The following is a 288,358-nucleotide window of genomic DNA, read 5'->3' on the forward strand; positions in this document are numbered from 1 at the left end:
TGTTGTGTTCTTTTTCCAAGATTTCTCTGTACAAACATGCATCATGTATCTGCATGATGACATTCTTTCTCTATTTACATATTATTTCTAAGCCCTACAGACATAACTTTCCTTTTTGTTTGCAAGTCCGTGATATTGATGCTTTCTAGTTTAACAATCTTTCTTTCTTTTAGAGATGTCAGGAGGCAAACAGACACAGATGTACCTTAGTATAAAGCATTAATACTGGGCATATTTGTCATTACTCAAAAGTAAAGAATGCATACCTGTTTATTTTGTAAACAAACCAAGGTGGTTTTTTTGTACATTATATGTTTTGTAGGATTAATTTTCTGGCTTCTAATTTATGGTTCTGGATTATCAGTATCCCAAGGTTTTGCTTATTTTAATTATTTCAGACCCTTCCGTCCCTGAAGCTGTTTATGTTCTACCAGGATGTAAAAAATAATGCCTACGTAAGTGTTTGTGGGACCAAAATTTTGCACTGTGCTTTCCCACCTGATATGCGGAATGCAAGGAAATAAATGGGGTGATGTTGGGGGATAATGACAATATGGAAGCATTGCTTAAAACTGGACCTAAGAAGTCAGAAAATTAAACTACACAAACCATAAAGAACCATATAGAACCTTTGGGATTTTCCCACCTATTTAATTCTGTTCCTACTCTATCTCAGCACAGCTTCCAGTGCTTTTGATCGCTTCAGCTCCTGCCTGCCTTGCCCAGGATAAAAATGAGTCAGGTTCTAGTGCCACCTGCTTCATTGTAAAACTTGGTTAATATCCATTAAATTAATGGAGCTGATTTAGATTTGTGCACTGAAACTAAGCTGGGGTCATAGAAACATGTTTTGGCTCTGTTCTCTCTTTGCTTCAAACCTCTGGTGGTAAATCTATGTTTTGATTTCCACTGGGGCCTTTGTAATTGTTTTTTGTCCCCCCCAAAACAGAAGACACTACTGATGTGATTACTCTGACCATCTTCCTCTTCTCTTTTGTCTTGTACCCTGCCTCTCATATTTACCATGTCTTCAGTGATTGTCCTGGTTTCAGCTGGGATAGAGTTAATTGTCTTCCTAGTAGCTGGTACAGTGCTATGTTTTGAGTTCAGTATGAGAAGAATGTTGATAACACTGATGTTTTCAGTTGTTGCTAAGTAATGTTTAGTCTAATGTCAAGGATTTTTCAGCTTCTCATGCCCAGCCAGCGAGAAAGCTGGAGGGGCACAAGAAGTTGGGAGGGGACACAGCCAGGGCAGCTGACCCAAACTGGCCAAAGGGGTATTCCATTCCATGCAACATCATGTCCAGCATAGAAACTGGGGGGAGTGAGGGTGGGGGGATCACTGCTCGGGGACTAACTGGGCATTGATCAGCGGGTGGTGAGCAATTGCACTGCGCATCATTTGTACATTCCAATCCTTTTATTATTACTGTTGTCATTTTATTAGTGTTATCATTATCATTAGTAGTTTCTTCTTTTCTGTTCTATTAAACTGTTCTTATCTCAACCCACGAGTTTTACTTCTTTTCCCAATTTTCTCCCCCATCCCACTGGGGGCGGCGGGGAGGAGTGAGTGAGCAGCTGCGTGGTGCTTAGTTGCTGGCTGGGGTTAAACCACGACAGTGATGCATTTTCCAATACTGTCCTTGAAGCAGCATGAGATCCTGCATGCTCATTTTCTTTACTTCTTCCCATCACTCCTGATGCTTCCCTGTAATCTAGAACTTGTAAGTCAGCCTGTGTTTAGGTTTGCATGATGCTGTACAGCCTCTCATCCTGTCTGCTTTCTCTTTTACTTCCCTCTAACGATCCCATCATCTTCTCCATCCCTTTTTTGTACAACCTTAAATAATTCCTCACCCTTCTTTGTGTTTTCACCCTCCAAAAATGCATTGATCCTTATCACAGTTGCCTTTATCTGACCTGTAATTTTCTGTATTAGCTTCTCGCTTTTCATCTTTCTTCATAAGACCAAGCCACGTCAGCTGGCTAATTGCTCTATTGCTCCTCCAGCCCAAGTGCCTGTGGAGCACTATATCAGTAATAAAGTCATGGTAAAAGGACTACAGGAGAAAAAAATTGGTACTTATTTGTTTGTTTGCTTGTTTAAACACACACACACTTAGAGATGTGACTTGCTTTCTGTAGCACTTCCCTCTTTCTACTCCTGCTCTAGTTCTTGTTTGTGCTGTAGACGAAGTTCCCCAGGGCAGGAGCCTGACCCGTGCGTTTGTAAAACATGCAGCCTATTATGTGCCCGGCCAGAAATAGCTGTAAGGGAGCGTAACTGGCCGATAGCAGCCTTGCCCTCTGCTTGGCCTCTGCTCTGTGAGGAGGCCCAGTGCTCTGGCATTGCCTCTGTTCTTTCCCGCACTCCTTTTTTCTCCCTGAGCCGTCTCTGACTTTCATCCAAGGATAAAGCCCTTTGAGGTGGATGACTCACAACTCGGCACTTCCTTTGACTCATGCTTTGCCACCTAGGACATTGGTCAGCTCTTACTAAACCGCAATTTGTTTTTTTATTGCTTATGACGACATCCCTTGCAGCTCACATCTCTGATTTCACTATCACTTCTGCTGGGTCAGAGTTATGCTTGTTTTTCTACAGTTGGTCAAAGGTGTATTTTCCCCTTTCTCACTCCCCTTGGGTTTGATAGCCTTTGGGTTTTTAACCATCCCCTGCAGATTTCGGAGCCCGGAGGCTCTCTTGTCTCCAAAGCCCACCTGTTGGGGCTGCATTTCTGAGGAAGAAGGGGCTGCTCCCTGCCGCACCCCGCACTGCCAATACGGAAAGGCAGCCTGGCCCCTTGCCTCCCTGTGCAGCATCCTCGCCGTTAATCAGCTGCTTGGCCACGAGCAGCGCAGCCTCCCCAGCTCCCGGTGGCGTCCCCGGTGACACTTGTGCGATGACAGTACAGCTGGTGGCATTGCACAGGTGCTGATGATGAGAGCTTAGCAAACACTTCAGCTGGTGCAAAACAAGCACTAGAATCCAGGTCACTCTGCAGGGCAGGGCTAGCATGACTGGAAGTCACTGAAGCTCTGTCCCTGGCACTGACATCAGCAGGAATGACTGATCACATCCAGGAAATTGCTCTGGGAATATCGTGCTGGCCTTTATTTATGTAAGTATTTTTCAGAGAAGTGGTGCAATGTGATCTTTAATATATTTGTGCCTTAGTGTCTTACTAAATACACTAGTTGGGCACATCTCCCTATCCCAACACAGCAACTCCCACTCTTAGCCCCATGTTCTTGCCCAGCCATGTTACTGCTGGCAGAAGGAAGGGCAATATCACTGCTTTTGATGGGTTTCCAACTGTAAGCAGGAAGGAGTTTGGCCTGATGCTTGAAGATTATAAATCAGGAATACAACTCATAGCCCTAACACTAAGCAGAGTCTAGATCCCTTCTCGAGAGTTGCGTCCAGTGTTATTAAAACGTCTTGGACTGAAGCAGTCCTCTGCAGCTGGTGCTGCTTTTCAGTGGAGTGAGTAGAAACAGACTCCAATACGGGCAAAACGCACTCCGACCAGGCAGATTAGCTATTACCAAGCTACCAAACTGTTTGTTGTCTGCTAGGATTTCCTCGACAGCAGGAAAAGAAGTGGATGGGACTATATGCTGCTCTTAATGTAGGGTGCAACTTCCACCTGGGATGTGGATTCTCAACTCCCAGGCAGCTCTGAAAATCCCAGCTGTAATTTTCTGAGGAGCAAACATAAGCCAGGCAGTTTGTTACGGAGAAGTGTGACTCCACTAGGAAGAGCAGTTCTGTTCCCTGAGCTTTTCTCGACTCCTGGTCAGCATTGCCAGGCTTTGACTTCATTCCTAGAACTGATGGTCCCTAAGCCTGGAGCTGTCTGAATTAAACTGCTGCATTTGAAATTATTACTTTTACTGGCACCTAGATCAGTCTGTATAACTGCTGTTATGAGACATGGGGTATTATGAAAAATGCATGGAACAAATAGACCTAACGTATAAGCAGGACATGCATCACTGTATAATTATGCATAACTATACAGTTACATAAATGCTTTTCTTGGGGAATCACCAGTGACGGCAGCAAGCTTTGCCTATCGTGTTTGGGCTAGTTAAAGCACTGATTCATCATACTTTGAATACTTTCTGCTTGTTCTACAGTAAAAGGATTACTGCCTGCAATTTCAATAGCAATTAATGAAGATGAGAGATTGATCCAGTGATAAAACTGGGTCGTCTGAAGAAGAAGAATGATTTACCCCACGTGTCAAAGCTCACGACGTTACTAGAATATCACTAACTTGTTTGCAGACTGACTCTTCCTCTTCCTGACAGATGGATTTCTATCAGCTGGGGTAACAAATCTAAGCATTCAAGCCATGATTTGGCTCTTTTGTTCCTCCTCCATCTGAAGTCTCCCCAACCTTCCACTTATGCCACTCGCCTTGGACTCATTTTTGCAGTTGCATATTTCTTCTCGAATAGTCCCATCATCTGATACGCATCAAGTTGGTCAAACCTTGGGCGCAGAAGGCAGCACAGCTGTGTTGCTGCAATGCTTGCTGCACTCAAATTTGTGCTCTGCTTTCAGCGAATGTCGTCGTACCACTTCTGGTACCCTCGATAGCTTGTTTAGCTCATTCAGCTAGCTCTGGATGAAACCTTATTGTGTAAAATGAATATGCTTAGATGGAGAGGGTAGCAAAAGGGAGCAATGCCATGAGAGAGAGGAGCTGGCTAGGCAGGGATTTCAGCTTATTCCATTCAAATGGAAACCCTGGAGGAGATGCCCACACTGATTTTTTAAAGCACAGTGTGATCCCGAGAGGAAAGGCACTAAATAAGTGCAAGATCTTTATTATTAGTGGTATTATTACTGGTGTTATAGTGGCTGTTACTGTAATACCTTATTGCAATGCTTACACAAGAAGCAAATATACATTGGCAGGTGGAGGGAGGGAGGGAAGGAAAACTATGGGTTTGCTTCAAGCAAAAAGTGGCTAAACTTGACATTTAATCTGAATACAGTAATCTCAAAACAAAAGCAGATTCTTTGCTTCCTTGTAAATCTTTCTGGGTGTTTTTGAGTTGATGATGCAAGTGCTTTCTGCACAGGTAAAACAGACAACCTGGATGGTAGGTGGATAAGAGATCTATCATTAATGAGCAATTTATGAAGAGATTAATTTATGGAGAGTTCAGATGAGCAAACATTCAACATGTTGGTGCATATTGCTAGTGAAAGTGCCAAGTGTTTGTATGGTTTCTGTGATGGGAGGGTCTGGGGAAACCAGGCTATGTGGTTGTGCTTAGTTGGCTGTGCTACTTTTTCCTGTGTACATCATGTTACGAGTCATTTGTTAAATATCCTTCCCAGCTTTACATAACTCTGACCTTACAGGTGAAGAGTTTGGTCCTGCCCTAGGAATTGCAAAGAGAATGATGTTTGTTGACGGAGGCAGATAATACCTTCCTCTTCAGTGAGTCAGGATGTCAACAGCAACGACTTGGACAGGAATTGACAGGAAATTTAGGCTTAGTCCTTGAACTCGTCATTTTTGGCAGAGATGTGAAGGAACAAAACACAAAGACACAGTGGGGGAAACCTGGATTCCCTCCTGGAGTGAAAGTTTGCTTGAATTGCTTGGTCATGGACTAGCTCATTTCATTCACAGAAAACATTATGGATAGTCTCAAGAGAGACTACGGTATCCATCCCATTGACATCAGGGACCCTGAGAAGCAGCAATCACGTAACCCTTCCCTGGAAGATACTTCAGGAGGGTATAATTAATTGCTGTAAGGGCTCAGTGTGGCTTCACTGAATTCAAATAGTTCCACAAATATCACTGAAACTTCTCTGGTGAGTTTTGTAAACAGGATTTGACTATAAATTAAAAACAAGCATACATGGCGAGTATTCAAAATGTGAGTTAATTTTATCCTGAAACCATTTCTTATATGCTAGAGTTTAAATTTTCATTAGTTCAAAGAATGGACATTTTTTTTTGGTTCATGTCTTCCAGATGTGCAGGGTTGCAAATCAATAGCCAGTCCCCTGCAATAAATTTTCTTTTAGACACTTTATGGCCAGGGCAAAGAGTATGTATATAAATGGGGGGAAAACTGATAGACTGCTAGAAAACGAGTGTGCCTGCCTTTCCTTAGAAAGGTTAATGGAAGTATTGGCCTGCGGGTATTACATTTGCTTGCAAAGTTTTCTTCCCTCCTCCTCCTCACCCTTGTTTTTGCAGTTGGCATTTGAAGAAGTACCGAACTAAATCCAAGCTAATGCATATGTCATGTAACTCTGCTGAACTGAATGGAGGGACAAAAGGCTTACGAGACCAGTCCTGGGAGATTCTGGCTGCCATTTGTGCCCGCAATAGGGAGCAGTGGAGGGAGTTCAGGGTCTTATGAGAGCAGAATCTAAATTAAGGCAGACTCTGGCATGCGCAGTGGCAGGGAAATGCGATTTGATAGAGATGTTGAGGCTCTGAGGTGAGCAAATGCCACCTACACGGCTCCCAGGAGGCTCCTGTTTCTCAGAAATGTTATGGCAACATGTTGCAACCTAGATATTAGTTGTACTTTTCAGTTTGCTTTTGATCAGTAGCTTTTACTCTGTAACAAAAACATACTAATATGCGGTAATATATTAATACGAATGCGTGTTTTCTATGACTCGAAAGAAGTGGGCAGCATTCTGGCGCACACTCTTGCAGTTTCCAGACCTGATTGCAGTAGGCAGTTCCTACCCTAAACACTGAATTTCCATCATTACAAAGAAAGGATTCGCAGTAAATACAAAATTGTTAAGTGCACCAATAACACATAGTGTTTTTCCATTGTATTAAACATACAGAAATTGTCAGGACTCATGGCTTGCTGGCCACGTTCACAGGTAAGTAAGCCAAGACAGCAAATTCAGACAGAAAAAAAAATTTCCTACTTCCACAACACTGTCCAATGAACATTTTTTGCCCTGTGAAATGTTCAGTGATGGGGTAGATATTTTCCCTCAATGGACCCTGATGAACAGACACGCATCAGAAGGCTTATTTATGGCTCACATGTACATAAGATGCTGCTCTCCTGTTTGCCAGTGCTCTGCTACTCCCATTTGACCTCATCCCTAGAAGGCTGAAACTTTATTACTGTAGTGAATCTTTGTTTCTCCTTCCCTGCACCTGGGGGATTTAAACGTGCTTGTGCCAAGACGCCGCCTTCTTGCTCGGCAGTGTATAATCTAGGATACATGCGAGTTGATTTCACATGGGAATTAGAGAGGATGGAAGAGATTTGTCACAAGACATTTGCGACCCTTGTTACATCAGCCTTTGGGAACACAGTATATCAGCCAAGATAAAGACTTGCCCTGTGAAATAGGTCGTTAGCACTGATAAACAAGGTTTCAATAGGAGTTGAGGGTCAGGTTAGTAGCCTGAAATACGAAGTCATTTGGGACATTGAATTAATGTATTTACCCACAAACAGGTTCAGGGTGGAGAAGGGCAGGGCAGCCTTTCTCACCTAGCAAACACCATGACCCATCTGATGCCAACCATTGTGGGAGGACTTTGAGCTTTGAATTGCCGCTTAATTTTTATTTAATTGATCAGTGCAGCATTCAGCCAGTCTTGTGCCTTTCTCTGTTTGATTCCCAATAGCACCAGCCTTCAGTTTTGTAATGATTTATTGATTTAATGGCTCTTGTCATACCTGATCTGATGCCCCGTGGCAGTGATCACAAAATGTGTTTCCCAAGGAAGCTCTGCTCTGAAGGGCAGCGGACCCCTTCGCTTTTACACTGCTTTATGAATGTGGGTCACTTAAAGTGAGACACAAATTAATATTTCTGCCTCACTTTTAGAGCTCGGATTAAATGCTTTTCAACGGCAGCTCCTGGTGGAATTGGATTTCTTCTTTGGTTGTTCTGTTTCCTCCTTTTCCTCCCGGGCCAAACAGTTCAGCGCTGTGTAATTCTGGGAAAACCAGGAAACAAGAGTTATTGGGAAGAGAGGTGGGATACGCCTCTCCTATCTTGAGCCATCTGAATGCCTGGCACGCTGCTCCAGCTCATCATCCCAGCTCCAGCTGAGCTAATCTCCTGGGGGCCATTCACCCCATCCTGGGGGCTAGGAGAGGTATGAGGAATCACACCCGGCAAGTTTGCCGTACCTAGGCTGAGAGATGGATCGTGCCTGAGCAGCACAACTGTGGGGCTTAGAAAGAGAGGAAAAAGTCTGAACACCAGGAAGCACACACTGAAGGTAACAGATACATAGGATGAACAGAGGAGAAAAAGGAGATTTTTACAATGTGGATTGTCTAGTATGTTATTAATAAAGAAATCCACAAAAATTCTACAAACATCCTCTCAGTAGTTTATTTTTAAGATCTTAATTATATTTTACTACAATGTATTTTTAATTTAATATAGAATGTAAATTAATATAAAATTGTAAATTTTTAATATACTTTTTCTTTTCTTTAAGCTAATATTTGTTTCATTTGAAACCCTTCTTTCATTTTTTTCCAGAAAACCTTTTTTTTTGTATTTTCAACTAAAAGCAAGGTGAATCACAACTTAACCAACAAACCCCAGAGAAACCTCCCAGGAAAGCTAACAGTTAAATCTGTGTGACTCCCTTTGCATCTCAGAAGTTTTCAGCAACCAGAGGCCAATACTTCCACCTCCACCTGTAGCACCCTTCATGCATTATTAACTCTTGTCCTTTTTAAAACACATCACTGTGCACATTTACTGTATGTAAATACAGAGTTTGATTTTTATTTAGTCCACATAGTACCACAGAGTTAAAGACCTTTTAAAGCTCATGTATATTAATAGTTTCTTAGAAAATTATTTAGTTTATGTTTAAAAATCTGGGCCAAACCTAGAACCTTTTACAGTGTAGATCATCTGTCACAATCATTATCTGCTATGTGACCTCAGAGTTTATTTACTTGTGTAACACAATAATTGCCACACACAAATTAGTCTTTGCAGTGGTTCTGCTTCTCATGACTTCTGAAGCTTTATATTTGTTTTATGTTTTGCTTTTAACTCACATTCCAGAAGTCACGTGCCTCAGGAAGAATCTCAGTTATCTTTCTGTTTTGCTTTGGGTTTGTTTGGGTGTTTTTTCCCCCCAAAAGCAAATTCCCAACTTTCATGATTAGACAGAAACTTGGAAAGACTCAAAACCATGAAGGCAGATGTATCCCAAATACTCTCACAATTTCTAAGTTAATCCCCTGATGTGAGGTTTGTTAGTGCATGGGAGGCCCCACGCTACGCTGTAATTTATGAAACCCATACTGCCGCATGAGTAAGCAAAGAAACAACAATCACAGTCAGGATTTGGGGTAAAGGTGGTAGGTTGCTTTCTATGAAGGCTGTGAGGTTATTTTAACTGGGGAAAGAAGGATGCACAAGTCAAGAAACAGACCTGATGAAGAGAATATGGGTTGGAACAAGGCTCCTTATTTTCCTTTTACAGTGTGCTTCAGCAGTTAGTAACCTTCACTCAGGGCCCGCCTAGGCTTTGTGGGGAAGGATGCTCAGGGCTTGTCAGCAGGTGATGTACTGACCGGTACAAGCGTGGGGTTGTCCCATGCACGTTGCTGGCTCATTCCAGGAAAGGTACTGGTAAAGCAGCAAGCATCCCATTGCACACCGAAGGGATGTTTAAATCCTCTGATCACATCTGAAGCATCAGTAGCTGCTTTGTTATTGCAAAGAAGAAAATTAAAACAATAACATTCAAGCTGTAAATTAAAAGCCCACTGCAGATGTAGATTTCATGAGCAAAGTTATTAAGACCATTAGTATGCATATTATGAGTAATTAAAAACAAGCAAACAGGAAGAATGCCAGGCGAGAACACGCAGGTCGGAGGAGAATTCTCCACTCAATTACACAACTGCAAATGAATATCTTGTAAATAAACCCACCATCATTTCCATGGGTGAAGTTACAGTCATGCTGTTTATAAGTAGCTTAACCATAAGTGCTGGAAACCAAAACAACAGCATGCCATTTACAATAACAAGAAGACAAAAATGAAATGGAAAACAAAACCAACTTGTCTGTCTGTTTTCAGTGGTGTGCTGGAAATGAGGTTATCCTCTCTAAGGATGCTGATAATTTGCTGAAGTCTTTGCAGGGCTGGGACCGGTCCGATTTTTTCTGAGTAATGTCATAATTGGTCGGTTGCTTGAAGATATTTGTCTGAGAAGTCTTTGCTGATACTGTTACTGGTTTTTAAAATGTTTTTTTACAGTTACAGTTGCTCATACTATTTCATTGGTGAACTTCTTCCCTTTTGAATATGCATACTGGTCCCCATTTTCTCTACATAAATTCCTTATTTGTGAGTGTTCTGTGAATAATACAGAGAATAGCTTCTCATTTCATGTGATGTTTAGAAATTCTTTATTCCTTGTCTTTTATAGTTAAGCTGTAAAATGTTTCATTGTACTTGCTCCTGACCGGAAAATGAAAAGCTTCTAAAACCAGGTATAATCAACAACAATGCTCTTTTGATTAAAATAAGTAAAGGGCTTAGAAGTATTTTCAAGAAGTATTTTCAAGAAGTATTTTAATATCTGAAAGTTGTCCAACTAGTCAAGTAAAAGATGACTCATAGATCCCACTAGGAAAAAAAATATCCACCTTGTTTGCCCAAATGCCAGCCAATCTTTTAATCCTCTCCAGATTAGTTTACTCATGTGAAATCGATATCTCAAGGTGCTGCAGTACCTGCCAGAGCAAATAAGTTACTAACCAAGCTGGGCACTACAGAGCTTCTGCATTCCATCAGGTGCCACAAGAAGCCTCGACTGGTCTGCACCGACTGGGGGAATTAAGGCCAGGTGAAATGCCAAGCTCCTTAGTTCATCTGCTGCAGAGAACAGGTCTGCAGTGTGCCTGCTCAAGTCTTGTTAGCAGAATAAATCCGATGTGCCTCTCTTACTAGGTCAGAGAGAGTCTGCAGTGTCTTGATACGCAGCGTGCCACGATATCGTATGTATCACAGAAGCCGAAAGCACGATTAGGTTGCAAAGGCAGACACTGGAAAGTTAAGAAATGCCAGAATTAAGGATGCTTACTCAACCGACATTTGTCTCCTGGTGGCAAATGATTTATGATACAATCTCTGGCCACATGATCACCGACTGGTGTCTTCCCCTCCTCTGGTGCCCAGGATGAGCAGTTTGTTTACTCTATATTGAGTGTGCCTAGCCCATGTTTACTGTACACTCTTTAAACCCTGCTTTGTAAACAGAGCTATTTATTTTTACGCGTTTTTTTTCCTATGGTCGTATCACTGCAGTAGCTTGGAAAAACAGAAGATGTGCAGGGAGTCCCAGGCATTTCCCATCTGTGGATGTTTGACCTGACAATTGCAATAACGCTCCTGAGGGGGACGGGGCGGGGGGGGTTCACCCGTGCAGGGGAGTGGGGAAAACAAACCAAGGGCAATTCCCTCGGGCACTGTCACAGTGAAGCCCACCCGACTCACCAGCAAAATTCAGAGCCTTCTGTCCAGACACTCCATCTCCATCCACAATACCTTGCCCCAGTGTAAACCTCATCTCCTTCCTTCCCACAATTTATCCCGCCTATATCCTATAAATCAGGCCCTAAATTTCCCACAGCAGTGCATTCATATCAGGTGACTTCTTCACAGCTACATTCACAGGTCACGTTAGGGACCTAAAATCACCATGTCCCCTTAGTTCTAGCACCTAGCCCTCGCTGGACTGACAGCACTTCCCACTTGTAACTGCAGATCAAGTCATGGCCACCTTGTGCTGGAGCACCCCGGGGAAGTTGGGTGTGATGCACTAGCATCCCGACTGGGTACGTGCTGATTTATTTTTCTCCCAGAGAACATAATTTACCAGATTTCTTTAACTTTTCTATAAAATTGCAAAAAGTAGATCGCTGAAAAGAAATAATGCTGCCATGACGGACTCCTGAGTCTAGAGAAATTGGGCTTCCTCAAAGAAAAAGTTGCTAGTGTCTTAATGTAACACAAGCAAAATGATGTCTCTTCCTCTAGCCTCACAGCTGGACACAGCTGCACTGATCTGCCTGAAATTTTCCACAGTAATTCAACAGGAGACAGATTTGGAATGAAAAATTTCAGTTCAAGTTTGACAAAATCATAAGCAACAGAAAACAAGGCTCCTAATGGGACAAGCTGGAGACCTTAACAATAGATGCTGTCAGCAGCTCTGCTTATAATAAGCTGTGGGAATTGATGGTGTTCATTTTAAAATAATTTTCACATTTAAATTTTGATGGGACTCGTTGGTCAGACACTGTGTGCAGGGCAGGTAAAGCAAATAGTGTTGCTAAGTCATTGGCAGTCCTGCAGGAGTATTTCAGACAAAACTCCCTTTGCATTTAAGAGGAGGATGGGGTTTGTCTCCATCACAGCTGCAGATTTGGGGCACATAGGTCTGTTCTCTGGCACGACCGTTTTAGTGCCTCGCTCAGAAAGGCCCCTGGTGCTGTCCCACGTGTGATGCATGCCCATGCTCCATACTTGCCCTTCAGAGACCAGTCCCCACATGGTATATCGGCTTACTCTGTAGGCTTGGGCTTTCTCAGGATGCTAGTCAGTGAGGTGTTGGTTAGGAAGCCCCAGTACCGCAACTGGAGTGACTGATGGGCATTTTCAGTTGCCTGGCTGGGCAAACCCAGCCTTCTCTTCCGTGGTTAGAAGAGGGTTATAAACTATTAGGAAGTGACCTCAGCCAATGAGTATATCATGTTCTTTCATTCTATTCACTTACAGCATTTACAACATCTCCCCATTATCGTTTAGACTTTTATAACTCTTAATGACCCTTTTATCAGAGCAGCAATAACCAATAAATCCCCTTTGGCATTTATTGCTCTGTCTCTAATACATAAAAGCCCCAATTTATAACATCTCATGAATGCTGAAGATTATTTTTCAAACTGCTGGTACTGTAAAATTTCTTCAAATGTCGCTACAAAAATAAATTTGCTCTGATAAAGACCGTGTTTCTGTGTTTCACTCAGCATCAGACATAAATGAAATTCAGCAACAACCTCCTCCCACCAGGAGTGGTTTTATGCTTAGCTGCCAGGAGGGGTTTCAGCCCCAGGCATGTTCAGCAGGAGCTCTGGGGACAGGGGACACAGGTTACCAACAGCAATCACAGACAGGACAGGTGGGGTTTGTACACGTGGTCCACTCAGAACTCAGGTAGCTGAAATCCGTTGCCTGGGCTTTCTCCATAAACGGTGGAGAGAAACAGGCACCGCCAGGAGAGGCTTCCTCCCATCCCATGGAAGGTGCCCAAGAGGGACACCTCCAAGGCACCCAGCTGCCCTCTTCCCTTCCACACAGGTGGAGATATGCCCCTGGCTGACAACAGTCATCTAACTTCAAAACAGCTAAAATTAGATGTCACGAATCTCTAGGTCTTCATCTGCAGTGATGACAACATAAGTTTGAAGTTATCTCGCTGTTATCACAGGCAGGGACCAGACTCCAAAGGTACCTTGTTTACCCATCCTTGTAATTTTTCCCCAACACCCAGTAATGCCCTGCACTCCCTGTAGGACACTTAATGAATCACCATTAGTACCATTCAAAACTACACCTTGGCTTGATTTATCTGCAGGTACAACACATGCAGGCACGGGACCCTGCAGAAAGGAGCAGGATCTCTGCTACCCCCTTGCTGAAACCCTCCCCTGCGCTTCCAAGCCCCAGCAATCAGAGCACAGCAAATTAGTCCTTAGGAATCGTTTCAAACTGAACTGTTAATGAAGGCAACCCAAGGATACTATGTGTTCCTGGCAGCGGTTTCAGTTTTGCTAACTCTATTTCTAGACACCAGACTTGGGCTTGATTCAAAGCCCAGCGCTGGGAAGACTTGACGTCAGCGGATTTTGGACAGGCCCGTAGATATTTCTATGTGGCGAATGCATCGCTGTGTAAAGACGTCCAGGCTAGGTCTAAGTGAGCTACTGCCAGGGCAGGAGGTCGGTACTGCTGTGGTGGTGAGACACCGTATCCCAGCTAATTAGCCTTGACGAAAAACTGCCTATTTTGACCTGGGCAGAGAACTCAGTTAAGGCAGTGGTTTTCCTCCCGACTTGAGCTAGCCCAAGCATCTCTGTGCCATGTTAAGATGAATTCAGTGCTGGTGCAGCCAGATCTGTGCCAGAGAAAGCAGACATGCTCAGCTCATCTGGTTTCCCATCTCCTCAGCTGCCCATTTGTTGCTCTTCCCTGCTCTACCCAGGTCTATTGCCAGGTCCTCTCACTACCCACTCTCTCATTTTCCTCCTGGCTCCTGCTGACCCTCTTCTCCTCTGCAGAACTATAAACCCAACGGCTCCCTGAAGAACTTTTCATTAATATAATTTATTAGTTAAATCATTCCTCTGACCTATTTGCCGTTCAACTAGCATGTCTCCCCGTCCACTCAATATAATTGGTACAGCACCTGAACTCTGCTGCTGGGGTTTAAATGGCCTGACATATATCACTGAGTCACAGGATATTAAGAGAAAGGTGAGAGGATTATTGGCGCGCTGCCACTGGGATCAGATTGGATTTCTTGTCCAACCACTGAAACATGCGGTTGTATAAAGAGAGTTCACGCAGGCTTGGTTTAGTCCTTACTCAAAGCTTGACTGCTTGAAAACAACATGGGGGGGTTCACTAAGGGCTGGGGGCTTGGCCATGTAAGGAAGCCCTCCTTGTGTACATTGTCCTGTTGATTTTTGGAAGGGGATGGTCTGCGCGAGGCTCTGCAGGATGGGGCTGGTGAGGAGAGCTGTGTCGACATGCTCTCTCCTGGAGCTGGAGTCACATCAAAGTTCTTGTACTGCCTGGCCGCGCCGGCCCGTTGTAAGAGCCGGTACAGGCAGACTGGCCTTACCGGCCAGCTTGCACATGGCCCCAGGCGCTCCCATCACTGTGATTTCTTCTTTCGCATCGTGGTTCTCTCCCCACTGATCGTCTTGTTTCTAAGTTTAAGGAAGTATTAAACACCGGGCTGTAGGTTTTCGCTGACGATTAATTTTGTTGCACAATCTTCTCCCCCTTTTGAATTGTAAAACATCAAAGGGTGCAAAACACAGCCACCATCCTTGCCAACAGACATCCATTCTGCCTTTTTGTTCTTTTTCCTGGGAAAAAAAGCCTGCCGACATCATCTGCCTTGTTCAGGATCTTTGCAATTGGCTCCAGTCTTTTTTGGGCTCCTCCTTCCCTCCCCTCTTCTTCTCTCATCCCCTACCCCATACCGAGGGGTAACCAGGGAAACCAGGAACCATGGCAACCCACAGCAGCATAATTTGTCTCCAAGGAAAAAAGTATAAGCATGCAAAATCCCTTTAATGTTTATACCAGGCAATGGGGTCCAAATCTTTCCTTTTCCCTCCTCTTTGGAGCAAGGAAGTGATGGGCCTGCCTCCTCTTTGCTGGGGCTGCCGTTGCTGCGACCCCTGGTTGATGCTCACCTCCCACCACTCGCTTTGCCCGGCCAAAGCCCTTGGCTCCTTGTGTCCCAGCAAAGCTGATGTGGCAGCAGGGCCTTGGTTTCCATCAGCATGGTGGTCCTGTCCCACCAAGAGCAATCGGACATGCTAGGGCAGCTCCCCCCACAGCATCTTGCTCCCTGTTGGTATTATCATGGGGACTTGGTTGCCCCATCACTAAGTGCTCCTCAGTTTTGAATACATTTCTCAACAGGACATAGGGAAGTGCTTTTATTGCCAACCAGAGATGGAGAGCTCGGGCACAGAAGGTTTAGGGTCTGGTTTTCAAAGGATGAGCCAACTGGGTGCTTCTTTGTAGCTCTGGACATCTTTTTGTTGTTGCAAAATGAGTCTGCAATGGAGGAGAGAAAAGTGGGTCTTCCCAGTCCCACCAAGTCATTCACTCTCAGGTTCCAAACTCTCTGGATGAGGGACAAGGCTTTCTCCCTGTTGGGCAAGGCCAAGGACACAGAAATCCGGAACACAGAATATGTATTTTTATTACTATTTACTATAAACTAATGATGGCGTCGGAGCGGTGCCATCATCACTGCTCCTCCACAAAGTGGGAAGGGAGGGCAGCTGGGGAGGGAGAAACATGATGGCTTCCTTCTTGCTCTCCCCAGCCACAACACTTTCCCTTTTCCCCCAAAGTGGGGAACTGCCCTGCTGCCGCACCAGCAGGGTTGTGCACGGGGAGAGAAGGGGAGGGCTCTGCCACCCTGCCTGGGACAGCATCGCCCCGGGGTAAAGCTCTTGAGGTTCAGCCCCCGCTTCCAGTCCCCTCACCCCGCAGCCAGACCAGTCTCCTCAGGGGCTAATAGTAAGTTCCCAGCCCCTTGGAAACCCCACAGCCACTTCTTCTCCAAAGGGATACTGCAAATGTTGTTCTTGGTGGGGTACAGGAGGTTTTTTGTATCAGCTGTGGAAGCGTCAGCCAGCATTGCCCAGCACTGCTCAGAGGCCAAGTCAGCTAAGGAATGACTGGCAGGTTTTGCTACTCTAAAGGAGTGCAAGAGACAAACTGCTTGACTTCTAGCTTATTTCTAAAATAGAACACTGACTATAAGTTGCCTTCTTTAGGAGAAGAACGATGACAGTAGTAATAAATTGTACACATTTATTTTTGAGTTTGCAGATGGGTGAATGTCGAGCGATTGTTGGGAAGAAAACAAACAAACCCTGGCAAGCAGTTATTTTTATAGGATAGTTTTGTGTTGAAATTTCTATAAGTTGGCAACAGAGTTGTCATGAGACCTTTTATCCAGATAAGACCATGCCAAAATCTTCAGGAAACATCTTGCACGTTTAATTTTTTATTTACAAAAATGGGGGGAGGGAGGGGAATGAAGGCTCGGGGGAATTTTTGCAGACATACAGTGTCTGCTCTGTAAGGCACCAAATACTTTTTATTCTGCAAATGTAAATGGGACTTTTTCCAAACCTGCCACTTGCTAAGTCCAAATCTGGGGTAGCTCCAAGTTAGGCCTTGCACCGGATTTGCTTGCAGGCTGAGGAGGGGAATGTCACCAGGCCAAGCAAGCAAAGTTCACGAACCTTAAGGACCAGTCTGGGATATCTCACCTTTAAGGTCAATGAGCCCGTTGAGAGAAGACTGGCTCTCCAGTCTCTCCGAGTAGTCACTTTAAAGACGAGAAGTCAAAACTCTGCTGGTGATATTGTCCCTGCCTCCTGCGTCCCTGCCAACACCCAAACAAGGTCTGTTCATGAGAAGCATTGAGACAAGAGGATGTCTGCTGCCTCCGTGACTGCAGCTTCAGGCCCAGTCCTTTGGGAAGTGACTTCTTTATCAATGTTTGCTGTTTGTGTTTAATGTCTAGGAAATGTCTGGACTGTCTTAGACTTCACGCTATGTCATGAAAGTGTTGCTGTATGCATGCATGCATGTGTCCATCCCTAAAATTTGCACTATGAAGAAAACATTTTAGAATTAAATGTTGGCTAATAAAGAAGTATTTTATGCTAAAAAAAAAAATCTAGAGCCCTTGACACTGCCCCAGATAGTTTCTGGTTAATCAGATATGTCAAAATTCTGTTTATTAGAGTTGTTTTGTTGAAATCTGTCATTTAGTCTGCCTGCAGAGGGGAGGAAAGGGTTACCTACTCTGAGAGAACAGAAATCTAAGGCAGGAGCTTTATAACTGGCTCTGTGATGTGAACATTAGATAGTAATGTCTCAAAACTAAACTATTTAAGCAGCTCCAGTTTCTATGTTAAATTGACTTTAGCACATTTGTAACTAAAGGGACAGCTGCTTCCTGAAGAGCCTTTCTTAACGTTTATAAGGATTAAATGGTTTTGTGTTGAGATTACTGAGATCATCTTGATACATTTATTTGATTTTGATTTGTTGTCTCGTTTTCTTTGTAATGTTAATAGCTTAGCTTTAGGAGCATCTCTTCCTTGATTTTACTCCCTTTGTTTAAACTCGTTTTCTTTTAGTAAATGGAGCCAGAGGAGGGGGGGGTCAGAAATGGATGTCAGTTGGACATCTGAAAGCTTGACCACCTCCTCCAAATGTACCCACAGTGATCTCTAAAGATTCATAGCAAATTCCACAATTTTCATGCACATGCGTAGTTGCAAGTAGCTCACCAACGTTCCCAATGGAATTTGTTGCAAGTTGAAGGACTGAGGGAAATTTTCAAAACAGTTTGTAAGTAGCGCACAGTAAGTCTTCTGAGTATTTCAGAGTTTGTTTGCAGAGGTCATGCCTGGGCCTGAACAGCAGGCTGGTCTCCACTGAAGAGCTCTCAAAGGACCCCACATGCTCACCCAAAAGCATGTGCCTTATTTACATTCCAGGCATGGCTGCACCACGAGGTTCAAATTAAAACCCTGAGGCATCAGTCACTAATTAGCTCCTGTGCTCATTGCATACCCATGGAGCCCACTCTAGGCGGATGAAAGACATATGCCAAGCACTTTGGATAATGAGGGAGAGGGAGAGAGAACAGAAAGAACAAAAGTTGGGGCAAGGCAGGAAGAAGGAACATCATTTATAGGCAGGTCCAGGATGGGCAGGGGTCAGGAGCCCTGAGGGAGGAAAAAAGGTTGTCTGAAATGATCAGCAACCACTAACAACCACCATCACCCTGTCCAGAGTGAAGGGCCATAGAGAGCAGGTGAAGAAAAAGAGGACAAGACAAAGAGCCTTAGGAGATGCCCATGTGCTCCACCAAGGAGCCAAAGAGGGTCCCACTTGAGCTTGGTTCTAGGGAGTCTTGCAGTGTGGCTCCCTTCTAGACAACAAGGTTCACATGCAAGGCACTGGGGTGGCACTCATCCTGTCTCTTTCTTCTCAGGTCAAGAGGACTCCTTGGACAACATGACTTCCAGCCTTCACAAAGGATCTTCAGAGGAAGCAGAATGACACCAAGAGATCATTTCATTTTGTGACATAGGACTCAGCTGCTTCTGATAGACTTGTGTTTTAGCATAATACACGTCCTCCTAAGTACCTCCGCTTGTTTTCTTCAGGATGTCTGAACTTCTTCCTTTGAGGCTCCATTTCTCTTACAATCTCCTAATTCCATTATAAAATATATCTAATCATTCCTCAGGCTGCTGATACTGCTTGCAACCAGGGATAATGTATCTGCACTATGCATCTAGGTACAACTGGCTGAAGTACACATGTCTGTCCATTAGCTGGTGTGTATAATCATTGGCTGGGTGTTTCTGCCACATGGAGAAGACATGGATGTTTCCCATGCAGAGGGCTCAAGGGCATGCTCCCGATGAGGAGGAGGAGGAGGAGGAATTCATCCCCCGATGAGAACTCCTGGAGGTTTGGTGCTGGAGCTGGAAGGCGTGAGAAATGATAAGACATTGATTAGGTCTCTGAGTCAGTGGCAGACGCACCCTCGCCAAGCTGCCAACTGGCGTATTTGCTCTCCCACTTATCCTAACTTGTTCCCTAACTTATCTCCTTGACTCATCCCAAACCCAGCTGATACCAGAGACAGGCAAACTACACACCACAGCCCCTTTGCCAACCTGTGGTGCACCTTCTGCTGCCCTAACTCTTGCATTGGGAATAACAACATGACAATTAACTTTTCTTTGCCAAATTGGAAGAAAAAAAAGCTGAAAACATTGGGAGTGTAATGAGGAGAGGGGAACCTGGAGAGGAAAAGTGAGTTATGATAACTCCTGGGAGAGGAAGGGGTTTTTTTAAAAAGAGATATTTCCCTTTCATGCACTTCCGCTAAAAATGTGTCACGTTGGCACCAGTCCCATGTTTCAGTAACGGTGATGTGCTCACCATGAGTGAAGCAGCAACCTCTGTTAACAGCAAGGGCATAATATAAGGTACAGTCTTTCAGCTCTCTCTGGATATGACAGGGTTCTGCCAATGCTTACGTTTTTGGTTTTGTTTCAATGCCAGGTTGACATTTCACAGTGCCTGATTAGAGCAAAAGGACCAGCATGGTGCCCACAGGCACCCCAGTCCTGGAGGTCTGTGAGCATCACCACTGCAGCCAGTTCCTGCTCCTCACTGGTTCTGAGCTCAGCCATTTGGACCCAAAGTAGTCTCCCAAGCTCTTTTGCAGCAATTGCTTTTTAACTAATGCCCTGTGAGGTCGGGGCAGCTGTAGTGGGCACGGAGATAAAAAGGAACTTGGGGAAGGGTGCAGAACACTTTTCTCTACCTCCCTGGGATCAGGTCGCCTCAAACAGTCATGGGCACCTTTGAAAAATCAAATTATTTCCCTCTTTTGCTGAATTTGCAAGGACAAAACAAGAGAAACACTATGTGCTGCTGGTTGAGAGAAACATGGGGAGCAGATCTCACCTCCCAGCACATGCTGCAGGAGCCCAGTGGGAATCCAATCAGGTCCAGGGAGGACACAAAAGGGCTTTGGGGGGATGTGACAGCAGGTAGAAGTGGGGATGGGATTGATCCAGGTTTGACGGGCATGAGGGAGATGGACCTGGGACAGAAATGTCCTAGGGAAGATAAGTAGTAGGAGAATAGGAGCTGTGGATCTGGGATCCTGCACAGGAAATTGGGATGTGCAGTGGGAAGATGGGGGTAGCGGATTGAGATATTAGTGACAGGTGTGGAAGGCAAAAACATAGTAAAGGAGGGTGAGGTGGACAGTGTGGGTGTAACTCTTCCTATGCACACACAGGCTGGCTTGCAAAGAGATCACCAGAACCCCTCCTTTTGCTCTGAGGGACCCCCAGCTTTGCTTCGCACCTTGGCCTGAGGACCCCTGGTGCAGTGGCACCTCTCATGGACCCACCAGCTCTCCTGGAGAGTGTCTATGCTGTGGTCACCGAGCTGGAACAAAGCTGGGAGAGAACTAATGTGCTCCAGGACATTGTCTCGGTGGGGAGGAGTCAGGCTGTGGGGTGCCTGGTGGGACCTGCCCCATGGTCACTGGCCCTGCCCCACACTTACCTGCTGGTGCCACACATACACCGTCAGCAAAACGCCTACTGCTAATAGCACCTAATCCCAAATAACCCTAATCCCAAATAATGCCTTGCAGTCTCTATTTTCTAAGCTAAATCCAGTGTCCTAGCCTTGTGCTGCCTCCAGCCCTCACTTGGGGTAGTGTCATGTACAACAGCCACGACTTCTTCTCTCCGATCTTCTCGCCTGCCTTCAGACAGGTGTGAGGGGTGAGTCTGTTCTCCAGGAGGGTGACAGGCTCGCTGGAGTGGGCTGCAGAGGTGCATCAGCCCATAAACAAAGGAGGATTACAGCTTTGGCCTGGAGATGTGGTTTATATCTACTCTGCCTGTTCAATGTCCAGGTTAGTCTTGCTGCTTGTTGTAAATTCAGCAGCTCCAGGTTTTAACTCTCGGTGCAGTGTTCCCACGTGCTTTGTGAAGTCCCAGTAGCCTGCCTGAGAAAGGCATCCAGTGATCTCCAAAATAGCATCCCAGTGCTTACGAGGAGCTTTACTGGTGACTGAGGTGTTCATTCAGCAGCACTTGCTCTCAGAAGCAAGCAGGGCTGCCAGAGCAATCCCCAGCATTTTATACCAGGCATAGCGTGGATGACAGCCTGTTCCTTCTGGTCTTCATTTTTCTTGCCTGGGGACAAATGCCCACAAGTCTCCTTTCATGTTTGAATTTTGACATCCTCAGCAGCATCTATTTGAGGCAGCTCCCCCCTCCTGCTGCTCTGGCAGTTGCGGTGCTGGTATGAAGCGCTCATGAAAGGCCCAGCCTGAGAGTATGTGCTGCTGCTATTGCACGTTTGGAAACTGAATTCATTGCAAAGCTGAGAGACTCATGGAGAAAGATACCTGCTTTCATTTTTGTCCCCCCGCCCCTGCTGCTTTTGGAGGCAGAGACATTCACCTGAGTTCAATCAACTGTAGGAGGTGTACCTGGAAGGCTGCAGACTTTCCTGCTTACCAACTACAAACACAGGCATGGGCTTTCATGTCACAGGGTCTGCCTGGGCTGGCAGAAGCTGGTGCTGGCTGGGCACAGGTGAAATTTCAACTTCACCTGCTGTTAAGGCACATGAGCTCTGCTTTATGCTTTGTGGCTTCTAAAAACTAAGGGAAATCTCTTGTTGTTCGATGTCATTCCTGCTGCAGTGTGCTGGTTTTGGCTGGGATAGAGTTAGTTTTCTTCACAGTAACTAGTATGGGGTATGTTTTGGATTTGTGCTGAAAACAGCATTGATAACACAGGGATGTTTTCGTTACTGCTGAGCAGTGCTTACACAGAGCCAAGGCCTTTTCTGCTCCTCACCCCACCCCACCAGCGAGGAGGCTGGGGGGGCACAAGGAGTTGGGAGGGGACACAGCTGGGACAGCTGACCCCAACTGACCACAGGGATATTCCTTATCATATGATGTCATGCCCAGCATATACAGCTGGGGGAAGAAGAAGGAAGAGGGACACATTTAGAGTGATGGCGTTTGTCTTCCCAAGTAACTGTTACGGGTGACGGAGCCCTGCTTTCCTGGAGATGGCTGAACAAACACCTGCCTGCCCATGGAAAGTGGTGAATGAATTCCTTGTTTTGCTTTGCTTGCCTGCACGGCTTTTGCTTTACCTATTAAACTGTCTTTATCACAACCCATGAGTTTTCCCACTTTTACTCTTCCAATTCTCTCCCCAATCCCAACATGGGGGGAGTAATCGAGCACCTGTGTGGGGCTTAGTTGCCGGCTGGGGTTAAACCATGACATGCAGTCAGTGGAGGTTGAAGATTTCTGATTAAAAACTGCTGGAAGGGTATTGTAGGTGTGTGATCCTGGACCCTTGGCTTTACCACCCTGGATTTGCAAACTTTACCTTCACCTTTTTTTTTACTTTCTTTACCTTTCCAGCCATATTAGAAGCCCCCCATTTTTCCACTCCCTCTACAGCTGAAGGGACAGGAATTCCTGTGGATAAATATTCAGACACTATTTAAATAGGTGGCTATATCTTGTAGATAATTTGCTTCACTACGTTGCAAATGTTGTGTTTTGTATTATGTAGTGTGCGTTGTGGATATGTGTTGCACAGAGTTTGGGATAGGCCCCTACTTGTCATAAATGGCAAGATATAATCACACTGGACCAGATTTACTTCTCCCAATTCCTCAGCAGGGCTGGATTTGTTTGTAAAAGCAGTAAATTTGCACATTATTCAAAATTATAGGGATATCTGACCTAAAGCCAGAAAAGAAGTTGTCATGATTGCTAAAATTCAATCTCAGTCTTTATAATGAGGTTGAAAGAGAAGCACTTAGATGGCTGTAGCCCATTTTATTCCTTATCACCTACTTGGCTGTATTGGTAGATTAACCAGATGGATCTAAACTATCCTACAGCCTAGTGTGAAGGAACATGCGAAACTCCAAATCCAGATTCCAGTCTGTTTGCAAACAACAAGTTTATGTAGTAAAATGCCAAACTAAGCCCTTGTATTCAAACAACCCTTGCACTTGGATGTTCAAAATCTTGGTCCAAACCAAGACCGAGTGCTGGAGCACTGAGCAACACTGCGGTATTTCCAGAAGTTGCTCAAGGAAGCTTCCTCCAGAGCCTGAACCCACTAGGTGCCAGAAGATGCTGGGAGCCGCATCCGTTTGGCCAAATCTTGGTGTGAACCCCTGTTTGGTGGGATGAATTAGTCCCTTAATGGCTACAGAAAGGCTTTGGAAATAAAAGTTTCTATTGACATAGTACATTTCATCCCAAAGGACCCTAAATCACACTGCACAAACTTTACATAAACAACAGAACTGAAATGCAGCCGTGTCAGGAATAGAGAGTGGCAGCCAGCTGGCATACGTTAGCAGGACAAAAATAAGAGAAGTGACTATTTTTGGCCAAGGACACCAGGGCAAACCCCTCTATTGCGAAAGTGCCTTCAAAACTCCAAAGTGCAGTTTTACTCTAAATAGTGATTGTGGATAAATAGATCTTTTGTAGTCAATCAGCTTGTTCCCAGGCACATCTGGGGAATTCACTCACTAAAATAAGGTTTTGCTACATTTTGTGCCTGCTAAGGCTGCAGAACTTTCTCACCCAAGATAGCACATTTCTACTCCAACTCCAGCCCTGTTCACAGACTTGTAAGCCTTACACAGCCTTCACTGCTGAGGGTGGGAGACCCAGAAAAAGCCACTTTGGCTTTCATGGCTGATCTTACCCTGAACTGGAAAGTCTGGAAATGCACATTTTCAGTTGTCAGCTGGGTGAATCTCTGAGTTTATTAGAGAGACAAATTTCCACCATGCCCGTCAAGGTAACTTTTCGGAATACAACTGACGTTTAAATAGCAGCGTGGAGCAGCCAGGACATTTGAAGGTCTTGCCCCAAAGCCCCTCACAGAACAGCTGTGCAGCATCTCTTGGGTCTCTTTGGGCTACACAAATGCTTGACAACACTGAAAGGCACAGTTCCTTACAGCAATGTCACTGATGAAATGCACGGTATTTTTACAGACACATATTTACTTTGGGGCCAGAGGGGTGTCTATACTTACAGAGCGCATCGCATCTCAGAGGACCCTGAATAACCCTTCAGGATAAGTTGCCCTGTGGCAGCCGGTGGCTCCCCGTGGGCTTCCTCCCATATCTCCACATTGTGTTGCAGCTGGATCCTTGCATGTGAGCCATCCCCTGCTCTGGCATCCACCCTCCCGAGCCATCCCATCACACTGTCATGCCATTTAAGTGCTACCAGAGCACTCCCTGACATGATTTTGGCTCCAGACTACAGTCCAGCCCAGCTGGGGGGGTATGAACAATACAGGGACCATTCTCCAAGGTGCAGGATGGATGAGGAGAGTTTAGCCATGCCACCTGCCCTTAGGGCCGAGGAAAAAGCCCCCAGCCATTTGATTTATTAACATACCTTTGAGAACAGAGCACCCCTTCAGCAGCACACTGCACATTGGATGGACAAGGAAGGAAGAAGTCAGCCAGGAGCCAGATGTCTTTCAAGGAGCCTTCCAACCTGGGACACAACTCTGCTGGACCTCAGTTTGATGTCATTTGGGGCTGCAGCCATGCTCCCTGTCTCCCACCTCTGGCACCAGTACTGGCACCAGTGCAACCACATGGTGACTGGGTAAGGGAGCTGCTTTTTCTGAAGATTCATCATTTTTAACCTGCGGTGTTAGCTTTCAGCCAGCTCAGCTCCCTGTGCTGGCTCCCTGCCAGCCCTGGGTGTGCAAGGCCAGTACAGCTATGGCTGGAGAGCAGGATGAACCCCATGGCAGCCCCATTTTAGAGTGGTTTATGCCACTGTGGAAGAACCCCATGTTACAATCTCCCTTCCTACCAACATGGGATGCAAGAGGGAGCCTGCCCGCCTCAGCGCCAGCTCCCCATCCTTTTCCCTGCCTCCCTCTCCCACCACCCCATCACCATGCTCAATCCTCAAACAGCCCGTTTGCCTGCCAGCCAGCCCACCTTTGCCAGTGCAAAACCATATAAAACTCAGACAAGCATTTCCTATTGCTAACAATTTTGAAGTGGGATTTCTCTATCAGAAGAACTGTAGGAAGTCCAAGTAGGACTGGAGAGTGCTATGAGTAAAGCTTCGATTAGAGTAGCACCTGAGAGTGGGGCAGCGAGTCCTTTCCCTTAACTCAGCTGCTGTGGGGAGGGGACAAAGTCTGCCCATGACTTCTCTGGCTCTACAAGATCTGTACCTGAAGCATCCTGAGAGGACCTGAGAGTGAAGAAAGGAAAAAACAAAGAAGAAAATGTTTGGTCACCTCATTTGAGCTCTGAGAAATGTGGAAACGTGCAGGACAGGAGCGGGATGCCCTGGGAGGAGCAGAGGCTGGGGAATGCAAGACAGCTCTCTTCCTTCAAAGAACCGGTGCAAAAAATGGCTCATGGAGGTGGATCCACCTTTGATGTTGTGAGCAGATTACAAAGCCATGCCACACCAGTTCCCAAGATTCCTAGATAGGGAAAGCTGGTCACACACACTGGAAGACTCTCCCCAATGTGCCAAGAGCTCCCAGCTCTGTATACCAAAATCTCCCTTGTCCTTTAATTTATCCCCCTTGCTGTTGCTCTGTTTGCACAGCATTAAAGCATTGCACTTTCCAGGGGGAAAAAAAGTTTTGTCTAATATTTGTCTTCATTTTAAAGCTGAATTTTATTTTTTTTTTTAATGCACCAGCATTAGCCAACATGTAGTCCAATATATAAAATCGATCTGACCTAGAAAAGGACTATAAAGCTTGTGGAACGATGCTGCAGGCAGGGAGGAAAGCCCCACAGGCCAGCACTTAGGCACTCAAACTGGTTATGCACAAGTTCCACAATTTTATACATTCATGAGTGTACTCAGGCACTCAGAAAAAAAATGTCACCGAGCAATAATACAGAGCCTCCCCCTCTTCTCCACCCCCTGCCTCCCAACATAGGGCCCTGCAGGGAAATGTGCTGTGCTACTGTTGATGTTTCCCCCGAGCAGACTCACATCCATGACGGTATGAAAAATTAATAAAAGAGTACAGAGTGCATTAACAAATGCTGACATATCTCCCACGGTTAATTGACATCTACCATTCTATCTGAAATTAATAAAGGCTTGCCGAGCATGCAGAACTCGCACCTCATAGCGAAGGAAATGTCCCACACAGCTCAGCAGCTCATGTCACCGTATCAGTGATGCTATGTACCACAAATCATGACAAATATTCCTAGTATTATGTCAGGCCTGTATCCAAGGTATTGGTCTCAGCATCAGTGTAGGAGGGCTGTCTGACACATGCTCTGGAAATTGCCACTCTAATGGGTGCACGACATGGGCTGCTAAGACAGCTTAGAAGCTTCTGAGCCTCTGCTCCCCAACCGAGGCGAGTCTCTCTTTCTTTCTGGTGCAGCGAGGGGGCAGCTGTAGCTGTGGACTGATTGTGCTTAGCTCGTGAAGCCCGGCTGATGTCTCCGTACAGCTTGTGACGACGGGGAGCTGCGCTGCACTGCTGTCCTGTCGCTGCTCTGAGAGTCATTAAGTGGACTTTTCTATGATCCAGATGTCCCACCAATGTCTTACTCAGCCATGCAGCGAGGGTGCAGACAGGACCTTCTAGAAACTAAAGGAGAAACCCTGGCACTGCTAATGACACTCTTATGTGGGCTGGCAGTCCTCTCTGTTTTTCAGCAGTGGAGGCAGGTGACAATCTGGTGAATTGCATACACTGTAAAGACCAAGACCTCTGTAAGCTTTTCACAAGGCCTGAAGTAGAGCAGACAACCCCTAGATGAAGTTTTACTGGAAAGCTGTGGGGCTTGAAGTACCACCTGTGGTGTACCCCGAGATGGGACTGGCCCAGGTGAACAGGAGTGATCCTGCACTTGTGCAGTCTGCTCCATCGAGGCCAGGGCTGCATCTAGTTATGAGTACCCGGTTGTATTTATTAACTCCAAGCCTTGGATCAGGGATAACAACAGCAAGGGCTCTGCTGCCAGCCGAGCCAGTGAAATTAGGGACCCTCACAGGTGACACTAACAACAGTCCGGGACCTGGGGACTTTCACCTGCTGCCCTGACGACACCTTTCTGGAGGGTGATGGCTGTCTGCTTTTGAGTAGGCAGTCTGATGTGGTGGCTCTCAGACGAACTGCATGTGGAAAAGTGCCTCTTCTCACCTTGAAGCAGGTCCTGTGGGCCAGTGGTGGCCCTCAGCATACTCCTTTCCCACCGGGGATGGAAAGTACGTGATGAGGAGGGAAGACATTTGAAAGGCAGTTCTTCCAGGAGTGCACCTTGCTCAGCCATATTGAGCTCCTTCTGCTTCTCTGAATCCTTATTCTTCTGGCACTGCTGCTGGCAAGGAAGAGGAAGCTGGAAACATGGCAGCCAAAATTGCGTGGGAGAGCTGTGCCTGGTTGGAAAACTTGCAGCTGTCCGGTGCCGACATGCCAAATATCCCCACACTGATTGCCACCAACGCCCAGTTACCATCCCAGTTACCTCGGGGAGAGCTGGTTTGTTCGTAGTGATTTGTTGGGAACTTGAACAATGATACCACCCAAAAGGTGAATCACAGAGGTTTGACGGTGCAAACGTCTGGGTGGAAATCTGTGATTTCTGGCTACGGTCTGTCATGTGCCCCACTGGGTGCCACAGGAGCCATCCCACAGGCGGGCAGCTCCGTCGGATACTGTGGGGTCCCAGCTCACCGTATGGGCTGAAGAATTCTCCCTCCCTTTCTCCAAGCGGAAACAACGACTCGGGAAGTAAAAGCTGTGTGTTCATTTGGAGACTGCTCCCGCATGCTAGTTTATATGAAGCAATTACATTGCCACACCACACTTCAAAGTCAACTCCTTTGTATAGCCACCTCTGAAAAGAGAAAAGAGCTTCTCCCCACATCTTGGCTGAGATTTGGACCTGTGCTTCTGAGGGAGCTACCAACTCTTTTCATTTAGGCCGTGGAGCTACCTCCTTGAAAAAGGTACCAAGCCCCACTTTGATTTTCAGTTTCTAGTCTCTACACAGGGGCTGAATCAAAGTAACTTAAATCGTGGCTTTGATTCACATTCCCAGAGCTGGCTTAAGATGTAGTTTCATGGGCTTCCTGCTACTTGTTATCATCTGCTTGCTGAAGATTCATACCTCCCCGGCAGAGCTGGTGGACCTGGATGTGTGTGTGTGTGCATCTCTGGGCTTTGATGTTCACAGCTTCCCAAGACAGTATTGAAACGCAAGCACTCGTGATCAGGAATAATAGTGAGAGCTGATGAATTAACATATGCCTTGAAATGCTCTCATTCTGTTCTCCAGGATAACACGCTCAGTATTCCGGTTTAGCAGTGTTTACACATAACCCCTATCCAGTTGTTTACATCATACTTGGTAATTACCTTCACAGAGCTATTTGGTTGTTTCTGGGGATGATGTAATCTTTGCTTGTACTGCTTTGCCCACACAGTTTGCTCTATTGAAGGGCTTTGGAATACTTCCTCCGGTGATTTTATTTCACTGCCTCTTTAGAAAAAGCCAGAGCTATTTTCTCAACTAGCAGTGCCCAGAACTTTTGTCTCAGGGAAGAATATGGGGACAGTCAACTTCCTGCCATTAAAGAAGCCTCTCACTGTACAACTGGAGTTGAGATGATAGATTAATTCAATCTACACTTGCTACAAAATAGGTTGGATCTTCAGCTGTGCTAATGCACTACTTAGTCTGAAAAAGCAAGGGCACAAAGGTTTAAACAAACCTTTAGGCCCCCCTTCAGCTATCTTATTTCTCAGAGGTTGCAGGGACTTCCATTGTAGCCCATGTGTAATGTTGCATCAGTTTAACCGAAGATGCCATGTCACCCTGGGATGGATAAACTGGTGTGTCTCGAAGTTTGGATGCATCCCATCACACTCCTCTGGGGTGGGTGTATGGGTGCAAGCGGGACATATAAGGCCCCCTGTGCACAATCTGGGTGGTGAAAGGGAGTCTAGGCAGGGATAGGACAGGTTTGGTTCAAATCTGATGCCTGGCCAGGGGATGGGAGGAAGATGCAAGCATTTAACCATGGTCTGTCTCTGTCAGAGAGGTTCTTAGCTGGAGACACTGTTGTGAAGTGAGTGGGTCACTGGAAAGGGTCTAAGGCCACATTTTTTCCCAGTTCTGTCATTTGCTTGCTAGGTGACCTTCAGCAAGTCAGCCACCTACTCAATGCTATTTGTGCAGAGTCTATGCAATGAGTGTAAAACTATTTCTCTCCAAAACCACCTTGAGATCCACCAGTAGGATGTGATATCTAAGGCCTCTCTTTGCTCCTCCTGCCTGAATCTTGATTTCTTTCTTATCAGCAGGTAATAAATCACAGGATGAGATGGAGAGTGTCCCCTTTTCCTCCAGCTATCCCACAGCCATGTTGCTTGGGCATGCTGCTAGGTTGTGGGAGAGCAGAGTTTGAACTCCCTGGGGCTGTGGAAGCAGCTGTGCTGGCTGACAAAGGCTGACAACCCTCGCTGCTACGTTGGAGGAGTCCCCACCCCAGGTGTTTACTCAGTGCTTGTGCTAGTCATCATCATCCCACAGTGAGCTGGCAGAACCGAACCTCCCCATGCCCCAGCTCCTCTGGGGCGTAAGTCCAGCGTCCTCCCACAAGTTCCTGATGGGAAACTGCCCAGGTTTTGCACAAAAGCAGCCAAGATGAGCACCCACAGTCAGGGCCACCAGCTCCACTAGGAGGGACAGACCTCTGGCAGAGGGATGGGAACAGAGAGCTAGGAACCTGTGAAACCGCACCTTGCACTGCATCTGGGAACGCAAATCAAAGTCATGATATAAGTTAAATTGGTGCAGCTTCTGCGTTCAGATGAGCCCTCTAATCTTTGAGTTGCCAAAGGCCTTGAGGGGCCATTACGTTAGGTAAAGGTTACCAAAGGGCAGGCTGCTCCAGGCTCTTGCCCTCAGCAGGTGGGAAGACACTGCGCGGGGATGGCAGGGATGTCTCTGGCTCCCTTGTATGAGGGGCACCTTTGGACAAACTGCGGAGGCAGCTTTCTGACCCTTTTCTTCCATCAAAATGGCACAGAGGAGCTCTGTGGGGACCAAAAGCTCACCTGGGCTTTTTTTAACTTTTAGAAGGATTAACACAGATTTACATTTGAGAAATCAGGCTAATTCTAGCCCAAAGTGCAGGACAATTCCCCCCAGTTCCCAGGAGGGTAACATCATAACCCATTATTAGCTGTGCCAGTTACAGTTATTTCCTTCCCACATTTCCTTTCAGGTGTCAGACTAGAATGCAATTGCTTTTCTTCCTGAGAGCACTATTTTTAAAACTGAAGAATTGAATGTTATTAATATAGTAGGTGTTGTACTGTGCAGCCCATTCTATAATGGGGTGTTTATAGCACTGATGCTCTTACCCAGTCCATTCGTAATCAGAAGTAATAGTACCACTTCACCACTTGCTCTGCTTGAGGATGCTGCAATAAATCCCGATGAGGCATAGCTTGGCTGCAGCTGGCGGGTGATGTAGAAGCTTTGTGCATTTTTACTTCTTTAATGTTTATAGCTCTTTTACATTATATGAATATTGCTAGTACCAAGGATTCAGCCGTCATGAATCAAGCCTCAAAAAATAATGAGATTTTACAAAATATGTACATTTGAAGCGTGTTTTATGGGCCTTTAAATGCTTCAGCCTTTGTGTCATGCTGTCAGGCTTCCCTCATTTTCCTGCCATAAGCTTACTTTAAGACAGGAAAAAGAAAGCTAAGATTCACATATGATCATCTGATTCCAATAGCTGGCCCCTACCAACATCACCTGATATCATGAAACTCGAGATAATGTTGTAAGAGTAGTCAGCACAGTCAAAAAGATCCTCATCTCTGTGACGGGCCAACGTAGCTCAGCTAAAGCAATGTCACATATAGCTTATACACCCCTGGTTTTCTGTGGGAATAAAAGCTTTCACCTCCAGCTGCTTGCTGCCTTGAACTCCCCATGCAGAAGGAGGAATGAAGGGTACATTTTCAAGGTGTTAGCAACAGAAGCCACTGGCCAGCATGTCACAGGCAGAGCAGAGCATAGCACATGCATATGCCACCCTTGTCTTGTTGGCAAGGAAGTTCAGCAGCACACACCCCCCAGCCACCAGCTCATTGCCATCGCCTGCTCCACCGGTGCAAGCGTCTGCAAGGTTGCAGCATGAAGTGGGCAAGGGAATCGATCCAGGTTAAAAATAACCATGCCTCTTCCTCCCTCTCTCCCCTTCTCCTCCCAGTTTTAAAGCATTACTTTAAACCTGGATCAGTTTCCTGCTCCTGCTTGGCGGTTGGCACCGCAGCAGTAGACTGGTGGCCTCAGGAGCAGCTACTCTAACAGCAGACCTAACAGAAGGGTGCTGAGGGGGAAGCAGTGTGGGAGGGGGCAGCAGCATCCTCTTCTGTTCTTGCTCGGGTGGCGTCCCTGCCTCAGTCCCAGTGGTCGCCGGTTCCTTTCTGATGCCTCTAGAGCTCCTGAGCCCAACATTTACACATGTTTAAAACTTTGGCTATTTTTCACTCTTTTCCTAAACTACCAATGGCAGTTGTCCCTGCTTTACGCTGCTCTTCTAACTCTGCACCCTTGTCATCTCCCTATGCTAGCATTCTCCACTGATATGTTTTTCCATTCCTATTGCACTCACCTTCTTTCTTTCTGTTCCTTCTTTATCCCCATCTCCCCTAGTTTTCTTATCCCCTTACTGATTAGCCCTTTCCCCTCTCTATCATTTCTATTCTGATGAGCCCTTCCTGACTCAAAAACTGAATTTCTAAACAATACACAACTAAGCAGGAAAACTAAGATTAACAATTCTGCTATGAGTGTATTTCCCTGGGTGTGATCTACAAGCGTGTGCAAGAGCTCTCATCGTTACCTTGGTATATGTTTGTGAGACAGAGTATTACTTTCCCCCAGACTCCATCTCCTTTATCTTTTAAAAGTGTCCCCTAGTGACAGAGACTGTATTTCCCTGTAAGTATGTACAATTTCTAGCACATCTGATCGCTCCTGCAATATAAATGCTGCGTAATTGTCAAAATAATACATAAAGCCCTCATTGCCTGGAATCTTAGGATGTCTGGAGTTGTATACTTCATACGCATCCCTCTCTAATGACCACCCACTTACCTAGCACTAAGGATCTTGAAGCATCCTCCGGAGGTGACAAGGTGCTCTTATCCTCATACCACATATGAGCAACAGCGATGTGCCACAGGACGCGTAACATGTCCCTACGGACAGGGTGAGGGGAGAACCAACATCTGCTGAACCCTTGTGCTATGCTTTGAATGTTTAGCCTCATTCTCCTTCCCGCACGGTGGTGGAAAGCAGGACGTGACTTCAGAGAGGAGTGGAACCAGAGCCTCCGTGGGCCAAATGATTTTATGAGTCCCCTGAACGCAGCCATGGCACTTGGTGGATTGGAAAGGGGAAAATGAGAAGGGAATAATATAAAGTCCACCTCTGTTTGCTGACATCCTTTATTTCTTTTGTAAATAATGCTCTCAGCCAGTGTTTCCCATGGGGGAATCTGGAAGGAATCACCATCTCCACATGGACTCATGTAAGAAAGGAAGCAGCTAGACCCTGACATTTATTGCTGTACTTCATCTTGGAAACTTCGGTTAAAACACTGCACAAAACCACATTTCTCTGGGTTATTTTCATCCTCCCTCATTTAGTTCAATTAAGTAATTAATACTTCAAGAAAAAAAAAAAAATCCTCTGGGAGTTCATTTCACCCAGGACAGGGAGTGCTGGAGCATAAATGGAAGTAAGGTTGAGGTGCTGTCGGACGGAGGTTTATTCCTGTTCTTATTTTAGCTGAACCAGTTCACCCTCCCCAGTAAATAGGTGATAAGGCAGTGTGTTTGTAGCGAGTATCCCATACGGCACAGCTGCACTATGGATTAGGTAACGTCACTGACTCACCGCAGAGTTATTGGGCCACCTCATCCCTTCCCTTGCCAGGGCAACAGTCTTCACCATGTACACACTGATGGGCTTTGCACACAGTAATTAAGCTTCACAGCTTTTCTTGAGGTTAGGTGTAATTACAAGCATTTTTCAGATGTAAGGACTGAGAAGCAAATCTTCCTCCCAGAGACATCAAGTTGTTTCCTCTGATTTTTTCTAGGGGTGCTGAAAGCTCCTTTCAAAAAGCCAAACCCTCGCAGGTTCGAGCCGGAATTATCATTCGGTATGGCCACGCCTAGGGAGTTCCTGGCCAAAACTTTGATACTTACACTGGATATTGGGCACCTAGATCCAAAACAAGCCAAAAATAAGTGAGATTTTAGTAATCCTGCTGTAAGCATGAGCTACACACCTAAAGGGCCCGTTGTGTTAATCCCCAGGTGTTGGACCTCCTTCGATTGTTTTGGAGAGTTGTTCTCCATTCTGGTTTAATGCAAGTGGGGTTTTAATGGATGTACTGACCTACCCAGATGGACAAGTCCATGATGGCTTTTAGGGGAGCCAGCATGGGACTTTCTCTGCACAACTGCTAAAGCTGCACACGCATGGAGTACGTGGCCAGGAACAGGGACGAGGAGGGCAGGATGCTCACTTTCAGCAGACATGTCCCAGGCATCCAGTGCTTTTGTCCCAGCCTGTGTTCTCAGCTGAGCCAGATGCACAGGAGGCCCTGACAGCCACAGATTTTTTTTTTTCTTTGGTTCAGATTGAAGGAACTTACTTTCATATTATTTTACATCATCCCTAGTCACAGCAGAGACCAATACCTGCTCTTGTAGAATATCAATAATCACATAAAACTGGTGAATAAGCCAGGAAATGGGAAAAACTCTATGAGTTGCTACCCAAATGGCCTTTTAGTACCCACTCCAAAGGCCTTCAGATAGGAGCTTTATAAACAACATCAAAACTCAGGTGAGTTTTTTACTCTAAACACAATTTCATTGAAATAATAGGAAAAAATTGCTCACTTATTTCACTCTCACTGAGATTTGGGGTTGCAATAAGGGGACTAATTATTGTTCACTGCAGCTGATGGAAAGAACTGTAATAACTGGAGCCCATTGTTTGGCTTCTGGTGTCAGTACCGCTTTGGACTGGCTTAAGCAGTTGCCGTTTACCCTGTCCCTATCAGCTGATCACTCATGCCTCCCTACAGCCTCCCGAGCTGCAGCAGCCCGACTGTTTGTGTAACCATGCAGTAAACCACCTTAGGAAATAACCCAGCAAAACAATGTATGTTCCCCAGCGCAGTTCACCACCTGGCTGCACAAACAGCTGTGCCAGCCCAACAGAGAGGTGGCACGGGGTCCAGGACGAGCGGGGAGAAGCAGCTGCTCAACGCTGCTACCGAGAAGACATCCCCCTTGGAAGATGCTCCCAGGCCGGTCACGCAAAGGGACTGAGCTATGTCAACAGGCACTGTGAAGAGGGTCTTTGCTCTGGCCATTTCGTTTGTGTTGGCTCTAGCATTTGGAGTCTTCACTGGAGCGACTGAGCTCACTAACCTGGAAGAAAACTAGGCTGGCCAAAAAAAAAAGAGGCTAGTTTTTTACCAGGCTGTTAGATGGCTTAGCTGTCTTGTATGATCTCAACCTCAGTGATCAGATCCTTGATCTGTGTTACTTATACAAGGACACACGGTTGTATCCACAGGTCTCCCCATGCTTGATGGAGATGATCCACGTTTACAGTGGAAATACCAGAGAGCAGAAGTCAAGAATGTGGCGACTCATTATACTCCTTCAGCACTACTATATTGGTATTTTTGGTATATATTGGTTGTTTATTGAGCTCTTCCATTCCAGTTCAAGATTCAACACACAGGCCCGTTCCCTGACCTTTTTCAGGACTGCTGCCTTGTGGAGGGCTTCTGCTGAGATGGCTTTGTACATCCTCCACTTGTTAATCCAAAGCTTTTATTGAGTTGAACACACCCATCCCATGCAACACTCCCAGCAGTTTCACTTTTATATCAGTCAAAAGCAGCATAGCCAGGGGTGGGTTTTTTCCTAGTTTCTCCCTTGTGACTTTGAATGCCGAGTTTCAGCCTGAAAAAATATTTACAGCTGTGTTATATAAACTAATGAAAAACAGTGTTTAAAATGAAAGTGCTGGCACGACTTTATGGAGAACAGCAGTGGAAATAGCCGTATGGTAATAAACAGGCTACCTGATATGGTTTATTGTTTAACTCCTTGCTTACTTTTAGAAACTTAGGCTTATGTCTGCAAATGCCTGAGTCCTCTGAGACATGTGCATGTGTTGAGTTAGTCACCCCAAACCTGAATCTGGGTCCCCCTGTGAATACATAGCCTTGGAGTAGCTCAGTGAGAAAGGAGCCTTCTCAAGCAGGGACTGCCTGTATTTCCATACGCTTCACAGCACAGAACACACTGTAAACAAAGCCTCAGTTTCTAACATAAACAACGAGCAATTTTAGTTTTAAAAAAAGGGCAAGAAAATGTCTGGACATAGCAGGTTTTCCTTCTTGCAGCTTTACATCAGGAAAACAAAAGAGAGTGAGAGATTTTATATTACTGCAGTGTTGTCTTTCTCATGTGGTAGTTTCCTAGCCTGTGATTGTAATGGCATGATGAGATATTTATAACATGCTAGGAAAAATGTTTCCTTTTTAAAGCCCATCACAGTAGCATAATAACAAGCCTTGAAATCTGTCTTTCCCATATCCCAAAATCACTTGATGGAAATGATTTTTATATGCTGACTGTTGGCATGCATATTAAAGCCATTTCTAAGCAAAAGCTGTAAAACATAACATCCGTACGCTGCGCTGTGCACACATGACTGCACAACCAGATTAGGCCACATGGCAGTAAAAATGCCCCTGCCTGGTCGAACAAGAGCTTCTGCAGTTGTTACCACAGCCGAAGCCACTCTGGTACCGGAGCAAGGGTGGGAACAGTGTGAATGCAGATAAGCCTTTACAGTAAATCAGCTATAACATGGCTTGGCTCCAGGCCCAGGTAATAACTAACCAGTTTTATGTTAATTATTTGCTATCCTTTTACATATAGCAATAGTTACAAGCCAGTACTAAGCATAAATGACTGCAGTGCATAGCTGGCTTTCATTAAGTCTCTACTTTTTTGAGGTACTGCATCATTTCCTAATTGACAGTTGTGAATTATTCTGGTTTTTCCTTTTGCTCTGCCTTCTTTCTTGCAGCCTCTCATGAAGTAATATTTTAGAGTGTGTTTGTAAGGATAAACAGAGGTGCTCATACATTTGGATATTTCATTCTATAGTTTCCGTGCATGTTATAAGGTAATTCACCCTTACACACTGACTGCAAAACAGTCATTCTCTCCCAAGTGCCCCAGTAAATCTGCTCCAGTTAGAATATATTTCCGTATCTGGAATGTAACCACCAAGAAAATGGGCAGCAAAACCACAGAGCCCCCCTCCATCCTCCTCCATCGGTCCTGACCACAAGTCCCCAGTCCCAAAATCACAATGCACTGTCCCATCAGGGAAGCCAACCCAGCTCTTTGCGGGAGTGATCGAGAAACCGGTTCAGCTTTGAGAAGTCAGCACATTTTTCCCCCAGGGTTACTTTTTTAAGCTGACATACCAAAGGGGCAGCCTGCAGCAGCACTGGCAGGGCCAGAGACAAATGTCATAGAAAGGAATACCTGTAATTAGTAGTGCCTTGATGCTTCCCTTAGTGGAGCCATGGTCTGAGACCTGTCTCCATCACAAAAAGATCACAGTAGGAACCCACTGGCTATGAGGTGTGCTCACTCCCTAGACAATTCCACCAAGGGACTCTCTGCCCCCTTCAAAATCTCAACCTAAGATGACCTTTATGGAGACTTACATGTGTAAACTTCTCTGAAGTGCTTGTGGAAGTGTTGCTCTAGGTCTTACCAGCTTGGTCTCCACCGGTAAGAATTTCGATTCTCTGTCATGACTTGTCCTTCAGGGCTGGTGTCCATTTGGAAGGGTCGCCAGCTTAGTTCTACACTACAGGCATCCCAGTGACCCCTGAAAGTGGGAACACACCAAAAGACACCTTTGGCCAGAAGTACGGTATTGCTGGCACGACGTTTGGGTCACTGTAGGTTTTTGTGAATGAAGGTAAAATGCTACCGAATCCCAAACATACACTCCTAATATTTGATGTATACCTTGTGCAAATATAAATGGCTAATAAGAAACCAAGACAGAAGAGAATTAGGCCCAAGGGAGATAAGCTTTAATAAGTCTGCAGCTTCCCCGGGAGGTAATTTGTGCAGCCCTTAAATAAAGCAAACACTATTGGATTTTCACAAGTAACATGGATTAATAACAGGAAGAACCATTCCCCATTATCTGGGTGGGACACACATTTCTTCATTGATATTGCTACAGTGCAGGGAGATTGAAAAAAAATCGTATTTTAATTAAAACAAAATGTAAATAATGGAAGGCAAAAGAATCACTAAAGTTCTTCCAGACTACTCCAGAAAGTGCTGTTCTTGATAACGATAGGCAGAGCTCATTGGGGAAAAATGCAAGGTGGACAAGTTGGAGGATGTAAAGATAAAAATTGAATTGAAAATGCTTTGAGTTGGGCTGACAGCTTGGTTAATAGAGTTCTGTGCTAACAAATATTACCACGTATGTGGGCCCATCTAGGTGTTGAAGTGTTTGGGGCGTGGGGGGATGGTTGACAACTTTGCCTATTACAACGTACCTGGCTCCCTGCAAGCCTAGGTTCCCCATTGACAGCAGGCACTGCTGTAGTATCACATCATCTGCAAAGCAGGAACAGAACAGGACATTGGAGAAATTATTCTACAGATCAAACCCTAATGTTGGAGAAATGTAGGGGTAGTGCTGAATGCTCCGAGCTCTCACAGGTTCCAATGACAGAGCAGCTCTCAGGCTCTGAAAATGAGCCCCCAGCACACAAATGGCAGCAGCTGGCTGCCAAGACACCCCAAATATACTCAGAGAATTGCTGTGTCCTGATCCCACCAGCCAAATTCATGGACTCTTAACAGCAATGTACCAGAGTCTTTCAGCAAACTACATCACAAGATAGAACAGGACAGAAAATTGAGCACGTGTCAGGCTGTGGAAGGGGCACTGCTGAGAGCTAAAGCTTGCATTACCATACAAATGAAATGATGACTTGGTAAAAAAAATAGGAAAAGTGTTTGGAAAAAGCCCAGCTCTTGCAGCCCTCATTTTTCTGAATGCGTTTATTTGTTTTATTCTATTGACGGCCTCTAGTTTTCAAGAGTGTCTGATTATGTTTCACCTTGGAGCTTCCCAGCCTGCAAATTCTGGAGTCAGGCGCTGGCTGCCGCCCAGCTGGCCTCTGCCCTAGTTACTCTCTGTAACGCAGCAAGGGCTGTAGTATCATTCCTTTTCAGGGCTCAACTATGCCGCCGACTTTTGATCATTAAAGGAAATGAACTTGAAATTACATTAAAATAAGTAAATAAGACTTGTGAACAAGGGCATTAAGATTACAAAGCAGGCAGTCTCAAAGGTTGGAAGGCACAGCGTGCGGTGCCGCTGATTCAGTAGCGTTCTTTGGCAGGAGTATAAATGACAGCAAGAGGTGCGAGGCAGCGAAGAATAAAATCCTGAGTATTCAGCTTTCAAGGAAACTTGCAAAAGCCACTGTCTCAACAGACAAGATTTAAATGCATCCTCTGAGAAAGAATTACTTTTCTATGGGAAAGTAATCGTCCCTTGCACTGCTGAGCTAATGATGTATAAAATAACTCTGACAAGCCCAAGTCCCATGGTGGCACTAGCCAACAGCAAAGAGAAAAGGGAATCCAAACAAACTACTGGTGACCAGAAAACAACTCGAAGCAGATCGCTAGCAATAAATCTTAACATGACATTGAAGCTGGGCTCATCTTACAAAGAGCAAAGAGTAGAGACAGAATTGCTAAGGGCAGATGGCAGTGCCTTTCCCGGTGATATAAACATAGATGAATGTGTATCGTTTCTGAATACTGTATATGGCCCTGCCTATCTCAACAGCATAAATAACTGGAAAGAACATTAACACATTTCTAGGGATTGAATTTTAATTGTTCTGTGGTTTACAACCATCAGTTGCGTCTAATTCTATTTAACATGGCTATAGCTTCAAATATTCCACATTATGGAAATTATGAAGTTCAGCTGGAAGTGTTTTACCTGCCAAGATCTGAATTTCATGTTAGTGGTTATTCTGCAGTAGCTGGTGGCAAAACAAACCTACTGCAGCATAACAGGAGGTTACATCCTTTACACGGTTATATTTAATCTCTTCTGATCCTTATCTGAGTTGTAGCTGAGTACAAGGAAATACAGATTCTGCATTCAAATCATCGCAAGTATGAATAGTAATGGCAACAGCTATAAAAATAATGCATAATTCTTGCATCTGCCTGTCCAGGGAACCCAGGAGTTTTTTATATTTTACATGTAGATCATCCTTTGTTCAAATATTTTCCACAAAAGTTGTTGTGTGGAAAATCCATGAAAATCAGGAAAACTGCCTCATTATAAGGAGTACTGGAAGAACTGTGAGCCTGATCATACTGAACATATGATCACATGCATGAAATGAACACACTAAAAACTACAGTATATATTCTTTCTCTTACAGAATTTGCTTACAATTCCTTTTGGGTTATCTGTAGCAATAGGTTCTAAAAAAATTTCAGATAGTAGAGTGACTTGCCAAAAAAGTATGTCCATACCATTACACATGAATAAAACTTTCATTTTTCTTTACTATTTATGGGTACATTTGTTTGTAAACCTTTTAAAAATGTTCTTTTCCACTTCGTGAGATTTACTTACACCATTTCATAGTTCTTCTGTAGAACAAAGCTGACATCTCCAGATGGCAAACATAAACATCAAAAGATGGACTGCCACTCAAAGACACGTGGGAAACATTTGCCAAAGCTAAATACAGTCTTAGAAGAATTTCAATAGTAGCGTAAGAGTTCTTCTGAATATGCCATTAATAGTGGTGCAATAGATCTAGCTGACACACTGGAGGTGGTGAGCTGCACTCAAATACTTTGCTACCCACAAAATGGCACTTATTTCGGGATTGTTAACATACTCAGGAAATCATACAGTAAATCAAAGTTACGAATTACACAAACTATGCTATAAAATGCAGTACACATTAAATGACATACAAGAAACATGCACATGTGCATGGCTAGGAAAGTGTGTACAGGATTCAGCCTTTTTGCTGAATAAATATTTGAGAGTTTTACAGTTCTTCACCACCTCCTTTTATATAATCAGATAACTGCAACTACAAATTCAACTTAAGGACTGACATTTTTACATTACAATGCCTTCTTTGTTGCTCCAAACAGCAATATATATACAACTAATCGGTTCAGAAAGGAAATGCTTTCCTTCATACTCATGTTTGCCTTATTATCAGAATGAGAAACTATGTGTGTGAAGTTCTTCATAATTTTTTTACCAGCGGTATTAGTCTCCTTTAGATACTGGCAGGGGTGGGAGGGGATTTGCCAAAATCCATTACATGTTTTGTCTCGGCTGTAGTAAGAGAAGGCATTCATTATGAGCTGGACAACTCAAACATCTAAGGATGGGAGAAAGAGTTCACTCAAAATAGTGAATAATTAATTTGAACTTTGCCACACTCTCCAAGCAGAAACTGGTTTGTAAGTACAATATTTTATGAAGTTTTCTCAGCAGGAGAGGTGCAAAAAAGCTCACTCGTCCCTTACACCAGCCTCAGCAGAGATAGATAGCTCTTTATGGTGACTGGTCCTTGCCTCAGACACCAGTTCTGCAAGTCATAGGGTTGCATCAGAATCACACCTCTTTTGGAGGTTTGTCTGCACACAAACTCCCAGTGAAACACTGAGGTTGCCTGTGAAGACCACACCTTCAGGCACTTCAGCCCAAGTCTAAATATAGGCACTCTTAAGGGTTTTTTTTTTCCCCAACATAAACTATGGTTTATTGTCAGCATGGAAGAAATTGGGGTTTCGTTTATTCCTAAATCATGATTAAAGCAATAGATTTTGAAGGGCTGTAACATGAGCTAATGAGTCTATATTGAGCAGATCTGCATGGCTTCATTCTGCAAAGGAGATCTGTGGCAGTAGTAACACCTAGTAACTGCACTGCAATTGTATTAGAGCTGCCTCTGCGATGCCTGCCTACGCTGCAACACCGAATGATGTACAGCCGCGGTGTCACATACAAGTCCACAATGCTATGCTGTAATAGCTACGTGTTAATTTGTTCCCCCAGCAGAACATTTTCTGTGGAGAAAACTGAATCCACTACTGTAACTGCCACACAGAGCATTTTCTTTAATTAATAAGCACAGAGGAACTGCAGGCGCTGATGAGTTCAAGGAACATGGTCCACTGAGATCCCTCCAACTGTAGTTTCATGAGAGACTGGCTCCAGCAACCGCGTTGGTTAAAGAAGTTCCTGTCCTATGACCTCCAGCTACTCACTCCTGGTCTTACACCACAGCTCATCACCCCTGCTGTTGCATGAGAAGTTACATACCTTGAGCCACAGCCCAATTTATAGTCTAGCCCTATAGAAGAGGATTGCACGGGCCCATCTAAGGAGGCTGTGAACTTCAGCACAAGGGCAGAAACAATCAGCTGGGCATGGAGCAGGGTAGGCACTTCTTAAAAGAGCTTCACTGCCAAAGTCAGTGTCTTGGGGAAACTCCACCTGCAGCTTTATGATTCAGTTACGCCAAACTTACAGCTGAAAGGAGAAGTCCCACTCCCCCTCCTGCCTGCCAGCCATGCTTTCTGCAAGCTCTTTCCCAGGGATGTACATGAAACCATAAATAATCCAGCGCAGAAAGCTAAACTGATATAAAACTCATTGCTCTTTTGCAGGCTTAGTTTTCTGCTGGCTGAGCCCTCTGATCTGACTGGCTATGGCTCCAAAGAGCACCAGGGCCAGCACGAGGGATGTGTTAGAAACACAGAGAGGGTTGCAGGTGGGGAAGGGCTTTCAAAGGCAACTTGCAATTAGGTTGGCTTAGCCAGGTTAGGCCACTATCAAATGGCATCTCCACGATGAGGTGCCGGCCAGACTACCCACAAGTTACACAAGTCACCTTACAACACCCCCACGAAAGCTGGGGTACCTCACCACAGGAAATATTCATGTGGTCACCCCTTCTGCTCGTCATTGTCAAGGGGTTTCTTATTGAGCAATCCAACCGTCTTCCTCTTTTGGTAACTTAGAAGAGCTTTTCTTTTGGGATTTTGGGACTGCACAGTTCTTTCAGAATGATTTTATGAAGGAAAAGCAATTTAGATTCATATTCTCTTCAAGAAATTTCTTCAGCTTAATATCCTACCTACTTCAGTAGCAGAGGCATCAATGAACACAGCATGGAGAGTTCGGCAGCTGAATGATGGCAGCAGTGATAATAAGAGTGCATATGGGAATCCCAGGAAAACCTTAATCATCATCATTAACATTTTATTTTCTGCAGTGCAATCCCTACTCCAATGTACCACAATTTGCTGTAGCAGACTATGTAATGCCCAATGCTGATAAGAATTTGCATAAATATGAAGAGTAGGAAAGCCATGAGGAAGAAAGTCATCACAAAGCTGGAACTGCCACAGGAGTTTTTCCTTTTGATATTTTTTAATTATTTTTGTTCTGCTGTGTGCGTATGTTTCAGGTCAGGTATGATTTTGAGGTAGAAGGAAGGTAGTCTCAAGCATATAGACAGATCAGGTCTAGCTTCCCTGGTTCCTAGCTTTGTTGCTCATTTATAAGTTTGCGTCTTCACAAACCATGTTGCAACTTCTGGTTTTAGCACTGTTTTACCCAATTTACTATCTTATTCAATTGAACGTTAAATCTTAGTAGTAAAACCCACCAGGCTGCAACAACAACGAATTTTGGCAAACTGAGTGGAGAGTTTTCCTCTTGCAGCTTGACATTCAGTAAGAAACACAAACTTAAAGTAGGGACCATTTTAAAATGGATCATCTAGGTAAATTTGTGAAAAGAGCAAAGGAGGGAACTTCTGAAATATATGAACTCATAATGCCGATGGTACATAACTTGAATGATGACTTCCTAGCTGAAGATGGTGACCTAATGTGTATTTTATAGGAAAGTTATAATGAAAGTTAATAATATTAAGTGCTTTATAAAATGGTTCATTAACTGAAAAGGGGTGTTTCTTCCTTGGACAAATTGCCTTAGAAATGTTGGCCTTTGGGGTCCTGTCTTCATTGCTAAAATAGAACTGTGCCAGCAGATCTACTTTATACAGTTTTAAATCAATTTTGCAATCAAGGTTTCTGTTTATAAGCTCTTTGGGCTTAATTTCACTGCAAAGCTAACCTGAGTTATAACTTATTCCAGCTATAACTGGAATCCTTTCCACATAAAAAATATGAAGTCTGGGCCTGCGGTTGCTTTTGATTTGAGGCAGTGAGTTTAACAGGAAGACATAGGCTGATATTGAAGTGTCAGCTACTCTGTACTGTGAGCACAGTTTTGCACCATTTGAATGCTGTTGCTCTTCCAGTGCCTTCCCATTCCTCCTTCCAGAGGGCTCCTGCTCATACCTGGGACAGAATCAATAGCACAGCCAGCTCATGGTACTGCTAAGAACCATTAAGGTTGGCAGAAATCTCAGTCCATGGCTTTATGCTGTGAAGTTTTTGTGGGTAGAACCCACTTTCAGTGCTCCTGTCCCATCACCCTTCCTCAGCCCTGCTCTCTTCTGCCCCAGCATTGCTCATTTCTGCTGATCCAGCATTTTTAGAGTCCTGAAAAAGATATATTTTTAAAGAACATCTCACTGGCTCCCAGTGTGTCTTAACACAGCTATGCTAGCACAACGGTGAGGGCTCCAACATGGGCACAGCAGCGGGCGTGCGGGGTCAGAAAACTTAAAGCAATACTGTTACTGAACATTTTGCATTGTGAAGCTGTGGCTACAGCAGCAGGCACCAGCAAAGGTGTAAAGACATGCTCCTGGGGGCACAGGCTGCAAGTGTCCCTTTATATAGTAGCAAGGGGCTTGAAGCAGCTACTGCAAGAGCATATAGATCACTTGTAAATCGCAACAAAATGCAGTCAGTGCTCAGGCAGTATTGGGGAGGGCTAGTTGTAATTTTCCTCACAAAAAGGCACTTGAATCCCCATGACTCACCCCTCTGAAATACAGTCACGTCTTTCTGCAAAAAGGATGTAACACAGGAATCAAAATGTCCGGTAGCAGTAATTGTTGTGTTGTAGCAGTCACTGCTGGGAAGCGGAAACACAGAGTGAGGCAGGAAAGTTATCACTATTTGATTTTAAGGTATTGAAAAAGTTTCTTCATAACTGGCAGGAATTTTGTTTTGCTGCTCTTAATTTAAATGATGCTATCAAGAGGGAAAAGGGAGAAATTATTCCAAAATGCTGAACATCTTCAAAGGGAGGAGAGCACATTTACCAACAGCAACAGTGGGAGTCCAGTAAGAACAATTCAGATCGTGCAAAAAGCAGTGGCTCCCGTAGGACTTTACCTGTAAAGCTTCATCCCACAGGTCTCCATTCAACCCAAGCACAATGCTCTGACCCAGTAGGAAGGCAATGCTCACGCTGGGACGACTGCAACAGCTTCTCCCACCCACTACTCCACTGCCTGCCCTTCCCACTTCAGGGGCAACTCAGCCCACTCCTCTGCAGCTACAGAACTGCCACAAATCCAAGTCTTGCTATAAAGGAAAATCAAAGTCACGGCTGGCTTACATGGGTGCCCTTGGCTATGAACCATGGCAGTTCAGCAGGACCCTGAAGAGAGGAAAAGTGAATGAGGCAGGAACCTCTCCATGTCTCTTACTGTAAGCCAGAGCTTTTTTTTTAATCCAAAAGTCAAGAGCCCTGCATCAGAAGGAGGTAAATGACATGACCTGCGATACTTACTCTAAATTATGCATGTACAATAGCACCCAAGGATCTCGTGAAATCTGTTATGTTGGACATTGTACACTGAAAGTTTTGCAACCTAAAGGGCTGTTTTTCATTACCCACTGAGAGTGAATTTAGCTCTAAACAAAATATACAGGAAAACACAGTTGCTAATGTGATGGAAATTATTACTGTGTAATAATTTATGGATCGTGTTTGTTGACTTTGCTATTGGGAAATTCACTGTCTAAATATATTGGCTTGATTTAATAAGGGAAAATCAGGCTTACCTAATAGGTGGCTGGAAGGAAAAATAAGCAAACATGGTAAAAAAAAAAAGCTTTAAATAAGCCACTTCTTCACAAATGCTTGTGGATTTTTAAAAGTTAATGGGAAAAAAAAAACCACCAAAAAAAGGACTGCAAGCAGATCAAAAGGACTATATTAGGTAAAAAGGGGGGTGGTGCAGTGGAATCAGGCTGTCACACACACAATTTTTTTAGAGAGAAGGGAAGGTGTTTCAAGAAGCTAGACCTACCTGTCTTGTTCTGAGGGGCTAATAAGACTTTAGAAAAATGGATATGAAGTTTTTTGTTTTAAAATCTTTTGCTAATCACAGACTCCTGCAGAGAAAAATGGCAGGGATCAGACCTCAGACTTACTAAGTACCACTACTGGACATCATGGTGCTGTGCAGGACTAGAATAAGCAGGAAAACTGAGGAATTCATGATGAGTAACACCACAAAGAAAATAAAAAAACAGATGAGCTATGGTCAGGGAGCAGAAAGGAGGAAATGTAACTGTACCTATAACCATAGCAGCTGCCCCAAGATGTTTCTCATCTGAGGCTTGATCATACTTCCGTGAGGAGCAAGTCCGGGCCCTAAATTACGCAAACACCACAGTTCAGATTCAAAACAAGAAGGGGTTACCAGATCTCAGGTGGTGCCTGGTTTTCTTTTTTCTTTTTAAGTAACAGTCATCCTTTTCTAATGGCTTAATGTCAAAAGTATGCTTGAAGGAGGGATTTCAATGAAGAAAGCTGGCAGTTGTGCCCAGGTTCCATTGATTCAGTGGAATTGGCTCCGGTCCTTGTGGGACAAGTGCTCCCTTAATTTTAGACAAGTCTACTTCAAACACAATTAGACAAGAGACTTTTTTTTTTTTTCGCCTACATGCTGAGTGAGGCACATTACTTGTAATCATTATATACTAGTTTATTGATTGTGGCTTTTCAGTATTCACTGTAGATAGGCTTGTTTTAACAGAACTGTCAAGAGACGTGTCTGGTTAACAAACAATTACCGATTGAAGGTATAACAGCAAGCACAAGGATTTTATCAGGACATACAGAAATGTGCAGGGAATTTTGACAAAAGATGAATGGGATTTTCTTTTGAATCCCTGGTAATTTTCAAGAGATGTCACAAAAGTCTATTTCATGGGATGTTGGGGGTGGTTCAATATTTCGTTTTCATCTCTGCTTCCTATATTTTAATATTTGAAAAGATCAGACAAATGGAAATTATTCACAGGAATCGCATATATGGAAAATCTATAAAAGCCCACACGACGGATTACACAGGCCCACTGCTTATAATATAATGTTACCATTAAAATGTATTCCGGTTATTAGGAAAGCTGGAAGTGAGTCAATTATTTGAATAAACAAACAAAGACCTGGTTGCCCCATAGTTTAGTGCATCCCTGAGACGTCTGCAGGCTCCTTTCCCACGCCTGCTGTCTCATTCCTAAACTAGCAGAGGCTGTTGTGCAAGGCAACCTGACAACTCCTCACAAACAGGTAGCTTAATGCACTCTTCTGAAGCAATCCCTGCACACCGGGCACCTTTGCACATTTGGGGCAGGCACAGGGAATCGACAGCATCTTGTATGTATCGGAGGAGGGAGAAGAGGTTTTGCAGCTTAGGGAAAGGGGACGATCAGCTTATCAGGCCAAAAGAAGGTTCCTGTTGTCCCTCCAAAGGAAACACGTGTCCTGATCGCATGGACGAACTGGGATAGAGCAGTTTGGTGTGTCAGACATGAGAAGAAGGTGAGACGGTAGAAGACGGTGCCAGTGTTAGCTTTTCCCCTAAAGACCGGGTTTTTTGTGTCTAAAAGATGTAAGAAGCAGTGATAACTTCAGCAAAAAGAAGTAACTCAGCCTCACAAGAGACGATGTAGTTCCCAGCCTTGCTAGGAAGCAGTATCCCTATATGCAAATTCCTAGGTAATTGACTGGGGATAAACAGAAACAATACATGAAAGAAACAAATCCCATACATCTGAATTCAGGTTCTTGTGTTGGGACAAAATATGCATATGTGAGTTTCTTAAGAATGAAAGCCTGTATTTTCAAAAGCACCTGATGTTTCCTATTTCCATTAAGGTCTCAGACTGGGCATCCAAAACCATGTAAAACTGTTGGCCAACAGGTTTATATTTACCCTGGGAGTCAGGCTAAGACTCATGACATTTCTGCTTATTAATTCCCCCATTTTAATGTGTTTGGCTTTTGCAAGTTATGACACAGTAAATACATTTGTGTCACTTAGCAACCTCAGCTGTTTCTAAAGGAATGTCTTTTGTTCTTGGAAATCTATTATAAATGCAGGTTACAAAACGATTATTGGGGAATCGAAACTCGTCTTATTTGGATGGTGTTCTGGCCTCTCCCCATTCTGCATTTAAAGTGTGCGCATGAAATTAATTTACTTTGCACAAGCATCCTTCATTGACACTATTGTTATGAAGAGAAGCTCTGCATATTTAATAGATATGACAGAAGTTTCTGCTGAAAATAAAAGACATGAGAAATGCCTGGAGAAAGAAAGGACTAGAAAGGATGTCCTAGTCAGTGGGTTCACCCAGTTCAAAGCCCTCTTACTGTTTTGTAAAGAACACTATAAATACTTTACCATTGTGATGCAACACTACATAGTGTCTGTCATGAACTTATCGACCTGATTTATTTCTAAACACAATGCCAAAGTCTGAGATCACAGATCACGCAGCTCCGGCATAAGGGTTTGAAATGTAAACAGCTGTGCAAATTAAGTATTATTTCTCATTTCACATTGATTGGGTTACTGGGTTCCCATAACAGGTTAAAACATGTGCACGACCCTGAACACATACATGTAGTGGAAGGACTGAGATTACACTGGATTGTGGACTTCAAAGGATTTAAGGGTTTTCTTTCTTTGCCCTTATATAGGTTTAAAGCTCAGAATTCATGCCCAGTTGTCCACCTTCTGAGGATCAGTACAAAAGGTAAGATACATAAATTGACCTTTATATTCTGAAAATAAAAGGTATCCTCAGGAAATGCCATAAAATTATGTCACAATTCTATAGATGGCCACATAATTAATACAATTAGTACTTGTTTATGAAACTCAGACTTTGTCCTCTGCTAGGGATACCTGAAAGTCAAGTATTACTGAAAATATCTTAAAGACTGTTTTCTAAAAATGTAAACAGATAAAGTGAGAGTGCAGATGAACAATAATAATATAAAGGAACCAATTATTGCTTGCAACTGTAACATCTTGCTAATAGAATGACTTAGACAACAATTTGCAGTGGGAATTTCGGCAATCCTGGAACAGAAACAGACAATACAGGGAAAAAAAAAAAAAAACCAGAAAAAAAAAGAATTGAGGCAATGCTCATTGTCAAACTACTGCTCAGAAAAATGTTGTCGGTGGTCAGTAAAATATTGTCAACAGTTTTGCAACTCTTTTCATCCTTTTACTTTTAAAAGAACCTGTCCCTACCCCTAATGTTTTGGGTTTGGGGGGATTGTTTTAATTGAAATTATTGTGGTAAACTGCTAAAGTAAAAGCAGTGCTGCAGAACTCATCACCAGCAGTAGAAGACAAAGTATGACAACCCGGCTGTGATTCTCCTAATCTAAATGAGAATACCTTGCTATAGCTAACTCGGGACTCAGCCAAATGACCTGATGGCTACAACTGAAGAAGCCCCAGCTTCTTCAGGGTTGACCTGGTAGGCAACCCTGTCGCTCATGCTCATGAACTCTGCATCAGGGCACCTACCTATATGTACAACAGCCACTTTATTGCAAAACGCGCTGTTGAAGTTGTTCTCATTTCTAGACAGAGGCACTAGCAAACAGCTAACAGTTCATGAACTGCTGTACTAATTTCTGCTGGGAACATCTGATGGTGGCTGCAGACATTTTAGACCCGCTCCCAGCGTGGGTCGGGGTTTAATGCCAGAAAGGTCTCTGGGTGCTGACATGCTGAGATCTGCTCCACAGATGTGAGTAGGATGTAAATTCATACTGAGACCTCCTTGGCATAGTTTTCCCACATAAACAAATCTCTGAGGGGGAACTTCAGCTCTGACACAGCATATACTGTCTTCTCCAGCAGCATTTCAGCCTTTCTCTTGTCCTTCACTCTTACTGTGAAGAGAGCACTTAGAATAGGAAAGTAACGGCTGAGGTTCTCCTCTAGGAGAACATAATCTGAAACGACACTCACTTTGTTGAGGTGTAAAACTATTAACCCTGATTAGTAGCATTCACTGTAAATATTTTCAGTGGGTTTAGTCCTAAAATCCTCAGCAGATACTTGCTCAGTTGATGGTCAATCAGTCACGGCTGAAGTTTTGCATTAAAAAAGATCTGAGGACATCAGGATTCTGCTAATGACTGCGCTCCGAGCTCCCTATCTGTGGCACCGATCTGCTCTATCCTGCAAAGTTTTCCCAGCGCTGCTGTTGGTTAGGGATGCAATGAAGCGCGATTTGTGATTATCATTGCTGGGCTCATGAAAGCCCCAGGTGTAGATGTAATCACAAGCAGCACTGAGTTTTTGCTGGTATAGCTTATTTTGCTTTTGTGGGAGGAGAAGAAAAGGCTGGAATAAGCTGTACTGGTTTATTGCAGTTTTGCTTGTACAGAATACGAGATTACCTACTCAGAAGTGCTCTGAATATAGATCTCCCTTGGAGTTGAAGTAGATCCATCCACCGCATCCACATAGGCCTGCCTTTATTTCGCTTGAAAAGATACTGCATAATTAAGGAATAAGGGTAGAAGTGTTTTCTTAAAAATATCTTGGCGTGGGGAAACAAGGTCTCACTTTTTCATCATCTGTAGAACAACGCGATCTGACTTTTAATTGCCAGTTACCAAGAAGGTGCTGAAAATAAGAAAGTATCAGTACATTAAATATATAGATGAATAAATAATATGCAATTAGGTAGCATGCTTTACACCCAGCTCATATAAATCCAGCCTGGGGATGTAGTAACAGACTTCGACACCGAGGCTGGAGCAACCAGTAACACGTTCAGGTGACAGGCACGTTCACAAACACGTGCACATACACACAAGGTCTGTTTTGCTGTTTTGTACAGCAAGTGAAAGTAGCTCAGGAAAACATGGACAAACGGACCTGCCCTCTCCTTTGCTAGCCACTTACTGATTAGTCAAGGGCACAGTGCTGACAGCAGTTACGCGTGCGAGCGACTTCCATTTTACTAGCGGTTCCCCGGCAGTGGCGACTGCATGCCCGGTTACATGGATGAGCGTGTTCCAGGCTATGACCCCAGAGTTCTGAAGAAAATGTTCTTTAGGGCTCATCGTAGAAACTTCAGCACTCGCTTAAAGGACATGGTGATGGGTTCAAGGGAGGGAACGGGACTGGGAGAGCGAGAGGCAGGACGGAGCCTCCGTCCAGGTGACAAAGTAAACCGCAGGCAGGTGGAAAACCTGAGGGAACGCCCGCACAGACTTGCTTCACGTCTGCTAATTCCAGCGGTGAAGAGCGAGACCGCGGAGGCATTTCTACGCCAAGGAACGAAACCCAGAATCAACGTGCTGCCGAGTGCGAGGCCACGGCAGGCGCACCAAGCAGAAGAAATGCGGGCGAACGGGCGGCGGCCCCGCCGCCTGCCGCCATCCCACAACCGGGCGCTGCGGCGCGAAGGCGGTGCGACCTCAGAACTGCATCTTGCGGGAAACTACCGTAACGGGGATTGCAACGTAACGATCCACTCCTGCAGGCGCCGGTGCTTAGCGTTGGCACTCTCTTTCAGGAGAACGCAAGCACCGCTTCCACGCGCGGCGTTACAGGGAAGAGCAGGAACGCGCACCGCTGCCGGCCCGCCGGTGCAGCGAGGCAGGCACTTACAGAGGCACCGGCACGCGCTCGCAGCCGGGGCCCGTCAGACTGTTAACGGTTTCCCGGGGCAGCGTCTGTCAGGCCGGCGGGGCCGGGCCAGACACGGTACCGGCCGCGGGGGAGGCGGGCCGGGCGCCCGGAGGAAGCCCCTCGGGGCGGCGGGGGGGGAGGACGGGGGGGACGGGACGACGACGGCGGGCAGGTTTCCGCCCTTCGTTCTGCGCCCGGGCGCCGTCCGCCCTCCGCGGTGCCCCCCCTCCCCTCCGGGCACTCGTCCCGAGGCGACAGGGCGGCGACGGGCCCTCCCCGCCCGGCGCGGCGCGGCCCCCTCGGCACCCCCTTCCCGCGGAGCCGAGCCGGGCCGGGCCGGGCCGGGCCGGGCCGCGCCGGCCCCGCGCCGCCCCTCCCCTCCCCTCCCCTCAGGCGGGCCGCCCGCCCCGCCCCCTCACACCCCTCCTGCCAATCACCCCGGCCCCGCCCCCGAGACCCGAGGTGCGGGGTTTGAAAGCGGGCCGGTCCACGCGGCGCGCAGACGGAGGGGGGGGAGAGGGAGCGGCGTGGCCGGTGGGCGCGGGGCGGCCTCGCCCGGCCGGCGGTCTCCGGCCGCGGGAGCCGTCCCCCGCGCCGGCGGGCGAGTCGCCCCCGCCCGCCGCGCGGGGCGTCGTCGCCGGGAGCGGGCGGCGGGCGGCCGGTGGCGGGGGCTTCCCCCCCCCCCCGCCCGGCGCAGTGGGAGGCGCCCGGGATCCCGCGTCACCCATTGTTTACAAACCAACCCCAGCGGGCCGAGCTCCAGCTTCAACCGCAGCCGCCGGAGCCGCGTGTGCTGGCGTGCGCGCGGGGCGGCGGGCGGCGGCCCCGGTCCCGCTGCGTCTGCGGCGCGGCGCGGCAGGGCGCCGGCCGAGATGCCGTGCCGCCCGGGCGAGCGCTTCCTGCTGCTGGAGCGCTCGGTCGCCGTGGGGCAGGCGGGCTCCAAGGAGGTGGACGCGCTGGTGGCGAAGCTGGGCGAGGTGCTGCAGCTGAGCGCCCAGCGGGCGCCGCCGCCGCCCCGCGCCCCCAAGCACCTGGGGCCGGGCAGCGCCCGCGACCGCGCCGCCCCCTACTCGCCGCGCTGCACCGGCGGCGGCCTGCTGGTGCCGCGGGGGCCGGCCCCGCCGCAAGCCCACCAGCAGCACGCCGAGCCCCCGCGGCCGGACAGGAGCGGCCACCAGCGGGTGACCAAGCAGCTGTGCGGCCGGGGCTGGCTGCGGAGCGCCGCCCGCCGGAGGAAGCAACCGCCGCCGGGGCCGGGCGACGGGCCGGCGGAGGAGGAGGACCCCCACCGGCTCCTGCAGCAGCTCATCCTCTCCGGCAACCTCATCAAAGAAGCCGTCCGGCGGCTGCAGCTAGCGGCGGCGGCGGCAGCGGCGGCGGCTTCCACGGCCTCCAGCGGCAGCGCCTCGGCGGGGAGCAGCGGCGCGGACGGCGAGGCGGCCGAGGCGGCGGCGGCGGTGGTGCAGCCCCTGCAGTAGCCGGCGGGGGACGAGCGGCGGCGGCGGCCGGGGCAGAGGAGGAGCGCGGCTGGGGCGGCCGGTCGCGGCGGCGGGGCCCCCCGCCGAGCGGACTGCGGGAGCGCGGTGCTGGCTCCGCCGCGATGTAAGTCTCCCCCCCGCGGCGGGGCGGCGGCGGCTCCCCCCCCCCATCCCGCTGCCGGGCGGGGACGGGCCGGGCGCGGCGGGGTCGGGGTCGGTGGGGGTGGGGCGGGTGTGCTCCCCCCCTCCGCCCAAGGTCACCCCCGGCGCGGCGCCGATCCCTGCCGCTGCTCTCCAAGCGGCGGAGGCCGCGCACGCCGCCCGCCCCGAGTTGTTGTTGTTGTGCCCCCCCCCCCGCCTTCCCCGGGAGCTCCTCCTCCTCCTCCCCCCGCCGGGACAGCCCGGCCGGGGCCGCGGACCCCCCCGTCGCCGGTCCCCCGGCCGCCGCGGGGCTGCTCCGTCTCCCAGGAGCCATTTGCAATAATTGTCGCTGACCCCGGCGGGAGGTGTTTCCTTTCCCCTCCCGGGCTGGTTTGGGTTTTTCGTTTGTTTGTTTTATTATTATTATTATTATTATTTTAATGTTTATTATTATTTTTTTCCCGTTGTGACTGTATGAAGCAGTTTAAAAAAAAATGTGAATATCAAAGCTGGAAGGCAGCTGGACTTCTAATTGTAAAGCCTGATGAGTGAATGGAGCCTGAGACGCATTGTTCACATAGGTAGCCGAAACAAGTTTTTTCTACCAAAAAGAAAAAAAAAACAAACCTGAATCCACCCTTCCCCGACAAACTCAATGGCTCGAATACGAGATGCAGCTGTTGATTTTAAATATATGCACTTCGTACCGGAGTGTTTGAAATGTGTTCCTGATTTACAGGACTTACTGTCTTAATTAACCTGTCTGTATTGAATAAACGTGGTCTTGTTTTTATTTTTGGGTCTGTGTCTCATTGTTAAGGGGAAGTGAATTTTGGTTCATGAAAACAAAACTATGTGGATGATGCTCCAGTAGGCACGTTCCCCTTGATCTTCTTTCAGTTGCGAGATCTCCATTTTGCAGACAAAAAAAAAAAAAAAAAAAAAAATCCCCACAACAATCCGCATAGTCTGATGCAGTGGGACACTGGTTATTAATGCACGGAGATGCAACTGAGCCCCTTTGTTTGCCAGCAGCGTTCATTCGTAAGCTGTGAGACGCCCCTTCGAGCAGCCAAGAATGTGGCTGTTGGAATTTAGAAGTCAAATCATACTGAAACCAAAATTGGGTATCTTGTATTGGGGAAGGAACAGAGCTTGTGTTGGTTACTTGTTTGGGTTTTTTTTCTTTCTCTGGGGTGGGGGGGGAGGGCGGGAAAAAGACTCTAGAGAGGAGGGGAGAGAGGTCTAGGCAGCAATTTTTTTAAAAAAAAATCTTTAAAGCATAGAATTTGATGCTGGTGATGATTAAGTTCCAATACCTGTTCTGAATAGCTTCCTTGGTAAAATCCCACATTCGGCTTTTAGGAGTCAAAGAATGAGCTTCAAGATCAGAACTGAACACATCAGACAGACTGGAGCATAACAATCTCCCAACCCCCACTCAATTTGAGGTAAAAGCTGCTCCTTTGAAGAAGGTAGCAATCCCACATGAAAGAAAATGGAAGATGTTTGCCTTTGTCCAAGAGAGCAATTTGAGCAGCTACGTTTACTTGTGTGATTAGTTCTTTCAGGAATACATTAAATCCACAAAATATTTTAGATTTCTTCTCTGCTACCAGCTACTGATAGAAACCGATGCTGAAGGTTTTTATGTCTCACTGAATTCCTCATGTGTTAGTGATGTCCTCAGTGTGTGATGTTATTATTAGCTTTATCTTGATTATAAGTAGAATGCAGTTTTTCCATATCAAAGCATGTAAAATGCAAAGGAGGAAGTTCAATGCATTTTTAGAACCTCCTTAATTACTAACATCTGAAGTCCTTTTTCTCATGCTGCTTTTGTGGCATTTTGCACAACTTGGATTCGGATCTGCCATTAGTTCTTACCCTCTAATACAATAATGTAAGGTGTAGGTTGTCCTTACTTCAAAGGAATTTTTACTTGAAATTTTGTTGTTTCTTTCTTAATCGAGGGGAAAAAAAGTTCAATTTCAAAAGAAATCTTAGCTTCAAATATAACCACTAGCCAACAACTAAAAAACTAGTTGTTCTCGTATTTGTCCTTTAGATGCTCGGGCAGATAGGTATTTGCTGGGTCGACGCTGAATTTGACCCCTAGGATGAGTAGTTTAATTACTAAAAGAGCTGGAGGAAACAGGCTGAAAACCGAGCATAACCGACGGAGCCTGAGTTGTTACACAACTACGGTTAAAAGTATACGTGTGGCTGTCAGCTGAAATTCTGAAAGCTGGCATGGTTGACTTTAATATTTTGCCACTGATAATTATGCATCGATTCTGCATCCCCCTTCCCCCCTCCCCAAATCCTAGCCTCTGTATACTAATGAGAACAGCTAACTTTACAAGTGTCCTTTGTAGTCATTGAAAGCCTCGAGACATTCCTTTTAAGGATTTTACTGGAATAACACTTTTCAATAAACTGGCAGTTGAAGTAAGGCTTAGAAAAGATGCTAATAAATTTTGCAGTGACTGGCTGGTTTTTAAGCTTCCTAAATTACTTCTAAAATAGCTTTTACTTTCTCCTTTGTGTGAGGCTGGGAGATGTATATATGAAAAGGGTTATAGTGAGCTAAGTGTTATGTAGAGTGTGATGATTTGGTAAAAGGATTTTTGGCACTTGTTTCGGATAACTTGCATAACTCACCGATGCGTCTTCATGACTCCTAACGTGAACATCCTAAGCTCATGCCAGTAACCTTTATCATCACATCTTCCTTATAAGTATTCAAAATTATGTTCTTCAAAATAGAGCACGTCACTTCTTCATAAGGCAACGGACCAAACGTGGCTTATTTTGGTTTTGGAAGCCAAGTTTTACAAGATGTTGGACCAATTGAAATACTGCCAGAAGGTTTCCATTGATTCATTGCAAATTCTCTTTTTTAAATACTGCCTTCTGCTACGCTATGCAGGCATACAAACAGAAAGGAACTTTGATATAAAAGTCACCATCTACTTTGTTTCCCAAATGGGATAAAAAATGTTGAACAGTGAGGTAAATGTCTTTAATTCTCTACCTCTAAATGAGGCTTTAAATGTCTGTGTTAGAGAGGTAGGGTTTCTTTAATACATTTAGCCTATGCTGGTCCTCAGATACCAGTTGTTGGTTTCTAGAGAAGCAAAAAGCAAATTCAGGTACATGCTACATTTTGTCTTCACGGTATGCTTGGACTATCTTCATTTGTAAGTGAAAATATAGTTTACTTCAGCTTTAGATTTGGAATAAAATTATATTTTCATAATAGGCATCTAGCTAGATTTTATCTTTTTTTTTTTCATCTTGTGGGGAAAAAAATTGTTCAAGATTTTGTAGTGGATCACATGAACTGTAGGATCAAAAATAAGCCATTCAGATATTTGTAACAAGTGATATTGCAATGCATTGGGGAAGGAGTTTATTTTCATTATATTTTCAGGGGGCTATATTTTGGGGGTAAACTTGATTTTAAATAATTTTTTAAACAAATGCACGAAAGACTCACAATCTCATCTTTCAATGCACTTCTCTGTGGTGTTGCGTTAGCACGGCACAAGGCTGCCACCGCTTTTTCATTTGCAGTCTACGTTGCAGCTTAACTCTTCCTGAGTTTTCTCTATATGACTGAACAAGTGTTTTCCTGACCCCTTGCCCAAAACTCAGCTTCACGCCCTTGTTATATCTTGCTCTTTCTACTCTCGCGTTCCCTGAGCTCTTGAAAGTAACTCAGTTCAGCCAGAAGGCTGGCAGGTAGAACGATTTTGGTCTGCTACTCCCCTTGTGTCTCCTGTCTCCCTTTTAGCTTACTGTTGTGTATTGCACCACCACTTAGAGACCCCTGTAAAAATTATGTTGGTATAGTACTTGGCATAGTAAACTTGGTAGGCAAGTAGGGACCCTGCCCTAAGTCCTTAAAACTAGGTTTTAAAGAAAATAGCAAGTGCATCTCATGGAAGGCATAAGGGAGAAGAAGGATGTAGGCTGGTTAATGCACAACCTAAGTTCTGGCCAGCCAGGGTCAGTCCCAGTGTCGGCAGCATCTCCATCTCAAGAGCATCCCTCATTCCTTCCTAGTCCCTGGCCGCACGATTTTCCTCTCCTTACCCTTCATTCCCCCCCTTACCCAGGCCATTATTTTTAGCTTGTGGTTGTAATCTTTTACATGTCTTTTGTCCGTGTCATATTGCTCTTCCCAAATATTAAGTAGCTTTGTTCTCCTCAGTTGCTTTTTGGTAGGGACTTTTGACTTGCTTGTTCATTTGGCTCCAAATATTGTAGTTCAGTCACTCCTTGGTAGCCAAGATCTGTTTTACTTCTTATAAACATTGCAGTGTATGAGTTGGAGGGCAAGTTACAACTGTCGTGGTTTAACCCCAGCCAGCAGCTAAGCACCACACAGCCGCTCCCCCCCCCCCCCAGTGGGATGGGGGAGAGAATCAGAAGGGAAAAAGTAAAACTCTTGGGTTAGAGGTAAGAACAGTTTAATAGGACAGAAAGGAAGAAACTAATAATGGTAACAATAACAAAATGACAATACTAATAAGAGGATTGGAATGTACAAAACAAGTGATGCACAATGCAATTGCTCACCACTCGCCAACTGATGCCCAGTTAGTTCCCGAGCAGTGATACCCCTGCAGGCCAACTCCCCCCAGTTTATATACTGGGCATGACGTCACATGGTGTGGAATACCCCTCTGGCCAGTTTGGGTCCTCTGCCCTGGCTGTGTCCCCTCCCAATTTCTTGCGCCCCTCCAGCCTTCTTGCTGGCTGGGCATGAGAAGCTGAAAAATCCTTTACTTTAGACTAAACACTACTTAGCAACAACTGAAAACATCGGTGTGTTATCAGCATTCTTCTCATCCTAAATCCAAGACATAACATTATACCAGCTAGTAGAAAGAAAATTAGCTCTATCCCAGCCAAAACCAGGACAACAACTGTCTTTCATCTTCAGTTTGTACAACATGGGGCAGAAATCAGAGGTGAAATCCTAGCTGCAATGAAATGAACAGATGAAGTTAACAGAAAAATTCCTCTCAACTTCTATGGGAATTTCCTCCTGTGTTTTTTTTTTAGAAATAGCTGGAAAACACCACTTAAAGTGCTACGATAACTATATAAATGCCTTTGCAGCAACACAAAAATGACATCGGCAAACTCATTTCCTGAGTCAATGAGGTTGGTTCGTTTTTTCTCTTCCAAAAATGATGCTTTAGCTGTGTGACTCACCTTGACCACCTTTGTCAAAGCTGCAGAGCTGCCATTCTTCATTTTCTATGGCAAAAGGCAGCTGCTAGAGAAGAAAGAATTGGTGCCCTTAGAAAGAGGAAGGCTGCAGTGTGCCCAAGCCGCAGTAGTAGACACTGTAGACTCCACAACAGAGGAAGATACAGGAAATCAGGCACCATAAATTCAGAGGCGTGCAGCATTAGCTGTTCCTTATGCAATATCCTGTATCTAAATTGTATTATTTTTGCTTCCCATAATCTAATCTGGTGGCGTTTGGTAGAGTAATACAGCCAGCTAAGGGTGCTCTTCATTGCTGTAGGCACTAGGACATCAGCAATCAAAAGAAACTGTAAAAACCCCTTGTCTCTGTGTCCCCTCTGAGTCCCCCTGGTAATCACTCACTTGGCAGGACTTTCACGAAGAGGTGCTAAAGAAAGGCTGTAAGCTCCTGAGCTGTATGAAGAAGTTTAATATGTTCAATTCCAACCCCAAGTACAGGTTTTACAGCAGCAACAATTGTAAAGCTAGGGAAAAAAAAAAAAATCCTGCTGGAGCTTTTACGCTTGGAAGCCAAGTGGTAAGTTAGAAAGTAAATAGACCTGCTTTCATTTTTCCTCCCGTGTAGGTACTGTCAGTCCTCATCCGAGGAACTTTGCTGCTCCCTGGCATGCTATGGGGCTTGTGCTGTCAGCTGCCCCTCAGAGTGTGGTCTCGATTGATTGTACAGTCCAGAGAGGTTGTAGTCTTCCAGCTCAATGGGATCACCTTTAGGAGCAGCACTGAATTAAAGAAATACATTTTTCATTTGGTGGTACATGATGAAACAGCACCAGGATGAAAAAGATTTAATTAGAGGAAATGGATCCTGGCTGGCTTAATACTAAATATTTGCTGCTCTAAGCAGTTTACCACAAGAGGTCTGGCCTTATTCTACCTGTGTCACAACAATTGTCCTAGTTTCAAGGCTTAAATCTACAGAAGCATGGGTTCTAAGTTAAGGTGCAAATTCAGGTTATTAGTGTTCTTAAATCCATGTTGCGATGCCTTTTCATTTTTACAGGACTAGTAGTTTTCTACAGGAAACCAAGCAGTGCTGAAGCAGGTGACTGAATGTGTGTACGTACATCCCCAGCTTCTCCTGAAAGATGGAAAATGAGGGGGTATCTAATCCTCTCCTGTTGTTAGCAGGCAGCATTGGCAGTTGCCATTCTGGCAATACCTAGCTGTCAGTCAGTGCACAGGTATGCCCCACCAATGTGATATCTCATCTGTACATCATTTTGGAAGGTAAAAAAGCAGATACTTACATTTTTCATCTTGCTGCTCCTCTCTTGTGTTAGCTTCCACCAGGCTGCTTTGACAGCTGCTTTCCTCCAAAGTCTCCGATACAAACTTCTCGGCCGCTTTCAGCAATGTCCTCAACGGTGGCTGGATCCTGGGTCACAGGACATGGAAATCTTATTCCCATAAAAAAGGAGTATGTCAGCCTGGAGTGTGCCAGACTGGTAGCAGAAAGGAAATAAGAGACAGAAATTCCCACCTCTGCATCTGTATAGATCTGTTCTTCTCCCCCCCTTTTTTTTCCTTTTAAGAGAGGCAACAGTTGTCAAGCACCTCTGAAAGCCAAATTGCCTACCTCAGTAGGGATTTGGGAGTGATCCGCAGCCCCATTTTTCACTTTTCCCATTATTTTGCTGGAGACCCTTTCACAGCACATTTGGTTTGTGTTGACCCTGTTCTCTTGCGGTAAGACAGAGATGCTCCGGGGCTAAAAAGCAAACCTGCATAGCATGGGTGCTGTGTAGGTGCACACACAAGCATGGGGTCAAATGTGAGTTGCTGAAACAGTAGTGCGCAGGATCAAATGTTTTATTGACACAGAGAATAAAAGATAGTCCTATACAAAGGACATGTGCTATTAATTAGCTTTAAAATTAAATTTTTAGGAAAAACTTTAGTATACAGCAAAAATTATGGAAGAATACCATTGTGCTTTTTGTCTCATTGTCAAAGTTAAGGCAAATGTATTTTTAGTGCAATACTGCATATGTCCTGTGCGTGCATTGCCTTGATAGCTGCTCCTGAACAGGTCTTATCTTAGTAAAGGCAGATCAGACTCTATCAGAACTACCAAATTATTGTAAGAAATAGAATTTCAAATGGGTTTGGTTCACCTGCTTCTTCCTAAACAAAACAAAAATTCTTATTGTCAGGTATGTATATATTTATGCTTAATAACTCTTTCAAGGACATCTTCATGCAGGAGCGACTTTTGCAGCCAGCACAATACAGATCTGCCTTATGATCGCAATGGCGTTAACTTCTCTATTATTAAAAGTCTCAAGTTTTTTGGCTTCAGTATTTTTAAATGTGGTTGCAATGTTTTTCTCATTCGCAAGAGTGGAGATTTTTCTCATATCTTCTAGAGTCAGAAAAGTTTTCCTTCAGGGTTAGGAGGAAAAAAAAAAGAAAAGAAAAATTCAGCTCAAAATCTAATTGTGAAAAATATTTAATGGTTTCAGATTGTATTTGCTTGGGGAAATAATACTACAAACTGACCTTCAACTTTAAGTACAACAAGCACAGATAGCTAGAAGTTGAAATTGTGTTATCCAGGAGGCACTACTTTTAAGTCCATAAACTTTAGAAAGTTTTAAATTGGAGAGGGGAAGTTAACTTGAATGTTAAAACTAAATAAAAAGAGCAAAGATTTTCAGTGGGTGATTTCAACTTCGCAAGTAGTGCAGTCCAATTTATTTGAACTCCTGTGACTCAGCAGAGGAGATGAATGGATTGACAACAAAGGTGACCTGTCATAAATGACAGTCCCACATAATTAAATCTTTAAAACTCTAGGGATTGTCATACTGGGTAAGACCTGAGCTCTAGGTAGCTCAGTATCTTGCATGCTGGTCAGCTGCTTCCTACCAGCTGCTCCATGGTGGAAGACCCCCAGCAGTTCTCATCCTGATGTCTGGCAGTTTGGCTCCCTCTTGATTATGTACCTTACTACCCCTTCCATACTGCTGGGTTTTGGAGCTTTAGCCATGGTTACAGTTCATTTTCTTGATAGCTGTGCATGATGGTATGGGTGGTCCAGCACTTTCAGAGCCAGGGGACCTGACCTGCTGTCGTCAGTTGGCCTGTGTATGCTTGGATGCAAAGCTGGCTTCTGCAGAGGGCGGTGGTCGAAGTGGTCAGGGGAGCAAGGTTCCCTCTGTGAGAAGCAGAGAGCCTGGCCAGCCTGTCAGACATGCCTGGTGGCTGCCTTGGCTTCTGGGCGTAAAGCTGAGGGCTGACGAGGAAACAGCAGGAATGGATGTTGCCTGCGGAAGCTGCCTCCAGAGAGGGGTGTGGGACTGGAAGTCGGGGTCCATAAGAAGAGACTCCTCAGGAAATGTTGGAGCTGACCACGAAGTGAAGCAGAAGATGAGCAAGAGAAAACACTCCCCAAAGAGGTGAGATCTGAACCAACACAAGGATTTGAAGAAATCTGGGGAAAAAGTGGTATCAGAGACTCTAGCCCAAAGGACCTACACTGAAACCCAGAAGTGTGCATAAGCCTCAATTCCTCTTACTAACTAACTCCTGGAGAGGGCAATTACTAAAGCTCTGAGAGCAGATTATGGAGCCCCAACATGAGAGGGGAGACTGGTAGAGACCCACCTGGAGAACTGTAGGTAGAAACAAGCTTCCTAATGAGGAAAAACAGTAGCACAGCAGAGAAAACTAAGACAGACTCAAGCAGCTTCCCCTGACCGTCTGGCATGTGGGCAGCACTGACCCAGCTCTTCCTTCTGTTCTGGTGCGCTCTTGGCTTCAGCACCTGCCTTGGTCTCACTGGGTGTCGTGGTTGAACCCCAGCCAGCAGCTAAGCACCACGCAGCCGCTCTATCACTCCCCTCCTCAGCTGGACAGGGGAGAGAAAATATAACAAAGGGCTCGTGGGTCGAGATAAGGACAGGGAGAGATCATTCACCAGTTAGTGTCACAGGCAAAAACCAGACTTAACTTGGGGAAATTAATTTAATTTATTACTAATCAAATCAGAGTAGGGTAATGAGAAATAAAACCAAATCTTAAAAGACATTCCCCCCACCCCTCCTTTCTTCATGGGCTTAACTTTACTCCCAATTTCTCTACCTTCTCCCCCGCAGCGGTGCAGGGGGACGGGGAATGGGGGTTGGGGTCAGTTCATCACAGGTTATCTCTGCCGCTCCTTCCTCCTCAGGGGCAGGACTCCTCACTCTTCCCCTGCTCCGCCATGGGGTCCCTCCCACGGGAGACAGTCCTCCACAAACTTCTCCAATGTGGGTCCTTCCCGCTGGCTGCAGTTCTTCATGAACTGCTCCAGCATGGGTCCCTTCCACAGGGTGTAGTCCTTCAGGCACAGACTCCTCCAGTGTGGGTCCCTTCCATGGGGTTGCAAGTCCTGCCAGAAAACATGCTCCAGTGTGGGCTCATCTCTCCACGGGTCCACAGGTCCTGCCAGGAGCCTGCTCCAGCGCAGGCTTCCCACAGGGTCACAGCCTCCTTCAGGAACCCACCTGCTCTGGCGTGGGGTCCTCCACGGGCTACAGGTGGAGATCTGCTCCACCGTGGACCTCCCTGGGCTGCAGGGGGACAGCCTGCCTCACCATGGTCTTCACCACAGGCTGCAGGAGAATCTCTGCTCCAGCGCCTGGAGCACCTCCTCCCCCTCCTTCTTCACTGACCTTGGGGTCTGCAGGGCTGTTTCTCTCACATGTTCTCACTCCTCTCTCTGGCTGCAGTTTCTGTGCCCCAGCAACTTTTTTCCTTCTTCAATCTGTTCTCCCAGAGGCACTACCACCATCGCTGATGGGCTCGGCCTTGGCCAGCGGCGGGTCTGTCTTGGAGCCGGCTGGTATTGGCTCTGTCGGACATAGGGGAAGCTTCTAGCAGCTTCTCACAGAAGCCACCCCTGTACCCCCCCACTACCAAAACCTTGCCATGCAAACCAAATACACTGGGATTTTGCCTTTTTCCTGTCACTGATTGCCTCCAGCACTGTGCGTTTGCACTGGTAGGACAGACATAATTTGGGGGCTTGACCATATTTTTTTCTGCATTGGTACTCCTCGACACCACAGCACTTGAGATCTGAATCTCTTGTCTAATGCTGCACATAGAAGCCTCAGTCTCCTCCATCTGCCCTTGAGAGAAGGGGAAATAGAGCACTGCCCAAGTCTTATTTCCACAGTTGTGGCTATAAGACAGAACCTTCCTGGTTGTTGGCTCCTTGGTTACTGCAAAGCTCGTGATTTTGAAAGCAGTGAAGTTGTAGCAGTTACACCTTACTCTTCGAGTTACCTTTTTTGTGTTTAAGTAAGTTAGTTGGTGCTGTGCTTTAACCCATATCACAGTGTGCAAAATTAAGTACAAATAGTGTCTATTATTGTCTTGCAGTTCTTCTGACTGTACGTTTAGCAATGATGACAAAACCTTTGTCAATACGAAAGACCTCAGCGCTTACATTGTCAGCATGGGCTATCTTTGCAGTTCTACACGTCGTACTGAGAGTCTCACGGCTGAGATTCATGGCCCTGGGTGATCCTGGCATCAACAGCTTCCCTTGAATAACTGCTGTTACTCACTTATTAACACTCTCACTGTGTTTGGTGATGTTTCTGAGGCACATCCTTATGTCCTAGATATAAGGACAAACCTCTTCCTCATGAGGACAGTCAGGCATTGGAACAGGTTGCCCAGAGGTTGCAGTCTCCATCCTTGGCATTTTTTAAGATCAGACTGGATAAAATGCTGAGCAACATGGTCTGACCTCAGAGTTGTCCCTGCTTTGGACAGGCAGTCGGACTAGACACCTCTTGAGATCCTTCTGACCTGAATGATCCTACAATCCTACAAAGTTGGCACATCCACTTGCAACAAAATATTCCGTTCTAATGCAGCGGATTAGAATTCACCCAGTGTTTCCCTAAATCTCAGCTAGGAAAAAGGACTACGGGCTACATGAATGTACAAGCGTGTAATTTCAAGACTTTCTCCTGCTGTAGTTTCATTCACCCTGATTCACCCTGAGTACTACTCTCATTTAGGGTTCTATTGTTGACAAGACCATTCTCCTCGGTTTCTTCTAGATCTAGATTCTGCCCTATCTTGGTGAGATCTGTGAGGGCTCAAAAGCAGTAACAGCCTTTCCCCAGCCACCAATTGCTCGTCTACAACAGGGAGGACATCTGCTGCTCAGCTGATACTGCTCAGGCAGACATGTGCACCTTTTCCTCCAGCACTGGGAAAGGCAGACAGAAAGAACCAGATGTCATCCTTGTGGTTCAGGCATTCTTACTTTCCCCCCACAGCTCACATCTGGATCATCCGTTGTTATCTTTGGACTCGATAGGGAACAAACCAGTGCAATGTTAATGTGTGCCCAAGGGTAAGGGTTCTTCCTAAGAGAGCAAGAAAAAAAGCCCTTTCCCAGGTTTGACAGGCCCCGCCTTTTGTGCTCTTAGGATTGTGTTCATAATGGCAGTTCTTGTCTCAGCAAAGCTAGTGCCCTGGGACTCGACAAGAGCTGACAACACCCTCCTTATTAGGAAGCAGTTCGCTGTGAACCAGTGACTTCTCAGAAAATGTTCTAGTCCAGTGCCCATGGTGGGGGTTTCAGATCACTGTGCCCGGACAACAAAAAAAGCCCAATTTTGATTGTTCAAACTGAAAATTGAATTTGACGTCAAGTTTCTGTTTGCTACAGAATTAAATTCACGTCCTTTGCTTCAGATAAGGCACAAGCCTGAGACCTCCTCTCAGATATGTCTGTGTGCTCCATACGCGTCTGGTCTCCAGTGCATACTACCCTATTCTTCTTTTAGCAAGGGCATTAGGAAATTCAGATGAGAGCCCACATGTATGATCTTAACAGGTCAGGGCCAGCCCTGGCAGCTCAGCTACCCAGATCTCCCGAAACTCTCAGTTTAATCTCCAGTAGCGTGGCCAAGTTGTTCAGTCTTTCTGAACGAGAGCATCTCTAAACCTCACCTGGAATATTGGTTGGCTGGCTTCCACAGGGACAGCTTCTTCGAAGTCAAACAAAACACCCCCAAGCTCCAAATTATACAAGATCAATTATTAAAAAAAAAAGGGAGGGGGGTTCTACAGTGGCAGAACACTATGGTATTTCTTAGCAGAGTCAGACATTTGTAACAGAGGCACGTACGCTCCAAGAGCAGCGCGTATATGGCCAACACATCTCAAAAAGCCAACTCTGAGGAACTAACCGTTCTTTCCTAATTAAATATCAAAAATGGGAAATGATCGATGGTTTAATCAGGCCCCTTTACATAATTTACTCCAGGATAGAAGATCATTCACAGTTTTTTTTTCAAATCTCGGCACAAGGGCTTTTCTTGATCCTTACTTCTTCTCTCTCTTATCTGAAAAGCCATTATTTTCCCCATTGCTCTCTGTGGGAGGCATGACCGGCGCCTCACGCGGCAGCGCAGGCGGGGAGCACTACTGCCTGCTATGAACCACTGCAGTCCTCGCTGTTGTCTCCATCCCTGCCTTTCAGAAACTTGAAGAGCTTGTTTGGTTTTTGAGCAAAACTGCTGAACTGTCTTCTGTAATGCCCTATTATGCTACCCGGCTGTAATGTACTGCTTTTGATTTTTGCTTGGCTGGTTTGCTAGCAAACTCCGTTTGCATGTATATGTACTGCACTGGCATGCCAAGAGGCGAGCAGAGATATGTCTATCTGGCTACGTGTTTGGCAAAAACAAACCAATCCTTTTATCACCAAATGAGATGTCATAATAGCCACCCTCTGGCCTCTCCCTCAGCAAAATTAGGCAGTAAAAAAAAAGGCAGGTCTCCAGCCTGTCCTGTTAGAGTTAATGAGAAAAACCCAGTCAAAGTCAGCGGTGCAGGGGCCTTAACCTTTCTTAAATTGGCGGCACTATTTGCATTGCTGATGGTGTGGTGAGTCAGCATGGATGGGTTGAGTTGGTCGGTGGTTAGCAAGCACTCCACGACTTGGCACTGATACCGGCTGCCGTTATGTCATTGCTGGGGATGTATTAACACCTTGCCTAATCTGTGTGCTTTCTTGGGGGGGTTATCCTTGCACCTCCCTCAAGTGTGAAATAGAGGGAGAGCGCTGACAAACTCAGTCTTTGAGTGCAGAGATTCAGGATCTGTGCCAGCAGCTCATGTCAGCTTTGAGCCTCTGTTTTCTCGTGTTGTGGGGCTGTGACAGTGCAGACGGGCGCTTCCCATTAGATACTCACAGACACCAAAAATAGACAGTCCATTACTGTAGCACATTAGCTGACAGTAATGATAGGGCTCTGCTTACTAGTTCAGTTACATACTGGCAATCTGGCCACTTTGCATGCTTTATTTATCAGGTATTAATTGCAACTTCCACTTATCACCCTCACCCTAAATTGCTGCATTGTCGGTTGCAGCAATCAGACATTTACTTATTTTTGCTTTTGTTATTAGCATCAGAAAACTCAATTACAGGCAAGCAGGCATGCATACACAAACACACAGTAGTAGGTTTGTGCTGATGTTTTTAAAGATACACATCTGCTGATACTAAAAATAGGTCCTTGTCAGCAGCTTGGTAATTTTAGGCTCAATGAGAATTCATCCCCATGGTAACTGTACAGTTGTTGAATCATTTATTATTTGAGCTTCAAAATCACAACAGTGCCGGCAATTTTCATCCTCTGAACGTTTTTAAGGACCTTTTGCAGCGTTGCAGTACTCCTTGCTCCACACCACCAATATTTATCAAGCAAACAGAGCTAACCCTTGAACTGACTACCTGCTTCTCCTTGGCTGTATTGGGACTCGGATACTTGATAGCAGGATGGCAGTTTAAATAGGTTTCACTTTTGTGATAACAGCAGTCCCACTGGCGTGGCTGTTTGGCTGGCATTGGTAAGCACCAAGCCCTGCAAACTCCCGATTGGCAAAATGAAACTTTGAAGTGCGAACCTAAGCCTCGGTCTTTGTCTTGAGAGCCAGAAAACAGGATATTTCAGGTCTCTCTGTTGCAAGAGGTTTTGCAGATAAGGGGCTGGTACTTTTTAACCACGTAGATAGATGCGGTTGACTCCAAGCCAGTGGGGGGACACACTGCCTGGCTTCGTGGAGATAAAAGCTGTTTGTACTTTCCCTTGCTTACAGATAATGCTCATTAGCCATCTTGTGCTAAAACCAAGAGAAGTCAGATGACTTGGCTAGCAAAGCATAAGGTGAAACTCAGGTCCCCTGAGCCCAGGGGTTGCTCAGACTCCGCTCTCACAGAGCCTCCAGAGAGTGGGACCGGGGGAAGCTCTGCAGGATGGGGCGGGGGGGCTGTGACCACCACCAGGCTTGAAACAACAGAAGTAACTCAGCAGCAGAAACGCTTCCATAACACACAAATTGCATTGAAATGGGGTGCCTGAGACTGATTTCGGGATGGATTAAATCACAGACATCAAGTACCTCACCAGCTGCCTGCATGATTTTTGTTGCACTGTTGCTGGCCATTAGATTTACTGAAGTGCGCAATACAGAGGGATGTTACATTTTAGGCGGAAGAGGTTCAGTCCCTTTTGGTCTGACAAACTGGTATCTGAAAGACTGACCCAGAAACACAGGCACTATTCCCAGGTGCCAGCAGTTGTAAAGTGATACGCTTAACAGAGCTGATTCCTCCTAGGTTAAACATTATAGCTATTATATACTGTCATGACTGATGCCATATTTTTAGCTCAAATGCACTTTCATTGTGTGAGCTTTTAAGAAGCTCTTGGACAAGGTAATCTGCAAGGCGCTTTTAAATTGCCTTTCGTCTTATTAGTTCAGTTGAGTTGAACACAGTGAAATAAGGATGTGCAAGTGCCTCATACAGCCACCGTGCAGCTGCCTTCCACCCTAAGCAGCTTTCTGTAAATCTGTCAGTACCCAAAGCGTGTTGTGCATCACCCGTACAGGATTTGTCAGGTGATCCTGGTGTGCACTGCGGGGAGAGCCAGCGTCTGCCATCAAGGGGAGCTCGGTTTCCCCTCCCGTCCAAGTGTATGATCACCACTGATGTCACCTACATGCAAAGGGACAATACAGTGCTTTCCCCAAGGACAGGAGCAGGAGAAAGCGGCCTGTCTGCAAACCAGCCCGCAGCACCAAAGTTCTCTCCTGGACAAGCGGCAGCTCTTCTTTATTCTTTATTCAAGCATCTGGTTGCTCAGTCTGTTCATTTAATTAAACCAGAAATTTCCTTCCCTCCAGTTGGTTCAGCTGCTATACGTTTATCCCAGAGCACATACAGGGACAGATTTGGAAGACGCTGCCTTTTTTTATTTCCACCTACCAGCCTCCATCTTCCCAGGCTGGAAAGCGTGCTCTGTGGCCATGGCCTCAGCTGGTGAAGGCGATGCCAGGTCTTGCCGTACCGCAGCCAGAACATTTCAATAGGAGAATTACTCGCCTGTAGCACCCAGAAAGCTGGTCACAGCTCACAGGTTTTATAACAAGTTGGGAGGGGGAGAAAAATCACCTGCACAATAGACCAGAAGTGGCATTTATTTCCAAACCCGTTGTGGCCAAGAGCTTGTTTCCAAGTAGTTTTTTGCATTTGCCATGCAGTGCTGGGTGGACGGCTCGGCTCTGCCCTGTGGGCTGCTCCCCATGGAGATGGGGTGGCCATGCCAGAGCCCCCCCAGCTCTTCCCAAACACTGTTTTGCCCTTGTCACAAAGAATGAAGATCTGCATAATGACCTCAAATATGCTGTTATTGCCCTGTGGCGTACGTACAGCTAACCATAGCACCCAGTGGTACATTCTCATTATTTATTCATTTTTACCTTGTCATTATTTATTCTTTTTAACTTTGTTATACTTTTTTGATCCTGCTTGTGGGTGGGTGGGGGACACACAGCAACCTTGTGTGATGCCCCAGCAGTGTTGCTGACCACAGGCCCCTGCAGTCTGTGAGCTCCCGGGGTTGCACAGCCATACTCCAGGGTACCCGCACAGTTGGAAGCCTTCACCAGGTGCCAGCGAGGGCGTTACTGAACCTGCAGAGCAGCAGCAATTGATGATGGTGCACGGAAAGGAGACCCAGCCTACCTGAGACTTGGAGACCAGGCTGGGTTTGAAACTTGGGGTGCAGTCTCCTCCAACACAGGGTGCTTTTTTATCTGAAGTCAGAGAGAAATAATGAATGTGTGATTCCAGCATACTATTTTTGCAGTTGCTGTCTGAAAAAGATTCAAGTGTTAAAGCCCATCTATCAGCTCTATCTTACTAGCTCTTTCCATCTGGTTGTGACCGTATTTTCCATCTGAGATGCTGGTTAGTAAAAATAGCTCATCTACTATCTGTACGAGAGCAGTGACAAGGGTCTTTTAACCAGGAATGGCTCCCGAGCAGCAGGGTGCTCTAGAAATGTTGTCACTCCATAACTTTGTGCTTACGTACGATCACTTATAAGAGGCATTTATTCCATGCAACATCCCTTCCCTCTCCACCCTGCAGGCAGATTTGCACGGGCTGAAACTTTTTAATAAATGGGCTGCTTTGTTCTTCGTTTGGCATGTATCTTGCACCCCAAGTTACACACCAGTCTCCTAAGAAATGCAGGCGAAGCACTGCTGTGCCATTTCAGGCGGCGTGCACGTGGCAGCCGCTGCCTGCCGAAAGCTGGCTCAGCTGGCGGCTGGGGGGCTCGCAGGGCCGGCACCTTCCTCTATAACTTCACGCTAGCTTTGATGTAGGGGCTGAGGCTGGAAGCAAAGCAGGGCCAGGGGAGCTTCCCCTGGTTCCTGGCGGCCAGAGGAGCAGGCAGAGGGACATGCAGACAGCGCTGCTGTGCCAGGACTGAAGCACAGCAGCCCCTGGATCACAGCAGCCCATGCAACTGCCCACCTGCATGGATGCACACAGGACATTGGGGTTTGACATTAGAGATCACAGAGCAAGCACTCACAAAATCCCATTTTTGCTGCCGATGCTTCATTATACAGTGATGGATTCTCTCTACAGGCACCAACGTGTAACGGCTCTCTAAAAAGCAAACCAGGCTTGCTGATTAATCTAGGCCATCTTTAATTTTCTCTGTGCTCATTTCTGTGTGTTCTTATTTCATTCCTGTGCTGTCACGGAGGGCTCTTGCTGCTAAATGTGACTGCAGCTGTGTGTGAGAGAGGACTCCCCTCCCTCCTCCTCAGGGATCCGGCTGCAGCAGGGCTGGCACAGCCTCAGCCCCTGCCCCAACCCCCTCCCCAAACTCCAGCAGTAATTCACAGCAGGGCCTCAGCACTCCCACCCCAGGCTCCATGAGTGTGGTGAGCCCGGGACCCCTCTTTTATCACCAGTCAGGCTCAAAAATCAGTACGAGATTAGTTGTCAATTGCTGGGGTAGACAAGGCTCGTAGCCTTTGTGGTCCAAACCACTCCTGCATTTGGTTTCCCTTCTGTGGCGCGAAGAGACCGGGTGGGATAAGCTTTGCCCATCATGGGAAGCCTTGAGTGTGGGGCGATTCGATGTGCTAGTGCTATCATCAGGGTGAGAGCAGAGTGCCTGCCTCCAGCTGGCCTTCCCTAAATGTTCCCTGGGTCTTTTCAGGCTGTTTCGTTGCTTGGGATCCTGTGATGCTCTAATGACAGTCCAGTGTTGATGGTGGTGCTACTTCCACTCCCTGCTCGTTCCTGGCTCCGCAGTGGGGCTTCCCTTGGCTGCGTGGCCACTGCTGTTGATCCAGCTCCAAACTGTGATCAGTGATAGGGAACTATTACAGTGGTTAAAGGTCTCCATTCCTTCTCTATGCCCAAGAATGCCCTTGGGCCCTCAGAGCTGTGCCCAGGACCCAACGTGGCATGCGGTGGCACAGGCCTGGGTGCAAGCACGTCCGGGGAGGAAGAAGGGATTTTCGGATGGGGTTGCTCTCATACTATGAAATCAGGGCCCCAGGATCCGAATGGGGGCATACCTTGTAGGCAGATGTGATATCTTTCATTAACTGGAGTGATAAGGTTGAAAAAACCCCCAAAGTTTGGGTCTCCAGGCCCTTCTCTGGGTATGATATTTCCGTGTTTCAGACATCTCATAGGCAGAGCCAGTCAGGGTATGGTTTACTGGGGCTCATGTGGGCTCCTTGCTCACTTATGGCCACTCAATCGGTCCTCTCCCTCAAGCCCAGCCAGGCTGACGCGTGCAGCCATATTTCTCACAGCGGTAAATGAAGCAGTGGGATTGGTATTTAATAACTTTTCTAAGCGTGGCCATGGTGCTTTTTCAGCTGTTTTCCAGCTCAGTTCTGTAGCCAGTGCTTTGGCCATGTGTCCTTTCAGCAGGGTTTGCTCTGACTCCATTACGGAAGTGTCTCGTCACAGGAGCTCCCACAGCAGACCAGGATTACACATCCCCTGGAGAGATGCAGGTACTAAGCCAAGTAACAGCCAAGCACCATGCAAGAGCCACAGGAGAACATTTTTTATCACCACGCTCCATTTACACCATGAAAACAAGTTTTTTTTCTTTGTTTCCAATTTAGCACAGCATGACCTTCCATCGGCTTCTCAAACCAAGCAGGGCAGAGGTGGCAAAGGTAGATGAAAGCAAGCTCATCTCGCTTACGCTCGCTCTGACTGCCCAGGCTTGTTTGCCAAGTAGCCCATCTTTGACCTGCGGTGTGTAAAAGGAACGCTTGGCTCCCTTTGCGGGCAAGGATGCAGATCGGAGCGGCTGTTTACATCTCCATTCAAGTGATTAATGATTAAACAACAACAAAAAAGGGGTCCGTGTGGATCCACGAGCCGAACACGATGTCTGAGCACACACTGAAATAACCGGTTGCTTTGAGGCGGCGGCAAGGCCGGCAAACACACGGGCTCCTTCCCTGAGGCACGGGACCGGAGAGGGATGGGGGCTGGACGGGGGATGCTGGGGAGCAGGCTGTGCCCGCCCCGTGCCACCCTCCCTTCTGGGGCTGCACCGCAGCACTCGCGTGGGATGCCCGGCGCTTTGGGTCTCCGCACCGTGCCTTTTGCCCCCTTCCCACCCTCCCTTCTGGGGCTGCACCGCAGCACTCGCGTGGGATGCCCGGCGCTTTGGGTCTCCGCACCGTGCCTTTTGCCCCCTTCCCTCCCCTCCAGCACTGCCCCTCTGCCAGCCTTTCTGCCCCGCTGAGGGGCACAGCCTGGCTCTACTCCCCCCCCAGCTCCAGAGGGGCCAAGGAGGTGACCTCGGAGAAAGAGCAGGGTCGATAGAGATAGGTGGGAGCATGCAAAAAAGGCAGAAAGTCCTTACTCAGGGAAGTGGGTTGCAGAGCGGGAAAGGGCATCCTTACGCTCAACCCACCCTGGAGCGCTTCATTACAGGGCCGGTGTTAGAGTCTTCCCCCTCTTCTCATTCTTGTGGCCAGTTTCTACCAGCTCTGCATTTTAACAAGGTCCCTTGCTGAAAGTGTTAAACTATTGGGAAAAAAAAAAAAAGGCAGCGCAGGGATTGATCGCATTTTTCATTGCAATGTGCTGCTTTCTGGCAGCATTGCTTTTAGGATCTCAGCACTTGTAAGATCCTGAAGTACAGCAGTCCTAGTGTTCAAGGCTGTCAGCGGTGATAAAAGCACCCTGACGAATGATGTCTCCTTAGAGAACGGCACTGCTGCAATTCAGACACCAGAACATACACAGCTTTGGTTGGCAAGTTACTAATTACGGGTTAAAACTACTTTGTGTTCACAGACTTGGGGTACTCCTTTGCAAGTTAATCAATGTATATTTATTTTCAGCTTGCAATCTTGGAAAAGAAAACAACCAAAACCCACAGACTAAAATATAATTAAAGATTTAAAGTATTGGATAGTTTAAAAATTGTTTGGTTTTCATGGCTCAGGATGCATGGTAGGAAATTTGGGATGAGAAATTTCAGACCTGGCAAAAATAAAAGAGCACCGAGCTCTCTATAGCTGCCTATGGGGAGTGTGGAAACCAGCCTTTCCCAACACCCACTTACAGCTTTTGCCATTGCAAGATGTTATAGTGAGATTATCCCTCATCTTGCAAAAGTGCAAATAGAAAAATAAAAATTTAAGGGGGGAATTTTTAGGAACATCTTTAGGCTTAAAAAAATCCTACCCTAAATGTGGGGCATTATTTTCATAGTAAACAAATTGTGACAGAATTCTTATTATTTTTTCTTGGTTTAAAACCATTTAAAAAGATTGCAGTGTTCCTAGTTAAACTGTGTAACATCATGCCATGCAGGCTGGCATACTGACCACAAAAAGAACCTAAATGTTAGACAAAAGCTTATTTAAAAAAAACTTTAACATTGAGGTCTTACAAAAACTACATAAAGTATATAAATAGTCAGTTTTAGATTTTTTATTTGGGAGTTTTAAAATACAAGACAACATGCTGCTGAGACTCAGTTAAAAAAAAAAAAAAAGAAACAGGACGAACTTGTAGCAGCCTGAATACTGGGCACACTTTTACCATCAGGGTACACAGGGTTGTCATTCCTTAGGTTATCCAGGCTAGTGGGAGGTATAATATGCTTCCACAGATTAGATTTTTTTTTAAACATATAAAGCCATTAGATTTAAAACCTGGTTTTACTAAGACTGTAGTTCATAAGGTGAATTTCCTCCACAATAATTTTAAATATAGACTTTATGAAAGTATAATATATATTTTTACAATCTTTTTTTTCAGATTAATTCCAGTTATTGCCTTCATATTACGTATTATTTACAGATCTGAATACATAAGTGGTAGATTCACATCTCCAGTTCAATCAATAATCTTAGCCTCAGAGAAAGTTACATTGTAGAACTGGACTTTCATCTTTACTGATGGATTCTCAGGCTTTCCTGCTTAAATAAATAAAATTGCCCCCAGCTGAGAACCTGCCTGAGATATTCAGAGATATCAAAGCTGTGAGATTTCCCAATTAATCTTGCAAGAAGAAAACTGAATATACACATTTTCCCCTTTTGTAGGAATTGCTTCATTTCTAGTTTGATTTCTAGAACATACAACCATTATAATGGAGGAATGGTACACTACTCAGCTTTAGGTTAAACGAAATTTAATGTTGTAATCAATTAAAATAGACTTATTGAAAAAGAATATAAAGGATTCAGTTCTGAACTTAATAAATAGAACCCAAAGAATCCCAAACACGAAAGAAAAATTGTGAAAAATAACCCAAAACCCAACTCGGATGCGCTTCCTAATATATATGATCTAACTTCATAAAATCTGAGGCCAGGGTCCCAAGAAGAAAGTGGTGTCATCGTAGAAAACAAGGCTGGCAGGGACCTGAAGAGGACATCTTGTCCATGTCTACACCCGGCAGTGGGATCAGCTATACCAGTGCCATCTCTGATGGGTGCTTGGCCAACCAGTCCCAAAAGATTAGCAGGGTGGAGACTCAGCAGCCTCCCCAGGCAGTCCAGATGAGTACTTAACTACTGCTGGTATGAGAAGGTTGTTCCGATGCCTCCCTTAATCCCTGCCTGTAACTCCATCCCTCTCTCCTGGTCCCATCCACAATGGGAAGAATTTATTCATTCTCTCTTCATAGCCATATTTTTCAATATACTGTTCTCATACCTCTCCTCAGCCTCCTTTTCACCAAACTAAGCAATCCCAATGCCTTCAGCAGGCCCTTGGGAGCTGTTTTCACATCCCTTCTGTTCACTCCGCAGTTGGTCCACGTCTTTCTGCAATTTTTGTGCCAATTGTTGGCCGTAACTTTTTGCTAAAGTTTTACCAGCACTGTATAGAAGACTCGGAAAACTTCAAGGGCGTCCCAAACAAAATGCCCATTTGTGCAACCCAACATGATGTTTGCCTTTGCTTTTCAAAAGCATTTAATTATCGTTGCATTCAGTTTGTGGTTTATTTTTCCAAACCTTTTCTGCCCTACTGCTTCCCATCCACTCATTCCCTATCTGTATTTGCTCAGTTGGGATATTCCTGTGCAGTTAATATGCAAAGACTCTATTCCACCATCACACCCCAAGTGGCTTATATAGGCTAATTTTCTACCTGCATAACTATTAATTTATAATCGTGCTCCAAAATTAAAGACCCAACCATCTTCTCAGAAGGAAAAGTTGGAAATACCATTTAAAAATATTTTGCATCAATTAATCCTGTTCAATATACTCATGTTTACAGAACAGTGATTTAAAAGAATGCTCTGTCAAATACTTCAGCCTGTAACATTGTGAAGTTTGCCAGAAGAAAATAGAAATCTAGATTACTGTGGCCGTAGTAATTGCGGGAGGATGGCACACAGGAAAGAAAAGAGCAAAGAAAAAAGGGAAAAAAGTGAAAGGGGTGGGGGGAATTAATTAGCCTCATTTCTATTATCACTTGCCTTGTCTGGAACAGTTTTTCTACTCCCCCCCCCCTTTTTTTTTTTCTCCTTCCCTTGTACTTACTTTCAGAGATACCAAGGCACTATTATGGATTTGGTGTCACAGTAACTAAATACTGCTCTAGGGGTAACATAAGCACCCCATAGCCAGAGTGCTTTGCAGGAACTCTTGTCTTAACTGTTGAGGTTTCCGAAGGGCCTCCCAGGAACCACAAGATGAGTTACATCCTAAAATTTTGCTATTCTTTCTGCTGAGTTTGGTGAAAAGGCAGGGAAGAACAGAAAGCAAAACAGGCTCCAAAGCTGCTGGGGACCCAAACTAGACATCGCCTGTGCAGTCCCCCCACAGCCCCCCCAAGTCTAACAACCACAGAGGTGACAGATTTCCCTCATGCAACCGTTGGTTACAAGGTGGACCGAGGCCCTTCTCAGGCTGCAAAGTTGCAAAAGCCTGTTTTCTTCTTAAGAGAATACACAAGTGATGGAGCGCAAAGGTGCAGCCCTTTGGCATAAAAGATACATCTGGGAGAACAAACAAAGCAGAACCTGATACTGAGCTCAGCCTCTCCAGCAGACGCAGGTCCCAGCTCCCAGGGTCTCTACACTGGACCATCTACATGTTTTAGAGTCTTGCACTAAAGCACATACACAGCTCTGAGTGCCTGTCTCTGGGCTTTGGGATGGTAGCAGCCCAGCTGTGCTTTCCAGAAGCTAGACCAGCAAGGAAGAGTCCATAAGATAAATCCTTTCCCATGTCAACCTTCAGAAATATAACCAAACACATTTTTGTGGATTTGTGTGTTTTTAAATCATGAGACAGGTCTGTTTGCCAAATACCTTATCTTGTTTGGCAGCAACTTTTTCACTTGGAAGATAGTTTCTAACTTGCAGCAGAGAAGAGTTGCTTGTGGCCAATTTTAAGAACAGATCAGCTTGCAATCCTCAGTTCTGTAATATTTATTTTGAACATGCCAGAGAACCCATCCCATCTGCAACTGTTAGCCTCACAAATCTCTATTTCAGGGTTTGTTTTCCCCCACCTCCCTTTGTTCAGGGCAAATAATGAGTATAATCGCCATGGAAAGATGCTGTGCCCTAACCACTAACAGAAGTCCAGTCCCAGGGCAGGCAGGGAGAGCATAGACTGCTAAAAGACATCAGTTATTTAAGTAAGAGCATATACATCACCTGATGTCACGCTTTGCTATGAGTGACAGTTGTTGTGCTGGGTTACAGTCAAAGTATACTCACTCTAGTTCAGAGACCAAATTCAAACTACTGTCCCTACCTCACCCTTCCTTAAAGCAGACAAGGTGCTGGGTCTTACAACTGATCACAATTCCTTCTCTTAAATATGAGATTGTTAAACACGAAGCACGGTGGGTAAAGCAGGAAGTGGAAAAATAAAAACAATATCACAGGAGAGAGGTTAACTGCAGTTCTCATTTTCTGACTAAGCAATGTGATCAAAGTTTGAAAATGCCTACTTCTCTAAGCCATTTAAAATTTAAATACCTGAGTACATATGGAGAGCATATAAGATAAGAATCAGAGACAAAGCATTTAATATCCCACACTTATATTTTTACAAAGTTACAGCACTTTTTCCTCAGATAATCCATTTTACATTCCTAATTATTTCTGCACTGTGTAAAACATGCCTGTATATAGTTTACAGAGGCTTCTTTTGCACAGATTAGACAAATATGTACAAAACAAGAAGACATTTTTATAAAAAACTTGTTAAATGCACAATTAGAAGTCTTAAAATACTTTTTTTTTTAAAAAAAGAACAACTTTAAACTGTGTGCAAAATTAGGTAAAAAAGACTTTTTTGCTATTTCAAAGAATGCAGTAGATCAGACTTTGTAGGTTCAGGCTAAACTAGTTTGTGTTAAGAGCAGCTTAATACTTTCTTTATCAAGAAACAACCCTCAAGGACTTGCGTGATTTCAGCACCTGTGCTCTCAGTGAAGGGCTTAGTGGTCTGTGTGTGCGTGTCTGAAAATTGTGCTTTAACTTTAAAACACTTAGAGGTCCATCTGCTGATTTCCAGAGTTCTGATGATTTTTCTTGAGCACAATTGGCTTGAGCAGTGGTAAAACTGGGAACATAATCAAAATCTCCATGTAGGCTCACTGTGTTTGTTCAAAACATCAGAAAGGGTAGAAGAATCTGCATGAAAGAATTGTGCAGGTCACTGAACACCACGATAAAAGCAAATCTTAATCTCTTAATTTCCAAAATATCAAATCTTTAGTTTTCACCTTGCACACACAGGATTTCAATGACATTTTCTGTTAGCGAAAACAGTGTTTCACTAAGAGTATGCCAGAATTTATTCAATATTACATGACCTTTTAGCATTCGAGGTAAAGTTTTACAATCAACTCCAACATAGCAGTGCCATTACTATCCCTCAGTGCCCACTTTGCTCACTTCTACCTTCCCATCTCTGAGCTGAGACAGGTACTCGCACAACTAAGCTGTAAACTGGATTGCGTGAAAACAGACTGAAGGACAAGGCCCATGGGTTCTGCCAGTTGGATCAGCTTCCCCGACCTAGGTCACTGCATGGCAATGCTCACCATCAACAAGCAGCTACAGGTGGATGGGAAGCGATGTAGCACAGTTTAAGCCAGATTGCTACTAAGCACCTAACTATGGCCTCAGACTGTTAGTTATAGGGATGGAGTTTAGCTTTATCAGCCCAGCCAAAAGTTGGCTCGTTAACCAACTAGCTGAGATGGTCACTTTTGTTTTTACACATGCTGTACTTCACTTTGCAGGACTCTTAGAGCAGATCACAGCACGGTGATGCTGCAGGTGAAGATTTTGCCCAGAAGTAGACTACACCCTGGGCTAAGTTGCCTTTGTGTCAGAGAAGAGGAAGAATGAAAAAGAGGAAAGAAAAGGGCATAAAAGAAATCTTATAGTTTCTTTCACTAGGTGTTTTTAAAAGACTAGAGATTACAGAAGCATTTTTCATAAATATATTTCTATGTCTTCCTCTAAGACTACTGCACATGATAAAACACATTGTGCAGCCATCAATACACTGCTTTTCAGTTCAACTTGCATTTTTCTGCACAAATGCTTTCTGGGTGACTTCACCCTTTGACTGTTCCTATATAGGAAATCAAGTAAACCAAGCTTGAAAGGCTGAAGTGGCCTGATCAGAAAGCTCACAAAAGCAACAGAGTAGCAGCCAGTTATACAAACAGAGTCTACTTCGTTGCTGCAATTTTACATCAGCACGAGGTTTAGAAATCAGATTCCGTAGTTACCTAAGAAAGTAGCTCATTCTGCCTAACCAACACTATATCCTAGTGCATTGCTAGAAGAGTAACAATCTCTGCACTTTGCTCCTCAGAGAAAACTGACTCTGGGGAGCTTTCTGGAGGCTCTCAATACTGATATTAAAGCTCGAAGTAGCACACATTTGGAGCCCTGGGAAGTAGGCAAAGTAGCAGCCCATATCAAGACTGGAGTAGTCAAAATCCTTTAAATGATAGCTTTAGTAGCCGAGGTCTTACATATTGCAGTCTGACATTCTGGACATAGCAAAGAGTAGCCATGTTCCCAGGGCAGCAAATGAAAAATCATGTTGAGTGTGGTGGTTATCTGAAGCAAACACTATGATACCCCCAAACCCATCTCCTGGGGTTCATTATCCTTACCTTCTCTAAGGAAGTCTAACTGCTGGGGCCTTTAAATGCAAATCCATTCTTTGGACACTGTCCTGGCCGGATCATTTGTGTGTACAAGTCCATCCTCTGCTGCATACTACAAACACAAGTTAAGATAGAAGCAATCAGAAGCCAAACTAGTGCAGAAGAGAGCCAAGAGCTGGCTATACGACCTTAACCCTTCATAAAGCCCTGGGCAGATATCAGTTCAGGCCACATAACTAGACACTTGTAATGTTCCCATCACCATGGCATCAAGAGCAATTCAACAACAGAAACTACACCAGGGTAGATTGGCCTCCCCTAACAGCCCAACACATGGGTGCACACAGTATCTTGAAGACTACTGTCTCCAGACTCTGGCAATCATGACTGGTCTCAAGAGAGCATCCCTGGAGATCAAACACACCTCCTGTACAGCCAGAGCCACACATACTCTCAAAGGCTCTAAAGGAAAAGTTAACAAGTTTGTTATTAGGTAGATCCACATAGGCCATTTACCCCTGAAGTTGTCCTAACACTGAGGGATGCCACTGGCTTCTCCTACTTACTGCACAATTTTAAGATGAAAGTTAAAAAAAGCAAATAGCCCTCCCCCTACCCCCCAAAGCCCATACTTCTTGCTCAAAGCCATCTTCATAATTTTACTTTATCTCCTGAGCATGGCTTCAAGCACCTACCATTTCATGCTATTCCTTAGACCTAGGACAGCCTCCTCAAATCACACTAGAAAGGTAGTTCCCAGACCACCTCCACTCCTGTTCCCCAAAGTCATGGCTATAAAAATACCATGGGAAAGTTTCTGCTGGGGACTATCAGTCTTTCTTTTGCTTGCTTACATCTATGTTTAAATCTTTAGCTAAAATGATATTCATGAAGACTAAGGTTAGCCCAAAGGCTACTGTCCCAAGATGCCTTGTGGAGTCTTCCCTCCCCACAAGTCCTACAGTGTTAGCCTGTATTCAATCTCTCTAAATTAAAGCTCAACTTCTTGAGTTCCTCTGCACTTTTAAGTCCAGTAGGTGCATTTGCCTCCAAGCATGTGTTCTTATCACTGTTTTCAGTCTTGCCCTTCCCCAGTTCCCACTACTTGCAAAGCCCTGGGTCATCTTCATACCGCACAGTATGGAAGGGGATAGCTCAGTCACAGCAGGCAACAAGCAAATCCAGCAGACAAGTCATTCCTGGACACAACATACAGACATTTATGGTTTCCCTTCGGTCTTCAAGGGGTTTCACTAAACAAATGCAATTGACTGAGGCCTAACACTACTACTTCTACAGTGAACAGCTATCCATGTCTAGAAGGAGAGCTGTTTTTCCCATAGGAACAGCTTATAATGCTTGTTTATCCCCACAATATTGTGTTCTTGTGTACCTTTGTGAATAATTGTTCACTGGTGGCTCCACTAGATAGCAGAGATGGTCAAATGCCAAAGATGACACTTGCAATCATTTATATCCATTTTGAGCCTATTGTCAGGAAAACAGCTACGGGAAGGTAAGATTTTATGCTGTAGAGTAGCATCTCCATATAAATTTATCACAATACACCACTTCCCACTAATGGTTTCCTGCATGCCTTTTCCATAATATTAATAATATTACTAAATTCTCTGACAAAATACTACCACAGTCAATATACCTATTTCCTACTCAACTTCTCAAACACAAGAACCAGGGGTCACCTTATGACATTAAGGAGGCTGAAACCAAGTCTTCCCCCTCAGTGCACCATCAGCTTTGGAGCTTATTGCCATCACATGCTGTCTACAACCCCAAAGTTTTAAATGTAGCTAAAGAGTAGGGAGAGGCATCCATGGCAGATATGCCCATCCATGATTTGGATGCAAGCTGCAGGTCAGTGCTCTCTAATAGCTACCTACCAAATGCATCTGAGGAAGGAGCTCTCCACACCTGCCAGCAATGCTAGCAAAGCAGTATTTGCTTTTATTTACTTATATTTCATGGACTCTTTAGACACAGCATCTTTTGTGGTCAATGGCAACTGCCATGGGTTAAAGGTTAATGCCACAAAGGGACATGCTTGTCTTGCTTTAAAGCAATATTAATGACATGATAGTTAATATAATTTTTCCAGGAGTAATAAAAAAACCACTCTAACACCCAAAATACTCACAGTTTGTGGATGTTAGAAGCTTTGATATTTTTAGTCAGGTCTTCCATAGCCTTATTCAAATTGCCACAAAACTGTAGCTAGTTAACAGACCCTTGTTTTGTTTTGATTTGGCAGTTCCAGCAAATATCCTCTTTCTGTTAAAATGTCAGGTAATCCATGAGTTTCCAGCTACTACTAGATGCACGTATATATGTATAACATTTAATAAAAAAAAAATTCTACTCTGTTTCATTGAACTAGATACACCCTGCAGACTATTTGCAACAGCATAGCTTTGTGGAAAGTATCATTAACATTAATCCTTTTGGCCAGCCAGCTGAAGCTACCAAGAAGGGTAATTTGCACATCTGAGATAAGAAAACAGAACACTGTAAGAGAACTTAAGCTATAGAATAGTTTAAATTTTTCTAGAATCCTTATGAAAACAACTCCATTACTTTTAAAACTCATATGAAGAGCAAGGAAAGAGACCTTTTTCCAGTTCTCTTTGCAGAGTTGATTCTTATTAGGGGGGATAAAAAGCCCAACTCCCAGACAAGACCATGATGTAGCTTTCTGAGGTAAACCAATTTAGTAAGGCAAGACAGACTTAGCTTGCATCGCTGTTAAAAAAACCAAATCCCCCAAACCAAACAAGAAACCACCAGAAAACGGACACGAGACAGATGCCTTGGGCAATCTAGCCTTCCTTTTGAAGCAAGGATAGGGCCCTTGCCTTTGGAAGGTATCGCTGTTAAACTGAAGTTCCTCTGCCTTGCTGGGCCTTGCCGAGAGATAGACCACAAGAACTTGCAGTGGCGGGCCATGAGAGCTTTACCTGTGTGTCCCAGAGCACAGCCTTCCCCCATCCCAGCCACTTGGCCCTGCTGCTGAGCCTCCGTGGGCTTTCCCTCAGCTTTGGCAGGCCAGCATTGCGTGGGGCAAAAGTGCTTCCCCTTCAGTCCTCTTCCCCCTGCACCCCTCTATTACTTCTACAGGCTCCTTATCTGTTTTAAGTCAGACATCTCTGTTTAAAACTCCAGCTATTCAGGCTAACCCTGCTGGCTTTGCACTGAGATGCTACAAGCGCTTGCTAATTCATAACACCATCTTGGAGATAAAGGTAACAGCTCCAGCAACAGCTTAGGCTAAGGGCGCTACCTGCTCCAATTCCCTGATACAAGATAACATATGGACCGCCCCCAGCCATTTCAGCATTCCCCCAAACGGAGGGGTGACAACCTCCTGGAAGAACAGCAGCTAAGCGACTCAGACTGGTCACGTCTCCAGATGGAAAAGCAGTAGGTAGAGGACACTAGTAATGAAAAGTGTCCAGGGAGGGATACAAGACAAATAGCTATTCCAGCCTATCTTCTCTGGTTAAACATACCCCAGGAACAAATACTTGCATGTTTTACATGAGGTCAGAGAGGACTTCTACAGCTGTTCTTAGTAGTTGCATATCACTATACAGTGATGCAGTACAAGACCTTACCTGTTTTTATATCAGTCTAGTTCTTGAAATCAAACATGATATGAAGCATTTCCCAATGCAAAACTTTTTTCCTTATGAATCGATCCTTCTTCTTGGATCTAATCAACAGCCAGATTGGATTTTTTTTCCAATCCATATTTCTGAGATTGTGGTATTCTCCAAAGACTCTCAAAATAAAAGACAATTAAGTTTCAGAAATCAGTTTTGGATGCAGAACAAGTTTTCACATGTTCTAAAGGTTCATGTTGGCATTTAAACGCCATTTATGCACCTCAAGGGACCCCAAATGTTCATCACTAAAATATTACATAAACATTGAGGATCACGATCTCTCCCATTTGATTTCCTAATATTTTTTTCCATTATACATTTGCTTAACAGATACCAATATCCAGAAGGAAGCTGTGGTTTATATTAAAAGTGGGTGTGAGTTGGGAGCAGTCAGCATACATAACCAAGCAGGTTTTCCGATCTCTGCCAAGCATCCTGTAGGTCAGTCAAGAGAACCACAGACATACCTAGCACTTTTTGCATGCAGTAACAGATATGTGCATAGACACCATCTACAGGTTTCAGTTCCTTCCCTGCAGATTTTCTATCCCTATTTTCCCTATTATTTTGCTCTCTATAGACCTGAAATCTAATAAATCTATAAATCTATAGACCTAGTTTTTTGTTTGTTCAGCATTGACTATTTTCTGCTCTGTAGCAACAGATACTGAAGATATCCTTTCATCAGGCTACTGATTGACAGCTTCTATCCGTTTCAGGACTGTAAGACAGGTCCTATATTACAGGTTAGTCTTACTACATACCCCTCACTATACTACTCAGAGGAACACTAACAGGGAAAGTCATGGGAGAGAAAAGAAGGGGGAGGAGGGATGGAAGAACAGCTTGGACTCATCCACTAGTGTTTTGAGATTAAATTAGCCTCCCACTTTAGCTTCTACCTAGCTCTAGGAAACCCACCAGACCCTGAGCTCTGCAGCACCTAAAGCTGGATCCTCTGACTGAAGCCAGCAGGAGGAACAGCAAAAAGCAGAAGGTGCATATCACCAAGCAGCCTTCAGAAAACCTCAAGGAAATTTGACAGATCACCCCAGCATCTGATGAACAACAGATTTTTTTCCAGAGACCAACAGGGATTTTCAACTACTCCTTGGGCTGGCACATGGCACAGGTCATGGGTATAATGTGCAGGTATACACAAGCTTGCAGCATAATGCCTATAATGTTCATTGCTGGAAAGCAGCCCAAAAGCAGGAGAAAATGCAGCTTCAGTGTAAAGCCTTTTTAGAAGTGGTTCATACAAAGTTTGAGAGAGGCAAAGCTAGTAAATTTTGTGGTATAATTATCAGAGTTGAAAGTTTTAACATGGTACTTTGTTCATAGAAACCAACAAGTCATACTATTAGCAAAAGTATTTACATAACCAGAATGATTTTCCCTTTCCAAGACTGAAATGTGTATCCATATTTAAAGAAAGGCCATATAACTTGACAAATAACAGAAGTATGAGTGTTAAATCATCAGGTCATCTGTTAATCTAGTAGAAACACTTAGATCCCCATGGCTGCTGTTTAGTCATGTACAAATATCACAGACCGTGTTCTCAACAGGGAAGGCTTCTTTTTTTAAAGTAAAAAAAAAAAAAAAAAAAGTTTTCAGCTCTAAGGAGCCTTATTCCAAGATCAACCCAACTCTACCCCTGGAAAGACCAAAAGCTCCTTCCGTACAGATGCCATCCCCACATTTAATCAGATAACCTGCTGTCCACTCAACACATATCTAACCAGTCTGCCTACTGCAATCAGCTTCCCATCTGTGTAAGTTAATAGTAGCATGACAATAACAAGCAATGGGAACAGAGCCCCAGAAACACTTGCTGCTGCTGCAGACTTTAATGGTCTGCCCTGAGTAGTGTTGGGACTTTCAGCACATCCCTGTAGAGGGTTGCTGCTGAGTAAAGAGAAGCATCCAGCAACATAACTTTGTGCCCTGAATAAGCTGAGATCACTTGCCATCACTGCAAATGTTTAAAAAAGCCACCTGCATGGATGACACACATGCCTTGAGGCACAACAGGAGGTTATTCTCTCCCACCACCGATCTGTGTTGTAAATAAGCAAAAGGAAAAACTGCTAACTGAACATCAAATCATTCAGTGTATTAAGCAAACAAAAGGAACTGGTATCTGTGAGTAGAACCTCCACCAGCATCCAGTGGGATTTTTTATGGTGGGTCGAGTAAGTCTTGAACACTGCTACCAGCAACAACATTTTTACAGGCTTATCAACTTTGAAGAAAGGTGTTGGTTTTTTTTTTTTTTTTAATTTAAATAATTTTACTATTCTGATACTCAGATACCTATTGATCAAAGCATTACCATTCTGCTGCTTTTCAGGCACCATGGCAGTCTTACTAATTAAAACCTACAAATGAAAAGATGACAGCCTTTGGAGGCATGCAACAGTCTTCCCTGCTAATACACTCCTTCTCCAATGAAATACAGTAGTAGTTAAAGGCACCCCTTGCTGTTCTAAGTGAAGGTAGCTTGCCAAGGATGAGAAAAGTGAATTCTTAAGTCTTCCCCCCAAAACAATCATTCTGGTGACAAGTTTGTGCCATTAACTAAAGAGTTGAGGTTATTTTGACAAATCCGTGATGGAGACCAGCTTGCCGTAAGCAAGGATAGGTAATGAAAAGTCCCAAATTCTGCCACTTGATGTAAACACGTGAACTCCATTTGCTGGACAGCAACTAAAAGCCACCAGTAGGCTTTTATGCTCAGTGAGCCCATTCACTGCAGATGTTATCTCATGCAATCCAAGCTGACATACTTATTAAAAAAAAAAAAAAAAAGAGTACTACAGTTTAAGAGCTGTGGTCCAGAGTGTTGCTATGATGCTATAACTAAGTTGATGAAGAGGTTTTGTTTCTGGCTGCTGCTGTTCTCCATCTGTGACACATGTCCCAGGCTAAATACACATATGGTTGTTTCCTAACCCAGTTCTGTCAAATGATGCTGGTTAGCCAGACACACAGATATGCAAATAAAGCTGCTGGCAGCAGCTCTGAATGGTATCACTCCTAATCCAGCCAACTTGTCCCTAGTTTTGCCAGTTTAAACCCGTTGTAACTTAATTGTGCTTCAATATGGATCTGAGTAATGACCAAGGTTAGAAAAAAAGCCTCACTTGTTCTGCATGATGGTCATTATGGAGGATCTGATCCATTGCAGAGAACAAGTGAGATTTTTTTCTAACCTCAATCATGTTATTTTTATACACACACACTTTTTATGTATGTATGCAGAAGTATATATTAATGCTATATGTATGTTGCATATGTATATAATATATTTATATATTTTTACAAGTTGATTAGTGCATAATGAGAAAAAACATACCCAAACCATAGCAGAAAGAGGCAGAAGCAGATAGATGAACACACTAACAAATTACCCTTTATTTCCTTGTGCAGCAAGTGTCAGAATCATGCCTTTAACTACCACATAAAAAGACCTTTTAATTCAAATCACTCCAATGGAGAGAGCTATACATACACTGACACAACAGGGAGATAACCCAAACTTAGTCACTATTAGACCAACTCAGCTGAATACAACTACAAACACACTGGAAAAGACCCACGCTTACAAGCAGTACCTGTATCTTTCAAGACAAGTACTACTTCAAAGATGCGAACGAACAAGTTCACCTACCCACCTTGGTTCAATAGGATAAGAGTTTACCATAGGGGACAGAACATAAGAACACTCTTCCAGTTATTTTGAGTTCAAGGACTTCCTGAGCCAGATGTGGTTTCTGTGTATTCACTAACTCACAATGAATTTCCTGCCCTTGACTTTATCCAGTTTGTTTGAACCCACATCAGTTTTCAGCTTCCACGTAATTTTTTGGCTACAAGTCCCACCAGCATACTACCCACTGAGTAAGAAGCTCTTTTTTTCCACTTCACTACTCAAAATATTGTTGAAAAGAAAACAAAGTTTGTGTTCCTACAATTATGGATTTTGACAGAAGCTTTTGAGGTTTTAAAGGCACTGCTTAAAAGTGATCAAAATGGCATTAGAACTGAATAAATACAATAAGATTTAACTTTGTTTTAAAACTACCTATCCTGTAGCAGTAACTTTCAAGTTTGTCTATAGTAAAAGTTTCTATAGAACATTAGCAGTTATTCATTACTTTCAACATACATACAGCAACTAGTACACTTATTTATCCAAGATTAGATAAGGAAAGAAAGTCCTCACTCCCATGAATCCTATTATTCGTTTTCTCAAAAGCCTGGGACTAGGCAGAGACCAAGACCACTGATTTGCTGTCAGAACATGTTGCCAGATATAATTACAAGCTGAACAGAGATATCAAAGGTTGACAGATCCCGAATAACTTGCTCTCCCTCCTTTTCATTAGGAGTTCACTAAAGCTATTTTAATAGCATAGAAGGCATCCATTTCTTTACACCATTGGGTTTCATTGCCAAAGCTATAAGAGCATTAAGACAAGTCTGAGAGTTTCAGGGATTTCTGAGAGATACTGAAGACCAAAGCAATGCCTCCCTCCCCCGTACCATCTAGGTTGATTACTGTGCAAAGAATGGAATTGGCTGTTATAAAGCAACTTGACCTTGCAAAACACAAGTGGTAGAACCTTTTGGCAGCAGGTCAAAGGAACTTTCCTTATTTCCATAAGTATTCACTAGTTAGATTTATGAACCATTGTCTGATCATTAGCCACCAGCTCTGTATTGCTTTTCCATGTACATGCATTTAAATGCACCACTTAGTACAGAGGATACCCTATTCTTTCCTGCTGCACATGCTTAACTTTTTTTTGAATTAAATTTCAGAACCAGAAAACTCCATTTAAGAGAGTTCAGACTCTATTATTACTTTAAGAACAACAACATGTCAAAGTCACTACAAACTATTACTGTTACTGTGTTCTCATGACATATAGAACTATTGAGAAACTTGTTTTATATTGCCAGTGCAAGTTTGGAATTTTATTTTTCTTGATCTTACATTAAAGAGGCTGAGTATGGTAACATATTATCATAATCATAAGACAGACATTGAAGGCATTATAGAAATTAACTCATGGGTGAAGAAAACATTTTAATAAAAAAAACAAACAAAAACATAACAGGCAGCTCACAGACATACTGGTTTAGTGTAAAGTAATAAGAAAACCTTTGTTATCTTACAGGTACTAGAGAGCCCATATTGCTCAACAACTTCACAAGTAGCTATTTGGACCCTTCTCCAGAGATAAAAAGCACTGGTCAGAATCTATTAGAAGACTTGAGCTCTTTAGCAGGTTTCCTGTCAGATGAGGAATGGTTTATGGCTTACAGGGAACATAGCTCTTTCCAAGGCCTCATGACTACAGAGGGCAAATGGAAGCAAGAGTTTTTGTTCCATAGAAGATGCTAATATAGCCAGAAGAGCCAAAAGCCCTTCATGAGAGGTGTTTATGAGGTCAGGAAGAATATATGCCTCTATATGCTTTACATATGCATTCAATACATGTATGCTTCAATGCAGTACTTATTCATAAATAAGTAAACTGAGTTTTCACCATAAAGGTCAAAAGTTACTTTATTACAAAAGCAAAGAGCCAGAATTTCAGAAGCTGTTAGGGCAGACCCCAATCCACCCATTCGAAAGAGGGGCCAAGGGCTTCTTTATGGACATGGGAAAGAGTACTGCACACACCAATTCCCACTGAGGGCACAACAATTCAAACTAACAAGTTTAAGAGGCATGTTAGGTAAAAAAAACAAAACAAAAAAATCCCACTGTAACTATGTGACTTATGTTTTTTTTTTTTTAAAAATTGTCACTACCTGAAATACTCTAAAACTTGGGAAATCCCTAGATACCCTGAAATTGTTTCCCTGAACAAGATACTGAACAAGCTGTTCTTGGTATCACAAGCCTTTAACACGGCAGACAATGTTCTTTTGTGAGATTTGTGCATTTGCTGCAAAAAGACTTCTTTGTTCCTGCTTCGTTTCTCCTCTGCTTTACCTGGGGTAGTACGCTGTGTAGTTCATGAAGAGCTGAGCCCCAGCAGGGTAGTACGCCGTGGAGGGCTGGAGCGTTCGTGGGTTCAGGAGCATGGATGGCTGATACAGAGCAGCTTCTGTTGGCACAACTGCAGCAGGAGCCGGAAAGGAGTAGGAAGGGGGTGAAAGGCCTAAAGGGAACAAATGGAAAATAGATTAGGACCTTCTGAATTCCAGCATATATATGGTCTTCATTAGCTGAACAACTCTGCAGTAAGAGCCTTCACAAGCTTCTCATTCTCTTGCTCATCACAGAAAATAAATCTGAGCTTGACTACAAGTGTTGTGCCCACCCCCCCCCCCCAAACACAAAGTCAGTAATACACAAAAAGCCACCTCTCACTCTGGGAATAGGGTGTCTTTCTGAAGACGAGGCCAGTTTTTCTTGTCTAGGCTCAGATTTTAATGAAGTCTCCATCAAGAATGAGACTTCTCCACTGTAAAAAGGAAACAAAGAAACTCCCGTGCTAAAGATCTGCCTAACATTCCTCACAGCAGAGGACACCTTTTCATGCTGACACTCCCTATCCTCCAAACAGCTCTGTCTTCAATTAACCAACAGCACAGTGAGAGAAGTCATGGCTTTGCAGCTTCAAGTGTCAACACTGAGTTTAAAAAAACCCCAAAAAAACCAAAAAACCCCAGGACTTTGTGGTGTTTCAACAAGGTGTGAGGTCCTAAATGAACTCTCACTCATAAGAGCTCACCCTCTTCCTTTACCACTCTTTTCCTTTTCTTCCCTCTTCCCCTCCCCAGTGCCATAAAAATGAACATATTGTGGAATGGGGCAGTGACAGAGCCAAAAGGGCTTATCTGAGGAATACATCACTGGCATTGATAGTTGGAAATGGCAACACTGACACCTAAGACTTCCCAAAGTTTGGGACTCTGGCCAAGAACCTGTCCTAGGAGCTCTCAGGAGAAGCTTCCAACCCCTGTCTGGAACAGCTGTCACACATAGAACTACATATTGCAGATCCCAGCTCAGAAGGATACTTCCATTGGAGAAAAAAAGAAAAAAAACCAACCAAAAGAGAAAACTTATCTCCTAAGGATTAGGTGAAGGTCTATTCACACTCAAAAGGAGCCACACCCAAGAAATTTACTGCCATATTGGCAGCTCTGACTAGGATTTAGAAGACACTTCTTAAAGCCAACAACAAAAATAATACATTTGCATAGAGAGACAGAGAGAAAGCTCCTACTTGACTACCTTGCCATTTATGATCTTGGAAGCAAAGTATTATTTTTCCCATAGGCTCAGATTTATATGGCACATATGCTTAGTAAGTTAGCCCTTAAGCTCTTAAAGCATTTCCCCCAAACGTTTGTCTAGAAGTCCATGTTCATCCTAGCAGTTCTGAGGAGCATAATTTCACATGAAATAGTTTCTGCCGTTCTCTGAGGCCAAAGCTACATGTATTTCACTCCCACACAGGCAACCTCAATTTTGTACGAACAACAAAAAGCAAAAGGAAGAGTTCAGTCAGTAGTGGTTCAATAGGCAGAACACTTGTGGTTGAGTCCCAAAGGAGAGCATTTATTTCATAAATTAAGTTTTGAAAGTGAAAGGGGAAGGGCTTTTACTTGACATGTTCACCATGATGAAAAATGTAAATACAAAACAGTTTAAATGGGAAACAGTTCTTTAAGGTCTAGGCAGGGCTTACAAATTGCTTTTCAGAGTCATGGCTCACCCTGGCCAAGTTAAGTTTCAGGGAGAGGAGGGGAAGTTTGCCACTGGAAAAGTAAGAGTAATTTTTAAGTTGTTCTTCAGTCATAGTAATTTCACAACCAAAGGGAAAAATAATGATTGCAAGCTGCTGATGATTTAAGATGAAAAGACCTTATTTTAATACCCCCATTTGACACTCCTTCCCAAGAACCAGAATCAGAGTCAACAAAGCAGATCCAACACCTACCCGCACATAGCGTAGAGTATTGGCAAGACCCATGCAAAACTTACATGGTAACTTACATGGTGGTGGGGACAAGCCATTTCGATTTAAAGTGCCCCCCATTAATACAAAGTTCATCTCCTCAGCAGAACACTGAAAGACTTCAACATATCTGTCCTTCATAGTCTTCTTATGACACTTCTGTGCAGCCAGAAAAGCTCGGTCTGCAGATTTCATCTGAATAAACGCATCTCCCGATGGACGTCCCTACAAACAAGGCAGACAAAAAGAAATGTTTCTGGAGCTCCCAAGAAGTAACAGCACAGCAATAATTTGTGCTGTCAAAAGCAGTCTCTTCAGCCATAAATACATCCATCTCCAAAGTCAAGTACAGTCAGTCAACCCAAGCACCCATCAGCATGTTTAAGCTCTCCTCCCCAAAGTTGTTGCCACTTGTGCTAACATGATTGTATTTACCCATTTCAATTAAGCTACATCATAACTTGACCCATGTTACTTCTATGTTTAAAAAAAATAAGGACACATATGTGAGAGACTACAATACAGGAGTACTTAGGTGCTTTGAGACCTGCTCTTACCAATTTAGTAAGAATGCAGAATTGAAAGATCTCATTCACATTTATTATCTGTGATTTTTAAAATTCAAGGATAAATATAGTCAAGTGCCAAATGTTAAATGGTTTTAAAATTTTATTTTGTTAAGGCCAATATGGGTGGGGATGTTTTAGAAGGGTACTAGCCTAAGGCTTGGTATGCTCTTGTGGAGAAAAAAGATGACATCCTTATATACAGCTGTAAATGAGTGGGATAGGAGTCATTTCAGCCACATGCAGCTGCTGACTTGAAGTAGCCAAAACTAGAGGTAGAAACCTAAGCCAGCTCTAACTTAAGTTCTGGGCCAGTTCTTCCAGTTTCAGAGGGAAGAACAACTTTATCACCATCCTTGACACAGTTGTTCATGAGTAGAGGGTTGAAAACAGGAATGGTGGGAACATGCAGAAAAATAAAAATCTAGTAGTCAGGCAAAAGCAGTATCTGGGGGGAAAATAAATAAGACAGCTTTAGGCAGGAGTGGCAGACAGTCCTCAGGACTATATACACACACCAATTTCTTCCTCCAGGTTCTTTTGCTACTGCTGGCAAGGGCCAATACTACTGGAAACCATTACTTGTGCTTTAACATCAACATCTTTCTTAGCCTCTTCCAGCCCTGCACATTCATTATAGTTTTTCAGCCTTGGCTAGGTCAAATCCTCACAAACACAGGAATCTCTTTAGGTAGAGAAGTACTGGAATAACTATAATTCCCTCTCCCTCCCCACACCCCCAAAGCACAGAAGCCCTACACCAGTACAAAGTATTTTGTAGTTTTAGCTTAGGCTTAGTGTAAACCAAAACGATTTTAGAAGAACCATTTTTATACCACAATAATAAGTGTGATCAGTGCCACCACTCAGGGCATCTCTGTAGAGTTAAAGGAGTTGCCATCATCTCCTCCCCCTAAAGTCACAAGACTGTGCAGATAAGGGAGGTCACAACAACGCACAATCCTTTGTCTAAAAAGTTTTGTTAGAAACTGTTTCCAGAAAACAATGGCAAAGATGTGACTGTTTATACATGTCAATGAGCTGTTAATCTTGGTGCTTAGCTATGACTGTTTAAAGAAAGCATCCACACAGTTCAGGAAACCCAAAGCTTCAGCTGCTGACTTATGCCATAGGAAATCCTGTCTCTAAAAGGCCGCAGTCACATTTGTCCTCAAATATACCCGAGGCACATTGTTCAGCAAGGCAGGGGCAAAGCACTCCTTTCAGAGCTAACATTGCCTACGCTTTTGTTTTGAAGATACCCTTGCCTGGTACAAGAGGAATTATGCATGCTGTTGAGCAGGACTCCTCAGTTCAAGCCTCCTACAGTGCAGGATCACAGCTCTTGCTCTGGGAGCACCAACCCCTCCAAGACTGTGACTTAGCTTTAGGCACATGGGTCTCAGTAACAGAAACCACTCTACAGCAAATGCAGCAGCTGGCATAGCAGGGTTCAAATAAGCCAACACACCTATTGCCAGTACACTTTTAGAGGAAAGCTGAAGGCTAATTAATATCATTAGTGTCAATCCCAAAGGTGCTTCCCTATTGATATCATCAGAAGGACTGTGTTTGCATATACAGGCAGTTGGCACAGAATAGCTAGAAACATGGCGCCTACCAACCTGGTGATTTAGTACCATGTGAACTCCATGGGTCCGAATATCTGTAGAAAACTCCCCCAAGAACTCCAGGATATCCTCTATAGTAGCAGCATAGGGAAGACCACGCAAACGTATGCAGTCTCTGACGTTAGTGGGAGGCACAAATTGTTGAGGTAATACTGGAAGAATAGGAGGTGTTGGGAGAGGAATGAGAGGTGTGGAAGAGTACCTGTTCAGTACCTGTGCAAAACAGAAAAACCAGAGAGGTTACAGAAATCCTCCTTACCCATTCTTCAACTCAGAGGAACTGAATGTAACACCAATGCCATCTGTTTTCACTCTGGGCAGCATTTTAAGAAACAAGTGAGCTAGATTCTGGACTTAAACCACAATGGCAGTGCTTAGAATTCAGATGTTTTCAAGAAAATCTTTGGATCATTTTTCTTGAAAAAACATAATTTTGTTTTTCTTGAACTGTTATGCAACCCTCAAAAGACATCTTGGAACACGACACCTGTATTTCTACAGTATTTTTATTGGGAAAATATCCCAAAGCATTCTACTATCTACAGAGTCATGGTGACACTTCTATCCAAAATATCTCCTCTGCAAAACTTCAGGAGTCTGCGAACTAGAAGCATAGTTCACTACCAAACAGCCCTGACTTTGGATGCAATAGTCCATCAAATAACATAGGTGGTGTTACTGAGTCACAGTATTTGTAACAGTCACACTTCTGAGATTTCTTGTTACCAATTTTAACAGTAAAAACCCTGCCTGTTCAAGAGTTCACTGAATATACAGTCACTACCCTTTAACTTCCTCTGAGCAAGATTAAGATTCACTTACATTTATACAGCTATCAGAAGGTTTTGCTAAAGAAAGAATCACAAGAGCACTTGAGAAAAATACAGTGACAAAAGTGAGTGTTGCAGCTATGCCTTCTCATCATTAGTGTCACCCTTCAAACAAGGCACTTTTGGGGGGAACAGAGCTGCACCATTGCTTGGTTACAATGACACAGCTATTGGTTGGCCATAATTTGCATCATAGACAAGAACTTTTAGAATCGTGTTTAAAAGTTAGTGACCTCAACTGGGGCTCTACAGATCTTTAAAGACATACATAAACAATCCTGTCAGCCCTACTTCCTTTCACTGACAGCATAACTGCAATTAATGGTCCAGCAAGCCATGTTAATGCAAGACAGGACACTCCTCAGGCCCAGTTTCACAAAGTCCTGCCACCCTCTGCTAGGTAGCCAGTGCTGGCAGAAGATGGCGAAGACCTGCCTTAGAAGCAATTCATAAGACTCTTCAGATACATTCCTCTGAAGACAACAAGTACATCAAAAGGCTGCCTTTTTCTGTGCCAGTGACTGAAGATAAGTCTTTTAGATCAAGATCTGTTGCTAACGGTCCTCCTGAATAGACCATCATTGGACTTAAACAAATTCAGTACCTGTAGTGTAAAGCACTAGACCCACATAAACTTTCTACTATAACTGCTGTTTGCAAGGCTATTGAAGACAGAACCCCAAAGGTTTGTATGTATATGATTGCAAACATCCATATACCATAAGATCTTACATTTAGAGGGAGTAAAGTCTCATGGAAATTCAGACAGTACACTTTTCAGCAAGAGTCAAGAGCTAGAGAAGAGAAAAGAAGCTTTCAAGTCACAGCCAAGCAGTATTTGCTTCTGCTACTGTATGTCAGTGTAGGAGTTTGGATTACAAGAAGCCAGTTTGTAAGGTTTACACCCACCTGCTGAACTTCTGCTGCAGTGCTCCTGAAGAGTTCAATGTACCTTTTCCCCAGCAACTCCTTATGCTTTTTCAGTGCATTTTGTGCATATTCCTCACAAGCAAACAACACAAAGGCATCCCCTGTTGGCCTGCTGTCAGGGTACGTAACAAACAGGACTCCCTCCTTTCCTCCTGTTACAGGGCAGTGCTGGCCAAAGAATGCCAGCACTTCTTCTGTTGTCACGTTGAAAGGAAGACCTCGCATCCTGACAATCACTTGGTTTTCTTTTGACAAGAACTGTGCAACCTCATTGGAAGTGCCTTTAACAAAAAGAAGTACAGAAGCGCTTAAGTCTAGGCAGCCGCACAAAAACATGAGCAAGTCTGGCATAGCTACCTCCTCCCCACAGACAGTTTTTGAGCAGGTAGAACAATATTTGCCTCCAAAGTCAGGAAAGGTGTCCCTCTGATAAACTAGAAACATTGTATAGGGCACTTCCCATTAAAGTCTAGTAATGTTAATCCATTTGAGAGAGATTCATCCTTATTCAAAGGGAGAATAAGAAGTACTTACAATGTTCAGAGCCCAAGGAAAGCACAGTGTGTGAATCTCTTGTGTAAGCAGTACCTGTGCTACTGTGCACCTTGCTTTTCTAACTTATGAATACCTTTGGCATGCTCTGAAGCCATAATATATAGTAACCAAGTACCCAGACCATTGTGCTGGGAAAGAAAGGTGGAAGGGCATGTTGAAAACAGCTCAGAAATTCATTCTACCCTGATAAACTGTCAAAGTCTGCCAACTCTACTTTCAGTATGTCTAGAAGATCACTGATGCTTATACTTATAACACTATCCTAACCAAAACTAGCTGCTAACCAACTTAACATCTTAATATGGTCCTTTCACTTACAACTAGCTCGTTCTGCAAAGAGGTTTGGTTGTGCCAGACATGCACCATTCTTCCCCAATGTCAGTGTGCAATGTTTTTACTTTGAATGTTATAACTATTACCAAGCCTATCAATTAGCTATTTATTTGACAGCTTAATAGCCTCTCCCACTCTAAAACCTCAACCTCAGACATCCAGTTAGTCATTTACAATCCCCAAAACAAATCTCTGTCAGGAACCAACAAGGACCTTAAGATAGCATTGTAGATACATAACAGCTTATTGGATTTTAACTCAAATTCTGTATTCTTGCAGTCATAAAGGGGAGGAAAAGAGACCACAGGAGAGTTTGTAGAGCAGGTTTTGCAGCCTTTCAATTCAAGGCTCCAAATATTTCAATATTCCCCTTAAATAAGCATTCCCCCCCAAGTTCCCCCTTTAGTTTGAGGCAAAGATTTCATCTGAAGAAAATAATTTTCATAAATCCCTTATTTACACTGTGATATCTGTTTGCTTTTACATGCAAGTCTCCACAGCAACAGCGGTCACGTTGTTTTGAAAAACTACTCTGGTTTTGTTTTTCAGCAATCAATAACATTTAGGTCCCTTCAGTTAAGAAGATGGCCTAACAAATTAAGTTCATATGCAAGATCACCTTGCGTGATCAAATCCTTATTTAATAGGCTGCTTGAAAATGGCAAGAACATGGAAGAGAGAGATGGACAGATAAATCATGGAACATCTCGGAGTGCTGCTAGCAGAGCACATAGTAGTCAACACACCAGCCAGCTACTTGTTCAAAGAAAGAAAATGAAAGCCCACAACCAACAGGAGTGGTTTATAGTTAGTTACAGATACTGATGGAACAACCCCTCCCTTCTCACCCCCTAAAAATTACCTCCTGCAATTTTAAGGAAGTCTTCACCTGTTGCCTTGTATACCTAAGGAAAGAAAAGCAAACATGTGATTGGCATGCTATTTGCACTCCTGTTGAGAAGAGGATTTCAAAGCCAGTGTCACACACCTCAATGTATCGATTTCCCATGTGATGCTTGTGCCTTTGTAGCGCTAGATCTCTATGCTCTTCACTTACAAACCTCACGAGAGCCTCCCCATTCCTCCTACCTTGGGCATTGAGACAGAGCGCAGCACCTCCCCTGCAAGATTTAAATAAAGAGAGAGATAAAACTCCATGACCAACGCAGATGAAGCACTACAAATGTAGAGGTAAATTCTTAGCTACTAACTTGGCGATATTTAGGCCTTTGAAGAACCTTGCTATGTCCTGGTCAGATGACTGCCATGGCAATCCTCTTGCTCGGATAACAGCATTGTCATCCACAAGTTCCATCTTGCTGCTGCAGGCACAGAAAGAGGGGGTAATGGAGAGACATCTGCCTGTAGCATCTGCCACACACCACCCTCTCTGCTTGTCACCTGTGCTCCAGGGGCAGGCTGCTGTCCCTGCTCTGTGTCTGCTGGATGGCAATGCCAGGGCAGCGAGGGCTAAGTGCCACCACCATCCAAAGCCACTATACATGTTTCTCCTCAGGGAATGTCTGCTCTGTTAAGCTGTTCCTTTCCCAGCTCCCCTTTCCTCCTTCACCACATTTGTTCCTTGAGCTCTCATCTCTTCAATCATGTTCCAAATTTACTCCCTGCTCCATTGTCTGAACAGTGTTACTGGTACAAAGTCAAGCACTTGCTGTTTTAATCTTAGCTAGGTTGAAACCAAAGCAGAGCAGTTAGATGTAACTGAGGTTAGTGCTTATTATTTATACTGTGACAGTGTGCAAAAGCCGTTCACAAGCCAAGACCAAATCTGTTCAGGGTTATAGTCAGTACCCAGAGGACTCCTGCCCACAGTTTAGCCTTAACATTGCTTGTTCAGGCCATCACTGTGCTACTAGAGACTAATATAGCTACCGGCTACATTGGCTGCTTAGCATGGGAATAGCTCAGCCACAGAAAGCCAGGTTTAATTGGTCATTACCACAGTCTCTTTTGTTCTCTTACTTGTTAAAAGTGCCATGTACAACAAAACACTCACAGCTACCCAAGGCTGCCTTTCTGGCTATTGCAAGGACAGGTTTTTGCACAGAAGAGACTATGTGATTGATTAAGCAGATGAAGCGTTGTTCAGCAGCAGGATTCCCTCGCACAAAAGGGCTGTGGTATGCCTTGTTATAAGAGGGTCATGTTTCTCACTCATATTTTAATTTCTCAGGTAGCCTTTCTGTAGGCGTCTGTCCCAAGCTGTTCCCCCTCGCCTCCTAATTCTGTACTTCTCACTATCACAAATAAGATTGGAATCTTCCACCTCATCCCAGGATTTTGTTAGTGAAAGGGAAAAGGCTTAGAACAATGCTAAAACATAACCCCTGAGCTACTCTCACTGGATACTTTCTGCCAATATTGTTGCATTCTTTTCTTGCTTCTTTTGGCTCAGAAATGCCGGCATCGTCTACCATTATGACAGTTCCTTAATCTGGAAGGGGGAAGTAAGTATTCATGCAAGACGGGAATATAAATAAGGTCAGTTTAACACCAGTCTCTTGTGAAACTGCAGAGGGAGTATCCAGCAAACCACCAAGAAAAATCTGTATTCATACATAGAAAAGCATGATTACATTTAAAAAAAAAAACAACCAAAAAACCAAAAAAACACAAGCAACAGAACAGTCATCAAAAGTAGATAAAGCTTTATGTTTAAAACATATTTTGGAAGACGATCATCACAGCTTAAGCAATTTACTGGTAGCACAGTATCTTTATGGAAATGTTTCTTCCCTATAAAAAAACAAACCATGATGTGTGTTCAGTAACTGTGAAGCAAATTGCAGGAAGAGTGTAGGAGTTAGTACCAATAGGGTTACTTCTGGAAAACCGCTTACATTCTTTCTTAATAGCACAGCACACTTAACACCCATTATAAGCACTTATTAGCAGAACCCAGAACTACCAGCAGCTAACAGGCAACACTGAAGCCTAGCAAGATAACTGCCTTGCATCTGATCATAGAATATCCGTTCCCTTTCCCCACTTAAAGCATCTAATTGATTGCCACAGCAGCAGCAAGATAAATAAAAATACTGGCAACAGCTATTTGCAAGTTAGCAATACAGAGAAGTACAGCTTATCTAAGCAGTATCTTTAAAAAAAAACGGGGGGGGGCTACACACAGAGAAGAGGGAAGATACTTACCAAGGCCCACTTTCAAATTTGTAGTTCACTCTTTCTGGATCTGAAAATCGGTGGTCTATGAAATACAGCATAAGTTATTTTCTTTTTCCTCAGCATACAGGACAGGCAGGAAAAACAAACAAACAAGCAGAGAAAACTCATTCATCACAATCACTTACTGTACGGTTCAGATATTAGTGTTAAAATAATATTCCCCATATCTTCAACTTGAGATGCTCCATAGGGAAATGCTGGACTGTTCTTGTCAAGATTTAAATCTTTATGCTGGAGTTAAGTCAATCATCATCAAACAGATCTCTAATTGGCTTCCTGCTAGAGCAACAAGCTTTCATGTTATCCTTGATGGTAACTCACTTCAGGGGAAGATTTAATCCATTTTCCTGCTGGGATACATTAGCTGTTCTGCCTTGGCCTCTAACGACTGCCACCTGTGTGAGTGTGAGGTCACTCCAGAAAGTGTCTGGGGACATGAGACCCTATAATAAGGACATATATATATATATATAAAAAATACACTCATGAATTATGTATGTTTGACAGACAGATACACTTTTGCATGCAGAAGAGACTGGAGTTCTGTCCTCTTTAATTAACATCATCTTTAATCTCTAGGGGAAGATCTGGGGAAGGAAGAGAAGCAAACCATCAACTAGAAGCTCCAGAAATAGGATATACCACATGCTTTCTGAACAAGTAAATCCCAAAGCAGAATAAATACCTTACTCAGCACTTTGACAAGATTCACAAATGGCACCTCGTCTAAACCTTGCCTATTAGAAGTTACAACCTGAGTTCTACACTGTTATGCAGAAGCATTTTGAGAATCTGGTAAGAGTGCACCTTTGTAGATGTGCCACAATCCCTATCTTCTTCGATCTGAAGAATTTTGGAATATGATAGCAAGGATAAGCTCTCCTGCAACAGAGAGCCAGAAGTGTTCTGCCTTGGAAAGATAGGCTGTAGAATGACCAGATAAAAACCCCATGTTCATAAAGGGAGTCTGATATAAATTGCACATCTTTTCCACACAACTTTAAACAGAGTTTACTATGGTATCTCTCCCGCTTCATGTCATATTTGCCCCTCTCTAACACCACGCTACAGGACTATAAGATTACTTGCAACTCCATCATTATAAAGCAAATTTTTAAAGAGGTCTTTTCTACTCACATCTTCTTTGAGGAGTGTAGGGTAAAAAAAAAAAACCAAAAAACAACGAGGAACAGAACAAGAAGTGAAATATAAAGCAATCTGGGAATAGGTCTTGCTTTTTTGACTTCTCTTATCACTCTGCATCAAGACTTTAGAGCAAAAGTGAGAGAGTTCCTTAAAGACAACCTATCCTGGCATATCAGTACAGTAATGCAAGACATTCAAAACACTTAAATACACCAATTATTTGCCCACATCCCCGAAAAAACTACATTAGACACATTTCAAATGCTCAAGAGCCTACATCTTGCTGCTCAAAAGTTGCTTCTCAGTCCAAGATGGCAAGGTTCCTCCTAAAAGAAAAAAGAGCTTTCTCCACCTAGAGCTGAGCACATTCTGAGTTGGCAGATGCCTATATGAAGAGCAGGGAACAGAAGAACAGCTTCTGCTAGAAACAGACACCATACACCTGCTTCGTCACATCATCTCATTAACAGCAGAGGCAGCACAAATTTCACTGTGAAATAAAGTCCTTCCTATTATTTGTGGGATGACTGCAAGTCACTCCTACAAAACAGGGGTTTTTAAATTGTTTTTGAAGTTTAACTGTTATCTTGCTGCAAGATGAAAAATAATTTCAACTGAATTAACAAACTCCTCTTCCACAGCAAGGAAAGGAAAGCTGCTGTGCCACTGCAATACACTTTGAGGCTAATTTGATTTTGTGTCTTTGTTGGTTTTAAGCATGCATTGGAGTATGGAAAGTGAGAGGAAGGTGCTTAGTCTTACAGGAACATTTGAAGTTTAAGTGAATTATCATAGTTTAAAACCCAGAAAACTTAAACCAGTGATCCATCCCCTCTAACTCCTTTACTAAATACAGTTTGCTAGCCATTGCCATTACCCTCCCTGCTGGTACCTTCTCTGGAGTGAAGTAGTGAGAACATTAAATGGTTTTCTTAAACACTAAACTAAAAACCCTGAACGAGCCACATGCAACAACCCCAAAGCACACTGTAAGAGACTATCAGTATTTATGACAAGAAACTTCTTCATTGCAGTATCTCTTCCTAAGCTGTACACTCAAGCTCACCTCCTCCCTTGCCACCTGGGGAAGGGGGGTTGAAAAGAAAAATAATCCACAGACTCCCTTGCAGAGAGAGTACCTAATCAGCACCACACAGATGTTTCTGGGCACCTCATGTATCAGAGCAGAGTGCTTCTCCTCCTTTTCCTGATACCCTTCCCCCTGAAGCATCTAACAGCTCCACACTGCACTTTCACAGAGTCTCTGCTGCCCATCCAGGGAACTAGAAGCTGCTGAAGATGCAAGTATTGAAATCCTGGTTTTGCCTGACCATTTTTTATAAAGATTTTGGAAATATTATGTTTCCTCTGTCAGAGTCAAGAGAAATTGGGCAGGAGTTTCAACAGCTATTACAGCAGGGGACATGCATACACATGCACACACACATGCACTTGGCTGTTAGACTGCTGTCAAAACTGAAGAGACATTTCAGTATTTCCTTTTTGCAAAGCCAAAGATCCTTACAAGCAATCAGCTGCCAGAGAGAGAAATGCAGCAGTGTGAAGGCGCTGGGAATTTGAAGCAAGGCAATAACATAAGGAAAAACAAACAACTCCCCCACCCCATGTTCATTTTCTTCAGAAAACATTTTCATTGAAAATATTGATCAACAGGAGATATAGTTCCTAAAAATGCTCTAGTGCCAACAGAAGTTGGTACCAGGTGTTCAGAAACAGGGAGTCAGCTGTGCCTAGGAGCTCTAGATTAACATAAACACAGTGGGAGGGGAAGAAGAAAGTCATCAACATTAGCAGGAGTGAGAAATCGCTCACACCTTCACCTCTGATTAGCTAGAAGCAAGGCTTTTAGGCAAGACTGGAGAAGAAAATTGATAGTTTTCTGCACATGTAAGGAGCATGTTAATAATAACATTAGTTAAGTGAAAACTTGAATTCTAAAGAACAAGACCTACTACATACAGATGGACTCCTATGAACGGAGGCACTAGAAATTATGGACACTTGGGAAAAAGCTATTAATGGAATAGTCTTTATAAAACCCACCCCTTGCTCTGTGAAGGCATAAAAGACCACACATGCATTTGTGATATTTAAAGGCCGCCCCTCCTGGGCAATTGGAAAGAGTTGATTGCAGTGGGTAAATCCAAGTTCACATTTAAAGAAGCATTAGAAAACAGACCTGGTTGTCTAAAGCTACTATATGCAATAGCATGGACACATTCTAAGTGAAGCAACGGGCAAAAGACACTCCCAAACAACAAAGCAGGATGGGAAACAAGGAACTTCTTAATCTTGCTGCACAGCTGCAGTACCACCTCCTGCAACACTCAGGAAGTTAACAAAGGGGGCGGGAGGGAAGGCATATTCTATATCAGGGTTGCCTATACAATATGGAAGAAATTCCTAGATCATTTCCTCAGATTCAACACCACAGCTTCACCCACTGCCAGTGCCCTCCAAGACTTCTTCCCTCCCACTGTCTCTTCCATTTCTCAGTCTCTCAACTCCTTTAACTATGGCAAAAGAAATACTGAACAACTAACTGAGGTCTGAGATGACATGACATGAACTAGTATTGCAGTTGCATTCTGCACTGATCCTCTTCCCCCTTTGCTCTGTTTTAAGTCTCCTCAGGCAGAAGTTTACATCTTTTTAAATACTACTTTGCATAAAAGTAAGCTGATGTTACCCAGTTCCTGGGTACTATCACAGGAAATACAAACACCAATATACAAGATTCTCAGGTAATACCCAATAATGGGCTTTTTATTGCCAAAGTACTATTGGTTATAACTGTGCTCCACATCTTGTTTTCAACACACCCAGGTAAAAAACAAACCCCAAACCCCACCAAGTTTCAGTATTGCAGTATCCAGATTATATCCAGCACATTAAGCAGGCTGTTCTGAAGTACACCTGTGTTTCTACAGACAATATCCAGCAGATACTTCTGGTAAGGAGTTATCCTCACAAACCCAGTTCAGAAGGAGTGGAGCAAACCATGCACTGGAGGAAGCAAGAGCTATTTGCCATTTAATGGCTTCTGCACACCCAATCTTAAGGCAAAGGATGAGTCTTCTGCAGACTGAATATGAATAGTCATGCAAGCTTTGTTCACTCCACCCTGAAGGCACTCACAGTGGTGAAAACTGGCTCAGCAAGCTTTGCAAATCGAGTGCAGCAAGTATGGGAGGTACAGAGGGTGCAAGAACAACCCTCCTCCTTTTGTATACTTATACATGTTTAAAAAAAACAAAAAAGATTTCAACAGACCTGAGTTCCTTTCTCTGCTGGAACATGATCACTTCTCTCAAGTTTTTTGTTACTCGAAATTTCTCATAATTGTCCTGCTGTCACTACTCTTACACAATACTGACTAGAGAAGGTCTGCCAGAAGACTGTCTCCTACACCAAAAACTGTTTTAAGACTGTAAGTCAGGCAGCAGTAGCACTCAGAGATAACAGTTACAACTAGTCTCAGTTCTTCCTCAGTCCCTCGAATTTCATGGCAATTTTAACATTTCCTTACCTTGAATTAAAAGAAATCAGTGGCTGTTTGTACATCAAATTTTTAATTTCTTGGGGGTAGGGAAGTGGTGGATGTAAAGCTTTCACCTGAGCGCTTGGATTTGGAATAGTTTCATTGCTGTACACAATTTCAAGTAGTTTGCTGAGAGAATAAGTCCCAAAAGTACTTTCTAAAGGAAGAAAAACCCAGCCAATTGTTTGGTTTAATATCTCTATTCTCTTTTTAAAGATTGTGCTTGCCTTGTCTACAAGAAATACATAGCCAAGCACCAACTACCCAGTGTGTTATACACTGGAATATGTATCTTGAATGACTGTGCAGTAGGAAGTTCTCCCCTGACTGTTGGGAACAATAGAGTACATTCCATTTGCCTGTAATTTGTTGTTTAATCAAATGTTAGTCATTAAAATAAAATCTTTGAAGAATCCTAATACTTTAAGTGACTGTACAATAATACCCAGCTTTCCCCTAACTCCTTCATATCACACACATTTCCTCTCACTGATCACAACCATCTTGCACACAGGTAAATGGAGATATAAGTACATGAAGGGATGTGCCCCCCGCCCAAATCATTCTAGTCCTGCTCCTACCAGTGTGTAAATGCAGGTCTTCTGCATATCTAGTCAGTACCCTACCCCTAAACCAAAACCTTCTATCCCCACCAAATGCCAGCAGACCTGGCCCAATATAGTTTGTGTAGCACAAATCATGGAAGATTCCCCTCATGCAGCCCCTTTAGCTATGGGGTGGAAGATCTGCACTTTCTACAACAATAACAAGAGCTTGGTCAGATTCTGTGCACTAATCTGTAGCTTCATTTCAACCTACTCCATTTTTTTTTTTTTAATTTTTTTTGTCCCCTGCCCCAGCATACCCACTTCAAATCCAAGTTACTTTTCATTTAGACAATTTTCTTTTCTTTGCTACATAACTGTCTAAGGAGGAAAGTAGCTGTGCCGCTTACATGAAAGGAAAAAAAAAATCTCTGCATAAAACTGTTTGAACTAGTCTTTAAACTTAGCACCTGCTTCAGCAATTTTTTTTTTTATCCCAAGCATTACATGCATGTCCAGACTCTCCAAGTGCAATTAACTTACACAGCTTCTGACACTAGGGAGATTAAGTTGATACATTTCAGCAAGGTGAGAAGAAAGTTATCATATTTGTCAATAAAAGGAAAACAAATATTGTTTTATCTTTTTGGTCTCTGCATCCTCTGCCCTCAGCACCCTCAAGCAATATAGGGAAGAAACAGTTAATTTCAGCCACGTTACATAAACATAGCAAGTTTACAAATAAGAGCATCAGCAGTTACAAAAGACAACAAACTACAAAGATTAATATAGAACCAGAATGAAGTTATTTAGGTTTATATACACCTTAAGAACCATATCAGATCCAGAATTCAGACTCAAGCTGAGAGCATTTGGATAGAGTAACCGAGCTTCTAGAACTTTGAGGAAATACTGTTGGCAACTGCCAAAACCACCCTCAGATGGTACTGACTCTTTAGGGGCTTCCCGACAGTCGGGTAATTGCAGGGTGGTCTGCTCCCCTCTCCCAGCAGGCAGGGAGTACACAGTCTGTCACTGTGCCTTAGCTGCCCGGTGACACTCTAGGTGCCTACAGTCATACGACTATTTCCAACAGTGGCAAGACATACACCAGACATTCACACAAGGAGAAAGCAAAGGCATCTCTCCAAAACAGCCAAAGTAGCTCATTGTCTTTGAACTTCTCCATCTCACATCAAAGCATCCCTAAACAATGTATTAAGTTTTGGACCATAACTTTAAGAAGTCTCCATCATCCAGCTTCTAGCCTATGCAACACAAGCATTTATTTCACTTTTCTACATAAAAATTTCACACTCCTACAGTAAGCATACCACTTTGCTTCAGAGTAGGGGGAGAAGTGATTTCTGCCTCTTCACTAGGGGAGATTAATCTTAATTTGCAGATGACAAAGCACAGCAGACAGCCTCCACTATTCAACCTTATGGTTAAACACAAAAAAATCCACACATACATAGATATTTTATGGCCCCTGACACAGGTACAAAGCCCAGGTGATACTAGTCCTGCAGTGAAAGGCCAAAACAATTCAGAAGCCACAGACTTTTGAGTCTGAAAAATACCAGCTCTTAATGGCAACCACTCTATGGACACAATAAGCTAGTCAGAGAAAAAAGTTATTAAAAACAACAACAACAAAACCCAATAAAAATATAAAAAGAGTACTCTCAAATTCTTTTATCCTTCCTTGCTACCTAGCTTTTGTGGTCACTGCTTCAATAGGTCAGTAGGGAAGTCAAGTGTTTTCCATGTCCGAGAGTATGTTTGATACAAGGACTGGAGCCTGCAGCAAGAGGGAAGACTGCCAGATAAGCAAGGAAGAAGGCACAGCCAAGTCATTTACAGCCCCAGTTTTGGCTCTGGTAATTGTACATGGCAGGCAAACAAAACCAAGCTAAGACTAGTAAGGAGCCAGACAGGACTAGCTTACAGACCACTTAAAAGTATTCAAAAAGTAATTTTAGACATCCCTGTCACTGGAAATGGAAACACGTTACTGACTGCATCTTATTGCCAGCCCAGCCTCACCTTGGTAGGTGTAACATATACAACTTCCACGAGACTGAATACCACATGTGCCAACAGCATCCCTGCCTTTGGTTCACTCCGAATTAAAGATTCACTACAAGTTCACATCAAGAATAACTGTTTCCCCTCCTAAAAATTAAGATGTCTCCCAGCATTCACTCTTGCCTAAAAATAAAATAAAAATCTAACTGATGCAACAAGCAACCTCACAACTTTAACATTAGGATTCATGTCAGCAATTTGAACAAATGTGCCAGTTACACTAAACTGTGAAGTTTAAAGAGACAAAACTATAAAGGTAGTAAACAAAATGTACAGAAATCAAGAAGAAATACAGGATTTTCCCCATGGGAGCATGCATACGTTTTTATCTTTATCTTTGTGAGAAAGCTCAGTACTGCTCCAAGTCACTCATTAAAGTTATACCACCCCTAAACATGTGTTGCATGCATTACTCACACATCTCTGTCCTAAAATTCAGCCAAAGCTGTAACAGCAGTATACACTATCACTGTTAAAAGGATACATTCTGTCATGGCTGCCACATCGAGTTTGCTAAGGTCAGATGAGCCAGGGCAACACTTCTTGAACTCTTTCCGCAAGTCAAAAAAGGAGTAGAAGCATTCAGGCAGTAAGATATTCTGTAAAAGGACAAAGTAACTACTGTCAGCTAGGGTGAGTTCAATCTATTTTGTCTTTAGATACCAAACTTTCTAACAATTTCTTATAATGGGTAGGAAACACAGCCTTTGCTACAGAGAAACTCACATAGCTCTTCTTAGCCACATTAATATGTTTATAAACTTTTTTGCTTAAGCAGCTTCCTCTCTGTATGGTTTAAGAGAAATGTGGTTTTTTTCACTGGAGAAACATTTGCTATTATTACTAGTGTCTCAAATCCAATATATACATATGAGAGCAAATGCCTGCTATTGCAACATTTATCATCAATTCTTGATTCCAATTTTAACTCTTTTGGTTTATAGACAAGGCTGAGTTTTCAGAAAATAGTCACACTTGAAATATTTATTCCCTAAAAACAAACAAACAAACAAACGACCCCACCCCCAAGAAAAAAAACAACAAAAAAACCAACTGTGTGCAGCTGAGGGTTTGATATGGTACAGAGGTTGTCAATCTACGAGTCTATGCGTGGTAATTGCTTTAATTGCAGCATATGAAGCCAAGATCAAGTTATGTAGCCCACTGAAGGTCAATAAAAGCCTTTTCACTCCACCACTACATCTACCACATGCTTTTAATTTTTTTGGGGGTAGGAAGAAGAAGACATGGAGAAGACTTGGGGGCAAGCTGTTTAAACCAACACAACCCCCCTACTCTTTTAGTTAGCTCTTCACCCCAGAGCTTCCCCACAGACACAATACTTTGTATTCCACTTAGCTGTTTGTTGCCTGCACTGCCTCTCTAGACCAAATGTAAGGGCTTTCTGTGATTTAACGACTAGTTAGCATCTTGGCATTATAAAGAGAATGACAGGATATGTGAAAGCACATTTAGGGATCCTGAAGAAAAAAGTTTAGGCTCTAAAACAAGTTCTGCTTCGAGAACATTAGAGCTTATCTTAGCATATGGACAGGTGCATTAGGCAAACGATACTCTTTAAAGACAAATGTAGGAAAATGCAGGTGTGCTTGCCAAGACTTCCTGCTCTAGTTTTAGCATGGCTATTTTTCTTCCTTGATGAGAGATCAAATTCTGTACTTCACTGACATTCAGTTGGAACAGTTGATACCAATTCATTCTCCAAATACTGTGAGCTGCTAGATTGGTTCAGACTGGGCATCTTAAAAGAAATAAATATATTCTCAAGAGCCTACTGATTTCTGTCTGTCTGGATTTTAGTGATTCCCCCAGCCCCATCTGAAGATTAGGGTATGCACCAAAGAACTATTACAGGTCTCATAAGCATCTGGTTTACTTAATCTATAGGCAGCACAGAGCACATTTGAAACGAATAATTCTTAACAAAACAGCAACAAAAGATTTTGATGAAGATTTGATTCCTATCAGTGACCCTGTGATGATATAGAAAAAGGATGCCTATCCCTGACAAACTTATATAATCATAGGAGTTGTCCCTTCTTTTGTCCATGTAATTTAACTGCATGGAAAGACTAACTGTATAAAACACATACCCATTACAAGTGAGAAGAAAGTCTGTTAAAAACACATTTCCACATTTTCTCACATTATACCCTAAGACAAGTTACATATATAGGGACTATCTCTTAACTATCAATCAGGCTTACTGTTTCTCTTCTAAACCTTTAAAGGTATAAATACTTAGAGCACCAACAAGTATTAAAACCAAACTTGTCCAATATCAGTTTTGTAACAGCACAGACTGGCAGCAATGCCCCTTCAAAGATGAAGCAGCAAACTGATGGGCACAGAGATCAGTTGCAAGGAGAGGAGCAGAACAGCTCAGTTAGAGCAATGCATGTTCATAGCAAACCACAAAATGAGTTGTTATTAATATTGAAGCAGTTATTTCAGGACTAAAGACCTGGCATATTGCTGCAACCCTATCACTAATGAAAAGTAGGCAGGTCCTCATAACACTGTTAGTGATTTGGCAACTCTGAAGTTATAGAAAACTCTAGACTATGGGACTAGTCATCACTTACAGCCTGCCTCAAACTACTGTTCAGCTCCTTACAAATACAAGCACCGCCCTCGGAGCATCAACTGAATACACAAGGATTGAAAGTTGCCGAAGCTAAAGGTTAATGTAAAATTTCAGAAGAGAGTTTATGATTAAGGTGGTTAACTATTTGGTAACACTTCCAAATTCGCACTTGTTAACCCATTGTAGCTCCTACAGCTGTAGGAGCTACAAGTACTCTGTCAATGCATTGCTCCTTTCTCAAACACTTAACTCCAGAAAAAATCTTTCTCCTGATTTACCTTAAAAAGGCATCTCAGGGCTACATAAGCACAGGGCATTGTCTATGCCTTCCACATGGACAGGCTCTTTAGTCTGGTAAGCATATTAACACGAGTGATGTTTGTGCTACAGTTGCGTGGAGGCACCCTCATAGTAAAGAGAAGTTGATCAGTTTTGCAAGAAATCATATAAAGCACACTAAGAGTCAAACTTAAGCTACAGCTACATACCTTTTTGGAAGCTTCAGGGTGCAGAACCTGCCTGATGTGCAACTGTCCATCAGTACAGAAACAGAAGGAAGTACCTACACCGATGTTCAGCTCATTGCTCACGGACTGATTAAACTGAAAGCAGGAACAACAAAAAAAACCATACATGTAAAAAAGATCAGGGTGGCTGCACTAGGCAGCATCATCAGTTGGTAACATGTTATTCCTGAGCAGCAGGAACGTGGAGCTGGAGTTCCTTTCTGTATAAGCCTAGTCCTTCACTTCTGTAGATCCATTTCTTACTAGCTAAGCATATAACTTTCATGATAACTATCTTCACAAGGAAATTGCCCCTTCCCCCCCCCTTCTAATGAGATGTGGCCACACAGACCATCCACATCACAGAATAAAAACCCCAACCTTTTCTAGGAGCATTTGCAAGAGCACTGCAAGGAGATGTAAAGCTGGTTGCGGAGAGCTGAGGGAGTGCCAGGGCAGAAGAGTCTTTCAGACAGGGCACTCAAGCATGTTGGAAAGGAGGCAGGCTTTCAGCCCTACCCTCAGTGGGAATCACGCACACCTCCCTGTTTATCTAGGGCCTTCAGCACCGTCTCCTTCTCAGGACTGATGAGCCACCACAAGCCTTAACAGGGCCTGCCACCACCCAGCCTTTTCAGCAGGCACCTAAACTTGGCCTCTTCCAGCACTGATTAGGGCTCACTCTCAGCTGAGATTCAGGGTCCAGCATGGCAGAAGACCAGGGCAGGGGGATGCTTGACCCTGACCTTCCTCTCTTGGGGTTCGGTCCCTCCCAATGTGAATAAGCAAAAGGCAAGGGAGAAACGCCCACAAAGCCCACCACAGACCAGGCTGCCTGGCTCACACGTGTCTGTGGTGCCCCTGTGCCAGGCTCCACTGCCCCAGTGGTGGAGGGGATAAATGGATGATAACACTGCCTCTACCCCACCGGGGAGCCCCCGAGACAGACCAGCACCCAGCAGCCAGTTACGGGGCATCACCTGTCTCAATGCCTGCTCCAGCGGTGGAGCCAGCGCCAGGCTCTCCACATCCACCTGGGTGGTCTCCTGGCACTCAGCCGTCAGCTCCGGGTGGTCAGGCCGGACCAGCACGTCATGTAGGTGCCCCAGCTCCAGAGAAAGCAGAGGAGGGGTGAGTCAGCTCCCCGGGCTGGAGGTCCCCACCTGCAGCACCGGCCCCTGCCCTCCACCAGAGCCGGCTCCAGCCTGAGGCACCCACTGCCAGTCCAGCGCTGGGGCCACCCTGCCTGTACCCAGCACGGTGGGGGCCAAGGGGAGCAGCAGGTCGGGGTGCTCCCCACTAGGGGGGAAAATACCTCCTTACTCCTCAGGTCGACCACTTTCCACAGGAGCTGGAGCAGCTCTCGCTCATCCGAGCCCAGCCTTGCCCCGTTGGTGCCCGCCGTGGTCACGAAGAGGATCACCAGGTAGTCGGGAGACGCCGTCATGGTGCCACTGAGCCAGCGGAAAGGATAAAAAGGGGAGGGAGAAGGGAAAAAAAAAAAAAAAGAAAAAAAAAAGAGCGAGCGAGAAAAAGGGGGAAAGAAAGGGGGGGAGGGGGGAGAGAAGAGGCCAGAAACTTTCCCTGCCCGAGGCGCTTCCAAGCGAGACCCAAGCGGCGGAGCCCCCACCTGCAGCCTCGCTCCCCGAGGACCTGGCGCGGGGGAGGCGCAGGCTATTCCCCCCCCTTTTCCCCCGGGGCGGGTGGCGGCCGCTCCCACGCCGGCTGCACCCCTGGGAAGCGCGCAATGGCTGCGGGCTTTTCTGCGCGGGGCCGCGGCCCTACCTGCCCACCCCCGCCCCACGTGGTGCAGGTAGCACACACCTGGCGCCGCCCGCCCATTGGCCCCGCTGAGCGGGGACGTGGCAAGCGCGGGGCGGGCGGGCGGGGGTCTGCGATTGCGGGCGGGGCGCCCAGCGCGGGGCCGGGACTGCGGGCGGGGTGCGGGGGGGGGGGGCAGCGGCGGACGAGCTGTCCGCAGCCGCTCCGGGCCTGCGAGGAGCCCGAACGCGCGCCGACGGCGGCCCGGACCCTGCCGGGCTGCGCCTCCCGCCGTCGGGGCGCGCTGCCCGGGAAGGTGCGACTGCTCTCCGACGGGGCGGCGGAGGGGAGCGGGAGCGGGAGCGGGCCCGGGCGGGGCCGCCCGCTCCTGCCGGGACATGTGCCCGCTCCCGCGTCGCCGGGCAGCCCGCGGCCACCTCGGCCTGGACGGAAGGGGAGGGGAGACAACCACGCCGCCCGCGGCCGCCCCGACGGGTCTCCGCCCTCGGCCGCCGGGGCCGGGCCGTGCCAGGGGGCACGGGGGCGGCGTGCGGGCCGGGCGCCGCTGGGAGCGGCTTCCGCCGAGGGGGCCGGGCGGGCTCAGGGCGGCGGAGCCTCTGCCTCGGCTGTGCTGCAGGCAGCGGCGTGGCCGCGTCTGCACCGCCCTGGCACGGCGGGTCTGGTCGCGCGTGAGGAGCTGGGCGGTTGGGGTGTCGCAGCCTTCCCGCGGTGAGCTGTGGCGGTTTTGGTCCTCGTGGCAGCAACCCCGCTTCTGGTGATCTTTGTCGCGCCGTGAAATTTATGTTTTAAACGCGTATTGCTCAAAACCTGGGGTTTTTTTCAGGACAAATAACTGAAAAGGTCGCCGAATGTAGGGTAAACAAGTAACACCAACTTTCCCCGAGGAAGTCTTGTAGTACACCCGGTTCTTTAAGAGCCCGGTTGTGTATTTCCGACTTCATCGTGATGCTGCTTCTCTAAATTTTCACTGAGATGATGGTGCACGTGATGCTCTTCTTCATCGCCATTCCTTGCGCTGGTGCCGGTTCACAGCTTGCGCCATCTTTTACTAACGCGTACACTTTTGTCTGTTTGGCAGGAAGGGAGAGGATGTGCTGCACAAGCGCTGGGGGTCCCGTCAGCCACTGACTAGTCCACACAGTGCCCAGGACCCTTGTCCTGCCCTGCCGCAGTCCGGTGCAGCGTGGTTCTCCTTGCAGGGACTGCCACCAAATTCCTGCTTGATAGTTTATGTGCTTCCACAGATAGCCTTTGCGTGAGGGAGGGTGGCTGGTGTAATTTTCTCCCTTTTTGGTATAAGATTTCGAAAATGGCACTCACTGATAGCAGATGATCTTTAAGGTCCCTTCCAACCCAAACCGTTCTATGATTCTATACTGCAATTTGAGGGGTAAAATTAATTCCTCCAGTTTTTAAAAGCAGTAGCTGAAATTGGCCACGTGAATCCGGCATCAGGAAACACCCAAGCTAATCATGCCCCTTTTGTCAGAGGGTTAGAGTGCCTGGTTTTCTTTGTGCGTTTGTCTTCCGACTTTCTGATGTGTTGAGTAAATCATACGTGAAGCGGAGCGCTGGGGTGTGTGTCCTCAGCGGTGGCTGCAGCTGATCTGTACTCAGCATCTGAGGAGCGGGGTTGGTCCTCACACAGGGAGTTTGCTTTGTGACCTTTGCCTAGCCTGCAGCGGAAGGATTCAATGGCACAGAGAATTTCTTTGCACAGATTCCCTTTCAGGTCTTAGTTTAGTGCAACTTGTTCTTAAAAAAACCTTCATACTTCAGTAAAAAAGTCCAGAAGTACATTTCTGAAATGACTTCACATTGGAGCATGCCAGATAGATAGTGCTTGCTTGGTTAGCTGGTCGTCTTTCAGTGAAACTTAACTATCCATTCTAGATGGTTTCCTTCCCAATGCCTGCTTGGCTTTTGAGATGCAGCCCTTGCCTTTGTGAGAACAATTTTTGGATGGATACCTGTTCCTTTACTTGTGATTTGTTGTGTTCTGGCTTACGCATTTCTTTTTTTCTTCCCTCTTATGCCTTATTGTCTCGTCCCATCTTGTCTCTTTCCATCTAGGAGCATCAGACTCCCCAGCCTATTGCTATAGCAGGCTGCCATTACATATAGTAACCCCTTTCAAAGGTTAAGCTGTACCCTAAATGTATTTTTAATTCCCATAAAACCCTTTTGGGTTCTTGATTAATCTGTGTTTTATTTATTTATTTTGGAAGCCACTTGCTACTAACTGCTACTGTAGTGCCATTACCCTTTATTTTTCTCTTTCTTGGGTAACACATTCCCTAAAATGCCTGTTTTCCAGCCACAGTTCCCATTCCACCCTCTTTCTTTCATGCCAGCAGTATCTGGTCTGACAACATGCACCAGTTGTTCAGGTTCCTGTGTTGTGTTGCCCAGGCTCCTGGCGTTTGTGTACTCCCACTCCAGTTGCTTCTCCCTGGCTGTTCATTATCCCTGGGCCTGGTTAAGCATAGTCTTTGCATGAAGTGTCACCGTCCAGATGACATCAGTGTTGTTACCTACAGGAATGTACTAGGGCACTTTGGGGCATGACGACCTCTCAAGGCTCCTCCCAGCACCTTGTAGCTGTATTTCTCTCCTCTGATATTCCTTCTCTTTCCCGCCTGCTGTCTGTCTGTCTAATTTCCAGCCCCTTTGCTAATCTCAGTGTAACTGTTTCTCTGTCTTTTTTGTATTAGTTCTGGTTTCCCGCCATGCGTCCTTTCATGCCACTTTCTGTTTCAGCACATTTCTGAAACTACTCACACCTTCCTTCGTGCCAAGGGGCTGGCATTAATACCACCCCCTGACCACGGCAAGAGACCTACGTGCCCTCTTATTTACTTCCCCCGTGTTCCTGAAGTTTCCTCCTCTCACCCATTGACCCCCTTCCTCCCCGTTTATTTTGAACAAACCTGTGACATTGCACATCTTGCTGTCTCCAGGTTTTTCCTGCGAGTTCTGCGTCTCCCACCCTGCTTTATTCCTCTATAGGAGGGTCTTCAATTCACTGCAATACCACCTGCAACTGTTACCCTTTCCCGTGCAGACCTTCGGTCTGTGCCAGGTCTCCCACCTGTATCACTCTTCCCCATCAGTGCTCATGTTTTCTTTCAGAATATCAACTTTTTCCTACAGGAATGGGAAAATCGGCAGAGCTGTATTGTTTTGTTGGAATGTGTCAATGGTTACCACCAACTGTTTTTTTAATCCCTATAAGATCATTGCTGCTGCTAACCAAATTGTGTTTTCTCCACTTTCATCAGTCAATAAATAACTCTCTACCAATACCCAAATCATTCCCTGAAATCATGCAACTGGGTGTGACGTTCAAACACTGCTCCTTTACCTTGCAGCAAAGAAATGCCACTGACTTGTAAACCCAGCCATGTGCTGAGATCAATGACATTACACTCAGAGCCATCTGAATTGAATCCTGCAAAGCTGATTCTTCTCACATCCAGAGCCATAGCTGTTATGGGCAGCAAGGGAGTCACTGTGGATAAAAACGCAGGGCTGGAATTCCCCTGCCAGTTACAGAAACTACTCGTGCTAGCTGACCTGGTTGCAATACTGTTCCAGGCTGTCCCAGGAGAAAAGCCATCTGACTGGGACTGTGCTCCTCCAGCACAATGGTATGCATGACAATGCCCATGTTTGGAGTAGATCTGCAAAGCTACTTTCGCATAGAAGTCTCCAAAGAGCCCATAAACATAACCAAAATAAGCCATGGCAAGTGTCACTAGCAGCTGTAAGGCATTGTGCTACTTTAGCAAAATACATATAAAGATTTTTGTTTTCCTACATAAAAAAATTATATTAAACTCCAGGAGTTTAGATCTCTTTATCCATCAGGACAAGAGAGGGTCCCCACTCGGGACAAGAATGAAGGTTGGCAAATCTGCCAGCATGGCCAAGGAGGCCCCTTGATTCTCAAATTCTGAAATGTTTCTGTGAAGGGATTTGCAGTATTTTAACTGTAGCTGTTGAAATAGTATGAGGAGGCAGTACCATGTTTTCAGTGGATTCGGAAGCAATTCCAGTCGATGAGTCTCCCTGCACTGCCACAAAACACCTCTTCAGGTGTGCCAATAAAACTGGTTGCGGAACTACGCGTTGTGGCCCAGCTCCCCAACATGTGGCGTGGGGAGAGGAACTTCCTGAACTAGTTTCACCACTGAAAATGGATATATCGAACCACAGCCTTGTTTAAACTGATGCAACGTTTTCACATGAAGTCCAACCTAGAGGACTGCCAGTCCTGGTGCAAGTGAAACTGTGGAGCGCTGAGAGAGCAGCAAGCTTAGCTAACAAAAAAAAAAAGGGACTCGCCAATTCCTGGTGTGCACACAAACTAGCTTATTTCATTAAGAAGCTGTTCCAGAAACAAGACGCAGATAATAAGGTGTAATTATCACCGTTAAGGAAAGTGCAGGTATGTGGCTGAGGCTCCAGTCAGCAGTTCAGAGACAATACGCATCCTTCTCTAGTCTTCCTCTAAAGGCACATGGCGCAGTTTTGGTGTTACAGATGTAGAACTTGTACACAAAACTTGTGTAACCACACACTGCTTGCGTAAGATCAATTCCACATCATTCTCCCGGGCACGGGCTGACTTCGGCTTCTTGGCGTCCCTAATGTGCATGCAACTTAGTTGCTGTTGCAGAAGGGCATTGGATGCTAAACAAGAACCTCAGGAGCTGCGGAAAAGTTACAAGGAATTGTTCTACACGTACTTGTGAGATGCTACGATTTCTTACATCCGCAGAGGGTTAGTTTTAAATGCAGAAAGGCTGCAAAGGAAATTTCTCAAGCAGGACTGAATTTAGTCAGCGCTGAGCCGGAGCTGAATCTTGTGAAACCAAGCAGAAGCAAGGCTTGGAGCGGTCTGCAGTGGCGCCCGGCCAAATTCAGGGCGATGCACGCCGAGCTGGGTCTCTGGAGAGCGGGGGCACCGCCCGAGGGCACCAGCCCCCTGCTCACAAGCTCAACCTCCAGGCACGAGTGCCGCGGCGGCGACCCGGCTCCCGCCGCCGACCCGCAGCTCTCCCTCCGCTGCCTCCGGCGGGCAGCCACCGCTGAGGGGAAAGCCCGCCCGGCCTCCCCGCTCTCCGTCCCCCAGCCTTTGCCCTGCTCCAGTACACTCGGCAGCGCCACGAGTGACCCCGCACCTCTCCCGGGCTGGGGAGCAGTGGGGGCGGCAGGTCTGCGGCCTCGCCCGCCGGGAGCGCCGCGCCGCAGACCACGGCCACGGCCGCCGCCGCCACGGGCCCCGCCTCTGCCTCCCTCACGGCGCTGAGGGCGGTGGCTCCCACGCGGGCGGGGCAACGGTCGCCGCCCGCCTCGCCTCGCCTCGCCTCGCCCCGCCCCGTTGCCGCAGCCCCGCCCGCCCCCGGACACGGCGGCGGCCCGGAAGCGGTCGCGCTGCCGCCCGGAAGCTCTTCCCCCTCGGCCGAGCCAAGATGGCGGTGGACACCGCAACCGAGCTGCTATTTTTAGACACGTTCAAGCACCAGAGCGCGGAGGTAACGCGGCGGGGGCGTTGGGGTCGTCGCTTCCCCCCTCGTCTTCCTTCTTCCCGGCTGCTGCCGGCGGCCTCCTGCCCGCCCCGGGGCCTCCCCGGGCCGCGGCGGCTGCGGGGCACGGGGCGCCGCTGGGGCGAGCGGGGCTGGTGTAGGCCCCGGCGGTGGCAGGGGGCTGAGGGAGGGTACGGCGGTGGGAGAGGAGCGAAGATTTAGAGGTAACGGGGAGGAGAGGCTAGTGGGAAACAACGAGGGTAAAACCGATTTGAGAAGGCCTTCAGGGAGGAGGTCGGGGAGAGGGCCATACCCGGCCACTGGTGAGATGCCTAATGCTTTTCTGTAGCTGCTGAGGAGGAGGGGCATTTGTGTGTATGTGAGATATTTCCTTAGGTTTATGCAGCCTGCATGCGTCGTGTACAAAAGGAATATTTCAGACTTGCTTTAGCAGTGGGAGATCGTGCAAATATTCTGTTTCGAGGCTGCTGGATCCTGAGCATCCTTGAAGCTGCTTGTGTTGCAGCAGGTTTGCCCAGGGTTCAGTCCATTGTACTGTTCAGGGACGAAGAAGGGGACCATCGGCGAAAATGAAAAGTGTAGTGTAACGTGAGAAGGATGTTACGGAATCATGGTATATCTCAACTATGTTCGTAGACAGGCATTAAGGAAAAAAAATTAAGTATTTTGAGGTGATGCTGCAATTAAAAACAAACAGGAAGTTATTCTGGAGTCCTTTCTAGCTGCCAGGATCAGAGACCCACGTGTATTTTTCATTCTACTATTTAAGACAGTATTGGGCAGGAGATGCTAGCCACTCCTGTTCCTCTCCAGGGCAGTATGTTCTCTTATTCAACGTTTTTAATTGTGTATAATGCTTTCTGGCACTTTCTTTCTTGCCAGTGATGTTTTCCAAACTTAAACCATACTGAATTTTTATTAAATAAAAAACCAAAATGTGTTTTACATGTTGCAGAAAAGCCTTCTTTATGTTATCCTAATTCTTCAGCTAAATGGATCATGAGTCTTGCCTTGGAACTTGCAGTTCTTGTAAAGTACTGCTGAGTTTTGTAATAAAATTATTTATTTGGCTTAGCTATGGAGTTTAACACGTGTTGAGCAGTTCTAATGTACGGGTTTTTTTCTTAATGTTTTGGAGGGAAAGTGGATTGGATTCACTTGCCATCCTGATAATATTGATGTGTGGCTGTCAGGGCATAATCCCATATAATTTAAGCAGGAATTTGTCTTTCTTTGGACAGTGCTGCTGGGGATGCAGCCTCCTCAGCAGCAGCCCTCCCTTCGGAAATCTGAGTCTCCCACATGACACTACACCATTTTAAAGGCAAAGCAACTCACTCCTTGCAGGCTACAGTCACCTCGTTGCTGCGCTCCCTGTCATAGCGGGGTTCCTTTTGTTCTACCATCCTGCTTGTAATGCATCAGCCCTCAGGGCACGATGTTGTATTTGTGTGCTAAAGGATGTATGCATAGATTTCTTATTAAATGACAGTAATATGTGCCCAAAAGCACACACTTAAGTATTATTTAAAAAACTTTACTTGTGACTATTTCTTTGTTTATTAGTTTTCTAAAAATCTGAGTACTTTCTTGCCTTATGCTGGTAATTTTGGGGTTTCTTTTGCTTTCTGATTGTGATGAAAGTTTGTCTGTTTAACCCGAGCTGGCAACTAAGCACCACACAGATGCTTGCTCGCTGCCCCCGCCCCGCAGTGGGATGGGGGAGAGAATTGGGAAAAAAAAAAAAAAAGTAAAACTCATGGGTTGAGATAAAGACAGTTTAATAGGACAGAAAAGGAAGAAAATAATAATACTGGTTGTAATAATAATAATGATAATAATAACAACAATAAAAGAATTAGAATATACAAAACAAGTGATGGACAATGCAATTGTTCACCACCCACTGACCGATGCCCAGCTGGTTCCTGAGCAGCGGCCCCCGGCCAGCTTTCCCCCCTGTTTATATACTAGGCATGACATCACATGGTATGGAATATTCCTCTGGCCAGTTTGGGTCAGTTGTCCTGGCTGTGTCCCCTCCCAACTTCTTGTGCCCCTCCAGCCTTCTTGCTGGCTGGGCATGAGAAACTGAAAAGTCCTTGACTTAGTATAAACACTGCTTAGCACCAGCTGAGAACATCAGTGTGTTATCAACTTTCTTCTCATACTAAATCCAAAACACAGCACTGTACCAGCTACTAGGAAGAAAATTAACTCTATCCTTGCTGAAACCATGACAAAGTTATATGACTTTTGATTGCAGATCAATTTGTTTTTTAATTTTCAGTTTTTATTTATGTTGGTAGACATTTAGGTCAGTTGTTTGGTTTTGTTTGTTTTGGTTTTTTTTGCTAGTGCAGTCTTTGCTAATCCAATTTGCTAATTGGAAACATTCAGTGAGAAATGTGATTCTGAGCTTCTGTTCAAGAAAATTTTTATATGCTTACAGTTGGACATACAGTTGATCTATGTTCACTATTTTGTGAGTGTATATACCATAGAGGTGATGTATAAATATAATAAGACCTAATATAGTGAATCTAGTGAGAGGAGAGTTTTAGCATTAATTTGGTGGCTGCTACATGGGAAGTCACTGTGACTTTATGATTACTTCCTAGTTTGCTCAAGCATCTTTTAGGAGTGCTGAAGCATAGCATTTCTTTATACTTGCTATTTCTGTGTTGTAGACAGAAATGTTATTTGCAAGTGGTTTTCAGATGTTGTTGCAAAATTGGATAAATAAGCATCCTATGGAATTTTTGTACAGGTCTAGCAAAGCATTTATAGTATCGTTATTATTTCTAATATTACATTTGAAATATAACATTTGCTAGTGTTTAAAATTAAAACACACATTTTCTTTTTTCTTTAGTTATAAACTTGATATGTTTTAATAAAACGGAACTATATACTCAGTTTTTCTTTAATAATTTAAGTTCTAGTTTTTGCCCTTACCAACATACCTTCTGCTAGAGAAAAACTTGTTGCTGTTTAAAAGATTCTTGCAAATAAAGGGAACTAATGGTGTAAATAAACCAGTAACACTTTCTGTGAAAAAGTGTTAAAATATATGAAAAGTGCCAGAAGAAAAAAATCTTTTAATTTAATAGTGTTTAACATTTTACATAATCAAATTTTGTAATTGTTAGGATTGCAACCTTAATTTGGTTAATAAAGAATATGAGTACATTATGTTGTTTCCATTTTACATTACTTAGACTTTCTTTTTTTTCTGTTTTGTAGCAAAGTACCAATATAGATGTAGTTCGTTTTCCATGCGTGGTTTACATAAATGAAGTACGTGTCATTCCTCCAGGAGTGAGAGCTCACACAAGCTTGCCTGACAATAGGGCTTATGGGTAAGTGAAAGATGCTGCGTGTCTGATTTAGGAACACCTTCCTGTTATTTTTGTCTTGAACTTGTATATCTCAATAGAACCTCCCATATAAAAAGGTAAAATGTATTTATGTGTCTGCTGAACTTGTAATTATTTTGGGGAATTATTTAAACAGTATAATTTAAAGTTTTTTTTCCCTTGTTAGTCCTACCTACTCTGATAAGGAGCTCAAAGGGTTTAATTTTTACTTTTGTTCTCTTTCCAGGGAGACATCCCCGCATACCTTTCAACTGGACTTGTTTTTCAACAATGTCAGCAAGCCAAGTGCCCCTGTTTTTGATAGGCTGGGGAGGTAAGTACTTTGAAGATTTGTGCGTGACTTCATTATCTACCGTTTCTTCTTGAGAATTTTTTAGTGCAGAAAATGCACAATAGAAAATCCATATCTCCCATGATTTTCATGTTTGGTCTGGTTTTTGCTAGTTGTGTTCTTGCCCTTTCCCTCCAATCTGTGTGGGAGGACAGAGGTTCATGCTTAAAAGAAGAGAAGATTCTGTTATTTTTAAACTTACAGAGCCCATATATATTAATGAAAAGTATTTTGTAGAAATAAGTGATTTTGCTCTCATGTTTTTAAGAGCATGTATTTGTTTGGTGTTTTATTATTGGCTTATGTGTTTAGTACTGCTGTGTTTCATTTCTATAAACATGCTTTACATTAATGAAAAAATAACTTTGTATATTTTACTTAACAGCCTTGAATATGATGAAAATACTTCAATTATTTTCAGACCCAATGCAAAGGTAATGCAATATGATTTAAACCTCCTTTTCTCTATGTCATTTAGGTATAAATGTGGTTGCGTGTGGTGCATTAGCACTGTGTAAAACATTTATTGTTTAAGATCTTATTCTAAAACCTGCCTGTAGTTCAGATACTCATTACTTTAGAGTCTGCATCTATAATGGCATAAGTTGTAGAAAATTTGATTGCTTGACAGTTCCTATGGAGATTAGCAAAAGAACTACCCACTAAGGAGCAAAGATGAATCAGAACATTGTGGCTGCAGGCTACAGCTAAGCACATAATTTTCAGTTCTGTTTGGGTTTATTTCATTCAGATCAGTATTTGTGTGACCAACAGTAAAGTTTTTTTTCATTAATAGCCTGTAGTACATTAAGCAATATATTGCAAGGAATTCAATGCTTTTAGAGGAAGATTATTTATTTGTTGTAATGGTTGATATATTTAAAGTTTTCTCAGTTTTCAAAATGAGGGGTAAAGAGCTACTTTAATGTTCAGTTCTCCTTTCTTGCTTTTCTGCAGATACTGATAGAGTGATATTAAATAACTTTTCTGAAGTTGTCTTGTGTTGTTTTTAAGTGCTTTTTCTTTTTTAACAAAACAGGTCAACACGGATGGATTAGTTCTGAGAGGGTGGTACAACTGTCTGACTTTGGCCATATATGGCTCAGTTGACAGGGTAATAAGTCATGAGAGAGAGTCACCTCCTCCACCCCCACCTCCACCACCACCTCCCCAGCAGCAGCCTGGTTTAAAAAGAAACCCGAAACATGGTAAGCCTTGTGAGAAGACATAGATTTTTTTTTTTATAAAATCAACATTATAGTATCCCATCTGAAAAAACGCCAATTCTTTCACATTTTAGATTTCAGTGGCTTTATTTTTCTAGCTTTATGTCTTTGTCCTTTAGTTTTGTATTTTCTTTTAGATTTGTATTGAATGGTTTTAAGTAGATTCTTGTCTAATGCTTTTTTGAGACTGGGATACTTCATCTATTGCTAATTACTTAGGATGGTCAAAATGCAGTTTAATTTGCGTGAACGCATTAAAATTTAGATGATTGAAATCTCAAAAAAAAGTGATTAGAATAGTGTTAAAATCATAACAAGAAAATTTGACAGTCATAATTAGCTTTCCTTTTGTGACTTGTATGTAAAGTACTTTACAGAAGAGTGTTTGCTTTGCATTGCTGTTAGAGTGTCCACGAATAGAATCCATGATCAAGTTTCGGCTTCAATTTTGGTTTTCGATTTAAAATTAGAACTGTCTTGTTCAAGGTACAGCTATTGGGCTGCAAAATTTGAATACTCTGTGTAGTAAAAAACAGTCCTAAACTGTAAAAACCAGTTGATTAAAATGTAAACTTCCTTTTAAAAAGTAACTCAGATATTATTGGTAGAGTTTACAATATTGCTAGTGTCAAAGGCAAAAATGGCAATTACCCATGTTAATTTTAACCCAGTATTAAAAAACTATGAGTAGAGTTAATAAGCTTGCTTATTGATGTAGTTCTTGTTTACATCAAAAGTGACTTCAGAAAACTGCCTGACATACTGCAGATGCAGAATACAGATTAAGTAACAGCTGGGAAATGAAGGTGTTCCCTAGTTACAACTAGCACTGAAAAACTAAAATTTTCTGCTTCTATTCCTGCGATTCCATTAAATGCAAGTTTTTATTTTCACAATAAATATAGTTGATGGAGAGAAAGAAGACCAGTTCAATGGCAGCCCTCCAAGACCACAACCTAGGGGACCAAGGACACCTCCAGGCCCTCCTCCTCCTGATGATGATGAGGATGAACCTATGCCAGTGTCAGGTAGAATGAGAACAGACTGTTTTATCTGCTGTACATCACTGCTTAGTGGAGGCAGAATTCTGTGTTTCTGTCCCATGTGAGGTTTCCTGTCTGCTGTTAGTCCTGCTGGACAGATTCAGTTTTAGGAAAGGGATTTGAAAGAAAATCTGTTGGCTATGTTAAATTGTATCAGTTTAAGAGTTAGTAGATTTGAGAATATCAGCTGTTGACCAATACACTGCTTGAACATGCTGCTCATATTTTATGTAAATGTTCTGTTGACTCTGGTGTTCACTGCCCTTCTCCTCTATCCCTCTGCAGCATCTGCCAAATTCTCTGGTCTCCGTATGGGTTAAAAGTGCCAAGAACTCTTCACATGTTTCTTTATAGTCTTATAGAACTAAGTGGTTGTTGCTTGTGTTCAATCAAATCACCTGAAGATTTTCCTCAAGCTTTTTTTATATCTCCACTATGCATAGTGCAGAATTCTAAAACATATTATTGAGCATTGGATTTTGGAGAAGTACTCTTATGTCTTAAAATTTGTATATGTTTTCAGTGGTTGGGGAAAAAGAAGATGATGTGGACCATAGGGAGGATTACTTTGAGCCCATTTCTCCTGATCGAACATCCATTCATCAAGAAAGCCAGTATTCTGATGATGGAGAAGTAGAGGAAGATCAACCAGAAGAAGGAGAAGATGAAGATGATGTGGATGTTGAGGAGGAGGAGGATGAGGATGATGATGATGGGCATACAGTAGAGAGTATTGCTGATGAGGAAGAGGAAGAGGAGGAGGAAGATGAAGATGAAGAAGAGGGTGAAGAGGAAGAAGAAGGTGAAGGTAAGTGAAGTTGTAAAAAGTTAGGAAAATAAATCAGGTTTATGAAGTTTTGATGGGAGTACTATTATGATGACTAGGTGCAAAGAGAACTGGATCTCTTTCCCGTGGTCACTGCACCATTGCCTACCTTATTTATGGTTCTGACATTCTTGAGAACAGTATTTTGCTGTGGAATATTTATTCTTTTATAATAAATCTTCCTGTTACTTTCCATAAATGGAGGAAAATAGATACAGCTTTTATAGGTGAGAATGAACATTCGATCTTGTTATCTGTTTTGTTTAAAAATATAGGAAAGTGGTGAAAGAAATTATTTCTTAATTAAAAATCAAATAAAGTTGTTTATGTAATGAAGTCAGGCTAGAAGTTTTGAGAGATACAATCATAGGAGGAAAATTGGACAATATTCTTGTAGTAATGTGTACCCTAGTTAAACTTTTTGCTTTATACATTCTTTTAAACATCTCCGTCATTACATAAAAAATATTTGTCAGCTGGGGCTTTCACTTACATCTGGAGAGAGAAAGCTTTCTGTATGTTAGTGTATGATTGTTCTCTAACCAGTAATATTTGTATTAAATTATTACTTTTTTGTTTTGAGAATATTCTCTGTAGTTATGAGCTGGTTTATTCATAAGTGATTTTATTTCATAACTGAATCTTTTTCTTTTTAGGAGATGATGGATATGAGCAGATTTCAAGTGATGAAGATGGAATTGCTGATCTGGAACGTGAAACATTTAAGTATCCAAGCTTTGATATTGAATATACTCCTGAGGATCTTGCATCTGTGCCTCCTGTGACATATGAACCTTTTGAAAGGGAGCTTGGACCTCTTTTATACTTTAGCTGCCCTTACAAGACTGTATTTGAAAATGAAGTTGGTAAAATAAAGGACCAAGACCCAGAAAAAGAAAATTCAGGGGCAGTGGAAGCCTCAGTTAAATTAACTGAACTGTTGGAATTATATCAAGAGGAAAGGGGTGCAAAGTGGGTCACTGCATTAGAAGAAGTTCCGAGTTTAATAGTAAAAGGATTGAGCTACCTGCAGGTGAAAGACACAAAGCAAGACTATATTACCCAGCTAGTAGACTGGACCCTGCAAGCTTTAAACCTTCAGGTAGCTCTCAAACAGCCCATTGCTTTGAATGTCCGACAACTCAAAGCTGGGACAAAATTGGTATCGTCGTTAGGAGAATGTGGGACACAAGGAATAATGGCACTCTTGCAGGCAGGAGTTATTAATGTGTTATTTGAACTGTTGTTTGCAGATCATGTGTCATCCTCCCTTAAGCTTAATGCTTTTAAAGCTTTGGATAGTGTTATTAGTATGACTGAGGGAATGGAAATGTTTCTAAGGGGTGGCGTAGATGTACATGAAAAAAGTGGTTATCAGAAACTCCTGGAACTCATACTGTTAGATCAGACTGTGAGAGTAGTTACTGCTGGTTCTGCAATTCTCCAGAAATGTCACTTCTATGAGATTCTGTCAGATATTAAAAAGGTGGTTGATCAGTTAGCAGAGAACACTCCTTCTCTTCCGAATCACACGGAGCCAGAACAGGACCAGGACTTGACAGGACTTGAAAGAACCAACCAAGAGTATGAGAATGATGTGGAGGCTCCTATGGACATGGATCATCTTTTGGAATCTTCTAATATAAGTGAAGGAGAAATGGAAAAACTTGTTAGTCTTCTTGAAGAAATTTTCCATTTGATGGAAACCGCTCCTCATACAATGATTCAGCCACCTGTGAAATCTTTCCCAACCATGGCACGCATTACAGGCCCTCCAGAAAGGGATGATCCTTACCCTGTTCTGTTTAGGTATGGCAATTGCAAGTTCACTTTCCAGACTGTATTTCCTCCAGCTTGATACAGATATTTTTTAAGGATGACCTTGCTGACTAACACTTTTCTAGATGTTTCACTTTATACTTTATTGGTGGATTCTGGATTGTGCTTACAGTCTGAGAGAGTTTGATCGTTAATGTACCTGTTACTTTGTTGGCTTTCAGTGAACCTAGCATGCATATAACAAGAAGCTAACCTCTTGCTATTACTGGTACCGTGCTAGCACTTCAGTCGCATTCATAGATCCTGGCTAGTTGTGCTAGGTGCTGTACAAGTGCATATTTGAAAACTGTTATAGATCTAGAGTGTTTTCCCTTTGTCGTCTTGGAACAAGTCTATGTGTATGAATAGAACAAGTCTGGAATACCTCTCTCTCTATGCTGAGCTGGCAAGATATAAGCCAGCCTTGGTTAGAAGTCATGCAGTTGTGTCAGCGTAGCTCACTGTTTCACAGCATGGGCAGAGGAGCTGAGGCCTGCCTGCCTTCAGCCATTTAAAGGATCTCATGCGTTATTTCTCTGTTAGCAAGTTTCTGCCTAGAAAGTATTTCTCTAAATGCTAATAGGTTTCTTTGATAGTAGCAGTGTAGGTCATGACTGAATATAAGTATCTACGTGCAAAGAGTCTTCAAATCACCTCTTACATGTGCTATAATGATTAATTTCTTAGCACATTTAAAACATTTAATGCAGCATTGATGATGATTCAGATGCAGCAAATTTAATAAAACATAGAGGGTTATTTTGTTTGTAGGTAAGGTGAGTGGTTTTTTTGTTTGTTTGTTTTTGTTTTTTTTTTTTTTTTTGAGATCAGAACTTTATGTTTAGGGATTCATTCCCTGTAAATATTATAGCAATTATGTTTTGTAAGATTAAAATTTTGTACTGCTTCATAATTAGTTATAATTTCTCATAGTCCACAGAGCAGTAAGTACTGAAGCTAGGAGGCATGTAACTTTATATGATGTTATTATGCAGTATTGACAGATGGTTAAAATATTACTGATCGTTTTCCTGTTTGTTTTTTTTCAGGTATCTTCATAGTCACCATTTCTTGGAATGCATTACTTTGCTACTGTCTATTCCAGTGACAGGCGCACATCCAGGTGTGCTTCAAGCTATACGAGATATATTGCGTTTCCTGGCACAGTCACAGAAGGGTCTTCTTTTCTTTATTTCCGAGTATGAAGCAACGAACTTGTTGATCAGAGCACTTTGTCAGTTTTCTGATCCGGATCAAGAGGAAGGTCTCCAATCGGATGGTGCCAGTGAGGATACTTTTGCACTGTGGCTCCTGCATTCAACACAGACGTTACAGTGCATTTCAGAATTATTCTGCCACTTTCAGCGGTGCACAGCCAGTGAGGAGACTGACCATTCAGATCTGCTGGGAACACTTCACAACCTTTACTTGATTACCTTTAACCCTGTGGGAAGATCTGCTGTGGCTCATGTATTCAGTCTGGAGAAAAATCTCCAAAGTCTTATTACTTTAATGGAGTACTATTCCAAAGAAGCTTTAGGGTAATTTATGAGTTTATTTATATCCTTTAGGTTTTTACATTTTAAAACTATATATCTTCTATAAATAATTCAGTAAAATCTAAAATATTTTTTCTTTTATATTGTGATATTTTTATTTAAAAACAAAACAACTTTTAAGTAGAAGAACATAATAGAAAATCAGGCCTGTCATTTGTAATCAAGTACTTAATACCCAGAATCTGCATAGGTCATCCACAAAGGTGGTATAATATAAGTCAGACTTCTGGCTATATGAAAAAATAAGTAGGTAGTTTTCATTCAGGCATAAAATTTGACTGTGAAACAAGCAAAAGATTTGACTGGGGAAACTGGACGCTGCACACTTGTCTGGGGTGGGAATCTCTCAGTTCTTTGAGTTCTTGTAAGTGTTAAAACCAGTCATTATTTTCTCTGGACATGCAGTTTTACTACTTTAGGTAGCAGTGCTTTTAAAACAAGATTTATAAAACAGGCAGAGTTACGGAAAAAGGTTTGTGTGCTGCTTGACTTGCTCTAGTCTTTTGTGGATGCTGAAATAAATATGAAGTCAATGTAAAAGAAAGCTTTCCCTTTTCCAAAAGGATAGGAGAAAATTGTTTGGGGTTTTTTTTTGGTTGATAATTATATGAGGCAATCCTTGGTGAAGGTAAAAGTTCTGTAGGTAGGTTTTTAGGGGTCAAAGAATGAAAACCTAACAGATACACAGTTGTATTAGCTGAGATCTAAAGAAAATCCTTATTGTTGTTTCAGAGACTCAAAGTCTAAGAAGTCAGTTGCTTATAATTATGCCTGCATCCTTGTTTTGCTGGTGGTTCAATCTTCCAGTGATGTTCAAATGCTGGAACAGCACTCGGTGCCTTTGCTGAAGCTTTGTAAAGCAGACGAAAATAACACCAAATTGCAAGGTACGGTATGTGTCATTATCAACTGAATTGTTTGAATGTATAGAAGAAACCTTTTATATGTGGGTAATTGATACTTCATGATCATCTGGTTTGGATAATGTGTGTAATGAAGTTCTTTTTCCAGCTGCATCTGATTAGTTGAGTCACTGAGATAATGTGTAATTTTTTTTTTCTGTTAATGAGAGTTAAATAGGAAATTCTTTATAGTTATATTATTTTTCAAGTAATAACTACCATGAATTTTGGATAATTACAGGAAGTTTGAACTTATTTCTGTGTTGAAAATAGGAGAGCAAGTTTTAGTAAAAGTGGACTAACTAGTCAGTGTGAGCTGACTCTTACTTCTGTTTTTCCCTTTAGTGATGTAGCCTTGTAGGGTCTTTATATACTAATAAATAAACCTGGGACTGTTTCCTGGTACCTAGGCCAAGTGGCATGGAATAGTCCATGTTACCCTGTTACTAAATTTTTTGACCTCCAAACTGTGTCTTGGTGTGTTGCCTCACAGATCAGGCCCAGGTCATTTGGAAAAAGCCTGCTGGGGACTGTTCTGACGCCAGAACATTGAAACTCTGATGTCCAGAGTTGTGCTCTGCACCGCTCAACTGACTTGTGTAGACATACCAATAATTTCTTCCAAAACTTAAATGCACTGAAAGAAATCAGAATTCTTCAAAGTTTTAGTTTAATTCCCTCCTCTGCCATGCTTTTATTTTTTTGCTCCTTGCCTGATACTCAGTTTCATGAGAAGCAGGGCTTCACATGCCTTAAGCCTTTGGCTTAAACCAAATCATGAAGTTAGTCTGAGAATACTTGTTCAATTCATATCCAGTCGACCTTTGAACCTTCACATTCTTTTAAATATTTTCAGGAACAATGGGTGTTAAAACTTTAAATCTCTTGTCCCCAGAAATTGGGACTTTCAGGTAATTCTGGACTAAGAGAGGGACTGTTAATCTATAAAGACTTCCAGAATGAGTATGTGCTAGTGGTGCAGAGATTGGGTCCATTTGGGCATTTAATAGGAGTTTTGTATTCCTTTTGTAATAACCTGTTATGTACATTAAAGGGAATGTGCTTTCGTCCTTGCTCTTGATGGCTTTTGCTTCAGCTGACAGTGGGACCCTTAGTGTCTTTTATATTATTACAAATAATATAGATAATAAGGTGAAAATTATTCGAGTGTTCGGGTTGACTTAAGCCAGATTTTGTCCATGTACGTGAGGTGTATTGCCTGTTCTGAAGTCTTATTTTTGTTGATGCTTTTCAGCTGGTAATGTATGCCTCACAAATTTCACACTTTGCATTAGTACCTGTTGTGTAAATTAAGTACATTTTTATTGAAAAAAGTTCTATGTTCATAAATGCACTGACAAGTTACTTAAGTCTTTTTTTTCCCCTAGAGCTCAGCAAGTGGCTTGAACCTTTGAAGAATCTTAGATTTGAAATAAATTGTATTCCAAATCTCATTGAATATATCAAACAGGTTAGTAAAATACAGATAGATGCTATCTTTTAGTTGTGTTCTATAAGCTTAGACCTTTTGTAGTTTGATATTTTATCTTAGGTATGTAGTAACATATGATACTTAAAAATATATACTATTATCCAAAACATTTTTATTAAAGCTTATGATCTAGGCCAGTTCTTGCACTCAGTTATATTTATTGAAACAAAATCTAAGGTAACTACATGATGCAAAGATCCAACTATTTAAATCTTTTAGCTTCCCATAAAACCACAACGCAAACATTGACCTTCTGTTTTTTGCTTCTGCTGTATTTGTGACCACTTTCCAAAAGGTGGAATAATTGAGCTTAAATTTTGTGGATTACTTACAGCAAGTAAATACAGAATTTGAGTACTAAGCTAGTGATACACTTGTTGTAAAGTCCTTCCTTGTAATACGGGTTCTTTTATTTTTATTTTTTTTTTTTCCCCCCATAAAAGAATATTGACAGTTTGATGACCCCAGATGGAGTTGGTCTTCCTACTGCACTTCGTGTTCTTTGTCATGTTGCATGTCCACCACCTCTGGTAGAAGGTACGGTTGATACATTTGTACTGCTTAACATAGAAATCTTAGTTTTTTGAGTCTTTGACTTAAACATGTCTAAAGTGTAACTGTGATTGCCCCAGAGAAATTAGACATACAGAAATGTTATTTCTTTTCCATACAGGTCAACAGAAAGACCTTAAATGGAATCTTGCAGTTATTCAGCTCTTTTCTTCTGAGGGAATGGACACCTTCATCCGGGTATTACAGAAGCTGAACAGCATACTTATTCAGCCTTGGCGACTCCATGTCAACATGGGCACCACACTTCACAGAGTTACTACTATTTCTATGGCCCGCTGTACACTTACTCTCCTTAAAACAATGCTAACAGAACTCCTGAGGGGTGGATCTTTTGAATTCAAAGACATGCGTGTTCCATCAGCACTTGTTTCTTTACACATGCTCCTGTGTTCTATTCCTCTCTCAGGCCGCTTAGATAGCGATGAACAAAAAATTCAGAATGACATTGTTGATATCTTACTGACTTTTACACAAGGTGTTAATGAAAAACTTACAATTTCTGAAGAAACTTTGGCGAATAATACTTGGTCTTTAATGTTGAAGGAAGTTCTCTCTTCAATTTTGAGAATTCCTGAAGGCTTTTTCTCTGGACTTATACTGCTTTCAGAATTGTTGCCTCTTCCACTGCCCATGCAGACGACTCAGGTATAATTTAGATTTATTTAGTTTTTAAAGAATTTTGATTATGTATAACCTTTAGACCATTTTTGTAGTTGTGGAAGAAACAGATATGTGAAAGGATGAATTAAAGTTTCTGTAAAGCATTTGTGTTCGTATAGAGTTTTTGAAGGTACATTTTTTCATCAGGAACAAAATTGTTATTATTTGGAGCATCTTTTAAAATTAGCAGTCATTTGTTGTCCTTTTGCCCCTTGTGAAGTTATCTAGACTCCCATTCTGGTACTTAAATGATTGGCTATGAAGCCTTTGAATTTAACCCAGAATGCCAAACTCTCAGTGTATTAAGGCTCTTCTTTCTTTTGGCATGGATCTTGAATTTGTGATCTTTTGTAAGCATAAAAGATGTGTGACAACCTATGCTCCTGAAGGAATACCTAATTTGCTGGAATCGTGCCCTGTCATTCAGTGATAATGAAAATGGTGTTCCATATGTTTGATGAGGACAGTATTAGTCTTTGTTCATACTTTGTGATAGAATTCAGGTTTTATGATGAAAGTTGAAAGGAAAAACCTCCTGCCCTTCTGTTCCTGCAGGTGATTGAACCACATGATATTTCAGTGGCACTCAACACCAGGAAGCTGTGGAGTATGCATCTTCATGTTCAGGCCAAACTGATCCAAGAGATAGTTCGATCTTTCTCTGGTTCATCTTGCCAGCCTATTCAGCATATGTTGAGACGTATTTGTGTTCAGTTGTGTGACTTGGCTTCACCTACTGCTCTTCTTATCATGAGGACTGTATTGGATCTGATTGTAGAAGACCTACAAAGGTATCTTCTGTTGCAAAGATTTCTTTAATGAAGTGTTAAATTCACCTTGGTTCTGTGCAGTAGATTTAGCAGGAGGAAAATACTTTCAGAAATATTACTTACCCATTATGAACTGAATGAATTCTCAGTCCAGTGCTATATACTGTGTCCTGGTAATGCTTAATGTTGCCAAGGAACCACCTCATACTTTTAAGTTTTGATGTAGACAGTTTCACATTGTATGTTTATGGTAAGTATTTTAGAAAGATTTTCTTCAGGCTGTCCCTACAAAGCCATATTTCATCTGTGAAGTGCTTCTAAAGGACCTATCTGATATAAATAAGAAAAGTAGGCCAGTAAAGTTTGCTGTCCTGGGATTTGCATACTAACAGGAAAATGTGTAGGTGTTTGTAAGCTGGAGGAAGTTGAGTACTACAAATTCAGAGCATTTTGAAACAATGAGTACTTTTATTTAAAAGCATAATTATCCACACAGAATTCAATACTGTTTGTATAAAAGCATATTTATCCTTATACAATTTGGTACTCCATTATATGTTAAATGCACAGTAGATTAGTTAATTTATGATGCAATCAGAAGTAATTTAGTGAAAGTTGAGCAGTTTTCAAAAAGTAAATCAAACTCTAAGTTTAAATACGTAAACTAGGTGGTTTTTTAAAAATGCAGAATTATATGACTCCTGTAATGGTTGTTTTTGTAGTTTTTTAGATCACTTTAAAACAGCTTTTTCAAAGTGCATTGGTATCATTTCAGCAACACGGAAGATAAAGAGAAACAGTACACTGGACAGACCACTCGATTGCTTGCTTTATTGGATGCCCTGGCTTCACATAAAGCCTGTAAATTGGCTATTTTGCATCTTATCAATGGAACTACTAAAGGTGATGAAAAGTACGCAGAGGTTTTCCAGGAGCTCTTGGCTTTGATGCGATCGGCTGGGGACAACGTCACTCATCAGCAGTGCGCTGAATATGTAACTTCCCTTTTGCAGTCCCTCTGTGATCAGGTATTTTCTATATTTAATGCATAACGTGTTGATAATTGTAGGTGACAAATCAAATGAGGTTATTTCTTAGGTGCCTGCTTTTTTCAAAAGAAAAAAAACCCTATCAACATTGTTAAAACACAAAAAGAAAAAATGTGTATGGTTGGCTGCTTTCGCAGACTTGCTGTCTTGTTGCTCTTGAATGTATGTAAATCCTTTCATTTTATGATATCTCTTTTGCTTTATGTGCACTATTCTGGTAGCTCATTAGAGGCTGAAAACTGAATTGCACGAAGATTGACTGTCCCCTCAGCTGAGAGAATGATGTTATTTCTCCCTATGGGCCACTGGCAAAACTTGAGTTGTCACTACTCACCTCTTACCTAGTTGAATAAATAAGTATCTCTTAGTTGTCTAACTGAAACCTCTTAAAAATGTATTCCAAATATAAAGATATATATGATATGCTGCTACTGTAAAACTCCACCATTAAAAAACCCAACAGTATAAGTTACTAGAGCTCGGTAAGAAATGTTATCTGAAAACTGATTCATAGACTACCCCCGGTAGTTTCTCATTATTGCATGCATAGATTTGCATGTCATTATTTGCCATACTAGTTGCATGTATTTATTTGCTTTAGTGCTTACCCCTTATGCAAAAGCAATTTGGGTGTTGTTAGTCAGTAGAGATTAATCAGCCATTTGCATATAAACAAGAGCTCTTTGCCCATACAAATCCATTGTGAAAGTCAATCTTGTTTTATTTTATGTAAAATGTGGAGGGGGCAGTAGATTTAAACTTTCTAGGTGGTGTCCGCAGCCTCTTGATTTTCAGAGAATCACAAAATCATAGAATATCTCAAGCTGGAAGGGACCCATAAGGATCAAGTCCAACTCCCTGCTCCTCACAGGACTACCTAAAACTAAACCATATGACTAAGAGCATTGTCCAGATGCTCCTTGAACTCTGATGGGCTTGGTGCCGTGACCACTCCCGTGGGGAGCCTATTCCAGTGACCAACTACCCTCTGAGTGAAGAACCTTTTCCTAATGTCCAGCCTGAACTTCCCCTGACACAGCTTCATTCCATTTCCTTGTGTCCTACTGCTGGTCACCAGAGAGGAGATCAGCACCTCCTCCTCCGCTGCCCCCTTTGAGGAAGTTGTAGACTGCGATGAGGTCACCCCTCAGCCTTCTCTTCTCCAAGCTGAACAAGCCAAGTGACCTCAGCCGCTCCTTGTATTTTGATGAATATTTTGAGATTAAGGGACAGTTTGACTACCTAGGCAGGAAACTGTATGCATATTATCCAATGACTGGCTTTTAGTTGTGGCTCTGCTATCACATTTCACCCTTTGAAGTTTTTATGTTTTTAAAAATCAATAATGGTTTGTAACCCTTAACAGAACCAAATTAAAAAGGATACTTTGGATTAGTATTTTACTGGTCAGTAATTGAAATGCTGGAATAAGATGATAAAGGGGTAGTGAAAGAACCTAGTGCTTCTGACTTAATGTATGGTTTATACTTATTGCTGGTGTACAGAATGCATTTTTTACTATGTATAATAATAATTTTTTATAGGATATTGCACTCATTTTACCAAGTTCATCAGAAGGCTCTGTGTCTGAATCAGAGCAGCTTTCCAACTCCTTGCCAAGCAAAGAGCTGATGCCCTTAATTTGTGACTGTCTGATGGAAACATTAACTAATTCTGAGAGCAGTTACAGTTGTCTGCTGACATGTATCCGAACAATGATGTTCCTTACAGAGCATGACTATGGCTTCTATCACTTAAAGAGGTATGGTATTTTAAGATATTGCTGACAACTTCGAAGTATTTAAAAACTTCTGCAGTGTGAAATAATTTCCTACTGATGTAGTAGGAGACATTGAGCTTAAGGCACCTGAAGTTTCATTTCTATTTGGGGCTTCAATGTTTTACTCAGTATTTTGGTCTTCCTTCACTTGAGATTTTACCTCTGAATAATTTCTGCAGAATGCACACAGGAGCACTTTCTTTCAAGAAACAAACAAAGCATTGAAAAAAGGGTTGTATGCTCCATTTCCCCACTCCAAGGCTGGAGGATTAGAATGAGATATAATGCTTATGTCCTTCCCTTTTGAGTGACTCAGTAGTTAGAGGTGTTGTCTGGGATATTGGAGAGCTGTCTGTCATTCCTTCTATTTTGAGAGGATTCAGTTTGCACTTCCCCAGAGTGTTCTGACCTCCAGGCAATTAAGGCTTTTGAAATGAGGATTTTTTTTTTTTTTTTTTAACTATTTCTGTTGACTCCACTGCCTTTTGAACAGAATATATACATGCATTGGACAGTATTGTGTTGTTTTGACACTTAACTCCTTGTCCTGTATTTGGACCTGTTTCTGTCCACTGAAGGTGAGGTGCAGAGAGGCAAGTAAGTTGTGAGGTTCCCAAAGAGAAAAAGGTAGTATCTGGAGCCTTGTCAATAAAAGGTTGTTCAAAACACTCTTCTAAGCAGTGCTGCAGAACTGTGCTGCTCAGACTGCAAGAAGCTATACAACCCGCAAATGAAAAATAAACAGGTTAAAGATGCTGTTATTTCTATGATCTCATATGTCTAGCTGTCAGCTTCAGTGCACAGCCTTGCTATTTCTGTGTTTGTTTCTAGTTTGTTTCTGCAGTTAGACATCATGGGATGCAGTGAAATTGTAAGAGCAAGCATGATCCTGCTTTATACATAAGGCCCTTGTGCAAGCAAATATTTCTGTACCCCTATCCCTTGTCTGCCAAAGATGAAAATGTAATTTCTTGCAGGTTTTGGAGGTATTGCTGTAGTATGTGTAGCTGTATATGTGCAGTCTGAAATATCTGCAGGCAGCACCGGTGACAACAACAGTCTAGTACAGAGAAAATAATGAAGCTCCAGCTTTGTAATCAAAACTCAACTTGATAATTGTAAAATTTACCAAATTTATTTTGCATATATGTTGTTTTCTTATAACAAGTTACAGTGGAATGGTCACAATGAATGCACTAATAAAGTATTTTCTCTCTTTTCATTATGAAAACAGCTCTCTAAGAAAACACAGCAGTGCTCTGTACACTGTATTAAAGCGAGTAATAACTAGTTTTAGCAAAGACACAGGTGAACTGGCCTCTTCTTTTTTGGATTTTATGCGACAGATTCTTAACTCTGATACGCTGGTAAGTGAATACATATCAAATACTTAGACAAACCTAGCTGCATTTCTCTGAAATCTGCAGTGTGAGACACATTCAGGAACAATTATTTCAGAAAGCAGTTGACTATGCAGATTGCTGTGTGAGGCTTTTCCATCAGTAGTGTTAGTGCATTCTTTAGTTTTTAATGAGATCTGTGAAAGCTAGGCAGAATATATGTTTAGTAAATAAGAGGGTTTTTCAGTAGGAAGAACAGCATATTGATTCATATTGATTTCTTAAATGAATAGCATCCTATTGTGTCCAGGTTTTAGATTCATGGCATCCTGTTAGAGTTGCTGTATAGATAAGGAGTATAGAAAGGAATCTAAAATACTTGCTAATTCTGTGATACAAACTTCAGCTTATATAGGAAAGCATTGGATTCATCCTGATGCAGCATCTAAACTTGGCTATTGAAGTGTTCTTTATTAAAATATTTTGTATAATATGTTTTTAAATCAAAAGATTATTCTTATTTTGCTGGATTTGCTCTAATGTATGTTTGAATTCTAAGGGGTTTGCAGTCCAGAAGTATAATGAATATTTATGTGTACTTATTTCCACTTGTCAAATATTTCAGGGATGTTGTGGAGATGACGGAAGCCTTATGGAAGCAGATGGATCTCATCCAGGGAGAACACTGGGTCTAACTACTGCAGAGTTAAAACATCTACTGCAGAACAAAGAGGAAACCCCAGAAAACCTGCTGCTTGATCTGGAGAAACACGTTATGGTAAAAGAATTTATATAATCAAGTTGATGTTGTGGTCTTGTATCTGAATGTGTTTTTAAAACAATATAGGCTATCCTTCCTTGATGAGAAGGGTGTGCAATTCTGTGGCATACCTTGTGGAATTGGTAATAGCTGTTGCCATTATTTTAATACTGATGTCCAAAATCAGGTGATTTTGGATCCATCCTTCTGATGCAGGATGGATTCTGACTTTATTGTTTGTATTGTGGTAGTGCTAAGAAGTTTCAGGTAAGCTTGGGGTCCCCTTGTGCTGAGAGTATTTGCACACCATAAGAGCACGGGCAGTTAACTCTGTGATGAAAGGCAGTGAATGCATACAACAGAGAGCGCCGGATAGTGGTGAAGCAGATTGGTAATGTAATAAGCAACAGGAACCACTGCTTAGCAGTGGCTAGATGTTGCTGATGACAAGTAACAAGTGGAATACCCAGGAGTCAGTACTGGGGCTGATATTGTTGGATGTTTTCATCAGAGACCTGAATAATGTATATACATCTTCAGTGAATTTGTGGATGACAGTAAGCTGGGGGAGTGACTAAGGTGACAAACAGCAAATCCTCAATCCAGAGGGACCTCAATAAATATTTTAGGATTATTTATCAGGAAGCTTGTGTGGCTTGTTAGGAAAAATGCAAAGTTCTGCACTGAGAGCAGGATAACCCCATGCCTTGATGTGGGCTGGGCTGAAAAGGGCCAGGTGGTTATGGTGGATGTTGGGTTGAACATGGGCCAACAGTGCATGGTCACTACAAACAAGGCAGACTGTGTTCAGAGCTGTCGTGGAAGGAGCATGGTCAGCAAATCAAGGGACCTTACTGTCTGTCTCCACAGGATGCTGGTGAGCTCTCATGTGGAGTGCTGTGTTCACCTTTGGTCAGCTTTGTCCTGTCACCAGTTCTAGAGAGATCTAGGAAAACTGAAGAAGGTTCTACCGAGGTGGTCAGGGACCTAGAGCACATGTGCTACAGAGAGAGGAGGAGGAAGCGGGGCTTGGTTAGCCTGGTGAAGAGGCCTAAGGAGCCATCTCAAAGCTACTTACAGCTGTTTGGGGGATAGTAACAAAGGTGGTGGAATCAAACTCCTTTTGGTAATTCTAGATGATAAAACAAGGGACAATGGCCCCAAACTGGGGCTTCAGAGGTTGTCGTGGTTTAACCCCAGCCAGCAACTAAGCACCACGCAGCCGCTCACTCACTCCCCCCCCCACCCAGTGGGATGGGGGAGAAAATCGGGAAAAGAAGTGAAACTCATGGGTTGAAATAAGAACAGTTTAATAGAACAGAAAAGGAGAAACTAGTAATGATAATGATAACACTAATAAAATGACAGCAGTAATAATAAAAGGATTGGAATATACAAATGATGCACAGTGCAATTGCTCACCACCGGCCAATCGATGCCCAGTTAGTCCCCGAGTGGCGATCCCCCCCCCCCCACTCCCCCAGTTCCTATACTAGATGGGACGTCCCATGGTACGGAATACCCTGTTGGCCAGTTTGGGTCAGCTGCCCTGGCTGTGTCCTGTCCCAACTTCTTGTGTCCCTCCAGCTTTCTTGCTGGCTGGGCATGAGAACCTGAAAAATCCTTGACTTTTAGACTAAACATTACTTAGCAACAACTGAAAACATCAGTATGTTATCAATATTCTTCTCATACTGAACTCAAAACATAGCACTGTACCAGCTACTAGGAAGACAATTAACTCTATCCCAGCTGAAACCAGGACAGAGGTTTAGGCTGACATTAGCAAAAAAAAAAAAAAAAAGAAAAACCAACCAAACAAAAAAAAAAAAACCCAAAAATCACTGAGAGAGAAGTGCAGGGCTGGAACAGGTTGCTCAGAGTGGCTGTGGGCTCTCTGTCACTGGAGCTTTTTTTCAGACGCAGCTAGATAAATTTATGGCTGACCTGATCTGGCTTTGATGATAGTCCTTCTTCAAGCAGGGGGAAATTGGACTAGAGGACATGCAGAATTCAATTCATCCAATGTTTCTGTGATTCTAATCACAAACTTAACTCTAATATTCAAATCTAATCCTACATAATTGATGGCAGCTGTGCAGTAGATGGCTGATTTAGAAGGGTCCATAAAACAGCTGTTCCATAGCCTGTTGGTCACAAATGCCTTTCCAGTGCTATACTCCCTCCTGTCCCTTCCCTGGCTGCCTACATTGGTGGTAAAAGATTAAAAGCCACGACTGTGCTGAAGGAGAAATAGCAGACACTTAGGATGTTGGAGTGCTCTAGCAGAGAGCTTGTTAACTAAAACCTGGGGTGATGCCTTCTTCGGGGCTATGTTATGGAGGTTATTGCATCAACTGGAAACAAAGACTAGAATGTGCATGTGGTGACATGGTTTGTTTTATAGCATACTGAACTGCTCTCTGCTGTTGTCTGTGTGCTCGGGGGTCTTGGTTTCACTATTTGTGGATGGATAGACTGTTTTGTGTAGTACCTCGCCCTCTTTTTTAAATTAACAAAAGCATATGTCTTTCTCTGAGGAGGGGAAAAAGTTCTGACTTGTGCTATGTTGACTTAGGATCGTTCTAAGGAAGACGATGGCCTTGAATCCTTACTGGACAACATTGTCGGAGTGAGGCAGATGTTGGAATCAGCGGGCGATTCTTGTCCACTGAGTGACCAAGACATAGAGCCTATTCTTTCTGCACCAGACTCTCTTCAGAATTTGTTTAATAACAGGTAAAATTGTTAAGTGTGTGAGTATACTACCTGTATGCATAGTACCATACTACTTAAGAAAATGCAATAATTTATGCATGAGTATGTTACAAACAGGATCTAAACAGCATTGTTGTCGCTACTACTTACTATTCCCAGTGTATTTAATTTCATGCAGGTATCAAGGGTAAGGCAGCAACATTCACCTCAGGTTCTGTAATGCTGCATGTGCTTGCAGTTCGTTGTAGTTCATAACCAAATAGGCATTTGGCATTGTTTTGTTGCAGGACTACATACGTGTTGGCAGACGTGATGGATGACCAGCTGAAGTCCATGTGGTTCTCACCCTTTCAGGCTGAAGAAATAGACACTGATCTGGATATGGTAAAAGGCTTCATTAACGTAACTGAAGTGGATTTAAAAATGAGGGTTAACCTGAGCTAGTAGCATCAGAAATTCATACGGCCAAATGGTTTGTTTTCCTGAGCTCACCCTTGTAAATTGACCCAGATATAGGGGTTGGCATTTGCTAAAGGTGTTGTCAAATGCCTTCAGGTTCACTTGGAAGCAGCCACAAGATTGGCACCTTTTGCAGTGCTCTAATGCAGAAGTCATCTCCTTTAGAGGAACAGTTGTTGTGTCAGTCCTAATCTGCATCTAATTTTGCATTGCTGCTGGGGCTTTTCAGCAGTTTGTGTTAAATGTAGACAAAGAATGTGATTTATTTTCTTTTCCTTGCTTGTCTTCTGTCATTGCAGTAATATCCAAAGAGCCTGATAGCTACACTTTTTTTTTTAAATCTTTGCTCTGATGTGACAAAAGTGGAAAAAATGGCAGTAGTAAATTAAACTACTTGCACAAAAACTTTTCACAGTATTTGAAACTTGATTTTTATAATCTAAACTTTAAATGTCATTTGAAAAATATAAAATAACATTCTTTTTTTTTTAAACTAAGCAATTGGCAGTGTCTTAACTTCCTATGTGAGAAATAATCAGTTTCTGTTGACTTTATTGCCTTTGTTCTTTTTTAGTTTTACTTTTTAAAATTTACATGCAGAGATACTTACGTTTTCATTTCTTAAGCAAAATCAAAACTGTTGATTCCTGTATAAAAGCAGCATTAATAAATTTATAGGACTGTAGCTTAAGCAAAAGAGTGTCTCACTGTAGGTCACTTAGTGACAAGACAGGTGTTCATACTTGAAAGCTATGCCCTTGACTTTGTTGAGATTCAGAACTAGCAAGACAATTTTGCTGCAGCTCTGCTGCGTTTTTGTTCTGTTACTGCTGCTTTTTGTTTTGAGGCACACTAATGCATTAAAGGGTAGAGGATGGAGCTTTTTTGCTCAAGTAGAAGGACCCTAGCTGAATGTCATCCATCCTGGTGCAGCATGTTGTCTTCTTCAGAGGTGCTAATAATCATTGTTGTGATAAAACTAAACTCTATCATTGCAGGTAAAAGTTGACTTAATTGAACTGTCAGAGAAGGGCTGCAGTGACTTTGACTTGCAAGCTGAATTGGAGAGGTCATTTTTGTCAGAACCATCATCTCCTGGACGCACAAAAACCACAAAAGGGTTCAAACTCGGCAAGCACAAGCATGAGACCTTCATAACTTCAAGGTAAGATGAGTTTAATGAGTAAACAGTGTGTTCAGCACTGATCTGTATATTCTCAAAGTGTCAAATACCTTTCAAATTGCATCTCCAATATGGAGAATGCCTGACCTTCAGTATGTATACATTTTTACATTAACTAAATAAATCATGGTTTGTCACGACAGTGGAAAATCTGAGTACATAGAGCCTGCAAAGAGAGCTCACGTTGTCCCACCACCAAGAGGAAGAGGCAGGGGAGGATTTGGACAAGGAATTCGACCACATGATATCTTCCGTCAGAGGAAACAGAATACGAGCAGGCCACCCTCCATGCATGTGGATGATTTTGTTGCTGCAGAGAGCAAAGAAGTGGTTGCTCCAGATGGGATACCACCAGCCAAAAGGCCACCAAAAGTGTCACAGAAGATTTCTTCACGTGGTGGGTTCTCAGGGAATCGTGGAGGACGAGGAGCTTTTCACAGTCAGAACAGGTTCTTTACACCACCTGCTTCAAAAGGTATGTTGTTTCCTGTATTAGAATTGGAGTAAATGAATGCTAAAAATGCTTCAGTAATACTAACCCAATTGACTAGCAGTTAGTCATCCCTGGTGTAGAGATGTTCGTGAAGTAGTGTTGTTGAAATAAGTTGTTTAGTGCTAGAAAAGGTTGTCTCGAGTGCTGTGGAATTGAAACAAAGCTGCGAGTTCCTGTGTTGCCTCTTTCCCTCTTTTACTAAAGGAGTTAGCTGTTTTCTTTTAGCAACTGTTGGGAGTGCTTCAGAGATGCAGTCAGAAAAATAAAATTTTAGCCCTCTCTATCATTTGTGACATGGTAGTTCCTGAAATCAAGCATCACAGTACATCTCTGGGCTTAAGGGAGGCTTTTGAATAAAAGGATGGAAGATCCTGACAAGAGTCAAGATGCAATTTTCAGTGAACCTGGAGACTGTAGCTACAGAGTGTTAAGTTTGTTTCATATATAGACAAGTTTGCATTCCTTTCCCTTCCATCCCATAATTAGGGCAAGTCTTTGCACAGTAGATACAGAAAATACTTCCATTTAGTAAAGTTATAAATACTAGGATTTACTTTACCACAAAACCTTGAAGTATAGGAGTCTGTCTTAATACACTAGATAATGTGAATTCTTTTAAACTTATCTGAAAAACAGGTATTTTCTTCTAATTCCCTGGATAATATAGTAACTTGTAGACTTTGAGATAGAATACTGAGGGTATGTTGATGCAGAATAGCTTCATCTATTTGAATTATGTAAATATTATGTTTACCACTCTGAGTATTGTGAAGATTGAAACGAAAAAAAAAAAAAGTGATGTTTGCTCAACACTGGGTGTGTTTTTCTCTATTTAGGAAATTACAGTCGTCGTGAAGGCGCTCGAGGCTCAAGTTGGAGTGCACAGAGTACGCCCAGGGGAACCTACAATGACAGTAGAGGTGGTCAAAGCAATTTTAACAGGGGTCCACTGCCACCATTGAGACCATTAAGTTCAGCAGGTACATGGTATTCATATGGGCATCGAACTATAGAAAATTCCTTGAATTTCATTTTTGCTTTACAAATGAAACCATGCAAGGATGCTGCAGACACCTTGAAATTCAGCAAATGTTTTAAGCATATATGAACAGTTGTCACTGAGACTGTGTCAAATACATGCTTTCATACGAACTGCCCTGTAATCCATAAAACTTGCTGAATTGAACACTTGATCGCAGAATCTTAATTTTGCATTCAGATTTTTGCAATTCAGTTGTCTTCGTACCTACATGGTAATTATAGAGCCAATCAAAGCAAAAATGCTTGCCTAAAAGAAAAGTGAAAATTAAAAGGAGGAAACAGACCCCGTTTGTGCCTCATCTTGTTTTTGTTTCTTATGCTTTCGCAGCAGCTACTACGCCTAGGGCTTTTTTTTTTTTTTTTTTTTTTTTTCCAACTGAGTATACTTTTCTTTGCTTTAAGGCTACCGACCGAGTCCTCGCGATCGTGCTTCCAGAGGCCGGGGAGGAATTGGACCGTCTTGGACAAGTGCTAATAGTAGTAGCAGTGGTGGCTCAAGAGGAAAGTTTGTTAGTGGAGGCAGTGGAAGAGGTCGTCATGTACGTTCCTTCACACGATAAAATTGAGACCTAATGGAACAGCCCAACCATGTGGACTTCTGTGAAGATGACAAAGCAAGCAGCAGCACTAAAGGACCAATTCAGATTCACTGGTATCTGGAGGACACCAAGAGAATATTTTTGCTGAAGAGAAGTTTTTGTTTGATACAAGACTTGAAATTTCAATAAAATTCAAGACTTTTTGTGTACAATTGTAAATTTTTTGTTCCTTTTGAAAGAATGTTTTAATTTTTTCGTGGACTTCAGTAGACAATACTCAGTAAAGAACCTCTTTGAGTTAAGACTTGAAGGACTTTTAAAATATTCATTGTGCCAAATGAAAGGTACAGGTGTTCTGTGTGTGACTTATTACTGCAAGAAAATTAAAAAAAAAAAAATATATATGTAAGGCAATTTTAGTTTTTTCTCTCAGGTTTAGAGCCATTAGCCCTTTTTTTTTTTTTTTTTTTTTAGCCAGTCTGAGTTATTAATGAACGAGGTCCATCTGACAGCAGTTGAAGTAGCAGGTGATAGAAGATTGACTGAAATTAATTAATCTGTGAAAGAATACAAATGTAAACGTAATTTATGTAGGTTTTGTTGTACCTCTTTGGTAATGTGTTTAGACACTTAAATAAGATACCACACCTGTTAATATTAGTAGAAAATCTGTCATTGACTTCAGGGAGAATAAGATAATGTTCTAGCATTTACAACTCCAGCTCATGCATTAGGAGCCCAAGAGTTATTTCACTGGAAAACAGAGTATGCTTTGAAGTTACAAGGCAAGATACCCGTACTCTGAGACAGCCTGGGTTAATTACTTGCCTGCCTCTCTGCTGACTTACATAGTCGAGGAGAAGGCATAGAAACAGATGTGCGAGCTGAACAACCACATAGTGAAGCAGTAATGCTAAACCATCCCTTTGAATAGATGGTTTGGACTTTTGTTTCTGTAATTAGACTGAGATACAATATGAAAAGAAAAACTTTGAGAAGTAGGATTTCATAAAGAAATGTTACCACTAGATTCAACTCTAAATTTATTTTCATACTAAATTCAGTGATTGAAGTAAGCTTTTTACATGTTTGCATTCCTTTGGGCTCCATGGGATTTCATAGAATTAACTGATTCCCAATAGCCTTTTATTGCATTTTTGGCTGGGGTGAGGAGTGGTAGCTTTTTCTAAAGGCCACATAAAATTTTTACAAACGAGCTCCACTGTCAGACTTAGCTGAGCTCAGTTTTCACTTATGCTCTGGTCTCTTGACATTACGAAAGTGCTATAAAGGGGTCTTCGTCTGCTTAAATAAGGCCCAGTTGTAATGTTCTTGTTTTACGTAATCTTAACTTTGGACAACTCGTCTGCCTAGACTCATAAACTTTAACACCCAATTTTAAGTGTTTCTAAAGCATGGTAGTACTTTAAATTGAATTTTTTTTTAGCTTTATACTGCCTGGCTAAATTAAGTAGGTTTTTATTTGAACCGCAGAAGGCCCCTATTATGTGTACTTTCTCTGCGTGGAGACTGTGGGACACCGTCCCACTGTTTGAGAGGTGATTAGGTTGCACAACATCAATTGACATAACCTATGAAAGTGGTAAACTTCTATTAATTGGCTGGGTGCAGTTAAAGGGAATAGTATCCGTTCACAAAGCTATGTGTTTTAACATTGTTTAAAATAACATGAACAAAGATTTGGATTGGAAGCCAATTTTCTCAATGGTAAAAGTAACAGGGAGATTTAATTTTACTAATAATGCAATTGTAATGACTAAAATGGGTGGAGCTCTCACAGGCATTACAGGTATTAATGCTATTTTTTTAAGGAGCACTGCATAAATATTTTTAAAGCTGACTAGCTCCTTTAGACTATGTGTTTAAGGTTGTTTTTTTTTTGTTGTTTTTTTTTTTTTTAGAAACTTTACTGTGTGGAAACTAGCAGGGATATGAATCATTTGGTTTCTGTCAGGGAATTTGAAATGAAAAGTAAAGAAAAGTGTCAAGTGTGGAATAAATATGTAAATATTCAGTACTGGTTCCTGAAAGTTTAAAATATATGGCATGTCACACTAGTCATTTTCAAACTAGGAGGAAATAAAGGGTTGGTTAAATTGTTTGATGTATGGAAGCTCTGTAAATTTAGTTAAACTTGAGAAAGAAGTATACGTCTATCATGTTTTATTTGGGTTTTTTGGGTTTTTTTTTATGAATTTAGTTCTGTGACCCTTCAATGCACAGTGGTTCCTTTCTTGGATAAATTCAACTTGAAATAATGCTGTTTAAAACTTGGGAGTTATTTGGTTTGCTCTTTTAAACTGGATTCCTACCACGAGTAAATAACACTTTAAGCATTAAATTTTGCTTTTTATAGTCTGCCCAAAAAGAAATTTTCAAGTTTTGTTTCCTGCCTGGAGCACCAGAACACTGGAAGCGGCTAATGCCAATGTCAAAATGCTGTTTAGTGAATTGTACACTTACACTTGGGAGGAGTAAGACAGAACAGAACCACAATGTAGTACAGTTCTCCCTCCTAAAGTCCTGCAGCTGAGTACACAGACCCTATCTCTGCAGCAGTGTGTGCTAAGAAAAGGAGACCGTCTTAACCAAGGCTGCGTTTCTGGCTGAAATGTGTAAGAACTGCCTTGGTTCAGTGAATGTCCTAGTTAATGGACAGACAAATGCATAGTTTGTGTATGGGATAAGGGGAAGACAAGTTGCGTGCACTTTTTTTTTTTAAATCCAAAATCTTTAGCAGCTAGGCGGTCTTTATTATTCTATACTGGCTGAAGGCCAGATGCAGATGGATAGGTATAAGCAGATAAACAGGTTATCTGCAAGCTATTGCGCTGCTCTCTATAGTTGTGACGTCCAAGCTGTCAGCCTTTATTTCCCTGCTGAGTAACTAACTCCTCCCATCAGGTAAGAGAATATGCTCGAGACAGTTAATGCAGAGTACTGCATGCAGCATGTTCATGCTCTGGAGTGCCCCGTGTCCAGATTGATCGTATTTAAGCAAATGCATCCCTAGGTTACAACTTCCAAACAACTCTCTTGTCCTGTTCTTTCTTACGTGTTCATATCCCACATGGGCTCCTGTAGTGGCTATGAAAAACATGCGTTAGGGATGAGTTCCCTTCAGCTGATGGACAGCAAATTAATTTTTCCCTTTATTATCCTGCTGTCTGTGCAGGACTGGAGTGGCATACTCTTGTAGTCTAGGAGTATTCAACTTTTGCTAGCTCTTCGCCTTCAAAATGGCTGCTCATCCCATTCAGAAACTCCCATCTGTGAGGCAGGAGAAAAATCCTTGAGAAGGGATACTGTTTGATTGAACACCTGCCTTGTTTATTGCTATATACTCCCTCTATTTGGCAAAATACAGCCTTACCTATTCCAATGCACTGACCCTATATTGTCATTTATTCATGACTTCCTGCACTGTGGAGCCAGCATACCTAAATTTTGCTATTTCATCTGATAAAGAGGGTACTCCAACTTCTGTAATGGAAAAAAGTGAACAAAACTGCATCAGTTATGGTATAGACCCTTTATTAGTTCAATTTTTGTACAAAGTGCACTTCAAAGTGATACAAATAGTGTTACTGTTTCTTTTACAGACTACAGATTAAGCTCTGTTAAGCACTGTTTTATCCTTCTTGTGTATATAAAGGTAGAAAATGTAAATAGATTGGCAGTGAACCACAATGCTGGAAGACAGTTGAATGTTTATTTGTTAATAGAAAGTTGCATAGAATTTAGGTCTTTATAAAGGCATCTATCTATGTGGTAAGATCTCCCTGACCTACCATACTTCATCCTACAAGCAGTACGGGAGAAAGGCAAGGCTAGTACTGCTCCTTTTAAATACTATCCAGCACTTCTAAGTAAAATGGCTGTAGAAAAGCACCATGCCAGAAACATCGAAGAGGACAGCACATGGAAAATTTAATTTGCAAGGCTACCCATTTCTATAAATTATAGGAGCTGTTTGCTGGGATCTATTAATACATTAAACTTCTTCAAAACACCAAAGAACATTTGAGATAAAAACACTTCTGGCCAGTCAAAATACTTCACTATATTAGGTATTTTGCTTGACTATGTAATTCCATTCCCTTCTGTGCTAACAAGAAACTCCTGTATATGTGTGCTACTAAATTAATTTATCTCATATGAGACTGTTAATGTAGTACTAGAATCATACTAACTAAAACCTGCCACCTTAATTAGGAAGTCCAGCAAAATTCTTCCTTGCCACTCCTGCACCCAACTCAGGTGCATAGTTCTCTGTTCCATGCCTTTTGTTGAAACTCATCTAAACCTACCAGAAGCTCTCCCCCAAATTAACTGTTCCCACTCCAAATAAAGTAATCCTAGCGGCAATGGTCCATACTGGCCAAGACCACCAACTATTTTTTGCTTTGGGAGGAGTGCAGGAGAAGAGGGAATGCAGCTTTAATGCTGAAGAAAACAGAAGAAACAGTATTTTGTCTTGAATTTGACCTCTCAAGTGGAGAAGTCAGTTTAAGGGAACTAGTTTACATGTATTTGTAATGGGCCTCTTGGGTCTTCAGAATAAATATGTAAATGTTGATTTTCTTTCAAAGACAAACTTATGACTTGCTTTAAAATATTAATTTCTTTAAATATATCCTTAGTGTTATTCTTTTTCACACAATTTAATGTAGGATAGGGATTTGCTCAACTTGTAATACCTTGTAGTCTCACATGCTTTACTTGACAGCTTGCTCTCTGTGAGTTTTGTTTGTGCATCTCTCAGGTTTGGTACTATTACATTTTGTACCCACTTAACTGTGGATAAAGATTTAATCTTTTAATTCTAATGCTATGTTAATTGTAATGCCACATGCTAGCAGTTTACACTGATAAGCTAGCTGGTGGCACAGGCTGGTGCAACTGCATCACTGCTCTTGGGCTGAGGGAAGACAGTCGGACTGCCCTTACTCTTCCTCTCCACTCTCCCAGCTCAAGTCTTTTCTCTCCCTCTTCTAGCTGCAAAGTGCTATTAGAAGCAACTGAAAATACAACAACTGTTTGCATGGTTACGGGTCCACTTGAGTAACAGTTCCACTTGCGAGGAAATGGAACTGATTAAAGTGTGATTTAGTATGAGAATACTAATACCAGTAATCCAGTGCTGGAGCCCTCCCATAATGCACTTGTAGCAGTGTCTCTCATATCATCCTAAGATATGATCATGACTAGGAAAGTAGCATTTCCAAGTAAATATCTTCACTTACACCAAGTCTACTACAATATTTGGACCCTTTGTTTTTATAAAAAGGATTAACAGACTATTTGAAAGAAAGGAAAAAAATCCCTTGCTTCTGCCAGCTGCTATTAAGAGCTGTGTAATACGTGAGACTGGAAAAGCTAGAAGTAGATAAAATATTAATATAATGGGCTATTTAATTTCAGCCTAGTTAATTATAAGACAGGTAAAATGATGACCATACTCCAGCATACGCCACCCTGTGAGTGGTTCAGTAGCAGTGGAAATTCTTAACTGCGGAACAGTTATCAACACAGAGGAATGAGATTAAGCTTAAAGTAACTGGAAGGATCTGATGCTATTAGCTACTATGTGCCCATTTAAAATACCTTTGCAAGTGCTTCTTCAGTGCTAAAGGAAACCCAAGCTGACAGGTCATTCCAGCAGCAGGTGGGCCCAAATTGTTGCCATATTTCAACACTAGAAGTTCAGACTCTCCAGAGCTGGCAACTAGGGGAGTTACATAGATTGTGCAGCAGGAAGTCCTTCTTTACCACCTAGGACGCGTTTTCTCACGCAGTTTCATGCCTGTCACTTAGGGGACAGACAGCAGACCAAATGCTAAGTAAATATTAAATAAACCCTATTTCCTATACTAGAAGGAATTTAGTCATAAGTAAGCGGGTGGAATTCCTAAAACAAATGCGCAGATCCCATTACGGAGAAAGCACAGAGCTAATAAATTCTTTTTCTGCGATCAGAACAGAAAAGATTGGGTGATCATTACCGCCCTCCAACTTGGGAAAGATGATCCAGCTCATCTGAGTTCTATAGGATTTAAGTAATTTTCTTCTTTCACATTAAGCAAAGTAGATAAAGTCACATCACAAAACCACACAGTTACAGTACAGAGAAAGCACTGATTGATTCTAATAGCATGAAATCTGGTGTTGCCAAGAAGCTTCAGAATTAGCGTGAATGCTGAAACAGAGTCAGTCACACAGACCACAGACACTAACACTTGCTTATTTAGAACACAAGATAATAAAAGCATTCTTACTTTCTACCTACAGCTTTAATACGCACACTGATTTATGTGCATTGACCACTGAATGTTTAGTGTGAATGAAGGTCTTCCAAATTATAGCTACTGTCTTACTGTTTCAGATTGTTAAATATGGCTGCTTAAGAGATGTGCTATGTCATGAGTTGGTGAGACTGCTATAGTGACCTAAATACTGTCAATGATTGTAATTTAATCTAGAATACAAGGACTGAAAACAAGTAAATATTTGGACGTAACTCTTCCTATGAATGTTTTCTTTCAGAAAAAAAACCAAAAACTTTTACAGAAGAGTTATTTCTGCCAGTTTTTAAATGCATGAGACCTGAACATGTGCACATCTGCTTCAGTGATACTAAAGAAACAGCAAGTTAGAAAGATTTATTAATGCCTGAAATTAAGACAGCTCTGACCGCAAGTCTTCATAATGTAGTGTGTGTGCTAAAGAAGGTTGCTGCCTCTCTCTTTGGTTACGCTCTTAGCCATAAAAGCGTTGCTCTGAGTGACAGCAAGACATGCACAGTAATGTATTTGCTTTCTAAACTATAAAATTAGCTTATTTAGATTGTTGCACCCGCACACATTTTCCTGAAAGTTCAAAACTGATTTAGCACATTCAGTAAACAGGAGGCCAGGTTCTTCCCTAGTTACTCCACTGAAGAGCTGCAATGGACAGAATATGGCTTAGTTACACCACTGAAAACAACATGAACAGGCTGTGTGAGAAGTTTAGAGAAAAGTCTTTGAACTGTACAGATTTCCCATACAGTCCTTACAGATAAACACCCCCTTGATTCAGTATCTATGGGTCTGTTAAAAAATCCTACCTCTTACACAATTTAAAACTTGAATGCTAATAAAGAACATCTGAAGTCCAAGTGACTCTGCAAATATTCATCTGTTCTGGATATTAATGTTCAAGTAGCCTGAAACCTGCCAAAAGAAAATTAAGGATACTCTGGGTATTTATATATGCTTTAAAGATACTGAGTACCGAATGAGCTGCTCTTAAGCTTAAAGGACCCTGTAGAAATAGTTGATACTTTCACATATAAAAGCTTCAAATTTTTAAATAAAATGCAGATCCCCTCCCACAAACTCAAAGTTACTCACACATCTATTTAAAAGGTTTTAGATGACTCTATTACCTTGCGCTTTGGTAGTAGTGTCTTAAGTGTGTATCAGCCTGTGAAATTAGAGAAGCTCTAATGTAAAAGTCAACCTCACCTGAAGCTGTTACATAGCAGTAGAATTACAATTTAAAGTGCTTTCTTTCGACCTTTGAAATAGACCTTCTACAGACTATAAACAAACAAAATCTATTAATTTCTATTACTGACTTACTAATTCTATTACTGACTTTTCCCAAAATTAAGTACATCCCAAACGTCATTACTGATGATCACATTTTCTTTCTGTTTCAAGTATAAGCATAAACTAGACTTACACGGACTATAATGGACCAGGAAGGAAACAACCTTTAAGTATCTTTGACTTTAAAAGGCTCTAGCTTTCAGGCTTGAAAGACTCCTGTAAATGATACACCAAAGAGATAACAAATCAAGTCTCCTTCCCCCTTTTTATAAAAACATTAGCTAAAAATGTATTTGCCAATTACTGGTTTTTAATGCCCAGTGTTCCCTAAGAGAAAATTCTCCCATTTGTTTTTATGCCCCAAGAGGAAATAAAGTAGTACTCTAGATTTTAAAAGAAAACAAATAAATCAGAAATGATATAAAGTTTACCAATCATTCCTAGAAACTAGAAAAGTTTGCCAGATGGTCACAGAAATTAGAAGAAAATGCTTTTTGAGCTTACTTCTGTTTAGATAACTGTAACTTCCCTAGGTTTTCGTTTTACACTCTCTAGTCGTGTCAGAGGGCGGAAACTTGTTGACTTCCTGCTTCCTTCTGTAGTAGTTAATCGACAGTCCTTCTGCAGCCCCCTCAGCAGCTCCATTAATTCCCGTTTTTCCAGCTCTGCCTGCTCCAGCTCCTGACGGTGCTGCCTCTCTGCAGCCATCAGAGAACGTACATCTGACATCATTCGTGACATCTGACTCTGAAATGCAAATACAAATTTACTGTAAAACCCAAACTCTTTTCTAATGATGGTAGTATGAAGTTGAATTGGCCATGCATGTAAGATGATGGATTATAAAGAATAAGCAACACTGGAATAATTTTTTGATGGTGGAACAGATGTAAACAATTTTAGACACAATCCAGCATTCACCTTCTGAGACAGTCTTGTTTCAAAAATTCCAATACAGTTTTCCTAAAAGTGCAAAAAGTTTCTTATAAACTATAATAAGAAATAGTGGATTTACCCAGTTGCCACTTACATTTTCTATTTCAAGGCCCCAACCAAAATAAGGTTTTGGTTACGTTCAGGTATGTTCTTCAAGGAATTAACATGAAATCCAGTAAAAATAAAAATGTAAACTATAAAGCACATCCATTGCTTTGGGCTTTAAAAATCATTATTCTGTGATATAATAACTAGATGAATGAAAAGGTAAGACAGCCTTGCTCGTTACTTGATTAAGTTTACAGCGCAACTTTCCAACCATTTGACCGCAGCTGAACCACAGTGTCTGCAGTAGGGCTCTGTGTCAGCATTGGATTAATTCGTGATGTATGCCCTATGTTTAGAGAGTGAAAATGAGTTTCAGACTGATTTGCCAACACGTTATGTATGCACAAAACAATGCAGTCCTTGCACAGGGGTACCCAGGTTAGCTCCAAATGAATTTGAAGTAGATAAACCAGATGAATACAGCACTCAGCCTGCTTCTCAACAGAGCTGATTAGCCTGGCAAAGCATTGTGCTGACACCTGATTTGCTTCCCATACTTAATGTAAATTATCTGTATGAGACTACATCTACAAAATAAGAGACTACTACTGGGAAAAGCAAAAAGCTGGACTGTTAGGAAAGAAAAAAAAAAAGAAAAAGAAAAAATGATCATATTTACCTTTAGTTCTTCAATTTCATTTTGCAGAATACTCTCTTTTTGGACCATATGCCTTCTCTGTGAATCTAACCTTGACTCCATCTCATGTTTTGCCTCCTCCACTCTGCAGATCATTTCTGACCTGAAAAGTTTATTTCTCCTTGTTAAGCCTTGTAAGCACAGAAAAAAATGATTTTTCAAATTCCAGAAAGCCTTCTTGCAGCCAAACAGCCCAATCTGATTCCCATCATACTCTACAGGACATCCCTCTAGAGGCAAGATAGTACTATTTATTAATTGAAATAAAACTAGCATAAAAAAGTGCATTGTACCCAGAGGGCACTAAAGTGACCATGCACAGCTTGTACAGGGGACAACTGTATCATTCCTGAAGTAATTCTATGAGCTTAAGAACATGTATTTATGACTTTAAATAATTTACTGCCTTTTACCTACAGTATATGCTTGCTTAGTATTACTAAACACATGCAGTCAAGATAAAAAGTGTGAATACTATAGTATTTCTAAACATGTAATCTTGTCACTTTTATGGTGGACACTGAATGATAGTATGCAGTTAACTGTTATAACCTAATCATTCACGCAGCTTCACAGCCAAAAACTAGCTGTTACTACATTAACATCTTGAGTTCAGAAACCAGGTAGCAGAATTCCTTGTGTCTCAATGCATTTAAACCAGATTTGAGCCTGACTTCACAGCCATGTTCAAGAGCACAAGACTTAGCCAGTGAGTGGAAAGATAGAAATGGGAAGGAGCATGGGAGAAAAGCAAGAGTCCAACAGGAATATCACGGAAAGGGAAAGTTACAGAAACATATATAAGAGGAAAAAGAGGATGCTGGTAAGAAGAGTCATATTCACCATCTGCCAGGATTTTAATAAAAATTGAAAATTAGATCCTCAGACTTTTAATCTATCAGTCTATACCTGCCAAAATAATTAGAGATTTTATTCTTCTGGACCTGTAAAATTATAAACTAAACATAATTATTAAATAATGTGACTCTGGGTCTATAACAGGCCAATGAAAAATGAAATTGTGAACTTCAGTCGAGTTTTCTTAGGTATTTTGTCATTTTATATAGTCAGCTCAGTTTTGTTCAACTGCAAGCAGTGGTATTTCAGGACTTATAATAACTTGGACAAAAAAAATAACAGCAGAATAATCAAAACAGTAAGAATTTAAAGTCTAGGCTGACACATAACACTACTCTGGCCCATTAGTATCAAGTCATTAATAGACTATTTAACACATACCAGAATCCAGTGCTAGTATTTGAAGTGCTTTATGCAGTGATTTTAGGCCCAGACTAACACAAACATCAAAGAAACAGAAGATTTGTACCGCAGTAGTTCTAGCTCAGTTCTTAGCTCTGCTACACAATTATGCTGTGTGTCTTCTGCACTGAGAATGGTGTAGCCACAACCATTGGGGCATTCACGGCTCCGATATTCACACACTGCCAGGTGACCATCCAAGTTACGTCGTTCAATCTGAACTGTACAACCTGAACAGGGAACAGTAAGGTAAGCCAGTCATTTACAACTAACAAAAGCATTTTAATTAATTCCAAACAAAAACACTCAAGTAAGCAAGCTGCAATATCCTGAGCTAAGCAACAGTCAATCTGTTAAAGCAATGAAAAAAGCGATTTCTTTAGAACATGAAATATAGTTATAACACACATAACTAGTAAGAAAACACTCTTAAAAAGTCGTATTAAGGTATTTATCCATTAAATGAAAATACTGAAAAACTGAAAGTAGGTATTTTCTGTAAAGTCTACTACTGCTGGTCTGGCACTAAAGCGACTTCAGTAATGACAACACTCATGCCAAGCTAAGACCCTAGCAGCTTGCCTGTGCTTCCACCATAAATTGCAGTGACTGGAATTAAGAAGACTGCACATGTGTAGAAAAATATTAGGTTATCAAATTCAGGAAAAAAGGTCCAAAGACATAATAAGAGAGATGTGGGTGAGATGGAATGTACCTTGTTTTCCTGACAATTGGTTGGTCTTGTGTATAACATACTAGACTACATAAATAAGAACATTTATTTATGAACATTTAATAACTGATGCAACAACAGAAACATTTCCACAGAAATTCTAGGATACAAACTTTACAAATCTGTAGTGATTAAAAATAAAACGTAGAGATCCAAAAATGAACACTATATAAATTATTGCTACATTTAACACTCTAAACTTGAAGTTCATAGTCTTAATGTTTAATCTTTGAGGTGCTGTTTGCTGTAATACATACTTGCATTTAATTTGCATTAAAAAAAATCGATGTGAGAAAACTGAAACAATGGAGCAATGAAACCTGCCAACAAACCATACCAGAAAATTACAAAAGACAGCCCTCTAGAAGAGCTTTTCTAATAAATATAATGATTTGTAATTGAGGTACTCAAAAAACACTCCAATGTATTCTTGAGAAAGAGTTCAAGAGATGCAAGAGCCCTCACACCCTGAACACCAGACATCAGAGGTAAGGTGTAGTAACTCCATAAATGCTACTGTTTCCGAAGAAAGTAAAACAGGTGAATCTAAAGCATCTGCAAGAGTCATTTACTGCTTACTGAAATTATAACTTCCAGTGGAGCAATTATAGTACCTTAATCTTGTTATAATTAATTACAATGGCAGACTTGACTATGCCCTTAGCGTCATTAATTAGAAATTAACTTTGTCTAGGAACATACAACATTTTGAATAAAATCAACGGAGAAATTTTAACAGTATATTCCTTTTTAGCAGTATGTTTCTTCCTCTGGAGGTGTAGCTTTGTTTTAAATAAAAACCTTAACATGAACACAATTTTAACCAGAATTTAGCTTAAAACAGTTTTTATTTCCAAGATACGTTTTTGTTAAAACTGTGAGACAGAGTGACTGCTTGCATATGCGCCAGGCAACCAGCTGTTTCATAAATTGTGACCCATAAGTGTTCTGTAGGTGCTGTTACATTGATTCAAACATCAAAATGAACAGTCAAAATTGAAAGACAAACTCATAGCTTGACAGAAAGCAAAACAAATGCACTACTATATTTTCATAAATTTGAAGTCCATCATGCTCATTCATTTTGGTTAGTTCTTGGATAAGAAATTGTTGCTAATGATCATGATTGCCATAAATCGGTAATACATTTTGTTCAAAAACACTGCTGTAAAGAGTAGCTCATGTCAAAGCTTTGAATTTCTGTTTGGAAATAATGGTCACTATCGCCATTCTGTTGACAGAAAGATGACAAACACATGTTTTCTGAATACAAAGGATTCAACTTCTTTGAAAGTTACTCACCGGCATTGGAGCAAGGTATCTGACTGTATTCACACTCCCTTTCATGCCTGTCTATAGACTCCAGAGAACAAACCATTTCACAGCCATATTCTCTGTTTTTGCAATGTAGCTGAAGACGGTTTAAATCATTTTTCATATATCTATGTGCAAAAAAAAAAAAAAAAATTGTTCTTAAATTTGGGAACATTATTGAAAAATTTGTCTTTTCAACTTTTGGGAAAAGAAAGCCAGATTCTAGTCCCCATTAGGAAAAATTCTGAATAATCAGTTTAATTTTTTTTTTTTTTAGAATTCAAGTGACCATACTGGAAAAGAACAGGTTTAAAAGAAACAATGTTAATGGATAATTCAGTCTCCAAAATTAAAAGTGCAAATGAAATCTTTATTTTTGAATAAATTTTTATCTGTGACCTTTCACTAGCTCAGCAGATATTACCAATAGCAAACACTAGGGCTACTCATTCATCATTTAAGTTTTGTGTTTCTAAACTTGCCAAACCAAACTGACTACAGTGAGTACAGTCAAAACAATCTATAAATTTAACTCTAGGGTTCTGTCTACACTATACTTCAACTTTCCAGACAGTAAAATCTCATTAGTGACAAAAAGACTGGGAATACTAATGGAGTTAATTTAATATCTGTGGCTGAGGGTTTTAAACACAACATAACTGTTAATCGGAGCAAGATTAGACAACACATGGGTTAAACAGCAAGCAGTGTCTACTTATGAAACTCTGTGTGCTGGCAATAGCAGGAATGAATAGAATAGAATAGTTCAGTTGGAAGGGACCTACAATGATCATCTAGTCCAACTGCCTGACCAATTATGGAAGACACTTGTGAAAACAGCCTGCTTTACATGACAAGGTGGCTCAAGACAGATATTCTTATGGCTAAAGACCTTTTTAAAAGAGGATTTGAAGGCAAGAATTTTGCTTCATATCTACAGGAATTATTCATTACAAACCCCACTACAGTATCTAGTTAAGACTGAAAAGAAAAACAAAAGATATACAGTGTTTAGTGACTGCTGTCAAGAGTTGCTTTGCCTGCTTTCTCTATAAAGGTATGGGAAAGTTTTGGTGCTGTAGAAGACATTCAGACTAATAACCAGACAGATATCTAGAATCAGCATTCAAGACATAAAAAAGTGGAGAACAAACTAAGTATTCTTTCCATTTTGAAATCTTAATACCTTGAAAGTTAGTTATAATAAATAGAAAATGCTAATGCTTTCATGCAAGTGATCAGTTTTTGCCATATGCATATTGGATAAAGACAATTTGAGTGACAGTAAATGACAAGGGATGAAGCCATGCAAGCAAAGTTGAGAAATCCTAAATTAATGTAATTTCAACATACAGCAAGATTATTGTATACCTGTAGAGAGGCCGTAGCAAAGATACATCAATCATTTGTCTGTCTTCAGGGCAGTTACTGTGATGAACAAGCCATCCATGTATACAAGCAGTACAGAAAGCGTGTTCACAAGGAGCCTGTAATGGATCTTCTAACACATCACGGCAGATGGAGCATAATAGCCCTTCATTAACATAGCCAACGAAACGCTCAATATCATAACCCATGCTCTCCAGATACTTTCAACCTATTAAAACAGCACAGAGAAATAAAGCAGTCTTTGTCCTGAATCTGTATGGCTAGATCCACAAAAAGGCCTGGAAGCAATTTTAGAAATATGGAGAACTTAACATGAATAAAGAACTTCACAGGTCAGAATGCAAACACTTACATACTTTGGAGACTTCAAGTGAGAATCTGAGGATTGTACTGCTGGATGTCAGAATCCTGATTTTATATCAAGATTCTCTGAATTCTGAAAGCAAAGACTTTAGCAGACAGTTGAGCCATGCTTGTTCTGAACTCTGTTATTGAACATAGTTCTAGCAGCCACTGCGAAACATATAGTTTCTATTTACTTGAATTCTACCAGAAGCAGAAACATCATAGAAGTTCAAATGCAAGAGTTTGCTTTCCATTTGTAATGCCTTTTATAAAATGCCTAACAAACTTACAAAACAGTGTCCTTACATACAATAGCTGTGGCACTTTCAACCTAGCAGATTTTGTATTTATGAACTGCATATCACTTAATAGGTTGCTTTCATACTGAAAAAAAAAGGCTAAGATTCTCTACTCATTGTAGACTTCCATTCCAGAGGGAACAGCATGAAATATCCACATGCCTAGAGAAATACTTAATGTTTGGGAAGAAAAAGAAGCCAAAACTGCAGCTAACCCTGAAATCATCAAGAGCTACTGTCTTCTCCTACACGGTCCATTTTATAAAACTGAGTAGCCTTTAAATGGATTTGAAAGCTTTGTAAAGAACTAACAGGCAATCTGCCTTCATCAAAATCCTGTCATGAAAAGCCTAGTAGAATTTGGTAAGACTCCACAGAACTCACAAGAATATGTTTTAGGCTTCTCATTCCTCCTTAACATACAAAATTACTTTTGTAACCCCACTGAGAATTGTGAAAGAGGTTTTCACTAGTTATGAAGTTTCCCAAATAAAACAGAAAAGAAAGATATCCCACCTTTTTAGATTTTACTACATATATATGTAGTTTGTCCAAATACTTCAGAAACAGTTTTCTGATCAGTAAGACATGTAATACTTCCTTCCTTCAGTTTCTCTTCACTGCTTTATTATGCCTATGAGAAAAATTAGAAATAAAAAGGCTCAGTAGTGTTTCCTAAGTTACTGAGTCCTATGTCTAACCAGCCAGCTAACAGCCCATTAAAACAAAGCTTTCCAAAGCAAGCCACTGTAAAACCTACAATTCAACACAAGAGATCTGACTAGATTAGGGGGGCGGGGGGAAATCATCAGTCCCTCTTTCAACTACTGCAGATACTTATCACAAAACTGAACACCCTGATGCCATTTAAATTTGAAGCCTTACAGTTATGTTTGTAAGATTGAAGATAACAGAATTCAGTATTATTGAAAAGTAGCAACTGAAATCTGGTAAAATTATATTCCTTAAAAAGATGAAAGTTTGTTACCTAACTTGGTTTTATCCATGCATGACATGCAGTTCATTTTTAAAACAAAACGATCACAGTCAAGTTCATTGTATTGACAAATAACATTGCTCTGATATGTAGCATAACTAAGGTTGTTCACTTAAAACAAAAAATTAAAAAGGATGTAATCACTTAAATCCCTTAAGTTGATATCTAGCAATTGCAATATGACATTCAAAGAGAATCTCAATCTGAATTAGGACTGTGTAGGAACAATAAAGACCTCTAAGGACTAATGTCAAATTTTGCTCTAAGGGAAAAAAGAACTCTGCAACTCCTCTTCATGAATACAAAATAAATCTGGAATTTAGAAGATCTTATATGTCTGAGTATCAAAGCATATCTTCACTGATTATGAAAGGTGCTTGTGTTAAAAGGGTATTTGATAAGATTAAAGTTAATAAAACCTGTAATGAAAGCATACAGAACACAAGCAAGCATGCGTGTTACCCAAGTACAAAACACATAATCTGCTACATGGTTTCCATATTGTGTTTTGTTTCTACTGGCATGTTTGTCACACAGCCAACACTGTGGCTTGGAGAGATGCTTGAGCTAGCTTTAGATTAGCTGGGACACCTACTAGCCGGGTGACCTAGTGACAGCGTTGCCACAGCAGCAGGGAGTGCAATCCACATAGACTCCTGACAAGGTCCCAGGCAGATTTCACAGACTGCGTTTAGGTGTGCGCTTCTGTGGCTACATTGTCATCAACAACATAGGGAAACTAAATTTACAGGTATCTGGGATATGCTATTCCTTCAGCCACAGCATGGACATTCTATGTCTTAAAAGTATTTGCTCAAGAAAATACTATATTATGAAGATGATAAACAATTCTTTTTACTCTGTTGTTTCCTTTTATGTTTTTACAGGTCTCCTGCAAAGACAGGAAATTCAGGACTTTGCTAGTTCAGTGTGAACAAAACGAGCATTATGTTTGCACTAAGCTGTGATTTGGACAGCAAGGACCACAATGGAAAGTTTAAAAAGTGGAGAACAATGCTAATTATCAGTAGCAGAACGTGAAGTACCAGTTCCCAATACTGATGAAAGCATTGAAACGTATCGTATGTTTATGCTGGAGGACTGTTAAACAGCATACATACATTCTATAATTTGAATTGTGAGCCTAAAATTTTGATTTCACTTGGTGGATCCCAGAGGATTCAGCTTCTAGAAAACTTTCATAGAGATATAAGATATGTCAGCAAAACTGTGAATATTTTTGCTGTCCTAGCGTTTCTGCTCTACTGGAATTGTGGATGCTGTAAGCTACACACTGCACACATGTTGCTGATCCCTGAACACTAAGTCTTCAAGACACTCTTTCGCGTATTTTAGCAAGTTTGAAGTCTATCAGAATGCAGGAAAGAGTATTTTTATGAAGTGGGAAACAAAAACTTTATTTATGCTTGACAGAAAAATGAAGCGGAACAACTGTATACAAAAAAACCCCCAACCAAAACCACAGTTCAAATGGAGAGTGGATGGGAACTTTGAGGCAAAAAATATAATCAAGGGGGGTTCTGGTGAGAACTTCAGTATGTTTTCAAGACTGATATTGGAGCATCACCATCCCACACAGTGCCAGAATCCTTGTGGCTTTGACTCCGAGACCTACGACAACACTGGGGTCCCAGATCTCTTCCAGTAGAAACTTCCCAACCTGAAGAACCAGAGATGTTTTATCTTCTGCCAACTTCAAGAAATGCACTTTAGTCAACAGATAAGCAGAGGGAGAGCATCAGATGAATGCAATGCATTCTAGCTGTACAGATCACTTTACTCAGTACTTCCACCACAAAATGACCTCATTTTCAACTTCTGCTCTTCCCTAGAAATGTCTCTCTTCTCAACTTGGCCTCAAAACCTCTTCTATTTCTATTACAATTCACCGACTGTCACACTCCTGTTTTGTTTGCACCTAGAAACTACATTATTTATCACTGCCTTCCCACACTCCACTAACGTTTCCAAACCTTGCCTTGTCTTTGGTTTCTCTGATCCAGAATTTTGCCCATCACCTGGCCATTACCAGCGACACTGTCGACTAGGGTATCTGGAATTTGTGGGTGCCAAATCTGGAAGGTAGAAAAAGCACAAACTATTACATGCTACTTGCTTTCCATTGTTTCATATATATTTTATTTCTCCCCACAGTTTTTGACAAGCAAAAATCTCCTCCAGATTTCAGATATTAAGTAAGTTTTTTTAGTAGCAGTCATCCCATGTTGTTTGCCAGGCAGATGCACACCTAAAACCAGCTTTGAGCTATGTACTGCACTGCCTTCAAATGGAGATTTTGTGTGGATATAATAGCAGGGAGAATACAGATGGGATGTAGTTCCCAACAACATAGTCACATAGTCTGCTAAATGTCTGGCACTAATCAAAGCTATTCCATTGTAAAAATCAGGACACTGAGATCAGATTAGTGACTTGCATTTTTTCATCTACAGTAGTTTCTGTTTTTTAAAAACTGTTTCTTTTCCATGTGACAAAACAAAGCATAACTGTTTGAATGGCTGGAGTGAATCATGACAGAACTACAGATGTGCATCACTAAGACAGCGTTTTAAGAAGTGCCGTGTGGTTGGAAGAACAAACAATCTATGCGGGGCCCGGGGATGAGGTGACATTAAAACACGATATTGCTTTAGCTTCTATTTTCACAAAGATACACTATGCTTTAAATCCTGATGTGTAGAAACAACATTTTAAGGTGTCTTATGCCACTCTGCCACAGTCACTGTAAGCCACTTCAAGCCAGCATTAATGCCCAAAGAGGCAGACTCACCCCTTCAACTGTTGACAGTACATGCTGTTTCTATAGCCACTTGATATATCATGCTGGGTAACTGACCTGTTTTAAGACTGAACTGGAAAAAAAAAAAAGTTTGAACTTTTATAGTTGTCCTACAGTAGCCCGAACCAATCTACCCACTAATTAATGTCCTCCTAGCCTCCCTCTACTTCCTCCCTTGAATCAGGTAAAACATTTGATTTGGCCCTTTCCTGAGCTGGCTCAGACAACTAACCATATAGACAACTACTCACTGATTTGCTAGGCTAGATTTTCTTGTAGATGGCTCAGCAAAACCTCCAGTGACTGTGGAAGTGGGTCAAAACAGGGGATGAGAAACCACAGCCAGGGCAGAAAGGGAAGACAGACAGCAGCAGTGTCTGTGGTTGAGGCTGCTATAGCCCTAGCCCTGAGCCCTCAGCTCAGCTCCCCAGACCGGTACATTGTGGAGTCTCAGGATCATTCGTGTAAGAGAAAGGGAACACTAGAGGATAAGAACGAAAGGATAGCAATACCAGCTTACACCGATGTAAGAAACTGGCTTAATCAATAAAAGCTTCTATAATAGCCAGTATGAGACATACAACTAATTTGAGGCCTATGCCTCTACCAGGAACTACCTAAGAAACTAGAACTACTTTGACAAAGAACGTTTTTACGTAACACTTCCACTTGCTGTCCCGCTGCAGAACCTACTCAAAACAGAGCGATACAAGACACGCGTCTCACAAACCACCTTTTAGGCTTCGGAGGGCTGGACTCTGCCGCACAGAGGCAAGACCAAGGACCGAGGAGCTCCCTCGGAGGCTCCGATGGGGAGGGGGGCCCTGTGCACAGGCCGGAGGGAGGAAGGCCCCCGGCTCACGCCGGGGCGGGCTCTTCAGGAACGCCCGACGGTCTCGGACACGGAGAACACAGCTGGCCCGGGAACACCAACGCAACGCCGAGTCACCGCACCTCGGCGGCCTCAAACAGCTCACGCGCGCTCACCGTTACCTCCTCGGTAGGACGGAAAAGCCACCGCCGGCCCGGCGCCGGGGCCGAAGGTGCAAGCGCCAGGCCTGCGGACGGCGAACCGCCCCTGACCAACGCCAAGGTCCCGCCTCACAGCCCAGCCCCCCACAGCCATCCGTTGCGGTCCCGCTGTCCCCCCTCCCCGCGGCACGGCTGCCCACGGCCCGCGGGCAGCCCTCACGGCGCCCGCAGCCCCCCCACTCACTCACCCCACCTGCCGCCGCCGCCGCCGCCACTCGCTGTCGCGAAACCGAGGTTGCTTTTGCGGCCGCTCTTGCTTGACGGCCGCGCGGCACGCCGCAGGGAACGCGACCTCTCCGCCATGCTGTGCGTGGCGCAGAGGCCTCGCGCACGCGCCGCTTACCAGCAGCGCCAGCGCCGAGAGCCGCCCCGCAGAGACAACGCCACGCACGCGCACCTCCGTGATTCCGCGGTTGGGCATGCGCAGTTAAGGTAACCCGCCCTCCCACCTCCGCGCACGGCCCCGGCGCATGCGCGCTTGGCGGGAAGCGCGGCACTCGGCGGGGGGGGCGGTGCTGCGCAGGGCGCATGCGCGGCGCGGCCAGCGGGCTGACGGGAGCCGGCGGCGGGACAATTGAGTGCCGAGGCGGCGGCTGAGGTACGGCCGGGGGCGGGCGGCGGGGCCGCTGGCTTCTCCTCCCGGGGGCGGCGGGTGGAGGAGTCGGCTGGGCGCTCCCAGCTCCTGCACCTGTCCGCAGGGAGACACCCCGCCCCGCGGCCGCTACCGGGCGGGTGAGGCGGGCTGGGCCGGGTAAGAGCAATTTGAATAGTATTGCTTTTTGGACCTGCTCCAAATCCTTACAGTTACTACTCATTTGAAGTGATTTTTCACTAATATTGATGTTCAAGGCGGTGCACCTGCTGCCTGCAGTTCAGCTTCAACTGAGTGAAAGTTAGTCCTGTGTCGCGTCTTTGCCTACAAAAACCGTTTGGCCTCGTCATCTATGCCGAGAGTGTCTCTTCAAATGTTCAAGAGAGCAGCCTGTTAAGTTTGTGCCAAAACTGCCCTTGACGGGACTCCGGGCATGCCGTGTTGGGTTGAATGTGTAAAATTTTGAAATGCTCTTGGTATTTCATTTTAATGTAGCTGTTAAGATGCCTTTAAGGAGAAAAATACTACTGAATTTAATGCTTGCAAAACCAGATGCATTTATCGTGTGCTTTAGGCTGTGGTTTCATGGTACACTTGATTTGGTCAAGCTAGGTTGCTAATAAAAGGCAGGAGCAGTGCTTTTCTCATTATCTCCAGCTGTTTGCCTGCAACCATACCTAATGGTATTGCATGTGCAGGGTGATTCAATGTAGTGGTGGCTGTCTCAGAGGCAAGGGCATGTTTGCTTGTCAATTGATTTAGTTGTAATGTGGAGCTATTCCTTGCCCTTGCTACGCCTACTCTGATCCCATCTAAAAGATCTAGCATCAGTCATTTGTTGCACATCCATAATGGCCTTTTTTCTGTATAGTACGGTAAAGATACAAAATGCAAACATCTTGTTTATCATTTTTTGTATTTTATATTTTAATTATATTTTACAAGAGCTTATATTTTGAAGACAGAGAGGGATGTGTTGCTGGAAGCAATATTACATTTTAAAAGCACAAACCTCTAAGTTTTTGTAGTTGCAAGTAGGTAGTACTGGTAATATTCTTACATGTTCTTAAATTTAACGGGAGTGAAGTTACTGAGTTATCAAGGGTCATAGCTTTAAATTTCTTACTAAGTTGCAAATCTCTTAATGAGTCTTTTTTTGTGGTTTAAGACCAAATGACAGTGCAAAGTCCAAATGGATTTGGAAACCAAAACACTTTAATCACAGACACGTGCAATTTATGAATTGCACAACTCTCCTGTTCCGCAGGAAATATGACAAGCTCTAGGAGTGAAGTGGGCAGCATTAGTGTAGCAGTTCAGCCATGCTATGCGTAGTCCTCATGTGGAGTCGAGGGGTGTCCTGGGTTGTCTTCCCAAGTGTCACCATGCATTATAGGACTGGGTAGAGAACTTGTTCAAATTCACATGGCACCTGAACCTGGCTGTGGTCAGCACTGGCACTCGCAGTCTGCTCCTCTGGAAGGTTCTTGGCACCTTTGCAGCTTTCACAGTGACTATCAGTTGTTTACCCTACAGATACTCCTGTTATAATAACCAAGCTACTCCCTTATTGCATAGGGAGTTCATATGCTAACTAAAGTTCACCGTTGTCAGTAGGTGTAAGTAACCTAAGTGTTAGTGTAGGTGTAAGGTGCAAGTAGGCCTAACTTATGTGAACTGCTCTCTATGAAGGAGATAGCAGTACTCACGTTAGTGTCTGCAAGTTTGCGAAGTATTTTGACAGTAGTTCGTTACTACTTCTGCGCAAATCTTGAAAAGAAAGGTTGTTGTGCCCTAGTAAGCCACTGGAGTGCAGAGTAGCGTCAAAAAAAAGTGCAGAAACACACTGGCTGTTGCAACAGGATGCAAACATGCTTTCAAGATGGTAGAGAGGTAGAGAAGTTTGTGTCTGCAATCTGTATTATGGTTTATTTTTACCTAATAGTTGGGGGGAATCAATTAAAATAAACAGGCCATGTATGAATGGAGAATTAAACCAAAATATGTTCCATAAATTGCTGTACCGTGCTTGTCTTCATCATTCCGGCAGCTGGGTTATTCTATTGGAATTTCCTTTTCTTGTCTTGTTTCTACTACTTTAAAGTATTAAGATTATAACTTGTTATTCTAGTGGTTGCAAGTTATATTAACATTGGTGTATGTTTGGTTTTGTCCTGAGGTTGTTTAGGGGAGTAATGGTCTTATATTTTGAGGGAAAAGCTATAATATGTTCCTTCCACTGTTCAGGTGGATATAACGTGGAGTGATAATCTTCACTGTAATTTTGAGATAATTTTGTGCTGAATTCTACTCTTATTATAGTGAATCTGAATGACTAATATAATTGACTGTTTAATGCAAAGTACTACTCTCAGATGTGAAACATACCTTCAACATTCATTGTTCATTGTGCACTAATAATGGGCTTTTCAAAATTATGTTCTAAGTGTTTAGAATAGTTAGTTCTGTTTCAGATTGTCTTTCTTTTTATAAACTGGTGTAAGTTTGGTAAGCAGCCCTACATTGCGCATCTCCAGAGCATTTCTTGCTATTGAGAACCACATTATTGGCTTTTCAAGTGCAAAACGAAGTGTTAAATGGCAGAATTCGCTGTAGTCAATCTTACTTAGTACTTAATGCATTGCAATGATACTACTTCTTCTTAAGTTGTATTATGCTTATGAATTAAGATTGTTATTTGAAAATCTTTTATGCTATCTTTTATTTTGTTTTAAAACAGTGCTTATATTGTTATCTATGGATATGTTTTTATATTTAAAGCCTATTCTGACTACAGTTGTCTTTATCTGCTTCCTTCCTTCCTCTCCACCCTCCAGAGCAGTACAACTAAATATGAGGCGATCAGCAGCTCCAAGTCAAGTGCTAGGAAATGTAGCCAAAAAGCCGAGGTTTATACCACCAGGAAAAAGTATCACAGTTTGTCTCAAGAATGAAACGAAAGAGATGGACCAAGAAATTAAATTAAAGGAGGTAAACTGAACAGTCCACTAAAAAATAAATTTGTTTGTACAGTATTGTTACTAAAAGATAGCATCTGAGCTCACCACAAACAATCTCTGCTTAAATAATCAGTCTGTTCAGAATAGATTTTGATACCTTTGCTCTAACTACATTTGATCTTGCTTCTCAGGTAGGTTTCTCTCACTCTGTGAAGTGGATGCAGAAAATAAATAAATTAATAAATTAAATAAATTTCAAATAAATAAAAGTAATTAGTATTGATCCCAAATACAGGTCTCAGTGTGGCGGAGGTATGGATTGCCTGTTGGCCTGGACTTTGGATTCAAATGTTTGAAATGCTTTGGAAAAAGCACTTAAAAAACTAAGATACTTAGTAATGATATGTCAGTACATCGAGTTGCAGTTTTGCTGCGAGGAACTTTCTCCAAAACCTTTAATATCAATCAAAAAAAGCATCACAATTTTTATTGATTTTTATCTACAGAAGACATCTATTAAATTCAATTCATAAACTACTTGCACGAGTGGCGTTTGGTATTGTGTGCATGCACTTTTTGTTGTGAACACTGGGATGCATACATTTGTGTAGGGATGTTTATATTTATGTAGGTAGTTTGATAATGAGGATTAGTATCTATTAAGATCCCTTCTTGTTGCTCTTTTCTCCATTTCTCTTCAACTGCATGAAGGAAATGCTATTGTAAACTTGTTTCTCTTTTGCAGATAGATGAGAAAGAGGGAAGTACTTCATTGCTTTCTGAAATATATGGCCAGAATCAAAATGCAAATTTTACACAGTCTGTGGAGTCAACTGGAAAAGTAAAGACTACAAAAGTGTGTTTCAGTGTTAAAAAGTGTAGCAAGGTGGAAATGAAAACACTAAATACACCCAAAGCTGGTAAGATGCTCTTTCTTATTTACTGCCATGTATCATAAGATAATTTTAAAGCTTATGAATGATACACTACTTACTAAACCTTTATGAAATACTAATACAAGGGTCATGCAATGGTGGCATTATTTGGTGTTCTACTGGGTAGAGAGTGAAAAAAACAAACATTAAATGATTTTTTTAAATAGAAAAGGAAAAAAAGTTAATGTTTTAGAAGTCAGTTGGTAGTGTTGCTGTTGAGGTGTATGTCTTCCAGAAGAGTACTATAGTGAACTCACTCTAATCCAGAGTATCAAGATGAGAGTCAGGATACCCTAAATAGTGGAAAAGTGTTGTAATTTGGAGGCCTTGTTGGCCTTACATGGAGAATGCTAATGGTTCTGAGTGGATTCACATTTTTCAGAATTCATGAGGGTTTCTTTTCTTCAGTGCAAGATCTGAGCTGTTTTCTTCAGTGTCTCCAGTGGGCACTCAAGGTTCAAGCATGGGCTGCTAACTCTAGTGTAGCATCAGAGCTGAACTGGCTCTGTTCATTCATGTGTGCGCGCTTTCTCATTTGTTACCCCCAGTAATGAATAATTACTCTGAAAAGCTAGGTAGTAAGCAAAGATACTGAAGTGTAGCAAGTGCACTTTGATGGACCTGAATGACTCTGTGGGGTTGAGTGTCTTCATTTCCCACTCTTTGTGTGACCTGACCACAGATATAGCACAGGGACGTTCTGCATTGTGTGAATGCAGGTGTACGACCTCAGGAGCCAAGTGCATCTTGAAAGCATTGCACTTGAACTGGGTTACTAACATTGCTGGATGAAATAACTCCTCCTGGAGCCAGCTCAGGCATTTCAACGTCTGTCTTACAGTTAATTCACTGTTGTTTCCTCATAATTAATTACATTGATAATGATCTTTCTCTTTGTTTTAGGGTTCATTTAATTGGTAATACTTTGTGTAGTGAGTGGAGTTTTAAAAGAGCATTTCATGACTGCATATCACCTTGATTCCATAATGGTTGGAATTGTAAGTCAGAAGGCTTTAACAAAGTTATGTTTAATTTTGTTTGTGATAAGAGCTGCGAAATCTGGAAGCCTGATAGAAGCAAAACTGCCATAGCTGTGTCCCAAGGTCCAGCCAATAGTGAGGCTGAGCATGTATTCCCAATAGGCACACATGTACAATACATATATACATATACAGATGGCTGGTAACATAGGCCAACACAGACAGCACTTGGGCAAACACAAGCAGGGCCGATGGACACATCCTGTTCTCCTCTCTGGCTGATCAGGGTGAAAGCCTGTTTGTGGAAAAAATATGAATATACATATATCTATATATAGATACACACACACACACGCGCGCGCGCACGCAGAGAATATAGATCCCTCCAGTAACTGATCTTATGCATTCAGTCTGTTCAGTAGCTGGCTCCTTGATTTGTTGGACAACCCAGCTGCGGGCACGTGGGCTTATGAACCATGAAGGCCCACAGCTCCCAGTCCAGTTGCTGGTATTCAGAGCTGTGATCCCACAGGTAAAAACACACTATAGGTCCCTCCAGTAATTGGCCTTAGACACTTAGTCTGCTTCGTGGTGGGCTCCTGGATCCACTGGTCTCCCAGTTGCCTTGTGTGCGAGAGATGTATACATACAAACATGTCTCTGGTAGCCAGACTTACCAGTAGCCAACCCCTAGATGTCCTGGTCTCTCCAGTAACTTGGACTTCCTGGTCCCTCCAGTAGCCAACTCTCAGACCCTCTGGTCTCTCCAATATGTGTCCCAGACTCATGGCTGCTCCAATACTTGGCTCTCAAGCCTCTTATCCTACTCACCAGCTAGTCCAGTTTGGTGTTTGCTAGTGATCACACACTGACACATGTACCCAGGCAGTATGCATGGGTTCTGGCCTCTCCGCTTGCTGGCACATCAGGTACCTGGGACCTATGACCTGTGTGTGGTCCAGCTCCAGCTGCTGGCATGTACACACTTATGCATGCAGAATAGCGTCCTTTCACCCAGGAAAATACTAGAAATGTAGTCCAATAAGAAGATGGGACAGACTGTGGCAATAGGGTGCAGTGCATTGCTGGACAAGCATACTGACCAGTCACCTCTTTAAAGGTGGCTGCTTTTTTCCTTTTATTTTCCTGTGCTTGTTCCTCCCTGAACCACCTTCATCTGTCCTTTTTGCTTGTCCTTGTTTTTTTTCCTTCAAAAATCTCATTATAAGCCTTGTGCAATCTCCAGATGCCCTTTCCAGCATCTTATGAGCTCCAGGCCCCAGTAGGCAGCAACACCCTTCATTCTGTAAGGTGCTCTGGAGAGCTGTTCCCACTGACTCTTCTTGTTGGGTTTCACCCCCAGAAAATGGGGGTTGATTGGTCCCCTGTGATAGCCCTGAGAGGATGCTGCCATTATCATGTTATGTGACCCACAGTATATGCACTCTGTTTGGCAGAGCTAATGTGGGAAAATTCAGCCTCTTTGTATGTCTTAAGTCCTTCTGGTCTCATGGCTTTTGTGTTTATCTGCTGCATGCTGTAACTTCCAGTTCTTCTGATGAAGCTCATACTTGCAGAAAATTTTCAGTGTATATGGGACAAGTTGTTTGAGTGGTCCTGCTTCCCTATAGGTACATCTGCAAAAATTTGTGTCTGCTGGTTCTGTCTAGCAGTGCACTTGAAAGATAAATAGTGGATTTATTTCCAAAATAATCTGAGAAATCAGCAGTCTTCCCAATAAAAAGTGCCGTGAAGTGGAAAAGATACTAAATGCTTTTTCACTATCATGAATTCTGGGTGCAGCTGGTATGGGTTCTCTGTGATGACTTCAGAAAAATAACCAGAAAGTTGTGGAGTGAGACTCGTTGAGCTGTTTTTGTTAATGTTATGCTGCTACCTTTCTGAGTGGCTGAACAAGCCATTTTGTGCCAAAGCCTTTCTATGTCTGTAGAATGGGGCTAACCTGCAAGTCTTTGTAAAGCTATGATGAAATGTGGTATAAAATAAAGATATCTAATGTCAGTGTTAGTTATGGTCATCAGGTTCACTGGTGATGTACTGTGAAAACAATCCTGCATCGAGGCTCCGTTAAATCTTAAGTAATTTCATGATAACTTGGATTTTCCAAGACAGCTTCTGCCCTTTACGTCACTTTTGTCTGCTATTCATTACAGCTAATGTAGCAATTACGTAGATTGTGTAAACCATAACCTCCTTTGTTGTGTGAAAAGGAATTGTTTTGTTAAAGCTGTTTCTGGTATGAAATTCAGAAGTAATGGAAACCAGTTGTGAAAGCCAGAGTCAGTTTGGGTTTTTTATTATTATTAATATTGTAATGGAATTATATCTGACTGCCAGTCTCTGCAGCCAAAGAAGACTTCTCTGTTAAAGCGGCATTAAAATAATTTAAAGATTGAAAAAGTCTGTGTGTATGCATTAATTTGGTTTATTGTCTCCATGTCATTTAATGCAGATGATAAACTCTTTGTTAGCTTTATATCATGCTCAAAGCTGCTGTGTTTGGGTTTCCAGTGCAGCCGTGGAATGTGTAAATAAATACCCCAGTTTCCATTATAATTCTTGTGAAACACCTGTGGATCATTGGACAACTGCACTGTTCATAGAGCTAATCTTTCTGAAACCCAGCCCTGAAAATGCTGCGCATTCTTTCAGAAAAACCCTTGTTATCTGACACATGGTGTCTGTTTCCTGGAGTAGACAAGTAAGGCTTTGATTAGATAGCATCAATCTAAAAATTACAGCATATCTGGCTTAAAAAAATACTTGCTTTTCTAGGCTTCTTCTCAAAATAAACTTTTTCCTAAAATTTCACTAATAATAGTAAAGTGTAAGGGACTCTGAAATTCTACAAAATGAGATATTTCTAAAGACATTTTCATAAGATTGTAGCAACTGTTGAGTGAAACCCACCTATGTGTTGTAATTTTAAGACAATTTGAGGTGTAAGATATTGAACATGCTGTTCAACATGCCGTTTACTAATCACGATTATGAGTTGTGAAGACTGGAAAATTAAGTTCTTCCATAAATACATATCTTTGTAGGAAAATTAACTTTACGACTGCTTTATGAATCAGTGTTTGCTTGTTTTTAAGAGGCAAAGAGAACAGTAGTCTCTTTGGTACCTTTGTTTTGTATTCAGAATATAGTACTTGTTGACACTGACAACAGATGTGTGGAGGGGAGGTAATTTATTTGACATTAGTACTTTTCCTCACATGCTGCCAGAGAATTTATCAAATAAGTCTGCACGCTCTTTAAAAATGAAAGTTACTTTAAAATTCCTAAACTATTTAACAGTAATTGAAAACAAAATCATAAATGTGTTTGGAAGGATATTATTGCAGCTCTTAAAGGTGCTTGGCTTCTACTTGTCCTCATTACATTCTGAGGACCTATAAGCAACAACAAAAAAATACAAATAATTTGAATATGAAGAAAAAACAGACAGGCAGATCTCTGAACTATACTTAGTATCTTCTCAGTGTTGCTAGTCAGCAGGATTGGCCAGAACTAAGGTTTTTACCTACATTGCCTTTTTCAACTTGTCACGAAATGGAGTGGTTTGGACTGCTTAAAGAATCGCCTCCAATGGTGTTAGTAAAAATGATTTAATAGGAATTTAAATAAAAGTGTGACTTCAGAATTCGATGGCAAGGTTCACTCTATTACTTAATACATGGATGAAATGCACAAAAGAAAATAAAGTCAGAATCAAACTAAAATTATGTATACAGAGACCAAAGACACAGTAGGGTAAAAGAGAAACATACAAAGAAAAATCAAGTTAGAATTGCTTTCTTGTGATTTGTACAGAGATTGGGAGTGTGAAAAAGTTGGGGAGATCCTCCTGCTGAGTCACGAGGTTCAGAGAAGACCCCCTTGCTTTCTAAACTCCTGTCGGAGTCTAGGTGCAGCTGGATCGACTCCTAGTCTCAGTCAATGGTCAATGGTTTATATCCAAAGAGATTATGAGTATAATAGCAGCCTGAGATTCATTCACAGTCGAATAAAGTTCACAACAGTAATTTAAGTATAGATTTGAAAAGCAATATTTTTAATATACTTGCTATAAAATATTCAGGTTAGTACACACAGATGCATAAAGACACTAAGAGATACATAAGCGAGTAAAAGAGGCATACCTGTTAAAAAATCCCCTCGAGTTCAGTGAAAATATTCACATCAAATGCTTCAGCATCTTTCTCAATGGGTGAAGGGTTGAGCCTCAAGGAGCAGACAGTATCAGCCCAAGTCTTGTTGGCTTTTGGCAACAGACCTCCAATCTTCGCAAATTTTTCAGCTTGCGAGCTCTGAGAGGCGTCCCACTCAGAGGGAGATGCTGGCCGCAGCCTGCTGTGGTCCAGGAGAGCTCAAAGGGTCTCACTTAGTACCACTGTTTATAGGTTTGGGAGATTATTGGCTTTAGTCATAAGCAAATTACTAGAATTCCAGTTGCACTAGTACCATTTTACATGAGTTACGATTCAGATGAGGGCTCCAGGGCTGTCAGAGAATGACTTAAGATTCAGATATGGGATGCTCCAAGGCTGTAAGGAGAGGACTGAGATATGTCCCAAGGTTGTCAGGAGAGAACTAATTATCTCTACTCTCGTCCCCCACCTCTGCTGGGCAGCAGGAGTCCTTGGAATGGTCAGCACGACTCCCTGTCTTAGCCATGCAAGAGTTCCTCATACGGTCAAGGGACACTTAACCGCCCAGCTCATTACACTTAGGCTAAGGCCTGGCGAGACTTCCCAAATTCGTAGATCAGCCCAGAAAGAGGGGAAGAAATGCACCACCACACAACGTTTTTAATATATATTTTTTTTATTTATATAAAACATACATAATGAATTTAATTTATGCTTATTATCTGAGTTTGCAGCTTGCTTTCTGTTGGTATTTTTAATCCAGGAGAATGTTGCTTTGTTTTTTCCTTTGGCCTTACTATCTCATGTGTGGAACTGAATAGGTCTTTCACCTGCATACTTAGACACAACATTCTAGGTGGACTGAGATTTCATTGTTTGAACCTGACGCAGGTGAACAGAAAAGCTGGATATAGAGTTTTAGTCTGTTACAGCTCACCTCCTGGTTGGTTTTTGGTTCAGGAGTACTTTCTTTCATCCATCACTAACATCTGTTAATGAGTCTTCCAAGAGGAACTTTGTCGGAAGTCGTACTCAAATACTATCTTTGAGCTAACAATGAAAATGGATTGTAACTGTATTTCATAACAAGGTTAATGTGTTCACCCTATGCCTCTCAACAGATGTTTTTGAGTGTTTTTCATGCCTATGATATTAACTGTATTTATTACTTGCATATAGCTTTGAATGTATTTTCTCTATCTTCTCTGGGGTGTTAATGTTTACTGAGTACATTGGTCTATAAGGTTTAGACTCTTTGCTCATTTAAGTCAGTTTTATTTTCATAATAGGAATTTTTGTTGGCTCCTTCAGCTTTCTAGAACGTTGTTACAGGTTAGTCTGATACCTCCTGTCACTTCATATGAATAAAACCCCTTAACCAATTAATTTGAATGTTATAAGAGAAAATCCACTTTTCATTCAGTTGTGACAGTAGCAATCAATTGCCTATCACTTTTAATCAGAGGATTAAAAAAATGTTATTTTCAGGATTTGTCATATTGTCCAATTTCAGTCTAACTGCCTACTTTTGGTTTCTAGATAATACAACTAAAAACATTCAGGCCTGACATCTCATAATGAAGCATGTTATCGCTAGAATTACTTGGATATCTGCAAAAGTAGAAGTATTAATTGTAATTTCTGTTATTGCATTCATTTCTATTATTGCACTTCACAGATTCAACTGGAAAAGATAGTCCAGTCAGGGGTATTTTTACTGTCTGTCTATTTTATAGTGGAGCTGCACGTATAGCTGTGGTTCAGTGGGCCCTTCAAATGCTTTTATAAACAGCTGGTAAAGCAGTTAAGTCTTTGGGTAAAAGATACTGCATAAACATCTGTAGCTCTGAATAATTACCAAGTACGCCTTAGTACAAATAAGGTGTTACTGGTTGCCTGAGTGCAAATAATTTATTACTGCATTGTTTGCAAGTTACATTTTACAGGTTTGTAAATTTTTTTGTAATTTCTTATTCAAAATAGTATCAAATTACTTTGCTAGCTCTTTATGATTTAAAATGACCTCCTTTTCCCTGGAATGTTATAGACAGAATAGTTTATAATAGTGAATAGACAAGTTTATAGACAAGCTGTTTCTCAATTCAGGATAGTTTCTTTACTGTTTAGGTGTCATCTGTACCTGTTTGATCAGTTCATCTCAGGAGATGGGGACTGGTTAAGAAAACTAGATTGATGTAAATGTATCAGAAGAGAAATTGTCCATATATCTGATCTGACGCTGGTTCCAGAAGTGTTCATTTATACATCCATCATGGTGGGTATACACGCAAATTGTCACCTATTGGCCCAGTACCCCACTGCCCAGCAGTAAACATGTTGCAGGTAAACTTGTCACTGAGATTTCTGTGATTATTTAGTGCTAGATGGCTTGTGTTTTCTGGTCTGCAGCTTTGGGACACTGGCATCTCCTGAGGACAACACCTTTTGCTTGGTGTTCTTGCTTGGGATGTGGGATGATGTCTTCTACTCTGCTGCTGGCATAAGACCTTCCCTAGCATTTCCTCAGCTGATTATGCACACTCAGAGTTCCCTTTGGCTGTGGTCATGCATTGTTTACAGTTATGCATGGAGATGGTATGATAGCAAAGCAGGGAACAGCATTTTAGCAAAGTAACTTTACTACTGTAATCTTAAACTGTTCAAAGCTCTCAGGACTCTTAAAACAACAATAACAAAAAAAAAAGATGAGAGGTTCTTTAGTCTGACATTGCTTGTTCTCATGATTCTTCAGGGTTTCTTGGAGTTGGTTTTTTTTTTTTTTTTTTGGCTTCCTCCTCTTATAGATTCATCACCTTCTGTGTGGTAGTGACCAGAACTATGTACCAAGCAGAACACTGTCCTCAAGGGCTTTATTTCTGCACTCAGAAGCACCAAATGCAGCAGCCATGAATTCCATACTTCTTTAGTTTTAAAGTCTATCAGTGGAGAAACCATTATTGGATTGTAGCAAGAGTCAGATAACGTGGAGTCAGTTGCCATAGACTGAAAGCAAGCAAAAGCATATAGTGTGCTTGTGTGATACGCTAGCTTGTTGAAGACGTTCACATCCCTAACCAGTGTTACTCATCTTGAATCTGGGCTGCCCACCAGCTGAGTGGTAAGATACACTGTGGTAGTAGAATTAACAACCAAGACTGATATGGGAAGAAGGTACTTATACCAGCTTCACCACGAAAGGCAACGTATCATATAACGTTCAGCAACTGCAAAGCTGCTTTCCTGGACAGGGTAGCCATCTGCAATGCAGTATAATAGGCTGCTGTAAAACAAATCCGGACTTGCGTAATTCTTGTGTGATATTTCCACAGTTAGTACAACATAATTTATAGTTTGTTATGATCATATCTTGCTGTCATGTGAATAACTAGGCTTTATGTAATGATAGATGATATAACCAGGATATTCACACATTGACAGTGAAATATACTTTTCATTTGTCCTAGTTAAGTGTGCTCTAATATGTCTATTTGAACTACTGGAGACAATGAAGGAGAGAAGAAGGAAACCAGAAGTCAGAAGGGTATTACATGGTCAGAAAATAAAGAAAAACAGAGTTATATTAGATACAAGATATTAAACATTTTTCAAAAAGTTGGAGGGATTAAAGTGAAAGTTTTGCAGTAGAAACTTGCCTATTGAATGGAACTATTGTTGCTTCTTTACAACCAAAAAACCATAAATTGCTAGGTTCTTTACTTTTGAGTAGTGATACATCCGCTATTGAAGAGGGCTGTGCTCCATGTAAAGACAATAATCTTTTATGCATTTTTCTTTAACTTGTTAAGTTACTGAAAATTAAAATTTGTAAACAAGAAATAAAGATTAAATACTCTTTCTTGTGCAGAGACAGAGACCTAATTTTGAAACTGCAGATATAAAGAGAACTCCCCTTTCCAAAGGGTGCCAGGGGATGTGTTGGGAAATGAACTTACTATCCCAATATATTTAGTATAATTTAGCTCCTGGGAGTTGCATGCAAACACACGGCATATAGTCTGCAATATAAAGAAAATGAAATTATCTAACACCAGAACTTTAAAAATGAGGAACTTAGGAAATACTCTGTATAGAGACTATTTTCAAGGATTCAGGTTTAGCAGTAATAATTCTTTCAGTTTCCTCATTGATTCTGAGGGAAGCTGTACACATAGTTTCTTCCTGATTATCAAAATTTATTATCAGGCTGTGTGTGTGTAAGGAGTAAAGATGGGCAAAAGAAAAATATATGGCTATTCTAAATTTATCAGATGTTTTTCTTTTCCCCTCTCCCACCCTTCGTAAAGTCCTAGTTTGGGGTGTGGGGGGTGTGGGTTGGTGTTTTGGTTTTTTTCTCCCCTAGCTTTCCTGTCTCCAATAGATACAAAGGTGGATTTAAGGGAAGATGGAGAGAATATAGCTATCAGGTGGAGGGACAAGAAATGCCTTACTGAAGGGAACTGGAAGGTTTTTTTGAGCTATCGTGAGTATTATTACAGACTTGGCCTGGATCCCTTCAAAGACAGTTGCCAAATCTTTCTGTGGCTCTGCACATTGTTTGGATCCCCTTTGTTGCCATGCCAGCGTAACTAGAATTCAGTCCCAGCTTTTGGCTTTGGGCCTTAAGTTTTCCCCCGGAACAGCAGCTTTGTGACAATATGACTTTCCTAAAATCAACAAGATAGTGATAAGATGATTATCTCCCTGTCCTCAAAATATCCGCTGAGCAAAATTAGAAAAATGGAGAAAGCTGCTCCTATGTCAAATGCAGGGAATAGTGCATGGGGAAGTATTTTGAGGTCAGTATTTAAAAGCATAATCTCCAAAATTTTCATCTCTCTATGAAAAGATCGGAGAATTGCAGAAACTTGGCTTCTCTTACACCATTTCTTTTTTTTACAGGCTATATTGCTAATGGGGATTTAAGAATTTAAGCAAAATAACCTGAGAAAATCATACTTTCAAATCTTTCTGTATTTCTCAGCTGCTTCTGATCAGTCATCAAAAAGCTTGTTGGAAGAAAGGATCAGAGAAGATACAAGCATGTATTAGGACACACTTCTGAATTTGTAAAGAATGGTGCTCTTTTCTTTTTTTAACAACGTGACTTATAAAGTGAAGAGCTAATTCACGGTGCTGTGTAGTCACTCAGTATCATAATTTAGAGTCCTGTAGCTTTAAGCCAAACTTAGTTTGAACGATAGTTACAGATCTGAATGTGTGGGCCCTGGAATGTCAGACTGAGATGAAGACAAATTCTTTAAAATTTGGCATGGGGGGCATTTTAATTGTCTAAGTTGAATATTTCCCATTTCAGTGGGCTAAATGTTGAGAGAATGCCTTACATCAGCAGAGGGGATGGAAGTGTAGTTAGCTTTTATGCTTGGAATTTTAGTTGATAAGAGCTCTGGAGTAGGCCATGTGTAATTCAGGCTAGTTTCAAGAGAGTGGTGTAAAGGTAATAATTGTTCATGTCTGCGTTTTCTGTGCTTGTCATGAGGTACATGCACCCTTGTTTTTGCAGCAGTTGCAAGAACTGTTAGATGTTAGAAGTTAATACGTGCTATATGGTGATCAATGAAGTAGATGCAGAAAAAAAGAGGTAAAGCTTTCCTTTGTTCTCCCCACCCCCAATGCAGGACACAGGTTTAGAAATGTTTAGAAATAATTGTGCAGGAGAAAGGAAAGGAGTGGTCTGAGAGGTTCAGGTACAGTAAGGATAAGAACAAGAAAGTGCAAAATTGGTGATGAAAGTATTGATGAAGATGAGAAAAAAGTGAATTGAAATTAGAAAGCTATTTGAAATGCAACTTAAATGATCTGACAGTATTTCTAAAAAGTCTGGTGAGAATGTATTTAAGCACTGTAGCTTCCAGGGGAAGTTGTCTTGCAACTTTGTCTCACAAAGTTTGTCATCCTCAACCATCTCCTTAATGAATAATGCCTGCAACCCTTAGTTTTTGAGATTACCCATGAAACTACTGTCCCTATGAGAGATCTTTGGAGTTGAAAACTTTCTGACCCACCCTTTGCTGCAGCAGGCTCTTAAGACAGGCAGATCAAATGACTTGGCACTGTCTTGCTGTCGTGTCAGTAAAGAGGACTATATGATGACCTAATGGAACTTTTGCAGCCCTTACTACCTATAGACACTCTCAAGTCATCTTATGCAGCTGCCAAATTCATTTGCAAGAGTGAGCAACTGCCTCAATACTTGCCAAATGTTTCTGCTGCCAGTATATCCCAGTATATTCATTGATATGTAACATACCCCATCCTAGCTGCTGAATCTTCTTACAGTTTCTCATGAGCACAGGGGTATCAGGGTTTCACTTCAGCTTTGATTCAAATCTCGTCATCATCCTCTTGTTCTTAAGATTTTCAGGCTCCTAGGTGATTGCAAATGCTAAACCCAGGTCTCTGCAAAGCTAGTTTGCTTGCACGTTATTAAGTAAGAACAGATGTCCTTCAGACTTATTCTGGGGCTTCCACTTTGTGGGCAGAGCACCTTCACAGAGTTGAGCAATCCTTTATCTGTTGATTTAGTATTTTTTGCACTAGAAGGTCCCAGCCTGAATCACTTAAGCCGGTGTCATTCCTTTCAACATTCAAGTTTGCTGTCTGATCCAAACTGCATCTCTCAAGACACATTTTTTCTTAGGGCATGCTTAATTCTCTTTTTTTGTCTTTGAATCATGTACCTTATAGTGATTTTTTTTTTTTTTTTAATTTTTTTTAAGTCTGTCATGGAGAGATTTTTCCTCAGTTCTGTGTAACAGAGGATCCTTCGTCTCCTTCCATCCAAGATGCTCTCCTGATTTAAGACATTCTCCTTTACAGGGTGTTCTGTCTCATAATGTGCCTAAATTTACATGGGCCAGTTGATGCAGTTATTGGCCATGATACAAATCTTTCACTTGTAAAATTTGGGCCCACTGAGCTTTTTCAGCAATTCATAGTCATTTGGCTACTCTAATCCCTGACTGTATTACAGCTGTGATTCATTCACCTCTTGATAGCTCTCCAGGATGCACTATTTGTATCATTTCTTTGGTATTAATTCTAGACTTTTCCACAGCAAAATCTGAACTTACCTGTTACCTGTTGTTTTGAGTCTTACTTCCCAACTGTTGAAGTTCTGCAACCTTAGCAAGGCGCTGTTGCTCGGCTTTTGAATCATTATGCTGATTTTCCTTTCCCTAGAAAAATGATCTATGCTTACAGCTCCCATTTTTCATGAACTCCCAAATGCGAAGATTTCATCTACTGAAAAACTGGGGTTTTACATATTAACATTTAAATTGGGAAGCATTTGGGTTTTTTTAAAAGGAAAGAATCAAGCAAATTTAAAGAAAAATACTGAATCCAATACTTTTTCCTTTTCAGAATTCTGAGTAGATTAGTGAATTCCACCTTGAAAATATGAAGGAAAAATGAGCTGTACCTTGCGCATAGGATTAAAACAGGAGGCATAGAAGGCAGTGAAGTGATGTGAGGGGTGCGTGTGTGTGGCTACTTTCTTCAGCAGTGACCAGAATTTCCTCCCTGCTTGTGGTTTGCTGTCCCCGCAGTTATGCTAATACAAGTTTTTGTAGGGTGCACTGCAAACCATACTCCTAAAATGATCCAGATAGAATCTGAAGAAGCTTTTTCAATGTATTTCTTTTGTGAGAGTTACTTGTCCTGTGGCTTACAGGATCAGGGAACTGCTGGTGGTTAAAACTAACCCAGCTCTGAAAAAAATGATGAATTTGCAGACAGTTCCCTGATCTGACTTGCTCAGAAGATTTGTGAGTGCCCATATCAGCATGGTGAAGGGGCAGGAACATGACATGGTTGGGGGGAGGCAAAAATTCCTGTTTTGGCAGTGTCCCACATTTATGTTGACTTAAAGCAATTATTCATTTATTAAACTAAATATTTATTTATGCTAGCCCCCCAAAAATAAATAATTGATTAGTCTGTGTCTGGATCATCTCCCTGAACTGGCTGTGCACTGTGTTACGTAAATGCTAGTGTTGGTGGAAGGTGCAGGATGAAGAGTGCACTGCGGCAATATTTCTTTGTAGTTGCCTTGGAACTACACCTATTGTTTTACCTCAGAGAAGTCTATATGTAACATTAATATCCATGCTTCTCACCTTCTATGATTTCTCATCCAAGTACTGATACGACCTTAGGCTGATGAGCAGAGCTATTTAAAAAAAAAAAAAAAAAAAAAAAAAAGGAAAAAAATCTTGGTTGGCAGCCAGCTTTGTTTTTACAAGGGTTATTTTACACTCCTGCAGAACAATATGTAATTCAGACTGATTCCTTCAGGCACTTGCTCAAAAGAAATCTTTGTAGTGGTATTTTGCTGTAATTGCATTAGTGTGGAAACTTGGTGTCTCTAGCAACATTAAGCAGTAAGGTGATAGAGTAATACAAGTTTAGATAGGTCTGTATTAGGAGTTGCTACATTAGGATAGCCCTGCATAGAGGAGACTGCTGTAGCTTCATGTGGCCAGGTCCACAAGGGTGTATTCCCAACAGGCACATGCGCATGTGTACACACTATACATACATATAAGGCCAGCCATACAGAAAATGCAGCGCTCATGCAAACACAAGCAGCATCAATGGCCTCATCCCTTCCCTTCACTGGCTGACTGAGAGGAAAGCCTGTTTGTGGAAAATACATATGTGTACAATATGGATCCCTCCAGCAAGTGGCCTTAGACTCTTACTCTGCTCAGCAGCTGGTCCCTGGATCCCCTGGTCTCCCAATTGCCTCACAAACCTGCACTGGGTCTCTCTGGCAGCTGGTCCGGATTCATAACCTTACTAGTGGCCAGTCCCCCAGTGTTCTGGTCACTCCAGTAGCCAAATCTCAGACCTTCTGGTCTCTCCAGTATCTGGCCCAGACTCATGGTTGCTCCAATTCTTGGCTCCCAAGACTACTTGCTGGCTAGTCCGGCTTGGTGTTTGCCAGCGATCACACACTGACATAGGTACCCAGGCAGTGTGCGTGGGCTCCGGCCTCTGCTTGCTGGCACTCCAAGCAGCTGGGCCCCCGTGACCTGTTGTAGAACTCCAGTTGCTGGCATGTACACTTTCATGCACAGTCCTGCACACAGAGTAGAGATTCCCCTCACCCAGAAAAATAGTTACAAATGTAGTTTAACAAGAAGATAGGACAAACTGCAGTGATCAGGCACAGGGCATGGCTGGACAACCGTACTGAGCATCCCCTGTTTACATGCACGTGGCCCCTTTTATCCCTTTTTTTCCCCAATATTTTCCTATGCTTGTTCTGTCCCAAGGCACTTTCTTTCATCCCTCCCTTTTCTTGCTTTCGGTTCTTCCTCTAAATATCCTGTACTATGCCTTCGGCAATCCCAAAATACTCTTCCTGGCATCTCACGAGTCCCATACTCAGTGGGCCGTAACCCCCTCCTTCAGTCTGCAAGGTGATCTAAAGAGAGCCTCGCCTGTGGATTTTTCCGTCTGGGCCTCACCCCCAGCTCACTGGGCTACTCGTGTTGCTGACAGCCCTGGGAGCAGCCAGACTGAGGGCTCAGTTTCTTTCATTTGGGTTATTGGGGTTTCTCTGCCTGACACTGTTCATCTGTGCTGCTTGTGTCTGTGGGGAGGAGCCTTTAATCACACAACCTAATACTGACTTCTTTCATTTTGTCACTAACAAGTCAAGAGACTGGGCATTGCACAACTGCTTCAACAGCAGAGGGTACAGTTTAGGCTTGCCTGTGACTCCTCAATTCTGATACTGCCGGAGCCTAAACTATCTGAGGCACATTTGTTTGGTTTTTTTTTTTTTTTCCACCAGTTACTGAAGAACAACCAAGTGCATTTAAAAAAAGAAAAAAAAAGATAATCAGCAGCTTTCTACTCTTAATGTTAGTAAACTGCAAAGTGTGGGGAAATAGGGAAGGATTAGGTCTTCAGAAGTGATGGTTTTCATACAGTGCTTCTAACCACATGAGTATTTTGTTTCTCAAATTGTAGTGTAATGGGCTTCAGACTATAAAATGCTTTATTTAATCTTGGCTTGAAAGCAATTCCAGCAAAGTGGACTGGTTGCAATTTTGTTAGGTGATATGGACAAGCCAAGACTCAGAAATGGTTCCAAACGTGGTTGTTATTCTAAATGCCAATTGATTTTTAGCAGTTAGAAGTTTCCCTTTGTTTAGTTTGAATTTCTTGTTTTGAATATGGCTTGTGTCTGCTTTGGGTTTCTTCCCCTCAGAGCAAGCAAGTTTATACCTAGATCTTTATAGCCTTAAGATATTTCAAACTATAATTAGATCTCTCTTTCCTTCACCCCCCTTCTAGGCTCCCTTGTTGTCAAGGCTGAACATGTTAAGCTTGAGAAAGCTGTTGCCACTATCCCAAATGGTGTTTGTTTCCACCCTCCGGACTCAGAGTCGTGTATGTCATTTTTCAAAGTTAGTTTTCGCTTTTTGTATTTGAGAGCGCCTTTGCTGACATCCGCGGGTTTTTCCTCTTTCTCCGATTTGCTGATTTGGTTTAGACGACAGCAACTTAGAGCCTTGGGTGCGTTTTTATGTGAGGGCTTGGCTTAAGGTGCTGTGTTTTCGAGCGAACATTAGAAGTGCACGCACACAGCACGCGCATCTCGTTAATAAGAATCAGATTTTTATGCCGAAAGAACGCCTGGCAGTATTATAGTAAGAGTAGGTAGTTTCCTGGTGGCTATTACGAGAATCCCAGTATCCCACAGGCTGTAACGCACTCGGCAGCTCCGTCGCGACCCACCGTAGCCTTTCCTGCGTGCAGCCCCGGCGCTGGATCCCGGCGCGGGGCCGAAGGGCGATGACACAGGCGCTGCAAGGCAGCCGTGTTCTCGCGGGGCACAGCTGCCGGCCCAAGCTGTAATAAAAGGCCGATTCGGCGCTGGCTCGCTGGCACCTCGTCGCTGCTCCGGCTCGCCTTGCCTTGCCTTGCCTTGGAGGCTCGGCCGCCCAGGGCAGCGGCCTCTTTAAGAAGCCCCCGTGTAGGTAGCTGGAGCGCGCTGCCAAGTGCAGGAGAAGCTCAGCTTTACTGCGAAGCCCGCGCCTGAGTGTAACCTAACCGGCTGGAGGATATGCCGCCCCTGATTGACAGCAGGACCAGCATTATGCAAATGGCGCAGGGGAGCGCGGCGGCGGCGGCGGCGGCCGGGGGCTCTGTCAGGGAGCTCTCTACACACGCCGCCCTCGCCCGCCGCCGCCGCCGTTCGCCTCCCGCTCCCTGTAACGCTCAGTGCGTTTCACAAAGCAATTGTTGCTTTTTTGGGGACGTCGTCACATGTAAAATCATCTCGAGCGCGGTTTCAGTTTGAGATACGTGTGAGAGAGCTGGGGAGATGTGTCAGAGCTTGTTACTCAAGCTAAATTAGGTAATTTTTAGCTGGGTAACGTGCTAATCTTTAAACCTTTATGTTTTTAAATCCTGCGTGTGTCTGGCCTCTTCGTACAAAAGTGTATTTTGCTTGTTTCTTCTCGTCGTCTTCAGTCTGAAGCCTTATGTAGGTCAGGCTTGGCTTAAGCAGATTTCCTGAACCTGCGTCAGCTTAAGCTGAAGGAATTTTAATAAACCCTCCCTTGTAGGCGTGGGCCTAAATGAGACTAGCCTAGTTAAGCCTGATCTTTTTCTGTTTGTGAAAAAGAGCTGAGCAGAGCTAGGGACTGCATGGTGGCTTCAGAAACGGCTTCCTTAATTCAAAGATAACAATGGTTGGGAAGGCCAGATCTTCTAATTTTACCTTATCTGAAAAGCTCGATTTGCTAAAACTCGTGAAGCCGTACGTTAAAATTCTCGAGGAACATACCAATAAGCATTCTGTAATAGTGGAAAAAAACAAATGCTGGGATATCATAGCTGATAACTACAATGCCATCGGAGTAGATCGCCCTCCTCGTACTGCACAGGGCCTGCGCACGCTGTACAAGAGGCTCAAAGAATATGCCAAACAGGAGCTATTGCAGCAAAAGGAGACTCACTCAGATTGTAAAAGCAGCATTTCCGAGCCAACCAAGAAAGTTGTGGAGATGATTCCACAGATTTCCAATGTGTGTTTAAGAGACAGGAGCGGTGTTCAAAGGTGAGACGATTCTTTTTATTTTGTTACTGAATGAAAATTATGGCGCCTCCTATCTACTCTGTAACGCTTTGCTTGTGTTCAGGCTCCTAAAGGAAATGTGTAGCAGAGAAAATCCCCAAATGGGGAACAATGGCAAAATAATATTGCTTTTGTTTTATGGGAAGCTTTATGGTGACTTAGCACTGCATTCATTCTTTCAGCTCTCTTTCAAAGCCTGTTTCAGAGTCTTTGTCATACTCTGGAAAGTGAGGGTTAAGAGAGAATCAAAGCGAAATAGTAGCTCCAACCTCTACCCCTCCCCTACCTTTTAATAGGCAGATTATTCAAACACTGGCAAAGTGATGGCTATTCTCCTCCATTTAAGGTAATACTGCAGTCATTTTGCAACATATGGAACTATTACCAGTTTATATAAGATTTTTGATAAAGTTAGTTCACAGAGCTAAGAAACCTTACTCATACACCTTTTTTCTCTTATTTACTCTGATGTTTGCATGTTGTTTAACTGATCCAAATCCTTTAAAAAAAAAAAAAAAAAAGACTCCCCACACCACAGTGCCTTTGTGAGTGCAAATGTTTTTTTAAATTATACTTTTCTTGTATTGACGGTGGTTCCCTGAAACTGGAGCAAGGCTAATTGCAGTCTAAATTCCAAGCAGTTACATATCGTACGTTAGGTAGTTTAAATAGAGAGAAACTGAGAGGTACAGCAGTAGAAGTTTTCTTTTTTTGTAGGTTGGGTTTTTTTTTTTTTTTTTTTTTTTTTTTTTTTACTGCTCAGTAAAGTGAGACACACTGTCTAGATTTGAGCCAGACATAATACAGGCAAGCAGCATGCAGGCTTTCTCCCACAGCTGGCTAATGCCCCTCATATCTGACTTGCAACACTCTGCTGGTTCTGTATTGGTCCTTGAGGGATCAAAAAATGCCTGGGTCAGGTTTTGGTTCCTCCACATACAAAAACTAAGCTAGGGAGGAGGGAAAAAGAAGTCAAATAGCTCCCCAGCAACCTTGAGAAAGCTCTGATTTTTCCTATTTTCCTAAGCATATTAATGGGAAGTGAACTTTCTGTATTTTAATCAGATATACTGATAGTCGGTGCAGCAGCGTAACACTCTAAGAAAAGCTGGCATGCGCACACACGCTGAATTGGATTCATGGTGCCACTGGTTGAACTGAATGGTAACAATTGTCTAAATCCTAACATGCCAGATGCTCTAAAAATATGCTGTTGTGGGTCCTTTGCGTAAAGAAGTCTGAAGCAACTGGGCTGTGCTGCTGCTCCTGGTGAATGCCCCTGGAGGAACCGTTCCAAAGAATTCTCTGGAACAAAACGAGGCTTTTAATTGCGCTAATAAAGGTTGCAGTGTCTTGACTACCAACTTTTGTAAGGAGGGGAAAAAAAATAGTGTGAGAACTTTGGTTTGTAGATCGGCTTATAAAAAGCACTGACGCTTTTCATGAATGATTAAGAGCTAATGATCTCCATAGTTTGTCTCCTATAATTTAAACATTTTTTGCAGTCCCTTATGGGTCTGGGAACGTTGACTTGATTACTGCTTACCCAAAATGGTTGTTCCTAGGAACAGCCAATACACTGTATGCTGATGGAAAAGAATATAATTTAAAAGATTATTTTTTTCCCTGCCCAAATACATCATTATTTGATAGTTCCAATATTAACTCTGAGTTGCATTTTACCCTAATTTTCAAAACCTTGTATTGGGTTTTAACTCACCAGGATATGGCTTAGGTTTTGTAGGAGGGAAATACAACTTACAATGAATCCAAATTCTTAATCGCACCTTTAAGCAATTTCTAGCTCGCTGTGATTAAACAAAACCTGGTGAATCATGGGTGCCTGCAGGGTTATAAACACCATCCCCCAATTGTGGTAACTGTTGTTTGTCTTTCTTTCAGTCAAGTTGTCAGAAACAACATTAGTAACCACCATACAGGCGGCTCTTTTGTTTCTCAATTCCCTCTTTCTCTCTTTGCTGTCTAATTGTTTTCCTCTTCAGAAACTGACTCTAAGACAAAGAAAAAAGCCTCATCAGAGTTACCTGAAGATTTGGTAATTTTCTAGTTCTGTGTGGATTACACTTTGAGATGCATTTTTCATGGTTTGGAGGATCTAGTCTATGTTAGACTAAATCTTACCTATCTTTCTTCTCTTTAACCTCTCCCACTTTCTCTTTCTGCTCTCGCTCTGTTTCCTTTTGTCGGAATGACCTGCTTCTCCTGCTGGTTGTTTCCACTTTTCTCAGGCTAGAAGCTGGCCAGGAGCCAGCAAATAAGAAGGAGGGAAGCTGTATTAGAAGCTGCGGTTGTGAAGAGGGGGAAACCCAGAATTACAGTCAGCACTGGGGAAAACAAGTGAAAATTTGTGTGCAGGATAATACTTCCGATGCGCAGTGAGAAGAGTAAAAGGAATGTGAGAAAGAGGTGTATAGGAAAAAGTGAAGCTTTGTGGCATGAGGAGGAGGGAGTAAGGTGATATAATTGATACTCTATAGGCAGCTCAGGTAACAGACAGTCAATAGAATGAAGATTATCCTGGCATTTTCTTCAGGGAGTAGATGAAAGGTCTATTTTCAATATTTGCTTCAGATGGACTTTTTTTTTGTAAAAAAACCCCAAGCCTTTAGTTAGAATAGTTTGGGTGGTTGACAGGATTAATTTTTGGAAAATATATTGCTCTGACCCTGTTGAACATTTTTACAATTGAGTATTGAGAAGCTTGCATGCTTTTATTCTAGAAAATGTACTTTCATGTTAATGGATGGGAGGCTAGATGTGGGTCCTTTGGAAATTGCAACTGTGACTGCTTATTTCTTTTAAACCAAGAGTTTTGAAGACCATGGGAGATGCAGAAGAGATGATCATGCCACCTTTTGATTGAGGAGTTAGTGCATTTACACAAGAAGTAGGATGTACAAATTAAATTTCTCCTTTGCTTCTGGGAATTTGAACCCACAGCTATTGCTATTCAGGACAGTGTTTTAATAATCAGATAGTGTTTCTCAATTTGTGGATTGTAGGGCTCACAAGGAATTTAAAAAGTGTAAACAAACAGCTCCCACCCCCCAATTTAATAGACAGCAACTCAGCTCTTCCAGGGTTGGGGAGCATATGTGAATATTACATTAATCATGGATCCACTCACTGTCTTTAGCTGCTAGCAGCAGCTCAGTTCTAGGGTTGGGGAATGTCTCATATCTGCAACCACCAGTTATAGCCTGTTCTAGACAGTCATGGCCATGACGAAGCACTGTCTTTGGTATCGGTACCACGTTAATATATTAATGTTCCCATGTTACACTATACTGCCTTCCCAGTCATGCTGAAAGTATTCTTTGTAGATCTGTACTGTAAAATAGATCAAGAAGCTGATCTGGCTTAAAAAAACCATTGCCTGAATAAAGGAGTGATGTGCAGAAGTGTAGGGTTTCAAACACAACCGATGGTAGAGAAGTGGCAGGAACAGCTTGAGCCATTATTATCATCAAAGCCAACATAATGTCAAATCATGATTTGAGGTGCTGCTGACTCAGGGGTTTACACAAAGACAGATGAGTCAAGTGGGCGTTGTACTTTCAAAAAGAAATGCACAGAACTATAGGCTGTTCTTAATGGAAACATTTCTGTGACTTCTCTTGAAGCTTTGGAAAAATACTGAGATCACTGATTCAAAGAGAAGGAGCAAGGATTAGCTTGATTCCCTGATCTACTGGCAGGGTCATCATTTGGGCTCTGGTTTCTTCTCCCAAGGCTCTTTGTGTAATTTTATTCAGTGATTGTTTTACATAAAAAAAACCCCAAATACTCGGGTGCATGAATCAGAAACAGGGAACACATTAGAACAGGACGAGATGAATAAGTTTGGGAGATGGAAATGTTTCTGCCACAGTCCACTCAATCTAAATTAATGCCCTTTTAAAATCACATTATATATTATATCAACTCTTTCCTCTGTCACTTGCATGACTTGCTGCTGCTTTGTCTTTATTCTCATTTGTCACTAATAGCCCTTCTTGATTCTCCAGTGTCAGAAGACGGGCCTACCAGGATAGTTCTCTATTGGCTGTACTGCCTTTATAGCAATAGAATCCAAGTAGGACAGGGCTGTGTACGTGTGTGGTGGAAAGGAGGAGGAGTACAGGTAGTGTTCATGCAATGAAGTAGAGTCCCAGGCATAGATAGCAGAGTAGTGTTTCAAATGAAGCTTTGGTTACTTACAGCTACGCCTTTTAAAAATAGTTTTTAATGGATTATTTAAATATGATTTTGTGTGTTCTAGTGCTAGTATCGATAAAGAAACAATTGCTGGTACCAGTTCACCACAGGCAATGTTGGATCACCATCCTGCGACAGTCATGATGGAGTTGCAATCGGAAGAGGATGTCAAACCTCCTCCTTCTTTGATTATAGACTCACAGCAAAATGAGAACTTAGAACAAGAGGAAGAACACCAGCTGGTGCATATTATGGAAAGGTCTCCTTCAACATCAGTATCTTCAGTTGATATGAGAGTGATGATGTCTCCCTCTCCTGTACCAAGAAGAGATGAGTTTTTTAGGCTTGAGGTTGGAGAACGCTTTAGACCAATGTGTGGTTATGACCCACAGATGTTACAAATGCTGAAAGAAGAGCATCAAATAATATTAGAAAATCAGAGAAAAATTGGTCTTTATGTCCAAGAAAAAAGGGATGGTTTGAAAAGAAAGCAGCAACTGGAAGAAGAACTGTTGCGAACAAAAATCAAAGTAGAGAAGCTGAAGGCAATACGACTACGCCGTGATCTGCCGGAATACAGCAATATCTAAATATTTTATTACTTCTGTCATATTCTTTGAAATACTTATTAATAAATGCTTTTTCCCTAGCAAAATTGTTCCTTATGTTAATATGGATGGATCAAAACCTGGGCTTGAGAGATGAAAGCGTATTTTCCATGTTGTTGTTTATGTACCTTAGAAAAATACCTTGTATGGGTTTGAATGCACCAACTCTTCTGGTCTGAAGTATAATCAAATCTTGTATATTTAAGTGTTTAGGTTGATAAAAATCCAAACTTCTAAAATAATTCCACTTATATCTGTTAAGAGTTATGATGAGCTAATGGAAATTTAGCTCATCTCTTTTAAAAAATTTTGATCATATGCATTATTTTTTCAAATAATCACCTGTCCTTTAATATCTTAATGAAGTTACAGGTTAATAAATACATATAAAAAAGAAGAGTAAGAGGCTATGTTTAAAAGTTACTCTTTTCAAGTTGGTAAATCTTATGACAGAGGTGAGACTGCTGATGTATCAGCTTGGAACACAAAATTACTGGATTGTTATATTTTTTTAATGTTCAGTAGACGGTTGAATAAATGTACATGTTTTTAAAAGTTAATACTTTTTATTGTTTCCAGTGGAGGATTGTTTCCATAGGAGGTTATCAAAATAGAAACAATGAATACAACGCTTGGTTTTTAAAGCTGCATGCATGTGTAATTTGTGTGTACAGTTACCATGATCGTATATTCAGTTATAGTAATTATACTGGTGATCAGCCCCCAAAAAGTCTAATTTCCTCATTTGCATGCGTAATTACTACCGTGCATGTGCAACCAAGACAGTTGCAGGTGCCTTTGATCAATATCACTATGACTATAAGTTACTGAAATGAAATAGTTTCTGTATGTATGTAACATGTGACTTGAAATCAACAGAAGATTCTTTGTCATTCTGGGTATCTTTTATAAATGCTGTTGTTCTGGTCTTTCGATTAGTTTCAAATAAAAAGCCCCAAATGAAAAAGAAATTGATTCTTCTGTCTGTCCTAGTAGCAGCTGTTTCCTCTGCAGTTATGACCAGCGTTCATAACTGGAAGAAAAATACCTGGAAAGCATAAGTCCCAGATGATTCATTTCTTCATAATTCTTAGTCTCCTGCCTGTTACAAATGGATCCACAACTGCCTTAGACCTCTGGCTCCTTATTCCCTGTAACAGTACTTTCTCCTTCCTCTAACCTTTAGTACAAAAAAAGGAAATGAAGCACAGCATCAAGGAAAAAGAGAGAACAAAGGAGATGTAATTCCTCCTGTGCATCTCAGAGGGCCCCAACAACAGAAAGAGCCCAAGCAATAGGAAGAAGAATATTTCTTCCTGTGGCTGCTTGTAACTGTTGCTCTTGTCACCACTGTTTTTCCGGATTTGCTTCTTTCTCCATTCCCACAGAACCTCAGCATGCGAGCATGGGGCACTGGTCTGCATCAGCAGACTCTGAATGAGGTAAGCCTCGCACCTCCTTGTCAGTCTTCTGAGTGAATCAGGTTACCTTTGTAGCTGCAGGGATAAATGCTTATTAAAAACTGAAGGCTGGAAGCATGTAAGTTGAATTTAGAGGCTAGTGGAGCTTAAAGAATTGTAGTTAAAATTTTATGATAGTGATACGAGAGAAATAATCTTGACTGTTGGTGCCCAGGATAACTTTAACAGGTTACAGGTGGGAAGAGTAGAGGAAGCAAGTCTTTTGTTTACAAACTGAGGAAAAATACAGACAGTGAAAACCGATGTCGTCAATATGGAGTTCCCCAATACTTTTCCAGTTGTTTTCTAGAGAAGAGAGCACTGTTTGTTCTCTTGGGAGTTTTTGCGTGCACTGAAAATGATGATGCCTGAATAAGTGGCCTCTGTTTCTGTACAGTCCTTGGCTTTCTGCAGTATTTTTCAGTTCAAGAACATTGATCTGTTTTTGTGTAGCTGGAAACACTTCAAGGAGATACTCACTTCCATGAGTTTACAAGAGTAAAAATATTGGCTTTAATAAATAAATAAGGATTTTATTTGTTCTACTCGGAAACGGGAAACAGCACTAAATTGTCTGCGCTCATCTTATAATTTGGAAACGCCTGATCTTATCCTTTCAGCTGAGAATCAGAATTCTCATTTCCAGTGGTAAGGAATTAATTTCTATTTGTTGTTTCTGTCCTTACATATTATGCAAATGAACAAGTTTTTAATAGTTCAGAAAATAATTTCCATGCAGCTCATCATCTTGCAGTTGAATTATAGCTACTCTTACATTTGCCACCAAAATTGTCTAGAGACTTTAGAATATTTTCAGTTGAATTCTCTATTCTCCTTGAACTAGATGAAGAGGTGACCTCTGGGGTTTCTGTTGGCATGGTATTTTTATTTCAAGGGCTAGAACCAGAGGAATTTCCAGTCTTTGAAAGCATGCAGTCCTTTCTGAACTGACAGGCAAAGTAGATGCAGAAATATAGGACTCTGGGTAGAGCAAAGTCTCCCTCGTATTCTTGATATTGGAAGGGGAAGGTTGCAAATGAGTAAAGAAATAAAATATACTGGCTTGGTCAGAACTGGCTCCCTATAATCAGTGTTCTTCCACGTTTGGTTACTCTGGCATTGTCTCATTTCTTAGTGGAAGGCCTTTCATTCTTACCTGCAGGCAGCACCTCTAGTTCAGAGATCTTTCATGCTTCTCTTTTCCTTTGTTCTCGGTTGTGTTTCTTTTGGGTTTTGGGGAGCTTGGGGTGGGGGGAGACATCTCTTGAGTCCCTGTGGAGCTTGCTTGTCTCTTTACCAGTGACATAACATTTTTTCCTTTCACTACAGAAATGTTTCCTCCTTCAGTGACATTATATTGCTCTGTCAGTGCAGTATGGTGCTGACTATATATTATACCTCTCCATGCTGGTGGATCTACATTTCTTTCTCACTCCACATCTGCTTTACAGTATCAGGTTATCTGTCTGAGTCAGACTTCTCACTTCTCAGTGCCTGTGGCTGTTTTTTTTCCGTGTATTCCTAATGTGAGTACATGCACCACAGCTGTGGCTAGTCCTTCTGGACTATGATTTTTACTGTTCCAGCAAATGATATTTCGTTAGCATGTGTGAAAGGGATGGTGGGAAGCCCTTCCCTCCTTCAACCCTGTTCTTATCCTCTTATTCCTTTCACTACATCTGGCAGTGCCATTCCCTGTCTGCGTGTTCATGATGTATGTAGTACAAGCAGAGTAATTTTAGGCAAGGACAAATTTCTACCATATGTTCATGTCCTTCTACTAAGATAACTGAAATAAACAGGCTCCAGGAGTAATTTAATTCCCAACATCTAATGGACTTATGTTTAGGATTAGAGTAAAAAACTGTAACTATGATAACCTTGTGATAATTGTGATAGCATCTTGTGTAACTTCATCTATCTAATTGTCTAATGATCAGTCCATAATTTTGTTGGCTGCTCCCTAATTATCTTGCTTTTTTTGTCCCTCCCTGCTTCCCCCTGCAAGCTTTCGACTCTTGTGGAATCATCTTAGTTGATGTGCTTGCCTTAGATCTAAATTCTGATCAGGTAAAAATGGTAGGAGAGAGAAGTACTCCAAGACCAGGAGAGATTACTTATAGCTAATCTTGCTTGTCATTCTCCTGTTTTCTCACATCTTCCACCTCACCAACTTCAATTCCTTTCTTTCATTTATATTTCTACACATTTTCTGGCTTGGGATTTTTCCTCCCATACAATGAAAATGCATAAACTAGAGCTTGCATACTACCTTCTTTGGGCAGACTTTGTGTCCCCTGGATTTCCAATAGGCAAAGCCATTAAGTTGCTTATAATTAAAAGAGAGTTGTTTCTAAGTGGGAGGAACAAAGGAGGAATTGTGATACCCAGGCTGGCTGGCTAAGCTGTCTTTTAAAATTTCTTGTATCTTATTTTAAAGTGCTTTGGGATGATTCCATATGAATTTTAACTTTGGTAAAATCATAAAAAGGTTACTCATGAAGGTGATAAAGTGGTGTTTTCCTAGGATGTTGATTACTTTTCTGTTTTGCACATGAAAATAAAGACAAGCCTTTAAGAAAAATGCCTTTTAGCATTTTTCAGGGTTTTAAAATATATGAAGTGTAGCTTCTCAGTATGTATTCCTAACAAGTCATGCTTTTGTTCTGTTTTTAAATATCCAGGTCTTAAATAATTTGAGAAATCTCGTTGTCTGTCTTAGATTTAAGAAAAGAAAAAAGTGTGTTGTTTACAGTAGTTAAAATACTAGTCTGTTAGGCTGGGTGTGTAACACATGACTAAATTTCAGTCATTCTGTTACCTATGTTTCTGTGTCTTGTCTCTGCTAAAAATGAAAGCATTCGCCTTGATGTTGGCCAAGTTGCCTGTGTAGTGATGGTTGCTCTTAAATGGCATCCAGTTTGTCTGGGCAGAGTTTCCTCCATAATAAAGATAGAATTTACTGAAGTTTTATTGAATACTAGATAACAAAATTAGTCTGTGTGAATTCTTCCTTGTAAAACCTACAGTTGTTCAGCGCTGAAGTAGTTGAAAACCTCGCTTGTGATTTGTGTTTAAGAGGGGGTGGGTAAGGGTCAGAGAACCCAAGGAAGGCTCAGCTGTCTGCAGGCATTGGCATTCCCCACTGTCCCTGCCTTTCTTCCGTGCTATGGGATTTTCACGCTATTTTATCCTAGTGATTACACAGAACGATTTGTTGATGTATCCAAACATCTCTGAGTGAACCTAACACCTTGTTTGACTCTGTATTATTTGCACAAGAAGAATATAATGTAATTTTCATTGAATACTTAATCAGCAGTTACTCCACGTGATTTATGACTGCTATTTGTTGTTTAGCAAAACTGCAGACTTGAAAAATCCTACTTGATTTTTTTGTATTTTATGTATGCAAATAGAATTTGTTTAAAAAATAAGTCATTGTTTCCTGGCCATTTCCTGTTGGCTCTTGATTTTCATCTATAGTTAGTACAGTCACAATAATTAGCATAATTTAACATACATGTCAGCTAAAAAATAATTCCTCTGGATTATAGTGCCCCTCCATATTCTGTTGATGTCAGGACCCAGTTTGGTTAAGGCTTAATCATTTTGTTTACAGTATTCTGTGTGTTGCTATTTGCTTACTTGCTATGTCTTTGTATGATCCTTGTCTATATTGCTAATGCTTTCTCAAACATGTCTTTTTTAAAGCTCAGAACTTTCTGCATGCTTGAAATAAGTAAATCAATTTATAAATTACTGGGGGTTTTTTTTGCTTTAATTCAACAGTGAAACAGTAGGACAAAATGTTTATCTAGTTTGGGGATGGGGAGAAGGATTTTGGACTGCCTGTATTTAGTTACTACAATGTTACTTGTTTCCTCTATTGTATCAGATAAAATCTGTTGCAGTAGTCTTGAGTCATATCTATTATTAATCACCGAAGGTGTCACGTGAAAGAAAGTAATTTATCATAACTGCAGCAGCTTGCAGGTGAATTTTACTTAGCCCATATGTCGATACTGTTAAGAATACCGTTCTGTGAAGTCTAGAAATGTTTGTGTGGCATGTACCAGAAATACAGAAGTAAAATTGGGTATGTATAACATTACTATTACTGTTGATACATTCTCTGTCATAGTATTGCACTCACTTAGGGATGCACATGTAAGCCAAAAAAATATTATTTTTGACTTGTAAACTCTGCAGGTTTCATCCAGGTGATGTTTGCATTGTTTTGCATTGTAAGGAACCTTTGGCAGTAGGTTGTACATCATGATGGACTTCCAGGTGATATTGGTAGCATCAACTATCAGTTTGACCAAACCACTTTATGCTGGGTTACCTCCTCTCAGGCTATAATTTGTGTTTTCTAGATATGTATTTGTGTTTTCTATATCTTTTTGAAGTAGCTCAGCTTTATTCTGTGAAGCAGATTGAGAGGAGAATACGCTGGTTTGGATGTATTGGATTTTTATGATCTTCCCTTTGTAGTGTTCTAGTTTCTCTGTGCTTTTGAAAAAGTACTTGAAATTTGGCACCAAGCTGATCTTTGGCTATTCCTGTAAAACCTCACTCAAGTTTGTCTAATTCCTAAGTCACGGGCAAACATGGAATTTGGTCATTTTCAGTACAAGTTTGTTATACTTCAGATATAGTCTCTAAAGGAGTTCTTAGGACAGTCTCTCCAGCCTGGCACATTGCACTGTTGAGAGAAGAACAGTGATTTCTCAGCTGTGAACACCTTGAATGAAAGCAAGAAAATGTGTCCCTAGTTCAGCTGCTAACAGGCCAGGTTGCCTCAGTGAGGAAGCCACTTTTTTTAGATCCACAGAGGGTGACTGACAGATGACAGCAAGGATCTTGAGCACAACTGCTCTTCTTTCAGGGTGGTAAGGATTTCAAAGCTCTTGAACTATACAGCTGGATAGGCACAGATCTTCTGCGAAAAGTTGAAGACCAGCGATAGCCTGGAAAAGATGCTTTGTAGCTCTGATTCAGAGTACTGCGTAGTGTGTGCACAGGTGAGGGTTGAATTAAGCTTGCTTAGGGAAGTTAGCCATTGTTGCTATAATTATTTCTGCTAGATAAAATTTGTTCCTTTCTGAAGAGGTTTTTTTATATAACTGTATGTACTAATTTGCTGTAGTTGAGTTTTGAAAATACACAATTCCTAAGTCAACTTCCAAGATGGTACTAAAGATGTTTTTCAACAGTCCAGAAATTAAATATATTCTTATATATTTCATATACTTTAGCTCTGAAGATACAGTGGGCATCTGTAAAGATTGTTTTTAGATGAAATACCATAGAGATAAATTTGATCTTGTTTTAAATCTCATCCTTCTCTGATGAGTATGCACATGTACATATGTACGTGTACACACACACACACGCACAAACCAAGTGAGATACACATATGGTAAGTTGGTAAGAAGAGCTGCACATGCTGCAGAGGCTTTCAAGCAACATCAAGGGTCAAAGCAGTCCCTTGGGAATAGCAAGTGGACCCAGTCTGCTGATGGAAAGCTGCCACATTTCCATGTCTTCTAGCGTTTCCTTATGTAAGTGGTCAGCTCAGGACCAAAAATAGGCAGGGTTGACATAAAGTAGACTCTGTTTAAGGCATCCTGAATTTGTGGCTCCCTGCATGGAGTGATCTTATCAATTTGCATTGGAATTTCTATGCAATTTAAGTTTTATTCAATTTTCTTACATCCAGAACCAGCAAAGGCAGCACAGTAAGCATTGCTTTCCTGCACAAGGATGAATTTCTCCTCTTCCCTCCTCCCTCACCTTCCCTGTTCCAGTTTTGCTTTCCTAGTAGGAATTACAACTAGAGCTATAGGTTTTTGTGCTTGGGCCATAAATATTACTTTTCTGCTTGGACTACTGAATGGATTACATTTATGTACATCAAAGTTATGTAACTTGATTTGGAAAGATTACTCTTTCCCTTTCCAAATATTTCGTCAGCCACTCTGCAAGAAATCATTGCTGCATAACACATGAAAATTCTCAAAAATATGACTCATCTTTTGTGTGCCTCTTTCCAGGGTAATGTCATAAATTTTAAACAGTCCTGTTTAAATAATTTAGGATAGGAATGTATTGTTTTTCATGCTTATGACAGTGGGCATAAGATTTATTGATTTTTTTTATTTTAAGGACTCATTATTATAATCCAGGGAAATCAAAGATGGCCATTAACAAACACAAACAGTACATTAAAAATGTTTTTCCTTCCAATATGTGCTAAACCAGATGTTAATACGAAGGAAATGTAATCTTAATAAATCCCTTTCTGCCTGCTTGCTTTTTGTTACAGATCTAAAAGTCTTTGCATTTTAGGAACAGAGATTTTGTACAGCACGGAAATACAGTTTTGTTTTTAATAAAAAACAGTAGAAGTAATAGCAAATGCTTAAGAGAATGCCAAACTATATATTTTCAAAGTACCACATATGGATTTAGCTGTGTACCTTCAATTAACATTTAAACACAAAAGGATGCATACTTACATCTCTGCAAGCCGCTTCAAAAATTGACTGCTTTTTGAGATGGCTACAATTAGCCCGTGATGGTGTAATACTCTACTAACTATTTCTTTAGTAATTTGGATTTTTTGGTAATTTAAATATTTGGAATTTTTCCACTTATATCCCATTTAGACTATCATTTATTGCAATAACGTTCAATATTTACAGAACCCAAGTATAGGTGTTGCTTTCTGACCTGACTTTTGCATGTATTTTTTTGAAGTAAAAGAGCCTTTACTTGACAAATTAATCAAAACAACTTTCAGTGTGGATGGCAGCATTAAGAAGTGTAGTAAACAGTCAACTTGGATGGCATTTGACTGGTTCCAATGTTTTACGGAGCTGATCTGGCTCACTGCACCGAATGATGCCTGCAGCCTTTCAGAATTCTCAATGATGCTGCTTTTTCCTTTGATAATAGGACTTGCACATCTATTTCTGTGGGCTTGACAGAAGCTTTCAGCTTAGTTCATTAAATTTTTACAGTGGAAGCTGGAGTCTGTTGGATTTTTAGACAGTTGAGAGGTTTAGGAAGAATAGTTTTCTACTATGGAGCTGTAATTTTGAAGGTATATGCTCTCCATCCTCCCTTCTCTGCAGTTCACACCCTAAGAGGTAAATGTTTCATTGAACGGTGATGAGAGGATTGTTCCTACTTGTTCAATTTAAGTACGTCTACCATCTCTATTATTGTATATAGAATGTTCCTATTTGAAAAGAAAATAAAGGTTGCAAACTCAAGTACTCAAAAACTTGCAAATACGCACAACCTGAATCCAGCCTTCTCATGCTGTTGGGTATAGTCGTTAATTACATGATTATGGATTATATTTCTATAGGCTTCCTTGCCAATTTCAGTTCACAGACTGGACTGTGTCCACTTAGTGAGCCACTATTCAGTATTTTCTTTCCACCTCTTTGTGCAGTTATAGACTTATGCCTTGTTTTCAGCACAGTATTCAAACTATTTTGAATTAATTAGCGAATGTTTTTTTCTCTGGTGCCCATCATGATAGTATCTGAGTGCTTCACAGATGCAATTACGTTTTACAACATCCTTGTGAGATAAGAGGTTGGTATAATCTCCACTTTGTAGGAGATAATGTAGGAGTTGAGGCACAGAGAGAATAAAAACGAAAAGCCCTGTTACTGCTGAAGGTGCAGACTGAATCACCTAGCACTGCATTATCTCAGTGCTTTAGTATACCATACAGTTAATCTTTCCAAACCATAACTTCCATTTGCACCTGTGAGTGTTCACTATTACTACAAATGAGACTGAATCACAAGTCAGGTGCTCAGAAAAATGTTTACTGCTGAAAAGTTGGGGTTAAATTACTTTCCTTATACCACAGAGGAACTCTAGAAGACGTGCAAGTAAAATCCAGTTCTCTAAGGCACTGTTCAGCTTATCTGACCACAGGGGTGGACTTTCTCTTCTTGCAGTCTCGGCCTCCTTCATCACACACTTTTTGCAGTTTGCAACAAAGCAGCTGAGGGATCACATTGGCAGCAGCAGCCTCTTTTATCCTGCTCTTGCCGAGCAGTTCAGTTCTCTGCTCTGAATGAGCAAGAGGTCCCACGGCAATGTAGTGCAGCATGCTTTCTGTAAAGACTTTATCATTAATGCATATGCACAATGGGGCAGATCAGGTCACTGAATGGTCTTATTTTTGACATCTCCAAACTTTGGTCAACTTCACAAACTTAAAATTTTCACTTAGTGGAAGCTGAGGTTTGGGGAATGGGGTGGGTGTATGATGTAGTTTTGTACCATGGGGTTGTAGATATTAATCTTTTGGCTTTTAGAGCAAATTAAAATTTCTAAACAGATTATTCCGTATAATCTGATATTTTCATCTGTGTAAGACAGGCAAGGTTGCAACTCTTATTTTTAGCCTTTGGGATAATAAAGTGAATAACTGCATTAGGAGGTCACTGAATTCAGTGTAGACCGTTAATATAGTGGCATGCAGTGTTTTGCCCAGTGAGTTTTGCACATGTTCGCTGACAGCAGAGAAACTGACAGACTGAAAATTTTTAAGTTGAAGAGCAGAAAGTACCGAAGGGACTTGGGGGTAAACGATACACAACGATCCAAGCTTTAGTTCCTGCTTTTTACTGACTTGTCCACTAGAAATTATTTGCCTGATTCTGGGTCTTCCACCAGTCCTAAACTCAGAATTGATTTTGGTTTCTCGCAGGGTATGATCAATCAGATGGATCCAGTTCAAAAGCTTAATTGCCTCCATCTCTTACGTTGCACCTAAATCTTCCCTTGCTGTCCTCCCCCAGCCCTACCTACATGGAGAGCAGCTGCTGGATCCTGTTCTGTAAAATTTTCTGGAACAGCATAATAATTATAGTAGTTTTATGTTGACTACCTTTAAGACTGACTTGGTGGTCTTAAAATTTGAATTAGTGAAAAAGTTAAACTAGAAGGATGGGAGAAGAGGAGTGGGCCCTGTTTACCAGGAGGTTGGGTTGCTCTGAGTGCCCTTCTGGACTCACCTGCTTGACATCTTTTACGTTGCAATGCTGTGTTGTCCTTAGCTGGTTTCTTCCACAGTCACTTCTCACTGTTTTCCCTGTCACTGTCTAATCAGCTTCTGTTCTCATTTCATCCTCCCAAGTCTTCCCTTGATTTGATGGTTTCCAGCCATATGTTTTTTAGTAAACCTTGAATTTTAAGGGACAGAGATAAGGGGCAGTAAGTTTTTCTTTCCCCAGTTCCTGCTCAGAAAATCCCAACTCTCTCTCTCTGCTGCTTGACTCTTATACTGGACTCCAGTCCCAGTCTGCCTGTTATTTTCCCCATCCCTTCTCCTAAAATGATCTGTTGTCTTCCTATTCTTTTTACTCCCTGCTTGGTTTCTAGCCTTTCCCTGGTGTGCTCTGATTCCAGCTCTGATTTATGGTCTTTTACCCAGTTGTCAGTTTTCTACCTGTTTAACATCAGCCTTCCTTTCCAGTGGTAGTCTTTCTTTTCAGGCTTCTCCCAAACTGCTCTTCTCTGTAGCTGGTCCTTGTTCCCTCTGCCATCTTTCCCTGGTTGGTGTCAGGAGGGAAGATGATGGCTCTGAAGGAGAGGGACCAGGAGAAATTCCCTGCCGGCACGCTTGGAAGAGACCGGGCTTTGGTCCGAGCAGTGAGAGCTGTGACTACAGAGAAAGCTATTCTCAGCCTCAGTTAGAGCATGTCCAGTTTGTAATCCTCAGGAAATTAAGCTGCAGAGAATGTGCAAACTGCATTTATTTCCAAGAGCTTTTAGCTTTCAGGAATGGAAAAAGTTTTACCCCAGCCAAAAGAAAAAAGAAGCACTATGGTCTCCCCAGATTTTTAGATTCTTCTCCAGAGGATTGAGTTATTAGAGCTTCTACAAGGAGTAATAATTTATTGTGACTAAAACTTCATTAATCTGTGATTTTTGTTCTCATAAACAGTGAGTTTTTATGGACATTGTCGATATGGACATTGTGTGTGTGTGTGAATATGTGTGCTTAAACTGAGACAGCTAGCATGGAAGATGTCGTATGGACTGATGAAGGCCTGGCAAAGTTATCAGCTACGTAAAGTAAGATCTACTCATGGAGATCCCCATAGTAATGCACATTCAGGAATCTAGAGGCTAGTTTGATTGTAGTTTCAGATGAAAGCTATGCATGTGAAGTGACTGAAGCCTGAGCCATCATCATCTTTGACACAGATGTTTACAAATATTAAGACATATTTGATCATTTGCATTTTTGTTTAAAAATAATTTTGAATGTAAAACAATGTGTTTTTCAAAGAAAATATTCCTGCTTGAAATATCAGTCTTTGGGTGAGTTTGCTAACGTTGCTGATATGTGTGTAATGAATTACATATACATTTTGTGCTTGAAAGAGGGGTACAAAGTACTGGGTTGTAGTCAAGTGACTCTGAGATGTAATCCCAGCTGTCATTGATTCCTATGGTTTCAGGGCAAGTCAGCTCGACTCTTGCTGATTGCACTCTTCATAAAAGTCTCATAGAAGTGCTGTGACAAGAGTTATTACATATTTCTCCATCTTTGAGGCACGCTAATATACATTTACATGTTAGCTTAGTTTTAAGTTTATCATTAGACTGAAATTGCTTTGCAAATGAAGGATGATGCTATCTCTGTTTCATATTTCTTTAAATATTCTTGGGATATCTTGGGAGTGTTTAACATACAGATCTTTCATATGCAACAGGACATTTAACTACTGTGTAAACATCTGTTCTCTAAATGTTATGAATTAATTTGATTAAGTAACTTTTTGATTACTTCCTTTGCTCAGAAGACAGAGATGATGCTGGCTCTGTGGAGCAGATTGATGGCACGCATGCAGAGTGGCTGCAGAGGCTGCAGCAGAGCACTGCCATGAGTTTTGGCTGTGATTCATTCAGAGCCCAAATCTCCTTTTACCTCAGTCCAGATTTTTTCTCCCTCCCTATCTTTTTTTTAATTATTCCTCAGCGCTATAGAGCGCAACTTGAATCAAAGTTGTTTTCTTTAAATTTTAATTTTTGTATTGCAACAGTGCTTTTTATTTAGAAGATTCAGAGCATTTGAGGGTAAACTCCCCGTTGTTCCATATGTGCTTACAACATACAAGTTCAGGTACGGAGATGTCAGGTAACTTGACAGGTCCCATGGTTTCAAAATCACCCCAACCTAACAGTAGCTGCCACAAAAAAAGGGGCAGCCTCCCAGTCTCCTTGTTCCAAACCACACATATCCCTTCCCTGTATTGACTGTAGTTGCTGATGGGATTCATTGAACTGGCTTGCCTGCAGCTGGTGGATGAGAAGCAGAGGGGACAGGGAAGGAAAGGTGAGCTCACGGGCTTTGGCAGCAGCCTGCAGTTGGATGGGGTTAAGCCATCCATTAAACCACACCTCAGGCCGAGGTGTCCAGTGCCCTGCTCACTGGAGCATGCTGCACTCCTTACGGTAACGCATACTTACAGTGCTGCAAGCTACGGTGTACAGTCTACTGAAAATGCATGTTTGCGTTACCTTTTGTGGTCTTTCATAATGCAGCTGTTTTCTTGGTGCATTGGGAGTAACCTAACGCACTTAATCGATGCATTTTCTCTAAATCCTGCTCATCAGAAACTGGTTAAACTAGTTTGCCATTAGAATGCTCCCCTGTCCCCTCTCCTGGATCCCATCCCACTTTCTGTAAATCATCACCTTCCTCAGGCAGCTGAAACTTTTCCTCATATCAACTAGGCTATGTTTTATATCTTGAAACTTTAAGCCCTTGCTTTCTCAACCAGAGAGAAAAAGCTTTTTTTATTTGTGGAAGCTTTTCAAAGCCTTATTAGCCATGTCTTTATATTTCCCAAGCCCTTCATTCTGGGAGGAAAGACATGCCACTTGCTAGAGTTTCTTCATGGTTAAGAAAACCGCACTCCCAGGCTGGGCAGTTTGGTGTTTGGGAGAGAAATGAGTGGGCATGATTTCCTGATCTTTCTCATACTGTGGTGTACACATAGTTCCTGTTACTTATTATTTTCAGTCCAAACTAATTAACAGCAGAGCTCAGAATTTACAATTGCAGTTTATCTTCCAGGGTCTCAGCAAACCCAGCTGTGTTTAAGATACTGTCTACGGTCAGTGCAGCAAGGGTTTTACTGTTGAAACCGTTGCTCTCTATACCTCTGTATCTAAGACTGAACTTAATCCCTGTGCATACCATACTAGTCTCACTTCAGTTCCTGAAAAGTTCCTGACAGTGTATTTATTAAATTTGGATATTCTGCTACTGCACTGGAATAAATCTTTGAAGTTAAATAGGTGTGATGCTGAATACAAACAAAAATGACAAAAAGAAGGTTGAATGCTAGTACCTGATTAGCACTGTTGGTGAACAGGTTAAAGTTTTCTATTCAAGGGAATTCTATGTAAGATAATTTTGAGAGGATGTAATTATTTTTGCATTAAAATGTTTAATTTTTATAAAAGAAATACACCTTAACACTTTTATCTGAAACTATCCTGTAGTTATAGGTAAAAGGAGAATACTTTATGTAGCATAGAAACAAATCGTTATTGGATATTTTTATAAACACAAAATCATGGTAATTCAGAAGACAAATTGAGGGAGTAAATCTGAGCATGGCAGAGACTGTTGTTTTTCAGTTTTCCTGTAGGAACATGGTAATATTATATGGAATATTGGTGCCTGGTTTGCTTCTCACTGGGGGCAGGTTGCTTTGGAAATCCTTTTTGGCAAAAGTCACTTTTACAAAATGCTAGCAGTTTCTAGCTCTGTTTCTAAATTATTGGTTTTCTTATTATTTTAAATGAAGTAGGGATAAGAAGAGTTTGAAGAATTGATGTTGACCTGAAAGTTAATCTACTGGTGATTCAGATAGCACCATGCAGGACTCCCTGAGTAAAAGAGCAGTGACCATAAAACAGATCTCAGGGGTCACCAAACTCATGTGGGAGGTCAGTGGAGGAGACAAGGAGGTGGTCATTTGTTTATGGATGGCCATCCTTCAAGCGAGAAGAAGAAAGTTCTGCAATGAAATCTCCAGTTCTTGCAGTAACAGTTACTTAAAATCTTAATACGAGGAAAGAAGTTGCTGATTAAACTAAGAGAATCAGTTTGAAAAGCAAAGAGAAAACAGTCTTGTATTTATATTGTTGAATCAGTTTACAGTTAGAAACTCAATATAGAATCAAATTAGTCCTTTGTATTTTTAGCAGTGTACAAGTTTTCTCCCCCCGCCCCTCCTTCACTCCTCCAAATCTTATCACTTGTGATTGCTGAAGATCCAATAGAGCTAACGTACCTTTTGCAAAACTGCAAGGATTTTTTCTTGCTCTCTGGCTCATTTCCCAGGTTTCATCTGCAGAGAATCCCCTACATTTCAAAAAGAGATGCTCTGTTCTTTTTTCTCATCCTTCTGCGGTGTGCCAGTGTTCAGTAGCTGCTCTGTTACCCCTTGGAGATGGGGGCATCTGTCACATGAAACACTACAGATGTTGGCTAATGCCCTGAAGAAACATCCACCTATGGAAATCCTATCTACGTTAGGCACTGTGTTAGCATAGAGTTCTATACAGACAGTAAAACTTTCAGAGACCTTTGGGAAGAAAATTCTATTCCATAAATATAGCATTTTTCATTTTGATAGTATATTTTTAGTAAATGCTAGTCTGAAAAATTGCACTCATTTTAGGCATGTAACTTAAGAGTGTTTTGCAGTTTTAAGAATGTGTAGACTTGATGTAGAAGTGATAAAGTTGCCTCTATTGGACTATTATTGTGAGCAAAAGTTTACTCTTGCCACTTCTCCTTTAAATACCAGCACACTTGGAAATTGGAATGGTTAGTCTGTGGCATAAGCACTTTTTTGTAACAGATTTGTATGGTGTTGAATCCCAGATGGAATCAAAGGAGCAAACCGATTTAAGCCTTTAACCAGCCTGCAAGGGTATTTTAATGAAAATTAGTCTGATTCTCCCTTTGAAGCTGTGCATGTGCTGAAAAGGAATGCTACAGATACTCCTTTAGGTAATGCTGGGGACTTATCTACCATTACTTATGTCAGATTGCTAACACTTGAAAGCATGTGTTTATTCTTAATCGATATTATAATCAACTGCTGCCTGCTCTATTATGATTTCTTAACCTTATTAACCTAAGTATTTCCTATTAATATTTACATCCGTGACACTTATAATTAGGTAACTGCTGCCAAATCTAAATCAATATAAGCCTAATAACAACATTTGAGTTGCTGCAAACTTAAGAGATGGTCTCTTTCAGGATTTGCACAATTACTTGTTTTTAAAGGATATAAGGAAAGGAGTTGAAATAATCTTTTGCATTATTACAGTTATGGTTATTCTGCCACTTAGTACTAATGACTTCAGCTGCAGGTGTGGTTACTGGCCTCCTTTGCTCCCTTTCCTGAGTTCTGTGTTCCTATCCTTGCTTCCAGAACATTGCCCAGCACCAGGACCCTGTTTTCATTTTCTCCTATGTTTGCTTCCCTTTTGTTTTTTTCCAGTCTTCCCTTCTATTCTTTCTCCACTCTCATCATCTTGTATGTCAAATCAGGAGCTCTCTTACTAATGTACTGTCCTGGTTTTGGCTGGGATAGTGTTAATTTTCTTTCTAGTAGCCGGTATAGTGTTATATTTTGGATTTACTATGAGAATAGTGTGGATAACACACTGGTGGTTTTAGCTGTTGCTAAGTAATGTTTAGTCTAAAGTCAAGGATTTTTCAGCTTCTCATGCCCAGCCAGCAAGAAGGCTGGAGGGGCACAAGAAGCTGGGAGGGGACACAGCCAGGACAGCTGACCCAAACTGGCCAAAGGGTATTCCATACCATGTGATGTCATGCCCAGTATATAAACTGGGAGGAGTTGGCTGGGAGGGGTGGATCACTGTTCAGGGACTGACTGGGCATTGGTCGGCGAGTGGTGACCAATTGCATTGTGTATCATTTGTTTTGTATATTCCAATTCTTTTCTTCTTGTTATTATTGTCATTTTATTACTGTTATTATTATCATTATTATTTTCTTCCTTTTTTGTCCTATTAAACTGTTCTTATCTCAACCCATGAGTTTTACTTTTTTTTTCCCAGATTCTGTCCCCCATCCCACTGGGTGGGGGGAAATGAGTGAGCAGCTGTGTGGTGCTTAGTTGGTGGTTGGGGTTAAACCACGATAGTCCTTTTTGGTGCCCAATGTGGGGCACAAAGGGTTGTGATAATGACAGATCTGACCAGAACATGTTAAAATGAATTTGTTACAAACATTCATTGTATTAGTTTAATAGTAATGTGCTTTTCCAAAAACAATTTCATGATTCCTTTTTCAGGATGAGTCCTTATGTGCTGTTCTGTCTCAGTCCAAACTTAACCATAAGTGGCCCAGGACAGGAAGTACACTACTTTGTTTATATAAGATGAATGCATAGATTGTCCTTGATTTGTTTGAAATGCAAATGACTGTACACTTCATCAAGAGGACCTGAGATATTCTTTGTTATTTTATTTCCCTTTTAGATGCACTGTATTTGCCAACATTAGGGGCAGCAAAGGAAGAAGCAGCTCAGGAAGAACCTGACTGCCTTGCGAAATATTTCAGTGTTGTGTGGTGTAAGGCATCAAAGAAAAAGCACAAGAAGTGGGAAGGCGATGCTGTTCTTATTACAAAAGGAAAGTCAGTAATATTGAAAGATATGGAAGGCAAAGACATTGGAAGAGGTACTGTAGATTTGCATACTTGTGTAAGTGAACAACTAGCTTAAAATTGTTGTGCTTTGATTAACAGAGACACAGCTTTTTTAGATAATGTAGAATTCTCCATACCAATGTCGACCACAGGATGAAAAACGAGTAGGTTTTGGGGGGGAGAAGGAGACGGAAAGAAAGCTTTATATTTCTTACATATAAGGCAGATGCATGGGGGAGGCTGAATAACATTATTCACAGAAACACCAAATGCTAGTCCAAGGAGAGGATCTGGAAATGAACGGCTGTACTAATTCAGTGGAGATGCCAAATGAGGGATGATAAGTAGTTGATTTCGGTTGCTCACATAATGCATTGGAAAAGGTGTTAGCATTAGGGAAAGATACAGAGGTAAGTTTCTTGTAGATATTCCAGTCAGTAGTACGGCAACTGGGAATGTCAGAGGTTGGATCTGTACTTTTCAGCCAGTCAAACAGCTAAAAATACTATCTTTGTTGGAAAGACAAGTGAACAGCAACATTTTCCAGCTCAGCCAAAGTCAACTGTGTAGCAATTTTTAGTCTTGTAGTTTTAGCAGCAGCTGCTGCTGTTAAGACACAGTTTGGGTTGATATCAGAGTTAAAAATAAGACTTGCAAACTATAGGCTGCAGTCAACTTGAAGCAGTAATTTTTTATTGAAAGCAAAGCAAGAATTAACTTTGCTAACTGAGCCAAAGATATTTTGTAAGGGAGTAGGATTGGACAGTGTTGCTACAAAATATAATTTGATTAATTTTAGGGCTGAGATGGCTTGTCTGCTCTTATGTTCCGGTCATGACATTGTGAGCCTTGTTAGGACCAGGCAGTTTTGATTTCCAAATCAGTCTGTGACTTAGAAGTTAATTTGCATTTATTTATAGCAAAGCAATATATGTACAGACTTGCTTGTTTTTGAAAAAGGCAGAGAGAAAGAGAGTAATGCTTGGAATGCATCAGCCACCACCCTGTTGTTCTTGTGTTTTTTTTCAAGTCATGTCTTCTTGAATTAGCAGAAAACACAATAGAAAAAGGAATATTCTGATTTTTGCTAGTAAAAGTCTTTTTGCTGTGTTTGATGGTGTCAGGGAGCACAATGATACCAGTGTCATTGGAGTTAACTTGCCCATTCAGAGTTGCTTTCAATAGTTGTTGATTCTAGGAAAATCATAAATTGACCAATTTAAGCAGTGTAAGTTTTACATTTCTGCAATTATTCTACAAGGCCATTGAGTGAGAAGGAAAAGTCCGGTAGTGGTGCTTACCTCCAAAATTGTATTTAATACTAGGAAGTTTACAGTGAATGTGAATGACTATCCAGGATTATTATTTTTAAATGGGAAGAAAAGGGCAAAGGAAGATTTTGTTTTTATTATTATTATTATTTTTTTAGGCATACCAGGGCTGCATCTAAGAAGGGGCATGGAAACCTAAAACCAACACAGGCTGTAGCTTGTTTTCGAGCTAGCAGAACATGTTGCTTTTCTCCCCTGCAAATGTCCTAATTCCTTAGTAATGTATTACAAAGAATTTAGGAAGTGCTTTCTTGTAATTTGCTGTATGTTATAGAAACAGTTATTTCTGGTAGCTGCATAAACATTTGACCTTTATAGGTTTGCTTTTCGCCTTTCCTAAGTTCCCAGCTACCCTTAAAGCCCATCCTGCCTTAGAATTAGACTCTTCAGACTGGAATCCAAAAGATCCTGTACAAGGATACACCTGTGTTCAGTATGCTCAGCCTGAAGCTATGTTGAGATAATAACACAAAACAAAAATGCAGAGCAAAGGAGAGGTCGTAAGTGCCCTCCCCAGGCACCTCGTTTAGGAAGGCACGTGCATTCTCCTGTGTTCAGGCGTCTTCAGCTCTTTCCTGGAAGCAAGTGGTGTTCTTTCAAGAACAAAACAAGGTTCGCCGTGTGCTTTTTGAATACATTTAGAGGAGGGGAAGAAAACCACCTCCCCTTCCCTTTTAGCCAGGCTATTTTTCAGCACTTGCTTAGACTGTGAAACACCTCAGCAAATTTTGTCTCTTACAAGAATTTGTATCCAGATCTTTACCTTCCAACCTTCCACATCCCTAGAAGTGGGAGACATGAGCTTTGCAAACAGCTCCCAGCAGTCTTTATATGTAGTGTTTGTTGGATAAAGTATGTGTAAAACCTTGGGAGGCTTTGCCTCTTTCGCAGGGAAGTGCTTTAACTGCTGGTCTACGCAGTCATGCTTTTTATTTTTTTGGCCCAACTAAGGATCCAAGCCTGTTTATCCAAAGTGGCACAAATTCAACAATTGGGGTAAAGAACATGGCTGATTCTAATTCTGAGGTAGAGATGTGGCTTTGACCTCTCTAAGTTAAGAAAATAAATTATATATGTCTCCTGTTTCTTATGTGAGAGCTTCAATAACTAGAATGCTATTTAAAAGAAGGAACCACCACTCTTCCCTACACATTTATCTTAAAAGAAAGTGGCAGCTGTAGCTGTATTTTGTAATGAGACTGATGGTACGTGGTAGCTGCTCTGAGAATGCCCACCTGATGGACTCCCTGAGGGGACATAGGAAAATGCATCACCTCCCTGGTAGGTTTTTGAACGAACAAACTATTGAGCTGATTGATAAATCCTGGCAATAATCAGAGCATATATGTTCCAGAGCATGTGTAGAAGTAAAGATTTCAGATGCATTTGAATCCTTAATTGTAAAAAGCTAATTTAGAATGATTTTAAAAGTAGACTATTCTGTTTAGATCAATAGCAAGAGGAGCTAGTGGTGTTCTTGTTGGAAAGGAAGGAAAAAGGACCTAGAATGGTCATTAGTTTTGAGCAAGTTTAAAACTAAGGCAAGCTGCTAGATTTTATGACACGGGGCTGTTTTTTTAACAATTCCCTTAAATGGATATTTGACATTCAGTAGAATCAATTGTAGATGAGGATGATTGAATATTTGCTCACATATTCCACTATCTAATTCTGATTATTAGCACTCAAATTTCAATCTGTGTTAAGGAGGGAAAGGCTTTATGAGTTCCTGTGTGTAACAATTCAAATGCTTAGGAATCAAATACCTGTTCACAGTTTTGTTTTTCCTTCCTGCAGATGAGTACTGTTGTTAAGGAAGTAGTATTTGCTGTGTTGTCCTAATTGATAAATTTTTACATTCTTTTAGGTACTGGATATAAATCTAAAGAGCTAGACAGTCTTGATGAAGGTCAAACACTGATGGTTGGAGGAAAAGAAATTGAAGTGATGGGTGTAATTTCAGCAGATGACTTCAGCAGTGGCAGGTGTTTTCAGGCTGGAATAGGGACGCATGACACAGTCCCAACTGCTTTTTCTCAAACTAATATGAAACCATTCTGTAAACCATTCAAAAGTGTCTCTCAGCCCAATACTAAAGAGAATATGCTCAAAGATTCTCAAAGCTACAAACCTCGCCACGATCCAAATGCTTCAAGTAAGATTCAGATTTTTAAGTTTCTTTAAGCATCCTCTGGCTCTTAAAAAAATGTTGAATTTGTAACCAAAATTTTCATGTTCCCCATGTATTACTGAAGTATTTCTGACATACAGGCCTAGTGTTTCTATCAATACCATGTTAGGATTTTATCATGCGTGTTTCTACCAAGTGGAATACTCTGCACTGCATAAAGTTCCCCATAGTTGTTACAGATGGCTGTAAAAACAAGTTAGAGTGGTTTCTGAGAATTTTGCCAAGAAAAATGAGTTTATTGATCAGAGAAACAGTCTGACACGTGCTAGAAGTTCTAGATGAGTTCCAGCTTCCTGCTGGGGTCAGTGAAGCACTGACATAATATGGCAGCACAGTAATTACAGTGGAGGATCAGTAATAGAGAGGTTAAGCCTGATTCAAAGAATTGCTCCTGACAGTGCCTGATCCTTTACAGCCAGTGAGTGTAACTACACTGCCCAACCTAATTTTATTTTGGAATAAAAGTTTTGTGTTGTAATGCTAGAAGTACCACGTGCTGAAGTGCCATGGGAGTTCACAAACTGCATAGAAACAGGCTGCTTAAGCAGTTGTATAAGAGGGATCCTGTAAACAGGATAGCTGCAGGGAGTGGCATTGCTTATTGAAATGAGAAGTACTCTTTTGTCTGTCAATAACCAACCATTTAGGAGCTATATTCTGCTGATGGCTTTATCTTTCTGGTGGAAGATAAAAATGAATTTAAAGAAATATTATTAAGCAGAGCAATGTGTATGTAAAAAAAATGAAAGTTTGTTCTACATTCTTACCATAGTTTTACCTCCATGCTACTTCTTAACTCATATCCTGATACTATGGGACTTTTCAAAGCTGCTACCTGGCTGCTATGTAAATAAACAATGAAATCCCAATCAAGTGGTAATTAGTGATATCGTTGGCCCTTTTGTAAGAGCAGCCTTACTAACACCATCTTCTGGTCTGAATTCAATTTGATTATGTTGTACCTAAGGATGTTCTTTCCTGTGGTTGCATGATACTACATTATCTTTCTAACCTAAAATCTGTCAAAGACCCGATATATTCAACACTCAAACTAACTTCTTTGTTGTTTTTGCACTAGTCTGTCAAAAAGCTATGGTTTATTCTAGTTCTTTGTCTCCTGTGACTTTTCTTCTGGCAAGTTTGAGTACCTCCGATGAGATTTCCCTAAACTGCCTGATATGGAGAGCCCTCAACACATCAGTAGGTTGGACTGTCAGTCATTAGTGTTGCTTACACAGGAGAATCACGTAGTTTAAATAAACACCTTGTTGCATAAGCTCTTTCAGAAGTAATGGAGATACTTTCCTAGACCAGGACCTTGTGTTGTGGTTTAACCCCAGCCACCAACTAAACACCACGCAGCCGCTCACTCACTTCCCCCAACACCCAGTGGGATGGGGGAGAAAATCAGGAAAAGAAGTAAAACTTGTGGGTTGAGATAAGATCGGTTTAATAGAACAGAAAAGAAGAAACTAATAATGATAACACTAATAAAATGACAATAGTAATAATAAAAGGATTGGAATATACAAGTGATGCACTATGCAATTGCTCACCACCTGCCAATTGACACCCAGTTAGTGTCCCAGCGGTGATCCCCCTGCCCCCACTCCCCCCAGTTTATATACTGGGCATGATGTCACATGGTATGGAATACCCCTCTGGCCAGTTTGGGTCAGCTGCCCTGGCTGTGTCCCCTCCGAACTTCTTGTGCCCCTCCAGCCTTCTTGCTGGCTGGGTATGAGAAGCTGAAAAATCCTTGACTTAGTATAAACATTACTTAGCAACAACTGAAAACATCAGTGTGTTATCAACATTCTTCTCATACCTAACTCAAAAACATAGCACTGTACCAGCTACTAGAAAGAAAATTAACTCTATCCCAGCCGAAACCAGGACACCTTGGTACTGGAGCATTCTGAGGTTTTCATGTTGAGGCCTATGCCAGTAGATAATTAAAATGCAGCTTCTTCAAAATGGAAAGCCATTTATCCTTGTGCTCAGCAGAACAGCACAGTGACAAAGATGTAGAGCCATGTCTTCCAAGTATGATTTCTAAGGTTTTAGTCCATTGCTCATCTAAGCCTTGTTTCTTCCCCATCTCTGAGGCTGCAAAATTTTGTCAGAAAAGTTATCTTTTTTTGTCACCACTGGCTTTTATATATACAGGCATGCAATTTGATATAATTTATCAGAACTCAGCCCTTTGTCAGTAGGAAACAAAATCTCCCTGAATGATACAAGCTGTCAACCAACCTATTCCCATGAATAAATTATCAATATAGATCTACTCCAGTGACATAAAAATACCAGCAGCTATAAATTGCTTTCTCATTCTGTCCTCTGACAATACAACTTTTCAGTGCAGATGTGTAGCATCAATATAAGCAACCCAGTATGGACATTGTCTAGCAAAATTATGACGTTAGAGTTTGTAAACAAATTATGGCAAGCAAAACTGTTATTTAGATGTAGCCAAAGGATATATCCCAATACTTCATGCTCTCTTTGCCTCTGTATGTCTTCAAACCTGTCAACTTCTTTTATTCATGCACTGTGGCAGCCTTTGTCAGCTCACTCTCAGTCCTTCCCTTTTTTTAAACAAATCGTTGTCTTTTTATCTCTGTTTCTCAGGCAGAGAAGCCTTTCTGGGCAGCTACAATAATATCCCCTTGAAATGTAGTGTCTAGACTTTATGTAGGTCATTGTTTATGTTCTTTTTCTTAAACTTTCCTTTAAGAAGCCTTTTAGAACTTCTTCTGGTTTAACTCTATGCATTCAAAGTCATCATGCAACATTTATTATGTAGGCAGTTTTACCTCATCATAAAGAAATACTCAGATTTCTCAGTTTGTCACCTTTACATTTGAGAAAAGTGCAAACAATCTCGGAAATCTCCATAAAAGGATCTTTCTTTTGAAGGCTATCTAGATGCTCTGTTGGTAAATGCATTTTCTGTCTGAGAATGGTCAATATATTAAACAGTATTTTTAGCAGTCATTAGATTATTGACTTTATTCTGTAGCTGAGTTAGAGAAATAATACCCTTTGGTAACAGACTAAAAATAACATTTTTGTGCAATGCTTGCATGTATTTTGAACTTCAAGATTCTCTAGTTATGCCAAAACCAAATGCAAGTCATCAGTGGATGTTCAATAAGGCTGGTTTACCTATGGTGGATGTAGTTGTGGACCCTTACATTGCAAATAACCTCCGACCACATCAGAAAGAAGGAATTATATTTCTGTATGAATGTGTAATGGGAATGAGGTAAGAAAATAATTATCCTTTTGGCTTTCAATGCCTGTAATATTTTCATGCCCATGTTCAAAATTAGGCAATTTGAATGGGAAGATTTGAGCAACTGTTCAATGAATTCATATTAGTAATTTTCCCCAAGTAAAGGTTGCATAAGTTTTTTCTGACCTGTGTGTAACATTATGCTTGCTGTGACTTTGCCAGATGAGATGAGAAGCTAGTGCACCAAAAGTTCTACTGCAAATACCAAGTCTTGTAAACACAGATACCATCTAACCCATGCTAAAGCACACTGCTTTCTGGGATTTATAATTCATATTACTCATGATTATTCATATTATTTATAATCCAGGCATTTTGAATAAAGAAGCTGTTATACCAACCTGTTGAAAAAATACAGTACTATTTTCAAAAGTGTTTTCTCAAGTCATAGATTCCTTAAGATATACACAAGTTTTAAAAGTATTAGATAATATTTTTAATTCTATAAGAAGATTTAAACTATTTGGTTTTGGAGGACTAATGCATTAATCTAGAAAATGAGGAGTTTCACTCTAAGGTCTATTGGTATAGCCAAATGAAAACATACAGTAGAGCATAATAAGCATAATAAGCGTAAATAGGTTCTTTATACTTCAGAAAACAACCACAAGAAGCAATTCCCTAAACCAGTTGTAAATAACTATAGCTATGTCTTTTAAAATGTTACCACTGCCTAATTATATCTTACAGAGTTAGTGGCAGATTTGGAGCTATTCTTGCTGATGAAATGGGCTTAGGAAAAACATTGCAATGCATTGCACTTGTCTGGACTCTTCTGCGTCAAGGGGTCTATGGATGCAAACCTGTACTAAAGCGAGCACTAATTGTCACCCCTGGGAGTCTGGTAAAAAACTGGAAAAAAGAATTTCAGAAGTGGTTGGGAAGCGAAAGGATCAAAGTCTTTACAGTTGATCAGGTAAGATTTATTTCCAAAAGGGGATTAGGTCATACTTGGCTCAGAATATAGGACTTGTGATTTTTTTTTCCTCTTTTTTTTTAAAACCAGAGACCAAAACTAGTAATTCTCTATTAATATTTATTTGTAATACTTTATTTCTCCTTCAGGTAATTGCCCATATGAGCATTTAGCTGTCAGTAACCAGGTCATAACTCAAGCTTACCTGCCTGTGTAGAATATGTCTGTCTTATCTTTCCTCAGGCTTCACCTTTGAAGATGTAAAAGGTGACATGCTCCTCCATGTGTCTCTTTGGTTTAAGGAACAGCTTTCTGTTGTCTATCAAAGTGCACACCTTCCCTGCTTTATGTACCAGAGCATCTACCTTGACTGACTTGTACTCCATTTCTGTGGTAGTTGCTTTTGTTCTGTACTGAAAACTTTTTCCTCTTTGTTTTGGCTATCTGGTTCAGGTTACTTCAGAAGGTTATTCCCTTTACTGTCACTGTCAAGAATTAGGTTTCTGTGGGGCTGATTTAAAGTCTCATGAGATAGAAGCCTAGAGTCTCAGTGTTAGATAATGTGAATATCTCTTGTCTCTAGAAGAATGCAGACAAGTACAAATCTTAATCAAGAAGCAGGATGATGCTGATCCCCGTCCCCTCCTATAGCGGAGCTGTTCCCACTGGTAATGACACTCCCAAGTTCCTGTAGTGCCTGGATGAATCCCATGTGCTGATGAAGTATTTAATCTTTTAATCTCCTTGATATACCTTTAGGGTCTTGCCTTTATTTCTGAAACACAAAACTCTCTCCATCCTTTATGCAAAGACTAAAAGTTCTAGCACAGACTGTGCTTCAGAGACCTTTATTGACCACATCAGGCAGGAAAGCACCTGGCCGTAGCATCACTGTAGCATCACTGACTGAGGGCTTTCTCTGGAGGAGAGCCACATCTTGCTCTGGTTATCCAGTAAGGCTTTCTTGCCGTGTAAATTTTTCCCATTAAGCATGGCTCAATATGTCAGTCAGAGGGTTGGGTCCCCTCAGGACCAGCATTTATGAAACTGTGAACAGGAGACTTGTTCATGCCTTTGTTAATGTTTCTGAAGCTTTCAGATTCAAGCTCTGTTTTTTAATAAGTTACCATCCAGTATTTCTTTTCCTAAAACTTCTGGTCCCCATGTCCATATGGAGTGGGCATTCATAGCAGAAAAGAAAGAAAAGTTGTTTAGCAAACGGTGGTTTCTATATCTACATTCAGCAGTCTGCTATACCCCTACTTTTTTCCTTGGTCCTATATATTTGAATTGTGCCAGTGGGAGAAAGTGGAGAACTTATAGTATCTGCATTGGTGCTTGCAACAAAGATATTTATTTTCCAAATTTATTTTTTAATCTAATAGTTCCATACAAGTAGATTGAAGAAACAAATGGTACTTCATTTTAAAGATAATGTGATTCTTACATCAATCAAATTTGCTTTTAGTTTCTCACATTATCCTTATTGTCTGTATGGAAGAGTGAATATTTCACATGAAATGGAAATTTTCAAACTGTTTTTAAACTCTTTTATAGAGCTGTTGTGGTTTAACGGCAGCTGGCAACTAAGCACCACACAGCCGCTCACTCAATCCCCACACCCAGTGGGATGGGGGAGAGAATTGAAAAAAAAAACAAACCCCAAAACCTCATGCGTTGAGATAAAGACAGTTTAATAGGACAGAAAAGGAAGAAAATAATGACAATGATAATAATAATATGACAATAATAATATGAAAAGAATTAGAATATACAAAACAAGTGATGCACAATGCAATTGCTCACCACTTGCCGACCGATGCCCAGTCAGTCCCTGAACAGTGATCCACCCCTCCCAGCCAACTCCCCCCAGTTTATATATTGGGCATGACCTCACATGGTATGGAATACCCCTCTGGCCAGTTTGGGTCAGCTGCCCTGGCTGTGTCCCCTCCCAGCTTCTTGTGCCCCTCCAGCCTTCTTGCTGGCTGGGTATGAGAAGCTGAAAAATCCTTGACTTAGTATAAACATTACTTAGCAACAACTGAAAACATCAGTGTGTTATCAACCTTCTTCTCATACTGAATCCAAAACACAGCACTATACCAGCTACTAGGAAGAAAATTAACTCTATCCCAGCCAAAACCAGGACAAGAGCATCCAAAATTTTGTAACAGTAATTATTTCTTTGAATTCCACTCATTATTGTGAAACCCTTGAAATTATTGAACATACTCATCTTCCACTGAGAACAATCCACATGTAATAGGTGCTCTTTGCATCATTTACTTTTCTTAGTAACTTGTTTCAAGATGTGGAAATGAGCAAACTGACTTGTCAGGAACTGTAATGTAATATAGGTTAGGTTGAGAAATATGGAAGTTTCTAAAAGAAGTGGATACAAGGCAAAATATAATATGGCAACATTTTTACCTGAAAAGGTAGTTAGAAATAATTGATCGTTTTCTTGCAGTTTTTATGAATAATGTTGGGAGGAGATAACCTGAATTTGCTGACAGTTACTGTGACCCAAAATGACAGTAGCTTTCATTTTCTTTTCATTTAAATGACTTTAATATTCTTACTCCTCTCATTGGAGCCATTTGGATCGAGGACACTCAGCGGCTTTTAAGATTGTGTTCCCAAATAGCAAGGAATACATTGTCATGCAAAAGGAAGACACAATATGACTTGCCTGGGGTATAATGAGTATTTCAAAATAATTTACTGTCTATCTTCTCTGGAAAAACAGCAATTACCATACTGTTATTTCTCCAGTATAACTTAAAAGGAAGAGCTTGTCTCAAAGGTTTTTTCTATTCTTGCCTGTAAGGAATACATTCAAAGAACTGGCAGACTTTTTAAAATGTGTTAGGCATGTTTTCCTCACTTTCATGCTGAAACACCATGAACTGATCCTAACCCTTCAGTAACAGACTCTTCAAAAAACCAGGACATTATCTGCTTTTAAAATGTGATTACAGTTTACTTCTGTTAAAATGCAAATGTTATGTAGAAGACATGGCTTTTAAAATGAAGGCGTCCCCACAAAGGTTGCATTTAGGTCTTGTTAATCCATATTATCAGCATCTGAGACCTGTTTGAGAGAATAACTCCTTTATCTGTTTGCAGAGTATCTCTTCTACTGGAGTTGTTTTGGTTTGGTTTTTAAGTCAAAATATCTGGAGAATTAATTAATTAAAGGTTTACATTGCTTCATGATTCAGCATTTTTTAATTTACACTTCACCAGCTACATTGGATTTGGACTAGTGCAAAGAAAGGTCTGTTCAAAGAGTAAGTCTGGGACATTATGGAGCTCTAATACTGATTGACATTTGCTCCATATGTGGCTCCAGGCAACTTGCTTAAACCTGTCAAGTCACTTTGGGTAATCGTGAAAATGGAGGCTGTAATACATACATATCTTGCAGCCAGTTAAGAGGATAAATTAATTACTTGAAATTAGCTTGTAAATTTATTTTAATTTTTAGTCCATCATTCACTGCTGTTGTTATATACAGCAGGGAATATATTATATTTGGCTGCAGGGGGCTTGAAGAAAAAGGAGGAGAGTCCCGATGTATTTATTATAAGGGTTCAAACAGTCAGGAAGAGTTGATGATTTACCAGGGTAGGGACATTGGAGGCAGTTCCCGAGCGCCTCAGCACTTTCCCTGTAGTCTCAGCTCACAGCCTGAAAGTGTAGGGAAACAAAATGGTTTCTGAACCCTGGGCATCTTCTGATGCTGTCCGAAGAGAAGGTCAGAGAGGCATTGCCTCTGTCTTCAGGGCTGCAGTGTGGAGCCTGAATACTGGGCAGGAACAACATTGGGTGTTGCCTACAGGGCTCCTCTGTGTCTCTGTTCCTGTGTTGGGAAAATTTCTGCTCCTGTTCTGAAAATGCCAGTAAAAATACTGGCCAGAAAACAGGCAGTTAACTACAGTCCTGGAAACAACAGATATGCTCAGGTCCAATCCAAACACCTGGGGAAATCAGTGCATGCCCTTGTTACCTGCTCCTCACTACTCCTTGCTTCCTCCTATGCGTGCTGCACCTCTTCGTGAGCAGTGTGTGGGGACTGGTCTACCACAAGGTACTTTATGAGATTAATGCACCAGATTTGGCCCATAGATTCATCTGAATCACCTGCCAGGGGGCTCTAAAGATTGTGATAATTAAGTGGTGCTGCTTTTACAGTATATTACACCATCTGGCTCCAGACTGAGTTGTCTGTGTTTGGTAACTGATCTTGTTTGAAAATAAAAATACCTTCTGAGGCTCTAGCTTGATTTGCTTTCACAATTAAAGAGGTCCTTCAGCTTGTCAGCTGCACCCGTAGCCTGCTTAGTTAGTGAACACCATTAGGAAATAGGAAAGACCGTGCAGGGAATTAGTGTCTGGAGCCAAGCAGAAAGGTGAGGGGCATGCTCACAGTAGGTTTTTCCATTTTTACACATAATTGAAAGACAGGTAAGCAATCCTAGTACATTCTCAAGTCTGCACAGAAATATAACTATATCTAGGAAAGTCTTTTGGAAGAAGCTCCCTGTCACATTACAGTGACTTTTTATTTAGTGTGTCTATTTCCTTCAATAGACATCAAAAGTCTTGATGTCTATTGAAGGAAAAGGGTTTGAAGAGTATATAAGAGTGGAGGGACTCACAGGCATTTTCTGACTAGTAATACAGGGTTTAGAAATCAATTGCATTTATTTGCCAGTAGATAGGCATGTTTTCTGGGGCTGGTTATGGGCTCTGTTTTCTGAGTCCCAGGCTGTCCTTACCTGTTGGCCAACCCATCAATGTTAAGGGCTTGTAACAAAGTTAATCATAGAATCATCATAGAATTGTAGAATACCAGGTTGGACGGACCTCAAGGATCATCTGGTCCAACCTTTCTTGGCAAAAGCACGGTCTAGACAAGATGGCTCAGCACCCTGTCCAGCTGAATCTTAAAAGTGTCCAATGTTGGGGAATCCACCGCTTCCATGGGGAGATTATTCCAATGGCTGATTGTTCTCATTGTGAAAAATTTTCCCCTTGTGTCCAGTCGTAATCTCCCGGGAGTAAGCCTTTTCCATGTGACTGCTTGTAAAAAGGGAGTCTCCATCTTCTTTGTAGCCACCCTTTAAATCCTGGAACATGGTGATAAGGTCTCCCCTAAGCCTTCTTTTCTCAAGGCTGAACAAACCCAGTTCTCTCAGCCTTTCGTCATATGGCAGGCTTCCCAGTCCTTTGATCATCTCTGTGGCCCTTTTCTGGACTCTCTCCAGCCTGTCCACACCTTTTTTGCATAGCAGGGACCAAAACTGAACACAGTATTCCAGGTGTGGCCTGACAAGTGCTGAGTAGAGTGGGATAATGACTTCTTTATCTCTGCTGGTGATGCCCTTGTTGATGCAACCCAGCATCCTGCTGGCTTTCTTTGCTGCAGCAGCACACTGTTCACTCATATTGAGCTTGTTGTCCACCAGGATCCCCAGGTCCCTTTCCGCAGAGCTGCTCCCCGGCTGTGCTGCACTCCTGGATTATATTTTCCCAGGTGTACTTGTCCTTGTTGGACTTCATAAGGTTCTTGTTAGCCCACTCTTCCAGCCTATCCAGGTCTTCCTGCTGGGTGGCTCTCCCTTCCGAAGTGTCCACTTTCCCACTCAGTTTGATGTATCATCAGCAAACTTCATCAGGCTAGACTTGATCCCATCATCCAGATCACTTATGAAGATAATAAACAGCATTGGGCCCAATATTGATCCCTGGGGGACCCTACTTGTGACAGGTTATCAGTTTGAAAAGGAGCTATTTACCACCACCCTCTGGGTGCTGCCTGTCAGCCAGTTCCCCACCCACCGCACAGACCACTTGTCTAGAGTGTAAGACATCAGTTTCTCCAGGAGGAGGCTGTGGGAAACCATATCGAAAGCCTTGGAGAAATCCAGGTAGACAATGTCCACCGGTTGCTTGACATCAACCGAGGAGGTTACTTTGTCGTAGAGGGTAATCAGGTTTGTCAGGCACGATTTGCCCTTGATGAATCCGTGCTGGCTTTTCCCAACCACGTGCTTCATTTGACTTGTGATATTCCCCAGGAAGATTTGTTCCATAACTTTCCCAGGGACTGAAGTAAGACTAATGGGCCTATAATTTCCTGGATCCTCCTTTAAGCCCTTCTTGTATATGGGGGTGACATTAGCCTTCTTCCAGCCTTGTGGGACATCCCCCGATCTCCACGACTTCTCAAAGATTGTGGAGAGCGGCCTTGCAGTGACATCAGCCAGCTTGGGTGGATAACATCAGGGCCCATTGAATTATAGGGGTCAAGCTCCTGTAATAGTTCACATACCAACTCTTCCTTCACTGATGGTGAGTCTGTGTTTGCATCAACCTGGATTTTTGTTCCCAAGGCCTGGGGCCCAACAGTGCTTGTAAAGATAGCAGTGAAGAAAGTGTTGAGAACCTCTGCCTTTTCAGCATTGTTGGTGAATAATTGACCTCTCCTATTTAACAGCGGGCTGATATTTTCCTTCTGTTTCTGCTTGCTGTTTATGTACCTGAAGAACCCTTTCTTGTAGTTTTTGACATCTCTGGCCGATTTTAATCAGAGCTGAGCTTTTTCTTTTCTAACTGCATTTCTGCATGCCCTGGCAATGACCTTGTAGTTCTCAACGGGTATTCATCTGCTTTTCCACGTCTGATATGTTTCTCTCTTGGTTTTGAGCAGATTCAGAAGCTTGCTGTTAAGACAAGGGGGTCTCTTGCTCCACCTATGTCCCTTACCTTTAAAGGGGATGAACTGGTTTTGTGCTTCCAGGAGAGTATTCTTGAAAAACTCCCAGCACTCACTAGCTCCTTTATCGTCCATGGAAGCTTCCCATGGAATCCCTCTCAGCTGAGCTCTGAGTGAGCTGAAGTTTGCTCTTCTAAAATCTAAAACCTAAAACCCATTCAATAGGTTCAATAATATTCATATAATATCATATTCAATAATATCATATTCAATTCAAAACTACAAGGGGAATTTTGGTAGAATGTGGTAACTTCCTACTGGACCCCATTACTGCACCTTGCAGCTTGAGATCCCAAAGTGAACGTACAGGCAGCTACTTATGCTTCTTCGTTATCTTGGCTTTAATTATTCATTTGAAGCTTACCTAAATGCCAGGACTGGGAAGCTGTTACAGGGAGCCTGTGCTTTTCACCTTCACAGTAATGTGTCTCAGAGGATTTGAAGGCCTAAAAGAATAATACATTTTCTTTTAATGAGGTGGTAAAACTCTAAATTGCTGTATCAGATCCCATATTTCCTTTGCAAATTAGGAAAGAATCAATAACCCAAACTCATGAAGGAGATAGTAAATGTCTTGTGTCATGCTAGAAGAAATTTCTGTAGACACTGGATGTTTAAGGAGTATGATGAGTGATCTCCAAAGAAATAGTTGTATGATATATTTTCCTTTATGCCTGCAGGACCACAAGGTAGAGGAATTCATTGGTTCTCCACTTTATTCAGTTATGATAATCAGTTATGAGATGCTACTGCGATCTTTGGATCAAATTCAGGCTATAGAATTTAACCTCCTAATCTGTGATGAAGGACATCGTCTGAAGAATAGCTCTATTAAGACAACTACAGCCCTCACTAGTCTGTCTTGTGATAGGAGGATTATCCTTACTGGTTAGTATCTATAATTACTTTTAATATTTCACTATGTCAATAGTGCTAGGTTGGGGTAAAGAAAACAGATATTTATTGTAAGTATGGCAGGAGCACAGTATAAATTTTGGCAATGTGTATTAAAGGGACAAATTTTGGGTCTTCTAAAAACAGATTATTTCCATTTTTTTTAAATAAATGTATAATTTGTCCATCTTCAGGGGCAGGCAAGGAGCCTGGGAACTTCTGTAAAGGAATCAGGACTCTGCATATAGTCATTGTTTTCCTTTGTAGTTATTTAATAAAATTGATTTAGAACTTAACTTTTTTAATCCCTTTGTCAAAACAATTAGATGTGCAGTCTGTTTAGTTAGGAGGTCTTAATTAGCTTATTAATCATGATAAAGTTTGAGATTAATTCAGAACTCTGAGTAATTCACATTGAAACAAAACCTCTGTTTTCAAGATGCATTCTCAATATTAAACCCTGCCTTCAATGATTGTAGTTCTATCAGTTTCAAGAAAAAGTTACCAGATGCAGAATTTTTGTTTTTCTCTATCCAGGTACTCCAATCCAAAATGACTTGCAAGAATTTTATGCATTAATAGAGTTTGTGAATCCAGGAATACTTGGTTCTTTATCCACATATAGAAAGATATATGAGGAACCAATTGTCAGATCTAGAGAACCTTCAGCAACAAAGGTATATTATTAAAAAAAAATACAGTTATAGAAGAAAATTCATAGACAGCACTGTGAAATTTGCTTTCTGTGGAGTAAAATGAAGCTCAGGACTACTAATAGTAGCAAAAGCTTTTCACTTTCCTATTTGAAATAAATTCACTTGTTCTCCAGAGGAAGCAGGAGGAATACATGCCTGTTGAGATCATGTCATTTCAGCTGCCTATTAATTAGCAGGCAAAAATTGTTCTCCAACACTTTGCATTCCCAAAAATGCCATGCGCATTACCATGTGATGATACTTTATTCATTCTTAGTTTCTCCACAGCATTGCAAATTCTGCATGATTTTATTGCATCTCCAGAAATTCTAGAATATAATTCGAGCCTTGGATGTCTTCTGGGACATTATCTTCCTTTGTTTAAGACTTTAGAAACCAGACCTAGAACTAAGCTAATGCAGTGGTACTAATTGGAGAAGAATTGGTCATTACAGTCCCATGTCAGAAAGTGGTATCATACTTTTAAAATGTTATTTAAATACCTAATTAAAATCATATAGAAAATTACTGTGATGAAATGCAAAATTATAATTAATTTTGTGCTTTGTTCTTTTAGGAGGAAAAAGAATTAGGAGAAAAAAGAGCAGCAGAACTCACACGCCTCACTGGACTCTTTATTCTAAGGAGAACACAGGAGATTATAAACAAATTTCTGCCCCCCAAAAAGGAGAGCATAATCTTCTGCCGACCAACAGCACTGCAACTTGAATTGTATCAAAAACTGCTTAGTTCTCGAGTTATTAGGTCCTGTCTGCAAGGCAGGCTAGAAAACAGTCCTCACCTAATATGTATAGGAGCTTTGAAAAAACTTTGCAATCATCCGTGTCTTCTATTTAAAGCTATAAAGGTATCTATTTGCATGGGGGTGGTGCCTGCAATTAGTCATTGCAGCAGGCAAAGGTCCCTAAAACTATGTTATGGTCAATGTGCATGTTACTTAAGGTCATTTCCATACTCTCTTCTCACATACAACTTGCTTTACAACTTGCTTTCAAAAACATAAATGTTAGGAAATTTGAATGTACTCAGGGAAGGTATCTCACCAGTTTCCTACTGCCTTGTGGTATTTTCCTGTTCTTCATGTATTTTCACTCTTAATCTCGTCTCTGAATATTTGTAAAAATACATATATATATATGTGAATTTTACAAAGAACACTGTTGGCTAGAGATTACTCTGTGTACTCTGTCTGCTAGTTCCTCTGAAACCTCCCTGTCCACATGATAATTTCACACTCTCAAGCTCAGTGACACTGGGAGCTGCAGGCTCAAGATGTCAGTGGCACTAGATGTCTCCATTTCCACTTCTCCTGGGACACTTTCACACTGTACACCTTGTAATTTCTGTAGAAATGTTCTCATTCCTATAGGTAAATAATGTGGTAGAACTTGATAATGCTAACTTCTATGGCCACTAGTCAAAGTCCAAATAAGGTGGGTGGAAATGTAAATCTTTCTTAAAAGACGTACTTCATGACTTTGTAGGAATGTCCACAGCACAGACCTCCCTGTAACTTTCAACACTGCCAAGTAAAGTTCATTGCCTTTACTTCATATTATAAGCATTAGACATTTTTCATATGTGAAAGTGTAAGCCTTTAGAAACTATAGGGATGAAAAGGTCTATATGTGCAAGTCATTTATTGCCATTGTGGTTTTGGCATTTGAGTAGTTTGGCTTTTTCCTCCCTGTGAAACATTGATTGTCAAATTACAGCAAAATACCACCTGTATTTCTTCTATTTTATTGTTTTTACTTGATAGCTTTTCTTCATTTCCAGTTGCATAACTGAATCTTAATGACAGCATCTTCCTAAAAAAAGTCAGTGACTGGAAAGTTCCATAATAAGGTTATTATGGGATTTAGAAAGAATAAAGAATATTGATTGCTACCCCCCTGCCCCAAGTTTTAGATATGGCTTTGCTGTGGGGGTACATCTGTGTGGTTGTTTAAGTAGAGAATTAGAAGTAAAACACATTTTTAAGTTTTAAGTATTTCAACTTTCTACTCAGCTGCAAACAATATCTTAGATTAGAGGGTGTATACCAAAATAAACACTATCAGTATTTTAAAACTGTGTTTTCAATCCGTTATCAGGAGTTGTGCTCACATGATACACTACTTTGTGGCAGCTTTTGATGCCTCCTTTTGTCTTTGTAATAAAAATATAGCAAAGTTTAAAAAAACCCAAAACATGGAACTTGAATCCTTTTATTTTCAATAGGAGAAAAGCTGTGATCCTGTGTCTGATGAACGTGATGAGTCTAGCCTCTACGAAGGTCTAATAGATGTCTTTCCGCAAGATTATACTTCGGACACTTTCTCTGAAACTGATTCAGGAAAATTGCAGGTGCTGGTGAAGTTGTTAGCAGCAATCCATGAGCTCAACTCTTCTGAAAGGCAAGTGTGAAAGCAAGGTAAAAGGGTAGTAATGGGAGTGACCTTCTGGATATTGTTTTGCTTTTCAAATGCATGGGGATGTAATATTCAAAGTAAAGCCATTGCAACTGTTTGCAGAGGTGCCAAGCATATTTAGGCATTGTACTTCTGGCTCTTCCTTGTTAAATTACTAAACTAGGATTTGCAGCTGACATAATTTTCAAAGATGCTCTTCATATTTTTTTCCAGATAAAGATACTTGTATTTTTCATACCAAGTTCCAGCAAGTAAGATAGTTTGCTACAGTCCCTGTACTATGACATATTATCTTTACTTGCAGAGACTTTCCAATGCTTTGTATCTCCTTGAGGACATGTATTAATGTATAAAATAATTTAAATTTCATGAAAATATTTTTAATTACTACATTATAAGTTATTTCCTCTTTAATCACATTTAACTGCTCAGTGCTTGCTGCCTTTTCTGTTCAGGGTTAACCAGTCTCAACAGATGAACTTGCACAGCAACTACTTTTTTCGCCTGTGGTAAATGCCACTGACATGTAGGAAAACCTCTGTTTATCATGGGGTAATAGGATGCACACGGTTAGTTACTGTGCAATTGCTGATTCACGGAAATCTCACATGACCTTGTGTCCCATGATAACTTTTTTATGGACTCATGCCTTAAAGCCCAGCTATTCCAAAAGTATTTAGCTTTTAACTTTTATTTAAATTGATGCTTGAATAGGACATGCTGTAATTCAGTAGTGGGAAGTAACAGCAGATCTCTTGGCACTGATGTAACGGAATTTGAAGATGCTCTCTTTTTACAAATCAGAAAGCTGAGCCCATTGTTGGAGTTTATATGCCTAACATCCATTGAAACCAATGACAGATAAATATCTAAATGTACTGGCCTTATTTCTTGTAGGTCAAAAGAAACAGGGGTATCAGGAAAAACACCTCTTCCTGTATCAGTGCTATAGGAGCTGCTGAGTTACAGCTGGTGTTGAGGCATTATTTTACACCTTTAAAAGTTTTGTTGCTTTAATTCAGTGCTGTTCATGTTTCTTTTTCGTTTCTCTGCTCTCATTAGTACTAAATAGTTTTTGCAATATACAGACTCAATTCCAGTCCTCTTCTGAAGTTTATATTCTATTTTTGAATGAAAACAAAGGTGTGAATTTGGTGTTGATTGACAAAAAAAATCAGTCTTGTGAAGTCTTTACAAACAAGTCTTGGATGTAATTCAGTTGTAAAGTGTAATAATAAAAATACTTTAAAACAACTTTAAAATGTTAATTTATCAGGTTTTCCATGAAATTGTTTGTCTAGTTCTTCAGTACTTGTTTTTAATCAAAATTATTTAAAAAAGTGGAGCACGTTTCATGAAATTTGTTACATTTAGTTTAGAATATAAAAGACCTCCCAGCAAGATCTGGCAGAAAATGCCCTAACTGCCCTTATTATTTTATTTATGGCTTAAATTCAAAAGAACTTGCTTTGTCCACTCAGTAGAATCATCCTCAATATCTGGGAGGATAGAAATTCTAGATTTGCAGATCTCGGAAACTTATTTAGTCAAAATTTCAGAGAAAAAGCACCAACATAGTATGGGTCATTAGTGTAAGGGATCAGACTGGTTTTGCTTTAAAAAATAACAACAAAAATCCAGACTATATTGTTTGTGATATCTTTCACTATCCTTCATCCCAGTTCTTTTCAGTCATAAAATGTAGGAAAGAGTCACTGCTTTCCTATTTGACTTTCATGATTTTGTTTATTAGAATTTTCCGAGGTTGTCGATAGAAGCCCACAGTATCTTTTTCAGTAAGCAGAGTCATATATATATTATTTATTAGCTGCTACAAATATTTATTAGCTGCTACAAAACCCTCTGCAAATGCTGCCTTAACAACAGCTCTTTTGTATAAATAGAGATTTTTATCTTTGTGGTTGGTTCTGGATCCCTGCAATCTGTGCATTAAGCCAAATTCTGTTGCGAAGGAAAACATCCATTATTTAACATTTGAATGCTTAACAGTAGCGATAATGCATCGAAATCTAGTATGTGCTTCAAATTAATAGGAAATGTTTTATTTCTTAGGAAATATGAGTAACCTCAGGTTGATGTGTAATTTTTGCTTGACTTGTAATTTTATTTTCTTAGATGTCTTCAGTAATTTGTTATTGGACTTTAACTTTACCAAGGTCTAAGATGATAAAATAACTTTGTTTTACTGTTTGACAGAGTTGTACTGGTATCCAATTACACTCAGACATTAAACATATTACAAGAGACTTGCAAACGTTATGGATACTCTTACACTAGACTTGATGGACATACTCCTGTCTCCCAGAGACAACAGATTGTTGATACTTTTAATAGTAAATTCAGTCCAGCTTTTATCTTTTTGCTGAGTTCAAAGGCTGGTGGAGTAGGACTGAATCTGGTTGGAGCATCTCATTTGATCCTGTATGATATCGACTGGAATCCAGCTACAGATATTCAGGTCTGATAACAACTATGTACATGTGGGTTGGGATGGGCATCAAATGATTTCTTGATTGAGTTTGAAATGCCTGGCTTTACATGTCTTATTGTTGCCCAATTATCACATTCCATCTCTTTTTAACTGGAAAGTTGCTGTGTTTCTAAAGAGAAAAACATGATTAGACTGTATAGCGAATGTTACTGTTGGTTTGCAATACCTGAGAAAAAGGGAGAGGTTCTGATCAGAATTAAGAGAATGAGAAAATCACGTGGCAATGATGTCGAAAGAAAACAAAGCCAGTGCTGCGCTATTCTTGTAATGGCACTGTTGGCCTCAAGGGATTATTTAGTTGGCATAAGAGTGTTCAGTTAAAATAGTCCTTAACAATAACAATTTTAAAAATCTTTTTGTAAACACAGTAAGAAACTTCTTTTTGTAGAGTGATGCCCTGTGCTTAATACCTGAAATAAGCTCTGATTATTGACCCTGCTTCAGTTAGAAGTGTGAATTAGTACCCTCATGTGGTCATTTGTCTTGTTACTTGGAACACAGTCTGCTAAATCAGTCAAAATTGCTACAGGTTGCCAAAGACCACAAACCATGTTGTGGGTACTTGTACCCACTATGTAGGTATAACCCTTACATTTTGGAAAAAAAATCATATAGCAGTACTCAGTTACATTGTGTTTCTTTAAGAATTAAAGGGGGTGTAAAACGGTAATTTTACAATTTTAAAAGAAATGGAAAAGTCATTTTTAAAGATGTATTGTGGCAAAAAACAATTTTGGGGATGGGAGCGAATGATGAGTATTCCTGAAATATCAAACAGTTGTTAATACTTGGAAGACAAATGTGAAGAGGGTATTTCTGGCAGGAAAGAGTTGAAACCCTTACTTTCCTATTATAGTGTGCAGAAAGAAAGGGGGGCATACATGGCAGACAATAAATTAAATTTTCAGAATTATTTACAGTTAATACCAGAAGACACATAAAAACAGTCAAAGACAGTTATTGAGGAATGCTTTCTTTGGACAACATCTTTCTGAATGAGCTAGCAGAACTGGTAATGTGGTCAGCGGAGGCTACAAGTTTTGGCTGAAATACCATTGTAGAGTAGGCTGTTAATGCTCTTCATCTTTTTGCTTTCTTCAGGCAATGGCTAGAGTATGGAGAGATGGTCAGAAACATACTGTATATATCTACAGACTGCTAACCACAGGTCAGAGATGGTGCTCAAACATACCCCGGAGTGAGACAGCTATTGAAATTTTGTCCGTAAAAGAAAGGGAGGGAGTGTTTTTGGAAATCATTCGTTCTTTAAAAATATATATGATTTGTTCTGAATTCAGTTAAAATAGAGACATCACATTGATTCATGTGCCTTTGCTTTGCTTTGCTTTGCTTTTGCTTGAATAACTGAAAATAGTGGTTTAGCATTTGCTATTGTGGTGGGTTGACCCTGGCTGGACGCCAAGGTGCCCACCAAAGCCATTCTATCACTCCCCGCCTCAGCTGGGCAGGGGAGAGAAGATATAACAAGAGGTTTGTGGTTCGAGATAAGGACAGGAAGAGATCACTCAACCAATTACTATCACAGGCAAAACAGACTCGACTTGGGGAAAATTAACTTAGTTTATTGCCAATCAACCAAAGTAGGGTAATGAGAAATAAAACCAAATCTTAAAACACCTTTCTCCACCCCTCCCTTCTTCCTGGGCACAGTTTCACTCCCAAATTCTCTACCTCCTCCCCCCAGCAGCACAGGGGAACAGGGGATGGGGATTGGGGTCAGCTCGCTACACCTCGTCTCTGCTGCTCCTTCCTCCTCAGTGGGAGAACTCCACTTGTCCCCTGCTCCAGCGTGGGGTCCCTCCCATGGGAGACAGTCCTCCATGAACTTCTCCAATGTGGGTCCTTCCCGCGGGCTGCAGTTCTTCACAAACTGCTCCAGCGTGGGTCCTTTCCACGGGCTGCAGTCCTTCAGGCACAGACTCCTCCAGCGTGGGTCCCCCGCGGGGTCACAAGTCCTGCCAGAAAACCTGCTCCAGCGTGGGCTCCTCTCTCCACGGGTCCGCAGGTCCTGCCAGGATCCTCCTCCAGCGTGGGCTTCCAACGGGGTCACAGCCTCCTTCAGGAACCCACCTGCTCTGGCGTGGGGTCCTCCACGGGCTGCAGGTGGATATCTGCTCCACCGTGGACCTCCCTGGGCTGCAGGGGGACAGCCTGCCTCACCATGGTCTTCACCACGGGCTGCAGGGGAATCTCTGCTCCAGCGCCTGGAGCACCTCCTCCCCCTCCTTCTTCACTGACCTGGGGGTCTGCAGGGTTGTTTCTTTCACATGTTCTCACTCCTCTCTCCGGTTGCAGTTTTTGTGCCCCAGCAACTTTTTTTCCTTCTTCAATCTGTTATCCCAGAGGCACTACCACCATTGCTGATGGCCAGCAGTGGGTCCGTCTTGGAGCCGGCTGGTATTGGCTCTGTTGGACATGGGGGAAGCTTCTAGCAGCTTCTCACAGAAGCCACCCGTGTAGCCCTCCCCGCTACCAAAACCTTGCCACACAAACCCAATACAGCTATGTATACTGTTCTCAAGAAATGGATTTGACTTTTTTTCTTTACAAGTACTGGTCAAAAATTATTCCAGTGTATCTTTTATTCTTTCTTTTTTTTTTTTTTAAATACAGGCTCAATAGAAGAAAAGATCTATCAAAGACAGATCAGCAAACAAGACCTTTCTGGGGCAGTTGTAGACCTTTCCAAGACATCTGAACACATCCATTTTTCCATTGAGGAGCTTAGAAATCTCTTTACTCTTCATGAAGATTCCACCTGTGTTACCCATGACTTGCTTGAGTGCGACTGTATGGGAAAGAAAGACCATCAAAGTGAGTTTCTTTTTCGTTATCTCTGGCCATTGTTGAGGAAGTACATCCATTCTGAATATATAGTCTGTCACTGGAGAAAACTCTGCTGCTCATTAAAATAGGATTGAAATAATGAGGTTCATTATGGGATCTTCCAGATATTGGTTGATTTTTCTAATCCATAGGAGCCCTTCACAAGATGAAGAGGAGACAAGATTAGTTCCTTGCAGTAACAACCAATTCAAGTGTCATGCCTCTTAATTCCTTGAATTAGCTATGGCCAGCTCAATTAGTAATTCATTGCAACCAATTGGCACTATATGGTGTTTTGGTTCTAAATATTCAGGACAATAATCAATAGCTGGTAAGAGTAGTTCAAAAGCTGTTTATCTGAGGACAGCTATACCAGATGAAGATCTGTGCCAGATCTCTGAATATAAGCCTTCATTTCACAGTTATTAACTAAAACTAGCTCATCTAGTTTCTTAAAGGAAAGAGTGTCTATTGTCCTGGTATGTTTCTTTCCTTTGAGCATGAAATATCCATGTACACTGTTTACAGGGGTGATAGTGAGGTACCACTACTGATATCTTCTAAATGCACACAGATACCACCATAAAAAGAACCAAAGAAATGGGTTCAAGAGTGCATGTTCTCAACAAACATGGGCAAGAAATTAAGTAATACAGACCCAGTGAGACTATTTTGCTTGATGGTTTGCATGTTTCCAGGTAATAGGCTAGAGTTGTGTTCCTTTCTCATCTGATTCAACCCAAAATGGGGAAGACTCGGCTAGTGAAACCACAGTGCTTCTGTAGCCATAAGAATTTGACTTTCTCCTTTATTTTTGCTCCACATACTGATTTCATTGTCTTTGTATCTTTCTTAAATGATTGAAAAATTAGACCTTCTGTTTTTGCATGAGTAAGTGATGTTCTAAAATATAGCAGCCTCCACTTAGGTACTATTACAGGATCTGTGTGGAAAAGGCACCTTTAGCGTTAAATGTCAGTTAGATTTTCTCACTGGTGTGCAGTGAGGCAGGCAGAGCTCCTGGACTGCAGAAATCCAGAGAAATTTTATATTGTTACTGTGATGAACACTGGTGCATATAATTTTATTTAGTATTTTTGCAGTTGTCTTAACACTCTTGACTGCTTATCTTATGCTTTGAATGCATATTGGTTCCATCAATTCAGCTACAGCATTGGTCTCTTGGATCCTGTAACCAGGACTTCCTCAAGGGTATTTATACCTTGGTCCCAGTGAACAGAACCTTTTGACAGTAAATCAAGGAAAAACCTGAAGATCATTCTTAGACTTAAGTGGTGGAAATGGCAGAGTGAGGGGAAGGTTTGATATCCTAAAGAGCTGAGGTCAAACTGGCTAACCAGCTCCCTGGTCAAATTGTTGTGAGTTATGGTCTTCAGTTTGATCACCTAGAACGCAGCTACCACTAGTTGGTCTCTTGGTCTTTCCTAAGAACAGAAAGCTGTCAAATTACTTCATCAGGGAACCAGATTCCAGGTTACTGGGGATAGATACTGGTGTGCAGAAAAGGCTAAGAACTTTCACTGATTCATCTCCTCCATTTCTAGCAAGTATGATTCAAAAGATAAACTAAAGAGCAACCAAACAATATAATACAGGCTTCACAATTTATGAACTTTTCCTAATGATCTCCATTAGATATACCAACGAGACTGGATATTTTTGGCCAAGCTCCTGTTGTCCATTCACACTAGGGCCATCTTTAGGAAACCACAGGAGTCTTGAAAGGAAGAAATTAACCGTGCATGGATTGTGCAGATGGGTTGCTTGCTATTCTACTGGCTTTCAGATCAGCTACAAAGCTGTAAGCCTGTTGTTTTACCTGATCATGGTGTAATTTATGGCGTTAGGAACACATAATCTGTAAGGACTTGAGAAGTACATCTATTCTAAATTTTCTTCTGGCCAGTTGTCGTGGTTTAACCCCAGCCAGCAACTAAGCACCACGCAGCTGCTCACTTACTCCCCCCACCCCCACAGTGGGATGGGGGAGAAAATCGGGAAAAGAAGTAAAACTCATGGGTTGAGATAAGAACGGTTTAATAGAACAGAAAAGAAGAAACTAATAATGATAATGATAACACTAATAAAATGACAACAGTAATAATAAAAGGATTGGAATGTACGAATGATCCGCAGTGCAATTGCTCACCACCTGCTGATCGACACCCAGTTAGTCCCCGAGCGGTGATTCACCCTGCCCCCACTCCCCCCAGTTTATATACTGGGCATGACGTCACATGGTATGGAATACCCCTCTGGCCAGTTTGGGTCAGCTGCCCTGGCTGTGTCCTGTGCCAACTTCTTGTGCCCCTCCAGCCTTCTCGCTGGCTGGGCATGAGAAGCTGAAAAATCCTTGACTCCAGACCAAACACTACTTAGCAACAACTGAAAACATCAGTGTTATCAACATTCTTCTCATACTGAACTCAAAACATAGCACCGTACCAGCCACTAGGAAGACAATTAACTCTATCCCAGCCAAAACCAGGACACCAGTAAAAGGATATGTTTCAAGTCTAGTGCAAATGTGCATCATATGTCAGTCAAAAGGAAAGTCTTGCATATATGAGTCTTTATGGGCTCTCCAAAACTTTAAAAAACTCAAGAATACTCTGAGTCATCATGCTGCTCATATCACTGGTCTTTCCTAAGGAGCACGTAACACTGCTATGAAAATATGTGACAACAGGTTTTAAACCAGTAACAGCAGTGATGCAATTTTTTTCCCTCCAAAATGATTTCTTCATTTATCGCATGCATGAGATGAATCATGAAGCCAGCAATGTGTGACACCCTGCAATGAGGTGATACTGTTTGGGTCTTTAGGATCCTTTGTTGAAAGTGAATTCCTCTCTTTGTGCTTCACAGCAATAGTCTTTTCCTTACTGTGATAGACAGTATACAATATTGCATATATTGAACAACTTGACATAACCTGGGCATACAGAGTGCACAGCTCTAGTGTGCTGAGTCAATGAAATAGCTATTCAAACTAATCTTGGCTGGCTGGAATGACTTCCCTGGGATGAAATAGAAGCTAGCATGAATTTTGCTGCAACATACTTCTAGATTCAGATTTTAGTTAAAGAATAGGAGCAGCCCAAATGTCACAGAATTAGGAAGATAGAAGGAAGGAAATTGCCAGATAAGATATTTCCTTTCCCATCCATGTGTAAAAGGATTTGTCTTCATGCTAGCATATGGTGATTTTGATAAACTCGATCAATGAGCAAGAAACAGCCTTTCCCCTCTTACTGTGGATACATATGTTTGGGTTTCATTGACATAGAAAGATTATATATGCTGTTCTATTTTCTCTCATTTGTTACCACCAACTGGCTTATTGATTCAGACTGAAATTTTCTGTCTTAGTTTTCTTTGATTAGTCTACTGCATCATTTTTTTTCAGATCCTTCCTCGGAAAAGCCTTCTGTATCTAGAAGTTGCCAGCTTGGACAAAACCATGGGAAGCCTCATTCAAAGAAACCACTCTCCATGTCACAGTTGATGCAATGGAAACATTTCTCTGGGCAACATCAGACTCTCACTGATCCTTTCCTTGAAAGGATTAAAGAGAATGTTTCTTTCATTTTCCAGAATGTAACCAGTCCAACTTCCACCAGCTAATAAAACTTAAGTGCCTTTCCCTATCACTTGCATCCTCCCCCTCATAGGTATAGTAAACAACTGATCAACTGATGTGCAGTTACCTTTTGTTCTTTTTGCCAAGTTCTGTTTTGTGTCCTCCTGACAAGGTTTCTGGGTAAATGTGATTCCTGATGTTTATACAAAGTTACAATTATTACTAAGTTAATCATACTTACTATATTTATAATACAGGTTTTTAAAACTAACTTTGCTTTCCAGTCTTCTGTTCCTTTGATAACATAATTAGTAAGATAGTTTTTATGCACATTCCTATGTATGTCTTTGTTTTATAGTTTTCATTTGATCGTGATGATTTATTGCTTGTAAAGCTGGCAACTCTTCAGCCAAATTTTGTAAGATTAGGCAATGCTGTATGCATGTATATGCTGTTAACAAGACTCTGGTTGGATTTTTGTTTCGACAATGAAAAGTTATGTATCTGTATAACTGTGGCTTTATAACAAGGTAGGTATTTGTTCCCTTGAATTTAAAATTTAATGAAACTCAGAGCAATAGCCACTGAGGTCCAAAATTCTGAGACCACAGCTTGATACTGTGACAAAATATTCCGAAATTCTCCTATTGCTTTTACTTGAGAAAATAAAAAACCTTATTTCTCAGACATACAGAGTACAGGCTTATCTACATTTAGCTAACTCCTTTTAAGGACTCTTTTTGCCAAACACTGGAGTACTGAGCATATATATTTTTTTATGACTATTTTCCTTCTTCTTTGAAGGTGCAAAAGTTTGAAATTAGTTTACAGCTTTTAAGTGAAGTACTTTGAAAGGCCCAGAAGAACAGAAGATTGGATAATTTCCAGAAATACTGCAAACTTACAGAATTTGAAAGACCTTGAGCAAGAATAGGGCTCCATTGTGGTAATCCGGCATTGTGCCACATGATGTACAATCTCTTGATATTTGGTACATGTGAAAGCAGCCGCTAAAAGCCCAACCAACTTTCAGAAAACAGTTAAAATTGGTTTCTTCTCCGTGTTATAACAGTTAGTGCTCTCTCTTTCCTTAGGCTGTCACTGAGTTCACAGTCCATACTAACCCATCATCAAACATTTTCCTTGCATTTTGATGCAATTTGGGAACTGAAAGCCATGTGCACTGACCTCTCTTCACCATCCACATTTATTTCAGAGGGTTTTTTATTTTCCTTTGACTCTAAATGCTGAATGACACCAGAAAATAATGAAGACCGAAGTGAGAGAATGATTGAGAAAGTCATCAATTGCAAACATCTTTTTGGCAAGCAAATTGTGTTCTTGGTAACAATTACAATTATGCTAACACCTAGAGTTTAATTCTTTGACAGTTTAGGCTGGCTGTTAAAAGAGCCTGTTCTTCACCCTGTGTATGGTGAGTGTGGTGGTCACGCTTATCCAGATGCTGTGCTGCTGTGGTGCCAATTCGCTGTTAGACAAAGGCTGTCTGATATCTTACAGCTCCCACAACTTATTTTAATTAGCAAGGGCAAGGTTCGCCTGCAGCTTTGTAACTCAAGAAAGAGATTCTAGCCAATCTGTATAATAATCATTATTGTAATCTGAGACTGATCATACTTAGATCTGTGCTGCCCATAAGTTTCTGTAAGTTGTGCTCTTGTCCCTGTCTGTAGGAAGCATGCTGGCATTCTCTGCTGATGCTGATCTCATGTGGTTTCTTGCATCTGTATGAACAAGTAGATGCCAGTTTGGTTCTATATCGCTGGATTGTTTGTGGGACCCTAGTCATCTCCACTGAACACACATGAGCCCGCTCTGGTTTGGAGCAAACCAACTGGCAGTGCCATTGAGGAAACCTGGGCATATAAGAGAAGGAAGTTCCAGGATCCACACCATGCCATGTTTCATCTTCTCTGCCCAAGGCAGTCCCTCAGGGGTATGTCAGCAGGCCTCCCCACCTCACCTGTTGAGTCCTGCCCTCAGACAATCCTACTTTCTGTCACGTCATGCACCACTCTGCACAATACAGCTGTAGCTGCATGCTGGCAGAACACAGGTCTGGCAGAGAAGCCCTTTTATTGTTTGGCCTCCAGGGCAGTTTTATTTTGGCAGTTTTTAAATAAAAAAATATAAAAGCTGGTGCTGGACCACCATGGAGCTCTCGGGAGCCCAGAGGGGATGAGCCCCCAGACATGTACTGCTGTATGTGTGAAGGTGATCCAGACTCAGATCATTGTTCTGGGAGGGATTTCTGGCAGATGGGCTATCACACTAAGTAATGTTGCTTCAAGGTTAAGAAGCCCAAAGGGGCCTATACAAACACATGCAACACCAGTTACTGCTTCAGTATGATTCCCTGTCTGTGCCCTGCTATGCCAAGCTGCCCCAGATCTCTGGCAGTGGCATGGTGATTCTCAGTGGAAGGCTCCTCCAGCATCCACCTGGCCAGCCAGTTGTGCACCCCTCATTAACCCTTCACGACTTCTGGGCATGATGGAAGTATGCATGTGCTTCTTGGTTGTTTGGGTAAGACAATACTACCCAAATATCCAGGTTGCACACGGCATTATACATGATGCAGATTGAAAATCTCGTTCTGAAATTTGATGTATCCTGGAAAATTATGTTTTTCACTGGAAGAATAGGCTGTGGAAAATACAGGAAGCATGAATACAGACTAATTTATTATGCCATCTGTGATTCTCCCACAGTAGTCTACAACAGCCTGCAAAATGAGACTAGCCCACCCTGCTCACATAATCATAGTATAATATTCAGTGTTTTCATATAGAGTGCAGCACATGGACATGTGCATTTCTTCACCCATAGGTGAGAAATGTCTACTAGGAAAAGTCCCTAACTCCTAAAGGAATTTACCCTAACCTGACTGTTGACTGATAAGGCGTATTTAGGATTTCGAGTCTCTGCAAGGTCACATTGCCCCTTCTTTTAACAATTGTGAAACCCTAGAGCATAGGGAAGGTGGCTGGTGCTGAAAGGCAAGTATCAGGTCCTAGCAGATAGTCTCAGATGTGGCTTCTGGATTCACTGCCAGTGATGCCAGCTGTAAAGCACTATGTAGTTTATGTTGCATGGGTCCACCAATCAGTCCTAGTCTCCTAGATCCAAGACTTGCTCTACAGAAAGTGGCGGGCAATGGCTGTTGAAGCCCTGGCTGTGTTCTTCTGCAATGCTTGAAACACAAGGTATCGATTTATGTACATTGTTGCCTTTTTCAATTTTTGAAGGATGCAAGTGTTCATCCACCAAGTGGACCCACACCAAAGAATAAGGCAAATCTGCCTAACAGTGGGTCTCAAATGGTGGATTCTTCAGTGCAGCATGAAGAGCAGCAGAAACTATAGGTGTTAAGCACAATGGCAGTGTATTTTTTTCAACAAATGCTAAGCAAAGATTGCCAGTATTTGACATTTATTAATGCTACAGAATCAGCAAAAATGCATAGAGCTATGCCTGAGGCAGCAAGCAGTGAGTGCAGTGCCAGCTAACTGTCCTGGTGCCTTTAGAGGTGTGAGATGTTGAGGGTTATCAATTCAGGGTGTGCTCTGTCTGAGCCCAGATTTGTTGTAGGGCACTTCATTGAATGATACTGATTTGAGTTGCTTTGCACCGGTGGGCCCAGAGAGGAGTGCTCACCCTGTCAGGAGAACAGATCACAAAGACACGTGCTCTTAGGGAACAGTCTGCTAATCTTAGAACGGCTACTGCAGGGCTCTGAATCACACTGGGCAGGGAGGGTTGTCAACCAGCCCTCAGATTCAGCAATCAATATTGTGTTCCTTGCCAGCTCTTAGCTGGGAGGAGGGGATTTTGGAGAAGTTCTGTTACTTCTGGTATAGGGCATACTGCCAAAGAGACAAGCGTGCTGCATGTTCTTGACTGAGACCAACCCTGATTTTAAAAAGCAGAAGGGGTGGTGTTTTATTTATTTTTGTATATTGCAGCAAGGGTTTTTTTAAACTGGTTTCATATGACTGCTTTTGTTGATTCAGCTTTTATCCGTCCTGGCTCAGGTTTTTTTGTGATTGAAATGGTGACCCTATATCATTATTCAGTTGCAGAATAGCAATCTGCATTATAACTCTATTCACTTGTTGTCAGACAAGGAACCATAAAACAAGCTTTGGGTGTCATACAAGTTTGTATGGCAACTGCTATGGCAACTGCAGTAGATGTATCTTGCATTCTGACAAGAGGTTGACATCAAGTCCAGTTAAAGGTCTGCCTTTTTCAGAGATCATGAAGTTCTTTGACTTGTCATCTGGTGCAAGAAAGGTGCCAAATGGTGACCGAATGATTCCGTAATGGAATAAACTCACAGGAATTTCTTAAAATGACAAATATGGAACAAGCTTTGACAACTGCTTGGGATTACCACCAGGAATTTGCAAAAAGAGACTCCAGCCCTTGCAGACAAGTAACACACAGAAGGAAAGTAGTTCTTTCATGTGCTTTCCATTGAATGAAAAGTTGATGTAAATCATGGTTGTTTATGTGTGGCTTAAATAAATGATGTGTTTGTGGCTATAAGATCTGGGAAGGCGATAAAGAACAATGAGGAAAACCACTTCTGGCTTTATAGAGCAACTGAAGAATAAGCTGAATTGAAATCTGTTTTTAACAAGGCCTTGTGTGCTATTACTTAGTACAAAAGCCAGACTGCTTTTGTAGACATAGGTACTTACAGGACTTATAATGAATGACACAGCATTCCACTCTTGAGGGGCAATACTTGTTTGCACAAGCACCACAAGTCAGGACCCAGATAAGTAATACTGAACACTGCAACCAACTTGTGGGTATTCTGCTAGAAACTTCCCTGCTTAGGAACATTAGTTGCTGCTACCTTTCACCAGGCTTTTCATCGACGTGTGGAAATCTAAGCTGATTTGAAGGAAATATGTCTGTGTAAAAGCATCTGCAGCTGTTGCTGCTTCCAGCCTCTTACCCTCTCTCAGCCTTGATGTCAGCCTGAGTTCTCCCTGTGCTCCTTTGTTTGCTTAGTTTGATTTACACCCACTTGACAACATATGATCTTCATTCCCCTCTAATTTATTTCCTTCCAAATAGGCAAAATGTCAGCCACAGTGACAAAAGCCTGCGCCCCTGCAAGCTAGCTTTTTGGGCATTTTCTGTCAATTAGCCAAAGATCTTTTCCCTCTCTTCATTACGACTGCCTTGGCGCAGGCTTTAGTTTTCCAGAGCGTGAGTTACGTCACATAACAGTGAGGTCCCTCGTGACCCTTGACTTTTCAAGGTTCCTTCTGAGGGATGGAGTTTGCTCAACAATAGAAGCACAACCTGAAATTTCCTCCCTCCAGTTGGAAGGTGTTGTCTTTGATGGGGTGTTCATCCTGTCCTGTAGCTGGTTTGGGCACACGGGTCTCCCTCCACAGCCTCATTGAGTCAACGGAGCTCCGTGCAGCAGTCAAGGCTTATCCAAAACCTTGTAGACTTGGCATCTGGATTAGATGCCCAAATCGCTGAGTTAAGTAGATGAACCTTTGTGGGTTGCTCATACTAATGATGTATTTGATATATGTACTGCAAATGTAGAAGGGGTTAGCAGTACTTCCTAACTCTAAAGCTGGCCAACACTTCCTGCTGTACAGCACTTTTCTCATTTGTTTATTACTTTGAAACTTTTCCTGTTTGGACTAATTTTTTTTCCCCGTCAGTTTTCTGCTGCCAGGCTGATTTATGTTTGTGTTGGGTCAAAAGCTTCAGCAAAAATGGCTGATCCGTTCCTAAGACTGTGGGTAGGAGAAAACAGTTTGTTTTGTCCTTATTCCAGAACTGGAAGCCCTTCTGCTGAACTGCCTTCTTGCCTTCATATTTTGGATTAGGACTTAAAATAGAGGTGGGAAGAGATGGGAGGAAAAGGCATGACTTCTGTATTAGCATGTTTTTCACTCTTCCCCTTAGAATCTGCACTGGTTTATAAATATTTGCAAGAAAAAGGCAGTAGGAATATGTATGGTATTGACTTCTTTCTTTTGAGCAGCTAAAATGTCTCCTGATTTCTCCCACACCAGGCTTGTACGAGACTCAGAACTGTTAGGTTTTACCAGTTTGAGCACGCTGCATTCCCTCAGAGCTGTTTACCTGTGATCAGGCCCTGAATACACCACATTGCACAGGGTGACTAAATGCAGTCCGACCTGAGCTGTTTCAAGGGATTCTTCCTGTAATTCTTGCTTCCAGTTGCTCTCTGCTAGGCAGAGCACAAATGCAGCAGCTGACAGCAAGGAACTGTCTCATCTGTGCGCTAAATCAGCCTACCAACGTCCCATCTGCCTCAAGGAGCAAAAAGAACCAGGTCAGAGCAGTAAAACTAAACCCAAGGTGGTATGGGATAAGGAAACCGCTGAGATGAGGACTGGCACAGAGAGAGACTGTGGTGGATTGACCCTGGCTGGATGCCAGGTGCCCACCAAAGCCACTCGGTCACTCCCCCTCCTCAGCTGGACAGGGGAGAGAAAATATAACGAAAGACTTGTGGGTCAAGATGAGGACAGGGAGAGATCACTTGCCAATTACCATCATGGGCAAAACAGACTCGACTTGGGGAAAATTAACTTAATTTATTACCAATCAAATCAGAGTAGGGTAATGAGAAATAAAACCAAATCTTAAAACACCTTCCCCCCATGCAAACCCAATACAGAGACAAGGAAGTGGAGGGGACCTAGGGGAGCAAGGAGATGGACAGGTAGGAGGGAGGGCTGAGGCTGGGCAGGCAAACGCTAAGATGGGGTATAGAGTCAGGTAGAGAAGCCAAAGAAGGCCAGGTCCTCCTAGGTGAGCAGCTGGGTAGGGATAAGATGGTGCAGAAATCAAGGTTGGAACCAGATACCACTACTAAAAAGAAAGAACCCTCGAGTTTGGTGAAAGGAGGGAGGATGCTCTCCTCCGGATCCTGCAATGGACCCCGTGATTCCCAAGTCTCACCATTCTCCTGCTCTTGGCAAATGCCCATGAAGTCACTGGTAAAGCAATTGTTCGCTCTCAGCTGATGTCTATAAGCTTTTAGAGTCATTGAATTCTCTTTGCTATTCATTTGTGAATCACTGGAAATTTGAAAGTATGATCCAGGTGAAAATGCTTGCAACCTTCATTGCAGCATGACTTCTTAAAGGATACAGATACTATTTTGCAAGCTGCAGGCTTTTGGGATTAACGTTGCCTTGGGGACATTTAATGGCCTTGTACATATGCATCACAATGAAGTCTTGCATGAACACATTTCCTGTTTCCTTGCTTCATCCAGCTAAAAGGATGGACAGTGATCTGGGAATAAGTTGAGTGGCAGCTGATGTGAACAGAATTTGTGCTTTCTACATATATGGAAATCTGGTACCACTTATCTTAATGGGGCATTCCAAATTAGTGAATGTCTTTGACTTTTCGTTTCTGTGACTTTCAGTTGCTGTCTTCAGTCTCTATGCTCCACCTCATAAGTGCGGTTAATAACTCTTCATCTGATAGTGGTGGTATGAAGATAAATTAACCAAATTGCATGAAACACTTGGCTGTATAGGGGGGAGGTCAGATATCTGACCTGGGTTTTAGAGAGAGGATGGACCTGAACTCTTGTCAGAGGTGCACAACAAAAGGATAAGAGGTGACAGTTAAGAACTGCAGAAGGAAAAATTCTGTCTGGATATAAAGAAAAGAAAAAAACACAGCAAAAGAGATTAACACTGAAAGAGGGCTCCCAGAAGGCCGTGGGAGCTCCATCCCTAGCAGTTTTCAGAACAAAATCCTGAGCAACCTGATCTGACGTTGAAGTTGGCCCTGCTCTGAGTAGAAGGCTGGACTAGATGACCTCCAAAGGCTCTTTCTAATGTAAGTAAGTGATCTCCTGGACTGTGTTAGGAGCATGGAGAAAGTACAGCCCTGTGAGGTCTGTGACTGACTAACAGTCACTGACTATCTTCAAAAGCTCCTTGGGATCTAAAATCTGTGATGGATATAGACCAACAGAATCTGCTCAGGAACAATGAGATTTTAAAATCTGATATGATGACAGAATTCAGAAATCCTGCTTTGTGGAGGAGAACTTATTACCACCAGCAGGAAGTTGGCAGCCTGGAAAGGGTTGTGAGGTCTTTTACTAAATGTGCGTTGGCAGCTCCCAGAAGCCAGTGTTAACCAAGAAGCCCGTGGCATGCAGATGAACAGTGGAAGGTTGCCTAAACCTGAGAGCCACTTGAAATTGTAGCACCAGCTTTCCTCAAGCTGCTTTTAGCAATGACTCCACTCATCGTCTAGTCATTGAGTCTCTCTGTATGGGCTGTACATTAGAGAAAAACATAACTGAAAAGCAATAGTAATGTGTATATCCCCTACCAAAGATGTTGCAGGCTTTAATGGCCTGAAAAGCTCTTTAATAAACTGCTAAAGTGTTGCAAGTTCTGAAATCTTAACTTCGATTTGAAAGCTAAACACAGCCCAGAAATTACCTTGCTTTTCTTTCCTAGCAGCTATGATGGTCTCAGAATCCAACAGAAAAATATTAGGAGGGAAGAAAATGCTGGAGATGAAAATATTGCTGACCCTGACATTCTTATGAACAAAACTTGCTTGGAAAAGAATTTCTGCTTGCTCCCTACTTCAGCATGCAAGCAACCTCTGGAAAGAATCTTCCAAGAAAAATCCTTATCACCAGCAGTAGCCTTAAGTGTACACTGTCTAGAGGACATAAAATTTCCCCCAGGACACAGCTTATTTAGTTCTGCATTTATATGTGCCAATAAAAGTGGTCTCCAGACAATTAATTTCTTTTCCTCTCCCTAGGAGAATTACAGGAGTCTCGCAGAGGTGAAAAGATCATAGCTATTGCAGCAGAGCAATAAGAACAAAGATTTTGCCCACCTTCAAATTGTTTGGGTTTGTTTTTTTTTTTTTTTTTAACTGGCTAGGCAGTAAAAGCCAACCCCCTGGCTACAAAGGACTGGCAGAAGCTAAGTTTGCACCGCTGAGCTCATCCCTCCAGTGGTGCAGCAGCCTTGGAAGCGAGAAGGGGCACCGCCTGCCTTCAGAGCAACACCCTGCCTCGCAGCACTGCCAGTTTTTTCCCCTGTTGCTATCTCATCTCAACAGTGTCAAGACCTATGCCCCTCAGCTGGGACAAGTTGATGTAGGTGGTGCGTGGCGGTATAAACGCAAGCAAAACACTTGCTAAAAAGCAATTAAGATTGCTTGACGCAACACTGTTTTCCAGCCTTGGACACAGCTGTGGGTCTAGCTGCAAACGTGCTGTTACTGCTGGGAAAGAGAAGTGTAAGGATGTGAGTGTCTAAATCCAGCTGGGGATTTACCTGGGGGTTTGGAAGTGGGGAATTAAGGTGACTCCAGGCCACCTCCTTCTTTGGCTCTGGTTTCCAGTTTCCCTCTCGCAGTTCCAGTCCTTGCAGGTAACACGTTCCCGGGACGGGTGCAGCTTGTTTGGAGCTTCGTGTTCCTGCAGGCCTGATGCAGCTGCCCGGCCGGTTGCCCAGGTGTGCCAGGCTCGGAAGTTTTTGGGCGGCAGGGAGCTGAGGCACCACGCAGCAGAGAGGGACCGTGTGCTGCTCCCTGCCTGCAGGTCTGCACTGCAGCCTCATCCCTGGACCCGAAGCTCGGTCGTGTGATGGGACTGTGGCCCTGACGGTACTCCCGCACCTGTGCCCCTTGCGTCAGAGCCGTCTCTGCTCCTGCTCTTACGCAGAGCATTTTAGATGAAAAACCCCGACTCATCCACGGCAAGCAATGCTAGGATGCCAATAAGGTGCAAGAGCCGTCCCATCCGGCAGCTTTTCTGCGTTTGCTTTTCACGATTTGTTTTAGAGAAAGCGTCGGGCAAAGGCAGAAAGAGAGGTTTTAGTGCGAGGGTGACCTGAGGGTGGCAGCAGCTGCTCACAGGACGGCCGGTCCGGGCTGTGCCGGCACCCGGGGTGCGAGGAGGCTGCGGAGCCCTTCCTCGGGGAGCGCTGGCTTGCGGGACGGTGGCCCAAGGGAGCCCTCGAAGGTGAGGGTGACACAGGACCGCTGTCACGCATCGGAGTGCCTGCGACCAGGAAGGAGACCTTGCTACAAAGCAGACCTTATGTGAACCTGACTGATTGCTGTTTCCAGACAGAAATAAGGCACGATCTCTCTGTTTCTGTGTTGAAGTCAGTGAGGTACACGTCGATCTGGTGACCGGCTCTGTCGTGAGTTATGATGGGATTATACCTTCCAGAGAAGAAAGGGCAAGCCGTGCGGATTTTTAACTGATGTAAAAGACCACAGTTTGTAAATCAAAGCTGCAGCCGGCACCCGACTGTGGGTGTCTGACGGCCCGAGGAACCGAGTGCAGGCACTACGGGTTACGGCAGCAAAGGGATCTGGGTACCTAAGTGCTGTCCTAGAGTTGCTGTAGGCACCTAAAAACCCGGAGTCCTAAAACCGCTCTGCAGCTGCAGGCTGAGCTGCGAAATATCTAAACACACTCAACGCCTACCTGAACCAATAAACTCCCTGAGGGTAATCTCAGGTCTGTGGTTTGGTGTCAAAGACTTGCCACCGCAATTAAAAGGGTGGGAATGCCCTTGTGTCTTTCTCCTGATGCTGTAGATATCTGTGGACCCCAGTTGAGGTACCCAGCTCTCCCCAGGTGTTGCAGAGTGTGCCTGTGCACCTAGCTCAGGGCTACAGTGTCTGAACACGGGCAGAGGCACCAAAAGGCTTGGTGGCATAATGCTGAGTTTCAGAGCACCTGTGTCTCTGCAAATCTGGCTGATGCTGGCATCCTTCTCCAAGGCTTGCTTACAAGCCAAGAGGGAAAAGCAGAAATGACTGCATAGAACTGCTCTATTCATTTCCAGGGCCAGCAGAAGACAGTAGGATCTTGTAAGTAACTTAAGGCAGCCTGAGGGCTTCTCTAAATTACAATGCCTGGTAATAGTTTAAAGAGGTTGCTCCATCACAACCCATTATAACCTTCAGACGTGCCCTCAGTGGGAAGGTCCCAACTCCATCCATTACCAAATTTGGCCACTTTGCATCATTCTATCAGGGTCCAGGATCTTGGCGTTTCGTTTGGGAGGGCCAGAGTCCTGTGGGACAGAATTAATTCTTACTGCATTACAATTAGGCAATAAAATCTCGAGACCACACACAAAATTTCTTTCAGGCTACACTTCTCCTGAAATCCTTGGGTAAGAACTGAGTAGGAGAGGAACAATGCTTCAAGTTTGTCCCTTTGTTTTTTTTCCAAATCATGAATATGCTCAGAGCCAGTTCAAGCAAGCCTGGCATTCTCCAGCTGCTTTTCCCTGATGCCTGTGAGCCATTGTACCTTAGGAGTGCTCAGCTGCAGACAGAACAGAGTTTAAGATACAGAGGGCTGACCTGCTAAGGAAGGCATCTGAAACTACTGCGTCTTGCTCATTTTCTCTCTTCAGATATGACAGCTTCTACTCCACCTCCAGGTGCTCACTGTGTGAACAGTATACATCCCACTAAGACATACCTGTCCCAGCATCCAAGCCAAACCTGGCTGGATTGATTCTAGTGTGGTGACATCTGAAGTGCATTCCTAAGAACGAACAAAGTACCATCGGAGAAAGGCCATGGGGAAAAGTGTAGTAAAATGTGGGGAAACGTTTGTTTGCATCACTGATAATTGTCTATCAAAGTGGGTGCTGCTTTCATTTTGTTCTGGAGTATGTCAGGCAGATAACTTCTGGTGACCAGAAATCCCCTGTAGAGATTGTTCATTATTAGCCAACGCTACCTGCTGCTCTGCTTTGCCTAGACCCATGAGAACCTACTGAACCGCTTGGAGATCAGACTGATGAGAGCTTGTGTTTGAACAAGTACAGCTTTTAAACAGCCTCTGCCAATGGGGCTGATGCACAGACAGGTTTAATGACAAGTTAAAATTAATTACCCAATGTCCAGCCCCTGCCTGCTACCAGCAGTTGTCAGCAGCAGGTCCTGTTTTGGGGTGGCTGAGGGTGGTTGTGCTGCCAGCTGGGATGAAACAAAGTCCTTCTGAACCTGAGCTCTGAAGCTGGCCTGGAGACTCCCTGCAAGGAGTCTGCAAGTGGGACCTGGTTGCTCCCTGGATGGCTTCTCAGCAGATTTTCTCCTGTGGGAGATGTGAGGGGTAGGGGGGAAATCATTAGAGGGAATGCTCCAACCCACAGTGCAGTCATCTGCCCCTGCGAAAGGTGGTAGCTGTTGGACCACCGTCCCCACCGCGTTTTGAGCTCCATGGGAGGTTTGGCCGCGCAGATGAACAGTCTGGCTGGAATGCCCTGCAGAGGTAGCTCCCGCCTTTCCTGGACATGAGGTGCTGCCGTACCAAGGCATGCTGGCTCCACCTGAAATGCTGGCCGTTTCCTGGCAGGAGCTGTGTCCGGAGCCACTACAGGCTTCCACCAAGCCCTCAGGATGTCCACAATGGGAACCCTTTCTCCCCAGATGGTGGTCTGCACCTCTTAGAAGAAGATGCACACTGCATTACTGCACTTTGGTCATGGGGCACCTATGGGAAATAGGTCAGGAAGCAAAAAAACAGGATTTGGGAAGGAGGGTGAGAAGTTACAATGAGCAGGTGTTCCTCTTAGACTGGAAATGGGTTGCTGGGAATAATGCACTCTCAGTGCCGAGCTCCTTTGACACTCCCCAGTTCCTCTTCTGGCCGTGGGAGCACTCCTCCTGCTTGTGGCCATGGCCAGCGAGGGGCTGAAGCCGGGTCAGGGTCGGGGCATGGCGGGGTGGAAGGGTCATGGCTTTCTTTCAACCAGACAATATTAAAAGTATTTTCTCCCCTCTCCTTCAGCTCCCCACATGATTTGCAAAGCCAGGAGACATATGGCCCTTTGTTCCTACGGCATCTGATTTAGAGAATTCGGTACGTGATTTGCAACAAACAACAGTTGTGCCGGTGAGTTGTGCTGCTAAGAGGCTCTGATCTTTGCACTCCCTTGGAGAGAAGGCAGCTGTCTCCTGTCCTCCAGCCCGGCTCCTGAGGGCCGTCCCGGTGCACTGCGGCCGTGGCTGCGGACCGGGAGGCTGGGTGGGGATGCTGCCAGAGAGACCCCAGCCCAGGTGTGGTGGCTTATTTGCTGCTGCTTTCTGACACCCCACTGAGTCCCCCTGAGAGCCTGCGCCAGTACCTTCCCACCGCCACCTCGAGATTTCCACCTAACACTGCTGTGTGTGGTCAGGCTTGAGGAAGAACAACTTTCAGCAATGGTTTGGCAGGCCATCATCAGTAAAGGGTCTCTCTGTCCTTTTTAGGAGGGAAGTCACACATTTGTGGTGCTAGAAATGTATGTGAGAGGAGGCCTGCAGAGAAGATGGCATTGTGGTTGCTGATGTGACACACTGCTTAGGGGAGGAAAGTCTGATGAGGAACCAGCCCCAATGTCCTAAGTGGGTAATGCAGTGCTGTCCAGAGGGAGGAGTGCCAACATTTCCCAGATCACTTCGACATCCCTCTCAATACCAGAGAAGAGTTCAGTGGCAATAAAATGCATTTTATTATGTTAAAATGCAGAACTAACACCCCCCCCCCCCCCAAATTTCTAGAATTAAAAAACTATTTGCAAGTGTTAGAACAGAAACTTACATTTATAAACACTGGTAACATTGGTGCAGACTCCTGAGATGCCCCTCTGTGCACTCTGGGCTAACAGAATTAATCTGCAGCTGTTAAGGTTGTCCCAGTCCATCAAGTGCACCTTCATGCTCCAGTATGTGATGCCAGGCAGGGGCCTTAATCCCAAATGGTCTCTCTTTGTGTATATCCTTATTTCCTGGAGATCCACTGGTTATAAACACTCCTAGGGCTTCCTGGTAATGTAGTGCATTGAAAATTAATTAATTATGATATAAAGTTCTGCTCCTCATGTTAATTAATTTCAGCGAAGTGCATGTACACTGACCTCCCATAGCTGGTGAAGAACAGCAGGTGGATACACATTTCAGTGTAAAGCAGTTACTGGAGGTAAATCAACTGCATTGATTGCAGAGTCTCCTGGTTTGTCTCAAGTGTAAATGTTGGAGCCAGCTAATTTTCTCCTCAAGCTTCGGGATGGGTGAGAAGACTCTCTCTGCTAGCTTTGCTTAGCTACGACTTTCTAGTAAAAGATGCATCTTAAAAACATAAGGTTACAGGCATACTGAAGTAAAACCTTAAAAACCTGTCAATGCCAAGTCAGGCAGAGGGATTTAATGTAATATTGCTGAAAGAGGTTTCAAGGGTGGGATGCCACATTGCACTCACTAGTATATCTGGGAAGCTTCAGTGCTGGAGGCTCCAGTGCTGTTGTAATGTGGGGTCTGGAGACAGCTCTTGCACAGATAGTGTCTGTTAGACTGTCAAAAACTCATGAAAGTTGTGAATTTCCCTGCATCCCGGATGGGCACGTCTCAGGTTGTTTATCAGCACTTAATGCTGTACAAACTCAGTGACACAAGTTCAGTGTTTTAGGTGCTTTCCAGAAAGGCATCACTTTTGTGCTCTGAAATTCCTTGTAATTTGCTGTAGCAGACACGTTTGGAGTCGAGGTCTGACTGGGTGGCTTCATCACCCTTTCGGGAGAGCGGAAGAGTTGGTAATTGTAACTACATATTTTGGCATTGGACCTTCTTTTCCTGCCTGCTGTGACTAGCCTGTCTGTTGGTCATGCTGTCTGTCCAGCCACTGATGGCATCTCAGAGAAAGCACTGAGGTAGGTAATGTTTCCTTTAAAGACTTCTGAGCTCATGAGAATGAGATAGTGCATTCCCATGTGGTTAAGTTATACTCTTACAAGTCCCAGCTAGAAGTGTTAGCAAAACAACCTTTGGTTGCTAGGAGGTGCTGTATGGGGATTAATTAATCAGGATGGTTGTGCCTTCTGTTTGCTATCATTGCCGATATAAAAGAGAGGTTTCCAAAGCTCGAAGTTGTGATGGACTCTCGTTGGGCTGAGAGCTTTACGTATAGAAATACACACTAAGACAGTTGTGGCAAATGTTAGTCATTACAAAATACTGCACAGAAAAAAAAAAATCTAAACTGTGAGGCCCCCAGGAGGGTCTATCTGCTCTAGGCTGTTCCTCTGTCCATGTTGTTATGGGCAGCAGAGACACAGAAACAGCCAAAACTCTGCTAGTACAAAAGATTTTCCTCTTCCACTAAATGGGGAAAAGAGGCTGATATATAGCTCAAAGATTTTTGGTCTGGTTTTGAAGCAACGTGCTAAACTTCCTTAACACACAAGTAAGAGATTTGGCTTGCCCCTTGCAAGAGCAGAGGATGCTACCACAGGTTGCAGCTCCTTTACTGTACCCGGTTGAGCTGCCCATATGATCACTTTCTGAGGTATTTCCATCAATCTGGTTTAAGTTAATAAATGGGGAAGTAGATGGGATAACAGTAAGTCAGCAGGCAAAGCAGAAAAGCCATGAGGAGAATGGTAAAACCTAATGGAGCTTGGGGCAGTCTCTTCAACTAGACGATGATGTGTGCCCAAAGCCCCAAACTGTAGTAGACGCAAGGCGGTCTTGACTACAGTCACAGACAGAGAATTGAATCCACACAGCTTTTAAATGCTTTTAGACATTAAACTCATTGGACAAGCAAGCTTGCTGCTAGTTGGCTCCAAGCATCCGTTCCCTGGGAGGTACGATCCAAACAAAAATATTTAGTTTCCCCTCAGCTGAAGTCAGGTATTTCCTCGGCTCTTTGAGAAGTGTGTAGGCAGAAGGCACGCAGGGCGTTCAAATTCCCAAAAGCCCTTAGCTTGGTGACACTGCATAACGAACTTCAAGACAACTGCCCCCCGGGGCCATGTATTCAGTACGCTCTGAACCGGGGATGGGTGCCCTAATTCTGTATCCCGGGGGGCTAATGCTCCTCAGGATTGATTCGCATTACGTGGTGTGTGAGCCTGGGATTCAGAGCCCCCCACCAGTGTTGTTTGATGCCTGAACAGTTCAGTGGGTGCAATCACAGCAGCATGGCCAGCACTTGTGGGGGCTGTCAGGAAGGGAGAAGGCTGGATCCAAAAGCGAGCACATGAGCTCTTCTGGTGCAGTGTAGGGGGAACATGGGGGAGTAACCTTACAGAACAAGCTGCAAAATCACACCTAACCCCTGTGTGCACCTAAGGGGTATTTCTGTTATCTTTCTCTCTTTCAGCCTTGAAAAGTGGGGCCTCTGCATAGAAGGTAAGGCAACCTTTTGTGCAATACTCAGATCCTTACACCATTCATCCATAGGGGAGCTCCTTACCCTGAAGGAATTCAGCTCTGCAGCTTCCTCTTCTCAGGAGCATGCCTGAACCCCTGGTTTATAGAAGAATTGCAGGTGACAGGGAGCAACTTCTTGCCAAAACTGACACACTGGGCTAATAATATTAATGGAAACGGTCTAATATATAAAAGCAGGAATGTAGTCTAGTGGTTAAAAGATTCAGTTTGGAGGGGAGGGCTTGAGCTTCATCCCTGGGCTCTGCATTGATTCCTTTGGGGTATGTTGCAGCAGCAGCTCAGGGAGCGTATGGCTCTGAGTCCCTTCCAGCAAAAGAGAGGAGTAAATACTGCTTTCTTATTTCCTTCATGAATGCTCTATCCACAAGGCTGCTGTGAAAAACTCGTTGGAATTCATCCTCTAGCTATTTTGGGATGGAAATGACTACTGTTTGGGGTGGTTTTTGTTTGATTGTTGTTTGCTAAAAGGATATTGCTGAATACTTTAGATATGTGCTGGGAATCCCTAAGAGACCAGGCTGTCACGACAGTGAGCAGTTTGTGAATCTCAGCAGAAGAGTTATGATAATCTTGGCCAGAGCTGTGGCACCAGAGTGCAGAATTTTAAGCACCCGAGAACATCGTTTGGCAAAATCCTATATGCCTATATCCTCTTGGGTGTACTGTTGGGCTAGGTGGGGTTTGGTAGCTTGTTTTGCTAGTGCTAGTCACCAAATTCCCCCTTGCGTTGCACTCCAAGAACTCATGCACACATTTTCCCTCCCTTGTGTCCCTTGCACCAGTGCTAGACACGAGGACTGATACAGTCATTGCCTTTTCTGTACTCACAGTAATGTATAGGTTATAAGTGCCAGATGTGATTATACTCACTTCCCTCTCCTATACGCTGCAGTGTAGAAGACCCCCTGCCCAAAGCTGAGAGGGGGAAGGCTGAGCAATTCTGTCTCCTCTCTCTGGGTGACAGGATGTTTCCTCCCGGGGGTCTGAGCCCGGGCACTGCAGCAGCAGCATCCCGGCTGCTGCCCTCACTGCTCTGCAACACTTGGAGGTTCAAAGCGTTACTCACGCTGTAAGCTGTTTTGCAGCCTGCAGCGACAACTATCTGCTATTTATGATGAACAGGATTACTGAAGTATTGCAAGATAGCAGCCAACGGATTTGCCGTGCGGGCGGTAGAGCTACGGTAAATCAGGCTGTGGAGTTACCCGTGCACCTCCAGAAAAGGAAGGTTACGCTGCTGCAGGAATAACACATTGCCCCATTGGTGCTGGCATCTCTCTTTGGGCAATGTGGCTTCTAGCAAAATGTTGGCATAAAAGAGTTGTTGCCATGCAAGCCTATATTTCATACCTGTGGTTACCTACATCTACTGGGCTTACTGTCTCACACCCACCTGTATTAAGAGATAAAGTGACAACCAAGTGGCACGCCAGCATCTGTGGCACAGCTCCAGGGCTTGCAGAACCTGCACTGCTGATAATTTCTATTAGTCACTCGTAACAGTGGCTTTTAATGCAACCAGGTACAAACTGGTTTTTGCTTTGTACCTCTTGGGTGAGTGATCGTGGCCCTGATTCTGCAAGTTGTTTAGGTTCCTGCTACTGAAATCGGTGGGGACAAGATGTCTAAATATTTTTCAGAATGTGTGACCTGTGGGACTGTCCTGCTTGCTGCAATTCAAACGCGTGGAAGGATCCCTATAAATATTTCATGGCCTCAGGGACAAACTATGATGTGGCTGCAAAACTAGGCACACATATGTCTCCAGAAGAATAACCACATTGCAGCAGCAATGGAGAAACCCTGCTCCTAACCCGTCAGTACTTATAGCTGACAGATGCAGAAAGACAAAGTATAGTTAACATTTTAGAAATGGGCTTTGCACCAATATAGGTTTTCAGTTTTCGATATGTCTTTTAAATGAAGCAGAAATTACATGCCTATCTGCCCTCAGATTTTCCTCACTAGCATTAATCAAGCACACTTGTCTTGCTTACAGATGAATTTGATTAGGATCATGTATACTCTTAGGAACCAAAAATAATGATTCATGACTTGAGTGTACGTGCTGTTGCAGCCAACATTGTTGCTCAGTATCTGCTGCAGCAGTGAACTAACACAAAACTCCTAGAACTGGAATCCAAACCATTGGCAACAGGAGATGGTAAGTGGCACACATGAAATGAAGAAAGCAAGACCACACAAAATGGAAAAGCTATAAAGTGCAGTTATTTAAATGACTATATAATGGGTTGAAGTTCTTTGTTTTCTGACATAGAAAGAGCTATAATGGAAAACTTAACTCTGTCTACATGCATACACAAATATTTTTGCATACGTTCCAGCCCATGACCCACAATATGTAGCTGTTAGATCTGTGAGCTCACTTACACTTCTCGTTTTATAATGCCAACAGATTCTTCTGTTCATCGTCTTTTAGCACTAAAGAAAAAAGATGTTTTCCAAAAAATAAAAAAGCATTTGAGCTGCATCTCCCTCTGGATGTACAGTAGAGTAGCTCTGTGTGCAAATAATGTTTTATGCACTCACCGCTGCACGTGCAAATTCGTGCAAAGCCCATGTGCACAAGCACCAGTTGAGAAGCTGTCAGGAGATGCAGCATTGCACTGCCTGTAAAAATGTTTTTTGATAAAAAGAAAAATGCAGAAAGTGTTTCTGTTTTGACAGTTTATTGATATTCCACATAAATTATTCTGACCTTCTGTCATCCTCCTTTTTTTGTTTTTTGGTTTTTTTTTTTTGTTTTTTTTTACAGTTAGTTTTATTGTGCAGTAATTCTTATTCACACTCATCTCACCAGTGAGGTCCGTGAGGACTATCTGTGTGATAAAAAGATGCAAGACAGTATGTATTATCTGTTATCCCTATTATTCTGACAACTGCCTGGGCCTTTGACAGGTCTGAAATCTACTGAATTGTTTACCTAAGTGCCAGAAAATGCCTGTAAGAGGAGAAGTAGACATATGAAAAGGGAATAATACATAAAGAAACATCTGCATTGAGATCATTTGTCATTTTTGGAAAGGTCTTGGCGAATAATACATACATTTGGTATAGCGTCATGCTCATGATACTACGTGTCTTTTATTCTACTGGCAGGCCTTATCTGGCATATATCAAGCTTCTATCATGTTTGTAAGAAAGATCCCTGCTGTGTGCACTGGCTGCAGGGCCCTCCCTGAGCCTGCCCAGTTCTCACACTGGGTTAGGAAGCACTGCCCTCCGTGCTATGCAATGCTTAGCAACACTTAGGTTGGAGCAGGTGCCTCTTTCATTAGCTGTTTCCTTTTTTTTCATCTGCCGTCTCCCCTGATTGCCAAGCGAGCCCCTGGGGCTCCCTGTGCCGTTGCTGCTTTCCAGTCTCTGACGCTGTTGCTCCAGACCTGGCTGAGGGGTGACTTCGCCCCGAGCCCCCCATCATGAGGACGTCCTGTGCCTTCAGATGCTCCAACGCACGTTTTGAGAACCACCTCCTCTGGAATAAAAACCGCCTACACCAATATATACAATGGCCAGAGAAGGTAACTGTGCTGCTAAGGAGCAGAGGATGCCCTGGCAGCGAGTGTCGGTAAAAGATTTCCATGTTGATTCAAATCCCTGCCAGTGAGTTGCAGTCACCTTGAATTCTCTCCCGTTGCTGTGATAACAGCACCAGATAAATGTTCGTGGTGTTGCACAACTTCTCGCAAGATAAAATGCACAGCTAGGTAGTCACCTTGGAAGGCAACTGGTGAGACAGCATCTAAACTGGCCATGGGTGTGGGCTGGTGTTGCAACTCCGCACTTCCACTGCTTGCTGGTTTTTGAAACACCAGAACTGCCTCAGAACTGCCTCAGGGGTAGCTCACTGGCAAATATGGAGCTATTAGGGGAATACACAAAGAAAGGAAAGTTTGAAAAGCAGAAACGTATTTCATACAAGGTTTTTATGGACGTTTTCAAGTGCAGATGTGCCAAAATGTTTCCACTGGAAACTTTATATAAAATGATTAATGTAAAGGGGTTCTGCAATCCTGGCATCTCTCTCCCCTCTCCTGAGAGCTGTCGTAGCTCATGACAGCTCTGTTCTGTGTACTGGGAGCATCAGCAGCTGGAAATTATCACTTGTTAGCCTTAGTCTTTCTGTAGCTCGTTTCAGAGACTCCACTGGTAATGAGGGCTCTTGCCCTTTTGCCTTCAGGATGGCTTGGAATTCCTCTTTTAGGGCCAGAAATTACTCAAGCATCAAATTTATAACAAGCAGACCCCCCCCCCCAAAAAAAAAAAAACCCAAAACATTTAGTACAGTATTCAGACCTGTTCTGGGCATTCCTCAAATTCCTTCAAAGGACAGTCAGAGGGACAGATATGTCATTGCAGCTCTGGGCTCTCTTTCACCACTGCTCTGCTATTGCATGATGCTCTTCTTCAAACCTCCCCCTCGCTTTTTCGCTCTTCCTTGCCTTTCTAAAGATTTTCCCAAGAGTTTTCAGATACCTCTTGGACTTAGGGTTGTTTTTTAACCTCAGGGCTCTCTAATGAAATCCCATCCCTTTCTTGCAAGGCTGGGCTGCTGCGTGCAGGTCTGAGCATCCTTGGCTACCCACTGCAGTTCCTGAGCTGTGGTCTCCCGTTTCAGTGGCAGCTTTCTCCAAAGAGGGGGAGATTGGGGATCTGTGAGTTTGGGAAACACAGCATCTCCCAGGGCTTCTGACGAGGTGGATTCTGGGACATTTATTTTGATTACACCTCTACTGTAACGTCAGGCTGTACTGGGCAGAGGGTTTTCCTGGTGGCTGTTTGCCTTCTCAGAAAGGCGGGAAGAGTATATTTTCTCTTCTTCCCTGGCTCACATGATCTATTTCCATGAAAAGGCTGAAATAAATTGAATCCATACATAGTAACCAGAGAGACCGCAGTGATGGTGTCAGTCCTACTCTGCCAGCGTTCCCTGTATGTCAGAGGAGTTCTTGGAATAAACAGTGTGAAATAGAAAAAAGCTGTCAGCTACAGCCGGTGACAGCAACAAGGTGGCCTTTCCTTCCCCGTGTTCCTCAGAGCATTGTGTTCATTCCCCTCCCGATGGCTGTGTCTGTACTCCCGAGCAGCGCAGCATCCTGAGGTCCTCGTCCCCAGGTGTTTAGACCCAGGACCCATCGTGTCTCGTGTGTGTGTCTCTGAGTGGGATCTCCTTCCAGAGCGGGGAGGATACGCGTTCATGCCTTGTCCTCAGGACGTGACCAGCCTGCCCGCCCTGCCTGTGGGAGAGCAGCACGGTGACACTGCCAGTAGGGACCCCACTGTCACCCCTTGACAAGCAATTCCTACTCAGCCCTTTTTTCTACTGATGCTAAGGGTGCCTGTTTAAGGAGCAAATGAATCTGCCACAGGAATCTCCTGTGTCGGGATTACATGTGCTATTAATAAAAATTGCCTTCAGCTTCTAAATTGAGGCGCTTAAAACCCGCAATGAATGCATTCTGCATTAATGAAAAAAACCACCATCTTTTCTGTTGAAATTTAAATAGACCCGTGAACTTTTGTATCATGCGTGCTATTTTAAAACTGTAAATCTATTCCACTGTTTCCATTGTGGTTGTTTTCATATTTCATTATGTTCTTACATAGGCAAGTCTTTGGTCTTTTAATATAAATGATTTTATGTTTCCAGGCACAGGTTTTCATGCCCAGCTCAACAGGCTTGGTAAGAACCTAGTTTTCAGACACTCTTTTTTCTATGGTACAAGACTGAAAAAAGGAATTGAAGAAAGTATTAAGGTACCAAGGCATCGAGAAATTATTGCTAACTTCTGGAAATTTAGATTACGGTGTTCTAAACTTTTTTTAAAAATGAAAAAAATGAGAAAATGTAAATATGGGAAAGTTAATTATTTTTTGTGATTTCTGGTTTTGAAAAAACCAAACGGGACTCAGACTAAGAGACTACCTAAGGCCAAATGTCATAGATTACAAACATGGCCTGAAACTGGATGATAAATTCTATAGGCAACATAAAGGCATGCTAAAAGCCCTAAAGCTATTTAGAATTCTGTTAAGAAATGTACTCATCTGTGCTCCAGAGAAAATCTCTTTTCCATAGCAATGAAGGAGAATTTATCTACAGTTTCCACTCTTCCATACTTTTTCCTGTGCTGTCCCTTGCGCCTAGAAGATCCCTATAGACCACAGAGCTATTTCATTCTCTGTTAAAGTCTACATAAAAGTCGTCTTTGATTATTCTACAAATATATGTTGTCTGTTGTGATGCTGATTTCCTCTCACCATTGCCTTTCCTAATGACCAGTGCTCTCTCTTTGTTTCCTTCTGTTTTCCATGCCTCTAGTTTAATAACAAGGCTGACAGTTGTCTGGGACAAGGGCTATATTTTTGATGTATGTTTGTGTAGCGCTTGGCACAATGGAGCTTGGTCTCTGACTGTGTATGTCAAATAATAATGGTGTTGTTTCCAATTCTTTCAATCTCCAACTTTGTAACTGTTTCAGAAGTTCTCTTTTAAATAGTTAGAAGCAAATCATTATTTTAGCAATATTTTCCACATCAGTTATGATTTCTTTTAATAATCTAAGTGCTTTTTCCAATATTCCTCACAAGCACTGTGTTACGCCTGTATCATTTTACTGATTTAAAGCCCAAGACCTAATGATATGGAGATCTGCTCCAGATGTCTGAATAAAACCGCACAGTACAACCACTGAAATCCAAGTGCTGCTGCTCTGGAGGGAGTGCCTTGCTAACGAGAGGCAGGAGTAAAACACGTGCTTTCTAATACCTGGCATATGCCCTCAGTGTCAGCAATAATTTAATCTTTAGTGTTATTCCCTCGGAGTATTTACCCATCTTATAATACTTAGGGGATGCCCTTGTCTTAGCATAGGAAATGACATAAACATCAGAGGCGTCAGACCACTGCAATTGATAAACATCCCCGATTAGTGAAACCCACTATTTGCTGGTTCGTCATTGTGTCTGCACTCTGTTGTTATAGTCAAGTTAATCTCTTTCTATTTCCTAAGTGGTCTATCAGGATCTACTTCTGTATTAAGCCAGTCTCTAATCCTTGTACCCAGCTAAACATAACCACAATCTATTTATATATTGGGCTATCCCCAATTAAACTAAAAAATACTATAACCTAGTTCAGCTGTTGGGTAACACTGTATTAACGGTGGCTATTTATATCGTTAAGATGTTTCAGACTTGCTGTGTTAAATAAAAGCTTGCTCTAAGCTTTTTAACCCTTGCTGTCACTTAACAGCCACATGGGCTTGAATACGTAACAATGTGATGATGGCCCCCAGATTTTCTGGGCTGGGCTGGCTCAGCTGTGCTCTCCTGCACGTTCCCCGTCTGGGGTGGCAGCTGAAGTCCCTGAGCCCTACAGGAGGCAGCTCCTATGGCAGCCGTGAGTGTTTTGATGCAGTTTTGAACTTGGCAGCTCCTTCCCTCCACTGCAGCTGGCGAGGTGACAGCAGGCAGGAGGGTCTGTTCAACCTGCTCAGGAATTTCTCAATGTGTGCTTGCGTTTGATAAATCAGTTTTCCCCCAAATGCAATCGGCACAGTTTGTGCATTTAAACAGGTGGGTTTTGGGAACTTGCTGCTCTGTTTGAGGGGAAGTATACACTCCATAAGTGCATCATGGAAAGACAATAACTAAAGTAGTGACGCAGACTTTAAATAAACAAAAAGGTTACTACCAGGTGATTTGTGGAGCTGTAATGAAATTAGTAATTAATATTAGAGACAGTGCATTGCATTTGACTCTGCAAGGCACTATATCTTACTTTCTCATGCCTGAGCTTGGGGTTATTCTGTCTTTTGCTTTGCCACAGGATGCAGAGAGCTGGTGTGGCTGCCAGTCTTCAGTCATGGCTATGTTTGTCTCTGTCACTGGGTTTTGTTTTTTTTAAAAAGGCTAAATATATGTGATTGCTACTTCTATTGCTTCTAGACCAAGCCAGGGCCAGGCAGCCGAGTTTCTCCTAGTATTGGGTGCTAATCTGGTGAAGGTGGAGCAGCAGCTTCAGCAGGGGACTATGCTACAAGCAGCTGCCACTGAGAAACCACTGGCATGGTCTGGAGGTGAAATTGGATTTGTGAGGCCAACAGCAGAGTGCTGCCAAGTACATTCAAGATGTGGAGGAACCCCATGAAATAGCTCACTTCCCACACATTGTGTGTTAAGAATCTCCCCTTTCACTTCCATGACTTTTTTATTGCACTGTTCTAAAATTCAGGAACTTTTCCCCTCACTGTGAAAAGTACTTTCCAATGTTCTTCAGAAATGGAAAATAAAATAATCTGAAAATGAGCTGCTTGCAAGCCAGGTATGTCCTTCACAGAAAGTTACACTTCATGTCTGAACTTGACTGCTTCCTGGCTGGGGAAGAAGTAATCTCATCTCATCTTGTCTCAACTCTCATCATTGGTAAAATGTTGTTAATGCAGGCTGTCTCCATCTCCCCATCCTCGCTTTCTCCCAGTTCTACAGACTTTGGGCCTGAAGTTGTTCAATTGTGTGCGTTCCCTTTTCTGTTGAATTTGAACAAGGACTGCACGTGAGTTTGTGTATTTGCTCCACAGCCCCCAGCATGAACAGAGCAGCCAATACTCACTCCAGGTAGAGCTGCTGGTGATTTGGAGTCAGCCAGTGCTAGGGCACCCATGGGGAAACTTCTGGTTTTTCAGAAACCTGGAGAAAGGCCTCCCCTGCCTGTAGGCTAGGTAAAAATCTATGATGAGGACCCTTATGTTACTGACGGTTGAGGAATGCTTTGGAAAGCCGAAGTGGTGAAGCTCTTAGGTCTCTCCTAGTTGTTTTGGGCTGAGAGGCTTGGCTCCTTAATACAGTCACATTACTCTAAGCAATATGAGACTGAGACACTGGGAGCTGGGTGTCTAAGGACTTCCAAAGAGAGCGCTTTCCTGGGATGCTAGCAGTATAAAAACCTGTGAGTGACACTCTGCAAATGATAAAACATCTTCAGATAAGGCACAGTGCTTGAACCTGCACAATCTCAGGAAGGCTATTCTGAGAGTAGGACATCTCTTTCTCTTTTTGTCTCTCTGTCTCTCAACCTCTCTTCCTCTCTTCAATTTTTATTTTTTTATTTGGCTAGAAGGTTAACAAGTTATATGCAACATATAAGGACAATAGTAATCATGTGGTTAATCAGAAAATAATCTGAAGGTGCTGTTGAAGGCCTCTTGCAATGTGGGGGCAGACGGCAGGGACAATCCAGGGTAATGAAGGCAGTAGATATGGTCTGTCCTTTGTGTGAAGTGTGAGAAGCATCCAGGCACATGTGTTGTACAGGCTTTGCTGAACCAGAAACATGCAGGTATATGGGGCACGAGGTGTTCACCTCAGTGGAACATGTGGACTTGCACTGCTGTTTTCCTTTTACATAATTTGGACATGTTTTTAAATCTCAGTTACGCTTGATTTTGACTTATTTTACCAGTGTGAGAGGAGAATGAGGCATTTCATAAGAGCAGATCTTTGAAAATGTTCAGGTAAGCTGTCAGACAGAGTTTTGTCATGTGATCCTCTAGTGAAAGAACATTTTGTCACCTAAGGGTGCTGCTCATTTTAGCTTCATCTTTTCCTTAAGCTGTGAGTGAGGGAGAGCATGGGAGGCAATCCAGCACCAAAGCCTAACTTAGCTGCTCTGCTGTCCCTTCTGAAGGAGCCCATTTCCCTCCCCTGACTCACTGAGCCAAAGTTGCCCTTGTGAATACCCTGCTCATGAGGCAAAGAGCTTCTGGAGGCAGTGTTATACTGCCCAGCAGTGGCGATGTAATTGCCAGCAGCATAGTCTTGGGTCAGAAGTCAAACAGGAGTGGGCTTGTAACTAGGAGATCAAAATATTTTCTCTGCCTTTTGCAATGGGATGTGTCCGTATTGTTCCCCCGCACGTCCCTCTTTGTTCACTATTATATATTTTATCATCTCAGTTCATGTTTGTGGTACATTGGGTCTTACTTTACAATGCAACAGAACTGTTTAAAATCTGTCAGACCACAGCTGCAGAGAGCACACAGTGTGACGGGAGGGAGAGCGTGGCTGCGTGGCCAGCTTCCTCGCTCTTCTCCCTTGGCCAAATTGCGAGCTACATAGAACTGAGATTTGTAGAGCATCAACAATCACATCTAGTTTATGAGTCATGCTAGAATTATTTTCCTTGAGCTTGTGACTTTGAATTGGCTATTTTTCTTTTAGCTTCTAAATCTGCCAGCCTGGCCATTGATTAAACTTCCAGCGACACAGAGGATTTGTGAAAACCAGGGCTGTAGCTAATTCCACAGGCTCAAGAAATCAAAGCCTTTTCCTACCAGTTTCTCTAATTTTGTGCTTCACAGGAACAATGTTTGTCAGATACCCAGCTTTGGAGCAGCTCACCTGAGAAATGTGCTTGAGCAACTGATGGACATTCCCTTTTCTAGCCACCCTCATCTTTGAATCAGTAGCATGCTCAGTGTCCTTGGCTTCATGGCAAAAAGTCCTCCCTTATTAATGTGAAACTTTAGTAGCTTTCAGTGTAGAAAATGCTCAGAAAGCATTAAATAATGTGTTAATTACCATGAAGAAGGAAAAATGTGTGTGATCGAGAGCTTGCTGTCCACTGCTTCTGAAAAGGACTGTGTTGTCCCACACTTTATCACAGAGACGTACATTTTGCAGATGCATGATTTGCACTGGAGCACAATGCAGTGAAAGTATTAAAGGATCTGCTAGCCATCAAAATTGTTGATTTTAATTATTAATGATGGCTTTTTTTATTATGCCCAGCTCCCGTGTTTACTGCCTGCTTTCAAAATGAATAAATTTTATCAAAACAATAGAGAGAAAGCAAAAGACAAACAAGTGGTTGTTGTAGGAGGTCACCCAGCAGCTTGAGCACAGACATACGTGTGTGCATGTGTGTGTCCCAGCTAGAGGGCTCGAGAAGAGCCTGCTGTAGCTGTGCCATCCCGTTCTGGCTCCTACAGGAATGCAAGAGCCTTCATTGCCAAGGAACTGGCTTTGCAGAGTAAGATTGAAGCTGACAGCATTGTAACTGCTGGTATTTTATTGAGTGTGTTCCCTGAAAAACGTGCTGGCTGTGATCTTCCTTTTTTCAGGAGGCAGGATGGATGGAGCAGGACATGTCTATGGTGATGCACAGTGCTAGTACGCACTGGCTTGCAGAAGCAGGGCAGAAAACTCCACAAGCCATGCTGCCATATGTCAGAGACTGTGAAGAAACAGCAGTTGGTGCTCGGTCAGTCTGGATGGCAACAGAAGTAATTCCTCCCCAGAAGTGTCCCAGCAGCTACTGGGAAAAGACCCCTGTTGCCATCCATGCCGAACATGGCACATGTACTGGTTTCTCCAGTTTTGTAGCCAAGCTGCTTGTACAATTATGCACCTCCTGTACTACAGCAAGATAGTTTTATTCAGCACTGCATATGTAATGATTACGTCTTAAACCTTGTCTTACTTATTGCCCATCTGAAAAGGCACTGGTAAAAATTAGCCTTTCGGCTGTTAGGGATTTCTTCTTTTCATTTGACTGCCAGTCTAGCTTTCAGACAGTGCAGTTTAAAGCTAGCATTAGTGCAAAGAGACTCATCTCCCTGTCCCTCTGTTGTCAGCAGGGAGAGAGGCATCTCCATGATTCATGCAACCTGTGTTAGATGAATCACCCTGGAGCTGCCTGGTTAACCCTGTCTGTGTCTCTCTCAGAACCAAGGCAAGCAGTTTAAATGAGGTGAAGTGAATCCTACTTGCAGGGCCTGGCGCTCAGTTGTCCTGTCATGAACACAGTACAACAGAGAAGAAAAATTAGATCTTCAAAAAGAAAATAAACAGCATATCTTCACTTACATGTTCATTTTTACATCTTCCGTTTTGGAAAAGTGGAAGGTACATGCTGAAAGACATGGGAGTAAAGCCATGTTAATAAAAGAGGTGCCGTTGTTCAATTAAATAGACATTAATTACGCCTGACTGTGTAGAGCATCTCTCTCAAAGGCATTTTGTATGGCTCCAATCCGCTTACAGCCTGACGCTAGAGAAAGCGTGTGTTTTGCTGATAACCATGAGCCTGGGAGCCAGAAAATCCAAACAAGGCAGTGAATCACTGAGCAATCGCATGAAGCATCACTTTACTAGGTGCTGGTGCAGCGAGCGGGCAGCCGAACGCTGAACCAGGGGCACTGGATGGACGATACTGTAAACGGGGAAAGACAAGAGCTGTTGGCTCCCTCCAAGCAGACCATATTTAGCTGTGGTTTTGTTACTGCTAGTCGTCTGTGTGGTAAAGAGAGAGCTGGGGAGGGATACGATACCTAGACGCCATACTCCAGCTGTGGCCTGATCTTCTTTTGGAAGAAGAGTGTAGCTGGTTTAGCCGCTACCATGTGTTGCGTGTTTTTACACATCACCTTTCTCCTGGTGCAAATGTGAATAACAGCCCTGGAGTGACCTTGACTGAAACCAACCCGGCCGAACTCAACTCTGCCTTGGCCAAACCGCAACCATGTGCCACCACCCTTCCTCAAGGAGCGCACCAAGAGGGTGTTTGGGCCTTGAGGGCACCCACAGCCCTGCCCAACCTCCCAGAACTACCCCCACCCTGCTCGGGACCCCATGTCAGCCCCATGCCCCAGTGATGGGATTCCTCCACCCAGACAATGAGCTCAAAACACCTTTTAATGAAGTGAAACCAGGAGGAGTTTTGCAAGCCAAGGTGGGCCAGAGAGCTCAGTGGTGCTCCCTTTCCATCCCAGGCAGGCTTGCCATGTACATAAATGCAACCAGGACCTGAAAGTCAAGCTCTGGCCACCACGTGGAATATTTTTAATGTAAATTTGCTTTTATTGGCAGGTTTTTGAGGGCTTCCTTTGTATTTTTGGGGGAGTACACCTGAGTATTGGCAATTACTGTTGGTCGCACTCGGTGTAAGAGTCTTGGGCACCACAGTGAAGAAGAAATTGCATTTGGAGCAAAAGAGCTTTTTCTGGATCTCTCTTCCACAGTTCTGAAGATCAGAGGCCCAGATTATTATGCTGAAGTTTCTAGCCTACAGTTTGCTGATGCAGAAGTTGCCTATCCTTAAATTACCACCATGACTTAGTGCTATAGTATTGTTATTGAAATCTGTGAATCCTGCAGCTGCAAAGGAGACCCTGAACCTGATCGCACTGAGGACGGCGACCTACTACAAAGATCTCAAATGCAAAAAAATGGTCTGTGCTGGTGCCATTTGTCTGAAGGTTTTTTTAGCTCAGTATTCGAAGAACATTTATGGCTAGCTCACATCCTACTATTATTAGTCTATCATCATTTTTCTTTATTTGCATTGATTTCATTTGAAAAGCACATTTATTTATGCCATACACGACTTAATCCTGTTCCCTGGACAATTATTGGCAGAATTTGTTAACGTCATTCAGTGTAAGGGTGGGAAATAGACAGTCCTTTTTCTAAGTAACTTTTACTGAAATAATCTGCTTTTGCCATTTGTTCTGTATCATTGTTCTTTTTTCCCACAGCTGATAGTTGTTTTGATTGTTTTTCTTTTCAGTTTTAACTAGACTAAAAAGTAACTTCTATTTTATTGTGAACTGAACTGCATTACTTTCCCTGGTTGCTCATTTCTCACTCTCTGCTGAGTATTCAACTGTGCCAGCTCAATGCGTTAATGGGGAAAATACCTTTTGGACACCCATTAGAGTCACCAAGGCTCTGCAGTGCATGGATATGGAGCACACCTTCCTTTTGGTACACCAGAATCCAGATTATCTGCAAGTAATAGACTAAATGAGGGGTTCTCTGATGAGGTAGCTGATTAAAGGCAATCATATTCCCTGAGAGCTCTAATGCTGGCTTTTGCTGCTATCTTGTGCACAAGGAGTACAGATCAGTGCCTCTTCCCTATCCTTGTGCTCCATCACCAAAGGATCATGTTCTGCTTTTGATGCACAGTTAAAGAATTGTAAAAATGCTGCTGTGGTGTGGGAGGAAAGAAGGTGGTGGAACAAATTCAGTACCCCCTCCAAGCAATTGCTGGGAAAAGAATCTACCGAATTTATTCCTCTGAAGGGAGCAGTGGCTTTTTTTTTAGATGGGGGGAGGGGCACTTTCAGGTGCTCCTAATTCTGTTTCCCTAAAAATCAAAGTTTTATTATTCCTTAATTTCTGAGTGTCTTTCCCTGCCCTGTTTCCCACTTGAGACCCTCAGCAGTTCTCCTCAGGCACATAATCCTTCATTTCCCTACCTCATAGCTCCCAATTTCAGAGAATTTTAACCCTGGTACCTTTCTCACTCAGCATGAATCTTCTTTCCTGGTCATTGGATGTGAAGCAGGAAAGGCAAAGGCAAAGCTGTGGGCATGAGTTGGTGTAAATAAGCTAATGGTCCCATTGCTATGGGCCTAATGCAGCTTCATTGCACATATATTTTTGCTTTTTGTTCTACACTAGCTCACTGAGCTGCCTATGGCCAGCTGTGCTGCAGGAATGGATGGTGACACTGGAGCAGTTCTCCTAGGGCTCAGGGGTTACGGGTACTCCCGGTGTGTCTGGCACTATCCAGCCCAGCATCGTGCCTAGACCCAAACCCATTTCTGTCCATAGCTGATGCTATTGGTGGGGCCGAGAACTGCCAAGGGCCAGCCAGCACTGACGGGTGTGAGAAGCAGAGCAAAATGTGAAATGCTGCAATGGTCTGGAGGAAAGGAAGGCAGTGGACTTCATTCATTGCCTTTGCAGGCAACTAACCAGTGGGAACACAGTCTAAGTCAGGTCCTCTGAGGGGAAAAATGAAGATGTACTCTCCTGTTAAATACACAGGGAGAAAGAGCACTTTCAGACACTCTTCATTCAATTTCTATTAAAATATATCTGAATTTTGTTTTTCCTGCTTTTTTTGAGTTTTTTTTTCCCTTGCATTTCCCTCCCCCTCCAGGTTGCTTCAGGACCTGTCTATGCACAACCCTTATGCCAGAAGGTGATTTGAGGAACTACTTTGCCTTCATATACATAAATACAAAATGGCTAAAAAAGTGTCAGCTAAAAAGCACTGTCATTTTGTATCCAATGGAAAATTTCTCCCTAATTGCTCTGGGCATCACCTGGTCTAATTGTAACTGGCTGGAGAAGGATTGCAGAGCTGTTACTCTGCGATGTTTACTTCATCCTGGCTGCAGGGAGCATTCCTTTAAGACGTGATTATTGAAGCAGAGCATGGATAAGAAATGGGTGAAAAGCAATCACTCTGAGTTTTAATATTGCACCAGGCGGTAACATCCAAGCACTCGTGTGCTTTATGACAGCCTTACGGTTTGTCTCTTCTTGTGCCTGTGTCTCAGGCAGTCTGAGCTGCAGAAGTGTTGACCAGAGAAGAGTGCAAGAGGGCTGAGCAGTCCAGGACTGCATCAGCCTCCATTGATCTATGGGATTGTATTTGGAAATCCAAGCCTGCAGTTAGCCCTATTGAGAAGGGCTCAGTTCATATATTTCATTAATCAGCTTGCTGTTATCCCTTACAAGTACCAGGAGGCTGAAAATGCTGCACCTCTCCCCAGCTTTAAAAAAACATAAGGAGAAGTTTTCCCCACAAATATAGTGATTGAAATTCATGAGTGCTGATGGCATTCCCTGAGGAACAAGAGCTCTTCATCATGTGGAGGCAGACAGTAATACAGAACAGAACCTGGAGAGTTAATTGTCTAGTTGGAAAACCCGAATAGGCTCAGAAGAGGCAGTACAAAAGAAAACACATGTGCAAGTTTCCAAAGTGCAAGCGCTTCATGCCACAGTTGGGACAACTCTTATGGATGGCTTTACAGAAGAGAGATATTGTGTGGTCAGTGGAGAGCTTTTTTCTTTGTCTGCCTTGAGTTTTATGAAGAGGATGTGGAAGATGATGTCTAGCAATTCCTAATCTAACACTAACCATAACTAAACACAAAGGCTTTTCTGACTTTGGTTTATTTCTGCTGTCTGAGCTTTCTACTATGATATATGTTAAACATTTGGGTGAGACGTTAGAACCTACAGTCCTTCTGAGATCAATCTGGCCATAAATCTCTCCAGTCCTGTGGTGGACAGGTTTTGCTCTTTTACTCACCATGACAAATTACAGACAACTTAAAGAGAGCTAAGTGAACCCAAGGTGCAGAGCACAGTACTCCAACCACCCACTCACCTTCCTGATTTCTAACATGTTTCAAAAAAAATGAGCAACTCAGTTGAGTATGCTGACAGCAAAAGTCTTTCTGCAAACCACTGGCCATGCCATAAACCTTCCCCGACAGAGATGTTGCTGCATTTTGTGCAGTAAGTATTAAAAAGCACTCTGTACATCCTATGCAGAGAGACGTGGTACTTCATGCTCTTTGGGATTGTCACTCAGCAGCAGAGACTCAGAGCCTGACGTGTAAGGGACAGGTGAGGTGGAGATGCAGGACTTGGGGCCAGTTCAGCTGCTGCCAAGCACTGAAACACAGGTGAAGGAAATCAGGACATATTTTTGCTCAATTCTCCCCTTGGTAGATTTGAATAATTACCATATATATTAATGAGTGCATATTACTTTGGGAAAAGCTCCTGGCTTTTCAAACTTGAGAATGGGCTCAGGAGGTCCCTGAAAATCTTCATGAAAGACAAAGAATGCAATAAAGCAAAGGAAAAACAAAGCAAACAGATTTCAGTTGAATAAGTTTGTAAAGGTCTGCTTTTTCAGGGGAAAAACTACCAAATTTACAGCAGACGAATGTGAAATAAGTGCTAGGCTGCAATCATAGCAAGAGATGTTCCTTTCTGCATATCGCTACTCCCTTTAATAAAGGTACGTTGTCAGTTAAAGGCTTGCTTGCCTGTAGCAAGAGGGATGAGAAGCATGGGCTCATGAAAAAAACATTCTTTCCTCTGCTCAGAAACAAAGTTGTTCAGACTTCCTACATGCGGGATAAGAATTACTCACCTATTAGATTCAGGGGCTGATAGAGTAGGAGATTGTAAATATGAAGGAAAGCTGTAGGAGCTTGGTTTTGAGCTTGTCATAGTTAATCAGAGTCTGGATAATTGAGAGCTGACTATAGAGTTTCCATATACTTTTGTATAAGTTGCGGTACCCCTATCGAGTAGTTCTGTGGAACTTTGTTGCTCTTCATTTGTTAATCAAGAAGTATTTTGCATATGTTGTTAGAAGTGTCATCTGGTGGCACACATTACAGGTTTGGAATTTTTTTTCCTTCTGGCAAAATTTCTTCTGCCAATAAACTATGAGATTATAAAAATTTAAGGAGCAGACCCTGGGTTTGTGGCATGTACACTATATATTCATCTTTCCTGTGGACAACATCAGCACTGTGCTACTCCAACTTTGTGCAGACTTTGTGTGTTCTGATGCATCTTTCCCACCATTCAGCTGGAGGAACACTGAATTTATAGTTGGATGTTTTTTCAAGCCCTTGCTAGTAAAATGTTGCAGCAGAAGTGAGACGTGATTATGCAGTTCAGGAAACTGGGTGCAGTCACTTGGAGGCTGACAGAGAACTATAGGATTGTATATATTAAAGCTTTTTAAAAAAAACAAAACAAAACAACAAAAAAACCAGAATAATATTCCTACTTTTAAGATAATTCCAAAGTAACATTCAGATTTTTTTTCCAAAGAAACCTTTTGTCCAGCAGGGGGTTAAGTGTATTTTGCAGACAGAGAACATAATACATTTACAGCATTTTATGCATTAACAAAACTTATGTCATTTTTTAAACATCATTAATTTTGATAACGTTTGAATGAAAAACTGAGTGAGGCGAAGTGGCATGTATTATTTTGGTTTTTTCCACTTTCCTGTTTTCATCATGCAAGAACCAAATGTGTTTATTTTACTGGCAATATTAAGACAATCATATGATTTTGAGTAAGTCTTTTGAGATTGTTTGCAAGTTTTTGCTCTTCTGCATGTCTCCTTCCTCCCAGCTGGGGGCTGGCTGTTGTATGGAAAGGCCAACCACGTCACGGAAAAGCCCTGTCTCTGATCAGATGGGCTTAATATAAACCAGGTTTCCTGAGAAAGAATTAAAGAGGCAGCCCCAAAGCAGGAGAGGATTTACTTCAGCAGAGCAGCTCAGCGTACCGCAGCCCACCGAGAGAGAAGGGCAGTGTGAGCGGAGGACCCGGCTGCCTGGAGGAGCCTGGCAGAAGTAAGGCAGCGTTGGCTCGGACACAGTCTTTTACTGTCGGTGCTAGAGACCCAGACAGCTCAATGCAGTACTGGCTATCAAAACCAGTTTGAACTTGGAACGCAGTGTGTGATAGGGACTTATTTGGCTTTGTTTAATGAAGGATGATAATTTGTTAGGGGCGAAATCGTAAAATGTCCATGTTTGTGACCGTTTAGTGAGTGACTGTTTATTGCAGGTTGTGAGCTAGGCTCTGTTGTATGACTGAATTGGAGCTGGCTTTTCTCATCTGGTCTTTTCAGCCGGGAAACCACAAGGAAAAAATGCATTTTAAAATTCAACCGCAGTAAAGATTTCATTTTGTTTGCGAAGCAGCCTTTGCTTGGTGTGTGATTTCTAGTTTAGCTATATTTCTTGCTGAGAAAGTTGCTGTGACTGGGACCGTGCTAACAATCTCATTTTGCCCCTAAGTACTGCACATCACAGAAAATATTGCATATGCGTTAATAAGTTCAGACGGAGTGTGTTTTTCTGTATGTTTGTCCTTCTGTGCACTTATTCACAGAAGTTGTCAGACAGTTTTGTGTGAAAAGGAATAGTGATTTGTACATGTTGTTTCGATGCTTTGCTGTACTTTTCTTTGTTTACCACCTATTATTCAGGTTTGAAAGTGGTTGGATGCATTTTAGGGCCAATTTGCTAATACTGTTTACTAATATAGAGAAGAGAGCCGAGAAACATCAGGTATATGGTAAAAAGCAAAATGTCTAAGTAACTGTCACTTTGGGAACTGGAATGCATCAAAGTAACTTTCCTAAAAATGGTAGCTGTTGGCCCGTGAGAATGACATCAGTGTCCTCTGCCTCCAAGCAAGGCAAAATAGTGTTTGCGGGGTAAAATGTAATTAAGAGCCATGCTTAGATAAGAAGAGTGAACCTATCTAGCTGAATGTACAGTAAATAAAGTTGTTGATTTAATATCTGTACATTTCAGAGATTTTCTCCCAGTGCTGCCTCCTGTAGCAGCTAGAACCTGTACCTCCTCAGAAAAGCTGTTGGACTTGACTGTGTCCTCCCTATTGCCAGCCAAAAAGCCATTGTCTGAAGCAGAGTCATTCATTGTTTACCCAGCCGTAGTCGAGACCCAAATCCATCCCATCATGGCAAGACTTGCTTGCATGGCTCTCTTCTCATATCAGGGTTGTCTAAGGGTGCAGCAAGTGATGCCTTACTGCTTTCCAAAAAGTTTCAGCTCTTAACTGAGACAACGTGAAAGATGCTGTACACTCAGCTGCATTGGGAATTGGAGGCAGCTGGGACCAGTGCCTCTGTTTGCCCCCAGTTAAGCACAAAAGATGGGGAGCAGTACCTGTAGGTGCTGCCTGTACCACAGGCTGCCTCTCAGCAGGGATGCAGAGTCCGTGTAGGACAGCTCTCGTGAACGCTGCCCCTTCCTTCTCCTCCTGGGACATAGCAATGCCTCACTCTCTCCGGGGATGGGCTGCACCTAGCACAGCCGTGAGCTTGTAAAGGCTAAACAAAGATAGGATTTAGCACGTGAGGGTGGTATCATCCCTAGGAAAAAGCCTCTGACTCACTAACTAGAAATATTTCTTTGTGTACCACCAACTATGAAAGAGTGCAGAAAGTCTCATTTTTCTTTGGTTGTATACTAGATCCCTGTAGAAGAGCAGGACGTGCTGTCTTGAAGTTAATAAGAGAGTGTTAATGCATTTCTAGATGTTTTGTGGGTAATGCTTGTGATTTTCCTGTGTCTCACTAGGGGTAAAAAATGACCCTCAACAACGTTACCATGCGTCGCACCCACAACAACAGCCTGCAGCAGCAGCAGCAGCGATGGAGCATCCCTGCTGATGGAAGGAATCTGCTGATCCAGAAAGACTCCAACGAGTACCACCCGCAGAAGCGATACACCATCAGTCCTGATGAATATTACAGAAAGAGCTGGTCCTCAGAGTCGTCTGACTCTGTCATCTCCTCCGAGTCCGGCAGCAATTGCTACCGGGTGGTGCTGATCGGGGAGCATGGCGTAGGCAAGTCCTCGCTAGCCAACATCTTTGCGGGGGTGCATGACAGCATCGACAGCGACTGTGAGGTGCTGGGAGGTAGGTTGTTACGTCCCGGCATGTTTGTGCTTGCTTGCAATCAGCTCTGCTAGTAGTAATTGGCACAGAAAAACGGAGAGGCCATTTAATCAAAAATTGAGGTAACAAACATTTGCATCTGACCATCAAAACTGATTCAACTCATGTATCTCTCTTAAGAAAACAAGAAAGCAAAATAAGATGAGTAAGATACTCACCGAGAATGATTGAAAGCCTCTGAAAAAGAACAATTCAGATTCCTGTGCTATTTCATTCCAAAATACCTGTTGGAAACTGCCTCATTCCTGCCTGTGATGATGCTACACAAATGGCTGGTTCAGCTTTCATGCTGGTCCAACATTTGTGTCACCACTGGCTCCACAGGGCTGGCTCCAGATTTCTGTGGGGGAGAGAAAACAACTGAAGGTCCTCATGGTCTACGAGAATGAAATATTTAGCTATAATATATAAAGAAAAATAGAAAAACCACTGCTGAGTCCTTCAGTCACCTCCAAAATATTTGCCATTAGAAGTCATCTCAGCCTTTCTGTATAAACTCATTGCCTCAGCGTAGGCTGTATGGAGTTTGAGTAAAATATGTCTCCTCCTCATTTCATTTTACTTGTACAGCATGGGTTCCCCCAGGGGAAGAACAGATAAAGGTCCTTCAGCAGTGTAGGAAAATTCCTATTGCCCAAACAGGGAAAAAAGGCACAAGCTGTCAGATTTTCTTTGATGCTTCCCCCTTGCTATCCTCCTCTGCTTTGTTTAGGATTGCAAAGTGTTCTTTAATACCAAAGATCAGATCATGCAGAAGGTGAAGCCATGGCATAAAGTCCTGAGCTATATTGTATGTAAGATGTCGATGTGGAAGGCTTGTGCTGCAACAGAAATCTGCTGTGGCTCTAAGGACGCAGACGCTGTTACCTTCAGAGGACATGCAGGTTGCTGGCTGGTTTTGCTCGTCAGTATGCAGGACTTTCAGTGAGGCACAGGCAGGACAGCTTTTTGTGTCTTTAGCTCTCCAGTTAAGAGAAGTTTTTGCCCAGGATTTAATACAGCCCAGAACCAGGAAGGGCAGACCCACATTTTCCTTGCTTGCTGTCACAGACTGGGGGCGCAGATCTTTGTGCCTTTAGGGGATTTGAAGTTCCCCATGGTGCAGTCACTCCGAATCAGTTATTCAGGTGTGCTTTGTCTTCAGCTTCTACGACCGACTTTTCCCATAATCCTACCAGCTCCTCAGCCTGGACTATCTCTGATAAAAGTTTTCCTAGTGCTACACAAGTGAACTGCTGAGGTATTGGAAAACTTGCTGTTGTTTTATCTCCCCCTTTTTAGTGTCAGCTTCAAAATAAGCATAACATGAACTAATTGCCCACTTCCAGTGTGTTTTGTATCCTGTGGAAGTTCCTTAGGACTGACCAAGGTGCAAACCAGTGCTGAATATGACCATTTGGGCATAATGTTTTCGAGGAGTGTGATTACATATTTGTAGCCTCTCCATGTGTAAGAGTGGAGAAGGAGTTGTCTGAATGTTGCCCTCTGGTATATAAGGAGCTTGTTCCCACACAGATGCTCAGTCAGTTGAAGAAACTATTCTCCAAACTTTAGCTTGCAAACTGGAAATTTCATTACAAGAGAGGATGGCTTCAGGATAGCCAACTCACAGAGGGAATCTAACTGTTTTTATAGACAGGCTTTGCTACTGACTGTAAGATTAAGCTAACTCATGAACACAAATGTCATTCTATTGGGCCTGCAAGGGAAACTGCTGCTATTGATTAGCTCTGTCTTTTTAATCTTGCCATTTTAAGCTGCGTCAAGCCTGGGCTCTTTTTGATTTTATTTTATATGTGTAATATATTTGGCTCATTCTTTTGCATGGATGTAGATTCCTGGCTTCGAGGAAAGGCTCTGTTACAATTGAGGGGAAAGTTAATTCAATTAATGCCCAGCAGAAGTTCTTTGAGGCAAGGGTTAAGACACAGTCCTATCTACAAGAGTGGTTGGGACAGACCCCTTAAACACTGCAGTGAGAGGGGTGGTTTGCTGGTTTGCTCAGAAGCCCAAAGCCTGGCATTTTTCACTCACCAGCAACACAAGACTAGAGAAGGGCCCAAACCCCGTATTGCTCATCCAAATGTCCCCAGATTTGGGGGAAAGAAGGAAGATTAGTATTTGAAGCAGAAGCTAGACTGAGATTTCACAGCAAGGGTTGATTGAAATTATGAGCGGGAACAGCCCCCCAGATCTAAGCAGAACTTTGTCACGTGGCGTTTATAATCTAGGTATGAATTTTTGTGGCCACTGTACAAAATAACTGAACTTCTGTGGTTTGTTGATTCCTTTGCTTTTTGACATCAAAGGTAATGTGGGAAACCGTGAAATGGGACAGAACTAGGACGCAGCAGAAATCTCAGCCTCTCTAAAACTCAACAGCTCTTGTCTCACAAAACCCCATCCTCATTGCTTGGTAGGCTGTTGGTTGATTGCTCTCAGCAGCAGTGACTGTTCACCCGTAAACTGTCCCTGCTAAAGCGAAAGCAAATATTTTCCATTACTCAGCCTCGCTGGACTCTGCTGCTCCCATGGGGCAAATGTTCAGCCTTTGGTTATTTCTTCCACTGGTTCTATTTTCTCTCTCCCACATAAGATAAAGAGGGTATCAGCCAAAATAATGAAAATTTCGTTTCCTGATCTTTCAGCCTCCTTCATATATGATGGAAAGTAGGACAACCAGTAATGAACAGAGGGCAGGTTCAGTGCTGATGGAAATGAGGAAAGAACTGAATGTAAGCCAGCATAAAATTTGGCTCAATAACTTGAACTGTGAACAAATTATACATATTCAACTACTTGTTTTTTGTAAGGTACATGATGCCACAAAATAATATATTCACAACATTTCTGCTTTTCTTTCCAGAAGACACATACGAAAGAACCCTGATGGTGGACGGGGAAAGTGCAACCATTATATTGCTCGACATGTGGGATAATAAGGTACTTTTATTTGTTCTAGTCAAATGCCAAAAGAAAAGTGCATATGAGTGACTGCTCATATCAAAAGTAGGTATCTTTTGGGAAGAAAGTAGGTGTTTTCCATACTTCAGCATCAGGGAAAATACAATTTTAACCCCACCCCCACACCAAGCCAAGCATGCCTAAGAGCTCTGTAGTGTGAGCCTGAGAAGCGCAAGCCTTCTTTATTTTTTTAGTGATAAAACAAAACATTCAAGCCATTTTCCAGACCATGTTCATTCCAATCTAAAGCCAGCACAATGAATTATTTGGGGCAAGTTTTGCCCTCCTTTGTGGTGAAGTATTCATACCATCACTGCATTGGAATTACTTTTAGTATAACTGTGATTAAAACTGTACCCATTACAGTTACAGCAGGAATGTATTTGGATTCTTTAACGTTATACTTTCTAAGTAAAATCTGCTCTGGGCATAACAATGTCTGACCATTTAATTTGCACAGCGTGAGGGAGAATGGATTCGAGACCACTGCATGCAAGTGGGAGATGCATACTTGATTGTCTACTCCATCACAGACCGAGCAAGCTTTGAGAAGGCCTCCGAACTCAGAATACAGCTCCGCAGGGCACGCCAGAAAGAAGACATCCCCATTATTTTGGTTGGCAACAAAAGTGACCTTGTCAGGTGCCGCGAAGTTTCAGTGGCAGGTAAGGAAAATGATGAGGATAAAAACCATGTAAACATTAGGAGTCATCTGCATTGAACGAAATGCAGAGCTCTGGCTGAGGGAGTAGGCTGTAACCAGGACTGGGCAATAAAAGAGCAGTAAAACAACAGAGGATTGGAACAGAGGGCAGAGGACTGGGAGGGGTCTGCCAGGTCCTTAAGCCTCCCCTGGTAATACTGTTACATGTCAGATAATCCCTTTCCTAAATTTATTAAGTACCATCATAAAAGCAGCTTGAATTTCTTCCCTGCCAGCTCCTAGTGTAAGACCAGTGCAGTGTGTGATTTCTCTGGTAGCTGGAAAGCCTTTGGATTTCCAATACATGTTTATGTATAATGAGTTTAGCCCCCTTTATTCTGCTGCCAAAGCTTATCTCTTTTTTATCACCAGCTCTCTGTCCTCCCTGATGAATTAAAATTCCCTCTCACCCTTTGTTTTGCTAGTCTGGGTAGGGACCATGCAGCCTTTCAGGAGAGGTCTCCTTGCTGCCTTGCTTTGGGATGCTGAAACAGCCCTCCCTCTGCTGCACACAAATGAATAACCACTAAGCCCATAAATAGGAATGAAGAGACTGCTGGGAAAGCTGCTGCTGGTTCTCAAGGTCTGCAGTTAGTAAAATCTCTTCTTGGAGAGTCTTCACTGAAGCTTAGGTGACACAACATAACACACAGCCATGCATTCATCTTGGCCCATCAGAAACATGGGTTCCTCTGCTCAGCATTTTCTTCTCTCTGCAGCTGTTCCTCTTCTATTTCCCAATTGATCTAGACTTTTTTTCACTGGGGATGTGCACAGTTCCTCTGGCTTCTGTCACAGTTGCCCCAAGTGAGGAGTTTGCACTGAGGTACCTCATCAGGAGACCAGGAATGCCTATTTGCCATCTCATTCCTCTCTGCCCCACTTGAAAAATCTTTTGAAAGATGGCAGGTGCATTCAGGTCACTTTAGTCATCCTGGTGATGAGTTCACACCAAGCCAGAAGACAGAATAAATTGGCTTGTGTGTGAAAGACAGCTGTGAGGTTTAGCTTAGGCTCACGTAATTAAGGATAAGAACTATGACTGCAGCTATACCTCTGAAGCCATAGGCATAGTTCTGCCTTTATTTAAGAGTTTTGTACATGTGCACACAGAAGTTGCTACTGTCCTGGGACCCTGGTTTACACCCATGACCCATGGAGGAGGACTGGGCCCTGCCTCTTACGCTGTGCTATGTGCATGGAGGGTGCTGTCATCACCCTTTAATGCAACTTGAGAGAGTCAGCACGTAAGATGACCAGTGGGTTTGAGTCATGACTGACCTCTCAGCCTTCGGTGTCTTGGCACAAGTCGATCAGCCCCAGCTCCCTTCATAGCTGACAGCGGGGACTGGGCTTTTCCAAGAGGGGATTTACCCTTCCTTGCTGGGCAGGGAGTGTGAATCATGGGCTAGCACGGAGCATCAAGTGATTAAAGGCTTATCCGTACCTATATTAGGCTTGAGGAATTCCCCCAGTGGCACTGGCTCCCTGCACGTGGCAGCCTGCCTCCACTTTGCCTCCCCCTGCTCGCGACACCTCTTGACATCTCCACCTTGCAATTTTGCAGAGGGACGAGCCTGCGCCGTTGTGTTTGACTGCAAGTTCATCGAGACCTCGGCAGCCGTGCAGCACAACGTGAAAGAGCTGTTTGAAGGCATTGTGCGGCAAGTCCGGCTCCGGAGGGACAGCAAGGAAAAGAATGAGAAGCGGCTGGCGTACCAGAAACGGAGAGAGAGCATCCCAAAGAAAGCCAGGCGGTTTTGGGGCAAAATAGTTGCCAAGAACAACAAGAACATGGCCTTCAAACTCAAGTCCAAGTCTTGCCATGACCTATCGGTACTTTAAGAACGCTGGACTCTGCCAGAGCTTGTGGCATTTTGTGGACATTATCTAACTATGTCGTGGGACAATCAATCAATCTATATTAGATTGGGCTATCAAAGTGACTTAGGTTCACAGTTGTGATTGTGATGATACGTGCTGGCATAAGAACAGCACAGTGCATGGAAATATCTCTCTTTTTTTGTTGGTAGTTTTAGAAGAGAAGTATAGACCAGAATGACCCAAAGTTATTCTGGGAAGTGTTCTGGAATATACCTGTTGTTTCTCCTCTAACCTTTGGATAATAGCGTAAGAACCTCGAACCGTCATGACTTGGGAAGTGAATACTACAATCTTTACTCTTTATCCTTGTTATTATTATTTCTTTTTAAAAACTGTGTAAAGAATTGATGAATTGACTGGGGATTGGTCCTTTGCCAGTTGGCTGGTCAGGCTTGAGCACCCACAGCTGAAAAATCTGCATTTTTGTAGAATAGCCACCGAGACACTTTTTTTTTTTTTTATTTCAAGGATTGGTTTTAATGAGTTTACACATCTCTTACTTTCAAAATATTTAAAGGAAAAATCCTATAATCAAACAAATTTTCCTCTCATTTTCATATTATGGGACTGTTTAAAAATCATAGTAAAATTAAAATTAAAGTGCAAGTTGTATCAAAGTGCATCAAGTGCAGGATGCCAAACCTTTATAAATCACCTGAGCTTTTTTAAGAAACCACATGGACTTCTTGTATCCAGCCTCGGCCTTTCTCTATGCCAGAGCTACGCTGTATTTATTGTTGTGCAAAATTACAAGCATTTTAATGTTGAGGGGAAACATATTTATTACCAAGTTTCTTAAAAGAATAATATTAATTTTATTACTGTTTTCTATCTAATATCTTTTTCAGATATGCAAGTTTTTACTTACATGCCTTGTAATAAAATAAATAAAATATATGACTGCTTTTGAGCCTCAGTGGGAAATCCCTAAGAATTTTTTCAAGTTGAGAAAATATTTTGAATGCTGGGCAAGATTGCTATAGGGCAAGTACAGCGAGGATTCCTCACATCTCTGGACACAGGCTACTTAGCAACCTAGGATCACAAAGCAAGAATTACCCACAGCCCCAAAGCTATGAGTGCATGGTATCCCTCATGTGCAAATGTGGTTGTGGTGATAGAGATAAAAAGAAATCATTCTTAAAAAAGGTATTTGGCCTGTATTTGACCCTAAGCCTGAAAACACTTTAGAAATGTAGATGAGTACCCTTACCCCAATTCTGGAGATGAGAAGAAGCGAAATGCTCCATTCAGGGACAGAAAGTAGGTAGCTGGCATGGTGTGCCCTAATCCTCAATTACTGTTGGGCATAATTGTGTTATTTTCCTCCTGCCTATGCAGGTTTTTGTAGGCACACCACAGAGTTCAAGGTAGAGGTACAGTCATTACATTTTGCCTGCAGATGGCTCAAAAAAGCCAAGTCTCCAGCCTGGCAGCTCATCTTCCTTGACTATGAAGACAACAAAATGCAACACTAAGGTGAGAATTGGGTTCCCCATCTTGGGCTGCTCAGCTTTCATGCACCACCAAATGCTCTGGAAAGGAGTGAGCTTGCTGAGTGTTTGCCCAAAACTGTCTCTGCTGAGGGGATGACTTTGAACGGTTCTCTAGGGGTAAAATATCATGTTGCAGGATGACTCTCCACTTGTGCACTATTCAGATTTCCCTGGAAGGGAATTCCTGATCTAGAATAAACTGTTGGCAAGAACAGAAAACATTTTGAATAGAGCACAGACAAGATCCCTGTTGCTGGATTTTGAATGAATGCTTTTAAGTTGTCAGCATGCAACTTAATGTTGACCCAGAGCAGTCTAGAGAATGATACTCACTCTGACACCAGTTTTCAGAACTTTTAAACTCTCAGAACCTTTTCCCCATTCAAGAATGGGAACAAAATCTCACAAATTAAACACATTTTAAAGATTATTTTTAAGACCTGAAAGTATAGCTGAACACAATCAGCACATTTCCTTAGTCTGTTCTATATCTGTCAAGCCACGGACCCAACAAATCTAAACCAAGCAGGTTTTGAACAAATGTAAAACGTCCATGTTGATCATACAGCCTTTAGGGGTAAAAGCCATCCATGTTCACAGCATCACTGAATGCATAGACAGTATCATAAAAATTTGGAGTTACCAAGTAAGTTTTCATGCCCTCACTCATCTCCTTCTAATCCTTCCCAGGAAAACAAAATTTCCTTCTAAAATATATTTTTTAAAGAAAAAACCCAGTGTGGTAGGCCCATTCCCAGAGCTGTCAGAAGCTGCCACAAAGAGTCGTGTGGTGGTCATGCACAGCATACTGTATCACCATGTTTTTCCAGTGGCCATGGGGAACAGACATCACTGCAAGTCTGTCTTCTGGGGCTGCTGCTGGACCAGGGCTGGTCCCTCTGAATAGCACAGCACTGCCTTTGGACCAAAATAATTTAAAGGACTGCTTCCATCTCCCATGTCCCAGTCAACCTCCTGCTGGCCCTCTTGGTCCACCCTGCAGGCTCCTGCCTTGCCCTTGAGTTTTCAGGGAGAGCATGGAGGAAGTTGTGGGGTGAAGAACCATCATCATCATCATCATCCCCTCCATGGAGCTGTTGCTTCAGTTTGCTCAGACACCGTCAGGGCATGTTACTGTCCAGCCTCTGGATGTGGAGTGAGACAGTTGGTGCTGAGCATCCACACTCTGCGCGTTTCAGGGCTTTTCTTGCTTTGGACCTGGTCTAGCCTGGTCCTGTGGACTGATTGTCCACCTGGGACTACAATGCTTGAGTTGCACTCCTGAAGGGCACCGTGAGTTTCCCCTGAAAGGAACCCTGGTCTCTGCTGTGATTTGCATGGCTCCAGCGAGCTGGGCACAGAGGAAGAAGGGCCAGGGCTTTCTTCTGCAGCTTATGAGATGAATCTGAGTCATGGTTTTAGCTGATCATCACCACATTGTCGAATACAGAAATGCGTACTATATATAACAGCTAGTGTACCTGGAATGACTAATTAATACTAATTTAATCTGGAATGCTGACATTTCAAACCCTTAATATCCACAGTCCCTCTGTTCATCTCAAACATGAGTGTCCAGAACTGTGGAATGGATCAATCAGTGATTCTAATCACTGCCCTGGCTATTTATTAAGTCAGGGCTGCAATGACAGATCCTAATGCGATAATTACAATGCCGGTCCCAGAGATCTGGCAGTAGCTGTGGAATACGTGAGTCATAGCAGTGAGCACACCCAGGCCAAAATGGCAAAACTCACGGAGTCCAAATAAAATAAAATAAAATAAGTACAGTAAAAAAAAAAAAAAAGGTCTAGAGTCTAAGAACACACAAAATGCCAATTATAGTGTAACAGCTGTTATAAAAAGCTCTTTTTAGGAAGATAGATCAGATCAGCAAGAGGAATTAGGGGGCATGTCCAGCTTTAATTAATTTAATCATGACAGATTCACTGCAAGAAAAAAGGTTTACTTATGCTTTGGGACAAAACTACACTAAGCAATTATTCATTATTATGGCAATATGTGGATTTCCAGGGTGCTACACACTTTTGGATTTGGGAGAAGCCTTGATAAAATTTAGTCAAGTAAAAGAAAGACATTTTCAGTAAAATCAATGGATGCACTATGGATTTAACCCTCACATATACAAGCCTTTCAACATCAACCCCTTGGAAAGCTTTAAAGACCATGGACCACAGTTCTCTCTCTTGGGCTATTTGGAGTTCAGATATAAATGGAAGAAAGGGCTCCTCACAGCAGCAGTCATGGTGAGGATAATGTGATCTACATGGGGCTGCAGCAGAGGAAGGCAGCAGTTTATTTCTGTGCAGTATTGTCTCTATGATCACCTACAGCTCTTCTTTCTCTCTGGAAAGGCTTTTTAGAGAAAGCTGTGGCACCCAGAGAAAAGTGCTAGAGAGCACTAATGGTATTTTACTGGTGAGATCCCTGGACTAATAAATTCTTGAATCTCCAAAAGTGAACCCTGCAACTCATTCCTTGCCATGCCTCTGAAGACTGTAGAGTTGAACATATTGCATAAATCATTCCTGTGTCTGACACACAAGTGCAGGAGATAAAAGCAGGTGAGAGCTGTGGGGCCAGCCCTCCTCTGACTCTCTTTTCTGGACCCACTAGAGACCGTTGTTCAGGTAGGAAGGCAAATGCTGTGGGCTGTGGTGGTGTTCAGCATACTGCTGGCTTCCAGATGCACAAAATAATATTTAATGAGAACTGTCCACCTTGCCTGCAGTCCCTGTCAGTTCTGGTTCAGTGGTGTAGCACAGGACTGACACAGCAGGACAAAATGTGGTTTCTTTCGTGCTTGTCCACTCATAGGACCCATGCAACACTAAGTGTGTGGTAGCACCCAAGGCACACGTGGCATCCTGTGTTAAAATTATGCTAAATGTCACATTGCTGGTCATACTTTTAAATGTGGCAGACTCTGTGGGAGATTTATACAGTGACCTCCAGGCCTCTAAATGTAGCCCTGTCCAGTTAAAAAAAGGAACACCATGTTATGCTCTTCACTGTGCTCCAGAAAGACTGTGGAGAAGCCTTGCTCCTGCCATTGCTTCCAGAAGTGACCATGGGCCAGTGACCTGCAAGTATAGGGGCCCAGCATCGGGTAGGGACAGCTGCAGGAAATAGGGTGAATTCCAGCATCTGCCATGACCAGAAAATGTATGTTGTTAGCATGCAGCCTGACAACCTCCCCAACCTGTCCCCTCCTCATAGTGCTCTCACCCCAGAAATCTACAGACGTCGTGGTGAGCCCAACCTCCTCTCTCAGTGACAACCTCACACAGGGGTCTGCAATATTTCTGCATTTATCCTCTGCGATCACATAGGTAAGATCATCAAAGTAGTGGCTTTTTGCCTAGAGACAATGAAATTCAGTGTACTAATGTGGTTTAACACCAGCCAGCAACTAAGCACCACACAGATGCTTGCTTGTTCCTCCTCGCCCCCCCCCCCTGCCCTGGTGGGATGGGGAGGAGAATCAAAAACAAGTAAAACTTGTGGGTTGAGAAAAGAACACTTTAATGATTGAAATAAAAAATAAAATATAATAATAGTAATGAAAAGGAAGATAACAAAAAGTGAGTGAAATATAACCCAAGAAAAACAAGTGATGCACAATGCAATTGCTCACTACCTGCTCTCCAATGCTTAGCCAGTCCCTGAGCAGCGATCTGCTCTTCCCAGCCAACTCCCCCCCAGTTTATATACTGGGCATGACGTCACGTGGTGTGGTATACCCCTCTGGCCAGTTTGGGTCAGCTGTCCTGGCTGTGTCCCCTCCCAACTTTTTGTGCCCCTCCAGCCTTCTTGCTGGTTGGGCATGAGAAGCTGAAAAATCCTTGACTTGGTATAAACACTACTTAGCAACAACTGAAAATGTCAGTTTGTTATCAACATTATTCTCATACTAAATCCCAAACACAGCACTATACCAGCTACTAGGAAGAAAACTAACTCTATCCCAGCCAAAACCCTGACAACTAATGACTTGTGATTTCAGCAATTTTGCTGCAACAGGTTCCCTGCTGTCAGGCAGCGAGGACAACGCATCCACGTGAGAGCGCACAGTCCTGTGTGTCTTGCTTTACAGCATCAGCACTGTCTCATCACCTGGTTAATAATTTACTAAGAAAATGTAACACACTTCCTCTAAGTTTTGAAACTTATGCCTGAGTACATTTAAAATCCAATTATTTTATAAGAGGCAGTCGTTTCTAAGCAGATACTCTGTGTGTGTGTACTCAAAAGCCTCCAGGTAGACACGGGTTGCTAAGAGCCGAACTCTGACTGCTCTTTGGGCCAATAGGAGAAAGGGAGGTGGGAATTTTCTATGAGAAAATTCAGACTATCACATGGATACACTGCATGATGTCTGACTTCAACTGCTGCATCCGTACATACTGCATACAGGGACTAGCGTTTCTTCCCCACTTGCACTGCTCTCTTGGTGGCTACGGCGAGCCCCAGGATGCCACATCCCCCACTGGACCTGACACTGCCCACCTGAGGCAAGGGGAGCAGTGGGGGAATTGGGGGGAGCACTGGGCAGGCACTGGGCAGGCACTGGGCAGGCAGCGCTCCCACGCAGGGGTGAGGGGCAGCACAGCGATCGCCCCTCTGGAGGAAGGACCTCCAGCTCTGCTGAGTTTTGCACCCATTCTCCTCTGACTCTGCCTGGGTTTCACTGAATTGCTTAACGGTTTAACTTCTCCTGAACTCAGAACGGACCTCAATAATTTTTACATGGCCAGGATGCTATTTCGGTGTCTACCTGTGGCTTTCACTAGCTTGTGTGTATTTCTCCAATTCACAGGTTTGCTCTGAAGTTGCTCAGGATGTATTTCCTCTCTAAATACTGTTGAGTCACTGAGTGATGCCTAGTAGGATGTTCTCAAGCTCTGCCACCATAATGTCATTTTAGTTGCTTTAGTTTTACTTTCAGTCTTCTGTGCTTAAGATTTTCCTCCTCCCCTTGATGCAATCTTGTGGCATGAATGGCTGCATTTGCTCCTCCTCAACTTGCTCCATTCAGAAGTAAGCCATGGGGGCTGGGATGATCCCTTAACACCCATGGTAGGATTTGTGCCAGCAGTTGTACTTGGGAGCTACCCAGCCCCACCAGTATATGTGTAAAATCCTTTGTCACATGGGCTTCCACTGGAGAAGCTCCCCTGGCATCTGTGCTGTGCCTGGGATCTTGTGCCCAGCTGATGAAGCCCAGAGAACGGAGCTGCCTAGTGCAGCGGTATTGACAAAATCAATCAACAAATGTGAAAGCACCTTGACAGGAGCATGCCGGGCTCCTGCCCATGTCCAGCTACCCCTTAGGCTGTTGAGAGAGAATGCGTGGAAAGAGCTTGTGGTAAATAAGCCCTGTGGGTTAGAGAGGTGATGGAATAAATATGCCCCCCTCATGTCACAGATAAATGCTCTACCCATACAGAAACCCATTCTCTATTTTTTTTGGCAAAGCAAATTGATATTCATAGAATCATAGAATCATTTAGGTTGGAAAAGACCTTCAAGATCATCGAGTCCAACCATCATCCATGCCCACTAAACCATGTTATGGAGTACCCCATCTATATGCTTTTTGAATACCTCCAGGGATGGTGACTCAACCACTTCCCTGGGCAGCCTGTTCCAATGCCTGACAACCCTCTCAGTAAAGAAATTTTTCCTAATATCTAACCTAAATCTCCCTTGCCTCAACTTGAGGCCATTTCCTCTCATCCTATCTCCAGCCACCTGACAGAAGAGACCAGCACCCACCTCACTACAACCTCCTTTCAGGTAGTTGTATAGAGCGATAAGGTCTCCCCTCAGCCTCCTTTTCTCCAGGCTAAACAACCACAGTTCCCTCAGCCGTTTCTCATAAGACTTGTGCTCCAGGCCCCTCACCAGCTTCGTTGCCCATCTTTAGATGTGCTCCAGCACCTCAATGCCTTTCCTGTAGTGAGGAGCCCAAAACTGAACACAGTACTCGAGGTGCGGCCTCACCAGTGCTGAGTACAGGGGGACTATCACCTCCCTGCTCCTGCTGGCCACACTATTTCTGATACAGGCCAGGATGCCGTTGGCCGCCTTGGCCACCTGGGCACACTGCTGGCTCATATTCAGCCGGCTGTCAACCAGCACCCCCAGGTCTTTTTCTGCCGGGCAGCTTTCCAGCCACTCTTCTCCAAGCCTGTAATGCTGCATGAGGTTGCTATGACTGAAGTGTAGGACCCAGCACTTGACCTTGTTGAACTTCATACGATTGGCCTCAGCCCATTGATTCAGCCTGTCCAGATCCCTCTGAAGAGCTTCCCTACCCTCAAGCAGATGGACCCTGCCTCTCAACCTGGTGTCGTCTGCAAACTTGCTGAGGGTGCACTCGATCCCCTGGTCCAGTTCATTGATAAAGATATTAAACAGAACGGGGCCCAGCACCGAGCCCTGGGGAACACCACTTGTGACCTGCCACCAACTTGATTTCACCCCATTCACCACAACCCTCTGGGCTTGTCCATCCAGTTTTTCACCCAGCGAAGAGTACACTTGTCCAAGCCATGAGACGCCAGCTTCTCAAGGAGTATGCCGTGAGAGACAGTGTCAAATGACAGTGTCATTCCTTGGTTTATGGACTTCAGATTGCCCCTGGAGAATTATCAAAAAGGAATCTAAGGACCAAGAAATGCCCTGCTGCTTTGGACAGGTGGTGCTTCCAGCCCTCTGCTCTGTCTGAGAGGGGGAGGCAAAGAGGCAACAGGAGATGCTGTTTAAGGGTATCACCTACGGGACGTTATGAACAGCAGTTTTTCACTCACTTTCTCCACTAACTTTGTGAAACTGAAATTATGAATCATTTCCCCCTCAGCCTTCTCCTCTCCACACTGATAAGTCCGAAACCTTTTAGTGTTTCCCCTAAGGCGGCTGCTCCAACCACTTAACTGTGTTTGTTGCCTTTCTCTGTTGCTTCTCTAATGCTCTCCTACCTGAGAGGCAGATGCTGCAGCACATATTGCTCGAGATGCTAGGTTTTAGAGAGTGATAAAACATCATTTTCTTTCCCGTTTTCTTACTCTTCTTGATTATGTCCCACGTTTGTTGGCATATTTGGCTGCCATTACACTCTGTTTTCAGGCCACAGTCAATGGTGACTGGTCACCTGCCATCTTTTTACCCACTCACTTGGTTTTATGAGATCCTTCACCACCAAAAATAGTTTTAATGTAAACTATGCTCCATTTAAATGCATCAAACATCTCTTTCATACATTACTTTGAAAATGACCAGTTTGTAATGCACAGCTCTTCTCCTAATTAGGAATTTAAATATGTTTGGCCACAGGATACAACTCCTATATTCTGAGTGCTACAAAACTTGTCTTCATAAGGATTATCAGATCGAGGCCTTCCTGCAGATAAAAATCTTATATGGAAACCTGCAAAGAGGTGACAAGTTGGTAAAGGGCACCTCTGTCACACCTGCCAGTGTTTGGGATTGCATCACACAATGAGCAGGAAGAAGGACGCTTGCAGCTAGTCCTTGCAGATGTTTGCTCAAGCAAGGAGTCCAGCTGATGTTACTCACACTTTGAGGACTAGACAGTGTCCTTTTTATTGAATCAAGAAAGGACTAAGTGCCAAAAGAGGATCTGTTGCTTTGTTTGTGAGTAAGAAGTTATGTCATTCTCCCACATGAAAAGGAAATACGTCATGGTTTCATCTAGTCCATCTGATACTTTCTTTAAGGTATGCTCTTATCTCCGATGGGTAGGGCCTGAAGATTTTCTGCACTTTGGCACACACTGAAACAAGATATTGTATTGAGACTAAATACAGACTTTTCTCTAAACTGCTCAGAGCTGGAGGCATGTTGGATGGAGAAAAATAAAATTTCTGTGCAGGTATAATTTTCCATTCAGGTTGTGCAGGCAATCCCTTCCATAACTTGCAGACCAGATTACCAAAAGCCATTAAAAATGGCTACAGTCCATGAAACAGCATGTAGATCCACTAACTGACTTCACATTTGCTCTGAAAAAGTAATTTCATGCATAGAATTTGGTTGGAAAGAGGCCTCTCTGAGCTTACAGCAACCCTAGGGTTAAGGATGACATCTTAATTTTAGTCCTGATCCCTTCCTTGACTTCAGATCTGATTGTAGCCAGGCTACTCAACAAAAAAGTATCTCAGCTTGCCCTCTGCATGCTGAGAGCAGTACTGCCTCCTTTTCTACCACATGTGGTTGAAAGATATCATTTTGAATGCCTGTGCAGGACTCAATGCTGCCTGCTGCGTTTTGGGAGGCGCATTCCTTGGGAAGCAGTAGGTGACCTCCAGCCCTGCCAGCCCCCATGCACAGTACAGTGCATGTGCTTCCCAGGGACCTGAGGATGATAAGAAACATGGGATCTTCCACGAGGAGGTTGAAGACTTCTGGGCCTGCCAGTTGGGAGAGGTGCAGGCAAACCTTGCCCATGGTCCAGCCCCACATCCAAAGGCGACTACTTTAATATTTCTTACCTGCAGTATTTCATCAGCATGGTGATTGAACACTTCTATTTAAATAGAAGAGAGAAATGACCAGAGTGCTTTAGAGCCACAAAAGAACTGTTGCTGGTTTTAAATACTTGGCTCTGGAAGGCAGGATTTGCTACGAGTACCATATGTACCGTGCAGAACATCTACATCCCTGCTGGATGGCACCTGCTAAAGTACAAGCTACCAGTGACTGTTTTGGTTTCCAGAGTGGAAACTTGGAGGGGAAAAATGCTTGTTCCTGGTCCTGCTGTGGGAGTCACAAGGTCTTGGTTACAACAGTTGGGAGGGATGTATGGTAGAGGAAACCCTTCTGCAGAACTGTAGCCTCAGACACTGTGCAGGCTCTGTCACTGTGCATTTACTGCAGCGATTCTGGCTATCCTTGGCAAAGTCTTTGCCAAAGTTTACTGAAATACAAGTAAACCAACAAATTCTTCCCCCTCTAATTAAAAAAGGAGTTTAGCATGATGACAGGCCAATGTATGTATAATATATAGTTATATAGTGTTGAGATTTTGACCTTGAACCATGAGATTAAAAACTGGATGTGTCTTCAGAAGCCACACTATTGTCTGCATGCAATATGTATTTAAAGCAGTTACAGAAATATTAACCACATTTACAGACATAGAAGACCATAGTCAGCTATTGACGCATGTGCTAAAGTCTATCATAAATAAGTCTAGCTAAAGGAAATGAAACTACATTAAATCTAAATAAGAAAAAACGACAGTGTTTCTAATGTGACTCTCCACAGATCTGCAAGGATTTTAGCATAGCACAAGCATCCCTGCACAGCACCTCTGAACCCCCCTTGGAAGACCACGTACTGCTATCCCCCTGCTCTGCCTGCTGAGGTCCTGCCACCCTGAGCTCCATAATAGCATTAATGCTGCTCGCTTCACGTGGTTTCTCTCTCCCTTGTGATCTTTGCCGTTTTGCAACAGGACTTTGCATCAGAAGTGATCAGCTAAAAACCTGTAGTCAGAGGTGCTGCCCAGCTGCCTGGCTACCATGTAGCTGGTCTGACGATAGCCCTTTGGCTCTAACAGCTCAGCTGGAGCTGACCCCTGCCAGTCCATGGCTGCTTAGCGAACAGGGCATATATACATAACGACTATAGACTCCTTGTCAAACTGGCAAGCCAGCAAGGACCTTGAGGGACATACGAGAAGTACTGCTCTGTCTGGAAAGAAAAATAAAGGAGTGAGCCAGCAATCCGTTGGCTTTGAATACTCCCAAGCCAATGTAATTAAGGCCCTTGAGAATGTTGCATTTTCTTTTTTTTCTTTTGTTTTTGCCTTTTCTTGCCTTCCTCTTGTGAGTCTTCCCTTTTGAAGTACATGTAAATATGGGTTAGATGTGGCTTGGAACCATAACACAGCCAGCCAGAAAATTTCCTTTCTGCCTATAAGGATAGTAAGGCAATGGCAGGCGTTAGATAAACTATTATTCGAATCAGTAGCAACGCACAGGGCCAGCACCCAACTCAAAATTGGTGAGACAGCAGCAGCAGCAGCAGATGAAGGGGAAAGCAGGATTGCTCTGTGCCAGGTGCCCCCTTAGCTCAGCCGTGCTGGCTCCTGCGGGCGAGAGCCACCACTGTGGCTGCTCCCACACGTTCCTCCTGGAAGCCCTCCTGGGGGCACACAGGATGATCACGGCTCTTGTCCTCAGAACTAAATTATCTTTCTCATAAAATAATGTATCTGTCATGCATCCAGAAACTTTATTCCTCCTCACAAATAGATTTACTCTTCCAACAAAAACCCTGCCGCGTGGCTTGTGGCACCAGCCAAGAGAACTTCCCCAGCAATCGACTGAACTCCAGCTTTCAACAATCAGTAGAAACCAATGTAAAAGCAAGTCTTGACTGCAGTCGTAATCTGCATCTTGTGTAGATCCTCACGCGATAGTCACTGTCGTCTAAATACAGAAGCAAAAGTCAGCTACAGAAATCCCCAATGGCATGAAAATATATTTCTGGGAGACCTCAGATAACATCTTTGCTAAGTCGTGTTTTTTTTAGATGGGGAAAAAATTATTAACAAAAATTTAAAACAGTACTACAGATACATGGAAAAGTGCTAAAGATACAAAGTAAAGTGTTTGTATTAGCCATATAAGAGATAAAGAACTAATGTTTACAAATAAATTAAGAACACATGCATTTATATGTTATATGAATAAAATCTTTATTATTTATAATAGGCAACAATGGCATGCTATTTAAATAGAACTTATTTAACATTTATGTAACATTGCCTTCCATGTGCCCTTCACAGCATTTCTACTATTTCAAATACTTATGTTTACTCAACAAACTGCTTTCCTTTCTGCAAGTAAGCTAGAAAATATCTACATAAAAATATACACACATAACT

The 288,358-nt window shown here is 42.3% G+C and overlaps 7 protein-coding genes across 25 annotated transcripts; 5 read left to right on the forward strand and 2 right to left on the reverse strand.

The window, feature by feature from the left end:
• Positions 1–52,270: 52,270 nt before the first annotated feature.
• Positions 52,271–53,996, forward strand: LOC115340833 (GSK-3-binding protein-like). The gene has a single exon (XM_030012850.2). The coding sequence runs from the start codon at positions 52,457–52,459 to the stop codon at positions 53,060–53,062; it is 606 nt and encodes a 201-aa protein (XP_029868710.1). The 5' UTR covers positions 52,271–52,456; the 3' UTR covers positions 53,063–53,996.
• Positions 53,997–77,391: 23,395 nt separating this feature from the next.
• Positions 77,392–111,476, reverse strand: ESRP1 (epithelial splicing regulatory protein 1). Of its 5 annotated transcripts, none has more exons than XM_030012665.2 (15): positions 110,969–111,475; positions 110,634–110,762; positions 109,636–109,749; positions 107,024–107,138; positions 99,321–99,419; positions 99,163–99,217; positions 97,206–97,316; positions 96,983–97,115; positions 96,857–96,899; positions 95,086–95,387; positions 93,341–93,559; positions 91,188–91,374; positions 89,172–89,340; positions 79,485–79,590; positions 77,394–77,979 (listed from the first exon to the last, which is right to left on the reverse strand). In XM_030012665.2, exons 1-14 carry the CDS (start codon positions 111,098–111,100, stop codon positions 79,500–79,502), a joined length of 1,899 nt encoding a protein of 632 aa, XP_029868525.1. In that variant the 5' UTR covers positions 111,101–111,475; the 3' UTR covers positions 77,394–77,979; positions 79,485–79,499. The 5 variants fall into 5 exon arrangements, with proteins under 5 accessions (XP_029868528.1, XP_029868525.1, XP_029868527.1 ...); XM_030012669.2 differs by having other exon boundaries at positions 77,396–77,979; positions 91,176–91,374; positions 110,969–111,472; XM_030012668.2 differs by lacking the exon at positions 79,485–79,590 and having other exon boundaries at positions 77,392–77,979; positions 110,969–111,476.
• A 5,371-nt stretch (positions 111,477–116,847) lies between these two features.
• VIRMA (vir like m6A methyltransferase associated) lies at positions 116,848–145,227 on the forward strand. The gene is made up of 24 exons (XM_030010878.2): positions 116,848–116,975; positions 120,234–120,349; positions 120,594–120,680; positions 121,084–121,132; positions 121,738–121,906; positions 122,830–122,952; positions 123,491–123,775; positions 124,450–125,602; positions 126,661–127,152; positions 127,903–128,057; positions 129,461–129,543; positions 130,008–130,101; positions 130,238–130,782; positions 131,353–131,588; positions 132,343–132,595; positions 134,161–134,378; positions 135,631–135,763; positions 136,362–136,514; positions 139,075–139,235; positions 139,502–139,598; positions 140,672–140,838; positions 141,000–141,331; positions 142,186–142,329; positions 142,793–145,227. The coding sequence occupies exons 1-24, from the start codon at positions 116,913–116,915 to the stop codon at positions 142,948–142,950; spliced, it is 5,466 nt and encodes a 1,821-aa protein (XP_029866738.1). The 5' UTR covers positions 116,848–116,912; the 3' UTR covers positions 142,951–145,227.
• Positions 145,228–146,467: 1,240 nt separating this feature from the next.
• On the reverse strand, positions 146,468–162,784 carry LOC115340081 (RING finger protein 151-like). Of its 12 annotated transcripts, none has more exons than XM_041122921.1 (8): positions 162,605–162,783; positions 158,083–158,200; positions 156,905–157,130; positions 155,522–155,661; positions 153,554–153,716; positions 152,209–152,329; positions 151,050–151,292; positions 146,468–150,164 (listed from the first exon to the last, which is right to left on the reverse strand). In XM_041122921.1, exons 3-7 carry the CDS (start codon positions 157,108–157,110, stop codon positions 151,056–151,058), a joined length of 867 nt encoding a protein of 288 aa, XP_040978855.1. In that variant the 5' UTR covers positions 157,111–157,130; positions 158,083–158,200; positions 162,605–162,783; the 3' UTR covers positions 146,468–150,164; positions 151,050–151,055. The 12 variants fall into 12 exon arrangements, with proteins under 12 accessions (XP_040978855.1, XP_040978854.1, XP_040978853.1 ...); XM_041122920.1 differs by having other exon boundaries at positions 146,468–150,417; XM_041122919.1 differs by having other exon boundaries at positions 146,468–150,761.
• A 143-nt stretch (positions 162,785–162,927) lies between these two features.
• RAD54B (RAD54 homolog B) lies at positions 162,928–234,416 on the forward strand. 4 transcript variants are annotated; one of them, XM_030012280.2, is made up of 16 exons: positions 162,928–163,014; positions 165,846–165,999; positions 166,714–166,888; positions 206,048–206,248; positions 209,415–209,702; positions 212,847–213,009; positions 213,730–213,955; positions 221,423–221,630; positions 222,174–222,313; positions 222,909–223,199; positions 224,576–224,751; positions 226,984–227,245; positions 228,380–228,446; positions 229,913–230,113; positions 231,838–231,947; positions 233,556–234,416. In XM_030012280.2, exons 2-16 carry the CDS (start codon positions 165,862–165,864, stop codon positions 233,652–233,654), a joined length of 2,745 nt encoding a protein of 914 aa, XP_029868140.1. In that variant the 5' UTR covers positions 162,928–163,014; positions 165,846–165,861; the 3' UTR covers positions 233,655–234,416. The 4 variants fall into 4 exon arrangements, with proteins under 4 accessions (XP_029868140.1, XP_029868139.1, XP_029868141.1 ...); XM_030012279.2 differs by lacking the exon at positions 231,838–231,947; XM_030012281.2 differs by lacking the exons at positions 209,415–209,702; positions 231,838–231,947.
• Positions 183,067–189,973, forward strand: LOC115340536 (fibrinogen silencer binding protein). Its single transcript, XM_030012284.2, has 2 exons — positions 183,067–184,158; positions 188,459–189,973. Exons 1-2 carry the CDS (start codon positions 183,788–183,790, stop codon positions 188,982–188,984), a joined length of 897 nt encoding a protein of 298 aa, XP_029868144.1. The 5' UTR covers positions 183,067–183,787; the 3' UTR covers positions 188,985–189,973.
• Positions 234,417–268,025: 33,609 nt separating the features above from the next.
• Positions 268,026–276,838, forward strand: GEM (GTP binding protein overexpressed in skeletal muscle). Its single transcript, XM_030012698.2, has 5 exons — positions 268,026–268,229; positions 269,991–270,333; positions 273,239–273,315; positions 273,797–274,001; positions 275,607–276,838. Exons 2-5 carry the CDS (start codon positions 270,000–270,002, stop codon positions 275,882–275,884), a joined length of 894 nt encoding a protein of 297 aa, XP_029868558.1. The 5' UTR covers positions 268,026–268,229; positions 269,991–269,999; the 3' UTR covers positions 275,885–276,838.
• The last annotated feature ends 11,520 nt before the right edge of the window (positions 276,839–288,358 follow it).

The sequence above is a fragment of the Aquila chrysaetos genome, chromosome 4, assembly GCF_900496995.4.
Source record: "Aquila chrysaetos chrysaetos chromosome 4, bAquChr1.4, whole genome shotgun sequence".
In the NCBI taxonomy this organism is placed as follows: Eukaryota; Metazoa; Chordata; class Aves; order Accipitriformes; family Accipitridae; genus Aquila; species Aquila chrysaetos.

Coding starts and splice junctions, on each gene's coding strand:
- GEM (XM_030012698.2), top strand. CDS start 270,000: ATGACCCTCAACAACGTTACCATGCGTCGCACCCACAACAACAGCCTG. Junction 270,334..273,238: donor CGACTGTGAGGTGCTGGGAG/GTAGGTTGTTAC, acceptor TTTTCTTTCCAG/AAGACACATACGAAAGAACC. Junction 274,002..275,606: donor CCGCGAAGTTTCAGTGGCAG/GTAAGGAAAATG, acceptor GCAATTTTGCAG/AGGGACGAGCCTGCGCCGTT.
- ESRP1 (XM_030012669.2), bottom strand. CDS start 111,100: ATGACGGCGTCTCCCGACTACCTGGTGATCCTCTTCGTGACCACGGCG. Junction 109,750..110,633: donor TGGAGCAGGCATTGAGACAG/GTGATGCCCCGT, acceptor TCCTGCTTTCAG/TTTAATCAGTCCGTGAGCAA. Junction 107,139..109,635: donor ACCCTGAAGCTTCCAAAAAG/GTATGTAGCTGT, acceptor GTCCTTTTACAG/AATATCTTACTGCCTGAATG.
- LOC115340536 (XM_030012284.2), top strand. CDS start 183,788: ATGGTTGGGAAGGCCAGATCTTCTAATTTTACCTTATCTGAAAAGCTC. Junction 184,159..188,458: donor GACAGGAGCGGTGTTCAAAG/GTGAGACGATTC, acceptor TGTGTGTTCTAG/TGCTAGTATCGATAAAGAAA.
- LOC115340081 (XM_030010891.2), bottom strand. CDS start 157,110: ATGGGTTATGATATTGAGCGTTTCGTTGGCTATGTTAATGAAGGGCTA. Junction 155,662..156,904: donor TTGCTACGGCCTCTCTACAG/GTATACAATAAT, acceptor TTTTGCACATAG/ATATATGAAAAATGATTTAA. Junction 153,717..155,521: donor GATACCTTGCTCCAATGCCG/GTGAGTAACTTT, acceptor TTCCCTGTTCAG/GTTGTACAGTTCAGATTGAA.
- LOC115340833 (XM_030012850.2), top strand. CDS start 52,457: ATGCCGTGCCGCCCGGGCGAGCGCTTCCTGCTGCTGGAGCGCTCGGTC.
- RAD54B (XM_030012279.2), top strand. CDS start 165,862: ATGAGGCGATCAGCAGCTCCAAGTCAAGTGCTAGGAAATGTAGCCAAA. Junction 166,000..166,713: donor AAGAAATTAAATTAAAGGAG/GTAAACTGAACA, acceptor TCTCTTTTGCAG/ATAGATGAGAAAGAGGGAAG. Junction 166,889..206,047: donor ACTAAATACACCCAAAGCTG/GTAAGATGCTCT, acceptor TTTCCCTTTTAG/ATGCACTGTATTTGCCAACA.
- VIRMA (XM_030010878.2), top strand. CDS start 116,913: ATGGCGGTGGACACCGCAACCGAGCTGCTATTTTTAGACACGTTCAAG. Junction 132,596..134,160: donor TGCAGTCCCTCTGTGATCAG/GTATTTTCTATA, acceptor AATTTTTTATAG/GATATTGCACTCATTTTACC. Junction 139,599..140,671: donor TAGACACTGATCTGGATATG/GTAAAAGGCTTC, acceptor CTATCATTGCAG/GTAAAAGTTGACTTAATTGA.